General features: G+C 37.9%; 15 protein-coding genes, 2 long non-coding RNA genes and 1 other non-coding gene across 23 annotated transcripts; 5 read left to right on the top strand and 13 right to left on the bottom strand.

Moving 5' to 3' along the window:
• Positions 1-15731: 15731 nt before the first annotated feature.
• LOC144633375 (matrix metalloproteinase-9-like) lies at positions 15732-66920 on the bottom strand. Its single transcript, XM_078492256.1, has 4 exons — positions 66756-66920; positions 65025-65102; positions 63094-63258; positions 15732-15988 (listed from the first exon to the last, which is right to left on the bottom strand). Exons 1-4 carry the CDS (start codon positions 66886-66888, stop codon positions 15732-15734), a joined length of 633 nt encoding a protein of 210 aa, XP_078348382.1. The 5' UTR covers positions 66889-66920.
• LOC144633336 (uncharacterized) lies at positions 21327-31944 on the top strand. Its single transcript, XR_013567033.1, has 3 exons — positions 21327-21697; positions 28452-28499; positions 31266-31944. It is a non-coding gene; the product is annotated as an uncharacterized LOC144633336 (long non-coding RNA).
• On the bottom strand, positions 32494-34530 carry LOC144633320 (toll-like receptor 2). The gene is made up of 3 exons (XM_078492203.1): positions 34498-34530; positions 34136-34258; positions 32494-33249 (listed from the first exon to the last, which is right to left on the bottom strand). Exon 3 carries the CDS (start codon positions 33098-33100, stop codon positions 32666-32668), a length of 435 nt encoding a protein of 144 aa, XP_078348329.1. The 5' UTR covers positions 33101-33249; positions 34136-34258; positions 34498-34530; the 3' UTR covers positions 32494-32665.
• Positions 34940-49430, bottom strand: LOC144632074 (uncharacterized). Its single transcript, XM_078490679.1, has 9 exons — positions 49317-49430; positions 48252-48393; positions 47835-48166; positions 45141-45282; positions 44723-45054; positions 42566-42710; positions 40529-40842; positions 38973-39114; positions 34940-35584 (listed from the first exon to the last, which is right to left on the bottom strand). Exons 1-9 carry the CDS (start codon positions 49428-49430, stop codon positions 35223-35225), a joined length of 2025 nt encoding a protein of 674 aa, XP_078346805.1. The 3' UTR covers positions 34940-35222.
• LOC144632075 (lactadherin-like) lies at positions 42552-49430 on the bottom strand. Its single transcript, XM_078490680.1, has 6 exons — positions 49317-49430; positions 48252-48393; positions 47835-48166; positions 45141-45282; positions 44723-45054; positions 42552-42710 (listed from the first exon to the last, which is right to left on the bottom strand). The coding sequence occupies exons 1-6, from the start codon at positions 49428-49430 to the stop codon at positions 42552-42554; spliced, it is 1221 nt and encodes a 406-aa protein (XP_078346806.1).
• Positions 53404-54203, top strand: LOC144633304 (uncharacterized). Its single transcript, XM_078492169.1, has one exon. It carries the CDS (start codon positions 53404-53406, stop codon positions 54175-54177), a length of 774 nt encoding a protein of 257 aa, XP_078348295.1. The 3' UTR covers positions 54178-54203.
• An 859-nt stretch (positions 66921-67779) lies between the features above and the next one.
• Positions 67780-76197, bottom strand: LOC144633246 (uncharacterized). 2 transcript variants are annotated; one of them, XM_078492079.1, is made up of 10 exons: positions 75890-76195; positions 74618-74759; positions 74026-74387; positions 72150-72294; positions 71583-71926; positions 71329-71470; positions 70024-70317; positions 69838-69894; positions 69385-69507; positions 67780-68379 (listed from the first exon to the last, which is right to left on the bottom strand). In XM_078492079.1, exons 1-10 carry the CDS (start codon positions 76127-76129, stop codon positions 67796-67798), a joined length of 2433 nt encoding a protein of 810 aa, XP_078348205.1. In that variant the 5' UTR covers positions 76130-76195; the 3' UTR covers positions 67780-67795. The 2 variants fall into 2 exon arrangements, with proteins under 2 accessions (XP_078348205.1, XP_078348207.1); XM_078492081.1 differs by lacking the exon at positions 69838-69894 and having other exon boundaries at positions 75890-76197.
• A 4156-nt stretch (positions 76198-80353) lies between these two features.
• On the bottom strand, positions 80354-119946 carry LOC144633248 (uncharacterized). Its single transcript, XM_078492083.1, has 12 exons — positions 119839-119946; positions 118457-118471; positions 97012-98277; positions 91342-91483; positions 90747-91120; positions 89405-89549; positions 88821-89170; positions 88577-88718; positions 87558-87857; positions 87375-87428; positions 83054-83176; positions 80354-81510 (listed from the first exon to the last, which is right to left on the bottom strand). The coding sequence occupies exons 3-12, from the start codon at positions 97141-97143 to the stop codon at positions 80927-80929; spliced, it is 2346 nt and encodes a 781-aa protein (XP_078348209.1). The 5' UTR covers positions 97144-98277; positions 118457-118471; positions 119839-119946; the 3' UTR covers positions 80354-80926.
• An 813-nt stretch (positions 119947-120759) lies between these two features.
• On the bottom strand, positions 120760-148347 carry LOC144633247 (uncharacterized). The gene is made up of 12 exons (XM_078492082.1): positions 148237-148347; positions 146879-146893; positions 136050-137315; positions 130365-130506; positions 129770-130143; positions 128428-128572; positions 126762-127120; positions 126515-126656; positions 125522-125815; positions 125357-125410; positions 123473-123595; positions 120760-121916 (listed from the first exon to the last, which is right to left on the bottom strand). The coding sequence occupies exons 3-12, from the start codon at positions 136179-136181 to the stop codon at positions 121333-121335; spliced, it is 2349 nt and encodes a 782-aa protein (XP_078348208.1). The 5' UTR covers positions 136182-137315; positions 146879-146893; positions 148237-148347; the 3' UTR covers positions 120760-121332.
• On the top strand, positions 139985-144443 carry LOC144633374 (uncharacterized). Its single transcript, XM_078492255.1, has 2 exons — positions 139985-140622; positions 143988-144443. The coding sequence occupies exon 2, from the start codon at positions 143994-143996 to the stop codon at positions 144441-144443; it is 450 nt and encodes a 149-aa protein (XP_078348381.1). The 5' UTR covers positions 139985-140622; positions 143988-143993.
• A 1747-nt stretch (positions 148348-150094) lies between the features above and the next one.
• LOC144633261 (uncharacterized) lies at positions 150095-171208 on the bottom strand. 2 transcript variants are annotated; one of them, XM_078492104.1, is made up of 15 exons: positions 170932-171208; positions 166478-166523; positions 166049-166105; positions 159845-159973; positions 159143-159222; positions 156461-156529; positions 156309-156363; positions 154876-154911; positions 154321-154383; positions 153977-154006; positions 153562-153591; positions 153182-153223; positions 152980-153009; positions 152240-152515; positions 150095-151510 (listed from the first exon to the last, which is right to left on the bottom strand). In XM_078492104.1, exons 1-15 carry the CDS (start codon positions 171082-171084, stop codon positions 150945-150947), a joined length of 1662 nt encoding a protein of 553 aa, XP_078348230.1. In that variant the 5' UTR covers positions 171085-171208; the 3' UTR covers positions 150095-150944. The 2 variants fall into 2 exon arrangements, with proteins under 2 accessions (XP_078348230.1, XP_078348231.1); XM_078492105.1 differs by lacking the exon at positions 153977-154006.
• Positions 171209-176152: 4944 nt separating this feature from the next.
• Positions 176153-180048, bottom strand: LOC144633373 (toll-like receptor 1). The gene is made up of 4 exons (XM_078492254.1): positions 180045-180048; positions 179574-179612; positions 177257-177376; positions 176153-176745 (listed from the first exon to the last, which is right to left on the bottom strand). The coding sequence occupies exons 1-4, from the start codon at positions 180046-180048 to the stop codon at positions 176153-176155; spliced, it is 756 nt and encodes a 251-aa protein (XP_078348380.1).
• A 13536-nt stretch (positions 180049-193584) lies between these two features.
• Positions 193585-225330, bottom strand: LOC144633258 (uncharacterized). Of its 2 annotated transcripts, none has more exons than XM_078492099.1 (17): positions 225091-225330; positions 223235-223286; positions 220159-220230; positions 219397-219519; positions 219077-219180; positions 218596-218664; positions 217940-218012; positions 216880-216921; positions 216259-216381; positions 215939-216042; positions 215459-215527; positions 214507-214579; positions 213473-213514; positions 212930-213049; positions 211610-212072; positions 193889-194285; positions 193585-193788 (listed from the first exon to the last, which is right to left on the bottom strand). In XM_078492099.1, exons 1-16 carry the CDS (start codon positions 225268-225270, stop codon positions 194171-194173), a joined length of 1824 nt encoding a protein of 607 aa, XP_078348225.1. In that variant the 5' UTR covers positions 225271-225330; the 3' UTR covers positions 193585-193788; positions 193889-194170. The 2 variants fall into 2 exon arrangements, with proteins under 2 accessions (XP_078348225.1, XP_078348226.1); XM_078492100.1 differs by having other exon boundaries at positions 220159-220227; positions 225091-225329.
• LOC144633327 (uncharacterized) lies at positions 200286-204877 on the bottom strand. Its single transcript, XM_078492214.1, has 3 exons — positions 204744-204877; positions 203601-203672; positions 200286-201246 (listed from the first exon to the last, which is right to left on the bottom strand). Exons 1-3 carry the CDS (start codon positions 204774-204776, stop codon positions 201004-201006), a joined length of 348 nt encoding a protein of 115 aa, XP_078348340.1. The 5' UTR covers positions 204777-204877; the 3' UTR covers positions 200286-201003.
• On the top strand, positions 204976-210973 carry LOC144633350 (uncharacterized). 3 transcript variants are annotated; one of them, XR_013567048.1, is made up of 6 exons: positions 204976-205151; positions 205914-206276; positions 208495-208574; positions 209434-209533; positions 209794-209903; positions 210324-210973. It is a non-coding gene; the product is annotated as an uncharacterized LOC144633350 (long non-coding RNA). The 3 variants fall into 3 exon arrangements; XR_013567047.1 differs by lacking the exons at positions 204976-205151; positions 205914-206276 and having other exon boundaries at positions 207425-208574; XR_013567049.1 differs by lacking the exons at positions 204976-205151; positions 205914-206276 and having other exon boundaries at positions 207425-208574; positions 209434-209554.
• A 294-nt stretch (positions 225331-225624) lies between the features above and the next one.
• Positions 225625-250549, bottom strand: LOC144633271 (uncharacterized). Its single transcript, XM_078492118.1, has 10 exons — positions 249882-250549; positions 247383-247434; positions 246692-246763; positions 246249-246365; positions 237630-237727; positions 230616-230672; positions 229098-229200; positions 228619-228657; positions 227958-228077; positions 225625-227382 (listed from the first exon to the last, which is right to left on the bottom strand). Exons 1-10 carry the CDS (start codon positions 250014-250016, stop codon positions 226778-226780), a joined length of 1398 nt encoding a protein of 465 aa, XP_078348244.1. The 5' UTR covers positions 250017-250549; the 3' UTR covers positions 225625-226777.
• On the bottom strand, positions 230266-230338 carry Trnag-gcc (transfer RNA glycine (anticodon GCC)). Its single transcript has one exon. It is a non-coding gene; the product is annotated as a tRNA-Gly (tRNA).
• On the top strand, positions 240477-245839 carry LOC144633236 (uncharacterized). Its single transcript, XM_078492066.1, has one exon. It carries the CDS (start codon positions 240719-240721, stop codon positions 245171-245173), a length of 4455 nt encoding a protein of 1484 aa, XP_078348192.1. The 5' UTR covers positions 240477-240718; the 3' UTR covers positions 245174-245839.
• Positions 250550-250888: the final 339 nt, after the last annotated feature.

The raw sequence follows: 250888 nt of genomic DNA, 5'->3' as shown, positions 1-250888 counted from the left end.
GGTAGTTGTTGAATTTTAGTATATTATTGTCTTTTGTTGGCATTTTAATAGCTTGAGTTCCGTTTACTTGTATACAGTTTTCCTTATGATCGTTCAATACTCTTTCAGAACTGAAGCACTGCAGACAATGCATACAGAAGTGTTTCCTTTCTTTATGTTTTGTTTGATTGTACATGAATTTATTGAAATCTTTTATTAGAACATAATGCTTGTTTTCATTTTCAGTTATTAATAATAAATTCATCTGATTGTCATACTTTTCTTTTGATATATAAATAGGATATGCTTGTTTGTTTTCATAACCGAATACATTGATATTGATTTTATTCTGCGTTTCGATTTTATTTATCTGTTTTAAATTGACGGGAAAATCAATCCCATCATAATTTAGCTTCTCAATGTATGCTTTATCTGATTTTTTAATTCGTTGGGGGTATTTATCTTGCGGGTTTAAGCATCTGATATGGCACCAACGAAAGCACTCATTATCCTCATTTTTCATGTTAATCAAACCTTTCGAACTGTTTCTTAGTTCATATGGTAGCTGAATATAGGAGGAGCCTTTTATTGGTTCATATTTCACTACATTAAGATGATGGCTATCAACAGATTGAATAGTCCAGCCCGAGCCTTCAGATATCCATTGAGCTACAAAATTCAAGATTTTTTGTTTAGATACTTGAAGTGATTCTGCAATCTCAAGATTATTAATGATTGTTTGAGGTTGGCTGTTAAAATAGGCTGTTTTATATATTAAATCCTCACCAGACATCTTGGAGAATGTTATTTTGAGCGTTTCAACAAACTTGATACCTTTTAGGGATGATAGTATTTTAATAATATGATACTCAACAGCTTTCCTTGTATTTTGTAACTGTAATGATGGATCTTTATTGTTTCTTATAGTTATTTGATAAGATTTAGTATAGCCTTTCATAGCTTTAGCAACTTCCTCTATCTTTGTCCTTGGTAATGGTAGTGGGGCTGTTTTTATAGTCCGTGGCATGGGTTTAGGCTTGTAATCATCCCTAAATTCAGGAGGTGGCTGAATGACATTTTCCTCATAATCATCAATCATCTGTTTAACACTCTTACGAGGAGTTGGGATTGGTGGCCTAGGTTTGTAAACTCTTGGTTGGTTTGCTTTTAGTGATAATACTAGTTTTATGAGTTCAGTTTTAGATAATTTTTCTAGATCTAATTCATTCATATTAATATATGAGATATTTTTTTCCATTTTTGTGTACTATATAGAATTACCATTTCTTTAAGTCCTTTATAGTAAAAATTATTTTTTAGATTTTTGGTGCGTTTAAAGATAACCAGAAATAATATATTTTTGGTCACCTCAGGCAACAGAAAACAGCAATTTATATATACTGTGCTATACAATATATAATTATATAATTTTTCTTTATATGTTATTCATCAGGTATAATATTGAACCGATTATCTTCTTGAATACCTTTAATGACAGCATTTTTAATGTGTTTTTTAGTTCTCATGTGACTCCATTTTCCTGCAAGGCAAGTGTGATATTCACAAATATCACAATACCAAGGCTTATTAAGCATGTATTTCGTTTTTGATCTAGTAATAGCTTCTAATCGGTCTTTTTCGGTTGTATAAATTTTGTTCCTTCCCATTTATTATATACTATATATGTAATTCTTTATATGTTTTTTATAGTGCGTTTAGATATAAACAGATAATTATTTTCTTTATTAATATATATAGAATGAGTGATATTACATTAAATATCAAACACCTGCCAGAAGCTGATGAAAGCTCGAATGATATAGCCTTCATTAATAAAATTTGGTGTATTCAGAACATCCTTGAAGCTAATATTAGTATTATTAAAATGCTATCTTCAGACCTATCAAATGAAGACAAAAATCATGTACATTTAGAGTGTATACCTGAAGACCAGATTGAACATACACAACTGAAACGGCGACGTGGGAGACCTCGGAAGGATTAAAATCAGAAAATATTTAAAAATGCATGAATTCTTGCCCATAATTAAACCATTTGGTTGAAAAGTTGGTTCGTTTTTTAGTTTTGGTTGAAAAGTTGGTTCGTTTTTTGGTTTTGGCTTAAGTTGACATATGCAAATCAGGGCTGGAACCCCAACGGTTTTGAAATGATTAATATTTAAAATGCTTCTTCATATGATTTTTTAGCCAATCAAAAACTTCACATTTTGCTACACAATTGTGAAATATTTTGTAAAAACATTATTCATTTTGTGAAATATTTTTGTGAAGATGTCTTACTCTGCCAAGCAACTATAGGGGATTTCCCATGAAAATGAGTCATCATTACTTTCCAAGGTCATAAGTAAGAATTTTTTTATTATAAACTTTTTGAGTAAAGTTTACTCAAAAAGTTTATATGCGTTGCGTATTCAATTACGAGTGTTTCCATAATTGCATTTTAGACGATATAACAATGCATGCAAACAGAGACAAACTCGATGATAGTCTTCATAACTTAATTCTATTGCCTTGAACCATCTTTATATAAATATATTTATATATAAGATGTTTTGTGATACACAGATACATAGCGAGGGTTCTTGTATTTTTTGCAATGAGTTATTATATGCAGGAGATAAAGTTGTTGATCATTGCTGTGATAAACCTGATATTTTGGAAGATGCATATATGAAAGTATGCCAAAATTGCGGGACTCAGAATTATAAATATGTTTGCGAGTATTTTGATTTTTATGAGAATATGCATAGAATACGGCGAAAATCGGTATATCATCGTAAATACCATATTAGGAATGTTTTAAACGATTTATGTATTAAAAATGGAGTTCAATTGTCTCATAATCAGCGCGATAAGATTTACAAAGTGTTTCATGAGATCGACACTATTCTTCCATCTATAAATAAAAGAAGAAAGAGGATGATCTCAACAAAATATATTATAAGACAGCTGTTTAAAATGCTCGGTATCCCATACAATTTCATCTGTGTTACTGAATCAAAAAAAACGCGAGCTTTTAATGATCGGTATTGGGGTGAGATTTTAGCATTAAAATCGGCTGAGATTGCACGGATTATTCAGTAAATTTATCATCATATTTGAGCAGATACCGATCGATTATTGGACCGGTATCGCATATGTAGTCGTCAGTAGTTTTCATCATTAAAAAGATATTGGATAGTTCATATTCCCCCGTTCTTAACATGAATTTTATTGTATTAAGCAAATGCTGATAGCTTTGATAAGCAAAAATTCCATTTTGAATTTTTAAATCGAGATTCTGATGCTGAAGCCAGCCTTGTATCAATAAAGCTCCCGTGCTGATTGCAATCAGGCTGATACCACCAGTTGAAATGGACGATACTATGCCTCCTGAAGCGAATAAAATAGCCAGCGAATTGCCTATTAATTTCAGCCTTCTAAAGCTTTTTGTAGCTTTTTTATAACACCAACACTTTTTATGATAAACTTTGTAGTATTCTTTCAATTCTTGAATTTGCGATTGATTTAACTTGTCACTAATATGGTTCCATTCGAATATATTTTTGCGTTGTTTTGTCATATATTATTGATTAGACAATGTTTTCTTTCTATTTTTAAATCTGTTGTATAATTTTCTGATATTTTTAATCAACCGTTCAATAGTTTTCAGCATCTCATGTATTAAATCTGCAGTTTTCATATAATAGTGAGTTAGATAATTTATTCGAAGAATATACCCATTGTTTTATCTAAAAATTGGACTTTGTGATACTCTCGACTATTCACTGACATTGCTGTGTTACTAAAACCAATTCTTTGTACAAAGTAATCTGAAGAAATTTTAATGCTAGATGTATTGATATTAAACCCAGAAAATGTTTGATCAATACTCATAGCATTATTGCAAACAGCGATTCTAAATTGATTCCCTATTTTAGTATACCAGAGGTTTAAAAATTTAGTTATATAAACATCTCTGATTTGCTCTGTATATGAATCTAAATCATATTCAAGTGCTAATTTATTATTCTCTACTTTTATCCATGGGAAATGAAAGCTACCCTCGTTGCCTAATTCTATTTTAATTCTTTTATTATCACCGAGTTTATAGTCATTTTTAAATGATATATATATAGTGTAGTCATTTGATTCAGTGATATTTTCATTTAAATTAATTACGAAAACACCTATAAAGCCCCCTTTTGGTTCAAATTCTGTTAACAATTTAGTAGTTTGAAAAACGAGATTACTACCTAAGCCAGAAACAACACTGCCGTTGCTATCTGACATAGTAAAATTCGATACATCTAATAAATCAAAAAAGTATTCAAACACTTCATTATAATAACTTTTGGGTCGTAGTAATTTAATTTTGTTTTCAAGGGATATTTTGAGAGCATTATTGTAACTATTTAACTGTTTGAGATTCACAGCTTGATCATCAGTAGTACCTTCTTCAATACCATAAATAGCCTGTGTATTCATATTGATTGGTGTATTGAAAACAATTTGATCATTAGCTATATAATATATTTGATCGTATATAGTGGGATCAACGTTACTTTGAAAGCTCTTAATCCCATAAATAACGAGGTATGTTTGCAATTTTTGGACATATGAGTGTCCAGACTTCATTTTTAAGACGATATCGATATACAAATAGTTGTTGGGATGTTGCTGATATTTATTAATTTGTACTAGAGTTCTGGAATAATCATCATGAGTTCGTGTAGTTGTTTTATTTACGGTGTCTAATAATGAGACGGCATCGATATCGATGGTATTTTTGTCAATTTCTGTTGGATAAAATATTTCAATTATCATCGTGTAATGATCGATTTCATATGAGTACATGTTGATACCTAATCTGCTTGAGTAGTAATTTTTCGAACTATCAAGAAGTAATTTTGCATCTATCACCTTTTTATTGATTTGATGAACAGGATTTGGATGCTCAATTGTGTCACCAAGTTTAATGTCATTTTCTTCAGACAGTTGATTGTATTGATCTGTCATAATTTTATCGAATACATTTTTTTGATCAATTGGACTAACGTGTGATTCACTCGTATGATCAAGCACGTATTGGATTTTTTGAGCTAAGACACCTCCTGTTTTCTTAGTTAAAAAAGTATCATCAGCGTACGATTTGTCTGCCTTGCTCTGAAGAGATTGGGCTAGAATTCCACCTGTCTGTTTTGTCAAAAAAGTACTATCGGCATATGTTTTATCAGCTTTAAGCGCATCTCTTGAGTCAATATACCTTTTATTCATAACGTTAGACATATTACTATAGCCTTGATCGAAATTCGGTACATTTATTATGTTGTTAAACGTTTGTTCATTATTGGTACTAAGATCGGCTTTGTCAGTGAGTTTGTTATTTAGCTCTGATCTTAACTTATTGTCTTGTAAATTCACGTATTTGACATTCGGTATTGAACGGTCATTATATAACCCATCGTAATAATCTTCAGTATTTTGAAGTGATAAACCTACGCAATCAAAATGTGTTTCGTCACTGTTTTTTTTCATTAAAAATTGGTTAACATACCGTTTATTGACAGCACTCCCTAAATCCTTGGCGTAGGTATCTAGATCGGCATCAAAGGCTACGTCATCCTGAGTTTTTAGACCGAATATTTTCTTCTTGTCCATATCATAATCACCAGAAGCTGTCAGTTTAAAACCAATTGCAGGTTTTGCACTTTGAGAATATTTGGTATGCATAAAATCATTTTCGTCATTAATGTACCCCATTTTCTGTTAATATGTTAGATTAAATCTTCTCATCGAAATTTTTTGTTATGAATTTACGTGGTTTATCAATATATAAAAAGCTGAATGGGTCTTTAGTTGCTTGCTCGTATAGCTCTTTTGGAATACTGTTTTCACGGCATATCAGTGCCCTCTCATTAGCACTTGGGAATTCGTAAATACAGAAATGCGAACAGTTAAGTCTTATGTCTTTTTTCGTTTTAAAATAGCTTTGAGACAAATATATCACGCTACAGTTTTTATGTCTACCTTGTAAAAAATAATCGATTAATGGTTTTTGATTTTTATCACAAACATAATCGTCAAATATCACGAGCTTTTGATTATCATCATTTAGTTTAGAAACAGGAATTATTTGGTCGTTACTAGCTTCAATAATGTTATAACCAGCTTCATCGCTTATTGGTTGGAACACATTGATAAGATTCTGGTATTTAGACTGGTTTAAATTTTTTGTATATAAATATATTTTATCGAAATATAATAAATTGTAAATCATATGCATTAAAGTATTAGTCTTTCCCATATTACTCGGAGCGCAAAGTAGCATACGAAAACATTGATTTGGCATGAAATCGTATACTTGTTTAAAGTTCGAGACTATATCGTCTTCAGTGTCATAATTTGGTATTTTCATATTATATATATCAGTTATATAATATGAAAGACGCCTGAAAGACTAATGAAAGACTGATGAAAGACTGATGAAAGACTTCTGGAAGACTAATGAAAGACTGATGAAAGACTTCTGGAAGACCGATAATAATCTACACTAATATATATAAATGAGTCTATTAGCTTGGCAAAAAATTGCTGACCAAAAAGAGGAAGTTGAGAATCAAATCAAGAATATTAATAATCAAATAATGTCTTCAAAATTGCAAGATGAATTAGGACAAATCAAATTCATAAAAATGTTTAAACCAGTAACATCTCGTCTCGACACACAAATTGAAGCAACTAAAAAGTTGGAAAATAAAGGGGTAAGAGAGGGTGATCCTCTTCCAGAATATCCAATTGAACCAGAAGATGGGGGTGATGAAATGCCCAATTTTGAACCACCACCACCAATTGATGAAGATGAAATGCCCAATTTTGAACCACCACCACCATTTGATGAAGATGAAACAGAAGATGAAGGTGAAATGTCTGATTTTGAGCCATCAACAACACGGAAGAGAAAAGAATGGAAACCTAGCTCTTTCAAAAAGGCTGATCAAAAGAAATTAGATAATGAACGCAAATATCTAGCTGAAGAAAGGCGTCGCGTCAACGTTTTATTAGGGAAGCTCTCAAAAAGTGGTGAAAATTTTATCAAATCAGGTAAATATGAAGGAAAGTCATATGATGAGCTGTCGGGACTATCCGAAGATTTTACAAAAAAAATTGATAGAATCGAAGATCAGCTGTTACTGACTAGACAAAAAAAGCAAAGAATGGAATACAACAAAGTTCCTTTCTCAGCTTCGGATTTACAGGAAAAATCAAAAAAATTAAAAAAGACCCCCCGTAAAACTAAATATAAGAAAAAACCAGCTATAGAAAAAGCATTATTTGATAAGATAGATGCTATGAGGAAGGACACAGCGCCTGATTCTGATAGAGAAGAAGATGAGTGGGAAGGTAGTGGTCTAGCCCATAATTATAAGGCTATTTATTACAGAGACCCTGAAAAACTTATTGAAAAATTAGATGTAATTTGCGGTACCATTAGAGCAGGCAATTCATCTTATGAAGTAAGAAACCAAGGTGTTACAATATTGGATGAACTGTTAAGAGTGAAAAGAATTACAAAGCGTCTATATGAAAAAATTTATAACAACTATTTTATCTAAATTAAATATATAATGGAAAAACATTTGATACTTAGTTCATTCAGGGCGAAAAGACAAGCCAATAATTATAATCAGAAAGCACATGATTTTACAATTTATCTTAACCAGCCTTTATTCCTAGATCCAAACAAAAATTATGAAATGGCGTTGGACGAAATAATCAGTATGACGTATAGCTGGTATAACGTGACAGCATCATTCGGTAACAATAAATTAAGATATCGAAAAACAACAGGTAGTGATACAAGCTTTAAAAATGTTGAATTTCCTAATGGAATGTATTCATATACAGACATTGATACTTTTTTAAAAAATACAACTGGTAAAGATGGTGATGATTATCCATTTTCAGTTACGTTTGATTTATCATTATTTAGAACAATAATAACCATACAGCCAAATTATGAATTAGATCTATCTGTATCAGACTTTAATTTGATTCTGGGTTTTGAAAAGAAAATTTTAACTTCGGGGAGTAATATAAGTGACAAAATACCTGATTTAACAAGGAGCGTTGATATGATATGTATTCATTGCGATTTGACTAACAGATCCTTGACAGATGAATCAAGAGACGTTTTATTTTGTTTTAGTATTATAGCACAAGGATTTCGTAGGTCATTTCCTTTCACTCTTGAACCGAGAAGATTGAAATTTTCACCAATTAATAAAAATAGCATTGATTCAATTAGAATATATATTACAGATTCTTATAACCGACCCATTGATCTTAATGAAATCGATACTGCGTTTCATGTTATTATCAAAGAGGTGAATTAATCTAAACTAATAATATAAAATGAATCGAGTATACGAATGGTCAAAATTTTATAACCCTAAAAAAGGCTTATATCAATATCGTCATAAAGGATCAGGTTTAATAACTAATGATTTATCAAATATCGGACAATATTCTAAAAAAATGGTGAAAGATATCAATAAATCACCAATAATCAAAGCACAAAAGAAAAGTTTAAAAACCGTGTTAAATAGAAGTGAAAAAGCTGGGGATCTTATTTTGAAACGATTAGCACAATTGAAGTAAATTATCTAATCTATTAATATAATGAGTTTCAGAAGCATAGAAAATGTTGAAAAAACAGATTATCTCAGGTTTAATTTGTCAACGCCAATTATTCAACCTGCAAATGGACTATATCAGGAAAAAACAGGCTATATATTCAATATGACTGATCGCAGTAGCTGGTTTGATTGGTATAATGGATACGTTATCGTGAAATATAAACTTCAGAAAAAGGCAGATGGAGCTAACATTGTAGCCAATAATTTACAAACCCCAGTATTAACATCGACGATAAATGATAGTACAAGTATTATAAATCACATTATGATAACTTCCTCAGGTAAAAAAGTGTATGATGGTAATGACCTACATAAAATTTCTTTCATAAAAGGATTGCTTGAATTTTCAAATGACTATAGTAATACACTAGCCACCAATTTTAATTGGTATCTCGACGATAGAGCGGTATTAGCAGGTGATATGAGAACAGCTCCTAAATTAGGAGCGATTCGAAGAGCTCAAGTATGTTCAGAATCTAAGGACGTATACGCAATCATTCCGTTAAATCGTTTTTCATTTTTTCAAGAACTCCGCGATAAAATGCTACCACCCATGCAAATCGAACTAAATATAACATTAAATGATGACAAAGAATTCATTTACAGAGTTGCGGGTGATGAAACACGATATGTGATTCAAGATTTTCAGTTATGGTTACCACGCTTGAACTTCACATCAGCAGGTCAGAAATTAGTGAATAGTAGTTTTTTAACAGCAACAAAATGGACATATTTAAGAGAGTTTATTAAACATTCATCACCAACAACAGCTATTTCTGGGATATATCAAATAACACCATCTATTAAAAATGCAAAGCATGTTTTTGTATACTTGCAGAGAAACAAGAGTAATAATGAACTAGAAAACCCCTTCATTTTTGATACTTTTAAAGTAAATTCGGGCGATAATGCTTGCAAGCTATCTACTTGCCGTCTACAACTTGGTACTTCGTTTTTTACTCCAGAATTAGAGTATGATTGCGATTTTATACCAAGATTATATAATGACATTCAAGAATATGCATACAGAACCAACGATTACAATAGTGGCACGCAGTTGACTTTGCAAAATTATTCTGAATTATTTCCTGTTATCTATTTCGATTTAAGAAATCATAAGGAATCTGTTACTGATGATCCAAAACAGTTATTGTTTCATTATCGATTGAATGTACAAGCAACTGACAATTATATGATTTTTGCTATAGTATTGTATGAAGAAACGATCGTAATTGATAAAATTGGGAATGAACTTATTTTGGTATAAATTTTATATTCAATGTTATGTGATATTTAATCTAACACTATTATATATAGAGCAATACTATGAGCACAAAATATATTTCAACATATATTCCTCTAACAGAAGGCCAAATAAAAAAGCTAGCCAGAGCAATCAAAAATTCAAGTGAAGTGAGTTTATTGATTGATAAGCATCAGATCAAAAAGAAGGGTAATACTGAGTTATACCTTACAGAAAGACAAATAACACGGTATAATAAACTAAAAAGTGAGAATAAAGGCATTACATTGAGTTTATCTAAAACACAAATAAGTAAAATGCTAAAGGTGATTGGAAAAGGAATTCGAGTCACTCCCCCTCAAGGAGGGACAGGTATGCAAATAGAATACCCTTATTATCCATCACCAAACATTAGAAAACAAAGATCAAAAAACGGTGGTAAAATTAAACTACCAAGTAAGAAAGATGTATTATCTTACAGATCTCCTCCAGTAATAGGATCATGGGGTGAATATGATAAATTTCTTAGAACAGGTGGATTAGTGCTTCCAAAAAAAAAAATTTTAAAACCGAAAAGAAAGTAAGAAAGCCTGCATTTGTCAAAAAGCCTCTGAGTAACATTGATCTAATGAGATGGTGTAAGTATTTAAATATTAATATCACAGGGATATACAGCAGAGATGAAAACATGCCTAAAAAACATAGCCCATGTATCATTAATTTAGACAGCTATGAAGGTGTTGGTAGCCACTGGGTTGCCTGTGTTCCTAGTGTTAAAAAAGACATATTGTGGTACTTTGATAGCTTCGGAATGCCATACCCAAATGAATTTAAAATGAGAGCTGAGAAAGATGGGATAAAACAAGTTTTGTATAATAACACACAATATCAGAATATCAAATCAGTACTTTGTGGCTATTATTGTATTTATTTCTTGCATCAAGCATTGGTTTATGATAGAGAGTATCATGATATATTAATGCAATTATCAATGACTGACACAATGTACAATGAACGTTTTATAAACAATTATTTTAAAAATATGTAAACATATTATATATGAAGTCGTATTGCGTGAAACAAAAGAAACAGACTGAATGCGTTTCAGGAAGTGCACGATTTGTTAAAACCAAAAATGGTCGAACTATGATGAAATGCACATGCGTCGAATGCGGGATCACTAAAACCCGTTTTGTAAGCGATAATAAAAAGACAAAGGGACTAGGAGTTGGTGAAACGATCAATAAAAAGATTGGTGATAAAATTCCAGTGTTTCAACAGGCTCAAGACTTAGCATCGGGTATCATGGCAGTTACGGGATCTGATAAAGATCTATTTAAAAAATATTGGCGCGGTGACTTTGCTAAAGGTATATTTAATAAAAAAAGCGGAATTCAGACATCTAATTTTTGGAAGCCTGTTGGTGCATATAAAAATGAAAATCTCGATCCCAAATGCAATTTCAGTGAGTATAAAAATGGAAAATGGATAAATCATTATTGCGATTAAATATCTAATCAATATATATAATGTGCCAATCGTATTGTCTATCGTGTAAAAAACAAACCAAATCATTAAACTCTAAAAAGGTAAAAGCTAAAAATGGTCGGCTTATGGAAAAATCAGTTTGTCAAATATGCAGGAAGAAAAAAAGCAAATTTATTAAAGGAGGCGCTCTTGATATACATAAATTGATTGGGAAATTGCCAAAACCAAAAGCCGGCTGGGTACCCCATGGCTATGCCTTTTTGGGTCCTTATAATCCTCTCGAAAAACAAGTGAAATATGATCCAAATACAGGTGAAATACTTCAAATATTTCAAAAACCGACAGGCAGAACGGATGAAATAGCGATGAGGCATGATATTGCATACAGCGTTTGTGGAAATAAAGCAAAATCTAAACAACTAAGTTGCAAGCATAAAGCTGACCAAAAAATGATCCAAGAGCTCGACTCTACCCCTTATTCTCAACGTCAATGGGGTCATACTATCGCTCGTAATGTAATTGCAACCAAGGCTAAAATAGGGCTCGGTGTTAAAAAGCCAAAAAACGGAAAACGGCGTTGAGTAAAAATGATTGGTCTCAACAATTAGCCGATGAGTTACATAAACCAATCAGACGAAAATTTAAAACTAGAAGAGTAATATCAAATGGAATTGACGACATATGGTCTGCTGATTTAGTTTTTATGGATAAACTTTCAAAATGGAATAAAGGTTATAAATATCTATTGACTATAATTGACGTATTCAGTAAATTCGCTTGGGCTATACAATTGAAAGATAAGAAAGGTGCATCAATAACTAGCGCTTTCAACAATATTATCATTAATGACAAGCGTAAACCTGAATATCTCTGGGTTGATAAGGGATCTGAATTTTATAACAAAACGTTCAAGGAATGGCTAAAGCAAAATGATATTAACATGTATTCCACTTTTAATGAAGGTAAAGCTGTTGTTATTGAGAGATTTAATAGAACTTTGAAAAATAAAATGTACAAACAGTTTACTATTCAAGGTAATACACAGTATCTTGAAATACTTCCAAAAATAGTAAAAGAATATAATAATACAAAACATAGCTCTATCAAAATGACACCCACAGAAGCTTCAAAGAAAAAGAATGAAGGAACTGTTTACTTTAACCTATACGGTGATATGGAGCCATTATCAGCTAAACCAAAATTTAAGGTTGGTGACAAGGTCCGAATATCTAAGTATAAACGAATTGTTTTCGATAAGGGTTATACACCGAATTGGAGTGAAGAAATGTTCGTAATTACTAAGATCCAACATACTAATCCCATTACATACAAATTGAAAGATCTCAATAATGAAGACATACAAGGAAGCTTTTATGAACCTGAATTATTAAAAGCAAAACAGGATGTATTCAGAATTGATAAAGTGATCCGTAGAGACTACAAAAAGAAACACGCTCTTGTCAAATGGAAGGGATATAATGATGACTTTAACAGCTGGATTCCAATGAAAGATTTACAACATATTTAAACGCACTATTAATGATATAAGAAATTAATATATTGTGTTATTAATATATAACAATTGATGTTTTGGAATGATAATATTGTTAATGGCCGATACCAGAGATGGTTTACCAAAGAAGACAAAATGAAAGCTATAAGGCGCACAAAAGCCCGTTATATGCGAAATACACGATGGTTTTGTGAGCAATGTAAAAAAGAGTACAGTCTGGGTAGCAAGTGGACCCATATAAGACAATCCCATTCGAACGCAGTATAAAAAAAGTTTGAAAAAGAGTATAAGAAGTTTTTTTTTTATTTTGAACCTAGGGTTGAGTTAGGGTTGGTTTTTCAGGCTTGGTTTTCAGTTTTGATTCCATTTTGGTTTTCAGTTTGGCTTCGAGGTTTGGTTTCATTTTTGATTCTATTTTTGATTTCATTTTTGATTTCATTTTTGATTCCATGTTTGATTCTATTTTTTGATTCTATTTTTGATTCTATTTTTGAATCCAGTGCTGTGAGTAGTATAGGAGTTGGGGATGTAAGAGATAATAAAAATTTTTATGATCTCGTACCCCCAACTCCTATACTACTCTGAGGTCAAAATAGGACAAATATCAACTCAAAGCTACGGAAGTTTCTCAGCTTATAGAATATTTTATGAAGATTCTGAAAATGTAAACAGTTTTTTCATTTAATGCAAGAACTTTGAGGTATTTAAAGGTGCCATTGTGACTGCCATTTTAACAAAAAATAGATTATAACTGAAAGGGAATTTAAACAATTGTAGCAAGAATTAGATCCAAGACATACAGCTGTTCAGAGGCGTACCTGCCTTTACTACCACTGAAATTGCCTAGGAACGCCCCTGACATAAAATACAATAACATGACTTTTTACGGGAGTATGTCACAGGAGATATAAAAGAAAGGATTCTAGAAACAAAACTTTAAATTTTGCTTTGTAGTGAATACATTACCTTGTTCATGCAAGAAACATCGAACAGCTCATGACATACTCGTAATTATAACTATTTCAAGCCTGCCGAGTTTAGTGACACAAGGATAAATCCTACAGGAGCTATTCTATCTACAATGAATGCATGTTTGTGTCGCAAGCGTCTAAATTTTTCAAATATGACTTATTTTTCGCACCCTTTTCCCTGATTGATTCTTGTGAGAGTTCTGCCTTCCTGCCATGTTTCTCAGGTCAGCAATGTATAATTCCAGTGGTAAATAACAAACTTTTGCTCAATATAAGCTCTTTCTTTCCGTCCTTCCCAGCACTCATTGAATTCTTGCTGTATCATTAAAAGGGAAACCGTGAATTGGCATTTTAGTAACCGAATATAGACAGTCTTGTATTTATATATCTACTCCTTTACGTGTACAAAATGGCTAGGTCACATCTTACGGATGCCTTCCTCTACCATCACAAGGCAAGCTTTGACCTGGAATTCTCAAGGGAGTGGAAAGAGAGGTCGAGCATGAAATACTTGGAGACGTTCGCTCAAAGCAGATATCAAGTCCATGGGCAAGATTTGGTAACAGCTAGAGAGGGATGCACAGGACAGGAGGCTATGGAGAGAGACCGTTGATGGCCTATGCTCCTGAGAAGGAGTCGAGTGAAGGTGATTGGCACCTCGAGCACTTCATCCCTTACCCCTTTTCTCCCATTGATTGTCTTGTCTTGATTTCACGGGTTGGGAACATTAATGGGGGATTAGCAACGCGCTTGGTGTGAATCTATTGTTTCGAGCAGAGACGATATCTTCACCAAGAGAGCTGGAAACATGTCTTGTAGCCGTCAACGCTATAAGTTTTAATGACTTTTCTTTCAACCTGAAGAAAATATCCTATTAAAACCTAATTAGTGAAAAATAACTATAACAGCGAATAAAAGAACAGTTATAAACATATCCGTCAGGATTCATTCCTGATTTCATAAAGACCGGTTTACATGCTACGATTTGCGGGTTGATTTGGTTTAGCAAATTTACCGCTGCGCTTCGTCCGTTCGAAGGAAGGTTGAAAATCGGACTGATTTCTAAAATCTGTCGGGCTTATTTTCTTATAAAATGTGGGTCAAATCGAGCCGAAAAATCGTACATTGTACTGTGTAAACCGGCCTTACTTGATTTGCATATACGCGACTTTGAATAATCATTTTATTCGCGACTCGTGATATTTTTTATCTTGCGCTTTCGATCTATTTTCCCGACGGAAAAACACATGCAGGAGTATAGAATAGCCCTTAAAATACAGTAAGTGTCGCAAATTTTAGGCGAGTCTCAAAATCTTCGTTAATAAACTAGTTTCTACGAACCGAGCTCTCAAAAAGTAAATCTGATCTCGGAATCTTGATTTTTACGATTTGTGTTTCGGAATCTCGCAAGCCAAGCAAACGTTCAACCTAAATGAACTGTTATACAACTACAACTGCAAAACAAAGACAAATCACGATACACTGCTCAACATCGCATACCTCTACTGTGAAACACGTAGGCTTGGATAAATAATGCTAGTAAATTTCCATTTTGGCTGAGTTCTTTTCTTCTAATCCGTAAATAAAGCACACAAAACTGGAATAACGTCTCCTACTATTCATTGCAAATACAAATAATTTCACTCTACTCTACACACAACTGAATAGAGACGGCAAATTTTTGCCGTTTTCCTTAATCGTCATGCTTAACCTTATATTAAATCACAAACTAATACGCTAATGGCGTCTATATTTAATTTTGTTTCTTGGGGTGGGAGGGAGTACTTAAATTTAACGAGTATTAAATTAGACTGACACAAATTTTAGCGAGCACTAAATTTAGAGATTTTTGCCCAACTCGCTAATATCGCTAAAATTAGTAGCCGCTAACAATAGTAACCTTAAGGTATTAAATATAGAGCAGAGCTTACAGCAGTTAGCCCATTGTCCAGCGTAGACGGCATCAAACGAACACCACAACTTATTATGATTAATACTGGTGCAGGAATCGTAAGACACTCCCTTATACACGAATGGAAAAACACAACAACGGCCTTGAGGATCATCTGTCTTCTTTCCAGGTGGACATGGTTTCCCTATCCAACAAACACATCATCATAGTATTGAAACTGTACTTTTGACAACTTATTACTGGGTCACATAACCGCTGTGCTTCTAAGGGCCTGTTTACATGATTCCGGAGTGATTTTCATTCCGGAACGAAACTCGTTCCAGAATGAAGTTCGTTCTGCATTCACATGACAGAGTCGACCGGCTCAACCTAAGGCGTTTTGACGTGCGTGGTTTTCGCGCGAGATAAAAACAAGATGGCGCATGTTTCGCGCAAACATGTTTAATTGTGAGCAATTTGACCATAGGGCTGCTTCTTTGGGCTAAACAGTAAATGCTTTTACATTTTTTCGCTCTAAGTTCAAACTGTGGCCTCCGTATGCGGTTTCATGAGATGCAGTTTCATCTCGGAACGAAATTCGTTTTGTGTTTACACGTGACCAGAATGAAAAGCCATTCCAGAACGAAAATTTCATTCCGGAATGAAAGCCGGAATTGACTCATTCCGGAATGACTTGAATTTCGTCTCGGTATCATGTAAACAGATACAGTGACAGCGTCGATCGGCTCAACCGTAGGCGTTTTCACGTGCGCGGTTTTCGCGCAAGATCAAAACAAGGTGGCGCATGTTTTGCGCGAGATCAAAACAAGATGGCGCAGGCTTTGGCGCAGGTTAGTAAAATGTATACAAAATTTTCATCAAAACAGTAAGGTAAACTTGTATCTTTGATGCTATTTTATTAAGTGGGAAACTATTTTAATACAATTTTCATGGCTGACAAAAATGGGATTCAGGAAAAACCTGCTTCGCATAAGTGCGCTGGCTGGGAAAAAATATCTGAAATTGATACTGGCTGGCAATCAGAATTAGGTAAAACTCGCTGGAAAAACCTGCTTCGCATAAGTTCTCTGGCTGGGAAAAAATATTTGAAAGTGATCCTGGCTGGCAACTAGAATTAGGTATCTACTGCTAGCTGGCTCTGAAGAGCGGATTTTATTTTCCTACGGTGGTTAATTATTAACCGTTAATCACTTATTTGGTGTCCAGTAATCGTTTCCGGCAACGACCAATCGATTTTGAAAATTTTCTCGTCGGGTACTCCTGTGGTTTCCAAATTCATATCTGCCGCGAAAACTAATATTTGCCAAAAATAGTATGATCCAATTTACGTTCAGCTAGCTGGCGATATATTAACTATGAAGTTCTGGCTTTTGCGTCAGGCGAGGAAATCGACAACGCTGACAGATGATCTGACAGATGGATTTGTGTACACACTCTAGGTGCGCAATGGAATGTGTGAAACTAATTAAGGGATTAGTTACTTGAGCTCAAAGCGTCTTCGTTTATATGGTGAAAAGGGGTCCCTGGTGCGTGCACTAAGAATCGGGCCCTGGTTTCTTATGGTTTGCGTTTTAAATATAAAGCAATTTAGTTGAAAACGAGCTGTCGGTTGTTGAACAGATAGTGAACTTATATCAAATGTAGGAAAATGTTTTGACAATGGACTTCTATAATAAAAGCATTGAATATCTTGAAATGTTTGCCCTAATTACCTATGATTCCAGTCAATCACAGAGGGCGTATTTGACTCGTCCTCAGTCGTCCTTTGAGTCCGCCTTGAGTCGACTGCTGAACACGGATGGAATCATGGGAAGGAAGAAGAGAAGCGAGAGAGACCTTACCTCCTTCCCATCATCCTTTGTGTCTCGCAATTTTCGCAAAAGAGACGACTGGGGACGAGTCAAGAGGACGTATAATATTAAGTGGAATAGACAGTTCATAACTTACCTATTCGACTGCATGACACCATCTGCGCCATAACCGTCAGACCAAACAACAAGGTAAAACTAAAAGACATCATCAAGCCTATAAACAAAAAAAAAATCATAAATTAAATCAATAGTATTGTTAGTTCAAAATAATATTAGAAAAAATTTAAAGCTGAACGAAAAATGGTTAGTAATTTACTGTCCTTTGCTATTGTTTTGGTTTATTTCAAAAGAAACGCGTGCAACTGTTGTGAGCAATTACTTATATAAGAATCAAGGCTTTCAAAAAAGTAGTAGTCATATACCAGTGAACAGTGCTTTTCGCGCGCTCTGATTGGTTAAACAAAGTCCGGATACCATCGCTTTTCACCTACACTTCGGTGAATAATTGTTAAACATTCAAGTGTCAAAAGGCGAGTATGATATTGCTTTTTTTTGTTACAAGACACAACGTGTTCTTTTTATAATATTTTTATAACGAAAACTAAAAGGAATTAAATTGAAAGAACAAACCTTTGATATGTCAACTGTTGCAACTCGTCGGCTTGAATTTTAAATATCTCTCCTTTGATATACTTTCCAAGAAACTCATTGTATTGTTTTAAGTTATATAGAGTTTTTTCATTTCTTTATGTTTGTATTTGGCTATTTCTTAGTGAATATTGTAATGTCGGCTTCAATGAACTAAACTTTTTTCTCGACATCTTTCAGCTGGCGTTTGGTAAAGTTTGGCAGTCATGCAATGACGGGAAATGACGTCATCGATATCCTTACTAGTGAGGATATGGAAAGTATTCCGGGTTTAGTTTCGCATGAATTTTTTTCAGTGGTCTATTTTCCAGTAAAACACTCGCATCTATATAATGAAAATAAATAAACAATTGATCAGTATCTATGCCTTAAATATCGATCGATTTTGTTGAGTATTCTACTTTTGGTCTGTGCTTGTAATGATTATCCCGGCTAGCTAGTTTAGTGGTTTGAGATGTCACTGATGTCTTTGAAAGCGTCTGTATTAGGTAAATAAATCGATTTTTTTCTGCTCTTCACCATGTAGGAAGACCTCTTGGTTAAGTATTCCTTAATACTTGCAATATGTCTTGATGCATTTCGATACACAAAGCATTATTTAATTTTATCTTCGTATACATGGGACGGAAATTCTGGGAAAGAAAAATTCTACTCACAACGAACTGTGTTTGTGCGTTTAATTTAATGCTAATTATGTCTTTTGTCTTTGATTAATCTGCTCGTGATAAAAGCGGCGTGTCTCTTTGGAATATTTATATTTTAATTGCTATCTGCATGACTATCTATTTTTACTACTAGTTCATACTGAACAATTCATTGCTGATTTTAACCTCTCAATTCTGACTACACGCTCCAAACGCTTACACAATTCAACCAGTAAGTTTTCTTTCAGAATTCGTAGTTTACAGTAATTGTTTACTTATTCAGTACGTGAAGTTGCAGTCTTTGTAAGGGCATTTAGACGTGTTCAAAGTGTTTAAAAACCAGGTGTAAAGTTTCTAAAGTATATGGCGTTATTTTAGTTTTATTTAATTTAGCGCACACACTTGAAACTGTTAAGCTGATGTAATTCAAATGGCTTCAATATATTTGGGGTAACATAATTGTAGTCCATATTTATTTATTCGCATATATATTTTTAACAAGTATTAAAAATATTATTTAGTTATCAGTTGTTTTATTTTACTCACCGATTCCTTCTGAAAGTTGCAGTTGCAGTATAATTCCCACTGTGTTGTTGATCAGTACGTGTAAAGCGCGATCTAGCTGTTAATTTTTGTGTGTTATTTTCTCATGTGAAAACAGCGGAACATGTATTCCATTACGATCCAATTATAAATGCAGTTAGAAAAATTCTTTCAGGTAGTGAGGTGGTGGAGTCATAAGCCTGGTTCTCATATGATCGTCCCGATCGTCTCTGTCGCTTCTGTCGCTTCAAAAAGTTTGCCTGCTCCAATCAAATCAGACTTTGCAAACGACAGAAGCGACAGAGACGATCGGGGCGATCATATGAGAACCAGCCTATAGAGATGTCATCTTCGGGAAGACAGGGGAGAAACAAGTGTTCCTTTTCTTTTTTACAGCGTTTACACTGGAGAGCGGAATTGATTCTCAGAGCTTTGGCTACGGAAGTAGAGATTGATACCGCCTCATATGCCGGTCTGTCTGCTTGTCTGTGTGATGGGAATTCTTGCTTAATGAAATAGACTTGTTTCTAGTGGCTTTCGTCTAAAGCCACATATCATTAATAAAATATTATGAGACTATGGTTTGGGTAAATTTAATATACATAAATGACAGCAGCACATAAACGTTTATTTGAATTAAATTAGCCGTCAAGCACACAGAATTGTTTCAATTTGCTTTCAAGAGAGCTGTATCTTTGTTTGCTTTCAATATCAGGCTCAATCAGTTTAAGATTAACATTTGACTTCTAACTTTAGTAATAAAAATCTTACTTTTGGTTAAGGGGAATAGGAGACATTCAACAGGCTTGAGCTAGATGAACATTAATCCTTTATCGACGTATTTGTAGCCAGGTGGAAATTTTAATCTTTTTTTTAACCATATTCAGACCGGGCTTTTTTGGATCTTTTCAGACCGGGGAGGGGGGCGGATTCCGCCCCCCCCCCCCCCCCTCCGTAACTTCCAGAATATTTAAGCAATCACAATGAAACTTACAGGATATATAGTATGTCCGAAAATCTAACTTTTGGTATACGTCACGTGGGATGATGACATCATATCACGTGACACAGCCGCCATATTGGATTTCGAAATTTTTCCAAAACGTCAGAAAACCGCCCAAAATTACTGCAAAGTACTCAAAATTAATAAAACTGTGCTTAAAATCCGTAAAAAGGTGAAAATAATTGCATTAAGGTTTTTTTTATTAATAAAAACACGAAACTTACAAATTTGGGAAAACATGCCTGTCAAACTGCCGTTGCCATGGTGACGTCAAGTTCCTGACCTAGCACCCTATACTACCAAATTTTTCCCAGATAAATTTTAGATATAGTCGCAAAGTTTGGCAGCGTTTGGTTGAATATTGAAAAAGTTATTAGCGTTCAAAGTCAGCGCGGGCACTTTCCGTCGCCCCCCCTCCACAGGTCTGGATAGGGTTGAAGTTAGAAGAAAGGACAATTTTTTGTTCTTATCCTAATGCTTATGCCTATGTAACTTTCTCGCGCTTATGCCGCATGCTTGTGCTAAAGCCAATGCTTATGACCAGAGGAAACCAGCATTTAGCCGTTTAGTAAAAGAATTATTTATAGCGGAGCTCCACGCGCCGAAGGCGCGTAGCGTAGCTCCATTGGTAACATGCGGGTACAAGGGAACAGACAGGGCAAATGGTATCCTATCGAACCGAGAAATTTTGGTTGTCGCGTACGTACGTACGTCCGTCCGTACGCACGGATTAGGCCTGGGAACGAGGTAGGCTCCGGTGGCAACCCGCGTCTTTTGGCGGGAAAAATCATTACTATCAAGGCCTTAGCAAAAACGTTTTTTAAAAACGATTTCTACTCAGCTAAGCTTTATATAGTAGGAAGTTTTAAACGCGAGGGAAAAAAAATCATTCTTAGCTCTTGTTGACAATGTTAGAATTACATGAAGGGGAGACTAACTTGAGGAAGTCCGCTGTGTGAAAAGTCAGGAAACAATCTCACAGCATGCCGATTTACCAAGCGTACGCATGAGTTCACTACTAAGCATGAAGACTCCTCGATTGAAAAGCACACAAAGAACTCAGTTTTAAAGACAGTTTATTACAGATACATTATTTCTGGATATATTCCTCGTTTCACCCGCGATGACAACCATAGTTAGTAGAGGAGTAAAGATTGTGGCCGATCGAAATGGAAAATCTTCCAAGCTTCTTGGTGAGTTTGAAGCAAAGACGGTCAAAGACAACATTCCTTTACGAAAACAAGGTGAGCTATTGGTGTTCATTTTTTAACAGATTAGAAAAGTCTTTGGTATTTAGATTAACCAGCATTCAACCTAATACACTGTACATCATTTTTAAACGAAGCTGGGTTCTAGCTCTCAGTCGTGTACCGGTATGTCAAACAAGGACATAGACTTAATGAACTGAAATTCGTTTTGTCTTAAACACGAGTTGTATTCAAAGCATACCTTACTTCTGGTTTTTCCTATCCGCGTTAATTTGTTTATTCTGTAGTTAAATCACCGAAGTAGGAAGAACACACCACTTTTAAACGTTGGAAAGAGTACAGAACAAGTAGAGAACAAAATTTACATGAAAATTTGTAAGAATGTGGTCGAGTCAGATGCAATACAGTATGGGGCCCAGTTCTCGGCCACTATAGACGTAAACTAGTATTTCTTTTCTCAGAATAACCAAAGAAACTTGAAATTTCTCCCAGAGCTTTCTACATTATTCAGCTTTTTGGTGTAAAGCTATCGACCGGTTAATAATTAATTATCCCGAACAATAATAAAAATAAAATCCCCTTTTGTGGGCCCAGTTCTCGGCCACCAAAAAGCTTATGCGTAATTTCCGTATAAAAAGGCTCAATTAATTTTCACAGTCATAAAATCACTCTGTAAACTTATTTATGTTATATCGATCGCAAAATATTTTTATGAGGCTTTTTGCAGGTTCTTGCAAAACCGCAGAATTGTGTTGTGTGACCAATGCATTTAGATGGTTTACTTTGCAGTGGAAGGGTCTTGAAAGAGTAAGGTGTTGTAGAAATAATAACAGGACGTAACAAATCGATCGAAATCGATCATCGGAAACCTAATCGATAAATCGATATTAGTTGATATTTTTCGATAAATAATTAACTAATTAGTATCGAAAATCGATCAAAATCGATAATCACACGATTTGTGTCGCTGACGAACGTCTTAGGTTACATCGCGTATACATATTCTGATATTCTTTGTTTTATAAGATTGACCATGTTTTATTCTTCGTTCGAAAATAAACGTTGCCGAACTGACCTGACTGGCCGTTAGCAAAACAACTTGTAGGCGAAGCGACTGCATTTCTTTCAGCGTCACACTTCAGGATTGATTGAACACGCAAAGACGGTAGCTTTTCTTCTCCGATATTTCCGATCGAAATCGATACAAATCGTTTGAAATCGTACTAATCGAACGCGATCGATACTTTTCGAATGCAATCGTTACTAATCGAACTTTAATTCGTGATATCGATCAAAATCGATAATCACAAAGAATTGGGTCATTGGTTTTGATCGATTTTCGATGCTAATTAGTTAATTACTTATCGATGTTTATCGATTTTTATTGATTTTTATCGAGTATCGGAATTATCGATTTGTTACGTCCTGATAATAAACAAGACAAGAGTTAGCTCAAAACTTAGAGATTTAATTGAACTTTATTTTTAAAACATTTCTTTCTTTTATTCTGGCTGCAGTAGATGAAATTATATTAAAAACCAAGCGCTAAGCTGTGATAGCGAGCAGGGTGGCCGAGAATTGGCAAATACGCAAAAGTCGCACGGAAAAATTCCGAAGTAAATTAAGACCAACAAAATACAAAGAATCAACGAAAAGTTAACTTAAGCAGAAAGCTGAATTATTTTACGTTTCACATGCAAAAAAATTAGCTCTTTTGGTTGGGGCTTTCGGATAAAGTACGAATTTAACTGCATCCAAGAATTTCAAGGAGCCGTAAACAAACAAGATTTCGGGAAAACAAATTAACCTACCTCCGCGTAAACTCGACGTGTGAGCTTTCTATAGCATGTTGAAGGATCAAACTAACGATACTTAGAGCACAAGAATCAGTCTATCGCAAATGTAAATCTATCGCTGGATGTAAATAACTTTTTGTTTTAATTCAACTGAGGCGTGAAAAAACGCGTTGAACACAAAGTGGCCGAGAACTGGGCCCCATACTGTATAGGGGACATTGCTAGCTGAGAGTCTTAGCGAAATATAGTTTCTCCATGACCTCTGTTATTTTTCACTGAGAACTTTGTTAGTCTTCCTTATTTTAGTTTTTATATTTTTATCATATGAATGTTATGAGTGAAAACGTTTTGTGAAAGTTTTGTATTTCTTATCTGATTTTACAGCCTTTCTCAGAATAAATAAATTAGTTTTTTCATATTTTTATAACTTACTGTATTTAATCAATTAAACGCCTCCCTCGAATGAGCGCTACATATTAGAACAGAAATATTAATAAACGTCGCCCTCAAATAAACGCTGCATCATGATGATGCAGCATTCATTCGAATAACAGACTCGGAAAGCAAATGCAGTAATAATCAAGCTTGAGCAGGCCAAAAAAAATATTTTTCTTGATTGTAACAAGGTTTTAAGGTATTGAAATTAACTTTTCAGGCATGCACTAAAACATGTTTCTGTTTTTTTTTTTAAATTTAAATGTTCAGTTACCATACTATTGTTTACAAGAAATAAATTGAATTTTAAATGAACGCCGCCCTTGTATAAACGCTTTCCTCTAATAAACGCCGCACTCGAATCACGAAAAATTAAATAAACGCCGTGGCGTTTAATCGAATAAATATGGTACATAAAAGAATATAGCACAGATTCTAAAATGTTATGCGAAAGATCATGAAATTTTCTTAAGTTATAACAACCAAGCTGATCCTGAAGTTATAATGTAGGATAAGGGCTTGGAAAAAAATAAATTCCAGATTGCCCTGTGGTTAACAAGCAGCTCTCAAATTTTGCTTGCCTAGGACTGTGCATGATTATGTTTCTTAGTAAACTTGTGACTGTATAATTTACATGTAGACGACTTGCCTGGGCCTTTTAACCTAAATTACGCAAACAGGCACGAAAAATTAATTGCTTGACAGAAAAATCTACTTGCCCCAGATAATCAGAGGGTACTTTTTTAGCCCTGTGGCTATGAGCATTGCTTTCTGGAAGGTTGCACATGACTCGTACAATTCTTTAAGCCTTTCAAAGTTTTCCAACTTAAAGCAGTGACTAAATCAAATATTTTTGCCAACTTTTTTTCTACAAGAGAAGTAGGATTAGTTTTTGATCGTGAAAAAAATAAGTTCAAAATGGGCCTGTCTGCGATGACTCGAGGATTATATAATTAAAAGTAAATAATACATACATGTATTATTTATTTACATGTACAACAAGATTTTTGAGGTCAATTTCAGTGAGAAGTATTTATGGAGGGTGTAAGATGCAGTTTGAAGTTATCATTTATTTTGGTAAATCTGTTGTCTTTCTAAAACTTGCTGTTAGGATTTCCATACTTTTTGCCAGGATGCAAGTTAAGAATTTTACAGGTTTTTGATATGTATAAATTTTGTTTTCAAGCAAATTTATATGTAATATAAATGCCAATTTACATGTAATATAAATTAAAGTTAATGTGACAACCATGAAAGGAGTTCAGAGAAGTCATAAGATCACTCTATTCAAATACGCAGATCTGTCACGCAATATGCTGCAAGACTATCACTCTTGCGTTACATTCAAAGGTCAAACTCACTTCTGAGTGTGATGCGCTATTCGGGCTGGCCAATCACATCGCCCCTTTTCTATTATGTCAATCAAGGCCATGCGGTTTTATCTAGACTTGAGTAGTTTTACTTCAAATTCTCTGAGCTCCCTAAAAGAGTTTTCACAATAATTATTATTGCTGTGATATCCTTCGATTGTTTTTCGCTTCAACATCGCTCCATCAGTACTTTATGAGTTATCCTGGTATCTGCCCACGAACTACGTTCCGGTTTTACACATTTTATTCTGTCGTTCGAAGATAAATGTGCCGACGATCTGTCGAAGGCCTCGCACTACTGAACAGGTATTCGGTCCAGCAACTCAGGAACTTGATATACACACACAGAACAGATTACCTCTACCGGAATATGGCCACTCTACCGACTCGGCTTCAAGGTCCTGTGGTCTCCAAACCGCGGCTAAACCCGACACTACAGCAAAAAGCATTAACCTCACAAAAACATTATTTGTATGGTGGAGACAACATGCCTTCGTTTGCCCGAGATTATGTAAGCTCAATGTGAATGAACGACTTATAAAGAACAAGACGATTTCTTCAACTAGAATATACTATTCTCTTGTCAAGCCGGAGAACAGTCAACAAGGGTCAAGGCCGTCGTGAATGTCTTTCAAGCCTCGTCTAGTGCGCCGCCTTCTCTCCCGCCGAAAGTGGTCAGTAAAAAATTGGACAAGCAATCCGGATTTCCCTCGGGTGCATCTTGGCCAAGTGGAATCCAGGAGCTTGCTAAAAGCTAAGTATAATATTTATAAGCTGATTCTATTTTGCGTTATATTAGACCGGCGTTAAATGAGATTTCAATATGAAAACAAACGAAACTTAGAGCAATTTGCAGGCTGCCGTTTCCACCAGCCGTCGAAAAGCCTAAAGGGCTGGAAATTACAAGATACCGGTGGAATTCGCTATTGTTATCTTCTGTAATGTTCGAAGTCATGTCTTAATACCTGAGTAGACGAGACCCTTTATAATTTGGCTGCTCAAAGTTGAGGAAGAGCGACATAAACTTAGCTCTGCTGGAGGCTAGGGTGGTGAATTCTCGTTCCTTGTCACTAAAGTAAAAATAGGACAAATAACAACTCAAAGCAACGAAAGTTCTCAGCTTATAGAATACTTTATGAAGATTCTAAAAATGTAAACAGTTTTTACATTTAATGCAAGAAATTTGAGGTATTTAAAGGTGCCATTGTCACTGCCATAAAATTTTTAACAAAAAATAGGTTATAACTCAAGGGGAAATTTAACAATATTATTGTAGCAAGAATTTGATCCAAGACATACAGGGGCGTACCTGCCTTTGCTACCTCTAAAATTGCCTAGGAACGGCCCTGACATAAAATACAATAACAGGACTTTCTACGGGAGTATGTCACAGGAAATACAAAAGTGAGGATTCTAGGATCAAAACATAAAATTTTGCTTTGTAGTAAATACATTACTTTGTTCATGCAGAAGCATTGAACCATTTCAAGCCTGCCAAGTTTAGTGGCACAAGGATGAATCCAACAGGAGCTACTCTATCTACAATGAATGCATGTCTGTGTAGCAAGTGTCTTAATTGTTCAAATACGCCTTATTTTTCGCACCTTCTACCCTGATTGATTCTTGTGTGAGTTCTGCCTTCCTGCCATGTTTCGTAGGTCAGCAATGAACTAGGGCTTCCTGAAAGGAAGGAGAGGATTCCAGTCTCTCGTTGCCAACCAACTAACCTGAGATACATGTACCCTGCATGATTTCTATTGATGATTCTGATTGGCAACTCGAGCACTTCATCCCTTACCCCTTTTCTCCCACTGAACTTGTTGTCTTGTTTTGACTTCATGGGTTGGGAACATTAAAGCAAATTTATATGTAATATAAATGCCAATTTACATGTAATATAAATTAAAGTTAATGTGACAACCATGAAAGGAGTTCAGAGAAGTCATAAGATCACTCTATTCAAATACGCAGATCTGTCACGCAATATGCTGCAAGACTATCACTCTTGCGTTACATTCAAAGGTCAAACTCACTTCTGAGTGTGATGCGCTATTCGGGCTGGCCAATCACATCGCCCCTTTTCTATTATGTCAATCAAGGCCATGCGGTTTTATCTAGACTTGAGTAGTTTTACTTCAAATTCTCTGAGCTCCCTAAAAGAGTTTTCACAATAATTCCCACCCACCCAACCCTCTTTGGTTCTCTTTTAGCTTAGTAATTGTAAAAATGTAGGCAATGTTTTAGTTCTACGCACATATCCGGCTATGTTAAGGGTGTTTATTATATTACTATTATTATTTTTAAACGTTAGCCATAGCTGATGGACTAAAGAAGCAAGCCCACATTTATAGACATTATTCTAATAATTATTATTTCCATTTTGTATGCTTACTTACGTTTAGAGCTGATGGACTTAAGCAGCATGCCTGCTTACAGAAACATTGTTTTTTATATTGTTATCATTTTGTATGCTAGCTCAGGCTTAGAGCTGTTGGACTTGAGCAATGTGTCTGCTTTTGAGATATTGATATACATGTAACCGTTAGCTTTTGTGTCGAGCTGGCATGTATCAACTCGACCATTCTGTTATTCGATTACTGTCTCTTCTGAACTTCTTCAATAGCTTTAGACCATCTTAATTAAGCATTGTCTTTTCTTATAGTTAATAAACCACGGGAGGGGATGAAGTGCTCTGTACCATTCGCCCTTTTGCCCCATAGCCTCACAGGGTCAGCTTTCCCCTTATAGTGGGGCCCCCCACTGTTGCTGTTGTTGGTTGTTGTGATTGTTCCCAAGGGTCCTAGAGATTAGGACCCCAGTTTCTTGGGAACCAGGGCATGTGGTTGTGTTTGTTCCCAAGGGTCCTAGAGATTAGGACCCCAGTTTCTTGGGAACGTTCCCAAGGGTCCTAGAGATTAGGACCCCAGTTTCTTGGGAACCAGGGCATGTGGTTGTGTTTGTTCCCAAGGGTCCTAGAGATTAGGACCCCAGTTTCTTGGGAACTAGGGCTTCCTGAAAGGAAGGAGAGGATTCCAGTCTCTCGTTGCCAACCAACTAACCTGAGATACATGTACCCTGCATGATTTCTATTGATGATTCTGATTGGCAACTCGAGCACTTCATCCCTTACCCCTTTTCTCCCACTGAACTTGTTGTCTTGTTTTGACTTCATGGGTTGGGAACATTAAGTGCAGGGAAAACAGTCAAGGGGTGCAGTTAGTGAAATTGGTGATGCAGGTAATCATTACATAAGTGTCAGCTTATACCTTTCTTTAGCTAGATATTAAAGAAGCTCCATGACACATTATAACATAGCTAGCAGAGCCGTGCAATCAAATTCAGTATACGTAAGCATGCTCAAAATCCCGTTGGAGCACGCTGATGACGTAATCGACTAGTGAAAATCTCACTGAGCCTTAAAAGCTCATACGCTGTGTTTTGCGAAAGCGATGACATATTATCTTCGGAATATGAAAAGTGAATCCTTTCAAGATTTTTCCAAGGATACGAGCTACAAGGTAAGCTGTTTCTTATTACGAGACGGAGAGCGAAAGAGAAAATAAATTCGATTTTGCCGTCAAAGTTGTTTGTGTGCTTTTCTTCATTCAAACAACAACAACTATAAACGTGCGAGTCTCGAAGGACAAAAATCATTTTTTCACGGCCCTAACGTGGAAGGATGGGCCAACCATGAATGACAACAGCTCGATGGCACTAAAAACTAGCTGCCTGACGAAAGTTTTCGCGTTTTAAGCATTACACCAAAGCGTCTACGGCTCTGTTGTGATTTTGCCGCTCGGGAAAAATTTAATTCATCGGGCGCTTCATTCAACTACCGTTTTCAAAAATAAATGTTTATTTACATCAATTACAAATAAAATCGGACCACAAAAATACTTAAAACTAAGCATGGAACCGAATGTTTTTACTCTTTTAACCCTTGGAATCTGTTCGGCTGTTCGTGTTGTTTTGTTTTAATTTTCTTCCACTCGGGAGTAAACATTTTAATTTTAATTCAGCAAAAAACTAACCTCAGAATCAACAGCAGCATTTGCTTTTTTCGTCATTTTTTTTCCTTCGCTCTGCCACCGTATAAACTTAGTCAATTTATCAGCCACTTGACATAAACTGCTCCAATCGTGTAAACTTGTACATGTGTAATTTATTGCTCGACCGCTAAGTTTTAATGTTCTCACACTGCACACAATAAACACAGTTTTTTTCCTGCGGCCGGCCGGTTTTGATGCACAATTCCACCGGCAATGTTATAAAACAATTGGTTCATGCTTTTAGCTGTGCTCCATCGAGTTATGGAGCACTTGGGAAGTTTGGAGAGCACTCAAGAAGCTAGAGTTGCCCTCGGCTATCGCCTCGGGCAACTCTTACGCTTCTTTCATGCTCTCCAAACTTCCCGCGTGCTCCATAACTCGATGGAGCACGCTAAAGCATGAACCAATTGTTAATTAGTGCATGAAACTTGTTTTTCAAGTGTAAAACTATTGGGTGTGAAAAATGGTATGCGTTTTAACCCCTTGGTAAGTTTACATTGTATATTTCCCTAAAATCCTCGTTCAATTGAGGAATTTAATATACACAATTTATATGTAACAGCACATGTACATAAAATGTTTTTATTGTTCAAGTAAAATGTTTTCGTTGTTCATGCAATGCACCCCTCCCCCACCGTGGAGGAGGGGTATGAGGGCAAAGAACCAACAAGATCTGCTACCTGACCCGACAAAATACCGGAATACTTGTAATGATTTTGTGGGAGAAGTGCAAATTGACCTGTTGTGTTTGAATTCCTTTTGTTAATACCTTAATTAAACCTTAATAGCTAATAAGCTCAAGCCCTAACTTAACATAAATTGTCTTGTTGTGGTACCAGGCAAATGTAGAAATAGAACTTAAACTCAGCTGAAATTTTACGTGAACACAAAGACTTAGTAAAATTTTAAAGCTGTTTAGGCCAGAAAAGCCAGCTGGGCGTGTTGATGAACCGGCTAAGTGTTTTCTTAGCTACATCCCTGATAAAAGTTTTAGGGAGAATATGTAAGCTTTCCTGGACTTAATCACAGTACTTTCAACAGCACCTGTCAGAGATAAATAATTATAAGAGTCTCAAAAGACACATCATTTTGTAGGGAACTCTTGAATTAAGCCGGTGTTTCACACCCCAAAACATTCATCAAAGCCTCGCCATGTGCCGGGTCTTTTTGATAGCACTATTAGTGTCTTCAGTCACAGGCTTCCCAAGCTCAAAAGTCGTCTTTTTGATGTGTTTTTAGAGCCCTTCGGGCGGCCGACTCTACATACGTGGTGTATGCAACAGCTTGTGTATATAGAGAAATGTATGGGAAAATCACGGATTCTCTAAAATCGGGTAAATAACTATTTATTTTGAAATAAAGTTTATCTACCTCAAATGTGTCGCTTACTTGTGTCTTGTGCCGAATTCGAAGCCATTCCGACGCCATTTAGATAAGTTATACGAAGTCGTTAGAAGGGGAGACAACGACTTCGAATAACTTCGCTAAATGGCATCGGAATGGCTTCAAATTCGGCACAAGACACAAGTAAGCGACACATTTAAGGAAGGTAAACTTTATTTCAAAATAGATAATTATTTACCCGATTTTAGAGAATCCGTGATTTTCCCATACATTTCTCTATATACACAAGCTGTCGCATACACCACGTATGTAGAGTCGGCCGCCCGAAGGGCTCTAAAAACACATCGAAAGGACGACTTTTGAGCTTGGGAAGCCTGTGCTTCAGTAGGTAAAAAAGGTTTTGCTGACACACTCACTCTGAAAGGACTTTTTGGTTCTAAACATACATGTATCCCCCAACACATTCCCTGGCCCATGCAAAAATTGGAAAAATAACTCTCTTTTTTATGTATCTGTATAATGTTCTGAATAAATTCAATTAAAATTATAAATATTCATTTGATGTCAATGATCATCAACAAAATGGTATCTGTTATTTTCCCTTTTTCAGGGTTAACACGAGTAGCAGAATTTCCACAGAGAGTTGCAGACACAGAGAGAGAGAGATAAATGAACAATCAGAATATATTATTTCTTCATTGCATGTACAACTAATACTTATGTACTCTGTGTGAAATACAATTTATGTGGTCAGGTGTAATTTTAAAGTTAATGAAATAGAGCCAGATAAGGCTCATCCATGTACGTATTTCTTAAGGGATCTCTGACAACACAATATAAAAATCATCCGACTACCCAAACCTTTGTGGGAGGTTTGGTGACCTAATGGTTATTGTGCTGGACTCCGGATCGAGCGGTCCGGGTTCGAGACCTGGCCCGGGCACTACGTTGCGTTCTTAGGCAAGACACTTTACTCTCATAGTTCTTCTCTTCACCCAGGTGTATAAATGGGTACCGGCTTATTTACTGCTGGGGGAGGGGGGGGGGGGTTAACCCTGCGATGGACTAGCATCCCATCCAGGGGGAGTAGAAATACTCCTAGCCGCTTAATAATGCTGCAGAAACCTGGTTACGCTCCAGCCTGATGAGCCACTTGGCTCAACAGCAGGCTTTACCTACCCAAACATTTAATTCCCAGTGCCCACACTGTGAAGAACAGTAATCATGATAATGAGATACACAGTTCATCAATCTCTAAATTAATCTCACATGTTGCAATACAATAATAACTGATAAAATATATGTTATTCATAGGCAAATTTTTACTTCACCAAAACCGAACTCAGTCATTAAATAATAAAACATTAAACACAGCTGTTTTGTTTTGTGGGTGTGTCTCACAGATTAGTTATTTGTTGTTATTTATAGTATCGGGAAATAATACTGTCACTGTTCCAATAGGGCCCCCGTTTGAGGGGGTGGGGGTGGGGGTGGGACAAGCTACATGCAAAACTTTCCAGTTGTATGCTATGTACAGCTATAACATACCAGTTATGGTGGGTGTATGGATATTTTCTAGAGCAACGCTTTCTTTGTTCTAGTTTCTCTTTGAGAGTTTATATATCTTTGGGAGGTTATGCACAAACTGCTAGATGATCATCCGCTTTTCATTGATCAACTATTTTTACTTTTATTTGGTGCTGTTGTTCATGGTGAAAAACAATACATAATATATATAAAGAAAATAACACGAATAAAAAATCATTCTAAAAAAAATGTAAAGGGCATATAACCGGGGAGCTCCGCTTTTAGGCTTGCCTAAATCTATATATTAAGATAAATCTTGCTTTGTGAAATTTATGGACAAGTATTGTTAGTGTAAGGATAAAATATGACTGTGTTAAAACTTTAACTTTTGCTTCTTTGATTCACTTTACGATCAATGTTCACCTTACTATTACTTTACTCGAATCACTTAACTATCAATGTTGCTCGCAAAAGAGCTCGAGTTTATAACATTGTTTCCTGTTCCGTAACAATGTACATCTCTGTGTCATCATTAATCAAATCTTCACTTCTAGGACTACTAACGTTATTTATAACAACTTCACTATCACCAACGGTGTTTTCACATTCAGTCTGCTCTGCTATGACACCTTGTTTACTGGAATCATTTTGCAAATTGAGAAACCTAAGCAGTCTGCTTTCCCACTGAGGCCTTTCCAGTGAATTAGAATAATCGATGAAATTTCTTTTTCTTAACTCTCGAGGAAGCCTGCGGCACTCCGATTCTTTATCGATCCTTATAATAACCAGACTGTCGTCTTGTCTGTTTAGAAGTCGGTATTTGGCGATGTTGAGTTCGTAGCTACAGTAATTACTCTTCAAAAAGTTGCTTGATAACACTGCTATGATTTTGTGGCTGCTGTAGACGTTTTCTGCCATGCACTCCTGGAAAGGCTTTCCAGGTGTAAAGTCTCTGTAGTGAATACAGCACTTTAAATGATGCTTCTCTTCAAGTAATGAAAGGAGTGTTCCGCTCACCCACTGGGAATCCTCTTGGCTATATATTATAAAAGCGTGGTATTTGAATTCTGTATAAAGATAAAAAGAAACAAACCTTAATTGAAACCGTTAATAACTCATCGTAGGTCTGCCTTAGCTCATATGTTGGACATATTTGACTATTTTTTTGTTCACCCAAGGAAACATATTCCTCAAATCTTTTTGTAGGGGCTGGAAGGTATCGAAATCTAGATAACGTTAAGTCAAAACAGACGCCTTCTCTCGTGCTGTGAAAAAGACAGCTAGGTGGCCAGCATAAAAGAACCACTGAAGTGTCTTAGGATGACTGAAACTCCGAGAAATGGTCTACCATCTAAAGATCTGGAATACCGCATATGCCATTTAAGACGTTGAAACAAGACTTCGTTTGGGAGGGATTGGGGAATCGTGGGATTTAACTTTGCTAAGTCTGACATGCGCCGGATGATCACGTCTGTCTTGATCTGTTGAGCTAAGAATGGCGTCAACATAAAAAATTGTACAGGGAGGACGTTTAAATTCCATTTTCCAATACGGGAGATGAAATTTGTTGTATTTAACTGACATTCGGAGTGTTTACTCTTTATTACAGAGCACCCTCCAAAAGGCAATGTGGCGAAGTGTCATCTGCCTTAAAACATCTTCGTCAGAAGTTAACTCCTAAGCAATTTAATTTGCATTGATAAAAAAGGTTAATGTACTTACCGTAGGGCTTATTCCCCATTGTCGACTTTGAAATGTTCTTTCTTTTGGTTAATTGTAACGTTTTTTTATGTTTTTATACCTATTTCTTTTAGAGTCAGTAGTAAGTTGTACGTTACAAACAAATTCTTACCTTTTTAAAATATCGCTCATTAAACTCGTCTTCACGAACTTTTCTAGCTAGTTAACGCAATTAAAATAGTTACAGGTCTTAATCGTAAGCGAGCTACCAACCTGGAGGCGAAGAAATTCCTTTCTTGGAGAACACACAGTACTTAATCAGTAAGCCAGTAATCAGGGCTAGTGCTACCAGGATTCCAATCGATGTGGACACATAAGTAATGGTATGATTGGAACCTGGATGAAGAGAACTAACGTTAGAAAGAATCGAAACAACGCATGGTCATTGTAAATTTTCTATACTTTTCTCTGCCACTTTCTTCACAAAATTAAATTTCGCTAACATATATTAAAAACGTGTCATTTTATTATGAAGGAATATCTGATATAGTTGACCTTCTTGGCCATCATGTGAATTCTAAAACAAGTGAAATAACAAATAACAAACTGGCAAATTTAAAGCAAAGTCTACTTACTTGACTTTTTATCCGTAGTCGGAGGGACACCTATTAGTAATCGGGTAAAAAAGAACCCTTGATTTTAGCTTAACCCCGAAATTCAGCCTCCTGTATCAAATAACACTTCTTAGAGCACATTTAACTATTTACCTCCAACGATTAATAGTAAAATGATTGTAAACATTGTCCGCTCAGTACTTAGCCTCTAAGTGCAGGTTTAGTGTATTTATCTTCTGATGCATTCATCGACATCTCAGCCCATGCTAATTTATATTTTGCTGGGGAGCCTTAAGCCTGGTTTTCACTAGCGACGCAAGCACAAGCGCAAGGATAACAGCTCTTATTTCACCGTGAAAACGGCTTCGACTCAAGCAAAAGCACAAGCGTATTGCATTTTGATAGTTGTGCTTGTGCTTGCGGCAAGCACAAGTACAAGGATCAAAATTTGTCCTTTTTTGCGTGATTGTGCTTGTGCTTGCGCTTTTGTTTGCGTCGCTAGTGAAAACCAGGCTTTACTCTCCCCAGACCTTGTTAATCACGACAACCGTTATAGGGCCAGGCGTAGCGATTTGCTTAATTTTTGAAAGTCCCTATATATTACTTTAGCAAATACGGTTGGGCTAGGCCTAGAAAACGCCCCGTTGCAAGTGACACTATTTGGTCTGAACAAAAACATTTTTCATAAGACCAAGGTAGGCCATAAATTACATGAAGATTAACAAGTGTTCGGCGAATCTTAACTTCTATAATGACCTATAATGGGATATTAAAGTAGTTAAACTCAAAACGAAACACCTTACACCTTCTGTACCTGCACAACTTGAATTGTTACATTCTGCTTTCTGAGTGTTATTTTCAAGAAGTCGGCAGTTCTCTTCGCTGCTGCAATTTGCTGTCTTATTTTTATTTTCCAAATAAGAACAGTTTTTTCCACCGTTGCACTTTACTGTCTGGTTGTTACTTCCTAGGTGTGAGCAGTTCTTTCCATAAGGACCAGGAGGCGGATTTGTACAAGAACGGTTCCGTGAGTGAAGTCCAACACCACAAGATGCAGAACATTCAGTCCAGGAACTCCAGTGAGAATAGGCACCGTTTTCTGCCAGAACTGAAAAAAGAGGGTTTTTTTAAATTGTTTTTCTTTTTTGGTTTGAAATTGGTATTTATTCACTAGATATATACAGCAATGTTCAATTTCATGCCTTAAACTTCGTGCGAACTTCTCTTTTAAAACTCTTTTCAAAGGGGAAGCTGTTATAAAGCTATGATTTTTTTTACCTACGATATTTCAACATACAAGGTTTCACAGATAAAAAAAAATTATTCCAACCATCTTTGATCCAAAAATGCAAGAGACTGATGAAAGATCAAAGAACAGGCTCATTCATGCGCAGTAACCTTTACACTTTAGCGCTTTATGTTATGCCCTTTATACTATCAAGGTCGGGACACACTAGGCGACAAGTCGCTGCAACATGTCGCGGAGACAAGTTACTGCAAAATGTTGCCTCGTGTGACATTGTGCATTTTTTGCGACAATCTTTGTCGCTGCGACAGAATTTTCTCGCTGCAAATTTAAACCAGTTTGAATTCGTGCGACTGATCGCGGCGTCAAAATGAGCGAAAGCAGCCTTGTCGCAGCGTGTGCACACTTCTGTGACAAGTCGCTGCGACAAAATATAAATTAACCAATAAGAGGGCGTCATGTATTTTCGCGATCTTTAATTGGAAAACTAGTTCACATTGGGCGCTTTCCATTCGACCAAAAATTCCGGAAATGTCGGAACAAGGACGAATGGTACAGAAATTTCCTGGGAAAGTTTCCAGAAAATCCGGAAAGTGTGGACTTTCCGAAATGCGAACCATTCAACCGAAAACCCCGGAAATTCCAGAAGCAAAATCAAATGGAACTGAAAGTTTCCGGAAATTGTTTTCGAAAATTTGGGTCTACCTTGCGAGGTTGTCCTCTTTTCCGGAAATTTTGGAAAAAGCTACCATTTTACACTCAGCCTATGTTCCTTCGGCAGAAAATTTAGCGATTTGTGCGGCTGAAAGCAGTTACATGTGTTAAGGAAGCATTCTTGAAACTCCAAACAAAAAAATTCAGGTGAACTCGGTTGTTTTTCGTTGATGTTTTGCAGGCGGCAGCAAAGAAATATACAAATAATTATTTATAACGCGCGTGTAGGCTTCGCCATTGTTTTGCTCATTAAACTTTTTGGGTTGGCGACGTTTTCGTTGCTTTTAGTGTGCCTTTTTAAAGGTCCCTGTATTTGTGGCCACGATGTCATTCATGGCGTTTATTTTCAGTGCAAAAATATCGAACTATATGTGCAGGAAACCGGCCACAAAGCATTAATTTAATGCACCGTAGAAATTTCCATATTAGACGCACAACCTGATCATATGCAAATTTTGTTTTGCCTTCCGTGCAGTCAACCGGAAAAGTTGGAAAATGCTGTTCCATTTGCCACTGGAATTTTCCGGAAACTCAAACCAGAATTTTTGGTCGAATGGAAAGCGCCCTTCATCACACTTCCAAATTCGCTGCTTGTGCACCGAACCACAGGCAGCCCAAGCTAACGATAAGAGCCACAGTACTCTAAGACTCAATTTATAACGATTTGTATGGGAATGAAACAATTTTGTTTTACGATGTATAAATTCGAACGTTTTATGAATAAATTTGACTTACACTGTTGCTGTGTCGTGTTCTTTCTTGTTTGCCAGCTCCGATCGCGCCAAAGTGAATTGGAGTGAATTGGATGAGTTTTTGCTTTGCGAAATTTTGAACACGTGTACTTTTTTAAAGATTCCCAAGGCTGCAAACTATTTTCGACAGTATCTCACTCGAAGCATAATATCTTCCGTAAAATTGGTCAAATCGCTACAGAATTTCCACCACCGTAATCTCCGGTAATTTCTCTTTGGTTCCGAGTACTCTAGTGAAGCGTATAAAATTCTTCCAAAGTGCGATCATTGCTTTTCTTGTTGTGCGCGGCCCATCAAACCACACACAAAATGGCGTCAGGTCGACAAAATTGACCTCGGCGATGGAGGGGCATGGCAATATTGTCACTATCTCCAATATACGCTGTGAGACCCGGAGAGGTCGATTTTCTACAGGAAATAGAAAATCACCGGCACGTGATTTCTTAAACTCCGGTTTTTATTTCCGGTAGAAAGTCGACCTCTCCGGGTCTCACAGCGTATTTTGGAGTAAGGAACAATAACTTCCTACCCCTCCACCGCTGAGGTTAATTTTGTCTTCCTGACGCCATTTTGTGTGTGGTTTGATGGGCCGCGCATAACAAGAAAATCAAAAATCGCACTTTGGAAGAATTTTATACGCTTCACTAGGGCACTCAGAACCAAAGGGACAACGATAGGAAAGAGAAATTACCGGAGATTACGGTGCTGGAAATTCTGTAGCGATTTGACCAATTTTACGGAAGATATTTCGCTTCGAGTGAGATACTGTCGAAAATAGTTTCCAGCCTTGGGAATCTTTAATAAAGTACACGTGTTCAAAATTTCGCAAAGCAAAACCTCATCCAATTCACTTCAAATTGGCTCGATCGGAGCTGGCAAACAAGAAAGAACACGACACAGCAACAGTATAAGTCAAATTTATTCATAAAACGTTCGAATTTATACATCATAAAACAAAATTGTTTCATTCCCATACAAATCCTAATAAATTGAGTCTTAGAGTACTGTGGCTGTTATCGTTAGCAGAGACCTGTCGCTGTGACTTGTCGCCTAGTAACAGGAGTGCACGATATCGAGTAGCCTTCCATTAAATGTAGAACGTTAAATAGAGGTTAATACATGGTTGCATGGAGATATAAAATTTCATCTCACGGGTAAGCGCAAATTTCATATCTCCAAGCAACCATGTATTTGTTTGTTTGTTTTATGAGCCAACTAAGAACGAGGTTTTTGACGATTTTGCGAAGGTCATACGATTTTTACGAACATTTCCCGACCTTTTTCCGAAAATTTCCGAAGATTTCCGAGGAAGATCCAAAGCTGTTTCAACTAATATCCGGCGATAAACTTTGGTTTATTCATTATTTATTAAATACTAGCAATGGTATATTTTAATTCCTGTGTTTTGATTGGTTAACAGGCAATGGTATATGAGCTCATATGCCATTGACCACAAATATAGTAGCCGATACGCGTGGACGAAAACAGCTGGGGAGCTCAAATGTTGCAATTCTTTGGGTGTGTTTAATAAAGAAATTATTCCACTCGCGCTTGTTGGATATCATAGAGATCGCTACGCGCCTCGTTTGCCATCTTATGTCCAACGCGCTCTCGTGGAATAATTGTGAAACTCGTCAGGAAACGTGACGAAATCGATATAACTACATGTGAAATATACCATATCTTTGAAAGTGTAAAAATGATTTTTCCCAGCGAGAGAAATCCTGTTAATTCACTTTAGTTTGTATATATAAAAAGGACGTGTTAAATGTAAGAATGCTCACTTGCTAGGCAGCCGTAGAATTCTAACCGCAAAGCTATGTATATGTGCCAAGACTCAGGAGTAACTCTTATGTACTGTGTTCGTATTGTAGGGACCAACTCGTTAATAACGACGCTGTTCTTGACTGTGTTTCCTGAAAAGGTCTGAATAAAACAATAGCTAAGTCAACTTTCCTATAAATAACCGGCACGCATACATGCATGCACAGGCGATGACGCTTTACAATGATCCCAGAAATTGCATTTTTCTTATTCATTTTAATTTTTATTTGCCTTGACTACAAAACGAACCTCCAATACATTACAAACCTACAGTATTATAAGATAAAATCTGATAAATACATTAAATCATTATGAACTACGTCATTTAGCAACAGAAAGGCCCAGGATTGATTTCCACACCTAGTCGATACTGAAGATTGTGTGACATTTCCGTATTGAAATGGTCTGAAGTGTAATGACGTCAACACCGCTTACTAGAATCACTTACATGCATTTAAGCAACTTATCAAACAAAACATTTTAGATCAGCTAAATCAGCAATAGGGTAGAAGTTATTTCTGAACTCTGGCTTCTCGTGCATATAGGAATACGGATACCGTCACTGTGTTATTTTTAATGGCTTGAGATAAATACCCGAATTAATATTATCAAAAGCAGTAAAAGGAAGATGGCGGGTCGCGAAGGGAAAAGATAAATATTATCGACAACAATGCACGTCAAAGCAAACAATGATTTCAGAAAGCTCACCTTTGCAATCTAATCAAGATACTGCTGCCATCGGTCTCCCTTTTGAAAAGGTTTCAAAAGTTATGACACTAACCGGCCTTCACTCGTCAAATTCAACATCAGTCAACTTAGTCTGCCATCACGTATGCCGACTTCGAATACACGTACAACGGTAAAAAAGTTCTTTAAGCGAGCTCACAATTATCCAGTACATCATTCTCCCCTGACCCCAAAACTCCATTTAACTGTACGTTAGAAATCAAACGCGTTTTGCCGATGGATGCTCTTAAAGTTGATTCATACTCATTGACAATCAAAGATGGCGTACCGAAACTGAGTAAACAACAAAGTGCCTAGTTCCCAGTGCTACTCGGTTGGAGTAATCTTTCACTCCTCACACGGCCGTCCACCGGGCCATAGCATATAGGCGTCACCGCCTAAATGATGCAAGGACAGATGAACTAGGATGCTTTCCATTGGCCAAATGTTTCGAAAATGTGGGTCGGAAGTCAAATTTAAAGGTCTGTCTCGGTTCGGTCTGACCGGAATATTCGGGACCACCTCTGGAGGTGATCCACTTTGAGCGGTCGGACCGAAAGTTACCGTTCCATTTAGACGCACTGTTTTGTTGTCCTACTTTCATTCAGTAGCTTCTCACAGTCGCGGAGTACTGGGGAAAGCAATGCAAAATGGAGAAGATCGTTTCACTCGTTTGGCTCGGTCAGTTCCAGTTGGTCCGACTAGACTGGTCGTAATTTCAAAATGGAAAGCACCCCTAAAAATCAATCTTTGGCTATGATGGGCTTATGAATTAATAAAAATGTTTCACCTTCTTTTTTGATCCTGGCGGATATTGCTGAAAGTATAATCCGTTATTACTGTATCTCAGGGAGTAACTCTTTACCCGATAACCTCTCGTGTAAGAACCCTGTGTTGCAATGCCCGTAACTTGCGTCTCCTTTCCAAAATTGACCTGAAGCCACTGACTGCGATCCTGCCGTGCTGGTCTCCATGGCGAAGGGCCTTCACCTGTAGATCCTCTCTTATAGTTTAGCCTGGCATTAACCGGATTAACCCCGGAGGAGGCTGTTATGGCAAAATTTGGTATCAAGCCGTTTTCCATTCCGAGTGGTTTCTTGCAACCTATAAAAGTTAATACGGCATTTTTAGATGACAAAAACCTTAAATTTTAATAAGAAAGTACTGTATATTGCTTGGGGTGGAGGGGGGGGGAGGGGAATAATTCTTGGTTTTCACGTGACGTCATCAAAATTCTAAAACCCAGAATCGCAAGACTCCTGATATTTTGTCCTTCACTGGCTATAAGATGTCTTTAATATTTATCTTGTTGAAGGTTTTAAGCTAGATTACATTCGCCGTCTATAATATAGAGCATTTTGAATTTCGGAGTTTTACGCCACACGAGATCAAAGATGGCCGCCAGAGGGCTGTCACGTCCTCTTTAAAAAATGCCTTATCTTGCGATTTTTAACAATCTGAACAGTTGCGGTTTTGCTAGAAGTGTTTATGTGAATGTTTACTTGTTCACGAGGGTGATCCGATTGCTTTTTGTAGCAAAATTTAATGCCAGATGTTTTCATTGATTTCCGGCGGCCATGTTGGAGCCCAAGCAGTTGGACTCCAACATGGCGATTCCATACTGTGCTCTCTAAATTTGCGTGAGACATTTTGACGGATAACTCGAGTACGGAATAACGTTCAGACCTGAGACTTGGACAACTAGCTAATATAGTAGTTTTCTACAACCTGTAATATTCTTGTTTTTTTTTTATCCATTAGTTTTGGATTTATTTTTTCGCGGCGTGACAGTGACGTGACAGTGAAAACCACCTATAGTAAAATAATGAAATTGTAATTTTTGTGTTTGCGTAAGATCGCAAAGAGAAATTCCATTTCTCCAAGCAACCATGAATTATTTTGTTTATTTAAATTTTGTTTATCAAAACTCTGTACAAAATTGAACTGTTCCGAAGACTACCGAGGAAGATCCGAGGATGTTTCGACTTAATATCGATAAACTTTGGCTCATTCAGCATTGAAACATGGCAAACTCGTCAACAAACGTGTCGAAATTGATATCTTTAGATGTGAAGTACCGTATTTATTCGAATAAACGCCTCGGCATTTATTAAATTTTTCGTGATTCGAGTGCGGCGTTTATTCGAGGGCGGCGTTTATACGAGGGCGGCGTTTATTTAAAATACAATTTATTTCTTACAAAGAATAGCATAGTAACTGAACAATTGTACTTTAAAAACAGGGATATGCATGGAGTATTGCTTGTCTCAAAAGTCATTTTCAATATCTTAAAACATTGTTGCAATCAAGGAAAATAATTATTTTTAGGCTTGCTCAAACTTGATAATTACTGCATTTGCTGTTTGAGTCTATAATTCGAATAAACGCCGCATGATGATGCAGCGTTTTTTCGAGGGCGGCGTTTATTAATTTTTCTGCTCTAAAATGCGGCGTTTAATAGAGGGCGGCGTTTATTCGAGGGCCGCGTTTAATCGAGTAAATACGGTATATCATATCTTTTTCGGTGTAAAAAGATGATTTTTCTCAGTGAGAGAAATCCTGGTAATTCACTCTAGTTTATATAATAAATACAAATATTTGATTAAATACCTAAGTAAGAAATTCCAATTATACCAGGGCCGAGAAGCTGCCTGCCCGTATAATTGGGATTATATGAACAAACGAAGGGAGAAATATATGAGAATATATTAGGTATTGTCCGCTTATTAAAGAACGAAGAGGATTAAGCTAAGCTAACGACATCGGATGAAAACCACCAACAAAGAAGCCAAAAAACGACAGAACTACAACTTTTACATCTCCTTACCTGCTGGAGTACAACCATAGAATTCAGCTCTTAATGAAATCCAACCAAGGTAGCTAATTGGGTTGATTCGGATGTAGCGGGTGATTATGGGATTCTGTAGCTTGTTTCTGACAATTGTATCTCGATCAGTGTTACCGTCAAATATCTTAAAGTAGAAACAGATAAGCACAGCTTCTAAGGCATTATATCAAATACACCATGAAAAAATTAATTATATTATTTACAAGGCTTAAAAGTTATAAAATTTAAAAAGAAACCAAACGTTTTCTGTTGTCATCATCTGTTGTCACCCTGATGATGACAACAGAAAACGTTTGGTTTCTTTTTAAATTTTATAACTTTTTAGCTTGGAAATAATATTTTGCCTTTTTAGCGAATATTATGACAACAAAAATGTAATTTATTTATTAACTAATAAATCAATAAAAAATTAAACAGTGAAAAACAATGAAACTTACACATCTTCCCTTCTAACTACGTAAATAAGTTATTTTACCCAATTAATTAATCATAATGAGAGAACATTTCGATATACAATTGAGGATAAAAATAAGCGAAAATAAGCCACGACGTTTCGAACTCATCTTGAGTTCATTATCAAGTAGATATGAGTAAAATAACGGTCGAGTTAAGTTTAAATGCAAATAGAGGTGATAGAGTATATTAGAATATTTTAAAAGCAGTGTTTCGCGGTCAATAGCGTTCACAGTGTTAGTGCGTGCGGTATTTAATTAGGTAAATACTTTCGCACGTATCGAGTCCGCCTGCGTGTTTAGTGCTGGTTTTCTCTCGCGAATTAAAAGCATTTCGTTCACTAAACAATCCAGTTTCCCTTGGCATTTCTTTAAGACGGAAAACATATTTCTTATGGCAGGACTCTCGACACCGTGGATTTCTTTTAGTAATTGTAAAGCACTTAAAAAGTAATTGGCAAGCACTTAAGTAATTGGCAAGCACTTAAAAGAAATCCACGGTGTCGAGAGTCCTGACATAAGAAATATGTTTTCCATCTTAAAGAAATGCCAAGGGAAACTGGATTGTTTAGTGAACGAAATGCTTTTAATTCGCGAGAGAAAACCAGCACTAAACACGCAGGCGGACTCGATACGTGCGAAAGTATTTACCTAATTAAATACCGCACGCACTAACACTGTGAACGCTATTGACCGCGAAACACTGCTTTTAAAATATTCTAATATACTCTATCACCTCATTTGCATTTAAAGTTAACTCGACCGTTATTTTACTCATATCTACTTGATAATGAACTCAAGATGAGTTCGAAACGTCGTGGCTTATTTTCGCTTATTTTTATCCTTACCTTAATTAATCATATATTAAAAATTGAAATATAGTACCTCCCTACCTTCTTACTGACAGAAACAAATGAATGGAGTAATTAACTGATCTAATAAATTAAGTAAGTAAGAAATTTATTCCCATATGTCTAGAATTTGACTTACAATCAATTACCAATTAATTTATTAACATATGCCTAGCTACCTACTTACCTTATTACCGTCATTAATCAATCAATAAATGGAAGATCGTACGAAATAATGAATGAACAAAATAAACTACCGTATTTATTCGATTAAACGACGCGGCGTTTATTAAATTTTTCGTGATTCGAGTGCGGCGTTTATTCGAGGGCAGTGACCACTACTCACCATTAGAGTTCTCAGTAGCTCAGTGGTTAGAGCGTCCGACTAGTGTACGGAAGGTCGTGGGTTCGAGTCCCATCTGTAAACTCAGAATTTTTCTGAGTTCATTCTCTCCACACATCAATCCATTATTATTATTTATGTATTTCTTGCTAACAATAGTACGGTAACTGAACATTTGAATTTTCAAAAACAGAAAAATGTTTTCGTGCTTGTCTGAAAATATATTTTCAATATCTTAAAACATTGTTAGAATGAAGAAAAATATTTTTAGGGCTTTTATAAACTTGATTATTACTGCTTTGCTTTTTGGACTCTATTATTGGAAGAAACGCCGCATTATGATGCGCCTTTTATCCGAGTGCGGCGTTTATTAATATTTGTGCCCTAATGTGCGGCGTTTATTGGAGGGTGGCGTTTATTGGAGGGAGGCGTTTAATCGAATAAATGCAGTACAATCAACAATGCATTAGATTTGAAAAGCAAAAAGTACCTTGACATGACCTTCTTCCTCATAATCCTGGAAAATGATTCCGTCATTACTGTATGACACACGGTACTTTGTCACCCATTGATCAAAATCTTGTCTTCCTTGAGTGGCAACCATCGTCACTTTAACAGAACGTCCAAAATCCACCTGAAACCAACTGTTGTTGCGATTATTGCCAGCTGACCAGGCTCCATAACGTCCAGAAATACTCTTGAAATGAAGTCTTCCGTTTCCTGGGATATGCCAGGTTAAACCGGGCAAATACGTGCTTGAAGCCGTGATCCAGGAGTCAGGAATCGAATATTTTTCTAACCCTAAGCTATCCTGACAAACAGCTAAAAGACAGATCAATTCAAACAATTTCATTTTGTAGTACTGGAAGCCAAAAAACGACAGAACTACAATTTTGACATCTCCTTACCTGGAGTACAATTATAGAAGTCAGCTCTTAAGGAAATCCAACCATGGTAACTAATTGGTTTGATTCGGATGTAGCGGGTGATTATGGGATTCTGTAGCTTGTTTCTGACAATTGTATCTCGATCAGTGTTACCGTCAAATATCTTAAAGTAGAAACAAGTAAACACAGATGTTAAACCTGATATGTTTTAAAGTTAAAATTACATCTTCTAAGGCATTTTATCAAATACACCATGAATAATGTAATTAATTTATTAGCTAATCAAACAAAAAAAAATAAAAATTGAAGAACAATGAAACTTACTTCCCTTCTAACTACATAAATAAGTTATTTTACCAATTAATTAATCATATACTAAAAATTGAAAAATAGTACCTCCCTACTTACTTACTGACAATAACAACTGAATGGAGTAATTAATTGATCTAATCGATTAATTAATTAAGGTGGCCCGCGGGTATTTCTGGGAGCGAAGGTGCTTTTTTTTAAGTCAAATTTTAAGCACGTAAACGTAGGCCGATTTCTATGATATTTGGCAATCGAAATAAGAAATGTCCAAATTTTATAAAGCTTTTAATTTTAGAGCAAACAAAATAAACATTTGCGAGAAAAAAGCACTTTATGAAAAACTGATTTTTCGAAAAAATGCGATTATTTTCAAAACGCGAAGATATATTTTTTTCTAATTATTGTCAATAAGTTCAAGTTATCCTAGGTTTCGTGTGAGCAAGTTTCAACTAAATCGGCTGGGTAGAAACTGCTCTACAGTTGACTGTTGAATTTTCGCATCAAAATATTGTTGTTGGGTATTTTCGCCAGCTATTGCAACAACGCTGAATTAATGCTAAGATCACTTCTGTCATTTGAAAGCTCAATACCACCTAAAACACTGCTGAAAAATCTGAAACGATCGGAAACTCTCGGCAAAAGTTATAAACAAATGAAGTATAAGTTGTTTACGGTTCGTAAATTGTAAACTAAGAAATATTCAATATTTTTCCAATTAAAAAAAATCTACCGATTTTTTTTTCTTTTATTTTTTAGTATGCAAAAATCCAACATATAAACAAACGCTATTATCTAATTTCGAGCGTGAAGTCCCGATGAAACTCGGCGAATTGGGCTCGTCAAGATAGCCACCTCTCGTCTTTCAGTTTAAAGCGCTTTGGAAACCCCTCACCAAACAGTAAATTATTCAAACCTGACGCATTCCCAAGAGTATTTTGTAATTATAATGAAAATCAAGCTTTGCTTCCATTTGTGCATTTCTTTGTGCAATGAGTGTCTTTGAGAGCAAAATACTCTTGGGAATGCGTCAGGTTTGAATAATTTACTGTTAGTTGAGGGGTTTCCAAAGCGCTTTGAACTGAAGGACGAGAGGTAGCTATCTTGAAGAGCCAAATTTGACGAGTTTCATCGAGACTTCACGCTCGAAACTAAATGATGGTGTTTGCTTATATGTTGGTTTTTTGCATACTAAAAATTAAAAGAAAAGAAATCGGTGGATTTTTTTTAATTCGAAAAAGATTGAATTTTTCTAATTTGCAATTTTCGCACCGTAAACCACTTATGCTTCATTTGATTATAACTTTTGCGGAAAGTTTCCGATCGTTTCAGATTTTTCAGCAACTTTTTAGGGGATATTGAGCTTTCAAATGACAGAAGTGATCGTAGCATTAATTAAGCATTGCTGTAATGGCTGGCGAAAATATCCAATTACAATCTTTTGATGCGAAAAATAAACAGTCAACTGTACAGCAATTTGTACCAAGCCGATTTAGTTGAAACTTGGTCACATGAAACCTAGGTTTACTTGAAGTAATTGACCTTAATTAGAAAAAAATCTATCTTCGCGTTTTGAAAATATTCGCATTTTTTCGAAAAATAGGTTTTCATAAAGTGCTTATTTCTCGCAACTGTTAATATTTTGGGCTTTAAAAGGTAAAGCTTTATAAAATTTGAACATTTGTTATTATGACTACCAAAAATCAGAGAAATCGGTAACGGTTTTCATTCCCAAAATTAGATTTGAAAAATAGCACCTCCGCTCCTGGATTTACCCGCGGGCCACCTTAATTAATTTAGTAAGTAAGAAAGTAAGTTATTCCCATATGTCTAGAATTTGACCTACAACCTTGACAATTAATCAATTACCAATTAATTAATTAACATATGCCTAGCTACCTAATTACCTTATTACTGTAAGTAATCATGCAATAAATGGAAGAACGTACGAAACAATGACATGATGAACAAAATAAACTACCGTATTTATTCGATTAAACGCCGCGGCGTTTATTACATTTTTCGTGATTCGAGGGCGGCGTTTATTCGAGGGCGGCGTTTATACGAGGGCCGCGTTTTTTTAAAATAAAATTTAGTTCTTGATAACAATAGTATGGTAACTGAACATTTGAATTTTCAAAAACAAAAAAATGTTTTAGTGCTTGTTTGAAAATATGTTTTCAATATCTTGAAACATTGTTACGACGAAGAAAAATATTACTTGATTATTACTGCTTTGCTTTTGGACTCTATTATTGGAATAAACGCGCATCATGATGTGGGCATTTATTAGATGGCGGCGTTTATTAATATCTCTGCCCTTATGTGTGGCGTTTATTGGAGGGAGGCGTTTAATCGAATAAATACATTATAACCAACAATACACTACATTTGGAAAGCAAAAAGTACCTTGACATAACCTCCTTCCTCATAGTCTTGGAAAGAGATCCCGTCATTGCTGTATGACACACGGTACTCTGTCACCCATTGATCAAGATCTTGTCTTCCTTGAGTGGCAACCATCGTCACTTTAACAGAACGTCCGAAATCCACCTGAAACCAACTGTTATCGTGCTTATTGCCAGCTGACCAGGCTCCATAACGTCCAGAAATACTCTTGAAATGAAGTCTTCCGTTTCCTGGGATATGCCAGGTTGTACCGGGCAAATACGTGCTTGAAGCGGTGATCGAGGAGTCAGGAATCGTATAGTTTTCTAACCCTAAGCTATCCTGACAAACAGCTAAAGACAGATCAATTCAAACAATTTCATTTTGTAGTACTGGAAGCCAAAAAACGACAGAACTACAACTTTGACATCTCCTTACCTGGAGTACAATTATAGAAGTCAGCTCTTAAGGAAATCCAACCATGGTAACTAATTGGTTTGATTCGGATGTAGCGGGTGATTATGGGATTCTGTAGCTTGTTTCTGACAATTGTATCTCGATCAGTGTTACCGTCAAATATCTTAAAGTAGAAACAAGTAAACACAGATGTTAAACCTGATATGTTTTAAAGTTAAAATCACATCTTTTAAGGCATTTTATCAAATACACCATGAACAACGTAATTAATTTATTAACTAATCAATCAAAACAATTAAAAATTGAAGAACAATGAAACTTACTTCCCTTCTAACTACATAAATAAGTTATTTTACCAATTAATTAATCATATATTAAAAATTGAAAAATAGTACCTCCCTACTTACTTACTGACAATAACAACTGAATAGAGTAATTAATTGATCTAATCGATTAATTAATTAATTGATTAATTTTATAAGTAAGAAAGTAAGTTATTCCAATATGTCTAGAATTTGACCTACAACCTTGACAATTAATCAATTACCAATTAATTAATTAACATATGCCTAGCTACCTAATTACCTTATTACTGTAAGTAATCATGCAATAAATGGAAGAACGTACGAAACAATGACATGATGAACAAAATAAACTACCGTATTTATTCGATTAAACGCCGCGGCGTTTATTACATTTTTCGTGATTCGAGGGCGGCGTTTATTCAAGGGCGGCGTTTATACGAGGGCCGCGTTTTTTAAAAATAAAATTTAGTTCTTGATAACAATAGTATGGTAACTGAACATTTGAATTTTCAAAAACAAAAAAGTGTTTTAGTGCTTGTCTGAAAATATGTTTTCAATATCTTGAAACATTGTTACGATGAAGAAAAATATTACTTGATTATTACTGCTTTGCTTTTGGACTCTATTATTGGAATAAACGCGCATCATGATGTGGGCATTTATTAGATGGCGGCGTTTATTAATATCTCTGCCCTTATGTGTGGTGTTTATTGGAGGGAGGCGTTTGATCGAATGAATACATTATAACCAACAATACACTACATTTGGAAGCAAAAAGTACCTTGACATAACCTCCTTCCTCATAGTCTTGGAAAGAGATCCCGTCATTGCTGTATGACACACGGTACTCTGTCACCCATTGATCAAGATCTTGTCTTCCTTGAGTGGCAACCATCGTCACTTTAACAGAACGTCCGAAATCCACCTGAAACCAACTGTTATCGTGCTTATTGCCAGCTGACCAGGCTCCATAACGTCCAGAAATACTCTTGAAATGAAGTCTTCCGTTTCCTGGGATATGCCAGGTTGTACCGGGCAAATACGTGCTTGAAGCGGTGATCGAGGAGTCAGGAATCGTATAGTTTTCTAACCCTAAGCTATCCTGACAAACAGCTAAAAGACAGATCAATTCAAACAATTTTATTTATTAGTACTGCAAGTAATAATAAACAGTCGATTTTCCTGTTGCAACCCATTTTGCATATATTGGTCACCCGACTGACTGAATGACTTTTTAAATGAAGCTTTAAGAGGAAATCCGCCAGGACTTCGAGTAGTTATTGGACAAAATTATGTACCAAAACTATTTACACATGATTGCAAGCTTTTGTGTTACTGCTTCAAGTACCTTATTGAAAGAAATCTTTTCTAACAACACCAAACATCGAAAACAAATTTCGAAGTTTCACTGAATTCCCATGAAACGCTTAAAATATGTGAGCTTTTGCCCATAGCTTATGAACTTTGAATATCATTTTCTCAGACTCTGATCAGAAATTGTTGTACCAGAATTATTTCCACCTTATTGCAAACTTTTTTGTTACTGCTTCAAATATCTTATCAAAAGAAATCTTTTCTAACAACACCAAACATCGAAAACAAATTTCGAAGTTCCGCTGAATTCCACTGAATCGCTTAAGACGAATTTACAAAATAGCTACACGTGAGATTTTGTCTATACCTTGTGAACTTTGAAATTCATTTTCTCAGACTCTGATAAGAAATTATTGTTGGTGTTATCACGGATAATTACTTACATCTTTACCTTTTATTAACGGTAGGAAATAACGCAATAGGATTTTAATTATTCTGGTACTTGATTTTTGTCCAACTTTAATAAATATTACTCGACTTCCTAGTGGATTCCGTCTTAACCCTATTCGGTTGGGGGCTTTTGAGGCCCGCGCTGACTTTGAACTTTTATAACTTTTTTTAAGATTTAACCAAACGCTGCCAAACTTTCTGAGTTTTCCTAAAATTTATCTGGCAACAATTTGGTAGGGTTGGATGATGTGTCAGGAACATTTTGACAGGCATGTTTGCCCAAATTCGTAATTTTGCGTGTTTTTGTTAATAATCAAAGCTCTCTTCGAGATATCGACTTTTTTGCATGAAGTTAGTATGAGTAGAAGGTTTATACTGGGCATTGTTGTTCGAACATATCATGGAAGAATTCAAACGTCTTTCAGTTCAAGCATTTTTTTTTATTTTCGCGGAGGAAATGCTGTATTTGTCAGTCGCGACGGCTGGGCGCATTGCGAGTCATATACTTTGGCTTGGTTAAAAATGGTAAACTTTGACGCTTGCCTTTAATCGAAATAGTTGTTTCCTTTCGAGTTAGAAATATTTCTACTCGCTTAATGCAGGGTTCCCGATAAAGGTTACGCACGACAGAGTTACCTTTTGTCTCGTCACGCAATCTTAACCCCACATTGAGAAGTAAATTTTCGTTTGGATATTACCAAAAGCCGCTTCTCCTCTCGTTATTCTTTACCTTACGGCTACATATGTCATTTCTAACGACTACATTTCCAGTAAAACAGTTGCTGTTTTTTTCTAATGGCGATGCATTAACTTCTGAACAGAAGCAAAAACTTTTAGTGTTTACTACTTCCACCGGAAAAAATTTCACAACAGGCTACAAAAACACTTGTAAATATCAATTCACACCTGCATTGAATCATAATGTTGCAATTCTAAGTTGTGCAACTCAGCAGAAATAATCAATTGTCACGCAATGAGTTCCCTTTGGTTAACTATTAGCAACGTTTTAGTGTGTGAAAGACTTGTACCAGTACAAATTGCGTTCTTAATCGTTTTAAACTTCGCTCACGTTTTTAATTGTTATATAACGTTTGTAAATCTGACAAGTCACGTTTTTTCTACAATAACGGAAGCGTTGAAGCACAACTATAGAGTGACACTTTACAAGTCACGCACTTTGATCACCCACAGCGGAAAGTATTCCCTTGAGAAATTAAAATAGTCCCTTGAGAGTTAACAAGAATGTTGTTCCTTCCGGTTCCAGATTACCCAACTTAACCACTATTCTCCTTCATTTTGCTTGTAAACAAGCAGAGGAGTCGAAAAAATCAACTTAAATGGAATTGTTTTTACATTTTTACGAGTTTAAAGTACATTTTTTATTTATTTTCAGTACTTTGCAGTGATTTTGGGTGGTTTTCTGGCATTTTGGAAAAATGTGGAAGGTTGTGCCAGGTAGCTGAGTCATAGACCTAATAGCCCTAGGAAGCCTAGGGTCAGGTATTGAATGGCTGGCTTGCTAGAGGTGGTGAAAACATAGCCCTGAGAATAGGCATATATTGGCACGAAAAATGTATTATTCTTAAGTTCAGCAAAGAAAAAGCCCAGAAGCCCTAGATAGATATAATAATAGACCAAATTAGTTTTTACACAAGCCAGAGGTTGCTTCTTAGTGCAAAAGGCGTCGTTGAACGGCGGAGTTCCAGAAATATTTGAGCAAATTTATATGTAATATAAATGCCAATTTATAATTATTGCCAAAGTATAACCGGAAAGGTCAAGAATAGGCCTCTCGAGTTACAATGAATCATTTTCTATGCGTCTGGAGTGAATTCCTGCCCTTCCGCTCTCACATGTGACATTCACTGGCAACATATAACTGGATTTATGAAAACGTGGTCAAATAAAAGGTTTTATGAAAAGAAAAGGATTTATGAAAATGTGGTCAAAGAAAAGCCGGTGACCTGAGTGTTTTTGACCAAGTACATTACACTGCTATATGGCCTAAAAACATGCCGAGAAAGGGGGAAAAAAAGGAACTACAGCGCTGAAAGGTAGAAAAGAGAGAGGAGGAGTGAAAAAAGACTGACATTCACTTTAGTTTTAATATCGTCTACTTTAACGGCGATTTGCGCTTACAACGGTGAAAATTTCACTAACCTGGTTTTCATAAATCCAGTCATATAAGTAATATAAATTAAAGTTAATGTGTCAACCATGAAAGGAGTTCAGAGAAGTCATAAGATCACTCCATTCAAATATGCAGATCCGTCACGCAATATGCTGCAAGACTATCACTCTTGAGTTACATTCAAAGGTCAAATGGTCTTCTAGAGTATGATGCACTATTCGGGCTGGCCAATCACATCGCCCACTTTTCTATTATGTCAATCAAGACCATGCGGTTTTATCTAGACATGAGTAGTTTTACTTCTAATAATATACATACAAAATTGTCTGCATGCTCATTGGCTGAGAGCACGTCAATTAATCCCAAACAGTGCAGAAAGTTGAAATTGAGTGCAAAAAGTTGAAATTGAGTGCAGAAAGTTGAACTTAAATTGATTGACAGGAAAGTCGGAAAGCGCGCCAAAACAAAATGGCGCCCGATGTCGGAGTGTTTGAGAGAGAAAAAATCGAGCAAAAACATAACGATTCATGAAAAGTTTGACCGATTTAACGAAAGTTATAAGTATGTAAATCAAAGTACTAGGAATTGAACGTTTGTACAGCACAAGAGAGGCTTTACGAAACAACTGAAAGCTACCAATCGTGGATTTTGTTACGCGACGGCTCGTAAAGAAGAAAGATTACAAGCGTGAATTGAAGTTGGACATTTCAGCCCAAACCAATACAACTGAATAAGGATAAAAGCAACTGATAATGCATGACAGGGGAGAGCATGCGCGGACTGGCCGAAGACGGCCACGTTTTTCTGTGAAGGGAGACCTCTTCCCTCGAATTACTCAATTTCAGACGAAAAAACCTATCTACAGCATGAAAATTGTTCAAAAAATATGCCTCCTGTAAAGTCAGGCCGTAAGAACAAACGTGGTGAAAGAGGATCCACGGACGACGAAACTGCAGAACCAAAACGTGTCAACATGGCGTCCACCGATTTCGAACCTGAAGACTCAGAGGAGCGCGAGGACGTCCAACCAGACCTAGCGGACATCCACGCATTACTAAAAGATATCCAGAAGTCAATGAACAACCTTTCTAGGGAAGTTGCAGAATTAAAAACCTCTTTCAAGCAACAGGAATCGGAACTAAAAACTGCTAAGGAATCATTGAACGCAGCACTCAAGTACAACGCACAGCTCAAAACCGAATTGCAAGCGACCAAGAATCGAGTCAAAGAACTTGAAGTCGAAAATGACGATCTTTATGAAAATATGGACGCGTTAGAACAGTACACAAGGAAAAACTCTCTAGAGATTGAAGGTATTCCAGAAAATATTTGTGACGACGAGGAAGCGGTTTTGAAAGTCGCACAGGTCTTGAACGTCGACGTGAAGCGAGAAGATATCGACATCTGTCACAGGATTAAACGGAAAAAGTCGAATCCTATCATAGTGAGATTTATAAGCCATAAGGTGAAGAGGGCACTCTACAAGCAACGAGTTAAACTAAAGAATATCAGCGGTTCGCAGCTGTTCCCAAGTGCTCCGGCAACGGCAAGACCATCCTCGAACCGAATCTTCATCAATGAAAATTTGACGGCGCATCGCCGAAACCTGGTGCGAATGGCGAACGACATGAAGCAAGATGGAATTTTGAAAGGAGTGTGGACTGTAGACGGGAAAATCTTTGTCAAGACTTCACCTGAGGGTAGGCCGTTACGAATTAATACAGAAGATGATTTAGATGAACTTTAAGTAGATAAGCGTTGCTGGCAGGTTGAATTACATTTATTATATCCATAGTCTAAACATGAGGGAAGTCTCTAAGGGGACTGAGAAGGCGAAGCGAAAGCTTTATCTCCGTTTATTTTTTCGTTAGTTTACTTTTTGTATTCATAAGTGTTTGTTTTTGGTTTTATTTTTGCGTGATTTCTTTTTCTACAATTACATTCAAATGCAAAACAATTCAAGATGTAAAGTAATTTCACTAAACGTAAGGGGAATACACGATCAAACTAAAAGAAGGAGCATCTTTACATATTTAAAAGATCGGAAAGCAAGTATTTATTTTCTCCAAGAAACGTATTCTGAACTAAATGACGAAACAACTTGGCAAAACGAATGGGGAGGCAAAATGTATTTTTCCCATGGGTCCCGACATAGCAAAGGCACTTGCATATTAATAGATCCATCGACTAATTATAGGGTAGACTGCTCATTTAGTGACAAAACAGGAAGAATTACTCTCATTACAGTCAATATCAATGGTTTAAAAATGTCATTCTGTAATATTTACGCACCAAATAATCCATCCGAACAACTAGAATTTATACAAGAGCTTAATAATTGTATCATCGACAAATCGGAATTGACAAACCTTGTTGTTGGAGGTGACTGGAATTGCACGCTATCAAAAAAAGACAAAAAAGGCGGAACACCATGGAAACCATCACATTTCAATCAGCTTCTTCTTATGACAATGGAAATTTTTGATCTAATAGATATACAAAGAGTTCATCACCCCAATTTGAATATATATTCATATGTATCCAAAGCTTTAAACGTCAAATCTAGATTGGATTTTATTTTAATTGCAAAGAACTTGACAAAACATGTTAAAAGCATCGGAATTACTAATTCAATAGCACCAGATCATAAAACAGTTTTTCTTTGTTTGTCATTACCAAACAATTCTCCAAGGGGACCAGGATTCTGGAAGTTCAATAACACCTTACTGAAAGATGACAGTTATATATTTAAAATCCGCGATCTTATCCCTCGATTACGTGAGAAGTATGCATCTTTGAAAGACAAAAGACTAGTATGGGAATTAATTAAAATGGAAATTCGTGACAACACCATCTCTTTTGCTAAAAGAAAAGCGAGAGCTGCTTTAAAACGGGAAGTACAAATCTCCAAGCGACTGGAAGAGCTAGACCATGAAATATGTAACAGCGATAATTTATCAGATATAGAGAATACGCTAAATGAGTACGACAACCTTAAAACAGAGTTTCAATCAATATACGAAGAAAAAGGGCGCGCTGCAATTTTCCGATCGAAATGCAGGTGGGTAGAGAAAGGAGAGCGGCCGACTAAATATTTCTTTAATTTAGAAAAGCGAAACTATAATAGGAAGACAATAACCGAACTTCAAACTAGCGATAACGTAACAATAAAAGAAGAGGTTAAAATCTTACAACAAATAGAGAAATTCTATGAGGACCTTTACAGCTCTAAAACAACTGTGACCCAAGAAGCTTTTGATGAATTTATTCGGGAAATTGAAATCCCAGAACTTAGTAACGAAGAACAGGAACAAATGGAAGGGATTTTTACCTTGGAGGAGTGTAAAAGGATACTAGAATCTTTTGAAGATAATAAATCTCCAGGTGAAGACGGATTCACCGCTGAGTTCTATAAACATGTCTTTGACTTAATAGGACTTGATCTGATCCAAAGCCTTAATCAAGCCTTTGAAGATGGAGAACTCTCCATTTCACAGCGAAGAGGTGTAATTACTTTGATACCTAAAGAAGACTCTGACCTACTAGACATTCAGAATTGGAGACCTATAACCTTACTCAACATTAATTATAGGATTGCATCTAAAGCGTTAGCCAAAAGAATAGAATCAGTACTTCCAAAATTAGTTCACTCCGATCAAACCGGATTCATGAAAGGTCGTTATAATTATATTGGAGAAAATATACGCCTGATAAATGATGTAATGGAGTCCACCATGTCGGAAAAGAAAGGGGGCATTCTGGTATCACTGGACTTTAAGAAAGCCTTTGACACCTTGGAATGGCAATTCATAATGAAGGTATTAGATCTCTTCAACTTTGGCGATAATGTCAAAAGATGGATTAGAATTTTTTATACAAATATCGAAAGTACGGTATTGAATAATGGCTTTACCACCAATTGGATTAAACCAACAAGAGGGGTTAGGCAAGGCTGCCCGCTTTCCCCATATCTTTTCATATTGAGCGCAGAAATATTATCTAACAAGCTTCGCCAGACAACGGAAATCAATGGGATTAATTTATTTGGAAATGAAGTTAAAATTAGTCAATTTGCAGATGATACTAACTTATTTTGTGCAGATGTTATTTCAGTAGAAAATTATCTTAACATAGTCAATAACTTTGGAGTCATTTCAGGCTTAAAATTAAATCAGTGTAAAAAAGACTAAGGCGATATGGTTGGGAAAGTGGTCAAAGAACAAAACTACACCATTACAATGTGGGTAAACAAACCTGTCAAAATTCTAGGGCTATATTTCTCATATGATGATAATAAGAACAAACATTTTAATTTCGATTTAAAAGTCAAAAAACTACAAACAAAACTGCATTTATGGAAAGCAAGAAACTTGACCTTATTTGGAAAGGCTTTGATTATTAAATCTCTTGGGCTATCCCAAATAGTCTATGCAGCTTCCAATTTAAACACTCCAACCGAAGTCCAATCCACCATCAAAAGTAAGCTTTTCAGTTTCTTATGGAACCAAAATCAAAGGCTCTTCGAGCAACCTCATGGTAATTCGATGAATGAAGTGCCGACCTCCGCATTTTTTTCTAAATAAGTGTCCAATAAAGTAAAGCAATCTCACTTTGCTTTATTTTTCCACGTGAGTTGCGTCATTGATGGCTCGTGCTCTCAGGGGTCGTAGCGCCATTCAGTTTTCACAACCAAAATATTTACCGGTTAGTGTATTACCTTTGATCCTTTTAAGCATTAAGTAAATTTGTTTTGTGAATATGTTTACTTTTCTGTCAGCACGTATAGCGTTATTTTTGAGCAGCGAAAAAAAATTGAGAGAAAAGATACGCCCGAGCACTTCGTGTATCTGCTCGAGTCAAAAAGATGAAAAACGGATGACGTGACACGAGGTGACGTGACGCGAAACAAAAACGTGCCGTGGATGTTGTGTTGACTAAAACACGTCACAAGGCGAGCGTAATAATTTTAACAGTTTTTAAGCGTAACTATATGTAGTTCATTGGTGCTATCAGTAATGTCACAATCTCACTTAATTTGCCTTCGAATGTTTTCTTGCGTGAATGGGTCATTGATAGTTTTTTTCTTCAAATAAGCGTTCAATAATGTAACACAATCTCACTTTATTTCCCTGTGAATTTCCATGGGAATTGCGTCATTGATGGTTCGTGCTCTCACGCTTCGTAGCGCGAATTCTATTTTATCACAAAAAATATTTAAGTGTAACCTTTGATCCTTTTTAGCATTAAGTAAATTTGTTTTGTGAATATGTTTACTTTTCTACCAGCACGTATAGCGTTATTTTAAGCAGCCATTAAAATTTGAGAGAAAGATGCGCGTTTCTGCACGACTCAAAAAGATGAAGAACGGATGACGTGACACGAAGATGATGTGACGCGAAACAAAAACGTGCATGAATGTTGTGTTTACTAAAACGCGTCCTTGAATGTTTTCTTACGTGAATGGGTAATTGATAGCCTATGCTCTGAGGCTTCGTTGAGCGAATTCTTTTCTCTTTTATCACCAGAGGATAAGTGGAAGTGATCCTCTTTCGATTTGTTTTGTGAAATTCAATTTAGTTCCCTGAAAGAGAGAGACCCTGGAACGAGGTTGAGATTTGATTGACATGTGCTGAATGCGTTTAAAGGACCTTTCTGTCAGCACGTTTCTCGTTTTAATGCTAAATTAATTGCGGTTTGATATCAGAATCGAGTGAGTGAGTGTTCGAGTGAGAAAATGCGGCCCATAACATAACCTCATTACCATTCGGTAAAAAGGACAAAATTAAAAGAGAAAGCATTTATCAGGATTATGATCGAGGTGGAATCCGTATGACGGATATTGATCTTATGATAAAGGGGTTAAGACTAGCTTGGATCTCAAGACTACTTAACCCTGAAAGACGCAATTGGAAATCAGTACCAAATTATTTTTTTACAAAGCTTGGAGGATTAAATTTCCTCCTTAGGTGTAATTACGATGCAAAATACTTCGATCCTAAATTGCCAATCTTTTACAAAGACATTTTATCTTTTTTTTCGGAACTAAAGTCTAAGTACAACTACCAACAAGGACAGGAAACAATTCTTTTTAACAACAAAGCTATCCTTATAGGAGAAAAACCATTCTTTCTTCAAGAATGGTTTTCCAAAGGAATCATATCTATTCAGGACCTTTTAAATGAAAACGGACAGCTAATTTCTTTTCAACAGTTCCAAAGGAAATATGACTGTAAAACCATTTTTTTTTTAATTTTATCAAGTTAGAAATGCCATTCCAAAAACGCTCCTAACAAGGGCACGTAATTTTGGAAAACTTCCAAAAGAAAGTTATTTGGGAGATCAATCCAAGTTCCAACTAGAGGAAAACATCGAAATTGACTTAGAGAAAGCAAAGGCAAAAGATTTCTACTGGCTACTAAATAATAAGGTAAACCATTCTTTTCCTACCGGCCCAACGAAATGGAGCAAAAACTTGAATTTAAACCCCACTGATTGGGGGCACTTTTTTAAGTTGACAAAACGAATTTGTAAAGAAAATAAATTGAAAGAATTCCACTACAAGTTCTTACATAGAATTATAGTCACTAAGAAGGAGCTACACCGTTTTGGTATTAAAGATGACGAGGATTGTTTATATTGTGGAAATGAAGACTCTATTGAGCATACGTTCATTCACTGCCAATTTTCAAAAACTTTTCAAAGGAGAGTTATTCAATGGTTTAATAGCGTGAACAACTCCAGTCACCATCCATCTGTTAAAGAAACGTTATTCGGTTTATCTCCCGCCTCTTCACTTGAAAACAAAACTTTGATAAGAAAACTTAATTATACCTTGCTGTATATGCGTTATTACATTTATACCAACAAACTGCATAACAGACCAATTACTCTCTCCGATTATGTTAATAAATTAAACAACAAGTATAAAATAGAGAAGATAGATTAAAGTATTATACCTTATTTATTAAATACCTAATTGTTTAAGATGCTCCTTCTCCTTCTCCTTCTCCTTTTATTTTGTTTTTTCGCTTTTTTTTTCTTAACTTAATAGTGCGTCTAATTTATTGTAATTGTAATTTATTGTAATTTAGTGTAACTAGTGTAATACGGATAATTGTAATTTATAATGTTCTGTAAAAACAAGTGAATGTAATTGTATTATGTGTATAATAGCAATAAAAAAAAATGCATGACAGAGAGAGTTAAAATTCCCTAGCGTTATCTGGATTTTACAAAGCCCGGCAACTCCGTTATGTTTAAGAACGTATCGGAAAGGTAAGCCACTGAACACGTTTTGTATGTCATCCACTTCAAGTGAAATTTTTGTATGTGTATTATAAACAAGTAATCACATGATTTTTCTCGTACAATTTGGGTTAAATCAGCACTCGTAAATTTTTCAAAGACTACAAATTGCACTCGCTCTACGGGCTCTTGCAATTTTGTTAGCCTTTGAAAAATTTACTCGTGCTGATTTATCCCAATTTGCACTCGAAATCATGCGATTACCTATACAAATTATCTGAGCTTCCTAGAAGAGTTTTCACAATAATTATTGCCTTCGATTGGTTTTTGCTTCATCATCGCTCTATCAGTACTTTAAGTTATCCTGGTATTTGCCTAGCGAACTATATGCTACGTTCCAGTTTTACACATTTTATTTCGTCGTTCGAAGATAAATATGCCGCCGATCTGTCGAAGGCCTCGTGTTGAAACTATGAATGCCGCATTTCTGAACAGGTATTCGGTCCAGCAACTGTGGAACGTAATATGCACAAGCAGAACGGATTGCCTTTACCGGAATATGGCCACTCTATCGACTCGGCTTCAAGGTCCTGTGGTCTCCAAACAGCGGCAAGCACGAACCTCTCAACCTCTCAAAAACATTATTTGTATGGTGGAGACAACATGCCTTCGTTTTCCCGAGACTATGTGATGAACGACCTATAACGAACAAGATGATTTCCTCAACTGGAAAATACTATTCTCTTGTCAAGCCGGAGAACAGTCAACAAGAGTCAAGGCCGTCGTAAATGTCTTTCACGCCTCGTCTAGCGCCTTCTCTCCCGTCTCTCCCGCCGAAAGTGGTCAGTGACAAGCGATCCGGATTCCCTAGGGTGCACCTTGGCCAAGTGGAATCCAGGATCTTGCTAAAAGCTAAGTATAAATATTTATAAGCTGATTCTATTTTGCATTATATTAGACCGGCGATAAATGAGATTTCAATATGAAAACAAACAAAACTTCGAGCAATTTGCAGGCTGCCGTTTTCACTAGCCGTCGTAAAGCCTAAAGGGCTGGAAATTACAAGATCCCGGTGGAATTCGCTATTGTTATCTTCTGTAATGTTCGAAGTCATGTCTTAATACTTGAGTAGACGAGACACCCTTCAAAATTTGGTTGCTCAAAGTTGAGGAAGAGCGGCATAAACTTAGCTTTGTTGGAGGCTAGGGTGGTGAATTTTTGTCTCTTGTCACTGAGGTCAAAATAGGACAAATATCAACTCAAAGCTACGAAAGTTTCTCAGCCTATATAATATTTTATGAAGATTCTGAAAATGTAAACAGTTTTTTCATTTAATGCAAGAACTTTGAGGTATTTAAAGGTGCCATTGTGACTGCCATTTTAACAAAAAATAGATTATAACTGAAAGGGAATTTGAACAATTGTAGCAAAAATTAGATCGAAGACATACAGCTGTTCAGAGGCGTACCTGCCTTTACTACCACTGAAATTGCCTAGGAACGCCCCTGACATAAAAATAATTTAATACAATAACATGACTTTTTACGGGAGTATGTCACAGGAGATATAAAAGTGAGGATTCTAGAAACAAAACTTTAAATTTTGCTTTGTAGTGAATACATTACCTTGTTCATGCAAGAAGCATCGAACAACTCATGACATACTCGTAATTATAACTATTTCAAGCCTGCCGGGTTTAGTGGCACAAGGATAAATCCTACAGAAGCTATTCTATCTACAATGAATGTATGTTTGTGTCGCAAGCGTCTAAATTGTTCAAATATGTCTTATTTTTCGCACCCTTTTCCCTGATTGATTCTTGTGAGAGTTCTGCCTTCCTGTCATGTTTCTCAGGTCAGCAATGTATAATTCCAGTGGTAAATAACAAACTTTTGCTCTATATAAGCTCTTTCTTTCCGTCCTTCCCAGCACTCATTGAATTCTTGCTGTATCATTAAAAGGGAAACCGTGAATTGGCATTTTAGTAACCGAATATAGACAGTCTTGTATTTATATATCTACTCCTTTACGTGTACAAAATGGCTAGGCCACACCTTACGGATGCCTTCCTCTACCATCACAAGGCAAGCTTTGACCTGGAATCCTCAAGGGAGTGGAAAGAGAGGTCGACCATGAAATACGCAATAGCTTCATCTGTGCCGATTCTGCGCAAAAAGCAATTTTATTCGGTCAGCGGTGTTTCAAAAGTAGTGCCAGACCTTTCTTAACAACCAAGGATGATTTATTCAAGGCATCACGAACAACCAGGCTTTCAGTGATATCCTTTGGTTGAGGACGTATATATACGTCCTCGGTCGTTGCGTGACAACAGAGGGGACGTATATACGTCATTGGTAGCAAGGGGTTAAAACCTAATTAGTGAAAAATAACTATAACAGCGAATAAAAGAACAGCTATAAACATATCCGTCAGGATTCATTTCTGATTTCATAAAGACCGGTTTACATGCTACGATTTGCGGGTTGATTTGCTTTAGCAAATTTACCGCTGCGTTTCGTCCGTTCAAAGGAAGGTTGAAAATCGGACTGCGATTTCTAAAATCTGTCGGGCTTACCGCTGGGTCAAATCGAGCCGGAAAATTGTACATTGTACTGTGTAAACCGGCCTTAGTTGATTTGCATAAACGCGACTTTGAATAATCATTTTCAGTATTCGCGACTCGTGATATTTTTTATCTTGCGCTTTCGATCTATTTTCCCGACGGAAAAACACATGCAGGAGTATAGAATAGCCCTTAAAATACAGTAAGTGTCGCAAATTTTAGGCGAGTCTCAAAATCTTCGCTAAAAAAACTAGTTTCTACGAACCGAGCTCTCAAAAAGTAAATCTGATCACGGAATCTTGATTTTTACGATTTGTGTTTCGGAATCTCGCAAGCCAAGCAAACGTTCAACCTAAATAAACTGTTATACAACTACAACTGCAAAACAAAGACAAATCACGATACACTGCTTTACATCGCATACCGCTACTGTGAAACACGTAGGCTTGAATAAATAATGCTAGTAAATTTCCATTTTGGCTGAGTTCTTTTCTTCTAATTCGTAAATAAAGCACACAAAAATGGAATAACGTCTCCTACTATTCATTGCAAATACAAATAATTTCACTCTACTCTATACACAACTGAATAGAGACGGCAAATTTTTGCCGTTTTCCTTAAACGTCATGCTTAACCTTATATTAAATCACAAACTAATACGCTAATGGCGTCTGTATTTAATTTTGTTTCTTGGGGTGGGAGGGGGTACTTAAATTTAACGAGTATTAAATTAGACTGACACAAATGTTAGCGAGCACTAAATTTAGAGATTTTTGCCCAACTCGCTAATATCGCTAAAATTAGTAGCCGCTAACAATAGTAACCTTAAGGTATTAAATAAAGAGCAGAGCTTACCGCAGTTAGCCCATTGTCCAGCGTAGACGGCATCAAACGAACACCACAACTTATTATGATTAATACTGGTGCAGGAATCGTAAGACACTCCCTTATACACGAATGGAAAAACACAACAACGGCCTTGAGGATCATCTGTCTTCTTTCCAGCTGGACATGGTTTCCCTATCCAACAAACACATCATCATAGTATTGAAACTGTACTTTTGACAACTTATTACTGGGTCACATAACCGCTGTGCTTCTAAGGGCCTGTTTACATGATTCCGGAGTGATTTTCATTCCGGAACGAAACTCGTTCCAGAATGAAGTTCGTTCTGCATTCACATGACAGAGTCGACCGGCTCAACCTAAGGGGTTTTGACGTGCGTGGTTTAATCGCGCGAGATAAAAACAAGATGGCGCATGTTTCGCGCAAACATGTTTAATTGTGAGCAATTTGACCATAGGGCTGCTTCTTTGGGCTAAACAGTAAATGATTTTACGTTTTTTCGCTCTGAGCTCAAACTGTGGCCTCCGTATGCGGTTTCATGAGATGCAGTTTCACCTCGGAACGAAATTCGTTTTGTGTTTACACGCTACCAGAGTGAAAAGTCATTCCAGAACGAAAATTTCATTCCGGAATGAAAGCCGGAATTGACTTATTCCGGAATGACTTGAATTTTGCCTCGGTATCATGTAAACAGATACAGCGACAGCGTCGATCGGCTCAACCGTAGGCGTTTTCACTTGCGCGGTTTTCGCGCAAGATCAAAACAAGGTGGCGCATGTTTCGCGCGAGATCAAAACAAGATGGCGCAGGTTTTGGCGCAGGTTAGTAAAATGTATACAAAATTTTCATTAAAACAGTAAGGTAAACTTGTATCTTTGATGCTATTTTATTAAGTGGGAAACTATTTTAATACAATTTTCATGGCTGACAAAAATGGGATTCAGGAAAAACCTGCTTCGCATAAGTGCGCTGGCTGGGAAAAAATATTTGAAATTGATACTGGCTGGCAATCAAAATTAGGTAAAATTCGCTGGAAAAACCTGCTTCGCATAAGTTCGCTGGCTGGGAAAAAATATTTGAAAGTGATCCTGGCTGGCAACGCGAATTAGGTATCTTCTGCTAGCTGGCTCTGAAGAGCGGATTTTATTTTCCCACGGTGGTTAATTATTAACCGTTAATCACTTATTTGGCGTCCAGTAATCGTTTCCGGCAACGACCAATCGATTTTGAAAATTTTCTCGTCGGGTACTCCTGTGGTTTCCAAATTCATATCTGCCGCGAAAACTAATCTTTGCCAAAAATAGTCTGATCCAATTGACGTTCAGCTAGCTGGCGATATATTAACTATGAAGGTCTGGCTTTTGCGTCAGGCGAGGAAATCGACAACGCTGACAGACGATCTGACAGATTGGATTAGTGTACACACTCTAGGAGCGCAATGGAATGTGTGAAACTAATTAAGGGATTAGTTACTTGAGCTCAAAGCGTCTTCGTTTCTATGGTGAAAAGGGGTCCCTGGCGCGTGCACTAAGAATCGGGCTCTGGTTTCTTATGGTTTGCGTTTTAAATATAAAGCAATTTAGTTGAAAACGAGCTGTCGGTTGTTGAACAGATAGTAAAATTATATCAAATGTAGGAAAATGTGTTGACAGTGGACTTCTATAATAAAAGCATTGAATATCTTGAAATGTTTGCCCTAATTACCTATGATTCCAGTCAATCACAGAGGGCGTATTTGACTCGTCCTCTGTCGTCCTTTGAGTCCCCCTTAAGTCGACTGCTGAACACGAATGGAGTCATGGGAAGGAAGAAGAGAAGCGAGAGAGACCTTACCTCCTTCCCATCATCCTTTGTGTCTCGCAATTTTCGCATAAGAGACGACTGGGGACGAGTCAGGAGGGCGTATAATATTAAGTGGAATAGACTGTTCATAACTTACCTATTCGACTGCATGACACCATCTGCGTCATAACCGTCAGACCAAACAACAAGCTAAAACTAACAGGCATCATCAAGCCTATAAACAATAAAATCATAAATTAAATCAATAGTATTGTTAGTTCAAAACAATATAAATAAATTTAAAGCTGAACGAGAAATGAATAGTAAATTTATTGTCTTGCTATTGTTTTGGTTAATTTCAAAAGAAACGCGTGCAACTGTTGTGAGCAATTACTTATATAAGAATCAAGGCTTTCAAAAAAGTAGTAGCCATATACCAAAGCCAGTGAACAGTGCTTTTCGCGCGCTCTGATTGGTTAAACAAACTCCGGATAACATTGCTATTCACCTTCACTTCGGTTAATAATTGTTAAACATTCAAGTGTCAAAAGGCGAGTATGATATTGTTTGTTTTTTTTTTTGTTACAAGACACAACGTGTTCTTTTTATAATATTTTTATAACGAAAACTAAGAGGAATTAAATTGAAAGAACAAACCTTTGATATGTCAACTGTTGCAGCTCGTCGTCTTGAATTTTAAATATCTCTCCTTTAATATACTTGCCAAGAAACTCATTGTATTGTTTTAAGTTATAGAGAGTTTTTTTCATTTCTTTATGTTTGTATTTGGCTATTTCTTAGTGAATATTGTAATGTCGGCTTCAATGAACTAAAATTTTTTCTCGACATCTTTCAGCCGTCGTTTGGTAAAGTTTGGCAGTCGTGCAATGACGGGAAATGACGTCATCGATATCCTTACTGGTGAGGATATGGAAAATATGCCATTACATTCCCGGATTTAGTTTCTCATGAGTTTTTTTTTCAGTGGTCTATTTTCCAGTAAGACACTTGCATCTATATAATAACAATAAATAAACAATTGATCAGTATCTATGCCTTAAATGTCGATCGATTTTGTTGAGTATTCTACTTTTGGTCTGTGCTTGTAATGATTATCCCGGCTAGCTAGTTGAATGGTTTGAGATGTCATTGTAAAGTATAAAATCAATTAGTCTCTTTGATAGCGTCTGTATTAGGTAAATAAATCGATTCTTTTCTGCTCTTCACCATGTAGGAAGACCTCTTGGTTAAGTATTCCTTAATACTACAATATGACTTGATGCATTTCGATACACAAAGCATTATTTAATTTTATCTTCGTATACATGGGACGGAAATTCTGGGAAAGAAAAATTCTGCTCACAACGAACTATGTTTGTGCGTTTAATTTAATGCTAATTATGTCTCTTGTCTTTGATCAATCTGCTCGTGATAAAAGCGGCGTGTCTCTTTGGAGTATTTATATTTTAATTGCTTTGTGCATGACTATCTATTTTTACTGCTAGTTCATACTAAACAATTCATTTCTGATTTTGACCTCTCAATTCTGACTGCACGCTCGATATAGGTTGTCCGATTCCATAACGCTTAGACAATTCAACCAGTAAGTTTACTTTCAGAATTCGTAGGTTAGAATAATTGTTAACTTATTCAGTACGTGAAGTTGCAGTCTTTTTTCAGTTTAGATGTGTTCAAAGAGTTTCCAAACCGGGTGTAAAGTTTCTTCAGTATAAGGCGTTATTTTACTTTTATTTAAATTAGCGCACACACTTGAAACTGTTTAGCTGATGTGATTAAATGGTTTCAATATGTTTGGGGTAACGTAATTGTAGTCATATTCATCTATTCACAACAATATTTTTAACAAGTGTCAAAAAATATTACTCACCGATTCCTGCTGAAAGTTGCAGTAGAAGTACTATTCCTACTGTGTTATTAATCAGTACGTGTAAAGAGCCGATCACGATGTTAAATTTTGCGTGGTCTTTTCTCATATGGAAACAGCGGAACATGTATGCCATTAAGATTTAATTATACATGCAGTTAGAAACATTCTTTAAGGTAGTGAGGTGGAGGAGTCATAGAGATGTCATCTTCGGGAAGACAGAGGAGAAACAAGTGTTCCTTTTCTTTTTTACAGCATTTACACCGGAAGGCGGAATTTAATTCTTAGAGCTTTAACTACGGAAGTAGAGACTGAAACCCATATGCCGGTCTGGCAATTTGTGGGAGTGATGGGGATTCTTGGTACATGAAATAGACTTGTTTTTAGTGGCTTTCGTCTTAAACCACATAACATCGATAAAATATTATGACACTATGGTTTGGGTAAATTTTATATACATAAATGACAGCAGCACATAAACATTTATTTGAATTAAATTAGCCGTCATGCACACAGAATTGTTTCAATTTGATCCTTCAAGAGAGCTGTATCTTACTTTTGGTTAGGGGAATGGAAGACATTCAACAGGCTTGAGCTAGATGAACATTATTCTTTTATTAACGTATTTGCAAGGTGGAAAATTTAATCTTTTTTGAATAATCCAAAAACAAACTACAAGTAAAATTAGAAGAAAGGACATTTTTTTGGGCTTACGGTTATGCTTATGTCACGTGAGTCTGCGTACAAATAATGTGTGGTCGTTTTTCGCGCGCTTATGCCGCATGCTTGTGTTAAAGCCAATGCTTATTACCAGGGGAAATCAGCATTTAGCCGTTTAGTAAAAAGAATTATTTATAAGACAAACATTGCTTAGTGAAATTTATGGACAAATATTGTTAGTGTAAGGATAGAATGATGTGTAAAAGTTAAAACATTAACTTTTACTTCTTTGATTCACTTTACCGTTACGATCAATGTTCACTTTGCTATTGACTTTACTCGATTCACTTAATTATCAATGTTGCTCGCAAAAGAACTCGAGATTATAACATTGTTTCCTGTTCCATAACAATGTCCATCTCTGTGTCGTTATTAATCAATTCTTCACTTCTAGGACTACTAACATTATTTATAACAACTTCACAATCACCAACGGTGTTTTCACACTCAGTCTGCTCTGCTATGACATCTTGTTTACTGGAATCATTTTGCAAATTGAGAAACCTAAGCAGTCTGCTTTCCCATTGAGGCCTTTCCAGTGAATTAGAATAATCGATGAAATTTCTTTTTCTTAACTCTCGAGGAAGCCTGCGGCACTCCGATTCTTTATCGATCCTTATAATAACCAGACTGTCGTCTTGTCTGTTTAGAAGTCGGTATTTGGCGATGTTGAGTTCGTAGCTACAGTAGTTACTCTTCAAAAAGTTACTTGATAACACTGCTATGATTTTGCAGCTGTTGTATACACTTTCTGCCATACACTCCTGGAATGGCTTTCCAGGTGTAAAGTCTCTGTAGTGAATGCAGCACTTTAAATGATACTTCTCTTCAAGTAGTGGAAGGAGTGTTCCGCCCACCCACTGGGAATCCTCTTGGCTGTATATTATGAAAGCGTTGTATTTGAACTCTGCACAAAGATAAGAGAAAGAAACCTAAAACAAATCGTTTCCAACTCTTAAGCACTTTTGCTTATGTAAGACAAATGCGTTATGTCGTGTGTCACAGACACGTTTACAACAGTGGGTAAAGGGTTATCTACGCAGACAGACAAGAGTGTCGTCAAAAAAGTTAAGTTTCGACGCCATTTGAACTAAGATTGAAACAAGAATACATTTGGGAGGTAACGGAATTAGAATATAGCGGCGATTTGTGGTTTGATTACACTGTAATGGTAATTAGACATACGTGATATTATCACATCTGTCTGTCGTACGTACTAAGAATGGGTCGACATTAAACTATAGACTCTGATAAAGTGTACTTAAATTTGCCAATATACAGGAGTTTTTTAAAACTGATATGATAGACTAGCCAACTTTGAACTCAGCTGGTAGTTTGGAATTATTCCGTTGCTCATAGTGCAACCAATAAAGAGGCTACATTTTTACGCATTTAATTTAACCCAAATTATTCAAGTACCTTCGTTGGTACCTTTTTTGATGTTTTCGCTCCCTAAGATAATTTATGTTCGTCCGAGTAAATTCACTTTCAGGAAAATTTTCGCATTATAGGAACTGTGTCACGGTTTTTAGCCAAATTTAGTCATGAACAATAGCCATAAATTTGGTTAAATATAAAAATAACCGCTTACAACAGTGAAGGAACATTTCAATAACACAGCAAATACAAAAGAAGGTATGGATGACCAAAAGTGGAAAAGATTGAAACGGATTGCGATATGGGTTTTTGGAATATTGTTTGGTTGAACAGTTTTCAAAGGTAAGCTCATTTGCTTATAACTTAAAATTAAAACAGCCAGGAGACATATTTTGCTGTAATAAAGCTATGGTTTTGTCATTTAGATCCTCAGAATTATCTCAAACATTAAGTTTCATAGTGAGCATTTGGCGAAACGTGACACAGTCCCTTTACTAAATAGATGTAACGTCTCCAGCGTAAGCAAGCTACCAACCTGAAGGCGAAGAGATACTTTTCTTGTTCAACAAACAGTACTTTACCAGTAAGCCAGTAATCAGGGCTAGTGCTACCAGGATTCCAAGCGATGTAGACACATACGTTATGGTATGGTTGGAACCTAGATAAAGAGTGGTACCTTTAGATCGAATGCTGTGCAGCTGAGAACCGACACAAAGCAAAGTCATTACATATTTCTTGACCTTCCCCTCCACATGAACTCTGAGACAAAGTCTTAAAATCAGTTAAGGTGAAAGATAAAGATATTTTCTTTACGGTTTCATGACTTAGTAATACACCCTCCACTTTTAATCGACATATTTTAATACTGTTGAGACTTGACTAGAAAAAATAGTATAGGCGGAAAAATGTTTGCCAGTTCATGTACTGTGAGTAAAATTAGAATATAATGTTTTTTTTTACTTGGAAGTTTTGAGCAAAGTCTACTTACTTGACTTTGTCAACGCTGTCCATCGCGTTTTTGCAGTGGTTCTGATCCTTGACCTCCCTATTGTTTAAGCAGATGCGTGAGCCTCTGGACAGACCATAATTTACATGTAGATTAGCCAACGAATGTTCCTTCGCGAATCTTAACTGCTAAAAGTAAAAATTAAATGGGACACTATACGAGTTTTACCTGCACAACTTGAATTGTTACATTCTGCTTTCTGAGTGTTATTTCCAAGAAAAAGGCAATTCTCTCCGCTGCTGCAATTTGCTGTCTTATTTTTGTTTTCCAAATAAGGGCAGTCCTTTCCACTGTTGCAAACCACTGTCTGGTTTTTACTTCCTAAGTGTGAGCAATCCTTTCCATAAGGACCAGGAGGCGGATTTGTACAAGAACGGTTTTGTGAGCGAAGTCCAACACCACAAGTTGCAGAACATTCACTCCAGGAACTCCACTGAGAATAACCACCACTTTCTGCCAGAACTGAAAAACAAAAGAGTTTGTTTCTTGGTTTTCTTTTTCTCTTTCTTGTTTGAAATTGGCGTTTATTCACGAGGTACGTACAGCAATGTTCATATATGAAACTTTTGAATTCAGGGAACCACACAACGCAGTGCAATACCCAGTAATTTGTGTTGCCGGATCTCTTTTTTGTATAAATGCTCGTACCAGACGCCACTGAAAAGTGGAGAAAGACTAATTAAAATGCATGGCTGGCACTACGTCAAAGAAAACTTTTCAAGGGCCAACATTTCAACTAGAAAAAATATATATTTGAACTACTACCACTTGTCCTCTTCAGGGCCAGTTCTTTGCTGAAAAAAATAATGGTTCTGACATTTTAAACCAACGCCGTTTTAAGCAATGTTCAAATTCATGCTTTTAACCCTCGGAAGTGCAATTAATGCGCAGAGCAATCATTTTGCACTTAGTAGAGAGCCCTTAACTTACTCTACAAGATGACATAATTGTTGCCTGTGACATCATATGACGTCGTTAGAGCCGCCATCTTAGATCCGCCATCTTGGATTCCACTATTTTCTTAGAAAGTCGGAATATAACGAAAATTTATACAACATCATCAAGCCAGAATACTTGTTGAAAGCAAAATTTAGCAAATTGTAAATTTACCATTGTTAAGTAAATCCTCTTTCAAAATTACGAAAAACCTTAAGGGGATTGGCATCCTCCCACCCCCACCCCTTGTACATTGGAAGGTTAACTTCATGCGAACTATTTAAAAAACGTTCCAACAGAGAAAAAAAGCTGTTATAATGCTTTTTAGCAACAATGTTTCAACGTACAGGGTTACACAGACAAAAAAAAATTATTCCAACCATCTTTGGTAAAAAATACCAGGGCTAATGAAATCATCCATGCGTAGAAACGAGGATATACACTAGCGCTTATGGCCTGCTCGTTATTACAAGAGTGCACGATACATAGAAAACTTCCATAATAAGTAAAATGATAGAAACTTTGTGGAATGCTTACTTGCTAGGCAGCCGTAGAACTCTAACCGCAAAGATATAAAATTGTGCCAAGACTCAGGAATAACTCTTATATACTGCGCTCGTATTGGTGGGACCAGCTCATGAGTGACAACATTGTTCTGGTCTGTGTTTCCTGGAAAGGTCTGAATAAAAAGCAATAGCTAAGTCAACTTTCCTCTAAGTGATGCAGGGACAGAAGAACTAAAAATCAATCGTTGGTTATGACGATTCTGTAAATTAATATTGATGTTTCACCTTATTTTGTAACACTGGGTGATATTCCTCAAAGTATGATCCATTGTTACTGTATTTTAGCGAGTAACTCTTGACCCATTGCTCTGAGTAGTAAAGACCCTGTGTAGAAATACCCGTAACTTGTGTCTCGACCCCAAAGTCGACCTGAAGCCAATAGCTATGGTCTTCTAGCCATTTTGGCATCCACCCGCCTTGTTGGCCAGATTCCCCTTTAAAGTGAAGTCTGGCATTTTCAGGTCCAGCTGAGTCCTCTTGGGAGGAGGCTGTTATGGAAGTATTTGATATCAAGCCACTCTCCATCCCCAGTGCTGCTCTACAACCGGGAATCTTTGGAACTGAAAATCCTGTGAATTGTAATTGGAATTTGCAAGAGTAATTCACAAAAACTTCCGCTGAAAAATGTTAACCTTTAAGCGACTTATTGTGCAACTTGCTATAGCTATATCTTCACGTATAGTATTGCCTGAATGAAAAGAGCTTTTAATTACCGATATGTTAGGGGCTACAAAAATAGTGCAAGGAGAGTTCAATTTGTCGCAGATAACAAAAAATACAATGACTACTTACCAGTTTGACAGCCATAGAAGTCAGCCCTCAAGGAAATCTGAAAACCATGAAAGCTTATTGGGTTGATTCGGATGTAACGTGTAATGATTGGAATCTTTAGTTTGTGACTCACAACTGTGTATCCATTTGTGTTTCCATCGAAAACCTTGATAAATAAAACAGCAGCGACTAAAAGGGTTCTTAATTTACGTGTAAATATAACTATTTAGCGGAAAAGGAGAAAAGGCTACTTGTTTAACTTTCTTATACACTTGCTTTATGGAGTGACAATCACTTTCTGTGAGTTAGAATAATTTTAGAGCTTTTCAAGCAAATGTGGCTGAGTAAAATTTCAGAATTAATGATATTAGGGAAAATACCTAGTAAACAAGCGACGAAAACTAACGAGAAAGAACTGTTTAGTGATGAAAATCTCGTTTATAGTTATTTTGCCAGATTTCTAACTAAAAATATTAGGAAACATGCAAAATACGTAAAATTGCTGACGCTTCGAAAGAAACGACTCTCGTTATTTTCAGATTAAGCAGCTTTTTTCCACCCTTCTTCTCGGAGAGGGAGCAAAAATGTAAAAAAAGTACTGTTGTAATTGGAGGCTCGTGTATTTCTTTCTTGCTTGTCGTTTTCCATTTCGATGGTTCCGTACACTAGAACAGTCGTCAAGCTCGAAATTCTGGTGGTGGTATTATTAACCTGATAGTTTCAACGAATGTTTCGGGGGAAGGATGGATTAAGCTGCAAAATTGGAATAGGTACCCTTCCTGTTTAACATATTTTAGTTCATAGCGAAGCAAAATGGAGCTAGAAAACTAAATAAATAGGAGCAGTAGACGTTTCACTGAAATAATTATTAATTTCAATTGTATACGTCCTTAATCGTTTTCTACATATTATTAATAAAAACTAGCAGTGGTATATTGCAATCTCTGCGTTTTGATTGGTTAACATGCAATGGTAGCTGATACGTGTCAACGAAAACTCGGAAGCTCAAATATTGCAGTTCTTTAGGCGTTTTTAATAAAACAATTATTCCACTAGCTCGCGCTTGTTGTATATGAGATCGTTATAGCCAAATCGGCGCTTCGCGCCTCGTTGGCTATCTTCCATCTCATATCCAACGCGCGCTCGTTGAATAATTGTTAAATATTTCACAAATTTCAGAACGAAGCAATTTTTATGTGCCCTGACCGCTGTAAAGAACTGGTGCCATGGGTGCGTTATTTAACAATTATTCCATGAGCGCGCGTTAAATATGAGATGGTAGATAGTCAACGAGGCGCGTAGCGCCGAGTTTGCTTGGACGATGTCATATCCAACAAGCGCGAGTGGAATAATTGTTTTATTAAAAACTTGCAAAGAAATGCAATATTTTAGCTCCCAAACTGTTTTCGTTGACGCGTTTCGGCTATCATATTTGTGGTCAATGGCATATGAGCTCATATACCATTGGTTGTCAGCCAATTAAAACGCAGGAATTGCAATATACCATTGCTAGTTTTAAATAAATAAAAGTATCTACCAGTGTTAATTAAACACTAGCAATGGTATATTGCAATTCCTGAGTTTTGATTGGTTAACAGGCAATGGTATATGAGCTTATATACCATGGATCATAAATATGGTGAGTGTACGCGTCAACGAGAACAGCCGGGGAACTCAAATTTTGCAATTCTTTGGGTGTTTTTAATAAAACAATTATACCACTACGCGCCTCGTTGACTATCTACCATCTCATATCCAACGCGCGCTCATGGAATTATTGTTGAATAGCGGCACCCATGTCACCAGTTCTTTACAGCAGTCAGGGCACTTAAAAAGTTGAAGCGGGAAAAAATGCAGCAAAACCATTTTGTATCGAGCTATCTTAAGACATCAATACCTTTGGATCCTTCCCGTTTTCTTCGTAATCATTGAAAAATATTCCGTCATAACTATAGGTCACATGGTATTTTGTCACCCAAGCCATATTCCATTCATCATCAGCTTGTTTTCCCTGAGTTGAGATTCTCGTTACTTTAGTCCAACTTCTAAACTCCACCTGAAACCAGCTGCCATATTTGTCGTTATCATCTGCTATCCAGCCACCATCATCTTGAAGGAAGTTGGCGAACAGATGAAGCCTCCCACGACCTGCATCAGCTAGTAACGAACTGCTGGATGCTGTCAGAAACTTGTCGTCAATGGCATGGCTTTCCAGTCCTAATTCTGCTTCACAAACGGGAGGCTTCGGAATAGAAAATCCTTAAAAATAAGTTGGTGCTGGCGTAAAAATATGAAACAAGATATTTGCATGTTCATGTTCATGCATGTCCACTCAGGAGGGTTTTCCGCGATATCCATTCTTCATTATGGATCCAGGAGAACATAGTTAAGGACTCCGGGTTGCAATCGTATTGATTTTAGACATTTTTTTCTTGTTTCCAGCAAATCTTTTGGAAAGCGATTAAAAATAATGATATAATAACTCTAACCTGAATTGCAACCAAACAACTCCATTCTTAGCGAGATCCATCCGTGAAACTTTACTGGATGAAGGCGTATAAACCGCGCCACAATAGCTGGGTCGAGTGTGTTGAAAACAGTGTTATTATTGTCTATGTTAGCCTGAAACACCTAAGTCCCATAGAAAAAAAAGGAATATGTTAGCCCCATTAGCTAGCGTAATTGCTTATAGTAGCTAGCGTAAGTACTTATAGCCCCTTCCCCTTTCAATCTTTGCTGCAAACGCTCGCCGATCAAACCAGGAGACAGGTTTTATTATTTTTCCTGAATTTAAAGATTCTTAAAAAATCTCTGAGACTTTAGTCGAAAAAAAAAACTATTTTCGAGAAAATTGCAAATAAACTATACCTTTGCAAATAAAGTATACCTTATAAAGTATACCTTTTACGAGCCGAAAAATGAGATAAATCGATTTTCAACTTCCCCCAATAAGGAGGGTCTGTTATACTCTGGAGGTCTGGCGGATAAAGCCTGTTTTGAGCGTCTGTCTGTGGGGAATATTCTTTACTGTCTGGCAGTTTTTGGTCAATAAACTTATGGCGGCTCCGGTCTTCAGGGAAAATAAAAGAAATTGGCGGTATAGGAGGAAAAAATATGGCGGCCTGCGGACTGAATAAACCCATCTAATAGACGCTCACTCAGCGCTCGATTTTGAAAAGCCAAACCCACATAATAAGCAATGGCTACTTAATTACAGTCTAGAACATTTTGTTCTTAAAGGAGCACTGTCGAGAAAAGCCTGCTAAGTTTTTGTTAAACTATTCTAGGATTACGACGGCGCCATCACTGACTAACAAAAATCATTTTATTAAATTATGAAAACATTACCATTGTTCCCCAAGGAATTCGACAATGCTTTGGTCATTCGTTATTTAAATTATCAACAATTTTTTTTCTTGATATTCCGAAATATTTTTATAATGTCTCCTTTTTGAGATAAGCTTTTTTAATTGTTTTTTTTTTTTAATTTAGAGAAAATAATCAAATACTGGTGATAAAATCGATCCAATAACAAACACCTCAAGGTGTGACCAAGTAACTCGATTAAAAAGTATGGACGTGTTTTTTTTTTTTTTATCGGCCATTTTGATTTATATGTACATATCGTTTTGAAAGACATCTTGGGATGTTAAGAGGGAAAATAAATACGTATCTCCCCCTCCCTTGGCATCCCAAAATAGCTATTTAAAACAGTAGAATTCAAAATGGCCGCCGTATCGATTAACAGGTCTTTAACTTACCATGTCAAAGCTGTTATTTGAGGGCTGACGATAAAACTTAAAATAGCCACCGATGAGGCTATAAGACACTTTGTAATCAGTCACCCATCTAGGTTCATTTGGGCTGCCCTGAGTTGCGATCTTTGTGACCATAGTGATCCATCCTAGATCTACCTGAATCCACTCTCCTGGTACCAGAGTCAGTGTTTGCCAAGGCCAGTTTCCTTTGTAACCAAGCCTTGCATTGCTAGCTACATACATTGACCCGAACTAATAAAATAATATTTTATTTCAGTAAATATATCTTTTATATAGTAACTTAACATTAGACAAATTAAGTCATTTAAAGACAATTGAAATAATAAAAAGACTTAACAGCAGTGAAACAAAGATAGACGATAATTGTTAAGAAAAGGGTAAATTACAATGCAAAGTGAAAATTGATCAAATATAAGCCCTAAAAGACGAAGCCTAGTCGTTAACTCTAATTATTGTAGGAAAACTGGCTACCTTGACCTTAGTTTTGCAAAAGAAAGATGGACTTAAAGAAGTTTTAGTTAAACATTTTAAAATGAAAATTAGCTATATAAGTAGAGATTAACGTTTTGCTGTCTTCATGACAGCATTTTCAAGTTCAGTGTCAATTTCAAGTGCGGTGGCTATTTATGAATATGTTTTTAAAATAGAGCGTGAAGAATGTAGTGAAGGATTTTGAACGTAATTACAGCCTCATGAAGACCTCGAAAAGTTGTTCTTTACTTGTATCGCTAGTTTTCAATTGAAAAATAATTTATTTACTAATGTCTGTAAACAAACTTTAAATTAATTAAATAACCAAAACAAGTAAAGAATATGGAATGAACTTACTTCCGTAGTAGCTTTGATAGCGGAGTCAGGAATTCCTTTATTTTCCATTCCAAGGGGAGAGCCACAACCTAAAAGATAAAAAGATTATCCAACTTCACTTACTGTAGATGCAGAGTACAGGAGCGCAAGATATTGTAGTGTATGGGCTATTTCTAGTCGTAGCATCAACATTCTGTTAACTCTTACATTACTAAGGAAGTAATGTAACGTATTGTTGTCTCGTGTTACGTCACGTTCACGTCGTTAGAATATCGCATGGACCCGCTGGCTCAGGATAGTGCTTTGTGTAAGACCTCGCGTAAGGTAACAAAGTGAAAAGGTAGCAAGGAAACAAGGTAAGAAACAGACATTTCGTGATTGTATTCCAAGTAAATTTGTTAGACGTTCTTTCTGCTCTTGACGTTATCTGTGTGGTTTTTTTTTTCTTCGAGTGGAATTGCTACACATATATTGTAAATACTCGGAATATAAGGGACGTACTATATAGGGGAAGGGGTTTTGGGCATTTTTTCCGGGCAATATTTTTTTCCGCCTTCGGGTTATGCAAAAACAAAATGTTAAATTTTCCCCTTACTTTTTCCTCGTGGCTCCCCTTGCAAGATTTTTTCAGTCCTTTTTTTTTGTGCAGGAAATTGTCCAATCTATCCCCCTCCCCCTCTCAAAATAAATAATGGACATTGCCGTCTCTAAAGTGATGTATTACGTGAAGTGGTATCTTTTGTAAGGCCGCAAATTCAATTCATTTCGACTTGTACAAGACGTGTAGTTTCCAGTAAAGCTTTTTCTTCCGATCTTCCCGTAAATCTTAACTGTTGTCACAATTTCCAGGATATATAGAAAACTTTAGAGGAGATTGTTCGAGGAAAATCATGGAAAGAAAACTCTCTCGCTCGCTTTCCTTGTGTGTTTCATTCAACTCAAGAAGTGAACACGGCGCCACACATTTTCCCGCCTCCTCATACTACATGTATCACTTCGTTTACATCAAAATGAAATGTCCAGTCGATTTAAACTTAAAAAAAAGAATTTAATAAAACAATTATTCCATTCGCCCTTGTTGGATACGAGTCGTTATAGCCAACTCGGGGCTTCGCGCCTCGTTGGCTATTTACCACCTCGTATCCAACGCGGGCTCGTACAATAATTGTTAATTATTCGGAGATACACCATAGTGCTACTTACAATCCGAATTCAAATAAAGTTTATGTATGTATGCATGTAGACTGAGGTATGCACGTGCGCACTTGGCACAGTTTATTTTCATACGTATTTTTTTTATACAAGCAACTATGTAATTTTAATTATGTTACTCACCTTTGCTTGCATTCCCTAGAAAACACAGAAATAAAGTGTCAGTATATAGAAAGAAAGTGAAAATTTATGAAGGAATTAGCGGAGGCCTTTGAAACACCTTTATCGTAATCAGTGCAAGCAATAACAATACTAAAACAGCACATGGCGTGCCATGCCACCTCTGGAATGAGATTTGTTTGGATAGTTACTTTCCCTGCTAGAATGCGTAATAAATTCAACTTTGAGCTGTCTTTAACCGGATCGGAGTAAGAGACATTTTTTCTCCGACCATTCATGTCAAACCATGCGATAGTCGTGTCAAAATGTATTTGTTCTGTAATCAGCTCACCATTTCATGAATGATTAAAGACAAGGACACTTTTTCAGCCTAAACAAATCAATTTTTAGTTGTTCTGCATTAGCTACTCGCCCTAACACTTACCGCTCATCCACCCCGTGTTTGTATTTCCTTTTGCCTTTTGTAAGTGGTCAGTTACAATTGATTAATGTCGGAACCAAATACTGTTAGCGTCGTTAGAACCTTAAGTTATCACATTTAAATATAAATAATAGGTCAGTATTTATTCCGTGATTTTTTTCTCTTTTTAATTGTTGGTCTGTGCCTGTAAGATTATCTCTGTAGTTTAATCCTTTGAACATGTCATTGTGAGGTAAAATCATGTCGTCCCATGAAAACGTCAATGGTAAATAAATCGATCAGTTGAAAGTCCTCTGGACAAAGTGGATTCTCTACTCTGTGTAGCAAAACCTCTTGGTTGAGAATTCCCTAATAATGCTTGTTTTTGGTAAATTTTGATAACAAAAAGTGCTTCTATTTTATTTGCGTATTGACGGGCCGGAAAGTACCCGAGAAAAATTCTGCTCACAACGAATTTTGTCTGCTTGTGCGTTTAGCTTAATGCTAATTCTGCCCTTTGTCTTTCATTCATCCGCTCGCGATAAAAGCGATGTATTGTTTCTTTTTCTTGTTATATTTTAGTTGTTTTCTTTGTGACGTATTTATTTCTTTTTTACTGCTAGTTCATACTGATTTTTTTCTTATCTCTGGCTACCCACTGTATAGGTGGCTCGCATCCAAACGTTTATACAATTTAGCCAGTAAGTTTTCCTTGCAGTTGTTGCTGTCAGCGTATTTCAGATATCGATACAGCCTTTGTAGAAGCGTTTAGATGTCTTAAAACGTTTCAAAATCGTGTGTAAAGTTTCCTAAGTATTTGGGGTAATTTTTGTTTTAACTTAAGCGCGAACAACTACAACTGTTAAGCCGATGTGATTAAGATGGTTTCGATTAGTTTGGCGTAACATAATTGTAGTCCATATTTTCTTTCATTCGCATATGTCTAAAAATATTATTCAGTTATCAATTTTTCTATTTTACTCACCAATTCCTTCTGCAATTTGCAGCAGCAGTATAATTCCCACTGTTATGTTTCTCATTATTTGTAACACGCCGAGTCAGTTTTAACTTTTTTTCAAGCTGCGTGTTGTTTTCCAATGTAAAGACAGCGGAACATGTATTCCACTAAGATTTAATTATACATGCAGTTAGAAACATTCTTTAAGGTAGTGAAGTGGGGGAGTCATAGAGATGTCATGTTCGGGAAGCCAGGGAAGAATAAGTGTTCCTTATCTTCTTTACAGTGTTTGCATTAGAGAGCGGAATTTAATTATAAGGGCTTGGGCTACGGAGATTGAAACCGCTTCAACTGCCGGTCCGTTCGTTTGTGGGACTGATGGAGATTTGTTGAAATGGAAATAGAGTTGTTTCTGGTTGCTTTCGTTTTACTCCATAAATTATCGATAGAATATCATGGCACTGTAACTGATGCGTTCTCTTCATGTCTTGATTATTCTGTTTATTGGTATTTGTTTATACTGTAGATGACAAATGTCACCAATACTGGGATCTCTTGCTATCCTTGGTGTTCCCAATATTTGTTTGGTTACTGCCAACAATTAAATAAAATTAGCCCATGCAGTACAGATAACATGACTTGTTTGAATTTCACAGAAAGAATCGACGAGTACTTTGCCCTTTTGAATCAGATAACTTGTTTCTGAATTAAAAGAGTAACGTTTGAAAAATACGTCCCTCGTTACAAGGAATGGTGCCAATGAAATGGCACTATTCGGGTCACGTGTATTCACTGTAAATCCCAATTAAAACGAAATAGCAATTCTGTAATTTTATTGTATACCCCCTGTACACACGAGAGTTTATTGAAAAGCTGGTTAAGTTAGACCCATTGATCGAAAAACAAAAGCTCTCCGGGCTAGATCACCAAAATATTATACCTAGAGAACTACACAAAGGATGTCTTTTAATTCATTTTAAACTTTTTTTTTAAATTTCAGACATAACCCTCGGAGGTACACCCCCATAAGGTTTTTTCCAAATTTTTAAAAAGAGGATTTACTCTACAATGCTGAAACTTTCAGTAGCTGTTGTGATATGTCAACCATATGTCCATGGTATTTGACGTTGCCATGGCAACGTCTTAAATACAAGCAGGTCTTGCCAAACATCGTCATTTTTAACATTTTTCTTGTGGAACTGGTCAATCAAAGTGAGCTAATTAAATATGCATAACTAAGTGAAAAATTGCCGTTTTGCAAAAGGTGCTATAACTTGAAGGGAAAAAATATTTTAATTTAAAGTTTCGCCAGAGTTGTTAGCTCTTCATTGCCAACATTTATGCCAAGTTTGAGCGAAATCGGTGATTTAACCTGTATCACCTCCTGCCTGTTTCTGCCCTGTTCTCTCATGGACGCCCTTTAGCTTTTACTTCTTCGATTCATTTTACAATCAATGTTCACCTTACTATTACTTTACTCGATTCATTTAACAATCAATGTTGCTCGAAAAAGAGCTCGAGTTTATAACATTGTTTCCTGTTCCATAACAATGTCCTTCTCTGTGTCATTATTAATCAAATCTTCACTTCTAGGACTACTAACAGTATTTATAACAACTTCACAATCACTAACGGTGTTTTTACATTCAGTCTGCTCTACTTTGACGTCGTGTTTACTGGAATCATTTTGCACATTAAGAAACCTAAGAAGTCTGCTTTCCCACTGAGGCTTTTCCAGTGAATTAGAATAATCGATGAAATTTCTTTTTCTCAGTTCTCGAGGAAGCTTGCGGCACTCAGATTTTTTATCGATCCTTATAATAACCAGACTGTCGTCTTTTCTGTTTAGAAGTCGGTATTTGGCGATGTTGAGTTCGTAGCTACAGTAATTACTCTTCAAAAAGTTGCTTGATAACACTGCTATGATTTTGTGGCTACTGTAGACGCTTTCTGCCATGCACTCCTGGAAAGGCTTTCCAGGTGTAAAGTCTCTGTAGTGAATACAGCACTTAAAATGATGCTTCTCTTCGAGTAATGGAAGGAGTGTGCCGCTCACCCAATGAGAGTCCTCTTGGCTGTATATTATGAAAGCGTGATATTTGAATTCTGCACAAAGATAAAGAAAAAGAAACCTTAAAAAAATCGTTTTCAACTCTTAAAGCCCTAGCTCTTATGTAAGACAAATAAGTAATGTCGTGTGTCACAAACACGTTTACTTCTGGGAAAAGATATTTTTCAAGTTTTCTTGTAGTTCCCGGAAGGTTCAGAGAGCTCTATCTACCTATCCCATCGACAAAGACAGACAAGAGTGTCGTCAAATTTTTGCAGAAAAAATACGTCTTTCAAGTGTCACTAGAAAAAAAACAATCACAGAGCTGCTTGAGGATGGTTGGAACTCCGAGAAATGGTGTACCATCCAGTTTCTGACTTATTTTCGACGCAATCTGAACTAAGTATATATTAAGGAGGGAATGGGTTATCGTGGCGATTTGTGGTTTAATTACACTGTTATGGTAGTTAGACATACGTAGTATTATCATATCTGTCTGTCGTACGTACTAAAAATTAGTCCACATCAAACTATAAACTCTGACAAAGAGTACTTTAATGTCATTTGCCAATATCAAAGGGTTTTTTAAACTGATATGACAGACTAGCCAACTTTGAACTCAACTTGTAGTTTGGGAGTATACCTTTCCTCATAGTGCAACCAATAAAAAGGTTACGTTTTTACGTATTTAACCCAAATTGTTCAAGTACCTTCGTTGGTCGTAAATCGTCGCAATGTTTGTCATTTTCGTTTCTTTTCGGTTGATTGTTCCTTTTTTAATGTTTTCTCCCCCAAAGATTATTTGATTTTCTTTTGATTTAGAGGTAATTTATGTACGTCCGAGTAAATTCATTTTCATGAACATTTTCAGTAAAACGAGTTAAAGGAACTGTGTCATGGACTTTGGCCAAACTTTGGCGTGGAAAATGGCCATAAATCCGGTGAAATATACAAATAACTGCTTAAAGCAGTGAAGGAAACATTTAAATAACACTGCAAATACAAAAAGGTATGGATCGCCAAAAGTGGAGAAGATTGAAACGGATGGCGATATGGGTATTTGGAATACTGTTGGGCTGAACAGTTTTCAAAGTGAAACTCATTTGCTTGCAACTTAAAACTAAAACGCCCAGGAGACACATTTGGTTGAAATGAAGCTATGGTTTTGTCATTTAAATCCTCAGAAGTGATTTCTTAGCAAACGTTAAGTTTCATAGTGAGTATTTGACTGTTACGCCCGGGGGGGGGGGGGGGGGGGGAACTCGTATAGGAAAGTGACGGGGATGCTCTTCGTCTCGCTTAGGGGTGTAAATTTCGGATTTTTGGTCTCGCTTACGGTGTTCCGGACAAAACGCCCAAAACGCCAATATTTTTATCCATAATGGTCTCGTTTTGGATTACACACGAAGAAATATACAAATATAAACTCCATTTTCAGTTTTTTGGTATCATTTAGGGGTCAAGAAAAGCTTGAGCCACACCCAGATTGGTTTCTTTTAGGGGTTCTTTTCAAAATTTCCGACGAGCATCCCCGTCCGTTTCATGTGGGAGTCCCCCCCCCCCGGGCTGTTACGTCTCCAGCGTAGGCAAGCTACCAACCTGAAGGCGAGGAAATGCTTTTCTTGTTCAAAAAACAGTACTTTATCAGTAAGCCAGTAATCAAGGCAAGTGCTACCAGGATTCCAAGCGATGCAGAAACGTACATTATGGTATGATTGGAACCTAGATAAAGAGAGATACTTTATCCAATGCCGTGTAGCTAAGAACCGACACAAAACAAAGTCATTGCATATTTCTTGACCTTCACCTTCACATGAACTCTGAAACAAGGTCTTAAAATCAATTAAGGTGAAAGATGAAGATGTTTTTCTCGCGTTTTTTACGGCTTAGTAATACACCCCCCTCACAAGTATCTCTGTTGAGACTTGAGTAGAAAAATAGTATAGGCGGCAAAATGTTTGCTTATACATGTACTGTCAGTTAAATTAGAATATAAGGAGGATAATACATGGTTGCGCGGAGATATGAAACTTATCTTCGAGTGTTCAAATCCATATATAGCGCACGAGTGAGTGCAGCGAACGAGTGAGACATCGATTTTACCACGAGAAGATAAATTTAATATCTCCAAGCAACCATGTATTATTCTTTTTATTATATAAACCTACTAATAACGATGTTTTTGCCAAATTTTCGAAGATTTCCGACCATTTTCCGAAGATTTCCGATGATATCCAAAGATTACCAAAGATTGCCGAGAAAGATCCGAAGAAGTTTCGACTTAATATCGATAAACTTTGAGTCGTCGAGCATTGAAACATGGCAAACTTTGCGAGCTGATTGGTCAGAATGATATCACACATGTTTGGATATCATTTTAATCAACACATGTGCGATACCATTTTTTCGACTTTTTTTGCTTGTTTATTTCGACTTTTTTGCTTGTTTACAAGCAAAAAGAAGGAGAATAGCGTTTACTGGGCTAAAATCTGAACCGGAAGGGATTGCATTCTTGTTAACTCTCAAGGGACTGTTTTAATTTCTCAAGGGAATACTTTCCGCTGTGGGTGATCTAAGCGCGTGACTTGTAAAGTGTCACTCTATAGTTGTGCTTCAGCACTTCCGTTCTTGTAGAAAAAACGTGACTTGTCAAATTTACAAACATTATATAAGAATCAAACACGTGAGTAGCCCAAATCTTACGTCACATAACCAATTAAGAATGTAAGGGGGTCAGCGCTCGAATGCAGCGAAGTTTAAAACGATTAAGAACGCAATTTTTACTAGTACAAGTCTTTAGGCGCTAATATTAATTTAACCTAAAATCACATAGCGAAAACACTGAATGACCGCTTGGACATGTCCAAGCTATTAAAAACTACCACTACGTCAGACCCATGTCACGCGATCTCCCGCTTGTAGCTATAAATAATCATTCACCTATTTTCAGTTTGAATACTCTGCGCTCTGTTTGTGTGAAATATTTATTGTTGTGTTACTCAAGCGTTTGGCTCGGAGCGAGTACAAGTCGTACAATTTACCCGGAACGTGTTAAATATTGCAAAACAACGACTTATTTTCTGGATATCCCAATTTTTGTTTTGAGTTTACGGTATTTTGAGAATCGAAACGTTATCGAAACGTAAGTTGCAAGCTCTTTAATTTAACCTAAAATCACATAGCGAAAACAAAGACCGCTTGGACATGTCCAAGCTATTTAAAACTACCACTACGTCAGACCCATGTCACGCGATCTCTCGCTTGTAGCTATAAATAATCATTCACCTATTTTCAGTTTGAATACTCTGCGCTCTGTTTGTGTGAAATATTTATTGTTGTGTTACTCAAGCGTTTGGCTCGGAGCGAGTACAAGTCGTACAATTTACCCGGAACGTGTTAAATATTGCAAAACAACGACTTATTTTCTGGATATCCCAATTTTTGTTTTAAGTTTACGGTATTTTGAGAATCGAAACGTTATCGAAACGTAAGTTGCAAGCTCAGCAAGAATGTGTCAAAGCACGGGATACACGTCATCGCGCCAGGGGAATTACCAAAAGCTTGTCGGAAGACGCTAAACGGAGAACACAATGGGATAGCCCTTATAGTCTACTCTTTATTTTGGCGTGATTTGGCTTTCTTTTAAATGAACTGGTTTGGGTTATTTTATTGAACATTCGGAACAAAATAAATATTTGCATGCGTAAGCAGGCATTTTTCCGGCTAGGCATGTGGTTTTAAAAAGCAAAAGATGACGTGGTAAAGGAAATTCATGTCACGTTCACTCCGTGACTAACGCAAACACGACTTGTGTGTTTCTCAAGTGACTGCTTTTCTAAAGATTTTACTGTGCGGCGCCGTGCCTTTTAAATAATTTAGCCAAAGCACTGAAAGAGGTCAGGAGGTCAAACATTACCCGCACGAACACACTAAAACGTTGCTAATAGTTAACCAAAGGGAACTCATTCCGTGACAATTGATTATTTCTGCTGAGTTGCACAATTTAGAATTGCAACATCATCTAGCAAAGCGCACTATTACTAAAAATAGATTTCGCCACATGATACCCCCCCCCCCCCCCCTGCGTGAGTCGGACAACAATTTTAGTTTTGGCAAAGGCTTTGTATGGAGGGGACGCATTCTTGACAAGAAAAAAAGGGCGAGAAAGGCACAATTTGAGGTCGAGATTCTCGAAAGGCTCGAAAAATGATAGATTTCAAACATTTTTGCTTTAGTAAGTGAAAAACAGATTGAAAGTATCCAAAAAATGGCCCAAAATTGAATTTATTAGTCGAAGATCCGGTAATGACACCTTGATTTCCACGGCGGATAGCGAATTACTATCGAATTATATATAATTGCGAAGGATAGCACTTGTATGTTTGCTTCATTTAGGCACCGGAAAGATCGTCGGTTGCAAGAAGTTCAGAATTCTTCCCGAATTTGACGGCACTGATCGCCGGCCATCCGATCTGTTTCGACACATGATAGATAGAGGGCGAAAATATTATGCTATTCAAACGCCTTTCTAATGGAATTGACGGCGGGTTTGATTTAAATAAAGCTATTATTTATCCCCATTACTATTACAGACTGAAGCTACAGCTGCCGAGCTCGAACAGTGTATATTAAATAGTATCTGCCGTAACCTGCGATCAGGCGCCCTCCGCCGCGAAAAAAAAGAAAGCCTGATCGCAGGTTATATCTGCCGCGAAATTGACCTCTTTATATATTCGGGTCAGGCAAGGGGACCGATCGGTCGAGCGTTTCTTTGTGTAATTTTGTGGTGGCATAAATCTGAGGTTAGCTCTGTTGTGTTGCAAAATGTGCCACTAAGAACAGTGTAAACGTTTTGCATTTCTCATAAAAATAAATGTTTTCTTTCAGCAAATCCCGGCAGCAAATCGGGCCTTTATAATCCATTCAATAACTGAGAGTAAAACATTTTACACATTTATTGAATAATCGCTCTGTTTGACAAACCTTTTGTTTCAAACCACGATTTGAGCTTTCTACGTTGCACAGGTAAGGCTTTCCGAAGTCCGAGCCAATCTGGCCATGGTTTTGTGAAACAATCGCTAAATATGCCTCCAAAGTGCCCGCCAACCATACATTGCTCTTACAGAGCGGTTTGTTTGTCCGAATTTTGACTCACACCGGGGGTCAAATTCTGTGACGTCATTAGTGCGCTTCGCTAATTGCAACATCATTAAATGTGTTAAGTGATATTTATAAGCGTTTTTGTAGCCTGTTGTGAAATTACTTCCGGTGGAAGCAGTAAACGTTAAACGTTTCTTCCGTTCAGAAGTTAATGCATCGCCATTAGAAAAATAAACAGCAACTGTTTTGCTGGAAATGTAGTCGTTAGAAATGGGATGTATAGCCGTAAGGTAAAGAATTACGAGGAGAAGCGGCTTTTGGTAATATCCAAACGAAAATTTACTTTTCAATGTCGGGTTAAGATTGCGTGACGAGACAAAAGGTAACTCTGTCGTGCGTAACCTAACCTGCGATCAGGCGTTATTTTTCTGCATTAAGCCGAGTAGAAATCTTTCTAACTCGAAAGGAAACAACTATTTCGATTAAACATGTTGAAGGCAAACGTCAAAGTTTACCTTTTTTAACCAAGCCAAAGTATATGAGTCGCAAAGCACCCAGCCGTCGCGACTGACAAATACAGCATTTACTCCGCGAAAATAAAAAAATGCTTGAACTGAAAGACGTTTGAATTCTTCCATGATATGTTCGAACAACAATGCCCAGGATAAACCTTCTACTCATACTAACTTCATGCAAAAAAAGTCGATATCTCGAAGAGATCTTTGATTCTCGATTTGCTACCACTCGCTATGCCACTGCAGTTTATATAAAAAAATGTTGTTTTTTATTAACTTAGAAATTTTGAGCAAAGTCTACTTACTTGACTCTGTCGACGTTGTCCTCGTTTTTGCAGTGGTTCGGATCCTTGATTTCCCTATTATTTAAGCAGATGCAATAAGCCTCCGGACAGACCATAATTTACTAGGCATTAGCCAACGAGCGTTCATTCGCGAATCTAAACTGCTACTAGTAGAAATTAAACGAGACACTATACGAGTTTTACCTGCGCAACTTGCAATTGAATTGTTACATTCTGCTATCTGAGTGTTATTTCCAAGAAGAGAGCAATTCCCTTGGCTGTGGCAATTTGCTGTCTTATTTTTATTTTCCAAAAAAGGGCAGTCCTTTGCACTGTTGCATTCTGCTGTCTGGTTGTTACTTCCTAAGTGTGAGCAGTCCTTTCCATAAGGACCAGGAGGCGGATTTGTACAAGAACGGTTCCGTAAGCGAAGTCCAACACCACAAGTTGCAGAACATTCAGTCCAGGAACTCCATTGAGAAAAGGCACCGTTTTCTGCCAGAACTAAAAAAAAGAAAATTTATTGATTTTTTTGGTTGCTTTTTTTGTTTAAAATTGGCGTTTATTCACTGAACTGAAAAAAAGATAAATTTCTTTTAACGTTTTTTGTTCTTTTTTATTTGAAATTGGCGTTTAATCACAAGTTACGTACAGCAATGTTTATATAATTATAAAACTTTCAATGCAGGGAACCGCACAACACAAATAAACCCTGTACTTTTTGTTGCCGGATCTCTTTTTGTATAAATGCTTGTTCCAGACGTCACTGTAACGTGTAGAAAAACTAATTACATGCATGGCTGGCACTACAGCAAAGGACACTTATAAGGGGCCAATTTAACTAGTACAACTAGTCTCCTCTAAGGCGAGTGCTATAATAAAAGAAATGCCATTTTAAAGCAATGTTGACTTTCATGTCCTTAACCTTCAGACGTATGAGCAAATTCATACCCGCACCGTGGTACAAAGGGGGGGGGGGGAGGAGGGCATCGATGGAACCCCCCCTAAGGTTTTCGTCCTATTTATGCACAGAGAAATTATTTTGCATATTTTGCTCTTAGTAGAAAGCCCTCACAGAACGTGCTTAATCTAAGCACAGGAACCAGGTTTCCAACCTTAGGGCTTATGGTCTGCTCGTTATATTATCAGAAGAGTGCACGGTATTCACAAACCTTTCATTAAAATAAGAATGTAAAGGACGTGTTAGAAGGAAGGACGCTTACTTGCTAGGCAGCCGTAGAACTCTAACCGCAAACCTATAAAACCGTGCCAAGACTCAGGGATAACTCTTATATACTGTGCTCGTATTGGCGGGACCAGCTCATGAGTGACAACATTGTTCTTGTCTGTGTTTCCTGGAAAGGTCTGAATGAAAGCAATAGCTAAGTAAACTAAACTATTAACATGATGCAATAAAAAAAGAACAAAAAATGAGGCCATTCACTATAACTGCCTGTAATGATTTACCTTGTTGTGTGATTCTGGGCGATATTGTTCAAAGTATGATCCATTATTGCTGTATCTTAGAGAGTAACTCTTAACCCAATCCCCAAAGGTGACGCTGGGATTACCCTGTGTAGAAATGCCCGTAACTTGTGTCTCGGCTCCAAAGTCGACCTGAAGCCAATAGCTGTGGTTTTCATGCCATTTTGGCATCCAACCGCCTTGTTGGTCAGATTCTCCTTTAAAGTGAAGTCTTGCATTTTCAGGTCCAGCTGAGTCCTCCTGGGAGGAGGCTGTTATGGAAGTATTTGATATCAAGCCACTCTCCATCCCCAGTGGTGTTCTACAACCGGGAATCTTTGGAACTGAAAATCCTGCGATTGTAATTGGAATTTGCAAGAGTGATTCACAAAAAGTTCCGCTAAAAAGTATAAACTTTTTAGCGATTTATTGTACAACTTGTTAAATCTCCACGTATATAGTAGGGTGACGCATTGCCTGAATGAAATGAGCTCTTAATTACCGATATGTTATTAAAGCGCTAAGAAGAAATAATGAAGGAGAGTTGAATTTGTCACAGATAACAACAAAATGCAATGACTACTCACCAGTTTGACAACCATAGAAGTCAGCTCTCAAGGAAATCTGAAAACCATGATAGCTTATAGGGTTGATTCGGATGTAACGTGCAATGATTGGATTCTTCAGTTTGTGACTCACAACTGTGTATCGATTTGTGTTTCCATCGAAAACCTTGATAAAGGAAACAGCAGCGACTTAAGTGGTGCTAAATTTTCGTGTAAACATAACTATTTAGCGGAAAGGAGAAAAGACTACTTGTATATTTCTTATTTAATTGTTTTATGGAGTGACAATCAATTTCTGCGAGTTAGAATAACTTTAGAGCTTTTTAAGCAAAATGTAGCTGAGTAAAATGTCAGAATGAATGAAATTAGGAAAAAAACTTAAAGCTTCCAATTTTATAGAACGTTTTCAACACAATACAACCTTTATTTAGTAAGCAAGCGACAAAAACTAATGAGAAATAACTGATTAGTGATGAAAATCTCGTTTATAGTTATTTTGATTCAAAGTAAGGAAAATTGCGAAAGCTCCGAAAGGAACGACTCTCGTGATTTCGAGATTAAGCAGCCTTTTTTCTATCTCTTTTTTTCGAGAAGAGAGCAGAAATGTAAAAAAAGGTACACTATTGTGATTGCAAACTCATGTATTCTTTCTAGCTTGTCTTGTTCCATTTCAATGGTTCCGTACACTAGACCAATCGTCAAGTTCAAAATTCTGGTTTTGGTATTATTAACCTGATAATTTCAACTTTCGGGGGGAGGATGGATTAATCTGCAGTATTGGAATGGGTACCTTTCGTGTATAACATATTTTAGTTCATAGCGAAGCAAAATAGAGCTAGAAAACTATAGACGGCTATAAGACGTTTCACGGAAATGATTACTAATACCAATAGTATACGTCTTTAATGGTTTCCTACATATTAATATTTCACAAATTTCAAAACGAAACAATTTGTAAGTGCGCTGCCTGCTGTAAAGAAATGGTGCTTTGGGTGCCGCTCTATAAAAGTGTCTACCAGTGTTTATTAAAAAAATTCTAGCAATGGTATATTGCAATTCCTCAGTTTTGATTGGTTAACAGGCAATAGTATATGAGCTCATGTAGTTGTACGCGTCAATGAGAACAGCCGGGGAGCTCAAATATTGCAATTCTTGCGGTGTTTTTAATAAAACAATTATTCCACTCGCGCTTGATAGTTATAGCCAACTCGGCGCTACGCGCCTCGTTGACTTTCTACCATTTCATATCCAACGCGCGCTCATGGAATAATTGTAAAATATATTACTTCAAAGTTGACCCTAATCAAGCGAGTAAAAATGCACCAAAACCATTTTGTATCGTGATATCTTAAGACATCAATACCTTTGGATCCTTCCCATTTTCTTTATAATCTTTGAAGAATATTCCGTCATAACTATAGGTCACATGGTATTTTGTCACCCAGTCCCACTTTAAATGAGATTGTCTTCCCTGAGTTGAGATTCTCGTTACTTTAGTCCAACTTTTAAACTCCACCTGAAACCAGCTGCCATATCTCTCATTTGGGTCTGCTATCCAGCCACCATTATCGTCATTAACTGAGTCGGCGAACAGATGAAGCCTCCCACGACCTGCATTAACAGGTGTAGTCGGTGACCAAAAATAACTGCTGGATGCCGTCAGAAACTTGTCGTCAATGGAGTAGCTTTCCAGTCCTAATCCTGCTTCACAAACTGGAGGCTTCGGAGTTGGAAATCCTTAAAAATAAGTCGGTGCTGGCATTAAAAAATGAAACAAGATATTTGCATGTACATGCCACTCAATAGGGTCTTTTTGAGATATAAATTATTCATTATGGGTCCAGGAGAACAAAGTTAAGGACTCCGATTGCAATCGTATTGATTTTAGAACTTTTGAGTCTTGTTTCCAGCGAATTTCAAAAAAATACAATTAAAGGTAGTAGTATGAAAACTCTAACCTGAATTGCAACCATACAACTCCATTCTTAGCGCCATCCGTTTGTGACACCTCACTGGATGAAGGCGTATAAATCGCGTCACAATAGCTGGGTCGAGTACGTTAAAAACAATACTATTTTTGTCTATGTTAGCCTGAAACACCTAAGTCCCATAGAAAAAAAAATATGTTAGCCCTAATATCCAGGGTAAGTGAAGGTGCACTCACTGAGTAACAAAATAACCTTGGAACAAGAAAAGAGAGGAATAAATTCATTCATCCAAGATGTTATAAACCGAAATCAATGGTTTTGATTTCTTCCAATTAACACTGACATTTTACACGCTTTGGGCCACTTCTTTCCTATCCTTACATGACTAGTGCAGCAAAGCCAGGCCCCTAGTAGGGATAGGATGTAAATATTTTTTCAATGTGTTGGAGTGCCGGTAGTAGGCAATGCTGCCGTTACACAAAATCCCCTTGGATATTCACCCTATTAAAGAAAATTTTGGGAGGGTTCCCACCGGGGGTCAAGACTTTTTCTCTGCCCCGTGGGATTTGGTGTATCGGCAGTATTGCCTACTACCGGCATTCCAACACATTAAAAAAATATATAGAGGATATTATGGTGGCGAGAAGATAGGAATTTTACGTTCGAGTGGCAGAAATGATATCTCACGTCAATGAGCGATATGCCATTCGATATGCCAAAACGCCCCTTAACCAAAAATTAAAACGAAGGTATTTGGCTTCATAACAAATCGGCGGACTGTGTCCCTTACTCACGTCTCTTGGAGAAGTTAAACAGGCAGTTTGGAATCGAAGGCCCACTCTATGCCTGGTTGGAAAGTTACCTTTAATTTCGAACCGAAAGCAGTTTACGGTAATAAATGGCAAAGAATCTTCAAAACTACATGTCAGGTGTGGAGTCCCACAGGGCTCAGTTTTGGGACCAACTCTTTTTACGTTGCTTACAAATGATCTGCCTTCGTCTATTAAATCTGGAGATACGTTTATGTATGCCGATAACACTGCAGTTTTTTGCATCAGCTCGTCACAAGACGCAGCATGTAGCTTGCTAAACTGTGCCCTCAAAGAACTTTTCACTTGTTGTGTTATCAACCGCCTAACTCCACATCCCAGGAAATGCGAGGCCATGATTCTCTCTAAAGCTAGTCTCATAAGACCGCTGCTTGCCATCTACATTGGCGAGTCTGTTATAGATTACAAGATGAAAACCAGGCTACTGGGTGTCACCCTGGATCAAAAATTGAGTTGGATACCTCATCTGCAAGACGTTGTTAAAAGTTTCCCAAACAAAATTAGTCTTTTGAAGAAGTCCCAGTTTTTGCCCAGGCACGTGTGTGAGTCTTTTTATCGAAAAGTTATTCAACCATCCATAACGTACGCATTGCCAGTCTGGGGTGGAGTAATTCAAACGGAGTTGTTTAAAGCAGTAGAAAGACAACAGTGCCGTGCTGCTAGGATCATATTTGGTTTTTCTTCAGACAAGCCCACGACAGAAGTGTTATCTTCCACCAAGTGGAATTCTTTAACTCATATATACAAACTCTCCTTGATTACACTTCTCTATAAAGGATACACCGGCGCACTCCCACGTGCCCTTGTTGAACAACTAATAAACTACAACACCAGATCAGCTTTCAGACTAAGACACGGGCTTACAGCACCGAGTTCCAGATCGAAATATATGCAGAACTCCATTGCGTACAGAGGTGCCGTCCTCTGGAATGCGATAGGTCGGTCTCATCCATCGTTAATTGATCGTATCGAACACCTTGACTTTAAATCTTTTATAAATAACTATTCAAAGTGGCTATGAGCCACTAAACTCTGAAAATTTATTATGAAACAAGAATCGAAAACAACAAACTGACAAATAGAGATTTGCTAAAGCAAATGATGTTAAACTTTCCACAATTCAGTTCACTTCACTAGCTTAGTTTCATTGTCATCTAGCTGCTCATCGAGAGCAGGCCGAAAGGACAAGTGATAGAGTTCCCATCGGTTGCAAATTGTTTTCTTTCTTTTTATATTTCCTTTTTGTTTTTTGAAGGTTAGGCAAAATAATAATATCATTAGAAAAATGAAGTTTTGGTCTATTTCAAGAAAACCGACATTAATACAATATTTCGGCTGGTAGCTAGTTAAGCATGCATGTACCGTATTTATTCGGCTATATAAAGCCGAGACCCTAGACTTTTAGTTTTTTTCGTTAAATCACAACTATGTAATTGAAAAACGACAACTGATAAAGAATGAATTTATTAATAGAACCGTACAGAAGCGTGACAAAACATTCACCTGAGTTCAGAATCCCATCTTTTTCAAACAACTAAACCTTCAAATTAAGAGTTGTTGCCGAGGTAGAGACAGTTCAGAACAACTGCAAAATCGCCAGAGAATACGGGATGATTCCTGATGATTCAGTAAATCTTCAGTTCGTCGCAATTCGCCAAGTTGCTAACGAAAAGATCAAGCAGATCAAGCGGGTGAACAACGAAAAGATCAAGCAGATCAAGCGGGTGAACTTTAAATGTCATCAAAACGAAACATGTGCTGTTACCAGTATTTGTCTAGTACTGTGAATCCAATCAAACTCTACTGGAGTGGTTTCTTTTAGCAGAGAAGTCGTGGTATTATAAGTTTTCGGTTTCGAACAAGAATATTACATCAAACCGATTTCTGTCAGATCGTGTTACAATGTTTACCAAACGCGTGGGAACAGCAGCTTCTGATTGGTCAGTTTCTGGTGTCGCCACAACAAGCCAAAAAGATCGATTCCTGACCCTTCTCCTCTTGAAAAGTCACGTTAGCAGTGATTCTGCAATTTAACTAAACTTTAAGGAAAGGAACAGTCTCAGTCTCAGGAACAGTCTCAGGCAGAAATAATTATTGTAGAAGAGATTGCAAGGAAATTGTTTAAGACATGCGGGATTTCGAATGCCCTCGTCAGTTCAAAAGACGATGACAGTACGCCGACAAAATAAATAATATTCCAGAGCGAGCCGATGGACGACCAGTTCCAGCCTAAATATCAAAGAAAGGCCAATAAAAACTTCATTCCTAGTGTTGCCTCATTAAACCAAATGGTTTTTAAAGAGCCGCCACTAAAATAAAAGGTAATGACCAAGAATAAATTACAAACGCTTGCTAATAATTTTCGTTTGTTGATGATCGCTCGGCCTCGGCTTATAGATGAATATTTCATTCAAATTTAACTCTTTTCTAGTACCATCGAATTTTTTTTTCGGAAATACTCAGCGATAAATCGAAACCCCAATTTTGTTGAGTTTTAACCAGTTCTCAGTAAGATTTGGTGAAAATATATAGCCTTTGTGTACTTCATATATGCGCATGCGTTCAGCACAAAATTCCGTGTGCTTGAGTCTACGCCTGGAAGAATGCATAACACAAGGAGAACATTTGGTTTTCAGAAACAAATAAATAGCATTTGTGTACTTCATATAAAGTAACACAGATATGGCTCGCATTTTCCCCAGCCCCCTACTCGCTTCACAAGATTAATTGATTAATTCAATTTGATATTGATTAATTAATTCAATTAAAATGTTTTACAGGAATCGAGTGAAGGAGGGAAGGAGTGAAGGAGGGAAGGAGTGAAATCGGCCCACTCACCAAAACTCGGAATTTTCCGAGTTAAAAACGTGGCGAATTGTTACACTCTTAGGGATTTTAACTACAACGTTTTAGCGCCACAAACAATCAACAATAGGTTTAAGGATTTTACATATTTTTAACTTTTTATTCTCACTCATTCGAATTCACAATAATTTAGATAATACCCCTTTTAAAACGATTCTTAACATTTCTTATCTTTTCATTTTAATTTTGTACACGACCCCACAAGCTTGTAGCTTTTATCTTTTATCGTGTATAAATAAAGGTTGTATGTATGTATGTATGTATGTATGTATGTATGTATGTATGTATGTATGTATGTATGTATGTATGTATGTATGTATGTATGTATGTATGTATGTATGTATGTATGTATGTATGTATGTATGTATGTATGTATGTATGTATGTATGTATGTATGTATGTATTAATTCTCCCTATACTAATTATATCCTATCTATATCGATTTACAATAAATGAGAACACTTTCGTTGGATTTTCAAGTAGCACTACATGGTAATTGGTGACACTGCCACTAAAAATCACTTAATTTAATTTTGAAAACATTACCACGTCACTGCGTGACTACGTGACTGCGTGATGCAGTTAAATGTGTGTGTTCATTGACATAATGTGATTTGCGCGATACAGTCGTTGTGTCACCCACAAATGACCACTGCTCACCATTAGAGTTCTCAGTAGCTCAGTAGTTAGAGCGTCCGACTAGTGTACCGAAGGTCGTGGGTTCGAGTCCCATCTGTGAACTCAGAATTTTTTTCTGAGTTCATTCTCTCCACACATCAATCCATTATTATTATATATTACCATTGTTTCCTAAGGAATTCAACACTACTTTGGTTCTTCTTTAATAAGAATTATCAACAATACTTTCTTGATATTAGATGTGTTTTAATTGGTTTTTGTTAATGTTTACAATAAAATCATTAGTGTGTTTTATTGTGAGATCAGAAACTCTTCGAAGTTTTAGAGAAAATAATCAAATACTGGTGGTCGATTCGATCACAGTTACAAACGCCTTAAAGTTAAACCAAGTACCTCGATTAATAAGAATGGACCTGTTTAACCGATTTTGGAAGAAATCATGCTCAGGGGGGCAAATTAATTTGCCTCCTGGGAATCCCATAATAGCTCTTTGAAACAATTGAATTTAAAATGGCCGCCGTATTGGTAAAAAGGTCTATTTATTTTGTCATTTACATTAATTCCCGTCCCCAGAGTCCACGATCCTGGAACGGAAGTCCTCGATTCACGGTCTCATTGTCAAATCTAGGGCTTTCCACAAGTTGCTCGAGATTTTCCAAAAAAGTTGCCCGTCATTTCTCAAAAAGTTGCTCAAAAGTTGCACCAAAAATTCAAAAATGTTGCTTCTGATAATAAAGTTGCTCGAAAGTTTCTCCAAAAAATCCAAAACGCTGCTTCTAATCAAAATCATTTCTCTAAATATATGCAAATTTCCCTTTAAGGGTAAGATTTCTAAAAAGTTTTATGCAATTTTACAGCAAAAGAAGATTCTAAATAACGTATTAAGCGGAAAATTTGTTAAATAACAAGAATTTCTTTAACTGAGAAAAATCGTGAAGATTTCCATGACGTCATGTTTGACGACAAGTTTTGTAATGTTTAATAAAGAATGAGCCGAAAGTTGAAACGTCTTCAAATGTTCCTCCAAAACCTTCGGCAAACTTCGTAAAGCTTTGGAAACCTTCGTATGGCCCTCGGACAACACTCGGACAACTTCCGGAAATATTCGGTCTGGAAATTGCTCAAAATGTAACAAGTTGCTCGAGAAGAAAAAAGTTGCTCGAAGGTGAAAAAGTTGCTCGAAACATGAAAAGTTGCCAAAAAGTTGCCGAGCAACTTGTGGAAAGCCCTAGTCAAATCCGTCAAATCTGATTGGCTTAAAATACAGAACGAGTACTCTGCGTATGCTTACAAATCGGGACCCTCGATCTCTGTCGCAGACCAGAATTATCGTGGACTCTGGGGACGAGAATGATCTACACCTCACCTGGTCAAAACTATCATTCAAGGGCTGACGATAAAACTTAAAATAGCCACCAATGAGGCTGTAAGACACTTTGTAATCAGTCACCCAGTATGGCCAATATGGGCTGCCCTGAGTTGCGATCTTTGTGACCATAGTGACTTCACCTAAATCTACTTGAATCCACTCTCCTGGTTCCGAATTCCTTGTTTCCCAATAGTCACGTTCGTTACCAAGCCTTGCGTTGCTGGGTTTACTGAAATGTGACAGATCCTAACAAAATAATATTTTATTTCAAAATAGATATCTTTTAAAAAAGTAACTTAACATGAGTCATATACAGTCAGTCAAAGACACTTAAAATAATACAAAGGCTTAACAACAGTCAACAATATTTAATAGGTGGTTTTCACTGTCACGCCGCGAAAAAATAGATCCAAAACTATCGAGTCAAAAAAAAATCAAGAATATTACAGGTTGTAGAAAACTACCAAATAAACTTTTTGTCCAAGTATCAGGTCTGTATGTTGTTCCGTACTCTTGTTATCCGTTAAATTGTTTCACGCAAATTTAGAGAGCACCGTATGGAAACTCCATGCTGGAGTCCAACTGGTTGAACTCCAACATGGCCGCCGGAAATCAATAAAAACATATGGCATAAAATTTTGCTACAAAGAGCGATCGAATCACCCTCGTGAACAGGTAAACATTTACATAAATACTTCTAGCAAAGCTTCCACTGTTTAGATTGTTAAAAATCGCAAGATAAGGCATTTTTCAAAGAGAACGTGACAGCCTTCTGGCGGCCATCTTGGATCTCGTGTGGCGTGAAACTCCGAAATTCAAAGTGATCTATCTTAAAGACGGCGATTGCTATCGATCTAAAAACCTTCAAAATGATATATATTAAGGACGTGTAATAGCCAGTGAATGATAAAAACTCAGAGGTCTTGCGATTCTGGATTTTAGAATTTTGATGACGTCACGTGAAAACCAAGAATTGAAAAGATAATGATAAAGGGCAGTTTACAAAGTAAAGTGTGAATTACTCAATATTAGCCTTGAAAGATGAAGCCTAGTCGTTAACTGTAATTATTGTAGGAAAATTGGTCACCTTGTCCTTCGCAAGGCCAAAAGAAAATGACAAAAAAATAATTAGTAACATTCGATAACAAACTGAAAATTAAATAACACAGAGAAAAATAACATGAAATAACCCTACTTCTGCAGCAGCTTTGATAGCAGAGTCAGGAATTTTTTTGCTTTCCATTCCAAGAGGAGAGTCGCAACCTTAAAGATAAAATTATTATCCATCTTCACTCAGCTGCAGAGTACAAGTATAGCGCACGATTTGTTCATACTCTAATTGTAGTGTATGGGCTATTTCAAGTCGTAACATCAACATTCTGCTAACTCAAGTCCTGTTTTATTCGCTTACTGGCAGTTCGCATATACAACTAGCTTTATTTGTGTATAAAAAAACTGTCGTTCAGCGGAATAAGTTTACGGCCTCCCGTAGCTCCTAGAATGTCAAAAATGACACTTAGACGAGATTTGGGTCACTTTGGTGTTGACACGCGCACGACACGTTCGCACGGTTATAACACGACACGCTTAGCGTGTCAAGAACTTCGATATGCACATAACTAATAAGCAAAACAAAAGCTAATGTGTTCCGTGTTGGTTGCCTTTGTTCTTATCTGCTTGACACGGAAAACCTTTGTTTTCTTGACACGGTGAGATAGGCTTTGTTTATTGACACGGTACGAGGCTTAAGTAGCTTCCGTGTTGCTTGACACGGTACGAAAAGGGTTTGTTGCTTGACACGGTAGGAGTAAGCTTCCGTGTTGCTTGACACGTTTCGAGAAGGTTTTGTTGCTTGACACGGTACGAAAGGAATTCGTTCTTGACACTTTACTTTTGACGAAATTAAATTCGAAATGCCGGTCGAAGTTATTATTTATATTCCAGTCGGATCAGATTTGCCCTGAGTGCGATATACAATGAACCCGCGGATTTTAGCGAAACTAAAGAACTTGATATCCCCTACATTTTCAATCGTAGTAACTAAGCTTTATCTTTTCAAAAGTAATACGACTTTTTTAATTTTCACAAACATGTTTCGACGGTATAGCGTGCAGCTATAGGGAAAGCGTCAAATTGATGTGTTTGACCTGTTGACTCTGAAGCCTGCAAATGCTTATAAACTCCTGTTGCTCGACACCTGTTGAAGGTCGTGTGTCGTTCCCTACTACTGCTCTCGTGACATAACGGTGGAGTAACATGTCTAATACATGCTCGGGATAAATTTTCAACAGGTGTCGAGCAACAGGAGTTGCCCAAGCACTATTTCAAGATCCCCTACATCGGGCATTTTTCGGGTGTTGCACAACAAAGGGTGCGCAAGCTAATCGATCGATTCTGTAAACCCATAGACATCAAATTTGTTTGTTATTCTACTTTTAAAATTAAGAACTTGTTTAACGTGAAAGATCCTCTCCCTGACAGGCTCCGTACGCGCATCGTGTACAAATTTTCTTGTGCAAGCTGTAATGCTTGTTACGTTGGCGAAACAAGCCGACATTTCTCCACGCGCGTGCACGAGCACTTGTCATCGGACAGAACCTCTCACGTTTATAAGCATTTGCAGGCTTCAGAGTCATGCCGTACCTCTTGTAACTTAGACTGCTTCACGATCTTAGACTCTGCACCTACCAAGTACCAGGTTAAGCTTAAGGAGTCTATGTACATCAAGTGGGAAAAGCCGGACCTTAATCAACAGGTCAAACACATCAGTTTGACGCTTTCCCTATAGCTGCACGCGCGCGCGCTTCTTTATAATTTCGTTAACTTCAAAATTTATCTAGGGTATTGCTTTTCAACGCAATGTAACGTATGATTTGTAACAGGCACGTTTTAAATCACTGTAAACTTTCATAACCGTCACACTGACGATGACGGATGTACCGTCGAAACATGTTTGTGAAAATTAAAAAAGTCGTATTACTTTTTAAAATTTCTACATTTTTGCTGCTGTCTCGACCATTTAAGCTTTATCTGTTTTAAACGCCCTATTCGCCCATGACTTGGGGACATTTTTTTTCCTGAGACTGATTTTGTAGTTCTTTCGAACAACACTACTGAAATGCGAGTTCGGGCGAGTGTTCATTTCAGATACTCGATCGAACCTTGCAAGTCCTTAACTTTTTTTATAATCGGTCCATGGCATGACAGCAAGTTTCCTTTAAACTTTCGCTGCGGCATTTCATAGACCTACTTCCTTATAGAGTTCGATTGACATGCCACCTGTCTCTTGAACGTAGTAATACAACTGAACACAATGACGATCGACGCCATTTTTGTGTGCTTTCCCAGTCCAGGCCCTCTCGGCTAAGTCAGGCATGTTCCCATGACGATGCGTTACCTGTTATTGTTGTGACTGAAAAATAACTGAATTTCTCAACTGGAAACGCAAAATTAAGATTTTTAAACTCAACATGGACTGTGAGGACGACTGTTCAATATTATCGGAAGAGGTTACGAGAGAGTTTAAGACGGTTTTGTTAGAATACAATGTGAGAAGAGAAATCGAAGATGAAGAAGACGGTCGCCGTCTTCGTCCTCGCATGTTTCATCGTCGCTGCTTTCTTCCGATGAAACATGCGAGGACGAAGACGGCGACCTGGCATTTTATTTCTCCGAAGCTGAGATTTCTGAGCGAGCTTAAGTAGAAGCGTTCATCAGAGAAACCTGCGTGTGTCAGTAAGCAGAGCAAGAAGAGCCGTGTAGCTCCGCCATATCAAGAGAAGAATTCATTGAATGCAGAAACAATTGTTATTCAAGCATGCAAGACTTTAAGATCGAGTACGTAACTGATTTCCAAACAACAGCAAGAACAACAATCTTGATCATGACTAAACTTGTGGGCGATAGTGTGTTGAACTCGTTGGAGGCGACCTTGACGGAACGCACTCGTATGATGCGAAACCAGAAAATATTAAACAACCAAAGATGTGGAAAAATGTGGTCGATTTGTTTTATACCATAACAAACTCGAACAAGTATTTATCAAAAGCGATGCCTGAGTAAGCGTAAAGAAACTTTGCCGGTAGGACGTAGAGATTCCGGTCTGACACGTAAACACGACAATGATACAAAAGAAGATGAACAAGAATTCAAAGAATAACAATTTTAATTACCTTTTCCTCTCTCGTTGAGTGTGTGCCTATCGCTTGAAGCGAGCAAGATTTTTTTTCTTTCTGAAGATCTTGTTAGCGCTCGTTCACTGAACATCGACAGTCTCCTGCCTGTTCGCTAGCACCGTTCTTCTCAGTTAGACCAAAAATTCAAAAACAAATACCCTTATACGCACTTGATTCAAACAAAACACGATGAAATTCGCTTTCATTCGTGGAGACCAAACTTACACATCTTTAAGCCCGCGCGTGTGCGTGGCGTGATCTGACGTCACTTTCATGGTCTATACTCTCATCGACCATAACTTTGGACCAATCAGCGCGCGAGAATTCTCTCGGTTAGGGTATAAAAACAAATAATGGACAAGACGATTCTGATATATTGTTTTGTACATCGTCCTTAAAGCAAATAGATACGGACACTAAATTTACTTCTTACGATTACTATCTGACTTTTGATCATGTTTTGGTTGTATACTTTTTTTTCTTATCGTTTTTTACTGCGAATTTATTAGTCGATAATGTTTCACTGGTTTTCGCTTTACGAACGTCCTAGAGAACGAACTCTCACACTTGCAAATGCGTTATGTCTAGGATCAAGTCGAGAACCTCAGTTTATTTTTTTTATAGCCGAATTTTATTCTCGCTGTCGCTCAGTTGAAGGTTTTGTGCTCTTTCTTTTCACATTTCGATTGGAAGTAATTTGGTCATTGAATTCACTTAACAATTATTCGCCTCAGTGAGCCAGTAATCACTGAGCCTAAGGCAAATAATTGTTTTAGTATAATTTTCAGAGGTGAATATCAAAACTTCTTTATAACATTAGAAAATTAAACACGAAAACAACAAACACAAGCTGACAAGTGCTTGCTTGCATACGTGTAAACCAGTTTAATTCATCAATTGAAATCGTTTACACTGAAGTTTTAGCAATAACACAGAACAAAACAAATACAACGAAAAAGATAGATATCTGGTGCCTTTGTTTAATCGTTGGTGACTTTTGAGCAGTTGTGTAAATCCTCTCGAAATTACTAGCTCCAGTGAGAAGAGAACTAAATAATGTTTTGCCAGTCGATCTGACTGAGTACATGGCCGCGTGCAATCTCCAAAACCACCATCATGATGTTTACGATCAATTCTAATGCCTTGAAAACCATCTCTTGAAAATATGTTCGGTCCAAAAGCCTTGGTAGTTAATTTGAAAAATGTTTTAAATATCCAGGACTTGGTGTGATTTCTTTTAAATGAAAGAAATTTTCACTCAGCAAATGCCGCCATGTTCACTGACCTGGATGGCAAACGTGGCATTACTTAGTAGCTAAACCTTGAGATGCAATATTCTTTTATTATTATTATTATTATTATTATTACTATTATTATTATTATTATTATTATTATTATTATTATTATTATTATTATTATTATTATTATTATTATTACAACTGGCTCACGGTCCTCCCATTAAAGGACATGGGCTACAACCTGAATAAAGGCGAGTTCCGAGATGCTGTAAAGCTCAGGTACGACTGGGAAATTGACGACAAGCCGACAGTGTGCGTGTGCGGTGACGCCTTTACAATCGATCATGCAATAGGGACCTTAAGATACCAGGACGGGACGAGCTAGGACGGCTACCGGAAGTAAATTTAGACAATCAGGCATGCGCACGAGACCTAATCGACGTTATTTTCGGTTAAATCGACGAGAATGTTTATTAAGTTCGCATTTTTCGTGATTGTAGCGTAGAAATACGTTGAATTTCGACAAAATGTGAAAATATTCTTCGTCTGTTCATTTGAGTTTCAGTCGCTATCACGCCGGTATCGCGAGTGATCAAGCGGAAAAGGAAACCTGCAAAGAAAATTAATCAGTGTAAGTACAGTTGAGAAAATTATGTATGAACGAGTGCACTGAAAGCATCTGTCGAGCAAATTTAATAAATGTACATAAAAAAAATCGATCTTTAGTTGTGAATACCCGGCCGGAACTTGATGTTGTGTTTGTTTATTACAAATTCTTGTTAAATACAATTACAGATGCAACATTTGCACGAAGTTAGGATTGTCGACAGGATTTTTGACGCTCTGGTGAAAAAAGGAAAGCCACTGCTTCTTTGAGAATGTGATTGTACCCTTTTTTCTAGGTCACTCATCTGAACCAGGCCAGATCGTTTCGTGCAGTGTTTTCGTGTTAGTTTATTCATACGGAAATGTTGAATCCTTTATTAAATACTTAGGTGTTTGCTTTATATAAATCAAGAAGAACAAATTCAGCGTTTTCCGTTCATAATCGTCTAAGTTTGATAGGAAATGATTTCTACCAACTCGAAAGGATTAGTTTTGTAAAGTGCTTTTATAAAGCTCAAATTATTGACGTCGCCGTCTTGTACGAAAATACACATCTTAAGCATTTTATCTTTAGCGACATGACGGGACCCGCGTGATTTCCCGCGGCCACTGCCGTCGCCGTCCTGGCCTTCCCGTCCTCGTATCTTAAGGTCCCTAATGATTTGTAGGAGAGGCGGATTCATAATTCAGCGCCATAATGAACTCCGTGACCTCGAGGCTGACTTGCTTAAGATGGTCTGTAATGATGTCGAAATAGAGCCCGTCCTTCAAGAACTGACTGGAGAGAGGCTACCAAGCGGCGCTAACACAACGCCAGATGCTCGCCTAGATATACATGCCCGGGGGTTTTGGGAGAAGCAGAGATCCGCGTTCTTTGATGTGAGGGTGTGTCACCCCAACGCGGATTCCTACAAGGACCAAACCCCCAAGCAGATATACCGTAACCATGAGAATGAGAAGAAGAGGGCTTACGCAGACAGGGTTCTTCAAGTAGAACAGGGAACTTTCACTCCATTGGTGTTTACATCCACCGGAGGAATGGGCGAGGAGTGCAAGAGGTATCACAGTAGGCTTGCAGAATTAATCGCCGCAAAGAAAGGGGAGGATTACGCAACAACGGTGTCTTGGATCAGATCAAAAGTCTCATTTGCGATCCTCCGATCCGCCTTAATCTGCCTAAGGGGATCAAGAACTGTAAAGAGAAACAGGAACATTGACATTTATGATATGGACTTTCAAGTAGAGAATTCTCGTACTGCAATTTAGATCGAATATTTTTTTTTTTTTTTTTTTTTTTAATATATAGCTCTTCTTTTATTATTGCTCTCGAAGTCGCTTTTACTATTTTTCTACATTTTTAAAGACACTGTTTTTATTATTATGTAAATAATATGTTTATATATAAAGTTCTTATTCGAATAGTCAAATCATTGTAATTCTTTTAGAAATTGGTTAATAAAGTGTTTATTTTTTTTTTAATTACAAGTGAAACCGGTAAAAACAATATATAATTATATATCCCATAGAAAACAGGTAAATGTGAAAATAGATTAGTGTGTATCAATCAGACCAATCTGCAGCTTACTTTCATAAGCAAATGCCTACATTGTGTGGTTCCAGAAAATATCCATACCCACCCCAAGGATGGTAATTGGAAATTCTGAGGGGGATGAGGGTCTCAATAGTACAATTTTTTAAAAGAAAGTATGAAGCGAAACTAGAAATCCCAGGGGGTGGGAGGGTCCAAACCAAAGAACCATCCTTGGGGGAGGTATGGATATTTTTTGGAACCACACCCTGTGGAACCGAGTCTGTGCTGCAAAAAAACTTGACACATTAACTTAACCTGGAGTAAAAATTGTGGTCTGCGATAATCATTATTTTCACATGTTTTTATTGAAACAAAAATGTTTTGTCATGAACCTCAGAATGGTTTTAAAACTTACATGTAATTAAGTGTCAGTCTTTACATGAAGCCTTATTGGGTTCTAGGAGAAGCCACGAGCCAAGCGGCCCACACTGTCTGTTTCTGTAGCATTAAGCGGCTAGGAATATTTCTACTCCCCCCTGAATGGGATGCTAGTCTACTGCAGGGTTTCCCCCAGCATTATGTCGCCGGTACCCATTGATACACCTGGGTGGAGAGAGGCACTATGAGAGTAAAGTGTCTTGCCCAAGAACACAACACACATGACTCCGGCCGGGGCTCGAACTCGGACCGCTCGATCCGGAGTCCGGTGCACTAACCATTAGGCCACCACGCCTCCCATCTTATTGGGTTCTGGGATGTTCATATTATATAAAAAGCCATCAATGTCACTTAAGTATATTCAGGTTTAAACTGGCAACATGTGGGAACCAATCATGTGATAATTTTATTACATTGACACCGTGTGTATTTTTGAGTTCATTTTGACTAACAGGAATGCCCTTGCAAAGTCTTCAAGTAACCTGTAAATAGAAACAAAACAAACAAAAAACTATTATTTAGATGAAATTTCTATTTTCCAGCATGCAGACTGTATATTAAAATTAAATGGCCCTTTTCAGTGAATGAAAAAAACTGGCTGCTTTTATGTTGGGCCAGTGGATCCAATATTTTTTTTCACTTGCTAGAAAGCCAAATGACATTTATGGATTTTTATTTTTTGTTGTAGTGGTCTCGAAAGAAACATGGGGCTTTGGGTAAGCTTATAATGGTTTCACCTTGCCCAGTCTACCTGGGTCAAGAAAGGAAGAAATCAATTTTCTTTGCACCCTTCCTTTCATTAATTATTGCAGAAAAATGTCATATTATTTTAATAATCTTTAAAAATGTTTTGGACCCTAAAACTGAATTCTTGTAATCTGTTTATTTCAAAGCATTACATCACTGAAATCTATGTTTGGTATTCTTGTAGAGCAAGTTGCCAACAAAAACTAAGCTGGAGTTTATTTAGGTAAATCAAATTTACAGCTACTGCTTGGCTAATTTCAATATGAGTTCAAAAAACTTGGGTCTTGACAAAGTGCGAGCCAACAAGTCATGAGAGCCATTCCAATCCACTATATACAAATAGCACATTGGTTAGCCTAAAAAGCTCCCTGGTTAGCCTAAGCAGTACTCCAGTTAGCCTGAGTATAGTTAGCTGAGGTGGCTTCAGGTTATACTATTTATTGGAGTTAGGTATTTCTGGCTTGTATGGCACTTATGTGTCATGAAACATGCGAGCCATGAAAGCCATTCCAGTTAGCCTACATAAGATTCCGGTTAGTACTTTGGCTAGCCTTAAAAGCACTTTGGTTGCCAAAGGGTACATCATGTTGCTTGCAGTTAGCTTTATATTGGGACTAGGGTTTTCTGGCTTGCTTAAGTTTAAGGCCTCGCGATTTTTTACATTGCTACTTTAAAATGCTACTGAAGGTCATCCAACAACTGAAAATACAGGCCTTAAAAACAAACAAATGTTTTGTAAAGTAGACGAATGTCTGGTCAAAAAGCAGATCTTAAATGCCTCAGGTAATGAATGTGTGTAGAGAGAAGGAAGGAAATTACCAGAATTGACTGTCACATAACTATGTGTAAAACTAAGAGATCAACAATTACCTGAACTTGGTACAATCCATAGTTTAACTCACTGAACAGTAATCCAGAATGCCCTGTCACATGTTAGGCATTCTATTAGTCCCAAAAATTACTGACCTGTAGACCACAAAATGCAAAGTAAACGTAAATCTATGTTTACCAATACAATAAAACATCATGGGAAGAACAAATTTTAAGTTAAGAAATGGTCTCATTTATTAAACATACCCAAAAAGGCATTCCAAAACGTGAGTAGCACTGTTTAATTCAAGTCTAGATTAGCTACCAGGTTGACTGCAAGTAGTCTGTAGTCTAACTTAAAAAAATAGAGATCACACTGAGCTGAAATGTTTCTACCAATTTCAAAGGGAACACATCAAATTTTCCTGACTTATTTTATCTTTGTAGCCTAGAATGGTCACTTGTTCAATATTTCGAGGAACATTTCCGCACGTATAAATAATGAAAGGATGCGAGTCTTATTAATTTGGAAAACAGTAGCTTAAAATTCAAATGACGAACATAAATAACAGTTGTATGCCTCGACGAAATGACTGCCATTTAATACTATCGCCTCGTTCTCACCATCTATTATTTTACGCCTAGCCCGGCTTTAATTCCAGTAAGCTAAGTTGATAATCATGATAAACGTCGAAGACATAAGCTTTAACCAGTCTAAAAAAATTATTGTTTAATGAGAAACGCTTACCTCAGCGCAGGTCCCTGTTAATTTCTGTTGCCCACGTTTTCGCACGTTTCTGCTCATTCCATATTCTTCTTTATCGGGAATACAAATAAAGGAGGTGTACCCTACGTTTGGGGACTCGTTTTGATTGCGTCAAGAAGGAAAAACATCGACAAAACTGTCCTCTATAACTCAAAATCTTGATCGCATAGTCGCCATTTTGAAAATGCTCTTCATGAGCCCACAATACGGACCACGGGGAATCCGCTGGTGTGACCACCAGCAGGGGGAGGGGGAGAGGCGGCTATTTAAGAGGGCGTCCGTGTTACAGCGGATAAGGCACTTTTCGGACCTTCACCGATTTCCCTGATTTTTTCAGTGAAAGTCGACAATTACATCCCAGTAACAAATATCACATTTATTTGGATCAATTCGATATTTTATATTTTTTGCGAGGCGATTTTCAAAGTCACCTCAAAACCATGCAATTCGCCATTGGAGACTCCGTAAACTTGCTATAAATGACGGTCGCTGCCAAAACTTTATTACTCAATTCCACGAGCTGATTATTTTACATATAGTGTAGATGTTTAATAATTAAAATCTATTTAAGTCTCGTTAAGTTATGATTTTTTTAATTTGACTCCCAACAAACTCCGGAATGTGCAAAGCGTGACATGCCTGTAGTTGAACGCCATTTTCTCGAATGTGGGACCTGATCTAGAATCGTGTCTATTGTAACTCAAAAGTACTAACACCATTATAGAAAAGTATGAAATAAAATTTGTGGGCACTCTTTACTGCGCGCCGTACAGAGCTCCACGAATTTCCCAAATATTCGCCATTTTGATCCAAAACAAAGAAAACGCTTGAGCGACCGATAAACCAATTCCAGAACCGTGAATGTTTGGAGATGTGTTAAGTACTGCTAGAAGTCAGACTGTAAATGGAAAATATTTTTCTTTCGCAGTTCCAACCGTTTTGGCCGATTTCTCGGTATTTTCAACGCTCACAGCAATAAATATATCACTTCGATCAATATGCAAATTTCGGCATAAGCCCGTGTTGTCACGGAACATCTGTATACCGCAACAATTTGCCTAAAAACGTTTTCCAAAGCAATTATTTCCTTCTTACCTGGCCGGGCGATAAGATTCTTTAGGCTTCTATGTAGAAGCTTTCTTTTTGTTTGTGGCTGTAGAGAAGCTGTTTTCATTTCCCACGCTGCGATGAAACAGTGTTTGTTTTGCCGCAAGACTGACTTGTTCATTTCAGTCTAATTCAATTAAAGCCTTATTTGTCAAACCCCTGTCGGGCCCTTTTTTTGTTTTTCTCTTTGCAAAACCTTTTAAAAAACATTGTAAGCTTCTGAGGATGTTTTTTCATACCCAAAAAGGTTTTTATTTGCTTGGCTTTTTTCGGAGGGAGTTATTCGAAAAAATTACAATCCAGTCTGGTTTTGTGGAAACAATTAAGGGAAATCCTTGATTTGCGTCGCACAAGTTTTGTTTGCATATTAGAACAGTGTTTTGTGAAAACTATCGGACTCCAATGAGGCAAAGCAAGTTCTAAAATTATCTTATAAACATTAAAAGTCTTTGAAGCATTGTAGACATAAAATACAAATAGTTGGGATAACTCAATGTTTGTTTTTGCAAACTTACTTGTTTGTTTCAATCTAATTCAATTTAAACCGACCAATTAATGTCCGCGATTTTGTCTAATTTCGAGAAAATCCTTGCGCGTCCTTTCTGCACGAAATGGCAGCTATTGCATCCAATCAGTTGCTCTCTTCACGAGAAATTACAGACTCCGTGTGGATCTAGTAGGAATGAGGAAAGCCATGTGTTGCTCTCTGAGTGAAACTCGGATATTTCAGCTCATTTGTCGAGCTGCCACTTATCGAAATGCGGCGATGTTACGGAAGCCGAACTAATCATGGCGAGAGCGTGACGTTACCAGCGGCTGTGAAGTAGACTGAGTGCGGGCTTGACCATTACAAGGTGTGGTCGATGCTATTTTTTTTTTCAAAAAAAGCGTTAACACTATCCCGCTAAATTTGAGTGAAATATATCCCCCTGGGGGGGGGGGGGGTACTTTAAAAAAATTTGTACGGGAAGGCTTCGCCCGAGCTCTAACCCCTGCCCTTTTATAAACGATTTTGACAGAAATCGTTCCCTTTTTGTATAACTTTTACTGAAAAAAGGTACCCCTTTCGTATACCTGAAAGACATGGTACAGACTTAAGACACGACGTTTTCTTGTATATGGTCTAATAAACGTCCACTCTCAAATAAACGAACAACCTCGTATCTAGTAAACACCTCCCTTGAGGTGTAAAGTCTATAGACGCCCAGTGTCTAATAGACGCCCCCCCCCCCCCCCGAAAAAAAAAATAAAAAATAAAAAAAGATGAATCGCCTCATAAACCAGGGAAACACTCCACAGCGTAACATCACGCAATCTTTTTTGTTTTGTTTGCTTGACTCGGACATCGAAAAGGCAAACAATGCCAACATGGTTGACCCTAATGGCGCTGAAGACATCAGCATCAAACTATGAACGCAACTACCAACAAGGCAAGAGACGAGCAGAACGATCGCTTATTTGGCAGAGAAATATGGCTGACCAAGAGCCAAGTGCAGTGCTTCTTTTCCCGCCGTGCAGCGGCTAGACGAAAAGGAGGAACCAGAAAAACCTGACCTGAGTCCCAGGGAGCTATTGCTAGAGGAAGAAGAAGTTGATAGACAACAACTTGTTGAAGAGGTAGTGAACGAACTGAGGCCGCAGCACCCACTGTCTTACGACGCATTCAACCTGTGCGTGTGTGCTGAAAGAACATAACCTGGACAAATTTAACGCGCCAATGCTCAAAGAAATCTTGCGCCATTTTGAGGTCCAATTCAAATCGAAAGACAAAAAGAAAGACCTGATTGAACAACTTAGGTTGTTCAAGATTGAAAAAGAATGAATATAAAGGGATAAACAAGTCACTAACCTTGCAAAGAAACATTCATTAGCACATAAGGTTAAACGTTAATATTACGATCCTCTTTTCACGAAAAACAGTTTTCTGTTATTGCCCCCGCAGGGCTTTCGCCCAGAGACGAAAGCCCGAGGAGGCATTCATTATAGAGCGTATATATAGAGAATGTACTTACAGTCCGAATATACGGTATGTATACCAGAAAAAAACCTCGATTTGCTCGAACAAGGCCGCAAGGAATCTCTGAGTAATGATAATGTTTTGCCGCAAGGGATTCCTGGGTAATGATGACGTAAAGGCAGAAAATGCCAGAAGAAGTTATGGGTATTATGATGTCACGATAACAGGGGGTAGCGGTAAATAAAAATCCCTATCTTGGGTTAGAACGGTATTAAAAAGACTGACCCGCGTTTTGGCATTTGTCACACGTTGATTACTCCGATGTACGCGTGTTCACAGATTTGTTCGAGCGGTTTCTCTGCTTTGATTGTGTTAAGTGATATTTGATGCAGTTGTAAGTAATAGGTCGAAAGATTTCGAGCAATCGGTTTCGTGTTCTTGGCAACTTGTGTTCCAAGTGCTGGTTCAAGCGTTAAGGTTTGTTCTCGGGGGTAATTCGTTTAGCTAACAAACTGTCAGATTATTTGATCCATAAAGTGGTCTGAATAAGGATCAAAAATTGTTTTCGCGAATCTTTGAATGTGTCATATTTCGTTACTCGTGGATTTTTTAGGCTTTTTGAACTGGAAATCATTGTAAGTTTAATAATTGTGAATGTTATAAGCCCGAGATAATAATGTGTTATAACAGTAGAGTTGATGTTCGCGGGCGTAAATATGTTTTTGGCCCGACTCAGGCTCATTTTAGCCCGAGCCGCAGGCGAGGGCTAAAATGAGCTCTGAGAAGGGCCAAAAACATATTTACGCCCAAGAACATTAACTCTATTACTATTATAATCATTTCAGAGGGCATTTAGTTAAGGAATCAAAAACAGTAAGCGATATCTTGAACACTGCCGTTGCGAGTCGGCGTTTATTTCTGATTGTAAAGTTTACAAAACTCGACAGAAAACCGCAAAAGTACTTAAAACAATCTTTGCTTGAAAAGGAAATTACAAAATTATATCGGCAGCGAAGAAATAGTTGTCATTTAGAAGTGTTAAAATTAATTGTGCTGTTAACTGAACTGGCAGTTTGGAATATGCTTGAAATTCAACTGAGCAAATTTCACTCGACGAAGACAAACTTACATTCACTTCGCCGCCTGGATTCTTCTTTGAGTTTCTGTAATTCCTCTTTATCTAGCTAAGAAGACTGAGAATTTGCTTTCCCGTTCAGTCCTTCAACCATTTTGTTGTTTTAAAGCTCAAATTAAAAACAGTTTGCAATTGCAGACTCAAATTAAACGAAGCTTGAAGTGATGCCAGCTTGTGTCAGCCAGCAAGAAAACGGCGCGAACAGTTGAATGGTTTTCAGTTCTGATTGGCTGGCTTCGTTATTTTCTTGTTTCTGATTGGTCCACGGCAGCGGGCTAAAATATATTTTAGCCCGCTGAATTCTTCATTTTAGCCCGCAAAATACGCCACAATGCCCGATGAAATGATTATAATATGTGTTATTTCCGCTAGGTGTTATTTCCGCGTGCTAGGTAATATATCCATCGACTTGAACTTGTGAATATTTTTGGGACGCAATGGTGTCACACAACAAGAAATTCCGCAGCAAAGAGATCAAACAATGTCTTGACGTACATGGCACAGTAAAAAAGAAGCCTAATTTTAAAGGCGACAAAAAGACTCTACTAATCCTAGATTATTGCTGTAAAACAAACTATAAAAAGGCGGGGCAGCTTTATAGTGAGAACTATTAGTAGTCAAGACTTGATGAGTTAATGGACAAATGTAAAAATGCGGGTTCTTTCATATTTGTTATATTCATGTTGTCGAAAAAACATATATCGTAGCAGGGCTCGCGACTCCCTTCAATTACCGATAGTAATAGAATACGAAATGCACATTTGTGTTAAATATTTATTTTCTTGTTTTAGAGACACTTTAATGCCCCGCCCACTAAATTATGACAGATAAATTTATGGCCACCATCTTATTAAAATCAAATTAATACAATGACTTCCAATTATAAAGCCCCGACTGTTGGTGTTTTTACTTTTATGTCTCGAATACTTCAGAGACTTTTGATGTTCATCAAATAACTGTTTATTACTGTTTGTTTAATATATATCTAGTGTTAGGACCTCCGTGTAAACCACTTAAGTGATGGAGCTTTCCTAATAAAAGATTGTTATTATTTTGTTTATGAGAAAGGGCTAGAAGGGGGTAAAATGAGAAATTGAATTGGGCAAATTGTTGCTGGGAAAATGAAATTTGGGTCACTGGGACTGGGAATCACAAGTAAAAACCAATAGATAGAACTGGGATTTGGATTTGGAAAATACGGGAAAACAATAGGCTAGGGCTTTACCCTAATCCCCCCCCCCACCCACCCACCCCCCCCCCCTCCTCTCGCCTCCCTCTATCAGGAACCTGTATGAAATTTGCGAGTCTTGACAAGACAAGGAGCATATTCGACACCCTCGACAGCAAATCAGCAAGTTTCAACTCAATACAAGAAGGGCATTTTTGGAACGTGAATTTTCTTGAAAAAGTCCCCTCGAAAAGGCCAAGCGAAAACAAAAACCCGGGTTTTGACAAACTAGGCAGCCTGGCCGGTTTTAATTGAATTAGACTGAAACGAACAAGTCAGTCTTGCGGCAAAACAAACACTGTTTCATCGCAGCGTGGGAAATGAAAACAGCTTCTCTACAGCCACAAACAAAAAGAAAGCTTCTACATAGAAGCCTAAAGAATCTTATCGCCCGGCCAGGTAAGAAGGAAATAATTGCTTTGGAAAACGTTTTTAGGCAAATTGTTGCGGTATACAGATGTTCCGTGACAACACGGGCTTATGCCGAAATTTGCATATTGATCGAAGTGATATATTTATTGCTGTGAGCGTTGAAAATACCGAGAAATCGGCTAAAACGGTTGGAACTGCGAAAGAAAAATATTTTCCATTTACAGTCTGACTTCTAGCAGTATTTAACACATCTCCAAACATTCACGGTTCTGGAATTGGTTTATCGGTCGCTCAAGCGTTTTCTTTGTTTTGGATCAAAATGGCGAATATTTGGGAAATTCGTGGAGCTCTGTACGGCGCGCAGTAAAGAGTGCCCACAAATTTTATTTCATACTTTTCTATAATGGTGTTAGTACTTTTGAGTTACAATAGACACGATTCTAGATCAGGTCCCACATTCGAGAAAATGGCGTTCAACTACAGGCATGTCACGCTTTGCACATTCCGGAGTTTGTTGGGAGTCAAATTAAAAAAATCATAACTTAACGAAACTTAAATAGATTTCAATTATAAAACCTCTACACTATCGAGGGAAGATGAAACTTTAATATGTAAAATAATCAGCTCGTTGAATTGAGTGATAAAGTTTTGGCAGCGACCGTCATTTACAGCAAGTTTACGGAGTCTCCAATGGCGAATTGCATGGTTTTGAGGTGACTTTGAAAATCGCCTCGCAAAAAATATAAAATATCGAATTGATCCAAATAAATGTGATATTTGTTACTGGGATATAACTGTCGACTTTCACTGAAAAAATCAGGGAAATCGGTGAAGGTCCGAAAAGTGCCTTATCCGCTGTAACACGGACGCCCTCTTAACTTCTCCCCAGGCCCACTCCTTTCGTCTGAAAGAAATTACATTCAACCTCGCTAAAACCAAATAAAATGAGAAAAAACTGACCACGCTATCATAAAGAGCAGACACTCCTTCCTTTGGCAAAATTTTCTTTTATTCCTAACGCAAATGGTCGTTGAGAAGAAAGCCAACAAACTTTTCAGTTGTATTTTTTACTGCCGTCCTTTTTTTAGGAAAAAGTAATAATGGCCATTTTTAAAAACACTATTTAAAAAGCTACAACTTGGCTTAAAAAAATCTTAAGAGAGAGATACAGGTAAAGTTTTCAAGCGAACTTAAAACCGCGGTACGTTCTGGTCACGTGACCGATGACGTCATAACAATAAAAGTGATAAAAATGTACTTAACATATAAATATCTACCAACATGTAATTTGTTGCTTCCTCACATTTAATGCATCGCCAGATACGCACTTGTACCCAGACTCCCACTTTTTTAAAATTGTACATAGCTACCTTAATTTTTATATTTTGTTCGGTACCCGAGCAGTCTGAAATGGCTCACACCAATGTGCTTCAAACTGCAATGACTGCTTTTTCAGTAACAAAATATCTTCGTCACAGTGATCAAAAACGAACGTCAGGGCAATGTCACGTTACTAATGACGTCATCGTCCTACGACTTATACAAGAAGTAGTTTATGGTAAGAGTTATTTCTAAACGACGTACTACTCCTGCCGACTTCAAACTGACCAAGTTATTTGGCATTGACGATTTTTCAGTTGCAAAGGAGTTTGGGAAGGTTTTTATTATAATTATATATTGTTTTTATAATTATTATTATTATTATTATTGCGCCATAGTCCGAGCTTCTCGACAAATCAGAATTGAATTCACCTCTGGAAATTATACTAATAGAATATATAACTATGAGCCGAAATGTCGGCTTTTCGAATTCGCTTACTTGTTGTTTCTGAGATTATCTTGACCTTATTATTCACGTCTACTCAGTCGTCACGACTCTCAATTTAGTGACGAAACGTCATCACTCTTCTGTTGTGCAAATTTGATTTCCCTTATCACTCGGTGAAAAAGTTTGTGCTCCTTCTTTTTCAAATTTTGCCTGGGTGTAAATTGGTCATCTAAGACGGAATCCGTCAGGAAATCGACTTATACTAATTTTATTTGGAAAATATTGAGTATCAGAGTAATTTAAATCCTATTTCTTATTTTCTACCCTAGGTAATTTTAACGTGTCAGTAGCTACACTGTATTTTGTTAAATCGTCTTCTTAGCGAGTCAGAAATTCATTGGAAAATCGCAGAAATTTGTTCGATGTTTGGTGTTGTTAGTTACACAGAAATTTGCAATAAGATGTTAAAAAATTGATACATAATTTTATCCAATTAATACTCGAAGTCAAGAAAGCACTTGTGGATTCCGTTTTAAACACTAGGATCAAATCGACATCACTGTTCTTTTGATGCTTTGACCCAATAAGCTCGAACTACTCACTAAGTTACACCAAAAAAAGAGAGAGAAGGACAAGGATGGTAAAACGAACCAATTTTCCTAAGTTAAAAGTACTGATTAAAAACATTTTTTAACTTCAGATGCTCAACGACTTGAGGGCTGAGCAAATTCAGACACAAAAGAAGCTGCAGCTCGGGAAGGAGTCAAAGCCTAGAACTAAAGAAATTGGTATCCAGTTTTATGGAAGAGTACTTGGAAAGACCATTGACGCTTCGACCCAAACGAGCAGCACGGATATTCTCACCGAGTTAAAAGAGCAAGTCCAGAGCCTCAAGAAGATCGTGAAGGAACTCACAGCATTAAAGCGTAACCTCAAAGCTACCACCCCACTGATCAGCGAGGAATTCAGTGACGATGAGACATTAGGAAGCCTTCTTGGTGATGCCATCAGAACTATCTGCCAGGAGGGAGAAAGCTCCAATGACATTGTCCTCGAGAGTCCAACACTGGAGTCTTCACAAGCCTTGCCGAGCCTTCGAGAACAACTGCCAGTTCAAATCGCCGCTCAGCAACGAGTGCCGTCTTATCTAACTGCTCTCCAGTCAAATGCAGCCTATGAATTGCCGCCAGTGCCCTTGCCCCGAGCTCCGCTGCGATCCATCGAGCCGAACGTGCAGCCAGCGTCTTTAACCAGTGGCCCAACGGAAGAGCAACGTGTTAAAGTTGAGGGGATTGTTCGACTTGGAAAGCAGATGACAACATGTGCCCTTGCCTGCGTTGACGTCTTGTTCAGTGAGGAGGAGCTGGCTAATGGTAACACAGGCGGAGTTTGGGGATTTCAGCCATTGAACAGTAGCAAAATGAACTTACTCATGTCCGTTCTCCGCCGGAAATTTGAATCACCAAACTTTACGGAACAGTGGGAAATAGTGAAAGCGAAAATTAACACTAAATGTAGGAGAAAAAGAAGAACTCTTGTTCAGAGATTAAAGAAAGATTTTACGATTTAATTTTAAAGGCAGCCGCCTTATATTCGTAGGAATGTTTAAGGTACTTGTGAGATTGATGTTAAGAGAGTGTAATGTATGTATTTAATCTTCTTTTTGACTACTTACTATAACGGACAGTTTATAGATTGATTACAGTAGGTCTGATTTACTGTATTTGTTTTAAATAAGCATAAATTACCGTTAAATGATATTGAGCCCTGTGTTGTTATTTTTAAGGGCTTCTTTTCAGTAACAGGTCAATTTGAAGAGAAAAAAACCGCTTTGTTTACCAATCTTCTACAGAAATAACTATTTTCCTTTTTTGTGTCCAAAAAGGCAGGGACATCTTTTTCGTTGTATTTATAACTGAGTAAAACAAGCACTTTTTAAAACTTCAGAGCGGCCATTGACGGCCATTTTCCACTCTTATCATAAGAATTATGATCGTTTTACAGTTTTTTGACGATAAGTTTTCTGTCAATTATTAACATGGCAAATTGAATAGCTGCGAACGGTAGATAATAATTATGGTAGAGTAATCTTAGAGTATGTGTCGCTCAAACTGCTAGGTTTTACATCGTTTTTTTTTTTTTGCGCTCGTTTTCTCCTGCGTGTAAATCGAATTTTTAGTGTAACCATGGAAAACAGGGCGAGAACTAGACGCGTCAGCAAACATGGCGTCTTTTGGCATCGCTGTTTCTTTCGGCAGCTACTTGTTTTTAATAATATTGTCGTGACAGCGATGCAGATCAAACTAATAATGTTCAAAGTCTCAGAAGACATAGTTCGGCAGTATAAGAACGACATAGCTCAATTTTTGGCAATTATTTTAACATCGGCCGAATTGATCGAGATCATGCAACCGTCAGATATTAGATTTTACCAGATGTCCATTGTCAATAGATCCTCTGACGAGAAAGCGTACCATGGTAGTCCCTGATTTTATATACTTCTCTATTCGCACGCTAAACGTGTTATTTCTCATCCTTCGCACGGTAAGTGTGCGTTGACACGGTAATTCGCACGGTACTCGTGTGTTTTTTTCGCACGGGCTACCGTGAATTTTTCGCACGGTAAGCGTGTGTTTTTCGCACGGTAAGCATGTGCTTTTCGCACAGTAAGCGTGCTTTATTCGCACGGTAAGCGTGCTTTATTCACACGATAGCTTTTGTTTTCGAGTACTGACACGGACCATTGTCTAGTCCTTTGTTTTTACCTTGTTCTAAAAAACAAAAGGAAATTTCAATGAGGGATTAACTGGACACGGTTGTTCCGTGTTAAATCGTGTCTCTTTTGTCTTACCGTGCGAGCGTGTCGTGCGCGTGTCAACACCAAAGTGACCCAAATCCCGTGGAGGGTCACAATATTATGTCAAAACTGTTTCCTATGAGGTCTGCAACTGTGAAAAAACTGAGTTCATGTTTCCAGACAGCAACCATCTTAGATGAACCATCTTAGATGAATCCGAGATGAATTTATTTATTGAAATTTCTAACACTATGCGGCGCTTCGTGTTTTACATTATGATATCAACATAGATTTGTACAAAAATGTTGTCTGTAACTGCTGCAAATACAAACAAATACAAGAAGAACAAGGGAAAAAACCGTTCACTTTTCTCTACTTCGACCCGCTTTACGACCTTTTTCCGTTTTTTCGTTTCATATCGGTTCGCAATTTTATTTGGCTTCTTAACTACTTCTTCGTGCTATCTTCTAACTGAAATCCACATAACAGAGTAAATTCTATTTTTCTTGAGTAAAAAAAAGCGAAAGATTCTAACAAAGGGAAATAAAGTGGTGAGCTACATCGATCGATAGTAAGTGCGCGTGTTGCCCATGAGATGAAAAGTTTGCCAATAGTGATCAGCTACCCATTTACACTAACACTAGTTATGTATTGCCGGTACAGACTGAGCTGTGCACATGCGCACTTGGCACAGTTTATTTTCATACGTATTTTTGGGTACTTCTTTCTTTTAACAAGCAACTATGCAATTTCAATGATGTACCCACCTTTACTTGCATTCCCTAGAAAACACAGAAATAAAGTGTCAGTATATAGAAAGAAAGTGAAAATTTATGAAGGAATTAGCGGAGACCTTTGAAACACCTTTATCGTAATCAGTGCAAGCAATAACAATACTAAAACAGCACATGGAGTGCCATGCCACCTCTGGAATGAGATTTGTTTGGATAGTTACTTTCCCTGCTAGAATGCGTAATAAATTCAACCTCGAGCTGTCTTTAACCGGATCGGAGTAAGAGACATTTTTTCTCCGACCATTCATGTCAAACCATGCGATAGTCGTGTCAAACTGTATTTGTTCTGTAATCAGCTCACCATTTCATGAATGATTAAAGACAAGGACACTTTTTCAGCCTAAACAAATCAATTTTTAGTTGTTCTGCATTAGCTACTCGCCCTAACACTTACCGCTCATCCACCCCGTGTTTGTATTTCCTTTTGCCTTTTGTAAGTGGTCAGTTACAATTGATTAATGTCGGAACCAAATACTGTTAGCGTCGTTAGAACCTTAAGTTATCACATTTAAATATAAATAATAGGTCAGTATTTATTCCGTGATTTTTTTCTCTTTTTAATTGTTGGTCTGTGCTTGTAAGATTATCTCTGTAGTTTAATCCTTTGAACATGTCATTGTGAGGTAAAATCATGTCGTCCCATGAAAACGTCAGTGGTAAATAAATCGATCAGTTGAAAGTCCTCTGGACAAAGTGGATTCTCTACTCTGTGTAGCAAAACCTCATGGTTGAGAATTCCCTAATAGTGCTTGTTTTTGGTAAATTTTGATAACAAAAAGTGCTTCTATTTTATTTGCGTATTGACGGGCCGGAAAGTACCCGAGAAAAATTCTGCTCACAACGAATTTTGTCTGCTTGTGCGTTTAGCTTAATGCTAATTCTGCCCTTTGTCTTTCATTCATCCGCTCGCGATAAAAGCGATGTATTGTTTCTTTTTCTTGTTATATTTTAGTTGTTTTCTTTGTGACGTATTTATTTCTTTTTTACTGCTAGTTCATACTGATTTTTTTCTTATCTCTGGCTACCCACTGTATAGGTGGCTCGCATCCAAACGTTTATACAATTTAGCCAGTAAGTTTTCCTTGCAGTTGTTGCTGTCAGCGTATTTCAGATATCGATACAGCCTTTGTAGAAGCGTTTAGATGTCTTAAAACGTTTCAAAATCGTGTGTAAAGTTTCCTAAGTATTTGGGGTAATTTTTGTTTTAACTTAAGCGCGAACAACTACAACTGTTAAGCCGATGTGATTAAGATGGTTTCGATTAGTTTGGCGTAACATAATTGTAGTCCATATTTTCTTTCATTCGCATATGTCTAAAAATATTATTCAGTTATCAATTTTTCTATTTTACTCACCAATTCCTTCTTCAATTTGCAGCAGCAGTATAATTCCCACTGTTATGTTTCTCATTATTTGTAACACGCCGAGTCAGTTTTAACTTTTTTTCAAGCTGCGTGTTGTTTTCCAATGTAAAGACAGCGGAACATGTATTCCACTAAGATTTAATTATACATGCAGTTAGAAACATTCTTTAAGGTAGTGAAGTGGGGGAGTCATAGAGATGTCATGTTCGGGAAGCCAGGGAAGAATAAGTGTTGCTTATCTTCTTTACAGTGTTTGCATTAGAGAGCGGAATTTAATTATAAGGGCTTGGGCTACGGAGATTGAAACCGCTTCAACTGCCGGTCCGTTCGTTTGTGGGACTGATGGAGATTTGTTGAAATGGAAATAGAGTTGTTTCTGGTTGCTTTCGTTTTACTCCATAAATTATCGATAGAATATCATGGCACTGTAACTGATGCGTTCTCTTCATGTCTTGATTATTCTGTTTATTGTTATTTGTTTATACTGTAGATGACAAATGTCACCAATACTGGGATCTCTTGCTATCCTTGGTGTTCCCAATATTTGTGTGGTTACTGCCAACAATTAAATAAAATTAGCCCATGCAGTACAGATAACATGACTTGTTTGAATTTCACAGAAAGAATCGACGAGTACTTTGCCCTTTTGAATCAGATAACTTGTTTCTGAATTAAAAGAGTAACGTTTGAAAAATACGTCCCTCGTTACAAGGAATGGTGCCAATGAAATGGCACTATTCGGGTCACGTGTATTCACTGTAAATCCCAATTAAAACGATATAGCAATTCTGTAATTTTATTGTATACCCCCTGTACACACGAGAGTTTATTGAAAAGCTGGTTAAGTTAGACCCATTGATCGAAAAAAAAAGCTCTCCGGGCTAGATCACCAAAATATTATACCTAGAGAACTACACAAAGGATGTCTTTTAATTCATTTTAAACTTTTTTTTTAAATTTCAGACATAACCCTCGGAGGTACACCCCCATAAGGTTTTTTCCAAATTTTTAAAAAGAGGATTTACTCTACAATGCTGAAACTTTCAGTAGCTGTTGTGATATGTCAACCATATGTCCATGGTATTTGACGTTGCCATGGCAACGTCTTAAATACAAGCAGGTCTTGCCAAACATCGTCATTTTTAACATTTTTCTTGTGGAACTGGTCAATCAAAGTGAGCTAATTAAATATGCATAACTAAGTGAAAAATTGCCGTTTTGCAAAAGGTGCTATAACTTGAAGGGAAAAAATATTTTAACTTAAAGTTTCGCCAGGGTTGTTAGCTCTTCATTGCCAACATTTATGCCAAGTTTGAGCGAAATCGGTGATTTAACCTGTATCACCTCCTGCCTGTTTCTGCCCTGTTCTCTCATGGACGCCCTTTAGCTTTTACTTCTTCGATTCATTTTACAATCAATGTTCACCTTACTATTACTTTACTCGATTCATTTAACAATCAATGTTGCTCGAAAAAGAGCTCGAGTTTATAACACTGTTTCCTGTTCCATAACAATGTCCTTCTCTGTGTCATTATTAATCAAATCTTCACTTCTAGGACTACTAACAGTATTTATAACAACTTCACAATCACCAACGGTGTTTTTACATTCAGTCTGCTCTACTTTGACGTCGTGTTTACTGGAATCATTTTGCACATTAAGAAACCTAAGAAGTCTGCTTTCCCACTGAGGCTTTTCCAGTGAATTAGAATAATCGATGAAATTTCTTTTTCTCAGTTCTCGAGGAAGCTTGCGGCACTCAGATTCTTTATCGATCCTTATAATAACCAGACTGTCGTCTTTTCTGTTTAGAAGTCGGTATTTGGCGATGTTGAGTTCGTAGCTACAGTAATTACTCTTCAAAAAGTTGCTTGATAACACTGCTATGATTTTGTGGCTACTATAGACGCTTTCTGCCATGCACTCCTGGGAAGGCTTTCCAGGTGTAAAGTCTCTGTAGTGAATACAGCACTTAAAATGATGCTTCTCTTCGAGTAATGGAAGGAGTGTGCCGCTCACCCAATGAGAGTCCTCTTGGCTGTATATTATGAAAGCGTGATATTTGAATTCTGCACAAAGATAAAGAAAAAGAAACCTTAAAAAAATCGTTTTCAACTCTTAAAGCCCTAGCTCTTATGTAAGACAAATAAGTAATGTCGTGTGTCACAAACACGTTTACTTCTGGGAAAAGATATTTTTCAAGTTTTCTTGTAGTTCCCGGAAGGTTCAGAGAGCTCTATCTACCTATCCCATCGACAAAGACAGACAAGAGTGTCGTCAAATTTTTGCAGAAAAAATACGTCTTTCAAGTGTCACTAGAAAAAAAACAATCACAGAGCTGCTTGAGGATGGTTGGAACTCCGAGAAATGGTGTACCATCCAGTTTCTGACTTATTTTCGACGCAATCTGAACTAAGTATATATTAAGGAGGGAATGGGTTATCGTGGCGATTTGTGGTTTAATTACACTGTTATGGTAGTTAGACATACGTAGTATTATCATATCTGTCTGTCGTACGTACTAAAAATTAGTCCACATCAAACTATAAACTCTGACAAAGAGTACTTTAATGTCATTTGCCAATATCAAAGGGTTTTTTAAACTGATATGACAGACTAGCCAACTTTGAACTCAACTTGTAGTTTGGGAGTATACCTTTCCTCATAGTGCAACCAATAAAAAGGTTACGTTTTTACGTATTTAACCCAAATTGTTCAAGTACCTTCGTTGGTCGTAAATCGTCGCAATGTTTGTCATTTTCGTTTCTTTTCGGTTGATTGTTCCTTTTTTAATGTTTTCTCCCCCAAAGATTATTTGATTTTCTTTTGATTTAGAGGTAATTTATGTACGTCCGAGTAAATTCATTTTCATGAACATTTTCAGTAAAACGAGTTAAAGGAACTGTGTCATGGACTTTGGCCAAACTTTGGCGTGGAAAATGGCCATAAATCCGGTGAAATATACAAATAACTGCTTAAAGCAGTGAAGGAAACATTTAAATAACACTGCAAATACAAAAAGGTATGGATCGCCAAAAGTGGAGAAGATTGAAACGGATGGCGATATGGGTATTTGGAATACTGTTGGGCTGAACAGTTTTCAAAGTGAAACTCATTTGCTTGCAACTTAAAACTAAAACGCCCAGGAGACACATTTGGTTGAAATGAAGCTATGGTTTTGTCATTTAAATCCTCAGAAGTGATTTCTTAGCAAACGTTAAGTTTCATAGTGAGTATTTGGCTGTTACGCCCGAAGGGGGGGGGGGGGGGGGGGGGGGGGGACTCGTATATGAAAGTGACGGGGATGCTCGTCGTCTCGCTTAGGGGTGTAAATTTCGGATTTTTGGTCTCGCTTAGGGTGTTCCGGGCAAAACGCCCAAAATGCCAATATTTTTATCCATAATGGTCTCGTTTTGGGTTACACACGAAGAAATATACAAATATAAACTCCATTTTTAGTTTTTTGGTATCTTTTAGGGGTCAAGAAAAGCTTGAGCCACACCCAGATTGGTCTCTTTTAGGGGTTCTTTTCAAAATTTCCGACGAGCATCCCCTTCCGTTTCATGTGGGAGTCCCCCCCCCCCCCCCCGGGCTGTTACGTCTCCAGCGTAAGCAAGCTACCAACCTGAAGGCGAAGAAATGCTTTTCTTGTTCAAAAAACAGTACTTTATCAGTAAGCCAGTAATCAAGGCAAGTGCTACCAGGATTCCAAGCGATGTAGAAACGTACATTATGGTATGATTGGAACCTAGATAAAGAGAGATACTTTATCCAATGCCGTGCACAGGGCACAGAGGAGTCAAGTTTGTCCGCAATTCAAAATCTCTACCGTGCAAAACGCCCTTCAAAGCGATCGTGATACAGCGCCGTCATGCGATACTTGTTTGCAGATCGTCTGGTGATATCGTATTCTGACAATGATCGCCTGGGGATTTTTTTTTTGGAAAGCGAAGCTTTCCGACGAGACACGAAGTGCCGAGAAGAAAAGAGACAAGGGACGAAACATTATACCACGTGATCGGCTCGATGTCACCCGAAGCATACTGGTGGCGGAAACGGAAGTCGTGTGTAGATCCATGCTGTGACAGCTGAAATCAACCGTTACTAATCCGAAATTCAAAACAAAAACTGATCTTTCGAACGGCGGTAAAATTCAAAATATGAATAGTGCTCTCCGGGAAAAGCGAAATTTACCAGACGAGAAACAACGCAATCCGAAGAAATTGAATGTGGAAAACAATGTTTTCTCTTCAAAGTGGTAAGTTACTTGTGAAACACATTATGGTATTGCAACATCACATGTCTCGTGACGCATTTCCGCCACCGGTATCCTCCGGTCCACATTGTACGAAAACGAATTTTTAACTGCCTAAAACTCGTCCCCCGAAATACAGCTTAAACGACTTGTTTGAAGATTTTCTTACAGCGTATGGGGAGACAATCCTAGTCTTAAACCACATGTTAAAAATGAGATCGTCTCGTTTGATTTTGAGCGAGTAACGAGGGATCGGAATTTCGCCTCAAATCGCTTTCGTCCCTTGCTCTTTTTCTTACTGCTGGTCTCTCTGGTAACGCCCACAAACATTGATGTCTGCGGATGTCGCATGAGGGTATGAATACGATATCACCAGACCAGACGATCTGTAAACAAGTATCGCATGACGGTGTTGCATCACGTACGGCTCACACGATCGCTTTGAAAAACTTTTGAAGGTCGTTTTGCACGGTAGAGATTTTGAATTGCGGACTTGACTCCTCTGTGCCCTGTGTGCCATGCAGCTAAGAACCGACACAAAGCAAAGTCATTACATATTTCTTGACCTTCACCTTCACATGAACTCTGAAACAAGATCTTAAAATCAGTAAGGTGAAAGATGAAGATGTTTTCCTCGCGTTTTTACGGCTTAGTAATACACCCCCCTCACAAGTCTCTCTGTTGAGACTTGAGTAGAAAAATAGTATAGGCGGCAAAATGTTTGCTTATACATGTACTGTCAGTTAAATTAGAATATAAGGAGGATGATACATGGTTGAGCGGAGATATGTAACTTATCTTAGAGTGTTCAAATCCATAGCGCACGAGTGAGTGCCGCGAATGAGTGAGACATCGATTTTACCACGAGAAGATAACTTTAATATCTCCAAGCAACCATGTATTATTCTTTTTATTATATAAACCAACTAATAACGATGTTTTTGCCAAATTTTCGAAGATTTCCGACCATTTTCCGAAGATTTTCGATGATTTCCAAAGATTACCAAAGATTGCCGAGGAAGATCCGAAGACGTTTCGACTTAATATCGATAAACTTTGACTCATTGAGCATTGAAACATGGCAAACTCTGCGAGCTGATTGGTCAGAATGACATCACACATGTGTGGATATCATTTTTATCCACACATGTGTGATACCATTTTTCTCGATTTGCTACCACTCGCTATGCCACTGCAGTTTATATAATAAATTGTTTTTTTTTAACTTAGAAATTTTGAGCAAAGTCTACTTACTTGACTCTGTCGACGTTGTCCTCGTTTTTGCAGTGGTTCGGATCCTTGATCTCCCTATTATTTAAGCAGATGCAATAAACCTCCGGACAGACCATAATTTACTAGGCATTAGCGAATCTAAACTGCTACTAGTAGAAATTAAACGAGACACTTTACGAGTTTTACCTGCGCAACTTGAATTGTTACATTCTGCTATCTGAGTGTTATTTCTAAGAAGAGAGCAATTCTCTTGGCTGCTGCAATTTGCTGTCTTATTTTTATTTTCCAAATAAGGGCAGTCCTTTCCACTGTTGCATTCTGCTGTCTGGTTGTTACTTCCTAAGTGTGAGCAGTCCTTTCCATAACGACCAGGAGGTGGATTTGTACAAGAACGGTTCCGTAAGCGAAGTCCAACACCACAAGTTGCAAAACATTCAGTCCAGGAACTCCATTGAGAAAAGGCACCGTTTTCTGCCAGAACTGAAAAAAAAGAAAATTTATTGATTTTGTTGGTTGCTTTTTTTGTTTAAAATTGGCGTTTATTCACTGAACTGAAAAAAAGATAAATTTCTTTAAAAGTTTTTTGTTCTTTTTTATTTGAAATTGGCGTTTATTCACAAGTTACGTACAGCAATGTTCATATAATTATGAAACATTTAATGCAGGGAACCACACAACGCAAATAAACCCTGTACTTTTTGTTGCCGAATCTCTTTTTGTATAAATGCTTGTTCCAGACGTCACTGTAACGTGTAGAAAAACTAATTACATGCATGGCTGGCACTACAGCAAAGGACACTTATAAGGGGCCAATATTTTAACTAGTACAACTAGTGCTATAATAAAAGAAATGCCATTTTAAAGCAAAATTGTCTTTCATGTCCTTAACCTTCAGACGTATGAGCAAATTCATACCCGCACCGTGGTACCAGAGGGGGGGGGAGGGGGCCTCGATGGAGCCCCCCCCCCCCTAAGGTTTTCGTCCTATTTATGCACAGAGAAATTATTTTGCTCTTAGTAGAAAGCCCTCACAGAACGTGCTCAATCTAAGCACAGGAACCAGGTTTAAACCTTAGGGGTTATGGTCTGCTCGTTATATTATCAGAAGAGTGCACGGTATTCACAAACCTTTCATTAAAATAAGAATGTAAAAGACGTGTTAGAAGAAAGGACGCTTACTTGCTTGGCAGCCGTAGAACTCTAACCGCAAACCTATACGATTGTGCCAAGACTCGGGAATAACTCTTATATACTGTGCTCGTATTGGTGGGACCAGCTCATGAGTGACAACATTGTTCGTGTCTGAGTTTCCTGGAAAGGTCTTCAGGAATGAAAGCAAGAGCTAAGTAAACTTTACTATTAACATGATGCAATGAAAAAGAACAAAAAATGCGACCATTCTCTATAACTGCCTGTAATGATTTACCTTGTTGTTTGATTCTGGGTGATATTGTTCAAAGTATGATCCATTATTGCTGTATCTTAGAGAGTAACTTTTAACCCATTCCCCAAAGTTGACTTTGGAATTACCCTGTGTAGAAATGCCCGTAACTTGTGTCTCGGCTCCAAAGTCGACCTGAAGCCAGTGACTGTGGTCTTCCCATGGCTCATGCCATTTTGGCACCCACCCGCCGTTTTGGCCAGTTTGTCCTTTAAAGTGAAGTCTGGCATTTTCAGGTCCATTTGAGTCGTCTTGGGAGGAAGCTGTTATGGAAGAATTTGATATCAGGCCACTCTCCATTCCCAGTGGTGCTCTACAGCCGGGAATCTTTGGAACTGAAAATCCTGCGATTGTAATTGGAATTTGCAAGAGTGATTCACAAAAATTTCCGATAATAAGTATAAACTTTTTAGTGATTTATTGTACAACTTGTTATATCTCTACGTATAGTAGGGTGACGAATTGCCTGAATGAAATGAGCTCTTAAGGTGGCTCGTACCAGTTTTCAGGTTTTTGACTGTGCGACCTTTGAAAAAAAATGGCCAAAAAATCAATTAAAGATCGTAACAAACTTTTTGTATGATTAAATTACCCATTGTGTTGTTGATCCAAAATATCGATAATTACGTCATCAGTGGTTACCATGGCAACGATAGCCAATGGTTTTTAGTAGGGGTTTTGGGACCCTTTTTCAGCTTCCGGTGCTTATATCTTGAAAACTAACTCGATGACCCCCATTTTTTTTCTCGTGATAACTTTTGGCATCTGAAAAAGAAAGTGTATAATTATTTTAAAAAAATTCTACGAAGCGGATTTTCTGCAAATGCAAAAAAGGGCAATTTGTAAGTAATTAAAAATTCCTTTCGTAGAATTTTTTTAGATTTTTTCTGAAGTTTCCTTTACAAAAAAGGAAAATATTAGGGCAATAAAAAATAGGGGTCATCGAGTTAGTTTTCTTGCTAAAGCCTTCGCGAATTCGATAATTCCCACGCGCGTTTCCATGCACTTCAAAATTTCGATTTTAAAAGTTTGGCATTTACTCATGCTCAGTTCTGACTACCGCTGATATTTGCGGGCACATACGCGCGCAACACGCGTGGACTTCCCCTTGCTTTGTCTGCGAAACTATTTGGCTCAGGATTTCATGGGATTTAGCCAGTTTCAGTTGGCGCCAGTTGTGCCTCTTAGGTCTTACTTTTAAGTATTTCTTTGTCTGAATAATCATGTGTTTGACAGCGAGCTCAAATAAGCTAAAACGAAAATTGACTCACGATCTCCGACAAGATCGATCGTAGCACATGCGAATTTGCTTTTGTAACTCAAGCAGTGAGATCCGAAAACATTTTGTCTGACGAACATTAAGTTTACTTAAAATGTTCTTGTTGAAACAGCTTCAGTTGAACGCGGAATTTTTTCTTAAATTGAGGAAAAGCAACCTCGCGCTGGGCCGCCATGTTTGTTTTCCTTTCCAAATCTCGCGCGTGACTCGTGGGTATGAAGCGTGACGCGCGCGCTAGTCACCAGACTTCCCACGCAAGAAAAACTGGTACGAGCCACCTTAATTACCGATATGTTATTAAAGTGCTAAGAAGAAATAATGAAGGAGAGTTGAATTTGTCACAGATAACAACAAAATGCAATGACTACTTACCAGTTTGACAACCATAGAAGTCAGCTCTCAAGGAAATCTGAAAACCATGATAGCTTATAGGGTTGATTCGGATGTAACGTGTAATGATTGGATTCTTCAGTTTGTGACTCACAACAGTGTATCGATTTGTGTTTCCATCGAAAACCTTGATAAAGGAAACAGCAGCGACTTAAGTGGTGCTAAATTTTCGTGTAAACATAACTATTTAGCGGAAAGGAGAAAAGACTACTTGTATATTTCTTATTTAATTGTTTTATGGAGTGACAATCAATTTCTGCGAGTTAGAATAACTTTAGAGCTTTTTAAGCAAAATGTAGCTGAGTAAAATGTCAGGATGAATGAAATTAGGAAAAAAACTTAAAGCTTCCAATTTTATAGAACGTTTTCAACACAATACAACCTTTATTTAGTAAGCAAGCGACAAAAACTAATGAGAAATAACTGATTAGTGATGAAAATCTCGTTTATAGTTATTTTGATTCAAAGTAAGGAAAATTGCGAAAGCTCCGAAAGGAACGACTCTCGTGATTTCGAGATTAAGCAGCCTTTTTTCTATCTCTTTTTTTCGAGAAGAGAGCAGAAATGTAAAAAAAGGTACACTATTGTGATTGGAAACTCATGTATTCTTTCTAGCTTGTCTTGTTCCATTTCAATGGTTCCGTACACTAGACCAATCGTCAAGTTCAAAATTCTGGTTTTGGTATTATTAACCTGATAATTTCAACTTTCGGGGGGAGGATGGATTAATCTGCAGTATTGGAATGGGTACCTTTCGTGTATAACATATTTTAGTTCATAGCGAAGCAAAATAGAGCTAGAAAACTATAGACGGCTATAAGACGTTTCACGGAAATGATTACTAATACCAATAGTATACGTCTTTAATGGTTTCCTACATATTAATATTTCACAAATTTCAAAACGAAACAATTTGTAAGTGCGCTGCCTGCTGTAAAGAAATGGTGCTTTGGGTGCCGCTCTATAAAAGTGTCTACCAGTGTTTATTAAAAAAATTCTAGCAATGGTATATTGCAATTCCTCAGTTTTGATTGGTTAACAGGCAATAGTATATGAGCTCATGTAGTTGTACGCGTCAATGAGAACAGCCGGGGAGCTCAAATATTGCAATTCTTGCGGTGTTTTTAATAAAACAATTATTCCACTCGCGCTTGATAGTTATAGCCAACTCGGCGCTACGCGCCTCGTTGACTTTCTACCATTTCATATCCAACGCGCGCTCATGGAATAATTGTAAAATATATTACTTCAAAGTTGACCCTAATCAAGCGAGTAAAAATGCACCAAAACCATTTTGTATCGTGATATCTTAAGACATCAATACCTTTGGATCCTTCCCATTTTCTTTATAATCTTTGAAGAATATTCCGTCATAACTATAGGTCACATGGTATTTTGTCACCCAGTCCCAATTTAAATGAGATTGTCTTCCCTGAGTTGAGATTCTCGTTACTTTAGTCCAACTTTTAAACTCCACCTGAAACCAGCTGCCATATCTCTCATTTGGGTCTGCTATCCAGCCACCATTATCGTCATTAACTGAGTCGGCGAACAGATGAAGCCTCCCACGACCTGCATTAACAGGTGTAGTCGGTGACCAAAAATAACTGCTGGATGCCGTCAGAAACTTGTCGTCAATGGAGTAGCTTTCCAGTCCTAATCCTGCTTCACAAACTGGAGGCTTCGGAGTTGGAAATCCTTAAAAATAAGTCGGTGCTGGCATTAAAAAATGAAACAAGATATTTGCATGTACATGCCACTCAATAGGGTCTTTTTGAGATATAAATTATTCATTATGGGTCCAGGAGAACAAAGTTAAGGACTCCGATTGCAATCGTATTGATTTTAGAACTTTTGAGTCTTGTTTCCAGCGAATTTCAAAAAAATACAATTAAAGGTAGTAGTATGAAAACTCTAACCTGAATTGCAACCATACAACTCCATTCTTAGCGCCATCCGTTTGTGACACCTCACTGGATGAAGGCGTATAAATCGCGTCACAATAGCTGGGTCGAGTACGTTAAAAACAATACTATTTTTGTCTATGTTAGCCTGAAACACCTAAGTCCCATAGAAAAAAAAATATGTTAGCCCTAATATCCAGGGTAAGTGAAGGTGCACTCACTGAGTAACAAAATAACCTTGGAACAAGAAAAGAGAGGAACAAATTCATTCATCCAAGATGTTATAAACCGAAATCAATGGTTTTGATTTCTTCCAATTAACACTGACATTTTACACGCTTTGGGCCACTTCTTTCCTATCCTTACATGACTAGTGCAGCAAAGCCAGGCCCCTAGTAGGGATAGGATGTAAATATTTTTTCAATGTGTTGGAGTGCCGGTAGTAGGCAATGCTGCCGTTACACAAAATCCCCTTGGATATTCACCCTATTAAAGAAAATTTTGGGAGGGTTCCCACCGGGGGTCAAGACTTTTTCTCTGCCCCGTGGGATTTGGTGTATCGGCAGTATTGCCTACTACCGGCATTCCAACACATTAAAAAAATATATAGAGGATATTATGGTGGCGAGAAGATAGGAATTTTACGTTCGAGTGGCAGAAATGATATCTCACGTCAATGAGCGATATGCCATTCGATATGCCAAAACGCCCCTTAACCAAAAATTAAAACGAAGGTATTTGGCTTCATAACAAATCGGCGGACTGTGTCCCTCACTCACGTCTTTTGGAGAAGTTAAACAGGCAGTTTGGAATCGAAGGTCCACTCTATGCCTGGTTGGAAAGTTACCTTTCGAACCGAAAGCAGTTTACGGTAATAAATGGCAAAGAATCTTCAAAACTACATTTCAGGTGTGGAGTCCCACAGGGCTCAGTTTTGGGACCAACTCTTTTTACGTTGTTTACAAATGATCTGCCTTCGTCTATTAAATCTGGAGATACGGTTATGTATGCCGATGACACTGCAGTTTTTTGCATCAGCTCGTCACAAGACGCAGCATGTAGCTTGCTAAACTGTGCCCTCAAAGAACTTTTCACTTGTTGTGTTATCAACCGCCTAACTCCACATCCCAGGAAATGCGAGGCCATGATTCTCTCTAAAGCTAGTCTCATAAGACCGCTGCTTGCCATCTACATTGGCGAGTCTGTTATAGATTACAAGATGAAAACCAGGCTACTGGGTGTCACCCTGGATCAAAAATTGAGTTGGATACCTCATCTGCAAGACGTTGTTAAAAGTTTCCCAAACAAAATTAGTCTTTTGAAGAAGTCCCAGTTTTTGCCCAGGCACGTGTGTGAGTCTTTTTATCGAAAAGTTATTCAACCATCCATAACGTACGCATTGCCAGTCTGGGGTGGAGTAATTCAAACGGAGTTGTTTAAAGCAGTAGAAAGACAACAGTGCCGTGCTGCTAGGATCATATTTGGTTTTTCTTCAGACAAGCCCACGACAGAAGTGTTATCTTCCACCAAGTGGAATTCTTTAACTCATATATACAAACTCTCCTTGATTACACTTCTCTATAAAGGATACACCGGCGCACTCCCACGTGCCCTTGTTGAACAACTAATAAACTACAACACCAGATCAGCTTTCAGACTAAGACACGGGCTTACAGCACCGAGTTCCAGATCGAAATATATGCAGAACTCCATTGCGTACAGAGGTGCCGTCCTCTGGAATGCGATAGGTCGGTCTCATCCATCGTTAATTGATCGTATCGAACACCTTGACTTTAAATCTTTTATAAATAACTATTCAAAGTGGCTACGAGCCACTAAACTCTGAAAATTTATTATGAAACAAGAATCGAAAACAACAAACTGACAAATAGAGATTTGCTAAAGCAAATGACGTTAAACTTTCCACAATTCAGTTCACTTCACTAGCTTAGTTTCATTGTCATCTAGCTGCTCATCGAGAGCAGGCCGAAAGGACAAGTGATAGAGTTCCCATCGGTTGCAAATTGTTTTCTTTCTTTTTATATTTCCTTTTTGTTTTTTGAAGGTTAGGCAAAATAATAATATCATTAGAAAAATGAAGTTTTGGTCTATTTCAAGAAAACCGACATTAATACAATATTTCGGCTGGTAGCTAGTTAAGCATGCATGTACCGTATTTATTCGGCTATATAAAGCCGAGACCCTAGACTTTTAGTTTTTTTCGTTAAATCACAACTATGTAATTGAAAAACGACAACTGATAAAGAATGAATTTATTAATAGAACCGTACAGAAGCGTGACAAAACATTCACCTGAGTTCAGAATCCCATCTTTTTCAAACAACTAAACCTTCAAATTAAGAGTTGTTGCCGAGGTAGAGACAGTTCAGAACAACTGCAAAATCGCCAGAGAATACGGGATGATTCCTGATGATTCAGTAAATCTTCAGTTCGTCGCAATTCGCCAAGTTGCTAACGAAAAGATCAAGCAGATCAAGCGGGTGAACAACGAAAAGATCAAGCAGATCAAGCGGGTGAACTTTAAATGTCATCAAAACGAAACATGTGCTGTTACCAGTATTTGTCTAGTACTGTGAATCCAATCAAACTCTACTGGAGTGGTTTCTTTTAGCAGAGAAGTCGTGGTATTATAAGTTTTCGGTTTCGAACAAGAAAATTACATCAAACCGATTTCTGTCAGATCGTGTTACAATGTTTACCAAACGCGTGGGAACAGCAGCTTCTGATTGGTCAGTTTCTGGTGTCGCCACAACAAGCCAAAAAGATCGATTCCTGACCCTTCTCCTCTTGAAAAGTCACGTTAGCAGTGATTCTGCAATTTAACTAAACTTTAAGGAAAGGAACAGTCTCAGTCTCAGGAACAGTCTCAGGCAGAAATAATTATTGTAGAAGAGATTGCAAGGAAATTGTTTAAGACATGCGGGATTTCGAATGCCCTCGTCAGTTCAAAAGACGATGACAGTACGCCGACAAAATAAATAATATTCCAGAGCGAGCCGATGGACGACCAGTTCCAGCCTAAATATCAAAGAAAGGCCAATAAAAACTTCATTCCTAGTGTTGCCTCATTAAACCAAATGGTTTTTAAAGAGCCGCCACTAAAATAAAAGGTAATGACCAAGAATAAATTACAAACGCTTGCTAATAATTTTCGTTTGTTGATGATCGCTCGGCCTCGGCTTATAGATGAATATTTCATTCAAATTTAACTCTTTTCTAGTACCATCGAATTTTTTTTTCGGAAATACTCAGCGATAAATCGAAACCCCAATTTTGTTGAGTTTTAACCAGTTCTCAGTAAGATTTGGTGAAAATATATAGCCTTTGTGTACTTCATATATGCGCATGCGTTCAGCACAAAATTCCGTGTGCTTGAGTCTACGCCTGGAAGAATGCATACCACAAGGAGAACATTTGGTTTTCAGAAACAAATAAATAGCATTTGTGTACTTCATATAAAGTAACACAGATATGGCTCGCATTTTCCCCAGCCCCCTACTCGCTTCACAAGATTAATTGATTAATTCAATTTGATATTGATTAATTAATTCAATTAAAATGTTTTACAGGAATCGAGTGAAGGAGGGAAGGAGTGAAGGAGGGAAGGAGTGAAATCGGCCCACTCACCAAAACTCGGAATTTTCCGAGTTAAAAACGTGGCGAATTGTTACACTCTTAGGGATTTTAACTACAACGTTTTAGCGCCACAAACAATCAACAATAGGTTTAAGGATTTTACATATTTTTAACTTTTTATTCTCACTCATTCCAATTCACAATAATTTAGATAATACCCCTTTTAAAACGATTCTTAACATTTTTTATCTTTTCATTTTAATTTTGTACACGACCCCACAAGCTTGTAGCTTTTATCTTTTATCGTGTATAAATAAAGGTTGTATGTATGTATGTATGTATGTATGTATGTATGTATGTATGTATGTATGTATGTATGTATGTATGTATGTATGTATGTATGTATGTATGTATGTATGTATGTATGTATGTATGTATGTATGTATGTATGTATGTATGTATGTATGTATGTATGTATGTATGTATGTATGTATGTATGTATTAATTCTCCCTATACTAATTATATCCTATCTATATCGATTTACAATAAATGAGAACACTTTCGTTGGATTTTCAAGTAGCACTACATGGTAATTGGTGACACTGCCACTAAAAATCACTTAATTTAATTTTGAAAACATTACCACGTCACTGCGTGACTACGTGACTGCGTGATGCAGTTAAATGTGTGTGTTTATTGACATAATGTGATTTGCGCGATACAGTCGTTGTGTCACCCACAAATGACCACTGCTCACCATTAGAGTTCTCAGTAGCTCAGTAGTTAGAGCGTCCGACTAGTGTACCGAAGGTCGTGGGTTCGAGTCCCATCTGTGAACTCAGAATTTTTTTCTGAGTTCATTCTCTCCACACATCAATCCATTATTATTATATATTACCATTGTTTCCTAAGGAATTCAACACTACTTTGGTTCTTCTTTAATAAGAATTATCAACAATACTTTCTTGATATTAGATGTGTTTTAATTGGTTTTTGTTAATGTTTACAATAAAATCATTAGTGTGTTTTATTGTGAGATCAGAAACTCTTCGAAGTTTTAGAGAAAATAATCAAATACTGGTGGTCGATTCGATCACAGTTACAAACGCCTTAAAGTTAAACCAAGTACCTCGATTAATAAGAATGGACCTGTTTAACCGATTTTGGAAGAAATCATGCTCAGGGGGGCAAATTAATTTGCCTCCTGGGAATCCCATAATAGCTCTTTGAAACAATTGAATTTAAAATGGCCGCCGTATTGGTAAAAAGGTCTATTTATTTTGTCATTTACATTAATTCCCGTCCCCAGAGTCCACGATCCTGGAACGGAAGTCCTCGATTCACGGTCTCATTGTCAAATCTAGGGCTTTCCACAAGTTGCTCGAGATTTTCCAAAAAAGTTGCCCGTCATTTCTCAAAAAGTTGCTCAAAAGTTGCACCAAAAATTCAAAAATGTTGCTTCTGATAATAAAGTTGCTCGAAAGTTTCTCCAAAAAATCCAAAACGCTGCTTCTAATCAAAATCATTTCTCTAAATATATGCAAATTTCCCTTTAAGGGTAAGATTTCTAAAAAGTTTTATGCAATTTTACAGCAAAAGAAGATTCTAAATAACGTATTAAGGGGAAAATTTGTTAAATAACAAGAATTTCTTTAACTGAGAAAAATCGTGAAGATTTCCATGACGTCATGTTTGACGACAAGTTTTGTAATGTTTAATAAAGAATGAGCCGAAAGTTGAAACGTCTTCAAATGTTCCTCCAAAACCTTCGGCAAACTTCGTAAAGCTTTGGAAACCTTCGTATGGCCCTCGGACAACACTCGGACAACGTCCGGAAATATTCGGTCTGGAAATTGCTCAAAATGTAACAAGTTGCTCGAGAAGAAAAAAGTTGCTCGAAGGTGAAAAAGTTGCTCGAAACATGAAAAGTTGCCAAAAAGTTGCCGAGCAACTTGTGGAAAGCCCTAGTCAAATCCGTCAAATCTGATTGGCTTAAAATACAGAACGAGTACTCTGCGTATGCTTACAAATCGGGACCCTCGATCTCTGTCGCAGACCAGAATTATCGTGGACTCTGGGGACGAGAATGATCTACACCTCACCTGGTCAAAACTATCATTCAAGGGCTGACGATAAAACTTAAAATAGCCACCAATGAGGCTGTAAGACACTTTGTAATCAGTCACCCAGTATGGCCAATATGGGCTGCCCTGAGTTGCGATCTTTGTGACCATAGTGACTTCACCTAAATCTACTTGAATCCACTCTCCTGGTTCCGAAGTCGTTGCTTCCCAATAGTCACGTTCGTAACCAAGCCTTGCGTTGCTGGGTTTACTGAAATGTGACAGATCCTAACAAAATAATATTTTATTTCAAAATAGATATCTTTTAAAAAAGTAACTTAACATGAGTCATATACAGTCAGTCAAAGACACTTAAAATAATACAAAGGCTTAACAACAGTCAACAATATTTAATAGGTGGTTTTCACTGTCACGCCGCGAAAAAATAGATCCAAAACTATCGAGTCAAAAAAAAATCAAGAATATTACAGGTTGTAGAAAACTACCAAATAAACTTTTTGTCCAAGTATCAGGTCTGTATGTTGTTCCGTACTCTTGTTATCCGTTAAATTGTTTCACGCAAATTTAGAGAGCACCGTATGGAAACTCCATGCTGGAGTCCAACTGGTTGAACTCCAACATGGCCGCCGGAAATCAATAAAAACATATGGCATAAAATTTTGCTACAAAGAGCGATCGAATCACCCTCGTGAACAGGTAAACATTTACATAAATACTTCTAGCAAAGCTTCCACTGTTTAGATTGTTAAAAATCGCAAGATAAGGCATTTTTCAAAGAGAACGTGACAGCCTTCTGGCGGCCATCTTGGATCTCGTGTGGCGTGAAACTCCGAAATTCAAAGTGATCTATCTTAAAGACGGCGATTGCTATCGATCTAAAAACCTTCAAAATGATATATATTAAGGACGTCTAATAGCCAGTGAATGATAAAAACTCAGAGGTCTTGCGATTCTGGATTTTAGAATTTTGATGACGTCACGTGAAAACCAAGAATTGAAAAGATAATGATAAAGGGCAGTTTACAAAGTAAAGTGTGAATTACTCAATATTAGCCTTGAAAGATGAAGCCTAGTCGTTAACTGTAATTATTGTAGGAAAATTAGTCACCTTGTCCTTCGCAAGGCCAAAAGAAAATGACAAAAAAATAATTAGTAACATTCGATAACAAACTGAAAATTAAATAACACAGAGAAAAATAACATGAAATAACCCTACTTCTGCAGCAGCTTTGATAGCAGAGTCAGGAATTTTTTTGCTTTCCATTCCAAGAGGAGAGTCGCAACCTTAAAGATAAAATTATTATCCATCTTCACTCAGCTGCAGAGTACAAGTATAGCGCACGATTTGTTCATACTCTAATTGTAGTGTATGGGCTATTTCAAGTCGTAACATCAACATTCTGCTAACTCAAGTCCTGTTTTATTCGCTTACTGGCAGTTCGCATATACAACTAGCTTTATTTGTGTATAAAAAAACTGTCGTTCAGCGGAATAAGTTTACGGCCTCCCGTAGCTCCTAGAATGTCAAAAATGACACTTAGACGAGATTTGGGTCACTTTGGTGTTGACACGCGCACGACACGTTCGCACGGTTATAACACGACACGCTTAGCGTGTCAAGAACTTCGATATGCACATAACTAATAAGCAAAACAAAAGCTAATGTGTTCCGTGTTGGTTGCCTTTGTTCTTATCTGCTTGACACGGAAAACCTTTGTTTTCTTGACACGGTGAGATAGGCTTTGTTTATTGACACGGTACGAGGCTTAAGTAGCTTCCGTGTTGCTTGACACGGTACGAAAAGGGTTTGTTGCTTGACACGGTAGGAGTAAGCTTCCGTGTTGCTTGACACGTTTCGAGAAGGTTTTGTTGCTTGACACGGTACGAAAGGAATTCGTTCTTGACACTTTACTTTTGACGAAATTAAATTCGAAATGCCGGTCGAAGTTATTATTTATATTCCAGTCGGATCAGATTTGCCCTGAGTGCGATATACAATGAACCCGCGGATTTAAGCGAATCTAAAGAACTTGATATCCCCTACATTTTCAATCGTAGTAACTAAGCTTTATCTTTTCAAAAGTAATACGACTTTTTTAATTTTCACAAACATGTTTCGACGGTATAGCGTGCAGCTATAGGGAAAGCGTCAAATTGATGTGTTTGACCTGTTGACTCTGAAGCCTGCAAATGCTTATAAACTCCTGTTGCTCGACACCTGTTGAAGGTCGTGTGTCGTTCCCTACTACTGCTCTCGTGACATAACGGTGGAGTAACATGTCTAATACATGCTCGGGATAAATTTTCAACAGGTGTCGAGCAACAGGAGTTGCCCAAGCACTATTTCAAGATCCCCTACATCGGGCATTTTTCGGGTGTTGCACAACAAAGGGTGCGCAAGCTAATCGATCGATTCTGTAAACCCATAGACATCAAATTTGTTTGTTATTCTACTTTTAAAATTAAGAACTTGTTTAACGTGAAAGATCCTCTCCCTGACAGGCTCCGTACGCGCATCGTGTACAAATTTTCTTGTGCAAGCTGTAATGCTTGTTACGTTGGCGAAACAAGCCGACATTTCTCCACGCGCGTGCACGAGCACTTGTCATCGGACAGAACCTCTCACGTTTATAAGCATTTGCAGGCTTCAGAGTCATGCCGTACCTCTTGTAACTTAGACTGCTTCAAGATCTTAGACTCTGCACCTACCAAGTACCAGGTTAAGCTTAAGGAGTCTATGTACATCAAGCGGGAAAAGCCGGACCTTAATCAACAGGTCAAACACATCAGTTTGACGCTTTCCCTATAGCTGCACGCGCGCGCGCTTCTTTATAATTCCGTTAACTTCAAAATTTATCTAGCGTATTGCTTTTCAACGCAATGTAACGTATGATTTGTAACAGGCACGTTTTAAATCACTGTAAACTTTCATAACCGTCACACTGACGATGACGGATGTACCGTCGAAACACGTTTGTGAAAATTAAAAAAGTCGTATTACTTTTTAAAATTTCTACATTTTTGCTGCTGTCTCGACCATTTAAGCTTTATCTGTTTTAAACGCCTTATTCGCCCATGACTTGGGGACATTTTTTTTCCTGAGACTGATTTTGTAGTTATTTCGAACAACACTACTGAAATGCGAGTTCGGGCGAGTGTTCATTTCAGATACTCGATCGAACCTTGCAAGTCCTTAACTTTTTTTATAATCGGTCCATGGCATGACAGCAAGTTTCCTTTAAACTTTCGCTGCGGCATTTCATAGACCTACTTCCTTATAGAGTTCGATTGACATGCCACCTGTCTCTTGAACGTAGTAATACAACTGAACACAATGACGATCGACGCCATTTTTGTGTGCTTTCCCAGTCCAGGCCCTCTCGGCTAAGTCAGGCATGTTCCCATGACGATGCGTTACCTGTTATTGTTGTGACTGAAAAATAACTGAATTTCTCAACTGGAAACGCAAAATTAAGATTTTTAAACTCAACATGGACTGTGAGGACGACTATTCAATATTATCGAAAGAGGTTACGAGAGAGTTTAAGACGGTTTTGTTAGAATACAATGTGAGAAGAGAAATCGAAGATGAAGAAGACGGTCGCCGTCTTCGTCCTCGCATGTTTCATCGTCGCTGCTTTCTTCCGATGAAACATGCGAGGACGAAGACGGCGACCTGGCATTTGATTTCTCCGAAGCTGAGATTTCTGAGCGAGCTAAAGTAGAAGCGTTCATCAGAGAAACCTGCGGGTGTCATTTAGCAGAGCAAGAAGAGCCGTGTAGCTCCGCCATACCAAGAGAAGAATTCATTGAATGCAGAAACAATTGTTATTCAAGCATGCAAGACTTTAAGATCGAGTACGTAACTGATTTCCAAACAACAGCAAGAACAACAATCTTGATCATGACTAAACTTGTGGGCGATAGTGTGTTGAACTCGTTGGAGGCGACCTTGACGGAACGCACTCGTATGATGCGAAACCAGAAAATACTTAACAAATCGACCACATTTTTCCATGGTCTACACTCTTATAGACCATAGAAATGACGTCAGAAAATGTTCAAAACTCAACTGGAACCACGAGGCGTTAGCCGAGTGGTTTCACTGCAAAGTTTTGGACATTTTATGGCGTCATTTCTATGGTCTATAAGAGTTTATATAATAACCTGAATTCTACGCGCATTTTGATTGGTTCTTACTTATGATCTATCAGAGTACAGACACATGGATGACGTCACGCGGTGGTGTGACTCGCGCGCGTGATCAGAGTTCATAGTCCAAATCAGAGTTGTCGGCAAAGTTTTTCAAACTTGCGGGGCCACAACAAAGCAAAACAGTTCAGCTTATTTAAATTACAAATCTTCAGTGAGAAACAATACGCCAAGCATCGTTCACCTATCGAAGCATTTAACTGGGCGAAACAAGCTTGAAGAAGACAGTGAATTATTCGAGAAATTATCCGAAATCTGTATGAAAGTTTGGCCGATGTTGTACAGTTAGCCGGACGACGCCACGGGAAACAAACGTATTGCGGTTCAACGCTTCGGTTAATGCTCACAGATTTGAACAACTTTCCAAATCGGAATAAAGGTTAGTTTTTTCATTGACTTTCAATTGACCATTTTTCTATTTATTCAATCGGATTAACAGTGCTTCGTGTTAACGAAAACTTAAAAGTGAAATCAAAACAACTTAGCTCATCGGTACGGCGGCATTGCTCACACTGAAGACACTGAAGTGTGCTAAAGTCTTGTGTTATTATATAAAACAAATAGATTTCATTTTGCCGTGCGTCTGTTCAGTAATAGATCACAGAAGACGTCAAAATGTGGTATGCACATCAGTGACCCACTCGGCTAGCGCCTCGTGGGCCACTTCTCTGTTCATACCACATTTTGACGTCATCTGTGATCTATTACTGAACAGACGCACGGCAAAATGGAATCTATTTGTTAAGTAGATCATGGAAAAATGTGGTCGATTTGTTTTATACCATAACAAACTCGAACAAGTATTTATCAAAAGCGATGCCTGAGTAAGCGTAAAGAAACTTTGCCGGTAGGACGTAAAGATTCCGGTCTGACACGTAAAAACGACAATGATACAAAAGAAGATGAACAAGAATTCAAAGAATAACAATTTTAATTACCCTTTCCTCTCTCGTTGAGTGTGTGCCTATCGCTTGAAGCGAGCAAGATTATTTTTCTTTCTGAAGATCTTGTTAGCGCTCGTTCACTGAACATCGGCAGTCTCCTGCCGGTTCGCTAGCACCGTTCTTCTCAGTTAGACCAAAAATTCATAAACAAATACCCTTATACGCACTTGATTCAAACAAAACACGATGAAAATTCGCTTTCATTCATGGAGACCAAACTTACACATCTTTAAGCCCGCGCGTGTGCGTGGCGTGATCTGACGTCACTTTCATGGTCTATACTCTCATCGACCATAACTTTGGACCAATCAGCGCGCGAGAATTCTCTCGGTTATGGTATAAAAACAAATAATGGACAAGACGATTCTGATATATTGTTTTGTACATCGTCCTTAAAGCAAACAGATACGGACACTAAATTTACTTCTTACGATTACTATCTGACTTTTGACCATGTTTTGGTTGTATACTTTTTTTTCTTATCGTTTTTTACTGCGAATTTATTAGTCGATAATGTTTCACTGGTTTTCGCTTTACGAATGTCCTAGAGAACGAATCCTCACACTTGCAAATGCGTTATGTCTAGGATCAAGTCGAGAACCTCAGTTTATTTTTTTATAGCCGAATTTTATTCTCGCTGTCGCTCAGTTGAAGGTTTTGTGCTCTTTCTTTTCACATTTCGATTGGAAGTAATTTGGTCATTGAATTCACTTAACAATTATTCGCCTCAGTGAGCCAGTAATCACTGAGCCTAAGGCAAATAATTGTTTCAGTATAATTTTCAGAGGTGAATATCAAAACTTCTTAATAACATTAGAAAATTAAACACGAAAACAACAAACACAGGCTGACAAGTGCTTGCTTGCATACGTGTAAACCAGTTTAATTCATCAATTGAAATCGTTTACACTGAAGTTTTAGCAAAAACACAGAACAAAACAAATACAACGAAAAAGATAGATATCTGGTGCCTTTGTTTAATCGTTGGTGACTTTTGAGCAGTTGTGTGAATCCTCTCGAAATTACTAGCTCCAGTGAGAAGAGAACTAAATAATGTTTTGCCAGTCGATCTGACTGAGTACATGGCCGCGTGCAATCTCCAAAACCACCATCATGATGTTTACGATCAATTCTAATGCCTTGAAAACCATCTCTTGAAAATATTTTCGGTCCAAAAGCTTTGGTAGTTAATTTGAAAAATGTTTTAAATATCCAGGACTTGGTGTGATTTCTTTTAAATGAAAGAAATTTTCACTCAGCAAATGCCGCCATGTTCACTGACCTGGATGGCAAACGTGGCATTACTTAGCCAAACCTTGAGATGCAATATTCTTTTATTATTATTATTATTATTATTATTATTATTATTATTATTATTATTATTATTATTATTATTATTATTATTATTATTATTATAGTTCTTCTTTTATTATTGCTCTCGAAGTCGCTTTTACTATTTTTCTACATTTTTAAAGACACTGTTTTTATTATTATGTAAATAATATGTTTATATATAAAGTTCTTATTCGAATAGTCAAATCATTGCAATTCTTTTAGAAATTGGTTAATAAAGTGTTTATTTTTTAATTAAAAAAAAAATTATTATTATTATTATTATTATTATTATTATTATTATTATTATTATTATTATTATTATTATTGCGCCATAGTCCGAGCTTCTCAACAAATCAGAATTGAATTCACCTCTGGAAATTATACTAATAGAATATATAACTATGAGCCGAAATGTCGGCTTTTCAAATTCGCTTACTTGTTGTTTCTGAGATTATCTTGACCTTATTATTCACGTCTACTCAGTCGTTACGACTCTCAATTCAGTGACGAAACGCCATCACTCTTCTGTTGTGCAAATTTGACTTCCCTTATCACTCGGTGAAAAAGTTTGTGCTCCTTCTTTTTCAAATTTTGCCTGGGTGTAAATTGGTCATCTAAGACGGAATCCGTCAGGAAATCGACTTATACTAATTTTATTTGGAAAAAATTGAGTATCAGAGTAATTTAAATCCTATTTCTTATTTTCTACCCTAGGTAATTTTAACGTGTCAGTAGCTACACTGTATTTTGTTAAATCGTCTTCTTAGCGAGTCAGAATTCATTGGAAAATAATAATAATATAATAATAATAAAATATTTACATAGCGCTAATATCCTAAAAGTTCAAAAGCGCTTTACAGAAGTAACGTTAAAAATATTAAAAACACTATTAAAAAAAATAAATATAAAAATAGTTAAAAGGTTACAAAAAATGCTTAAAATCTTAGACTAATAAAAAATGTTGCTAAAAAGTTATAAAAATGCTTTTTTAAAAAGGAAAGTTTTAAGTTTATGTTTAAGAAGGGATACTGAGGAGCTGTTCTTAATGTCAGAAGGTAGAGTATTCCAGAGTGTAGGAGCTGCCACGGAGAAAGATCTTGCGCCATATGTTTTCAAATTGAAATGCGGAATAGAAAGAAGGTCTTTTGAAGATGAGCGTAGCTGACGAGGTGGAGTGTCGGAAATTTGTTCGATGTTTGGTGTTGTTAGTAACACAGAAATTTGCAATAAGATGTTAATAAATTGATACATAATTTTATCCAATTAACACTCGAAGTCAAGAAAGTACTTGTGGATTCCGTTTTAAACACTAGGATCAAATCGACATCACTGTTCTTTTGATGCTTTGACCCAATAAGCTCGAACTACTCACTAAGTTACACCAAAAAAAGAGAGAGAAGGACAAGGATGGTAAAACGAACCAATTTTCCTAAGTTAAAAGTACTGATTAAAAACATTTTTTTAGCTTCAGATGCTCAACGACTTGAGGGCTGAGCAAATTCAGACACAAAAGAAGCTGCAGCTCGGGAAGGAGTCAAAGCCTAGAACTAAAGAAATTGGTATCCAGTTTTATGGAAGAGTACTTGGAAAGACCATTGACGCTTCGACCCAAACGAGCAGCACGGATATTCTCACCGAGTTAAAAGAGCAAGTCCAGAGCCTCAAGAAGATCGTGAAGGAACTCACAGCATTAAAGCGTAACCTCAAAGCTACCACCCCACTGATCAGCGAGGAATTCAGTGACGATGAGACATTAGGAAGCCTTCTTGGTGATGCCATCAGAACTATCTGCCAGGAGGGAGAAAGCTCCGATGACATTGTCCTCGAGAGTCCAACACTGGAGTCTTCACAAGCCTTGCCAAGCCTCGAGAACAACTGCCAGTTCAAATCGCCGCTCAGCAACGAGTGCCGTCTTATCTAACTGCTCTCCAGTCAAATGCAGCCTATGAATTGCCGCCAGTGCCCTTGCCCCGAGCTCCGCTGCGATCCATCGAGCCGAACGTGCAGCCAGCGTCTTTAACCAGTGGCCCAACGGAAGAGCAACGTGTTAAAGTTGAGGGGATTGTTCGACTTGGAAAGCAGATGACAACATGTGCCCTTGCCTGCGTTGACGTCTTGTTCAGTGAGGAGGAGCTGGCTAATGGTAACACAGGCGGAGTTTGGGGATTTCAGCCATTGAACAGTAGCAAAATGAACTTACTCATGTCCGTTCTCCGCCGGAAATTTGAATCACCAAACCTTACGGAACAGTGGGAAATAGTGAAAGCGAAAATTAACACTAAATGTAGGAGAAAAGGAAGAACTCTTGTTCAGAGATTAAAGAAAGATTTTACGATTTAATTTTAAAAGCAGCCGCCTTATGTTCGTATGCATGTTTAAGGTAGTTGTGAGATTGATGTTAAGAGAGTGTAATGTATGTATTTAATCTTCTTTTTGACTACTTACTATAACGGACAGTTTATAGATTGATTACAGTAGGTCTGATTTACTGTATTTGTTTTAAATAAGCATAAATTACCGTTAAATGATATTGAGCCCTGTGTTGATATTTTTAAGGGCTTCTTTTCAGTAACAGGTCAATTTGAAGAGAAAAAAAACCGCTTTGTTTACCAATCTTCTACAGAAATAACTATTTTCCTTTTTTGTGTCCAAAAAGGCAGGGACATCTTTTTCGTTGTATTTATAACTGAGTAAAACAAGCACTTTTTAAAACTTCAGAGCGGCCATTGACGGCCATTTTCCACTCTTATCATAAGAATTATGATCGTTTTACAGTTTTTTGACGATAAGTTTTCTGTCAATTATTAACATGGCAAATTGAATAGCTGCGAACGGTAGATAATAATTATGGTAGAGTAATCTTAGAGTATGTGTCGCTCAAACTGCTAGGTTTTACATCGTTTTTTTTTTTTTGCGCTCGTTTTCTCCTGCGTGTAAATCGAATTTTTAGTGTAACCATGGAAAACAGGGCGAGAACTAGACGCGCGAGCCTGGGCACGTCAGCAAACATGGCGTCTTTTGGCATCGCTGTTTCTTTCGGCAGCTACTTGTTTTTAATAATATTGTCGTGACAGCGATGCAGATCAAACTAATAATGTTCAAAGTCTCAGAAGACATAGTTCGGCAGTATAAGAACGACATAGCTCAATTTTTGGCAATTATTTTAACATCGGCCGAATTGATCGAGATCATGCAACCGTCAGATATTAGATTTTACCAGATGTCCATTGTCAATAGATCCTCTGACGAGAAAGCGTACCATGGTAGTCCCTGATTTTATATACTTCTCTATTCGCACGCTAAACGTGTTATTTCTCATCCTTCGCACGGTAAGTGTGCGTTGACACGGTAATTCGCACGGTACTCGTGTGTTTTTTTCGCACGGGCTACCGTGAATTTTTCGCACGGTAAGCGTGTGTTTTTCGCACGGTAAGCATGTGCTTTTCGCACAGTAAGCGTGCTTTATTCGCACGGTAAGCGTGCTTTATTCACACGATAGCTTTTGTTTTCGAGTACTGACACGGACCATTGTCTAGTCCTTTGTTTTTACCTTGTTCTAAAAAACAAAAGGAAATTTCAATGAGGGATTAACTGGACACGGTTGTTCCGTGTTAAATCGTGTCTCATTTGTCTTACCGTGCGAGCGTGTCGTGCGCGTGTCAACACCAAAGTGACCCAAATCCCGTGGAGGGTCACAATATTATGTCAAAACTGTTTCCTATGAGGTCTGCAACTGTGAAAAAACTGAGTTCATGTTTCCAGACAGCAACCATCTTAGATGAACCATCTTAGATGAGTCCGAGATGAATTTATTTATTGAAATTTCTAACACTATGCGGCGCTTCGTGTTTTACATTATGATATCAACATAGATTTGTACAAAAATGTTGTCTGTAACTGCTGCAAATACAAACAAATACAAGAAGAACAAGGGAAAAAACCGTTCACTTTTCTCTACTTCCGACCCGCTTTACGACCTTTTTCCGTTTTATCGTTTCATAGCGGTTCGCAATTTTATTTGGCTTCTTAACTACTTCTTCGTGCTATCTTCTAACTGAAATCCACATAACAGAGTAAATTCTATTTTTCTTGAGTAAAAAAAAAAAGCGAAAGATTCTAACAAAGGGAAATAAAGTGGTGAGCTACATCGATCGATAGTAAGTGCGCGTGTTGCCCATGAGATGAAAAGTTTGCCAATAGTGATCAGCTACCCATTATTTACACTAACACTAGTTATGTATTGCCGGTACAGACTGAGCTGTGCACATGCGCACTTGGCACAGTTTATTTTCATACGTATTTTTGGGTACTTCTTTCTTTTAACAAGCAACTATGCAATTTCAATGATGTACACACCTTTACTTGCATTCCCTAGAAAACACAGAAATAAAGTGTCAGTATATAGAAAGAAAGTGAGAATTCATGAAGGAATTTGCGGAGGCCTTTTTAACAGCTTAATCGTAATCAGTGCAAGCAACAACAATAATAAAACAGAACATGACGTGCCACCTCTGGAACGAGATTGGTTTACTAGAATGCGTAATAAATTCAACCTCGAGCTGTCTTTAACCGGATCGGAGTAAGAGACATTTTTTCTTCGACCATTCATGTCAAACCATGCGATAGTCGTGTCAAAATATATTTGTTCTGTAATCAGTTCACAATTTCATGAATGATTAAAGACAAGGACACTTTTTCAGCCTAAACAAATCAATTTTCAGTTGTTCTGCATTAGCTACTCGCCCTAACACTTACCGCTCACCCACCCCGTGTTTGTATTTCCTTTTGCCTTTTGTAAGTGGTCAGTTACAATTGATTAATGCAGGACCAAATACTGTTAGCGTCGTTAGAACCTTAAGTTATCACATTTAAGTATAAATAATAGGTCAGTATTTATTCCGTGATTTTTTTTCTCTTTTTAATTGTTGGTCTGTGCCTGTAAGATTATCTCTGTAGTTTAATCCTTTGAACATGTCATTGTGAGGTAAAATCATGTCGTCCCATGAAAACGTCAGTGGTAAATACATCAGTTGAAAGTCCTCTGGAAAAAGTGGATTTTCTACTTTGTGTAGCAAAACCTCTTGGTTGAGAATTCCCTACTAATGCTTGTTTTTGATAAATTTTGATAACAAAAAGTGCTTCTATTTTATTTGAGTATTGACGGGCCGGAAAGTACCCGAGAAAAATTCTGCTCACAACGAATTTTGTCTGCTTGTGCGTTTAGCTTAATGCTAATTATGCCCTTTGTCTTTCATTCATCCGCTCGCGATAAAAGCGATGTATTCTTTCTTTTTCTTGTTATATTTTAGTTGTTTTCTTTGTGACGTATTTATTTCTTTTTTACTGCTAGTTCATACTGATTTTTTTCTTATCTCTGGCTACCCACTGTATAGGTGGCTCGCATCCAAACGTTTATACAATTTAGCCAGTAAGTTTTCCTTGCAGTTATTGTTGTCAGCGTATTTTAGATGACGATACAGCCTTTTTAGAAGCGTTTAGATGTCTTTAAAGCGTTTCAAAATCGTTTGTAAAGTTTCCTAAGTATTTGGGGGTAATTTTTGTTTTAACTTTAGCGCGAACAACTACAACTGTTAAGCCGATGTGATTCAGATGGTTTCGATTAGTTTGGTGTAACATAATTGTAGTCCATATTTTCTTTCATTCGCATATGTCTAAAAATATTATTCAGTTATCAATTTTTCTATTTTACTCACCAATTCCTGCTGCAATTTGCAGCAGCAGTATAATTCCCACTGTGATGTTTCTCATTATTTGTAACACGCCGAGTCAGTTTTAACTTTTTTTCAAGCTGCGTGTTGTTTTCCAATGTAAAGACAGCGGAACATGTATTCCACTAAGATTTAATTATACATGCAGTTAGAAACATTCTTTAAGGTAGTAAGGTGGGGGAGTCATAGAGATGTCATGTTCGGGAAGCCAGGGAAGAATAAGTGTTCCTTTTCTTCTTTACAGTGTTTGCATTAGAGAGCGGAATTTAATTATAAGGGCTTGGGCTACGGAGATTGAACTGCTTCAACTGCCGGTCCGTTCGTTTGTGGGGCTGATGGAGATTTGTTGAAATGGAAATAGAGTTGTTTCTGGTTGCTTTCGTTTTACTCCATAAATTATCGATAGAATATCATGGCACTGTTATGCGTTCTCTTCATGCCTTGATTATCCTGTTTATTGTTATTTGCATGTTTATACTGTAGATGACAAATGTCACCAATACTGGGATCTCTTGCTATCCTTCGTGTTCCCAATATTTGTGTGGTTACTGCCAACAATTAAATAAAATTAGCCCATGCAGTACAGATAACATGACTTGTTTGAATTTCACAGAAAGAATCGACGTCACAAAAGCGACTAAAGCGTAAACAAACGCAGTCCACAACAATGCGTCACAAGCACATTAATTCATCCCAGTCTCTTGAACATTTTTTAAAGAAAATAAGGATTTTTGCAGCGCCAAAATCACTTAATTCTTTTTAGAGAAGTTTTAACTTTCAAGTCGTTTTATTAACAAATAATAGGGTAAAATGGCGCAAAAAAAAATTCGCTTCATATGCACTTTAACGTATTTCAAACTTTATTTTTAAATTTAAAAACATTCTACATAAGGCAACTATTAATAAACTATAATGCATTCATTTGCTCATAGAACATGTATTTTATAGTTTTTAGCGTTCTTGACACCATTTACCCAAGTTTAATTATCCACTAACACAACATTTTATTCCGAGCAGTATAGAAAATTGTTACATTGCCATGATCACTTATTTACTACACAGATATATAGTTCAACAATTTTAAAAAAGAAGAAAAAATTTAAAATGATCATCTGAAATAAATATCTTGGCCTCAATTTGACCGTAAATAGCAAATATGTACAATATATATCTACAGTACCCGAGCCGACTATTTTAAAAAAGCAATATAAACCGAGAATGAGCTGTCTTTCAGTTTTAGCATAACCCAGAGACTGATTTATTCAATAAAAAGTTCAGTGGAAGTTGTTTTGTTTACATTTTTTGGGGTGATTTAAGCACTTTTGCTCGCGCACAGTCCCAAGACCGCGCTTGTGTAGCCAATCAGATTACGAGTTTGCCAAATTGTCGGTCACTGGGTCATGCTAAAGTTAGTTATTTGGTGCTTCCATCTCTAAACCCCGTTTTTAAAACGTCCGTGCAACGCATTAAACACAGACATTCACACCGTTTACTTGTTTTTGTTCCTTTAAACTCGCTATTTCAATTATAATCTTTTTTTTTTTTTTTTTTCTCTCTTCTTTTTTTTTTTTCGCGTGCTCGCCGCGGGGGCTTTGTTAAATAAATCTTTATTTTTTCACTTTCCACCCCCCCCCTTTTTTTTTTTTTTTTTTTTTTTTTTTTTTTTTTTTTTCTATTTTTTTTTTTTTTTTTTTTTTTTTTTTTTTTTTTTTTTATATTTTTAACCTCTAATTTTTTTTTTTTTACTAATAAATAATAATATTCGCCAAAAAAAAACAAATTTAAATCCCCCCGCGCTGCGCGCGGCCGATTTAAAAAACTCGCCCGACTACTCCCCAAATATACTCCACTCAATCCAATTACTATTACTAATCTTGGTAAGGTCAAATCGCGAACATTATAAGTGACCTTTTTTGGAAACGGTCAACAAAGTACAAATCACATCTATTACAAGCCAACTCGCAGTATTATGATTAGCCTGCAATTAAGGGCAGACAATCAAAATTACGATTCATTTTGTCTTCAACCTCTTATGTTATACAAATATTTTTAATCGATTTTCATTTCAGATCAAAGCAAACTGGCTCTAAGCCAAAGCAAACTTTTCCTGCGAAGTATTTTTCTCATAGTTATCAAAATCATAGTACTCAAAGTGATTTTTTTCTTGGACAATTTTGTCCAAGGGGGGCGTTAGGCGTTAGCCTTATGTGAAGGACCAACCCGTGAAACAAGGCCAGACCACGACACAAGCAACGCCGTGCCGTACTCGCTTCGATAAGTGTGTGGGCTCTTTAAATAACGTCCCCTGCAGCTGCTGATCATATACACTAAAGATACAGGAGACGGGACCTATGATTTATCGTCCTCATCCGAGAAGACTAAAACATCTAATCATATTGCAAATGCAGCACGATCTCCTCAGTTATTTTATTCTCTAAGCATTGATCTGGACTGCTGTGCGCATGCGTACGGGTCTTGCCCAGGCCGTAGAGAAGTGTCGTGTGACCATTGCATTCACTGGTTTATTCCCGCACAACAGTCCAGTGCTCTACCAACTTAGCTAACCGATCGACGGTAAAATTTTGTCATTAGACAAGGTAAATGCCCGTGTGTCTCGCTACCTTTACAATCCATCTTATGAAGCGGTTGCATAACAGGAGTTTCTCCCTTTGAGTAAAGTGTCTTTCCAACAGCTATACATATGATACCGTTGTATCAGTGCTGGTTGTGCTGTTAAGCCTGACAAATGAATTTCTTACTTTACGTCCAGTGGCATGGTAATTATTGCAGGTGTTGTTGTTGTCTTCATCCTGCTCTGCAATATCGTTCTGGTTATCGGAATTCACTGGGACCTCAAGAAACCTGAGAAGTCTGCGCACCCAAAAATGTCTCTCCGCTACACTGTGATAGTCGATAACACTTCTTTCGTGTATTCCTTGCGGGAGTTTATTGAAGTCGGTTCCATCAATTCTAAACACAACTAGACAGTTATCGTTTTTGTTCAGAAGTCGATAATTGACGAGGTTTAGCTCATAGGTACAGTAATCACTGTTCACAAAATTCTGTGAATAAACTGCTATAATTTTGAAGCTTCTATGTACGCTTTCCGCCATGCTCTCCGTGAAAGGCTTTCCAGGTGTAAAGTCTCTGTAGTGAATGCAGCACCTTAAATGATATCTTTCCTCAAGGAGATACTGGAGCTTTTTCATCATCATTTCATCCTCCTTGCTGTATATTATGAATGCGTGATAATCAAACCCTAACGAAGTTAAGAAGATCAAAACTATTTCAGCTCGTTTTGCTTTCAAATGATTCCTACTTCATAGCAGTGTCTCCTAAGAATTGCAACATGAAAAGAGGGAAAGTCTCGAGCCAAGAGGCTCATACTGCCGAAGCTTATCCTGGTTTCTGTAGCATTACGTGGCTAGGAATATTTCTACTCCAACCCCTCCCCCCCCCCTCCCCCCCTGAATGGGATGCTAGTCCATCGCAGGGAAAACATGAAAAGAAGTCTTGATATATTTGCGAGAATTGTGAAATATCTATACAAAAAAGCCGGGTCGCCAGCTTCAGTATTTTGATTATAATGTAACGAATTATAAAAAAAAGCATGACAGAAAACTTATTTTTGTTAGGTTTTGAAGGTCACCTTCGAAAGAAAAGCAAACTTGGAAATCTTTTCCAGCCAAACAGGTTATTAGGATGAGCGTCGATGTGTTTTGCTAATTAGGGGTAATTTAAACAGTTTCCTGCCCAAAATGCATTTTCTAAAATAAATGTTGTATTTTTATCAAGATGCCTCTCCAATGTTGGGCAGATGACCAGTTGGCTATTTACATAACACGGCGAAAGAGTTGATCTTTAGACTGCTGAAAACAAAAAAGCGAAAGAAGCTGCGTGGACCTGCGCAGGAGAGTTGCAAACAGAGTTTAAAAAAATCTGAATGCAAAAAAAAAAACATACAACAAAAGGAATGCGAATTACAAACCTGAAGGTACAGGAAAGCTCCCCCTACGTTTTCGCCGCGCGTACCAGAACATACATTTCAGGAACCCAAGGACAAGAGCAAGTCCTAGCACAATCCCAGACGCAGCTGCAATTGCCACATACTTGGGTGTGTGATTAGGCCCTGCATGAAGAAAAAAATAACTTTCGTTATTTATCAGTACTCTTTTTTCATCACTCGGAAACAGCTTAAAAACATTAATAAAGTGCTTGCCTTTTGTAGCCCTGACGTTTATACTTGCAAAAGTCTGCGTTGTGCCTGGATAACAAAAGAGATGCATAAGTACGTATTACAGTAGTTGGAGGCTGTTAATTGTGTACGTGGCTTTTTTGGAGGCGCGCTTGCCTAATAGTTAATGCGCGAACTCCGGATCAAGCAGTATGGGTTCAAGGCCTGGCCGAAGCACTGCGTTCTGTTCTATCCAGGTGTATAAATGGTTACCGGCGAATTTACTGCTATGGCTAACCCTGCGATGGACTAGCATCCCGTCTAGGTGGAGTAGAAATACTCCTAGCCGCTTAATGCTAAAGAGACCTCCGTCCTAATCATGGCCACTAGGCACAAGAACAGGCTAACTTTTTACCTGCGGTGCTTAAGAATCTATCTAATAATTATACCAAGAAATATTTGAGATGGACAGTAGAATTAGGTTTTTGGACAAATTGTTTTAAGAAGAATAAACAATCACAAAAAATGATATTTTTAGCTAGAAGTATACTCACTTGTTTTTTCATTTGTTGTTGGAAAGATACCTAAGTCAGCAAAACAAAATTAAAAAAGCATTTTTTTGTTAGAAAAAAAAAGTGATATCGATGAGATCTTCGTATACATTTGTAAAATGTCGCTTTACCAACAAGACTGCGATAGGCTGATAGCCAGCTATCAATGGCAATAGAAGCTAAACGAAGATAATCAAATACTTGCCTTCCTTAGGGCTAGTTTTTTTACTTGTAAAATATGTTGTGCCTGGATAAGAGAACAGACGCATTAGAACCTATAGCGCAACGAGGCGTTGGAGGCAGTTTCATTCATAACGTGCGGTATTTATCATTGATATAATATAAAGAATTACTCCGAGAAATACAACAGATGGAAGGGAAAGTAGTTTTACTACAAATTGTTTCTAGAGGAACAATGAACACAAAAAACCCGCGCGCGATTTTCAACCGGCTTCTCGGTGTTTGACTATCCCAATGAAACACACTCTCTCTCTCTCGTGTTTGATATATTACTTGAGTTTTTATTTGTAGTCGGAAAGGCAACCTAAGTCTGCAAAAGTATATAAGGTAGGTAGGTATACTCACTTGAGTTTTTATTTGTAGTTGGAAAGACACCTAAGTCAGCAAAACAAAATTCAAAAGCAATTACAAAAAAAGGAGGATCAGTGAAATAACGTTCTCAAACTCATTTAAAATTCATCAAGTTAAAACAAAGAAAATCATAACCGTGAAGAAGGTTTGGATACCCGGTCTTAATATGCATAGTTTTCTACGATTTAATTTCTCTGTTCACTCCGAAGGTTTTGTTTCGATTGAGAAGATATATCAAACACTCGAGACAGTGTTTTTATCGGCTCTCCAAACACCTCGAATTTCGTCAAAAATACACCGCTGTGCGTCGTATTTTCAACTCCCTTCTTGGTGTTTGGATATCCCAATGAAACACTGTCTCTCGTGTTTGAAATATTACTTGCTATTTTTAAGCTAAAGGTATACTCACTTGGGTTTTTATTTGTAGTTGGAAAGACACCTAAGTCAGCAAAACAAAATTCAAAAGCAATTAGAAAAAAAGGAGGATCAATGAAATCTCACACTTGTTAAATTGTTGCTTTACCAATAATACTACGATTGGCTGATAGTCAGCTATCGAATTAAAGTCAACAGAAGCCAAGTGTAAGCAATCTAAAGTTTTACTGCAATCTAGTCCTAGAATATGGATAAATGATTTATCTATGTTTCCTTTTTCTCGGACAATGCTACATGGTCCCCCTAACGGCATCTTAGGCTTAAAACATAAAAAAAAACTTTTAGAAGAAAATCAAGAGTAGTGAAAATCAAACTTACTTGTTTGAAAAGGTGTAGTTGGAGGAGCTGTGGTTGAAGAGGAATTTAAGTCAGTATAATTGGCTGAAAAAGAAAACATTGCAATATTTTGTTATTATCCTCGAAACATTCTCAAATTGGTCTATCGCACATGGTGACAGAACTACAAAACAACATTAATTGTGGAAAATTCATTTAACTTTTTAGCAGATACAACCAAGTTATTCGATTCATATAGCCCATTAACTCTTTTTTTATTGAATGTGTAATTAAAAAATCAAATATTTATCTAATTTCTTGACGTTCTCACCCGCTGGATGGAAAAGGGAAAGTCCGACCCCCCCCCAAGCATTGAATGCAAACAAATTTTAAAATATTTTGTAACATCTGAAATAATATCGATACTTGAAATTTTGACTCCATCTGGTGTCATTGTTATTTCGGTCGCAAGTTGATCGATTGCCACTAAATGTCAGTTAATGTCGTTACAACACCATTTGAGAACAACAGCCTTAGAAATAATTTCAAAGCTAACCACTGACATGCTTCCAAGCAGACATTATTTTTTTTTCTCACCTGTTGTTTCAGCTACTGTGGATGGCGTTGGTTTCGCTGTGAGAATGAGAAGTAAGTCAATTTAAACACGGCACGACATAAGTAGTCGGGTTTAACTTGAGTTTATCAGTGGTCATATTTTATAATTAGGCACAATTATACCAATGATTAGCTGAGTTGCTGCTTGTAGAGAATGCAACAATTTTTGTTGCCTTCGGGCTCAGTTTCGAGATCACGAAGCAAGAGGAAGGGAGGGGGAGAGGAGGAGGTAGAGCAGTGCTCTCCTCTGCAGGTTAAGATAACGTAATGTGATTTGATGTGATGGGATGTGATGTAATGTGGCGTGACGTGACGTGACGTGATGTGGCGTGACGTGATGTGATAGATGGAATGGAATGGAATGTAGAAATTAAACAAGAATTTATGTTATAAAAGGAATGATTCCCCCATATTTCACACCATTCTTGTGCTAAATGCAAATTTGTACTTTTGCAGTCATGGAACTTTGTGTAGTCAAGCGACCCCCAAACAAAACATCCTTGAAAATTGTATAAAATCAAAATATACCATTGACAAATACATGCCATGATTTGCCAACGTTTTGATAAAATGTTCTAAACAAAAATAAAGCACATTTTATCAATAGCTGACATAGAGAATACACTGGTTGTTTAGCAGTTGTTTACGCTTTGGTGGTTGCCTGACAACTGGGCGTACGTAAGAATGGCCAGGCCAGACCACTTTTATACTGATACTTCTTTTCTTATAATAATGTAATAACCTTTGCAGTATGTCGTTAAAACTTCCCCCGAAATATTTAAAGGAAGATCACAATTTTTGTTTAAATTTCCACTGTTCCTTGACTAATTTGATGATCTCCCAATTAGTGATTTACGGTAATTTGTCTAATCACCATTTTAATTTAAAGCGATGCCAGTAAGCACATTTGGTTTCTGTGACAACCAGAATAAATAAAATCTCGACAGCTTTTCTTGGAGTTGACAGGTTTTGATGTGGTTTATTTTGTTCTGCCTAAAAAAAAGTTGAGCCGTGGGCATAATTATTTGATTGTGCCTCACTGATATTCATCTTGTACCTATGGGCCACCGTACTTTTAATATTCTTCCTGCTTATTTACCAGAATAGAAATAGTGTATTGTCCAGTAAAACTAAATAAATAACTGCAGGAGAAGTTCCGCTGATAGGTTTGCTTAAATCTAAGATTTTTATCATGCGACAATATGCTCGCTTCAGAATGCTTGAGCTCCACAAATCAGATTTACAGAAGAAGAAGAAGAAGAAGAAGAAGAAGAAGAAGAAGAAGAAGAAGAAGAAGAACACGTTTTGAAATAAATTGTCCTTTTCTTTTAACCGACCTTGTATATTCTGGAGATTACATAAACATTTTGCAATAATTGTCCATAACATCAAGTAATTAAAACTCAATAACTTACTTGGTCGGTACGAAGGTGTCTTTATTTTTTTGCTACGATAAGGAAGACCTAAAACCTTTAAAAGAGAGAGCAGCATAAATGAATGAACGATCTTACGAGCAGGTACTATTCTGAACTAAATTGAATTGATTTAAACCAATCTTAAATCTCACCAGAAGGTAAATAGGATCCGGATAGGTGTAGCCGTAAAAAGAAATATTTATGTCGAGAAACGTTTGATTCTGAAACAAAAAGACGTAATTAGAAACAAATAATTGTAACTACAAATGGTTAATCCTTTTAGGCTATAAGGTTAAGGTTATTAGGCTATTAGGTCTTAGGTTATTGGGGTTTTTCCGTTGATTGTGTGGCATCATTTTATGGAACAAAAAAATATATATTCCCGTGTGCTCTCGAAGCGTTATTTTCTATCAACCTGGCCTGGCTACAAAGTTACTAAACTCTGAGTTTTTTCCAGGTTACCTGAATAACAAAACACCTCAGCTTAATATGTGCAGAAACCCATAAGGGTTGCAACGTACAACGCGCGCACACAGTGTTTGAATATTCAGTTTTGCCAAGTACCATATTTGGAAACACGAAGAGTTAGTACGCAAATGCTTTGCACACGTTATGGCACACGCAACAGAATTTTTGTGTTTTTTTTTTTTTGGTTTTCCGACTACTTCATGAAAATGAAACCAGAGAATTTAACTAAATTTAACTTTATTCAACCAAGCTTGTTCAAAAACAAGATTTCGCCATCGAGCGCGAGCTAGCACGCGCTGTGAATTTAATCCAAATATAGTAATTTTGATTGGTTAATTGTCTCTCGTGGTTTTCCAAATATGGTGCTTAGTGTAAACAAATGTGCAAACGCTTTGTACAATGCGAATCATAGGGAGTTGCAAGTTTTAATCTTTATGGTTTCTGATATGTGCTAATGCATCTCTCTCCTCCACAGAGGTTCCCGATGGGGCTTTCGCTATGAAAACCCGCTGGGTAAGGTGAGTGCAGGCGCATAAGAAGTGAGATCCATTGCTCGGGGAACATCTGCCAGAAGGTTGTCGTTTTCTCAAACATCCTTGTCGTTTTCTAGTACATTGATAAATTTCTCAGCCCTCGCCGACTTTGACAGCTTGAAATTCGGCAAACATCAGCGCTAAGTGTGTTGCTACAAGTAGCTAGGGCTTTCCACAAGTTGCTCGGCAACTTTTTGGCAACTTTTCATGTTTCGAGCAACTTTTTCCCCTTCGAGCAACTTTTTCTCTCTCGAGCAACTTTTTGCATTTTAAGCAATTTCCAGACCGAAGATCTCCGAAGATAATCCAAGTGTTGTTCAAAGGCGATACGAACGTTTCCGAAGATTTACGAAGTTTGCCGAAGATTTTCGAGGAACATCTGAAGACGTTCCACCTTTCGGCTCATTCTGCATATTAAAACATTACAAAACTCGTCACAAACATGACGTCATCGATATCATCACGATTTTTCTCAGTTAAAGAATTCCTTGTTATTTAACAAATTTTCCCCCTAATATGTTGTTTAGATACTTCTTTTGCTGTAAAAGTGCATAAAACTGCTTAGAAATCTTACTCTCAAAGGGAAATTAGCATATATTTAGAGAAATTCTCTTGATAAGAAGCAGCGTTTTGGATTTTTTGGAGCAACTTTCGAGCAACTTTTACTATCAGAAGCAACTTTTTTGTATTTTTGGAGCAACTTTTGAGCAACTTTTTGAGAAATTACGGGCAACTTTTTTGGAAATCTCGAGCAACTTGTGGAAAGCCCTACAAGTAGCCGGGACTGCGTTTTCTGCGAAGAGTTATCGTATTTACCGAAAAAAAGCAAAAATCTTTGTATCCGAAGGCCCCCCTGAAACCTGTGGGTAGTCGTGTGGGAAGTTTGTTGTTCTACAGGGGTCAAGTATCAAAGAATCGAGGGAGACTTCAAAGAGCTTGACTCTTCCCTCTCGAGGAGATATCTCTTGATGATAAATATATTAATTGTGTTTCGTGCTTTTGGTCTTCAATTCCTACATGTTGCATTTCGCTTTAAGCGTTTACGAAATTAATGTCTTTGATCGTTTGATCGTGTTACAACAACAAGCACAACAACAACCACAAGCATTTTTTCGTACAGGAAAAAAAAATGTGGGAGGGATGAGTGCATGGTTCCTACACAAGTTTTAGCAGCTATGTACGACTGAAGAAACGAAAATTTAAGCTTATGCTTCGATTGGTTAAATTAGCTCGTACGGCAAAGAATTGAAACTTCGCTCTCGATCGACGATCGCCCACCTAAGGATCTGTTTATACAGTCGTATCCAAATTTAACATTCTTCAAAACAATCTTACTTGTTCTCTTCTCTTTCAGGAAAGAATTAAATCCGTTTTTAAGAGTTTCAGCTGCTAGAAGGTTCCTAATCGAATCCTTAATTTGCCTGTTGAACTTCTCGTTTGCCACACAACAAAACAGTCTAAATAAACTACAATCTTTGTGCGAACAACAACCTTTCCACATTCTCACGCCGGCATATGAACACGCTCTTGTCGACTCTCCTTGTGTATATCGCGTAACCTCAGAACATGATGTAGCAGCCGTTTTACTACATACGGCAGTAAGATATACTACCCCCGGTGAGGAACACTTATAAAAGGTTACCTCCCCCTGATGGCGGCCATATTGGGTGTGGTATCTGGCTGAGGCTCTCGCAGCCGCTCTCGCCGTTTTTTTTTTTGCCCGCACTCACTTCGTTCAGCGGACAATCCCCACCGAAAACCTCACTGAGAGCCTCTGCGGAGGAGAGAGGTAATGCATATAGTTTGTACGGTTATTTAGAGGCCGTTTTTTACCTTTGTCAGCTTAGTGCAATATACATTAGCATCATCTTCAAATGCTAGGCGAATCAGTGTAGCATAGTATCCAGAGAAATCTAAAATGATAAAGCAAAAATGAGTGTAATATTAATGAATTCAGATTTTGATACAATGAATTAATAAGCCCTCTTGTTGATTAAAATACGCCGTTGGAATATCCTGGCAGTGTCATTTTTGATCATTTGACGTCGCTCGATTGTTTCTGTCTGTCTATTGTTATTTAACAAGAGGCAACCATGTGATGGAAATAAACTCACAAATAAAAAATGGCCGCACGCAGGAATTATATAAGAAAATTGTATAATCTTTTCGTAATCAAGAGTAGCTTCCCTATAAAATGAGTCCATTTTCACTTTTAAACATGGTTAGTTTCCTCCTGTTTTTAACAATTCTAACAGTAGTAGTACGTTAATTAAACTAACAACGCTTGAAGACCATATATGAAAGAACCAATCAGATGGCGGATTTCCAATAAAACATGGCTGATGTTCTATTTAATTGAGTTAGAATTCGTTGAGTTGCAGCGGCAGTCCTTTTTTTCTCTGCAAACAATTCCAAATGACAGACTCTGCACTCTTTAAGTTTTAAAAACCTCCACTCGTGACATTTGGAAAAAAAATTTTTCTCGTTTTTTGCATACTGAAACGACGACACTAAAGTCGATATCGTATTACTCACCTTTTAAAGGAGTCCATGACACGTTGACATACCAGTGGCTGGTATTTCTGTATTGTCCAAAAGTTACTGTCACTTTGGAAGAGGTTACATTATTAGGCGCCGAATTGCCTTCCGTCGCGCCCACACAATCTAAAGTACGTTGACAAAAATTTAAAATCAATTAAATATATCAAAACTAATGTATGGTATTTTGGACAATCTGATTGGTCCGAATTCGAACTAAAGTTAGTTATTTTTTTTTATTTTTTTTTAATAATTTATTGCAAACAAAAAAAGAAAAAAAAACAGCTACATACATGTACAATGTGTCTGAGCTTTAAATACAATACGGTACTTATTTACAATGCTTATGTATAAAGCTTGCTCATGTTAATTCTTTATCAGCTAAAATTCCTGTCCTTTCAAACATTACGTTATTTACAGATGCAAAAGCTATACATTTAAGACGAATAAGTATACAAAACAGAAAAAGCGAGGTAAACAAAAAACTTCGTGACGAGTACAAAGACTAATTACGGACAAAAGGAAGCAGAAAAAAAAAAGAAAAAAAAGAAATAATAAAATAAAATAAATAGATAAAATAAAGTGCCTTACGAAATTTCACCTAAAAAAAAAAGACTTAGAGTTGAATTTGAGACTTTGAACTACTTTTTTCGATAGATATTTTATCTTTTAGAAGGGCTTGGAAGGTTTCGAAGTGGTAGTGTTGTTCATCTCTCGAGGCAGTGTAGATATAATATTTGGCAATGAGTACACAGAGGTTTAAGCCAAGTCGTAAAGGAAAGTTAGTTGTAAAACCATAGATAATGTTTTTCTCGTGTAGCTCAATGGAATCGTCATGTTTGACGTTCCACCACGTAGCAAACGTATTCCAGAAAGTCTGTACATTCGGACAAGAGACAAAAAGATGTCTCAGGGTTTGCGTTTGCGTGCATAGGTGGCATTTATCATGGTCCTTGATTTTATCTCTGTAAAGGATTGAATTGGTTGGTAAAATATGGTGAATAATTTTGAATTGGAAGATAGCAAGTCGAGTGTCTTTTGTTACTTTAAAAGGAATATCGTAGATAGCGCGTATTGTGCTATCGTCCAGACTCAATTGCCTCATTCTTCTTTCTGCGGTCGGAGTTTCAAACTTTTTGTTTATAAGAATTTTGGTAGCCACTTTGCATGACAATTTACCGATATCTATTTTCTGGTTATGATCTGATTTGCGCTGCGCTTCGTCAGCAGAGCTTTTTAGTGAACGGATCCAGCTAGCGGGTATGGCATTACATAAGCCACAGTACTTGAGAAATGTTGTTTTGATTTGGAATTTAGTGTAGAAATCATTAAATGTTAAGAAGTTGTTTCCACAGAAAATATATTTGATTCGGACGACCCCCGATTCGTGCCATTTTCTATAATACACGGAGAAGCCTTCAATTTTGATAAAAGAGTTGTTCCATATGATTTCATTAAGTATTTGTTCTTTTGTTTCTGGAGAGTGTTGATTAATAGTCTGCCAGATGTAAAGGACGTCCTTATAAAAGTCAATTGGAATATCTATTTTAAGCGATTTTAGGTCATAGTTGCATTCGAATAGGAAAGGTCCTCCTAAATGCTTTAAGTACGATAACGATATGTGACTCCAGCATGCATTAAAATTGCTTTCATGTAATCTTCGTGTCCAGGAGACCTTCAAAGCTTTGGTAATGATATCAAAGTCCGGTAGATCTAAGCCACCTCTTGTTTTTGGTCCTATCATTGTCGTGTGCTTTATTTTTGCAGGTTTACTGTTCCAAACAAAATCGGAAATGGTCTGTTTTACCAAGACTGGAAAGTTTGGCGGAAAAGACAGCATTGATGTGTTATAAATGAGCTGCAGGGATTCAAAGGCAAGCTGGAGAAAGCTTCCACGGCAAATACTTTCCTCAAGAAAGAGCTAGACGACACGAAAAAGAAGCTAAAACAAACGAACAGTTTGTTAGACGAGCAGATCGACGACTCCCAAAAACTGTGGGACGAATTTGACGCATTAGAACAGTACACACGTAAAAACTCTTTGGAAATCCATGGAATACCAGAGAACCTTTACACTGACCCGGAAAGCGTTGTCCTGAAAGTCGCCAGCGCGATTAACGTCGCCATAAAGCCTGAAGAGATAGAGATTTCACACAAATTACATCGTGCCAAGAAGGGACGTAGACCAATCATCGCGAAATTTTGTAGCCATAATACGAAGGCGAAATTATGCAAAGAAAGAACTAAGCTAAGAAATGTTAAAGTATCCGACATCTTTGAGTCCTATGCATCTGCGATTGAAGCACGGGAAGGAATTTTCATCAACGAAAACCTAACAGCATATAGAAGGCACATTGTTGATAAGGCGTTCCAAATGAAGAAAACTAAGATCTTTACTAGCGTTTGGACACTAGATGGAAAGATTTTTGTGGAATGCTCGCCTGATGATCGACCGATAAGGATCCTCTCCGAAGAAGACCTTGAGGACTTTGGATGAACTTTGTTATGAAACAGATTTTGAGCGGAGGCAGCGGTCACGGCCGTATAAAGCTAGGGTTTGTTTATAAACTGCTTTACTTATTTCTTTCCTTTCTACAAAAACTATTACCTTTTTGGCATGCCCTACCTCGTATTTTATATATGTTTTTTTGTGATTTATTTGTTTCATGTTCTCGCTTTATTTGCAAACACATCTCAGCTTTTTGTGAGGCGAAAAGTGGATAAATCGACTGGAATCGAAGTAGTATTAATCGATTTTCAACGTCTAATGCTAATTATCTTAGGAGCTTATTGTTTTGATCATGTAGTTAATTCCATAGTTGTACCACCTTTTATAATCTGAAATGACAACTCCTTTTGTAGCTAAGTTTTGCTCGTTAAATGTCAGAGGTATAAACCAAACGCGTAAAAGGAGGCAGCTTTTTCGATGGCTTCATAACAACAAATTCGACATAATTTTTTTTGCAAGAAACGTATTCCACAAAAAGCGTTGAAACTGTTTGGAAATCAGAATGGGGAGGTGATGTTTATTACAGCCACGGTACAAATCATTCCAGAGGAACAATGATTTTATTCAATCCTAAATTACCCATTCATGTAGATGACATCTTCGCAGACGAGAATGGCAGATTTTTATTACTCAAAGCAACTGTTCACGATACTGAATTTCAGCTGTGTAACATCTACAGCCCTAACAACAACACTGATCAAAAAGATTTTTACTCAAATTTACTCAATATTCTTAAACATCGCTCAGATCGCAAAATGATTGTCGGCGGCGATTTCAATTGCGCGTTAACACCCTGCGATAAAATTGGCGGATCCAACATAAACAAGAAGAATAACGTAATTAGTGAAATTAGAAATTTATGCAGTTCCTTGAAACTCCTTGATGTCTGGAGGTGCCAACACCCTAATCAACAACAATTCACATGGCGAGATAAAGCTTTCAAAGTACAATGCCGATTAGACTCCAGGATGGTTTCTGAAGATCTCAAACCTCTCGCTTTAGACACGAACATCAAAAACTCCACTTTAACAGATCATTTTGCTATCACCCTGACAATCCAGTTCCAAGACTATGTTCGAAGAGGTCCAGGTTTCTGGAAAATTAATAACTCTCTTCTAAAAGACAACAACTTTATTGACCAACTTTCAGAAAAAATTCCCCAATTCAAAGGCAAGTATAGCTATCTTTCGGACAAAGGCCTTGCTTGGGACATGATTAAAATGGAAATAAGGGGTTTTTGTGTTCAGTACTCTAAAAGAAAAAACAGAGAACGCAGAAACATTGAAAAAGAGCTCTCGGGTCGTATGGAGCGCTTAATGAAAATCTTAGAAACGAACAGATCGAAAGAAAATATCTTAGACCTTTATCGACTTCGATCAGAATTAAACAAAATTGCTGAGTATAGAACTAACGGTGCTATTATCAGAAGTAGAACCCGATGGCACGAGCATGGCGAAAAGAATACGAAATATTTCCTAAATTTAGAAAAAAGGCAACATTCCAATTCCTTTATTGCAAGACTCAAAACGCAAGATGATCAAGAAATAACACAAGCCAATGAGATCTTAAAATGCCAAAAGCATTTCTATACGGATCTTTACACCGCCGTACCAACCGATAGGTCGTATGACAAAACTTTCTTCGATGATCCAAATCTTATTCGTCTAAGCGACGCTGAAAAAATCGATCTCGAAAAACCCCTAACGAAAGAAGAATGCTTTAAAACATTAAAAGAGTGCGCAAAGAACAAATGCCCAGGAAGCGACGGCCTCTCAGTAGAATTTTATCTACACTTCTGGCCACTACTAGGTGATGAGATGGTTTCAAGTTTCGATTATGCTTTCACGCACGGAAAGCTAAATATAACCCAGAAACAAGGCATTATTAAAATAGTGCCAAAGAAACGAAAAAATAGACTCTACTTAGAAAATTGGAGACCGATATCCCTTCTCAATATAGACTATAAAATAGCAGCCAAAGTCATAGCGAGCAGACTATCTAAAGTTCTCCCAAAAATCATAAACGACGATCAAACAAAAGACTTATACAAGATATAATGAAAGTAACATCTCTAGAAAACATTCCCGGCCTCGCCATTTTCATCGATTTTAAAAAAGCTTTTGACTCGCTCGATTGGAACTTCTTAAACAAAACCTTGCAGTCGTTTAACTTTGGACCTTATATTCAAAAGTGGGTTAAAACCTTCTACACCGACATCTCCAGTTGTGTCGTCAATAACGGCTACGCGTCGGAATTTTTCCACCTTCAAAGAGGCTTAAGACAGGGATGCCCGCTATCAGGTATCCTCTTTGTCCTCTGCGCTGAAATCCTGGCCAATGCTATCAGAAACAATCAATATATCAAAGGTATAAAAATTCACGACAAGGAATTTTTAACTTCCTTGTCGTGAATTTTAAAAAATTTCGCAATATGCTGATGACACGACTGCCTTCGTTTCTGACATAACCTCAGCTGAAAAACTGTTTGAGATACTGAACGCCTTTCAGCTCTCTTCAGGACTAGAAGTCAACAAATCTAAAACCGAAGCAATGTGGTTAGGTGCTCTCAGACACAACCCTGAAGTTCCTTTAGATATTACTTGGCCCTCAAAACCGATAAATTCCCTTGGTATTGACTTTACCTACAATGAAGTCTCTTACAAGAAAAACTTTGAACAAAAATTGGCTTCAATGAAAAGCATACTCAACATATGGCTTCCAAGAAATCTCACTTTGTATGACCGAATAACTATCCTCAAAACCCTCGGGCTATCCAAACTCATTTATAACTAAAGTTAGTTATGAACATTATGTTACAGCTAATCCTAATCTCAAAACAGATATATTAAAACTATGAAGAATAACAATCTGTTTTCGTCTTTCATATTCAGTTAGAAATAGTTCTCATATTGTGTTAAGTATTCCAAGACTGATGTTGCCTTATTAGTCAAGAAGCCGTTTGCTTAAGGCCTTATTTATAAGATGGCTGCCAGTGTATTGTGTTCTCTGGTCAAGTTTCCTAAGATGGCTATTGATGACACTTGGAAATTTATGGTATAATATGGTACTATGAAAAGTTTCAGTGTTTTGGGTTAAGAGGCTGCAAAGTTTAAGAGAATTGCATGGAAAACACACTCAGCGCTGTGAAGCCTCGTTTTCATGTTTTTGGTAATATAAAAGATTATAGCTTTTAACCCTATTCAGGCTGGGAGGTCCGCGCTGACTTTGAACGCTTATACCTCTTTCAAGATTTAACCAAACGTTGCCAAACTTTGCGAGTTTATCTAAACTTTATCTGGGAATAATTTGGTAGGATAGGATGTGGTGTCAGGAACTTGGCATCACCATGGCAACGGCATTTTGACAGGCATGTTTTCCCAAATTTGTAATTTTCGTGTTTCTATTAATGAAAATTAACTTTAATACAATTATTTTTACCTTTTTTTACGGTTTTTTTTAAGGCACAGTTTAATTGATTTGTGTACTTTGCAGTAACTTTGGTAACTTTTGGACCTTCACAGAAGGTCCGAAAAAGCCCGGTCTGAATAGGGTTAAGTACCATACACTGATTTACTTTGACTTGATCTTAAGTACAATTAAAACCCTTTTGTTCGTCAGCTGAGGACAGAAAAATAACGGCTGTTTAAAGTAATTGCAAGGGTCTGAAATGAAACACTATATTTAAGAGCTTACTAGAATATTGAAATAAGGATCTTCGTTGGCGTTGTATGATTGTTAAAGATTGTCGATCTGTCAAATAAAAAGGAAAAATAAATTCGATTAATAATCTTGGTATTTAGGTAGGTCAGTTTTTGTTTTTGTTATGGTATGTTGTGACTATGGTACTTGTTTTGTCGTTTCCGGGGATTTAACGTTATACCTCTCAGTCTGTATATAAATTCAACTCAAATAAGCGAAAACATATTAATATGAAACAACAACTGCTCTAAAGCAACTTAGCTTGTTTTACGGCAGAAGAAATCTTACTGTGTAAAATTTACATAATTAATTTTCGATACCACGTTTCTTAAAAAAAAAATATTAATTCTAAAGCATATTTATTCGAAGAAGCGACGGGATCGGAAGTGGCATTCTGTTGTGCTAATGAAGTAATGATTTTACCTTTTCTTCTTTTCAAGCACTGATGACAAATGTGGGATCTTGAGTCCTGCAAAGTAGAAACTAATTATTAAATGAAAAATCCATGGTTTTACAAGATATCACACAACATATAACATTACATTACATTGCATTGCATTACATTACATGTGTTGCGATATGATATAAAATAAAGCAATATTCTTATATTTATGAGCTTTTATGTAGCAGCAACATATTATATTATTATTTTACACATAATAATGGTTTATTTCTCAGCATATCTACACACAAGTAAATGTTTTACATCTGTGAAAATACCGTTACCAAAATTATCAGTAACAGTGTTCAGTAAAAAGATTTTTAAGGTGGCTCCTAACCTACCCATTAATCTAGGAGCAATACACCGGTGTATAACTCTGTTACTCATCGGTTTTCGTTTGTGCTTTTCTCTATGATTGACACTAACTATGTTTTTAATGGATAACTTACGTTAAAGTACACATTTAAAAAACGCATAACACATTTCTGACAAGCAATTAATAACGGACCAACTGCGTATAACTTCGAAAAAAGTTTAAAAAAAAACGGGTTTGAAATTTACCTAAACGAGGGTTGATAATTACAGAAAGAAGAGTTGAAGTTAAGAGAGGAAAGACACTCTTTTCTTTCGATTATCAAAATGTAAATTCTCTTTACCTGCGCCATCATTACGTCAACAGCTCGTACTAGTTCTGTGTTTCTATAAACTTTTAGCAGAATTGTTGTTTGTAGAAGTACGCCTTTAATTTACTGCGCGTTTTATTACTGATTGTTTTCTAATACTAAATAAAAATCCGAAATTTAAGTTTATAAAAAAGGTTCTTGATTGCTGTTAATTTAGATCCGTAAAAAATGTAAATTTCTGCTTCAATTCCGGTCAAGTTTTGCTTCTTGTGGCATTAGTAATCTCAATAATTCAAAGTCTTGCTAAAATATGTAATTTCTTTAGTTTGCCTTAATTTGAAATATTTATCTTTGTCGGGCTTTGAATTCAAAACACTGGGACATGTTTTATCCGGTTGCTATCTATTTTCCGCTTTTTTTTCATTTTGTACATTAAGTGCGGTAATGAGTTGTTTGCATAGATGCAGCGTAGCGCCCGGAATATAAAAGTGTAAAACTTTGTAAATATAAATTACAGGGTTTTATATGCCCCACTAGTCACACACTGGCTATTTAAGCCAAATATAAATATGGCAGGTAAAAAGAGGCTGGAGGAGAGGCTGGTAAAAGGCTTTGTTATCAATAAGTAGAATAAACATGCGGCTTGTTGGGGGTTCCAATTATCTCCAAAAGTGGGCTCAAATCGAGCTTACTTTTGGAACGAAGAGTGTCGATTTTATCTGAATTTAAAACATTGGAACATTTTACCTGATCGGACATGTTTTATCCGGTTAGAACCTTTTTTCCGCTTGTTTTTCATTTTGTACATTAAGTGCGGTATGTATTGTTGCATACATGTAGCGTAGTGCCCGATATAAAAAAGTGTATAATATTGTAAATAAAAAAATACAGTAAATACTACATTGTATATTTCTTTAATAAAATGTTGTATTTTTTCGGTATTGTGAATAAAACATATAAATAGTAATAGTAAGATGAAGCATTATATTGAATTAAACAAGTCCGAAATTTTAGGATTTGTTATGCCTCACTAGTCACACACTGGCTATTTTAGCCAAATATATGCCGTACGGAGGCTGGCAAAAGGCTGTGATATCAGTTAACGTAGCCGAATAAACATACGGCTTGTTCAAGGTCCCAATTACCTCCAAATGTCGTCTAAAATCGGTCTGACTTTTGGAACGAAGTGTGTCGATTTGAATAAATCAGCATATCCCTTAACACTTCCTGTCAATTTTCCGAGAAACTGCTACTTCAAATAACAACTAATTTATTTGCATGAATTAGAAAAAGAAGAGTCTAGAAAACGGTGGGGCATGAACAAAGTGAACTGTTATTTGTTTGTTTGTGACTGCGTCAACAATCTCGATGTGCGCAAGCCCTTCTGCGTTGTACGTAACTTGTCCTGGACGTTTTGAATTTCAGTATATATCGATAAAATCATGGTTCTCTTGTCAGACATTGCTTTGTCTTGGTTGTTGTTTTGAGCAAAGAAACAAAGCCTGAATAATTAGCGCATATAAAAGAACTAAAAAACACTTCCATTAAAAAAGCACTTCAGGACAGCTATAAAACATTTATAAAGACTTCTTATCACTTTTTTCACAAATGCTCATGTCACTCATGGCCGCCAACAGCCAGGATTTTGAAGATATTTGCTTGTTGTTGACAAACTTGTTTTTGTGTGCAGATCACGAAACGTCATTTTTCACATACTTCTCTCAGCGTCTCGTCACCTTGAAAGACCTCCAAATCATTTAACATCAGCCATGTTTAATGGACGATTAAATACCCACCACACCTGTCCCTTTAAGCTAGCAAATCTACTACAAAAAGATGGTAAATAGTGCGATAACAAAATAATGTGTACGTGATCTCGCGACAAAGACTCTTGGCAAGGTATGCGCTCTTGAAAAAAACGTGATCGACCGTGACAGCCACCGAGTATCGATACTTCTGCCTTGATACAAAGTTTGATCCAAAACTCGAAATTTTGTCCCACGAGATGCACACACACACACTCATACTTTGGTTTGGACCGGAAATATTTACTCTCTGGTTCAAACTTAAAACGATGAAGACAACAATGTGTCGGGTTCAGTGCATTTGTTGATTGTTTTTCGCTGAGCAAACGTTTTTCGTATGAATGTTAATGAGACCGCAACTTGTGCCAGAGGCACTTTAGAAATGTATTACCCGCAAAACTTGGTATACTCGAGCTCCACCGACAAAATCGACAGGTTCCAAACAATTTGTAGAGAATCTAAAAAGCTGTATAGCTAAGAATCCAACCGCCAAACTGTCAGATGACACCGATAGATTTAACTTTTGTTATTAAACTATTAAGATATGTAAAATATAATCTTTGTAAACAGAATTGGTAAAACAGTAACCCTGTGGAGACTTTGAAAAGTTTTAAATTTCATCATCCGTAGACACAAAAATATCAGAGTTTATTGTCCATGTAAGATCGAATGTGTCCCTTTTTCGAAAATACGTACATTGTTTCTAAAATGTGGTTTTTGTGGCTTTTTGTTATAATTATTCAACAGTTATAAGGACAAAAAAAGTTAGTCAATTTGGATTAAGTCCGAGCCTCACAAGATCAAAAAAACCGAAAGTGCCATTTTTATGCGTTTTTATTAAAAAACACGCATTCCAAAGGAGGCCTCGAGTCGTTTAGTCGAGAGAAAACGGCAAACAAAGGTAAAAACAGGCGCAAATAAATACATTTATCACCTGATTTTGAAAGGTCGACGAATATTAACAAGGTAACAAACAATTACCCATGCATTCAACTCAGCAGGTATTCTGTCGTAAACAAACAGCTCGGAAGCACGAAGGAACATGAAATAATGCAGTTGCAGTTCGTAACCTTCGCACATCAAATTCAGTGGCTAACCGATCACGTTTTATGTTAAGGGCAACTGTCCTTGTTTATTACAAAATAATGTTATATTGGCTTCTCCATTAAAATTCCAATTGACTTATAGACAATTTGATAACAAGAATGTTCATATTTAAAATTTTACTCCTGATCATTTGTAACAGTTAGGCATATATTCATTTTCATTTGATTTCAGATTTCACGATTCAGTATGAATTTATTTAATTACATTTCCTACAGAATTACCTTTCTCGCTTTACCAAACAGGAATTCTGGGTGAACGAAAAACCTGACAATTAAAACGGTATATCGGATTGCATTTAGAAACGCAAATTGCTTAATGTTCTTGATCGGCTGTGTAGTAATCATGACGCCCCATGACTTCACCCGCTCAGCTAATTCGAAGATTATGTGCACATAATTGAGTCATAATCCCTCTATTTCTCTGTTTTGGAGTCAATCATGTTACCACTTATTTACCGTGATCTTAACCCGAAATGAAGTATCCAACTTTGAGGTCTAAATTTAATACGATCCGAACTAAAGAATCTTCAAGGAAAATTTCCATATACTAAGACTCGCCGAACATAGAATGTAGAGAACCAGTCAGTATTTCCGCTTTAAGTCGATATACGTTATATTCTGATCGATGACAACAGATGACAATATCGCCAAATTCCCTCCCGGAACTAAGTCAACCTGTTTGTATGTTTGCAAATATACCTCTCGTAAGTTTTCCATCGGCGCGATTTCGAATTCTAAAGATCGCAATTTGGAATACTCAACCAAGTTATATTAAAAGCGATTTTTGCTGGTGTGTAAGAACTCTCGTCGTCATCTTGTCGATGACAAATAAAAGTAGTTACATAAATTGCCCGTTATAAAAGCACCTTAATTGCAGTGCAGATCTGCAGTGCTTACGTACCTGAACTCCTGTTTTGGATCGTTCTTGTCGAGCCAGATCGCAAACACGAAGGCATTCTGCTTGATCAGAAAAACTTTCTTCAGATTCCTTGATCAAAGTACACAGGATAACAGAAAGCAGTGCTACTGAAACAAAGTTTCTTCTTGCAGGCATTGTTCCGTAGTAAGACAGTCTTTGTTACGAGTGCTGCTGTAGATTCAGTCGACTTTGGTTATGAAACCAAGCATTTTGCCCTCTCCAGAAAAGCTACACAGCACAATTAATCGCTTCGCCCAGAATGCCCACTCAGCTGCTTTGCATTGTTATGATGCAAATTTGACAAAATATCGCTCAACTGTGAAAAATTCGGAATTTTTATCTAATTTTATCTTTTCACGCTCGAGATATGTCATCCTGTTTATGCCCAGAGCTTGCTAAATCAATTTTCGCTGCAGATTGTTATATAACCCCTTTCTTGACGATTGTGAAATTTAAGAGTGGCTTCAAGAAACTATTCGACAGTTTTGTTTTTATTATAATTTTTTTCTTATACCATCTCTTCGGTTCACAGTCCATCGATTTGGTAAAGAGAACTTGCACACCGATCACTGTAAAAGGATTCAAAGGTTGTCTGGGTATGCTGTACATAAAGAAAACCAATACAGTACCGTCGTCCCAAATGTGGCCTGTCATTTAAAGGAGCAAATCCACATTCGCCTGATCCCGCAAGATTGTCGAAATAAGATGAAAACTCGCTGAGTTACACAACTGCACAGCGCAGTCAACCGTAAATCTCCCGCCATTTCGTTTTAAGTTTAGTTGAGAGGGAATGGTGAAGGAAATTAGCCAATTAGTTTACTGGGGATTGTAATTTTACCAGGTAGATGCCTCGTTTTGCCTCTTACTAGTTGTATTATAAAATTACGGCCCTGCCTATGAGTGCATCCAGCTACTTGTTGTGGTTAGGGACGGACCGTTGTTTTCTTTGAGGGGAGGGGGGGGGGGATGGAAAATTTTCCTCCGCAAACTTGTTTTTAGTTTATGCACCTAGGCAAACATTTTTGTTTTCGAAATACAAACTATTTTTTGTCTTTCTAGGCCCTACAAACAATTATTTTAAATATTTTTCATACCCATCCCTCTCCCCTCCAAAAACATCATGATCCGTCCCTTATGAACGTCTTCCCCAGGCTAGATGCTGATCGATCCGATCCTTATTTTTGGCATTCCCTGCAAAACCTGTTTCGGTTAGCCTTCCTACCGAGTTCCCTCTGTTAACATATTGTTCTGTTTTTAGTGTCCATCCCTTCTAAGTGTGGGAAGCTACCCAACTGCACCTTCTGGAATCATGGGGACTACTGAATGGAAACCGACTGATAGAACTTGTGTTCTCGCTTGCCCTTGTCAATCAACGTGTGTGTGTTTATGGCCTAACGTATCTAAATGTGCTTGCACTGCTGGAGACCGTTGCAATGTAGTGAAAAAATCTGATCGATTCCTTACAACTGTTTTCTGGACAAGTGAATTCCCGCCCTCGTCCACTGTCATTTCTTCTTTGCTTTTGTTACCTTCTGATCTGCCTTGGTAAGAGGACCTGAGATCTGTACAGGGGACCCCATAAGAACAAGAGTTATGTGCCATGGGATATCTCGATCGTTTATCCGACATGTCACTTTGGGTTTTCTTGAATTTGCACAGTACACTCTTTTTTAACCCTCAGCCGTACAAGGGAGGCGGTGGATACCACCCCCCCCCCCCCCCCCTTAGGTTTTTTCGAAATTTTGTAAAACACGATTTACTCTACAATGCTGAAATTTTCAGTAGCTGTTCATTCATCCTTTGCAGAAATTTTAACATGTCAACCATGTGTCCATAGAAACGTTATAATTACAGGCAGGTCTGGCCAAAAATCGTCAATTTCAACATTTTTCTTAAATTTTCCCAGTTTTTTGAAACAGAATGGAATGGAATGATTTTACATCGAATTTTGTTATTTTCTGACTTTCTAAGAAAATGGTGAAATCCGAGAGGCGGATCCGAGATGGTGGCTCTTATAACGTCACAGCCAGCAAAATTTATGTCATCTTGCAGAGTAAGCGAAGGGCTTTCTACTCAGTGCAAAATATCTTCGCTGTGCCTTAATAGAACGAAACCCCTGGGGAGGGGTTCCATCCACACCCCCCCCCCTTGCATGATGGTTGGGGTATGAGTTTGCTTGTACGTCTGAGGGTTAATAAGAACATATTTTATATGAACGCCGAGGCTAAAAAAGGCTAAAAGCACATTGTTTTTCAGTTTTATAAAAACAACAACTTTCTAAGAACGTTTCAGGCTCATATATTCAAAAACATTAAGAAAGTTTAGTATCGGCCAAAAAATTAGATGTTCTTATACATAATATTATGACTAATGATTGTTATTATTATTGTCCAGACGAGTCCTTGACTCCCTGGTAGGGGCCCTCTTAAAATATCTGTTCCTTGTTTTTGCTATACTTGACTTGGACAATTTTTTGAACCTGGCCTCCATTATGAATTTCGACTATCAGCCAAATTTAGAGTCAAGAGAAAATGATGATTCTTCCTTTTTTCGGCAAAACAAAAGAATTTCTTGACTGAACAATTTGTTACTAGAGGAAATTTCGTAAAAAGAAAACTAAGATAAGAAAAATTCCAGTCACAGCTTTGTATTCGTATTGCGTGACAGATATAGGAACTGGACCGTAAAAACTAACAGCTTTCTCGGAATGTATTTACAGTATTTGTTTCGCCAGCACCGAACAATGCTCTTAAATCGATCTTTTAAAAAGGAAGCATTGCTGGATGACGTGGATTCAATACATTAATAAACATGACTCGTGTTAAGGAGAAAGCAAAATTTATCCCGTAACAAGTAAAATGTACAAATGTCTAAATAATTTAGCACCCAGTTATTTAAGCAACAAGTTTTGTAAAAGGTCTGATGTTCATGGACGAAAAACCCGCCAACACCAGAGCTTGCAAATTCCACTGTTCAGGACCGCAGCAGGCCAAAGAACATTTACATACAGAGCCGTAAACCTATGGAACAGCCTTGATATTGAATTAAAAAACGCTAACTCTCTGTACTCTTTTAAATCAAAGCTTAGGGATCATCTTCTTTTAAACTTTTAATCATTATTTTATTTAGTTTTCAATTTTATTTGTAAATATTAGTGTTAAGTAGATTTATTTTTTATTGTAAATAGTTTCTGAAAAGCCCTATGGGGAGATTACTATTAAAGTTCTTTTTTTTTAACATTGCCCAAGATGTAAAGACGGATTCTTGAATGAGGTCAAGAGGTGAGTCACGGCAAATTGCAATATGTTTGCGATTTTCGACGCGATTCATTTTGGGTTTATAAGACCTAAATTTCGCTCAAAATATATATTTGATTTACTCTGCTGATGTAACTTCACTCAACAAATGCGAAGGGGACATATATTTTCAAATTCCAAGCGCGAGGAATTCGAAGCGTTTACGAAGACAGTGATCTTTCGTGTGTTGACCTAGTAATATGCATATTTGATAATGGCGAATAGTGAAATAAAAAGGCTCTATTGCACCGCAATAAAAGATCCCAAAGAAATAACACGGCAGAAAATAAAACCATCCTTGAACTTGCCTCAGAAGGTTTTCTGTTGAGATTCATTCCATCCCACATGATCCCACATGTGTTTTTGGCGTGTTTGTTTGAAGTCCCAACTAACACAAGCTTTTCAGAGAGACTTTAGGTACAAATTAAAAAATATATATATGTTATATATTTGTGAGCAGAGAAAATGGACTGCTTTTACGATCAGTCAATTACAGACGCATCAATCGAATAGGACGTGTGTGAAAATCATTTTAAACGTTCGCTTGGCTGACTCGACAACGTCACGAATTGTGACAATTTTGAGATTTTTCGATGAAAATACTGCAAATTGCATTTGTTTTCAAGATTATTTCTCTCGAATATGTGAATATGTCAGTAAATGAACATCCTTGTCATACGTATGTGACTTGGGCCTAGCAATATACAAAGTATGGGCGAAATCAAATTTTAGGCTGTTGGCCGCGATTTTGATGATCATCTCTGACTTTTAATGACATTGACACTTAATTATTGTGTGAAAGCCTGCGAAGTAAGGCTTTCGCAACTAACTTTCGCAACTAATGTATAATTAGTATTTGTGTCGTAATAAACCTAAAAATAATAGCGGAGCTGCCAGCGGCCCGTAGGGCCGCAGAGCAGAGCCCCATACCCATAGAAAATTAACAGACCCATGCTTTTGGTTTTTCATGGTCATCATGGCTCGCTGGCGGGTGCGACGAATTTGACCCAACATGGCGGCCATACTCCAGAAATCGGTTTAAGGTTATGGTTAACATCTTTGATATTTGATATTGGACATCCATGTAATGGTCAATTGACAGCTGTCAAAACAAGGTATCCGCTGACCAGTATCACATGACCGTATCGCGTATCGGCTCACATATAGAACTCATCGGGATCGAATGTTTTTTTGAAGTTTACCGCTGACCAAACAATGGTTTACATTGGATAGTGGGCTCAAAGGCTATATTTTTTCTGTTATTGGTCAGTAAATTGGGAGCTCCGCTTTTAGGCTTGGCTTAATCTATTTAATAGACCCTTTTTATTAAAAATTTGTATATCAAAGCACTGAAATTGCTGGTTTTCACTAGCGACGCAAGCACAAGCGCAATCCCGCAAAACGGACAATTTTTATCCTTGTGCTTGTGCTTGCCTCAAGCAAAAGTACAAGGATCAAAATGCAATGCGCTTTTGCTTTTGCTTGAGTTGAAGCCGTTTTCATGGTGAAATAAGAGCTGTTATGCTTGCGCTTGTACTTGTGCTTGCGTCGCTAGTGAAAACCAGGCTTAACAAGCATCTTTGGCTGTGGACGGCTCGGATGGAAACGGTTTACTTTTTCAAGTATATAGCCGTAGCTTGCTATTTATCTGCAAATTAAGGTTAGATATTCCTTTAAATGTTCAAAGCTATGCAAAAATCTTCGAGTGTAGTAATTTGATATATCACGAGTGAGCGTAGTCTCTGCATATTCTTTCCTTCGGTATAATTTTCAAGGTTTTCTGGCATATTCTACTTCGTGACACTCTTTTAGAGTAATAACAGATGATTAACAGACTCACCTAGTCTTTTACAGTACTGTACTTTAAGTTCTACAAGACTCACTGCCAGTGAAACAGATCTATAAGTTTAAACAAATCTTTCCTCGTTAAAAGTAACAATAGATATCTCTGTAGCATTGCTGCTCGTGTCTAATTCAAGTTTATCAATTTCAGTCCTTGTCTGACGGTATCCATTTTGGTCGACATACTCGTCCAGAGTACCTATATCACTTTCGCGCTCCTGCTCCACAGTGACGCTTTCGCTGCCAGAATTTAGAAACTTGAGAAGTTTAGCCTTCCAAAAAGGTCTTTCCATTGCATCGGCGTAGTCGATAAAACTTCTCTTTCGTAGCTCTCGAGGAAGATTGCTTGGATCTGTTTTATCAATTCTTATAATGATCAGAGAGTGATCGCGTCTGTTTAAAAGACGATACTGTGCAAGGTTTAGCTCGTAGTCACAGTAATTACTCTGCAGAAAATTGCTTGAAAACACTGCAATGATTTTGTAGCTTTTGCCGACGCTTTCTGCCATGCTCTCTGTGAAAGGCACCCCAGGTAAGAAGTCTCTGTAGTGAATGCAGCATTTTATATTATGCTCTTCTTCTAGGAATGGAAGGAGTTCCTTGTTCACCCAAAGGGAATCTCCCTTGTTATATATAATGAAAGCATGGTATTTGAATTCTGCAGGAGATACATAGGAAAGATTCGATCAGCATAAAAAAAATATAAAGCGTAAGCACAAGTCCAAGAACAAGCATAGGCATTAGCACAGTCAACACATAGGCGTAGACAGAGTCAAAGACAATGGCAAAAATAAAAGCTCACGCACCAAGTCAAAAGCATAAGCACAAGCACAACTACAAGCATGGGTATAGGAATATAGTAGGAAAAAAGGAATAATATGGAATATTGGTTTTAAAATCTCGCGCCACTTTATCATCCAATCTGAAGTAAAACAAAAACCCATTGTGGCTCACTCACACACGTTCTCCCGCGCTTTGAGTCGGCTACATGTATTTTCTTCGAGTTTTGATTGGTTTAACGGATTTTTTGCGTCCTTTGCGATTGGCTAGAGGTATAGTACTCAGTTGGTTTTGGTTTTACGACACTGAATTGAAAACTGCTCTAATTATAATAATAATGATAACTATAAAAATAATAATATTACGCAAAATGCGCAATATGTACAAACCTGGTGGAAAAGAGCTGCCCTTCTTGCGACACATGAAGTATACCAACAAACCAATTCCCAAGGCTATTCCTACCACGATTGCAATCGATATGGACACATACGTTATGACGGTAATTTCTTCTGATGATAATAATAGACAAAAGAATATTACAGACAATGATAGATCTGTCTGTGGTCTGTCTAACACCGCTACCTAATAAAGAAAACGTATTTAAGTAGATCAACTTTCTACCCCGGCTTCCATACATTGGTTGCCCCATTACTTCGGATATCTGCTGTTTAGTTAGTTGAAGCACAAAAATTAATTGATGGAAATCTACAACTGCTCCTCAAAATTTAGTTGCCTTGCATGCATGAAAATCCTAACACCGGAAAACTTTATAATAGCATTCGCCAAGGATCGAGCATGGGAAATACCGTAGTTCCAACATTTCGAAAATAAACCGTGGGATTCCATTCAAGGGTATACTTATTGACCAGGGTTTTTGACAATAACGTTTTGTTTTTCACGCAGGTAGTGCCAAAGACAGAACGAGGGAGGCTGCTCCCCAACCAACTGAACGACTTGATGAGGCCAGTGTGTAAATCCACCGCGGTCAAACGACAGAAATATGCAAAAAATAAGAAAAGTACTGCAAAGATAAGGTTTTAATTTTCACAGTTCAAAGTTCGATACATAACCGGTATCCTAAGGGTTTACTAAGTTTTTTGGAGCTTTACTAAAAAAGTTCTACGTGTTTGAAAATAGCGATATGCGGACTTGTAGCTACTTGTCGGCGCCATTTGTCAGAGCACCTTTGGTTCGGATGCGAAACATTTAAAAAGTAAAAACACTCGTTTACCTGAAGTAATGGGATTATGCTTTCACTCGGCAACTATTTTATCTATCCTTGCTCGTACTAACACTTCAATACGAACAAAAAGCGCCGAAATGTAAAGAAAATCTGCCTGAGACGTTTGACCGCGGTGAAGTGTGTAAATAGCCATTCTCGTCCCCATAGCCCTTTCGTTTCCCTTAGCCGGCTGGGCCTTGGCACGAGAAAACGAAGGACTCAAGGGACACAGGATTTCCAGTCCTAGATTCTAGGACTTCAGGTCTTCATGTAAGCAGTCATGACGTTTCAAAAGAATGTATGAGAGAGTCGTTATGTTTCGACTTCCGTTTAGGAATTCTTTTTTTCAAACAACCAATCAAAAAAAAATCCAATTAATTCAAAAATTCTTTGTCCCCAGAGCCCTTCGTTTTCTCGTGCCAAGCCGGCTAAGAGAAATGGAAAGGCTATGGGGACGAGAATGGTAAATAACTTGATTGATTATTCATTCAAAATATTTCTGCGTTTCTAATTAGCTTTCAATCCCCGGTTAAGAAGCAGGTTCTATTATTTGACGATTGACGTCATTCTAATGACGTAAATTGTCCTACATCAAAAATTAACCGATCGCAGCTTTGTTCCAACGGCATAAACCGATCACAACCTCGTTTTCCACGTTACACGAAAACTGCTCTGAAAACAGCGAAATTTGTGCAGTACGACGAGCAGTAAATTACCAAATTATTAGAAAACAAGGACAGTTTTAACACGAAAAAGGCAACGAAGGCGAGTCAAACGATTTTCAAAGCTTATCTTCAAGAAAAACAAATTCACAGCACAACGGACATTCACAGGGGAGGACTTGGAGCGGTTTTACGAAAATTCTACGCTGACGTAAGCAAGAGCGATGCGTACCTGATTTTGAAAACGTCGCTTTGTGTCGTCATATTTAGCTTCACTAGACACTTCGAGCAACATGCTGAATATCGACATTACAAAGAACAAGAAATTTTTATGAAGGTAACCGAGTGTTGAATTTAAAATCAAATTTTAACGCGAAAGTTGTTGTCAAAACCCTATTAAATTCATTTTGTACATTTGGAGCTCTGGAAATATTTTGAATGAATGATAAAACAATTATTGAATTCGGCTTTTCTCGATCAGCATAATTCTTCATATCATACTCTGCCTCATCCAATAATTGCTAAATGTTGACCTGCAACAGCTACCCTCGATTTTACCTGCAACTCGATCCATTTTCCCGCGACCCGCGAAGATGAAATATTTCCGATTATAGTTGTTCATTAAAGTGACTTTTCTATAACCTTAAAGGAAAGGTAAAAGCTAAAGGTAATTTATTGTACGTCAAAAGCACGGGGAGTGGTTGCCCAATCTCTCTCCGGAGCCATAGGCTCATGATAAAAGTGTTTGACAATATTAAGTTATAAAAATTTTCAATTTCAATTTTTTGATGAGGTTTCTGTTTACTTGCTACATGTACTTACTCTCTGTCGGCGTCTTGAGAGTAAAACTTGGCAGTGTCCCTAAAAACGAAGCAAAAAAAGGTGCATTAGTCCTGATATAAATAATCTTTTACTTGCAATATAATACCACAAAGCACCAGCTTATTTACGCTTGTATAAGGTTGTGACGTGGTATCCACAAATAGCAGCATGATTATCTGATTTACCGCTCGATCAGTGCCAAGTTCTTTTTGGATTTATGAAAACAGTATGAAAGTAGGCACTAAAACTAGTAATAATTGGAAATTAGGGGAGTGCGTTCGGTAGGGTGGGAGGATAATTGAGGGGGGTGGCAGGGAAAGCTGGAGGCAAGGGGTGGGAAGTATGATATTATGTTTTCATATTCTCTTGATATTTAAAGACTGGTTGTGATGCGCAAACTACAATGAAAAGCCCATGCAGAAAATGTATGACATTGCTCAAGCTGATGAAACCTGATCTTCTTGTACCAACCCATCTTTCTAAAGCATAAGAGGAGAATAAAGCCTTTTTATTGTGCCAAGCTAAGTGGCTAAAGGTCTTTAATGAATCCAAATAGAGTACAATGTATGTCTAGTAGATACTCTGGAAAGTGTTTGTATAGTTAATTGTAATATTTACTAACAGTAACAAAAGACTGTTAAACTGAAATGTGGCCATTGCAAACATTTTGATACCAGTCATTATAGGAACAGCTTTTTGTTTCCTTACAATCATCAAATACAATAGATGTGTTGAAAGAACAAGTCTGTATGCAAAGAGTAGTTGAATCTGTTAAGCAAAGCAGCCGAGTTGATACATCATAACTCGGTGTCGTCACCGGGGCGAATTGCAGCGTCTGTTTCCTAGAAAACAAACCACTACACAGCTTTCTAATTTTCTTATAAGAAGCTTAAGTCATATTTGCTACTGAGAGTTCGAATAAATAGAAACAACTTCACTTACCTTGGAGAAAACTGCGAAAAATATTCGAAATATTAAAGCGAAGGCAAAGGAACAAAAAAACACACACGCCTTGATATAATACGCCGTAAGTCAATTTTTTTGGTGTATGTGCTGTGTAGTAATACGTTATTTTATACCATGCCATAGAAAATGCAGCCAATCAGAATACAGGAAAGCCGTTGTATATTCGACGGTATTCAACCCAACCTTCCCATCGTGCGCTGCGATCTTATTCTCGATGAAATTTAGTAAGCGTATTTTCTATGGCATGGTATAAAATAGTTACACAACACTTTCTCGCGGTAAACTATGGAATATCCCACTTGTCACTTGTATTTTCTTCGTATACACACTCGCCTAAAGGCTCGTGTGTATACCGAGAAAATACAAGTGACTCGTTGGATATTCCATAGTATACCACTCGAAAGCGTTGCATAACTAGTATGTATTATACCGGTAATTTATGTTTAGTAGATGTATGTAAGTAGTGTATTTAAAAAAGGGGGCTTTGTCACGGATTTAAACAGACAAGAATCTTTGGCTGCGGATGGCTAGGAGGGAAAGGGATTACAAATTGAAAAATTAAGGCTAAACTTTTCATTTCCGTACGTCTTCAAGAAATTGATATTTATAGCCGTGGTGTGATTTCTCTCCGCGAATTAAGGTTATATCTTCCTTAAAATGTTTAAAGGTAATGTTATTCATGGGTTAAGTTGCCTACCACTAATTTAAAAACAGTGTAGACCAAAAATCCGTCAATTCCCCGTGACGTAGCTCATTTAAATGCAGATTTATTACGTACCAGTGTACGGTGCTGCAGTTGGCCAGTATTGGAATAACGTGATGGTTTTGATGTTTTTGCTTGTTTTCGTACTTGAATTTAAGAACATTGGAAGAGCTACAACCTATGCGAAAAAAGATGATCTCGCGCGTTAATATTAAGTTACAATGACGATAACTTAAGGTATAACGCATTAAATCAATATTTTTCTAGAATTATGTTTTTATTAAACAAAAGAAAATCTCACAGAAGACCAAAAACTTTCAGTTTCGAATGCTCATCTCCAATAAAGATTTGTTCAGATGTGGTGTTCATTCTATTAGTCCGACCGACATCAATGAGTTACGGTCTCGTAGGCAGTTAACTTCATATGTTACTGTAACAGGCCCTGACAATCAACTTCTTGTGTTGCGTTACGGCACGAAAAACACTTATCTTATGGGCAACCATTGGATAACTAAGACAGAAAGGCAACAGATGAGTGGGACAACTTGAGTGAGGGAGAGAGAGAATGAGATACGTTATTAAGAATTAAAGGCGAAAGATATTAAGGGTCAAAATATCGAGTCAAACTCATCGTGTTCTTCTTACATTTAAAGCGATCTTCTTTTTGTGCTCTGAAGAGGTTATGTTCACACTAATCTGGTTCTAAAAAAAAACAAGAACGCAATTTTAACTGTTAATCCTCCTTATTTAATCCAAAACCATTCCCCCACGAAATCATGCTCCAGCGACGGCGCGGCAGTTGGGGGTTGGAGAGGGGGAGGAGTGAATGGAAGCGGTTGATTGAGCCGTCGTTCACTTCAAAACCATTATACCTTAAGTAGATAGACTTTGAGCTTTCTCTACCAGACAAGATGGCTATCTACAAGTGATTATGTCACATTACTTCATACGACGTCATTAAATCCGCCATCTTGGATCTCACCATTTATTTGTGACGGCAAAATATACAATCTGACCTCTATTAAGCGGCCACCTTTGACTGATGATATTTAAATAAATCGTCCGATCTAATTTTTCACATACGAACTGTTTATGCAAAAAGGCCTAACAAACTTGTCAACGATGTTTTTCATATTTTTCGGTACATTATCAACCCGAAGAAATACTGTACATTTCAACTACGTGCCCACTGTGTTAGAGCTAGAACTATGCAAGGGCTAGAATTCTAAAATAGGACGCACTATTGTAACAAATACTTTAGCTAATGCTACCGGCGTGGCACCGCATTGCTTTAGTATCCTTAGGGAAAGGAGTCTTTTGTTCGCTTTATTTTTGTAATTTTATAGTTTATATTTATACCTTGTATTTTACTCTGTAATTCAGTTATTACTGCAATGAGTTTCCATTAAACAATTTAAAAAAAAATTGTACTTGGTGTTTTGTTAAAATGAATTTTCTTCATATTCGCTGTTTTCACCGTTCCCATAATACATCTTGTTTACCCCCCAAAATTTTTGCATAAGCATTGTTTTCAATTTCTCTTGGGATTTACAGTGACGTGCAATCGTCCCCAGAGAAATTGAAAACAATGCTTATGCAAAAATTTTGGGGGGTTATTTAAATAAAACGAGATGTATTATGGGATCGTGAAAAAGCGAATATGTTCATTTTTTAAAAGCATTTTGCTATATAAAGTCAATAAAATCATGTTTATTGCCATTCCTATCCAACAGGTATGGCAATTATATTTTTTTTACCTCTATTAAGCGGCCAACCTCTATTAAGCGGCCACTTTTCAAAGTCCCGGGTGGGTGGCCGCTTAATAGAGGTCGGACTGTATCATAAATTCTTTCTTAATTATTCCAGAGCAATAATGTCTGTGTGGTTCATTTTCCTTCCAGTGTCAACGACCAGTATCAATTTGTAGAGCCACGACGCTAGCTAACTCAAGCTTGAAAGAAATTTTTTTACAAACGTGACATCCTTACGCTTTTTATTTTAAATTATCGCTCGCCTGCGTACGATAACTTTAATTACGCGCTATGAAAAAGTAATAAAGGTTATTTGACTGACATTTTGTCAGTCAGTCTGTTACAGGTGGCTATTTAACAATTATTGGATGAGGTTGAGCATGATAGCGATAATTATCAAGGCCAAAGTTTGAGGTTCGTCTGCGTTCTTTTCCTTCAAATACTGATGAAAAACTTTCAGTGCTGACTTTGTGGCCTTTTTGGTGCTTTTTGCATCTTTGTCATCAAGAAGGAGGTTTAAATCGTCTTCTGATAGTGTGGAAAACCTTGATTTCGACTCCGCCATGGCAAAACTGATCAAACTGCTGGTTAGTGTGTTTGGTAACGTCACTTCTGAATGCATAAAACTATTGTCTGTAGGTATGACGTCACTTCTACATATGTAAAATCTAATGTCTGTAGGTATGACGTAAGAGAAACAGCAAGCAAGATTTAGCTGCGTGCTTATAGCCAATCAAAATCAAGCTGGTGACACCAATGTATAATAATACATATTTGAGCCCTTTCTTGATTGTTTGAACACAAATAATTGATTTTCATAGGTTAAATATTACCAAAAATGTGCATTTATGACGTCACGAATCCATAGCTTCACCTGCCAATCAAAAACTTATCAACTATGAAAAGCAAGTTGTGTGCTCTTAAAAACCATATATAGTTTGCCTTGCTTTTGACTTTTTCTTATGCTTCTTATACCAGTGAGAACAAGCCTTCTTAGAAAAGCCCACAAAAAAGAAGCGTTAGAGGGTTTTAATTAATTTACCTTTGGAAGGGTAAGGCAGGATACTGGGCGACCGACACCACCAGGCTGTTCACCAGTTACATAAACAAGGTAATATCCAATCCAGGGTTGGGTAGTTTCTATAAAACAAATTGGCATCCCATACGTTAACAACCTCTTATGGTTACACTACTGCAAACATGTACCTGATACACTACTGCCACCTTGAACGAGTTCAAAACTAAAATATGCCAAATTTCTATCGAACATAAATAGCAGTTTAATGTACTGTATATATAACTGGATGTATAAAAACGTGGTCAACGAAAAGTGACCTGAGTGGTTTTGACCACGTGCATAACACTGCGATATGGCTAAAGGCATTCCGAGAAAAAAATGAACAACAACGCTGAAAGGTAGATAAGAGAGAGGAGGAGAGAAAAAAAGCTGACATTCACTTTAGTTTTTATATCGTCCACTCTGGCGAGAAAAGAAAGCGCTTACAACGATTTGCGCTTAAAACGGTGAAAATTTCATTAACCTGGTTTTGATAAATCTAGTCATATATAATATATGATTTTATTTTTACTTTTATTATAAATACTATTTTATTTATTTATTTATTTGCTTATTTTATTTATTTATTTATTTTTTCTTCGTCTTTTCTTTCTCGGAAAAATAAGCTATACAACTACCCTTGAAAATACGCGGTGAAATAAAGATGACGTGATGTGATGTGACATGGAAAGGCTTTTTAATAAGCTATACTGTTAACAAGCAAACTCCTACAACATACTTATTGTATAACGATGTTTTCCCCTGTTTATCAACTTTGATTATGCATGGTGACACAAAAATGCCTGCGTTGGCAGGCTAACTTAAATTCTTTGCCTTAAATTGATCAGTTCTTACGCAATTTTTTACCTCTTTACCAGTCTTAAGTACAATTAAATAATTTAACTTTTTAAATTGTATCATGAGCCTTTTTTCAGGTCATTTACCCAGTTGTCAACTTGTGAACCTCTTGCCTAATAAGTAGGGAGGGAAAGCATGATCTCAGGTTACCTCTTGCTCCGCCACAGAACTCACTTAGATTTTTTTTTCAACTAATGCACCATTATTAAAGAAGAAATGACGGGCTTGACAAGAATGAAAACCTGCAAACTCTTTATCGTTTACGGCTCAATGGTAATATTTATACAGTCGTGCAAAAAAATAGCCATTTTTTCAATAGTACCTGTAAAAGGGCTCCAGGACACCTGTGCATACCACTCTGAACTGTTTTTACTCTCATGAAAGGTGACTGTTTTAACTTTGACATTCAAACCTGGAACGTCTTCAACGTATTCACACCCTGAAAAGAGAAGAAACAACATAGCATCGTTCATTATAAAACTTACATTTAAAGAACGGCTATGTTAAAAAGGGGATTTGTGATAAACAGAATTCATGGCCAGTCTAGGCAACCGGCGATGGGACTTTTTAGAGACCTTTATGCTTTGGCAAACATCGTGATCAAAGTCGAAAGTCGCCTTATATCGCGTACGGATTCCCGAACGCACAAAAATTACAAGTCGGAGTCAAGTTTTGCTTGGTTCTCTCCTATTTTGATTAATGTTTGACAGCTCTTACTTGCTGCCATTGCAAGAACATCCAAAGCTCGTCGCAGGCGCAGATGACGACGAGATGCATAACACGGTACTCCTACGAAAATAAAACATTTCAGCAGTTAATTTTAGATACCAAATTTGCAGGAAAAAAGATAAGTTTTAATTTCCAGAGGGGAACATACAAGAATCAGACATGCCGAATGCGCGAGAAGCGTGGATTTAGACCTTTCTATTCACATTTATTAGCCTCAGACTTAGTGAACATTTGGGAATATTTACCCCGACTTACCCTCGGTAATATTTTTTTACCGATATTCACTTTGCCTTCGGCGAATTATAGTTAAATGTTATTGCCTCTTAGTAACCGAGCGCATGGGTCTTGATTACTTGGAGTGAATTTTGGCCAAGGTCGTCTGCATCTTTCTGGTCCGTACCGGAAAGACTTCGGAACTGTATCAAGCTAGTGAGGGTAAAAAGAGTTTAAACTATAGGGCTCTGTCTACTTGCGCTGCTGCTTGCTATTTAACAATTAGACTACGAGCCCGAATTTTCTACGAGCAAATAGCCAACGAGGCGCAGCCGAGTTGACTATCGCTCATAGAAAACAAGAGCGAGTAGTCTAATTGTTTTAGTAGTATTGCAGTCCAAAACCTACAATATTGTGCACTTTGAAGACAAAAATCAAGAAAATTTTCCGCTTAAAGAGCTACACGCGCGCGACTGTTTTCTATCGGCGATTAGTATAAATCTACTAGCGTTCTATCACGAATGCTGTTCTCTGATTGGCTACGCTACTCACTATCTATTCTGTTGTAGAAGTTGAGTAGTGAAACAGCGTGCGGTTGTCAACAGAATGGTCACCGCTTTTCGCTTTTAAATTGACCGTAAAGAAGGACTTGGATTATTTACTATTCCAGGCGATGTTGGATAAGATAAAGACTGTACCGAAATATGTAATGAAGATTTTACACGGTAAGAAAAGCAATTAATATTCATTTACGCTTTTAAAAGCGGGCGAATCTATAATTTTATAACATTCAGAGATGCGTTTCACCGAGATATTTTGTGGAAGTGAAGTTTAAACTGTGTTTGCAAATTAACACAGTTTCATCGTCCCATCGAGGAGCAGTAAAAGAAAGGCTAAACAGATTCGATCTGCAAGTTTTTTTATACATCAATAAGACTTAAATAAAACAACAAAATTGAAAGCGAATTCAAGGTTGCGGGCGACTCGTTCAACTTTTCATAAATTTCTTATCGTTCACGTTTCCTACATTTAAAACAACTTGACTTCCAAAGGGCCTTTGTAAGTCAGTCTATCTTTAAATTGTCATTTTACAATGAAAATCCGGCTTTTAGTTCAATTTCGAGCAAACGACGGTTTAAATAAATCGTGAATGAAATGCAAAGGCGCACACAGAAGCTAAACAGTGCAATGTGGTTTCTTCCTGGCGAACAACTCGCTTAACTTTTTTTTAAACTTTTACGTTTTCGAATTTTAAAAATCTTGACTTCCAAGGGCCCTTGTACGTCAGTACATCTTTCAATCGTCATTTTACAATAAAAAACTTGGCTTTTCCTTCAGTTTCGGGCATATAACGGTTTCAATAAATCGTGAATGAAATGCAAACTCGCACACACAGAAGCCAATGTAATGTGGTGCAGTTGTCAATTATCCGCGTGTTGTGTGACTTATTTACATCATTATTCAATAAAAACGAGAGCCTTGTTGTTAAGTTTTGAACGTCTAGTAGATTTATACTAAAACAATTAGATTATTCGCTCTCGATTTCTATGTGTGATAGTTGATTCGGGCTTTGCCCTCACCAACTATCGCACGATAGAAATCTCGAGCTCATAATCTAATTGTTAAATAGAAAACAGTGGGAGAACCAATCAGATTCGTGGATTTCCAATAGAACACAGCTGAGTTTCTACTAATTGCTATTAACAACGCTCTTAAGCCTGGTTTTCACTGGCGACGCCAGCACAAGCGCCAGCACAAGCGCCAGCGCAAGCACAAGCGCGATCACGCAAAAAGGACAGATTTTGATCCTTGTACAGCAAGCAAAAGCACAAGCATCCAAATGCAATGCGCTTGTGATTTTACTTGAGTCGAAGCGGTTTTCTCGGAGAAATAAGAGCTGTTATCCTTGCGCTTGTGCTTGCGTCTCTAGTGAAAACCAGGCTTTAGGGGAATCTTTGTTTACAATAATTGCCTCATTAGCATAAGCGCTTCACTTTCTGATCGAGCTACAAAAATATCAATTCTGAAAATTGAAAGTACATGGTACGATTAACTTTCGCTATAAATTTGAGCCGATTTATTAAATACTTTTCCTGTGACGCAGGTTTAAAAACTTGATATTTTACAAAGAATTATGGGCTCATTTGCGCTTTTGCCACCCAGAAATTTTGCAGTTTTTGAACGCTTATATCTCCTTGAATATTGCACACAAAGAGCTTTTTGAGTCTAATGCTTGCGTGCGCTTTTCGCATGCGCATTAGACTCTTTGTTATATGAAAAAAGCTGTTAGCAATCCCAAGGGAATGGTTCGGGATCGATAATCGTTCGCTGTAATGTAGAAAACAATGATCAGCTGCAAGAACGGACTCCGTACGGACACGCACGATTAGTTTCAATTAAAAACAACCAATCAGCGACACGTGTTCCCACGCATAATTAAAAGTTCTTTCTCAAGTCACGATTATTCAACACTTGAACAGGACGAAATAATTTTCCAGTTAAGACATTTGTAAGCTTTTTGTGAAAATAAATCTTCGTTTTCAGTTCAGTTAAGTAAGCACTTGTGTTTTCGTCTTGCTTAAAAAGCAAGATGTCTTTGAGAAAAAATATTTCGACGGCGACTCGCGTTTATTTACACAATGCGACCAAATATTTATTTTGTTTTAAAAAATAGAAAACTTTACCTCGGTTTTTGTATTTAAGTCATTCGAATTTTGACCAATTTTTTCTTTACAGTGCAAACAAAAACCTTCAAAAATAAAAGATGTACATGGATAAATGTAAATCAAGTTACGCGACTAAATCAAAATGCGTTTGTTTGGCCGCTTTGCAGTATTACACTGTCCCAGCCTTTGCCATACACTGAAATCGAATTTCATGCTTTTACGACTCTCAGAGATCTTAAGTTCTTCTTACAGCTAGAAAAATCATAAAATGGTTACATTGATATGGAAGTGATGATTCGCGAAATTTGTACATCATGATAAACAGTCTTCGCTCCTGTGTATGGTAGCTCGATAATAATTGCCTAGTTTCCAGCGTTCAAAAGGTCATCATTATATTGACGTGAGCATTTACACCCGTTTTTAGGAAAATCTGTCACTAAGTGCTTACAGTACAATGGAGTAACAGTCACTATTTCAAGTGCTTTTATTGCAAAATCTGTTTCAAGAGTCATCATCAAAATGGTGAAAAATCTGAAAGAAAACGATGTGAAGTTCTTCAACCCTTGTTGTAATGAACATGCTTTTTGTAAATCGTCACGCAATCTTGTCCAAATGTTTAATCGTTTCTGCTTTTACGGACAATACGGAAGAAGTAACATCAACTCCTGTTCATACTTTAAATTTTGTGAAGCATATAACATTTATGACTGTTTCGTTTTCATCCATAATCATCCACGATGCCCCTAGCTTGCTATAAGCATTTTAAATTAAACTCCCGAACACAAACCTCTAACCAATTTTAACCGGCTTACGAAAACCGCGCAATCTGTATCACTATGCCATACGGCATTAGACTCATGTCACCCTTGGTGACCTATTTTTAAATATTTGTAGTCACTTTGTATATAGCATGATGCCTTCTCTACGTAGAGTCGTGTGCTAATGAGGCAAGGTGTAAACAATCATGTCAGCAAAGATCGCCCTATAAAAAGCCAAACACAGCCCAGACACGTGTGTTGAAACTTAAAAGACTGAAACTGGCAATAAATTATTGACAAAAAACGCATGTGTCTCTTTTTTCGGTTTTTCCCTTGCAACAGAAAAGAAGGAAAAGCAGTTTTAAGTTGTTACCTGCATTGCTTTTGGTGGCACATTTGTCTTCACAAGAAACAAAAGAAGACGCCTGAAAAAAAAAAAACATATTATTATTGTCAACCTGAATCTAATGATAACTTTAAAGTGGAAGGGACCAAATCACCCAAATTCTCGATTCTGGTAAAATCGATGTGATCAAACCGATGTGACTTTCCTACCGGAACGAAAATGTCGATGTGGTACAGCTATCCAGCTAACGTGACGAGAAGAGAATTACTTTCTGGATTTTACCAATTTTTTTTATTATTTATTGATAATGCATGCAACTGGCTTCATTTTCAGTGCTCGAAAAAAGTCAAATAATAAATCCTTTATTGACCAAGCTTGTTCGGTCAAGATGGCAGGATATTGGCCTCGTTTTTTTTTTGTGTCTTTATGGACCTCGACTTCGTCTCGGTCCATAAACACGCAAAAAGGAACTTGACCAATATCCTGCCATCTTGACCTCACACTTGGTCAATAACCCTTATGTATTTTTACGGAATTGCAAATAAAACATATTTTAAAAAAGTTATCAACAAAGTCCTAAATTTTAGGATTTTGTATGCCTCACAAGTCACACACTGATTATTTTAGCCAGATATATGCATCGCACAGAGGCTGGCAAAAGGCTGTGATATCAGTTACGTAGAATGAGCATACGGCTTGAACCAGGTCCCGACTATCTCCAATAGTCGTTTAAAACTGATCTGGCTTTTGGAGCGAAGTTTGTCGATTTGAATGAGTCAGCAAATGCCTTAACTCTTCCTGTAGATTTTCAGAGAAACTGCTACTTCAGATAACGACTTATTTATTTGCATAAATTAGAAAAGGAAGTGTTTAGAAAACGATGGGGAGATCACGATTTAGAATACTCAATATATATATAACCAAGTTATATTCAAAGCGATTTTTTTTTCTGGTGAGTAAGAACTCTCGTCGTCATAACGTCGATAACAAATTACAGTTGCATAAACAGCCCGTTATGATAGCACTTTAAAGGGGCTATGTCAGGTATTTTAGGTAATTTTATTTATTTTCGTTATTTAAGAACTCTAAACTTTAAATTGAGTTAAGAAGGACTTTAAATAAAAACCGCGCTTGCACTGGCTGAAAATTTAAAAATCAAATTCCTTCATTTTTTTGCTCATTAATAGCTTTAAGGTAGATAAGAAACCTGATGTATTTTGTTCCCCCCAGAAGTCTTCTAATTTCGAGAAAAAAACCAAAGTCAGTTTTCGTGATCGGAGCCTCAAAGTGACACAATTTTCAACCCGAAATTCGCTATCGTTAACTCTCGTCGCGTTCACAAACAAAGCCACATTGAGAACTTTGGATGCTTTCTATCAACAGAGACACTCTTTTCCATTAGCTAAAATATAATTTCAGGGCTTAAGCAAAACTCTTCGAACTGAAATAATTAAAAAGGTGGGGAATACTTTTCACGATACTAGAAAGTCGAATTAAACGGCAGTTTTCAACGGAATTATTTAATATGTGGTATAACTCCAAATTTTCTCAATTGTCGTTTAAACACACATGTAAATGTTTATCTAAGACATACCTGAGAATTGGCTCGGGTTGTTGAAGGCAGCATATTTACCAATGCATCGTAGTTCCACAAAATGTTGTGATATCGATCAAAATAGCCTAACTGACAGCTAAACATTTCTTGGCTCCAAAATACAACAAAGCAACTGTTAAGCGCGAAATTCCTTTTGCATCTTCATCCTTAGCAATTTTCCTTTATCGTGGTTCTTTTCTCTTGACGAAAGTGTGTACAGAACTCCAGAACGATCAATTTGCTTCCTCAAACTGCGTTGGCGGTGCTGGAGAATTGTTTTGCGTTATTTTAACTCCGTGACATTCTCGACCCCAGAGCTCTTACTGCGCAGACTCACTTACGTCACAATATCGCGTTTCATGTCACGTGTATTATGTCACGTAAGTCACAAATCAAATCTTGTGGCAAAATGGTAAAGAGGTTTTGCGATCAAAATGGACCTTAATTGACCCAGGTTGGCTTTTTTTATCTCACTCTTTCGTTGAAAAGGGAATTTTGCAATGGAACATTCGGCAAGAAGAAGGAAAGACGAGCATTTGGGGTTAAACATTCATTATCGTGCGTTTGGCAATTAGAAGTATTTACACAGTTTACGGTCATGCTGTGAAAATTTGCCGAAGTTTGATGCCCTCAAAGTGAGAATCTTTCCAATAACCCGAGCCAATTCTCAGGTATGTTTAATAAGAATATCTGTATGCACGTTTGAGCAAGAATTGAAAAAAATTAATGTTATACCACATGCTAAATACTGCCGTTGAAAATTACTATTTCATTCAAATTTTTGTTATCGTAAAAAGCATTCCTCGTCAGTTCATTTTTTCAGTTGGAAGAGTTGCGCTAAAGCCCTGAAATTATATTCTAGCGAAAGAAAAAGAGTTTTTATGTTGATAGGAAGTGACCAAATTTCTCTGCGCGGTTTTGTAAGCGAACGCGAGTAGTGTTCATAATAGCTAATTTCGGGTTTAAAAGTTAGGAAATTTGTGACTTCGACCACCGAAATCGATTTTCTTTGTTTTCTTAAAATTAGAAGACCTCTAGGGGAAACAAACTACATCAGGTTTCTTATCTACCTTACAGCTAATAATGAGCAAAAAACGAAGAAAAATCGATGTTCCAATTTCTGCCAGGAAATCAAATTCTTGCTCGGCCGTTCGTAAAAGTCACTCTTAAAGTCTTTTATTGGCAAAATCACCGCCACATAACAAACAAGAATGATTTTCGAGCATTATAAATGACTCTTTCATACAAATTGAGATAAACTTGAAAAACGTCGGGCCGACGTTTTTCAAGCTTACCTGAACGCAATCCTTTTTAATCTTTGCGAATTTTGTCCATCCATGCCGCTTTTTGGCCTTTCTGTGTTTCTTTTGAGATCTTCTACAGTTTTAAGCCGTTATTGTGATATTTCAGTTAATTCTATATGATCAGTTGGTCAGTGCCGAAATTGCCTAAAATTACATGACATGGCCCCCTTAATTGCAGTGCAGATCTGAAACTGCTAATGTACCTGAACTCCTGTTTTGGATCGTTCTTGTCGAGCCAGACCGCAAATACGAAGGCATTCTGTTTGCTCAGAAAATCTTTCTCCAGATTCCTTGGTCAAAGCACCAAGGATAACAGAAAGCAGTGCCATTAAAACAAAGTTCCTTTTTTCAGGCATTGTTCCGTAAAAGACAGGCTCCGTTACTATCGTTGCTGCAGTTTCAGTCGACGTTGGTTATGACAAAGCATTCCACCCTCTCCAGAAAAGCTACGCAGTACAATTAAATTAATCTTTTATATCGCCAAGAATACCCACTCAGCTGCTTAACATTGTTATGCAAATTTGACAAATTCTGCTCAACTGTGAAAAATCCGGAATTTTTATCTAATTTTATCTTTTCACGCTCGAGATATGTCATCCTGTTTATGTCCAGAGCTTGCTAAATCAAGTTTCGCTGCAGATTGTTATACAACCCCTCTCTTGGAGATTGTGAAATTTAAGAGTCGCTTCAAGACAGTATTCGACAGTTTTGTTTTTATTATTATTTTTTTCCTATACCATCTCTTCGCTTCATACACCATCGATATGGTAAAGAGAACTTGCACACTGATCACTGTAAAAGGATTCAAAGGTTGTCTGGATATTAAAAACGAATAAAATACCGTCGTCCCTTAGTGGCCGAGATTGTAATGTGGCCTTTCATTTAAAGGAGCAAATCCGCATTCGCATAATTCCGCAAGATTGTCAAAATAGGATGGAAACGCGCTGAGTTACACAACTACACAGCGCAGTCAACCGTGAATCTTCGGCCATTTCAATTTAAGTTTTGTTGAGAGGGAATGGTGAAGAAAATTAGCCAGGCGGAGATTACACACATACGCATGACATCTTCTTGAAAGCAGCATAATTTTATTTCATAGCGATTTAGACTCACTTGCTTTCGGTATAAAGGCTACTCACCAACACTATTTATTATCTTGCAAAAAGGACATTGGCGTATGTACATTATGCGTACCAACCAACCAACTCAATCTCCCACCCATCCACCAATCTACCTACCCTAACCTGCCTACCGACCTTAACCTACCTACCTACTTACCTACCCACCTACCTACCTTCGTACTTACCTACCTACCTACCTACCTACCTACCTACCTACCTACCTACCTACCTACCTACCTACCTACCTACCTACCTACTGACAGACTGACATTTTTTATAATACTTCTTTTTAAGCCTTTTAACATCAGACTCAGGTCAGAACATGCACCTTACACAACTAGCTAGCTTGAAGTCAGCACATGTAGTTAGTGGAGCTCGAGTTCAAACGGCCAATGGGCCAAATAATTAGCATGGAAGAGGCTCGCAAAAAGTTAAACTGATCTGGTGGCTCGGTCCTAAGGTTTTTTAACTAAGTCTTTTAATCTATCTGCCTGCTATAAATCAAGAATTTACATTAATATTTACATTTCGTCAAACAGTCGATATTTCTGTGTCATTGCTAGTAGTACTAATCAACCTGCTGAAACCGCATCTGGCACTAATGTTATTGTTGTTATTGCTAATAACAATTTCACCGTCAGTGTTGCACAGGACGAAAACGCACGTTTCCGTATTTCTGAAACATGACGGAAACATAGAACTCTATGTTTCCGTCACGTTTACGTGCTGCGGAAACGTGAAAATCCAAGTCTCTGTGATAATATCACGTTTCCGTCATGTTTCCGCAACGGAAATGCGAGTTTACGTTTCCGTCACATTTCCATTAGCGGATTGCCGCTGTTGTTTGTTTCCGTCACATTTACGCTAGCGGATTTCTGCTGTTGTTTGTTTCCGTCAAATTTACGTTAGCGGATTTCTGCCGTTTGTTTCCGTCATATTTACGTTAGCGGATTTCTGCTGTTGTCTGTTTCCGTCAAATTTACGTTAGTGGATTTCTGCTGTTTGTTTTCGTTATCTTTCTGAAGACGGATCTCCAATTTGTTTGCTACATAAAAAACCAACACGAGATGGTTCTATCAACCTTAACTTTTTTGAGTAAATTAAAGCATATTTGTGAGACAAGTTTGGTAAGAGAAATGAAATCTCGCTCATGACATGTTATCATCGCGTAAAAGGAAAGTAACAGGGCTTTCTCAATGCGTTTTGTTGTGATGATTGATAAGCATATCCCATTAATAGCTATTTATCACAATACAGTGCAGCCTGCTAGAACATCACTGCAAACATGTAAATTGTAATCAAGTTTTTTTTATTAATCCAGTTGCATCATTTGAGCTGGTTGGGTCATTTGATGCAGTTATTATTTGAGTCAATTGGGTTATTTGCACTGGTTTGATCACTTTAGCCAATTGTGTCATTTGAGCCGGTTGGGTCATTTGAGACAGTTTGGTCATTTGAGTCAGATGGGTTGTTTGCACTGGTTGGAGTGGTTGACCCAGTTGAGTCACTTGAACCAATTGTGTCATTTAAGCCGGTTGGGTCATTTGTGACGTTTTGGTCATTTGGGTTAGATGGGTTGTTTGTACCGGTTTGATCACTTGAAGCAGTTGTGTCATTTGAGAAGGTTGGGTCATTTAAAACAGTTTGGTCATTTGTGACGGTTTGGTCATTTGAGTCCGATAGGTTGTTTGTACCGGTTTGATCACTTGAAGCAGTTGTGTCATTTGAGCCAATTGTGTCATTTGAGCCAGTTGGGTGATTTGAGCTGGTTGGGTCATTTGAGCTGGTTGGGTCATTTGCGACAGTTGTGTCATTTGAGCCAGTTGGGTCATTTAAAATGGTTTGATCACTTGAGCCCAATGGGTCAATTGATGCAGTTGGATCACTTGACCCAATAGTATCATTTGAGTCGGTTGGGCTTTTTGAGACAGTTTGGTCATTTGAGTCAGATGGGTTGTTTGCACTGGTTTGATCAATTGAGCCAGTAGGGTCAAGTGACACAGTTGGGTCACTCGAGCCAATTGTGTCATTGAGCCGGTTGGGCCATTTGAGATGGTTTCTTCATTTGAGTCAGATGGTTTGTTTGCACCGGTTTGATCAATTGAGCCAGTAGAGCCAAGTGACGCAGTTGGGTTACTCGAGCCAATTGTGTCATTGAGTGGATTAGGCCATTTGAGACAGTTTGGTCATTTGAGTCAGATGGGTTGTTCGCACCGATTTGAACCTGAGCCAGTTGGGTCAAGTCATGTAGTTGGGTCATTTGAGCCAATTGTCCTATTTGAGCTGGTTGGGTCATTTGAGTTGGTTGAGTCATTTGAGATGGTTTGGTCATTTGAGTCAGATGGGTTGTTCGCACCGGTTTGAACCTGAGCCAGTTGGGTCAAGTCATGTAGTTGGGTCACATGAGCTAATTGAGTCATTGGAGCCAGTTGGGTCATTTGAGTTGGTTGAGTCATTTGAGCCAGTAGGGTCAAGTGACGCAGTTGGGTCACTTGAGCCAATTGTGTCATTGAGCTGGTTGGGCCATTTAAGACAGTTTGGTCATTTGAGTCAGATGCATTGTTTGCACCGGTTTGATCAATTGAGCCAGTAGGGTCAAGTGACGCAGTTGGGTCACTCGAGCCAATTGTGTCATTGAGCCGGTTGGGCCATTTGAGATGATTTCTTCATTTGAGTCAGATGGGTAGTTTGCACCGGTTTGATCAATTGAAGTAGTTGTGTCATTTGAGCCAATTGTGTCATTTGAGCCAGTTGGGTGATTTGAGCTGGTTGGGTCATTTGAGCTGGTTGGGTCATTTGCGACAGTTGTGTCATTTGAGCCGGTTGGGTCATTTAAAATGGTTTGATCACTTGAGCCCAATGGGTCAATTGATGCAGTTGGATCACTTGACCCAATAGTATCATTTGAGTCGGTTGGGCTTTTTGAGACAGTTTGGTCATTTGAGTCAGATGGGTTGTTTGTACCGGTTTGATCAATTGAGCCAGTAGGGTCAAGTGACACAGTTGGGTCACTCGAGCCAATTGTGTCATTGAGCCGGTTGGGCCATTTGAGATGGATTCTTCATTTGAGTCAGATGGGTTGTTTGCACCGGTTTGATCAATTGAGCCAGTAGGGCCAAGTGACGCAGTTGGGTTACTCGAGCCAATTGTGTCATTGAGTGGATTAGGCCACTTGAGACAGTTTGGTCATTTGAGTCAGATGGGTTGTTCGCACCGATTTGAACCTGAGCCAGTTGGGTCAAGTCATGTAGTTGGGTCATTTGAGCCAATTGTCCTATTTGAGCTGGTTGGGTCATTTGAGTTGGTTGAGTCATTTGAGACAGTTTGGTCATTTGAGTCAGATGGGTTGTTTGCACCGGTTGGAGTGGTTAACCCAGTTGAGTCACTTGAACCAATTGTGTCATTTAAGCCGGTTGGGTCATTTGTGACGTTTTGGTCATTTGGGTTAGATAGGTTGTTTGTACCGGTTTGATCACTTGAAGCAGTTGTGTCATTTGAGCCAATTGTGTCATTTGAGCCAGTTGGGTGATTTGAGCTGGTTGGGTCATTTGATCTGGTTGGGTCATTTGCGACAGTTGTGTCATTTGAGCCGGTTGGGTCATTTAAAATGGTTTGATCACTTGAGCCCAATGGGTCAATTGATGCAGTTGGATCACTTGACCCAATAGTATCATTTGAGTCGGTTGGGCTTTTTGAGACAGTTTGGTCATTTGAGTCAGATGGGTTGTTTGCACTGGTTTGATCAATTGAGCCAGTAGGGTCAAGTGACACAGTTGGGTCACTCGAGCCAATTGTGTCATTGAGCCGGTTGGGCCATTTGAGATGGATTCTTCATTTGAGTCAGATGGGTTGTTTGCACCGGTTTGATCAATTGAGCCAGTAGGGCCAAGTGACGCAGTTGGGTTACTCGAGCCAATTGTGTCATTGAGTGGATTAGGCCACTTGAGACAGTTTGGTCATTTGAGTCAGATGGGTTGTTCGCACCGATTTGAACCTGAGCCAGTTGGGTCAAGTCATGTAGTTGGGTCATTTGAGCCAATTGTCCTATTTGAGCTGGTTGGGTCATTTGAGTTGGTTGAGTCATTTGAGACAGTTTGGTCATTTGAGTCAGATGGGTTGTTTGCACCGGTTGGAGTGGTTAACCCAGTTGAGTCACTTGAACCAATTGTGTCATTTAAGCCGGTTGGGTCATTTGTGACGTTTTGGTCATTTGGGTTAGATAGGTTGTTTGTACCGGTTTGATCACTTGAAGCAGTTGTGTCATTTGAGCCAATTGTGTCATTTGAGCCAGTTGGGTGATTTGAGCTGGTTGGGTCATTTGATCTGGTTGGGTCATTTGCGACAGTTGTGTCATTTGAGCCGGTTGGGTCATTTAAAATGGTTTGATCACTTGAGCCCAATGGGTCAATTGATGCAGTTGGATCACTTGACCCAATAGTATCATTTGAGTCGGTTGGGCTTTTTGAGACAGTTTGGTCATTTGAGTCAGATGGGTTGTTTGCACTGGTTTGATCAATTGAGCCAGTAGGGTCAAGTGACACAGTTGGGTCACTCGAGCCAATTGTGTCATTGAGCCGGTTGGGCCATTTGAGATGGTTTCTTCATTTGAGTCAGATGGTTTGTTTGCACCGGTTTGATCAATTGAGCCAGTAGGGCCAAGTGACGCAGTTGGGTTACTCGAGCCAATTGTGTCATTGAGTGGATTAGGCCATTTGAGACAGTTTGGTCATTTGAGTCAGATGGGTTGTTCGCACCGATTTGAACCTGAGCCAGTTGGGTCAAGTCATGTAGTTGGGTCATTTGAGCCAATTGTCCTATTTGAGCTGGTTGGGTCATTTGAGTTGGTTGAGTCATTTGAGATGGTTTGGTCATTTGAGTCAGATGGGTTGTTCGCACCGGTTTGAACCTGAGCCAGTTGGGTCAAGTCATGTAGTTGGGTCACATGAGCTAATTGAGTCATTGGAGCCAGTTGGGTCATTTGAGTTGGTTGAGTCATTTGAGCCAGTAGGGTCAAGTGACGCAGTTGGGTCACTTGAGCCAATTGTGTCATTGAGCTGGTTGGGCCATTTAAGACAGTTTGGTCATTTGAGTCAGATGCATTGTTTGCACCGGTTTGATCAATTGAGCCAGTAGGGTCAAGTGACGCAGTTGGGTCACTCGAGCCAATTGTGTCATTGAGCCGGTTGGGCCATTTGAGATGATTTCTTCATTTGAGTCAGATGGGTAGTTTGCACCGGTTTGATCAATTGAAGTAGTTGTGTCATTTGAGCCAATTGTGTCATTTGAGCCAGTTGGGTGATTTGAGCTGGTTGGGTCATTTGAGCTGGTTGGGTCATTTGCGACAGTTGTGTCATTTGAGCCGGTTGGGTCATTTAAAATGGTTTGATCACTTGAGCCCAATGGGTCAATTGATGCAGTTGGATCACTTGACCCAATAGTATCATTTGAGTCGGTTGGGCTTTTTGAGACAGTTTGGTCATTTGAGTCAGATGGGTTGTTTGTACCGGTTTGATCAATTGAGCCAGTAGGGTCAAGTGACACAGTTGGGTCACTCGAGCCAATTGTGTCATTGAGCCGGTTGGGCCATTTGAGATGGATTCTTCATTTGAGTCAGATGGGTTGTTTGCACCGGTTTGATCAATTGAGCCAGTAGGGCCAAGTGACGCAGTTGGGTTACTCGAGCCAATTGTGTCATTGAGTGGATTAGGCCATTTGAGACAGTTTGGTCATTTGAGTCAGATGGGTTGTTCGCACCGATTTGAACCTGAGCCAGTTGGGTCAAGTCATGTAGTTGGGTCATTTGAGCCAATTGTCCTATTTGAGCTGGTTGGGTCATTTGAGTTGGTTGAGTCATTTGAGATGGTTTGGTCATTTGAGTCAGATGGGTTGTTCGCACCGGTTTGAACCTGAGCCAGTTGGGTCAAGTCATGTAGTTGGGTCACATGAGCTAATTGTGTCATTGGAGCCAGTTGGGTCATTTGAGTTGGTTGAGTCATTTGAGCCAGTAGGGTCAAGTGACGCAGTTGGGTCACTCGAGCCAATTGTGTCATTGAGCTGGTTGGGCCATTTAAGACAGTTTGGTCATTTGAGTCAGATGCATTGTTTGCACTGGTTTGATCAATTGAGCCAGTAGGGTCAAGTGACGCAGTTGGGCCACTCGAGCCAATTGTGTCATTGAGCCGGTTAGGCCATTTGAGACAGTTTGGTCATTTGAGCCAGATGGGTTGTTCGGACCGGTTTGAACCCGAGCCAGTTCGGTCAAGTCATGTAGTTGGGTCACATGAGCCAATTGTGTCATTTGAGCCGGTCGGGTCATTTGACGCGGTTCAGTTAACTTGAGGGGGCTGTTTCAATTGAGTCTGTTGGGTGATTGTTTTAAGCAGTTTGGTTTGTTCAAAGAGGTTAGGTTGTTTAGTTGGTTGTTTAAGCCAATTTGTCTTGGTCATTTGAGCTAGATGGATTTTTAAAGCAGTTGAGTCATCTAAGGTAAATGTCTTATTTGTAGAAAAGGTGTATCTATGTAACATTCAGGATAGTGTCATTTGGGGAGTACAGTGTAACCTCGGTTTAAGTAAGGGCAAAGTAAGGTTTCGTTAAATCAGGGTTCTTCTCAATATATTTCACTATTATTGGGACAAAACCATAGTTCTTTAAATCGATGACTTTATATACAGGTTCGTTAAATTGAGGTTCTACTGTAGCATCTTCTTATAAATACTAATGACAGATGTCTCAAATAGAGTTGCACTTCATACCAATGTAATTTCAATCCAAATAAATGTACATGAGTCCTGTAACATTATAAGACCAAAGTTTACATAAATGCTTATGTACATTGCAGCCTCAAAGTGTGACCACATTCACATAGTTCAGGATACACAGCATAATTATTTTTCCAGTTTAAAAGCAAAGATAAAATGTGAATTAACCGATTACGGACACTTTTTGTGGCTCCTTGCTTTAACTAATGTAGCTATTAAGTGGCACATTCCTGTAAGCAAATATAAAATGTCAACTTTCTCTGTCAGGATGTACTGTATTCTTTCACTAGATGTGTCTCCTTACAGTCACTATACAGCTGTAAATAGTAATTAAAGCAAGATTCTCCTGATCTCGGTCATCAAAGCCGCTGTAGTTCCTCTGTTCTCCAAAACTACCCGGAAAGATCTTGTAGCAATGAGAGTAACCTCTCTTTGCACTATGGCCAAGGAATCCGCAAAGTTTCCGTGCTGCTGGAATATCAGATGCAAAACACAACACAGCTGCATGAATTTCCACTGCAGTAGATGGGCTTCGATAAGTGTTCACCTTGACTCCTTTCCAGAGAGCATTCAATTCATCGACAGCTGGCTCAAGAAAATGATTTAGGGATTTATGTCACTTACATAGTTCTTGTATTGCCAGACTAGGACAAAATAAACAAGCCATATCAAAATGATCCATGTGTCCTGCTGACGTGTTCGTGGTGGTAAAGGTAGCAGCAGTTTTACATCTTCAGAGTGAAGCAATTCCTCAACATCACTTAAGTCCGAGTCGACATAATCTGTACCACCATCTTCATGGTGGCTACTATCCTCATCAGAAAGGCTGTCAGACTCTTCTTGCTCCTGAAAGAAAAGAAGTGTACTTGTTATTATTTTACTGAAGATACATTTAGAGGAAACTCATTCAGAGGATTCTCAAGCAACCTCCTGCAGCAGTTTACACAATAGTGAATAAAAGAAATAGTGCAGTGTGCTGCATTTTAAAGGGCCTAAGTTTAAATTTATTACAGAACCTTTTAGTAAAGCACTAAATCCTTACAAACTGGATGGTATAGTTAGCCATTAATTCTGAACTTGTCTAAAAAAGATCCTAGTCACACCCAGTTTTTTTTAAAACAAAAATTTAGAATCTGAGAGACTGGATGACGTCTCATGTTAAAAACAATTTGGGGCAACAGTACACGATGGGTAACTGTTATAATCATACAATGTAACTTTATGACCCATGAGGATTTTTAGATACCCTAGTAAATTAGATTGGGGTATTACTACAACTTAAAAATATAAAAGGGGTACGTAAGCGACTCATATCTTACAATTTAAATTGTTCAAGCTGAACAGGAATTACCGTACTACTTGTAAAACTGTGAACACTTACATGTAAGAGCCAATGCTACCAACAGTCAGACATAAGACAGCAAGAGTCACTCATATTCTTACCACAGATGGGCCTTAAATATGAAACAAACCACTGTATACTATGTTTGGCTGAATATCGATTTGTTTTGAATCAAGAAAATTGATTACTGCAAAAATTGAAATTTCCTCCGAGTTTGCTATAAGTAGCACAGGGACATTATGAAACAATAAAAAAAATTTCTGCCAAGACCTATGCCCAGCACTACATGTATGTAAACACGTGTTCTTTGTGACCGTTATTTTCTCTACAGCTAAGGACTCCCTGTGTACCAGAATGCATTGTGCGCTTTGACTTGAGTTTGGTATGATATGAAACCTTTGCTTTGAAGTGTTTGGCCGTAGCCTGTTCCAATCTCCGTTAATCAGAGTAATCAAGCCAAATGACCTCAGAAGCAACATTTTTTACCTGTTTCTACTGTTAAATATTATTTAAGACGGCCAAATGCCCCAAATCTTTTTTTATTTTCAAGCGCTTTACTTCGGCGACAGAATCAAACAAAAACAAACGCTCCAATGCATAACCGTTTACAATGTACCTATATAACAAAGTCTTTAGTATAATGAACGATATTCTTCAGCCCGGCCAAAGTTACAGTCAAATTTATGGAACAGTACTTCAAGATAACGAACCTCGATATAACGAATCAAATCCATCCTAAAAAACCAAACCAATCTAAATATTTTGAAAATTCAAAAATCTTTATCAAAAATGCCCTCTTTATAATAATTTCCTCCAAAAATAAACCCACCAAAAAGTCACTTGAACAAGTTAATTTACACACTTGGCCACAACTTGTTTAAAATCACAAATAATTTCCAGGGATGTCGCTAAGGGCTGGCTGCCGGCTAATTTCACCGGCTGAAAGAGAACTTAAATCCGGCTGAAATTTCAATGAAAACACAGACTAAGGTAAACTTTTAGATCTGCCAAGGCCAGAAAAGCCAGCTGGGTTTGTTGAAGAGCTGGCTTAGTGTTTTCTTAGCTACAACTCTGAATTTCTAATTTCACATGACAGTTGAAAAAGACATCTCCGATTCCTTAAAGATCCCCAATTTAATGATAACTATAAATTTGAATTCCGTGCATCCGTGCGAGTGGCTTGAGTCAACTGTTCAGGAAAAATTTGCATCCGTGCGAGCGGCAAAGGTCATCCGTTCAGAACTGCACATCCGTGCGAGCGGCTTGAGTAAGCCGTTCAGGAAAAGTAAACGCGATCTGTCGGTCTCGTTGACGCGTGCCAAAAGATCAAAAATTTATCTCACAAAAAAGTTTATAAATGTTCACGGCGCATCATATAATCTTTCATAACACATAACTTCTGGGTATAATGCGTTCGGAATATATATTGTAAGCCATTTCGCCATTCATCACTATGCATTCGGAATAAATTGTAAGCCGTTCCGCTGTTCATCGCTCTGCGTTCACAAATTTTCGTAAGCCGTTCAGTTGTTCATGACCATGCGTTCAGAATAAGTTATGAGCTGTTCAGCCCCACAGTTTCACCTGTTCCACACGGCTTTATGAGCCATGCGTTACCCGTTCCGTAGCCGTACATTTTACCCGTTCAACAGAAAGCCGATAGTGTACGTTTTCACGTGAGAGGTCACAAATAATTTTTTTTAAATTTTTTTTTTAATTTTTTTTTTAAATTTTTAATTTTTTTTAATTTTTTTTTTCTATTTTTTTTCAGTTATTGTATTTGTTTATTTATACGTTATTTGTGTGTATTTTTTCTATTGAAATGAATAAAAAAAAAAAAAAAACAGAGGGGGCTTACCTGAATCACTCCCAGAAAGATCCTGTGCATGTAAACATGTAGCTGGCCCCAATGATAGGTCCAAGTTCCCATCTACATTAAAATACACATTGGTGATTATCATAGGATTTACTGTACATATAATAAAATAAATGTAGATTATACCCAGCATATCACATCGAACAAAACCAAACAAATTTTTCATCAAACTCAATCGAACAAATTTGGAAGGCATCGAACGATTAAATTCAATGTTGTTCGGTCATCGAACAAAATCGGACAACTATTCTTTTATGAGTTTGATTTCCAAACCAAATCGAATGAAATCGAAATTAAGCGTTCAATTTAATTCGATTAAGTTTGCAAATTGAACTTGTAGCTTAAATTTAAAATAAAGAAATTAGAACCTAATGAGCGAGTAAAAAGTTATTGATTATTCCTTACATGGTTTTGGAATAAGTGATGGGAAACGGTATCGTATAATCACAGGTCTAAAAATTAGTATGGAAATAAAGGAAACATAAATTTAGATGGCTGGATCGATTGATGCATTTATAATCCCCATTGATAATCAAATGACGGAAAACCGAACATTCGATTTTGCTTGATTCAGATTATATTGTGATAAGTCATAAGCCACTCGCTTAGGTATCGTTCGACGACAGAACTAAGTTGAAGCTCATCGAACTTTATCGAACGTTCGATTTGGTTTGATTTGCATTTATTTTTTGTAAGTTCGATTTCGTTCGATGACCGAACAACATCAAATTCAATCGTTCAATTTACGTTCGATTGAGTTTGAAAACCAAACATTTGATGTGAAACGCCAGGATTATAAAGCCTGTCTTCACATAATTAACTGTGGGTTAAAAAATTAATGTTACCAAATTAAATGTTTTTCCTGGTCAGAAATAATTTGTCTCTTGACCAGTCATTTGTTTGAGCCCTGGATAATCAAGAACCTTGAGCACTGGTTGTAAATAAACAGCAAACGTGTGAAGGCCAAAGGGATGGGCAGTTGAATACTGTTGTTTCAAACTTTCTTGTCAACCTAAAAATATGGTTGTTCAAGCCTTCACTTTTCAGACCTTAATTACAAATTCAAATGAGTTTGATTACTGCACAAGGTTAAATTATAAAAAAAAGATAACGCGTAAAGTTTACCTTCGCTTTCACTTGAGCTCGATCCAGGAACATCTTTAGGTACAGAATGAGATGTAGAGGAGTTGATATATCTTTTTTTCCACAGTTTTCCACTGATTTACACTTGCATCGAAGTACAGTCTTCGGTGTTCGTGGTATTGTGAGTTGCTAAGAAGCTGATGGCAATGACCACATCGTTGTCTGCATCTTGTTCGCCTCTTTTGACGACTCGACTCGCCATGCATTTCTTTTCTCTTCATCCTATGCTCGTTTAATGCGTTGATTTAAAATTATACTTAAATAAAAGATCAAAATCTCCTCGAAAACGCACGATCGTTCACTGAAAATCACACGAAAATTTATCCACATCAAAAGGAACGAAAGGTGACAAGTGCGCAGATGCAGTTGCGCATGGTGATGCGGGCTCAAGTTCGGTCAGCAACATTCTCGACCCCAGAGCTATTGTCTTTTTCACGTGACTGACGGCGACAAAAGCTCTGGGAAACTCCACGCAAGCGTAGCCAAAATCTGGCTACGATGACTCTATTGCGCACGCTCCACATTCCAGAGACAAAAAACGGCTCTTGCAACGATTACTAGCAGTAGGATTTTGTTGCAAATTTCAGCAAAAATTAATGTAACAGCTTTAGCTCGTGTAAAGGCCCAGTAAAGTTAAAATCAGCAAGGTAGTTTTTCTAAATGAATACTTAAGCTTTATTTTAAAATGTTCAACAAGTGAATAATTAAAAAAGTCATTCGACCGTTGCATTCATTCAGACATGTCTGCGGTTTTATGCAAATTCAGGTCGTGTCACGTAATTGTAATTAGTGCTGTTTTTGGACGATTCTCTGCTGTTAAACGTCGTTATAAAATGAACATGGTTATTTAAGTGAAGAGGAATTGCTCTGAGACTGTTGATTTCGTCTCTAAACAGAAATACATCCGAAAACAGCACATATTACGATTGCGTGCACAATCTTTGATTTACATAAAGCACAGACATTCAATTCCCCAGGGGCCAGGACAACCATGCCGACGCACGTTCAAATTTTGGCGCGTTACAGATCGACCAATCAGAAGTGTTTTCATTGTTTCAACGAACTTCAAATGAGAATAGGCTCTGTTCCAGGGTTGCCCAGAGCTCTTCTCGCCGTCAGTCATGCGCAAAAGAGAAGAGCTCTGGGGTCGAGAATGGGTCAGCAAAGACTCGCGTCGCGTCACTTGCGTCGAGGCGGGAAATTTGTAATAAGCAAGCTAAGCTTCAACAACGAAAGCGAGTGTCAGCACCTTTACATCTGTTCTATTTCGACTGTTTGGCAAGTGCTATGGAATCGCCGAGAGAAGAAAATGAAGAGAATAGAAGACCTCATCGAGAAATCCCAAGAGCTGCTCCAGAGAATCAGGCTACTTCAGAAGATATCAATCTTGTGAGAAAGTTACTGGCCGAAGTTGCGGAAAGAAAATCAACAACTGAAAAGTGAAGTGTCAAATCTTAGACAAAAACAAGAAGGCGACTATTCCAGAGATCAAAAGACAGCGATAGTGAGTGCTCGGTGAGTAAGATTATTTTACTATTATACTTTTAAACTGAATACTAACCGAATATCGAGACGCTCGAATGGCGGTTTTAATAATGAGTCTTTGGGTGATGTGTGACATTCCCCATGTAAACAATGAACGTTGTCAATGAAGGTTTAGCTTACCTTTTGCGCTCCGAATATCATTTACTGCAAACTAAGTCATCTACGCAAAAGTGTGTGCATATATTTGCTTAACAGTAAGATTAAATCCAAGAGTACTTATGAGTCTATCATTCAATTTCACATACACTTGAATTCATTTGGAGTCTGTGCAAATTCATGTAGTTTTCACTTCTTGTTTAGCAAAGGAAAGGTTTGAGAGAAGAAACTTGAACGGTTTTCATTTTTTGCCGGCATTCATTTCATTTACGAAAATAACACGAGCAGTCCTCGTTAGTTAAAGCGCGAGGTTCCGCGCATCGGTCGGATTCGGGGAGTTTATAGACAGCAAACGGTGCTGAAGACCTGCAATAGTTTTTGAATCTCGCGCGATTTCTGTGATCTGGATGACAAAGGTGGCGTAGCTAAGCAACCAAGCCTCAGAGCATCTCGACCAATAAGGATGCCCTATTCTTATATTCACCTCTGCGACTCGTTGACTAGTAGTCGCTAATAGAATCGGACATAGAAGAATGCGCTACAAGTCTCAAATTCATTTTCATTTGAATGGTTTCGCCCCAGGGGGGGGGGGGGGTACTCCGGCTTGTAAATGACGGGGATGATCGAAGGATTTTTTTGGGTTTGAAATTTTCGATTCCGGGATTTTTTTTTGGGTTGAAAAATTTGGCAAGTATTTTTTTGGGTGACTTGATTTAAATAGGGGATATTTTTTTGGTATTAAAAACGAACTAAAGTGCCTTGGCACGGCCTTGGCGTTTTTATGGTATGATGAATAAACAAACACGAGCGTTCAATTTTTTATGGTTTTCTTTGTGTTATGTTATTGCCCTTCCTTGCCATTTAGGGGTAATTTGACAAGGGATTTTTTGGGGGGTTATTTTTGGTCCAGGGATTTTTTTGGGTACTGTCGGAAGACTTAAGGATTTTTTTGGGTCTTGAGTTTTGCCTCCATTCGATCATCCCCGTCATTTACAAGCCGGAGTACCCGCCCTGGGGGTTTCGCACGTAGACTCGTTTTGAAACAGAGGCAAAGGGTAACTCGGAAATGGTCTATTGAAATAAAATTGGCTTACATTTCGTTGTCTTGCATTATTTTGACTTCTATGTGTTCCTACAGTGGGTTTTAAGCCGTTTCAGCGAGTTATGCTTTGGACGGTTTAGCTTCCCCTAAAGAAAAACTAAACCGTCGAAAGTGAAAATCGCTAAAATGGCTTACAACTCACCCTAGGAACACAGAGAGGTCAAAATAATGCAAGAAATACAAGAGGTAAGCCATTTTTATTTCAGTTCCTTTACAATGTAATACTTAGAGCAATTTTCGAAGCTTTCTCGTACAAGTTGTCTCATACGGCTGAACCAGAGTTAAGCAATCGGCCACATTATATGTCACATTGATCGCATACAACGCCTGGGCCGCCTGTGAAAGCACGAATCAATAAATAAACCACTTTCACTCAATTGGACGACAGGCCTGAGGATTCTATCGGCTGAGAGTTGGCTCGGGACAAGCCAACTATCAAAAGTGTATAAAATCCGAGAGTGAGCCTTGCAGCTAATTGTTTTAGCATATAACACAGAAACGGATCTTTTTAACAAAACGGTCGGTATGAGTGGTTTATTTATCTTTTTTGTGACTTCGGCCAGTCCATGTCGGCACTTTTACTTATATCGAGAATTAAAAGGCGGTTGCTTGGCCAATCAGATCGCCTGTTTACCTAATAGACGGGCGTTAGGTTATATATGCTAACAGCCGAGAGAAACGCGCGCAGGCTGATTTAAACACGACTTCTATGCAACTTATTCCCACTAACCAGGTTATAAAATCAATTTGTTTCGTTAATTCAAACTTAACAAAAATTGGATTATACATGTATGTTACTCTGTAATATATGTTCATTCGCAAGCAGTGAACAATACTCAGTAATCACCCAAAAATTACATTCGCTCGGTGCTTCCAGTTTGAGTCGATGCATGTATATTAATTGTTAAGGTGTGCTTTAAAAACTTTAAAATGTCAATGCGAGTTAGTTTGACACTGTTTTTTTTTTTTCTGTTATTATAAAACTACAAGAATGCCCTCAGGAAAGTGTGGCAGGAACTGACAAGGCAAGAGGATCAGGAAAACCAGCTTGAATACAATTTGAACACCAGGTGAAACATGTAATAGATTGGTTCTTTTTAGTCTGCATTTACGTCGTCTGGACGCGGTTTACCGGCGTTTTGAGGAAAATTACATAACTGTGAATAATCGGCTAAGTAATCGACTTTAGACCATGACGTTCACTGTCTGAAGGGCTGTAAAGCGCTGCCTAATAACAGTTTTTCTATCTGCAAAATGCGTTTCGCTGACAATTTGTAGCCTGTGTACAGCCGTCCCGCTCCCCTCAAAAAAATCGGGGAGGGCACGTCGTTCCCTCCCCGATTTTTTTGAGGGGAGCGGGACGGCTGTACACAGGCTAAAAGTTTGTTGAATAATAAAACAGATATCCTGCTCAATTATGCGGAATATCGTCTGGTTTTAGCCAACTCGGCCTACGGCCTCGTCAGCTACATGTAAGTATCAGGCGCGATTCGCAGAATAATTGTTTAATATCCAACTCGCGCTCATGGAATAATTGTTAAGTACACAACAGATATCCTGCGATCTACTTACATGTATTGCGCGTCAGCCAAGTCATGTGGGGGGAAGAGGAGAGCGCTTACCGTAACTTTTAGTTTTTTGTTACGAGTTGTGATGGGTTCGTTGTATTATTTGTGTGACTGAGATGAAATAAATACGGTGGCCCAGAAGGGACAAGTTCACAACGCTTCTTCTTGAAAATGCAGTGTTGTTCTGTAGAAATCTAACTGTTATTTTTAGAACTGAATTTGCGAACAACACTGCATTTTCAAGAAGAAGCGTTGTCCCTTCTGGGCCACCATAGATTTAACTGCTTCAATTCAGCAGTTAATTATGTTTAATGGGTTTGTATAGTCTTTTATTCATTACCGATCATTACCTCTATCGTAGGTTTAATAGTCCATCAAACCAGGCCATGGCAAAGAAAGTTGTCAAAGAAGTGCAGTCAGTGTATATGGCAAGAAAAAATGGAAAAAGGCTATCATAAGAGGTAAATTTTCTCGTAAATGTTGTATGTACATAACCAATTTTTTGGTCTTTTTGATTACTCGTTTTAACAATATTATTCTCAGTTAAACAGTTTTAAAGGGCCTCAATAAATTTGGAATTATGTAGACTAAAATTTCGTTTTAAGTTTGTTTAATTGTTATCGCTCTAGATCTGTACATGTAGTACATGTATTTTGGGCTTGTAATTGGCGAAAAGCCGTAAGTAGCCTCCCTTATTGATAAATATTCTGTTGCATTTTAGTTGCCGTTCAACAACACTGGAGATCCTTACGTGACGATGCAACCAGAAAAACAAATAGCAAATTCGAGGAACACAGACGAAAAGTTAAGCGGAACAATCGTTTAAAGAGAGTAAGTATAAGAAACATACATTGTTGCTCCTTGATAATTAACTGGAGAGTTTCAGCTTTATCCTTTATTTCTCTCAAACGATTGGCATTAACTTTTGTAAGACTGGTTTTCACTGGCCATAAACATAAGCGCATAAGAAGAGCAAACACTGTCCGATTAGAAATAAACAAAAACCAAACGAAAACGAAACTATTCGTTCTTCTTGTGCTTTTCGTATCTCTTCGGGGCTTATTATTCCTGTGCATGTTGAGAACAGGATGATAAGAAAGAGTTTGTTCAATCTTCTTATGCGCTCTTGTGCTTGTGCTTATCTCGGTGAGAATCAGCCTTTTAACAAAGTTCTAAACAACAATATTTTTAGTCTAACAGAAAGTTAAAGTTCTTTTTTTTTATGATGAGTTTTCCCTTTCTATCTTTTAGAAACTATCCAGGCGCCTCCAAAGTCTACAGAAAAGCACTCTGTCAGAAAATGACAAAAAACAAGGCGAAAGAAATCCTATCTTCCCCGAATGCGATTGACTTTATGTCATCAGAGGAAAGTGAAATCGATGATCCAGATTCGACGAGTGGTCCAAAGCCAAGAAAAACAAGAAAACTGACGTGGGAACGCACCAAGCTCAGGAACATTAAATCAAAACTGGACGAGGCTCATTTAAATGGCCTGAGCAGCGAGAAACAACGTCGCACAAGTGCCCTTGTAACCAGAACCGAGACGGCATCTGTACGGCCCTGCCCGACCAATGCCCCTAGTTGGGCAGTACGCACTGATTGATAGCCACTGGACTGAGTGTATTGACTGTGTCATAACCACTCTAACCACTTTTTTTAGCTTCAACGAACAGTGTGGAACCTTGAAACGTTCATGATCAATATACATTTTAATAAAACATATATCATTTTCCTTTATTCTTGGGGACAATCAGGTTGTTTCCATTTCCAGATTTGCCAACAAGTTATGTTATGATGCGTAAGACTTTTTCAAAAACAAGATCAGTAAAATAACGAACGCTACTTTTTCAACAACAAAAATGATTATAGGAAAGGAAAATAAATAAAGTTTTGGTAGAAACTATCGGCGTCCGCAACTGCTATCACACAATTACGCGTCCAGTATTGGGCCTGATTACGTCAACGGAAACAAGAAAAAATAACATGTTTCCGGAACGTTACCTAGTATTTCCGTCACTTTTAGGCCTGTTTACGTCGACGGAAACCAGCAAAAATCATATTTCCGGAACGTTATCCCATGTTTCCGCAAACTTTAGGTCTGTATACGTCGACGGAAACATGAGAAAAACATATTTCCGGAACGTTATCGCGTGTATCCGCAAACTTTAGGTCTGTATACGTCGACGGAAACATGAAAAAAACATATTTCCGGAACGTTATCGCGTGTATCCGCAAACTTTAGGTCTGTATACGTCGACGGAAACATGAAAAAAACATATTTCCGGAACGTTATCGCGTGTATCCGCAAAGGTAACCATGAGATTCCGCTTGCGGAAACCGTTGTTTCCTTCAGCTGAAACATGACGGAAACATGTAAAAAAGTGGTACGGTTCCGCTGAAACCGCAGCAACGGAAACACGAGTAAACGCCACAAAACCGCAGACGGAAACACGAGTTGTCCGTCATGTTTCCGCAACGGTGACACATGTTTCCGCAACATTTCCGTTTACGGATTCTTGGTATTTCGTCCTGTGTTGGTACATGTACTATCATTGTTCCGTTGCACGGTTACACTTTGGCCATTTGATACATTCAGAAACTTGAGCAGCTTCTCTTCCCAAAATGGCCTCTCTAGCAGATTAGAATAGTCGATAAAATTTCTCTTCCTTAGCTCTCGAGGAAGCTTATTGTAATCTGTTTTATCAATTCTTATAATGATCAGACTATCATCTCGTCTGTTCAAGAGGCGATATTTCGCAAGGTCTAGTTCGTAGTTACAAAAATTACTCTTCAAGAAATTGTTTGATAAAACTGCTATGATCTTGTAGCTTTTGTAGACACTCTCCGCCATGCTGTCTTGGTATGGTCCGCCAGGCTTAAAGTCTCTGTAGTGAATGCAGCACTTCAGATGATGCTTTTCTTCCAGGAGTGGAAGAAGCTTGGTGGTGACCCAACATGAATCCTCGTGGTTGTAAATTATGAAAGCATGGTATTCGAATTCTAAACAAAAATATAACAACAAAGAAAAATAAGTTGATTGGCGGCTACAAACAGCTTGCTTATTCAGGCACTACGGTACGGTAGCTTTGACTTGTTACGTCCTTCTGCAGAGCTCAGTTCGCTTGTCTACCGTATATGCTTAGTGCGCACGCTCATCTCCAAGAATGGGGTTAAATTGCGTTTCAGTATACTAGATCATTTGCAAACTACAGCATTTTAACCAGCTGACTATAATGGCATTTCTTACATTATCCACATGCATGGATGCATGCGTACATGTCTCTCTACATGATGAAATAACAAGGACGTGCAATGCTACAGTACTGCTCATTAAAACGTTTTAGCAATGTTTTCACCGCGGTCAAACGTCTCAGGCAGGTTTTCTTTCCATTTCGCCGTTTTTTGTTCAAATTGAAGTGTTATTACGAGCAAGGATGAATAAAAATAGTTGACGAGTGAAAGCATAATCCCATTCCCTCAGGTAAACCAGTGTTTTTACTTTTTAAATGTTTCGCATCCGAACCAAAGGTGTTTTGACAAATGGCGCCGACAAGTCCGCATATCGCTATTTTCAAACACGTAGAACTTTTTTAGTAAAGCTCCAAAAAGCTTAGTAAACCCTTAGTATACCGGTTATGTATCGAACTTTAAACTGTGAAAATTAAAACTTTATCTTTGCAGTACTTTCCTTATTTTTTGCATATTTCTGTCGTTTGACCGCGGTGGAAGCAATGTTCTTATTGCCTTTGCTGTCGTGGCTCGCTTTAACTGTCAATGACGAAAAACTCCCGTACCATGTTCGATTAAGTTAACGAACATAGCTTCAACAAATATTTCTAACCGGGTCAGATACGTACCTGGAGGCAAAGAAATGTCTCTCTTTTGGAACAAGAAGTACCTCAGTAAGCCAACAACGAGAACTATTCCTACCAAAACTCCAATCGAAATGGACACGTAGACTGTGGTGTGATTTGGACCTGTTTTAAAAACGTGAACGTAGAGCATCAATGGATTATATCAGGTATATATATATATGTTTATACCATGCCATAGAAAATACAGCCAATCAGAATACAGGAAAGCCGTTGTATATTCGACGGTATTCAACCCAACCTTCCCATAGTGCGCTGCGACTGTATTCTTGACGAAATTTAGTAAGCGTATTTTCTATGACATAGTATAGAATAGTTACACAACACTTTCTCGTGGTATACTATGGAATATCCCACTTGTCACTTGTATTTTCTTGGCATACACAATCGCCTAAAGGCTCGTGTGTATACCGAGAAAATACAAGTGACTCGTGGGATATTCCATAGTATACCACTCGAAAGCATTGCATAACTAGTATGTATTAGCTAATATTGACTGTTATTAACAGCAAGGTTTTTTTAACTCACCTGAAGTTGTCCAAACCGCAGTTGGAGCATGAGGTGATGATGCTGGTGATAACAACAATAATCCTACTTAGCAAAAATATATAATTGTGTCATATCCGTTTCTTCTCTGCGACATTCACGCGGTCATTTCCTTAATTTATATTCCACATTTTCGTTTATCCCACGCATCATAAAAACGTGATTGAAAATCGTTGACCAATGAAACGCATAAACCATGAACAATGCGACCTAAATGTTTACCGGGAAATCTGAAAAAAGGATGGTCGTCGTTGACAGAATAGACATGACAGTACGACAGGTTGCATAGACCGCTCGACCACCTTGCTACTTTAGTAGTTTTGTTCTAGATAAGAATATTTTCATAAGGAGCCCGAGAGATCGAGAACGGAATACAAAGATATGTAGAGGAGATTAACCACCGCTTTTGCAACAAACTTTCGACAATTATCTGACCTAACTTAGACACGATTTATTCTGCATTCAAGGCTAATCATTAGTCATGTTCTAAACGAGCAGGGGACTGGGTACGAATTTTAAAAATTGATTAAATTGAAAAATGAATTCTGACATCTGAAAGAGAATCCAAAAATTAGTTTATTTACAAAATTTGATTGTTATCGGTTTAAACACATAGGTATAGTTCACTTTTAGAAATCGTTAAAATAAGAGAGCTTAGTATGGATTGGAAGGACAGCTGTCCATCCAACCCATACTACGCTTTCTTATTTTATCGATTTAAATTAAAAGAGTACTATGCCTTTACGTTTAAACCAATAACTCTCAAGTTGGGTTAAGTTACTAATTTTTTGGATGCATTTTCAGATGACACGCCCAATTTTTCAATTCATTCGATATTGAATATTTGTACCCAGTCCCCCGCTCGTTTCGAACATGACTAATTAATTCTTAATAAAGAAATATTGTGACGTATCAACAGCCATGCCCAGTGCCATGCCCCCACGGTGAAATTCACACCAGCACTCTTCCCCATGCATCACTGACCCGAGCTTAAGACGTTACCAAATATGACTTACATGTGATTGGTTCATATCTTTGCATCAATGAGCCAGTTTCGTCCAATTGTGAAGAATAAGGAAGGCCAATAACCTTTGAAAAAGGGGAATAATAAGCGCCTTGAGGATGATTCACGCCCCCCCCCGGGGGGTGGGGTACTCCCATAAATTTCGGAAAGGGGTGTGCCACCAAGGTTCTTAAACCCTGACCCTATTTAAGGATAGGAGGCGCGGTGGCCTAGTGGTTAGCGCGCTCGACTCCGTGTCGAACGGCCCGGGTTCGAGGCCTGGCCGGGGCGCTGCGTTGTGTTCTTGGGCAAGACACTTTACTCTCACAGTGCCTCTCTCCATCCAGGTGTACAAATGGGTACCGGCGAATTTACTGCTGGGGGGTAACCCTGCGATGGACTAGCACCCATCCAGGGGGGAGTAGCAATACTCCTAGTCGCTTAATGCTACGGAAACCGGGATAAGCTCCGGCTGTATGAGCCTCATGGCTCGGACACAGACTTTACCTATTTAAGGATAAAGAAAGCGAAAATTGATACCCTTTTTGAGGCCCAAAACCGAAAATGACACCTTATTTAAGGGGAGGAGAAGCGTTCCGTGACGACCCAAATAACGGCTAACCGCGCACGACAAGACAAAAATCTTTATAAAATCGCTTTTCTAATACCTGAACATAATATTTTTTCGTTTAGCTGGGCGTTTATTTTAGCTAATAGAATTTAGGTACCCTATCTAAGGATCACACTGGGAACACATTGCCAAAAGGAGCAAAAATGATACCCTATTTAAGGATCGAGAACCTCAAAAACCATACCCTATCGGGCGGCACATACCTATATAGGCTATATATGGGAGTAACCCCCCCCCCCCCCGGAGGGGGGATTCACGAGGTCTTCAACATTCAACATAAATTTATCAAAGAAAAATTGGGGTTATTTTTTTAACGTCATATTAAAATACTTACGTTCATTTGAATAGCGTTCGGGAATTGGTAGCCATATGAAGTGATATTCAGGTTGACAAACGTTTGGTTCTAAAGGAAGAAAAAGTAGAAATTTCAAAGGCTTGGTATCTTTCGTGTTAATATTGATTCTCCTTGCAATGGTACTAAAACTAAGCCGAATGCCTGGTTCGTGTTCGCAAAGCAAAATGCAAGCTTAATCGCAAACACAAATACGAAAAGTCTCAGCAAATCAGAATTCATGACAAGCTCACAGAAAGTCTGGATAGTAAGTTAAAGAAATTGTAATAAAGAAAATATTAAAATGGAATGTCCACGCAGTCAAGTGCTACAAACTTGCTCTTATGTACCTGCACTTTCTTTGTTTTATCAGTTGTGCAGATGCAAATGAAAGAAATTAACCCGAATTTCATTCAACGACATTCACAGTTAAATGTATAAATTCAATGCTGTTCACATTTATAATTAGAAGGACGTTCTTACTTTTGAACACACAGTGCAAATAACAGGTCCTTGTAAGAAAACTGAATTAGTACTGGGCATAATGAGTAGGCGAAGAAGAATTCCTGTCCAGTTTCCATACGAATCTAAAGAGTAGATCCAAAAGGAAGACTTAGTATGTCATATAGGCAAGGTGGATGCAAGATATGATAATTATCTGCAAGCCAATGATATTCGGCCTTAGCTTACTATTCACTTGATTAGAGCACTTGGTGCAGGTTTCATGAACCAATCTGACCGAAAAAAAAAACATGCAGGCTTATGGGTCCTGTTAGAATACAATATACAAACTGAGTACTTACCGTTTATTGGAGTCCAAGATATATTCACATACCAGTGGCTGGTGTTTTCATATTGTCCGAAAGTAACATTGACCTCGCCTGGGGCCCAGTTCACAGTCTGGTTTGGTGACGAGTCTGGACAATCTGAAACACATTTATCAAAGAAAATTAATAAAGACAATTAAAATCCAGCATATCACATTTTCCGCTTCCCATTGCTAATTGGGGGCCAAAATATGCGCTGATGTCAATGAGTTTTTCTCCCCCTTGCCCCTCAATATTCTGACACTCAAAATTGAGGGTCTCGTGGAAACAAAACTCGCTGTTTCTTTTGGGGCCAGTCATAATATAAAATGCTTAATGAACTTTGGTGCTGGAGAAAATAAGGGTCAAGCATTAATATCTATGTACCCAACGAGCCCTCGTTATCAGGCGTTCCTTCGTTATCAGGCATTACTTGGCTTTGAAAGTTATGTTTTTTCCCCGGTCTGGGTTATCCTAATTATTCATCTATCTTAGTTTTGTTGTTTAGTTACTCACTTCAGAGCTCAGTTTCCACCGCCAATACGTATGAAGTACATCAGGTATATATATGTATTAGCTAATATTGACTGTTATTAACAGCAAGGTTTTTTAACTCACCTGAAGTTGTCCAAACCGCAGTTGGAGCATGAGGTGATGATGCTGGTGATAAGAACAATAATCCTACTTAGCAAAAATATATAATTGTGTCATATCCGTTTCTTCTCTGCGACATTCACGCGGTAATTTCCTTAATTTATATTCCACTTTCAAAAAGACATTTTCGTTTATCTCACGCATCATAAAAACCTAATAGAAAAATCGTTGACCAATGAAAAGCATAAACCATGAACGATGCGACCTAAATGTTTACTGGGAAATCTGAAAAAAGGATGGTCGCCTTTGACAGAATAGACATGACAATACGACAGGTTGCATAAACCGTCTCGACTGCCTTGCTACTTTAGTAGTTTTGTTACGTTCCAGATAAGAATATTTTCATAAGGAGCCTGAGAGATCGAGGACGGAATACAAAGATATGTTGAGGAGATTTACCACCGCTTTTACAACAAACCCTCGATAATTATCTAACCTAACTTAGACACGATTTATTCTGCATTCAAGGCTAATTATTAGTCATGTTCTAAACGAGCAGAGGAGTGGGTACGAATTTTAAAAATTGATTAAATTGAAAAATGAATCCTGACATCTGAAAGAGAATCCAAAAATTAGTTTATTTAAAAAATTTGATTGTTATCGGTTAAACACATAGGTATAGTTCACTTTTAGAAATCGTTAAAATAAGAGAGCTTAGTATGGATTGGAAGGACAGCTGTCCATCCAACCCATACTAGTGATACTACGCTTTCTTATTTTATCGATTTTAATTAAAAGAGTACCATGCCTTTGCGTTTAACCCATTAACTCTCAAGTTGGGTTAAGTTACTAATTTTTGGATGCTCTTTCAGATGACACGCCCAATTTTTCAATTCATTCGATATTGAATATTTGTACCCAGTCCCCCGCTCGTTTCGAACATGGCTAATTAATTCTTAATAAAGAAATATTGTGACGTATCATCAGCCATGCCCAGTGCCATGCCCCCACGGAGAAATTCACACCAGCACTCTTCCCCATGCATCACTGACCCGAGCTTAAGACGCTACCAAATATGACTTACATGTGATTGGTTCATATCTTTGCATCAATGAGCCAGTTTCGTCCAATTGTGAAGAATAAGGTAGGCCAATAACCTTTGAAAAAGGGGAATAATAAGCGCCTTGAGAATGATTCACGCCCCCGGGGGGGGGGGGGTACTCCCATAAATTTCGGAAAGGGGTGTGCCGCCAAGGTTCTTAAACCCTGACCCTATTTAAGGATAAAGAAAGCGAAAATTTATACCCTTTTTAAGGCCCAAAACCGAAAATGACATCTTATTTAAAGGGAAGAAGAAGCGTTCCGTGACGACCCAAATAACGGCTAACCGCGCACGGCAAGACACAAATCTTTATAGAATCACTTTTCTAATACCTGAACAGAAAATTTTTTTCGTTAAGCTGGGCGTTTATTCTAGCTAATAGAATTTAGGTCCCCTATCTAAGGATCACACCGGGAACACATTGCCAAAAGGAGCAAAAATGATACCCTATTTAAGGACCGAGAACCTCAAAAACCATACCCTATCGGGCGGCACATACCTATATAGGCCATATATGTGAGTAACCACCCACCCCCCCCCCCCCCCCCACTCGATGATACACGAGGTCTTCAAGATTCAAAATAAATTTAAAAAAGAAAAATTGAGGTTATTATTTTAAGTCATATTAAAATACTTACGTTCATTTGAATAGCGTTCGGAAATTGGTAGCCATATGAAGTGATATTCAGGTTGACAAACGTTTGGTTCTAAAGGAGGAAAAAGTAGAAATTTCAAAGGCTTGGTATCTTATCGTGTTAATATTGATTCTCCTTGCAATGGTACTAAAACTAAGCCGAATGCCTGGTTCGTGTTCGCAAAGCAAAATGCAAGCTTAGTCGCAAACACAAATACGAAAAGCCTCAGCAAATCAGAACACATGACAAGCTCACAGAAAGTCTGGATAGTAAGTTAAAGAAATTGTAAAAAAGGAATTATTGAAATGGAATGTCCACGCAGTCAAGTGCTACAAACTTGCTCTTATGTACCTGCACTTTCTTTGTTTTATCAGTTGTGCAGATGCAAATGAAAGAAATTAACCCGAATTTCATTCAACGACATCCACAGTTAAATGTATAAATTCAATGCTGTTCACATTTATAATTAGAAGGACGTTCTTACTTTTGAACACACAGTGCAAATAACAGGTCCTTGTAAGAAAACTGAATTAGTGCTGGGCATAATGAGTAGGCGAAGAAGAATTCCTGTCCAGTTTCCATACGAATCTAAAGAGTAGATCCAAAAGGAAGACTTAGTATGTCATATAGGCAAGGTGGATGCAAGATATGATAATTATCTGCAAGCCAATGATATTCGGCCTTAGCTTACTATTCACTTGATTAGAGCACTTGGTACAGGTTTCATTAACCAATTTGACCGAAAAAAAAAACATGCAGGCTTATGGGTCCTGTTAGAATACAATATACAAACTGAGTACTTACCGTTTATTGGAGTCCAAGATATATTCACATACCAGTGGCTGGTGTTTTCATATTGTCCGAAAGTAACATTGACCTCGCCTGGGGCCCAGTCCACAGTCTGGTTGGGTGACGAGTCTGGACAATCTGAAACACATTTATCAAAGAAAATTAATAAAGACAATTAAAATCCAGCATATCACATTTTCCGCTTCCCATTGCTAATTGGGGGCCAAAATATGCGCTGATATCAATGAGTTTTTCTCCCCCTTGACCCTCAATGTTCTGACACTCAAAATTGAGGGTCTCGTGGAAACAAAACTCGCTGTTTCTTTTGGGGCCAGTCATAATATAAAATGCTTAATGAACTTTGGTGCTGGAGAAAATAAGGGTCAAGCATTAATATCTATGTACCCAAAGAGCCCTCGTTATCAGGCGTTCCTTCGTTATCAGGCATATGCATTACTTGGCTTTTAAAAATTATGTTTTTTCCCCGGTCTGGGTTATGCTAATTATTCAAGTATCTATCTTAGTTTTGTTGTTTAGTTACTCAGAGCTCAGTTTCCCCGCCAATACGTACATCCACCCCTCAATTAACCAAAATATTTCTGTATTTCTTAGGTTACAAATTTCTTATAAATCAGTGAAATAATTGTCGTGTTTAGACTAATTCTCCTTATATAATTATTATTGTTGTCATTCGATATATGTTAAAAAACTCTTGAAGGCGTCTGGTTAAACATAGGAAAATGAATGACAATGAACTTCATTTTATTTTCTGCTTACTAGGAACAGGTGGGAGTGATTTTCGCGTGCGTCGTTTGAAGATCAGTCCAGTTAAAGCTTGTTGGTCTGCTGCTGAGAAAAGAGAAAGGAAAAGGGATAAGAAAGTCAGTGGGAGGGAGGAGGGGATTAAAATTAACTCCTTTCATTATATAAACTAGCCTGCGTAGCAGGCGTCGAAAGGGGAGAAAGGGGGAGTTGGGAAGAGAGAGAGAGGGAAAAGGGGGAGTGGGGGTGAGAAGGAAAGGGACGCCTGCTCTAAGAACCCCCTTTTGTTCATTTCTGCGGCCGCTGGCGGCCGCAAAATTCTGATTGGCTAGAAAACAATGGGTATTGTAAAATGCAAGTTTCACAATTTTATTTCACAAAAAACTAAGATGGCGGCGGACCAACCTCGTTTCATGGACGTATTAGCAATTGCTTTAAGAGACTTAAATTATGCTAATGAGATATTGTCTTAAAACCGGAGCAAGAATCTGCTGTCAGGGATCTTCTAGCCGGTAGAGATGTCCTGGCGGTTTTGCCTACTGGTTTGGTTTATCAAATGTTTGTGCGTGCAAAGAACCACGAACTATTAAACGAAAATCAGTGCGATAATGCAGCGATTCTCGTTATTTCGCCACTGAAGAGCATTATATTACCGAAGATCAGCTCCAGGATTTGGAATCAATGGGCTACCCTGCGGCTGACTTGTCCAAATTATCGAGCGATGATCTTGATCTTGATCCTTTGTCGCCTTTTCGCCTTCAGCCGTGTCTTCGATTTCCCCAATTGCACTTTCGACAGAAAACTGCAGCGACTTCCTTGAATTTCCCCGCTCCGTTAAATGTTTATCTGGTTCTGTTGTAGGCCTTTTTCCTTACTTTCGTTCCGGAGTAACCGTCGTTGCAAGTTGACGTTTGGTGCTGATTTTTTTCGACCGTTGACTCACAATTCGCCGCCGGAAAAGCAGTGACATTGCTGGAAGTTACAGTTGTCTTGATAAAATAATAAAACTCCGCCGCATTTCGTATTTTGCAGCCGCAACTTCTGCAAATGCGTTCTGACAAACTTTGGCATTTAAGTAACGAAAATCCAATTGAAGACTGCAATCTGCCAGAACTGTTCCTGGACTCTCTTGCCTTATAGATTTCGTAAATAAATTTTCAAACGACGCTTTCGAACCTGATGGACTTTTAAATACCACAGCACGGAATCGACAGCGATCATTGAATTCGTTTTCCTTTTTTTTTTCGGCCCGTTTTGAACTCTTGTAGGAGTTACGGACATTTTCACGCTAAATCATGGCTGTCCCGAGGTGAGATTTTCTACTTTGCGCAAAAATACTCGCGCTTCCGGAGTCCCGAGAAACAGAAATTACTGCGTGTCTAAGAAGCGCGCAATGCGTTCTGATTGGTTAACGTACATGTAACAGTTAACTGACAGTTACTAAATTGGATTACGAGAAAATTGGTGGGCGTTATGCAAAATACCGGGTTCTTACGGCAGGCGTTCCCTCTTCCCCTCTTCCCCTTCTTTTCCCCTTTCCCTTTCCCTCCCCTTTTTACGCCTGCCACGCAGGCTATATATAAACTGCAGTGGTATAGCGAGTGGTAGCAAATCGAGAAAAATGGTATCACACATGTGTGGATAAAAATGATATCCACACCTGTGATATCATTTTGACCAATCAGCTCGTAGAGTTTGCCATGTTCTAATGCTCAATGAGCCAAAGTTTATCGATATTAAGTCGAAACATCTTCGGATCTCCCTCGGCAATCTTTGGAAATCTTTGGAATTTTTCGGAAAAGTTCGGAAAATGTTCGGAATCATTCGTATGATCTTCAGACAACATTTTGAAAATCTTCTGAAATCTTCGGAAAATTGTCGGAAATCTTCGGAAAATCGTCTAAAACATCCTAATTAGTAGGTTTATATAATAAACAGAATAATACATGGTTGCTTGGATATAATATGAAATTTATCTTCTCGTGTTCAAAACCGATTTGAACACTCGAAGATAAACTTCATATCTCCGCGCAACCATGTAGTATCCTTTATTTAGCAACGGCCCAATTTGATAGCAAGAACTACAATGTAACAGAAAGCCTCTTGATCACATGTATCACGGTATGAGAAGACTACAAATGTGGGCCCTCGCGGTGCGGGGCTGTGATTCAAAAGAGCTTCATTTACGCATGTTACTTTTATAAACTTCCATTATGTACAAGACCAAGTTAAACTGTGTGCCAACGAACATCGTCTGTTTTTTGGTTGATTCATCTAATACAGTACTCTTTTTTTTCTAACAATCTTGACACGTTTACGATTGAGATACACAAAACTGTGCTAAGATATAAAATGTACAAATATATCTTTTTCTTTAATTAGCAAAGTCTTTTCAGTTTAAGGTAATTAATCTAAAAATTCGAATTTAATCCTTGCCTTTATTTACTTCCGTCAGCAGTAGAATTGTGCAACTTTAGATTAAGCCAAGCAAAATGCACAATATTAATGACTGTGTATGGAATTGAAGGTGACGAAGAGGCTCCTGAACGGCGTGGGGAGGGGGTATAACTTCAGCGAAAACTTTTATCGAGATCCCATTTCCCGGCCTATATTTTGCCCAAATCCCAGTCGCATTACCATTTTTTGTTTGTGATTCCCATTTTCCCAGTGACAGAAAAAAAATGGCCGTGCAGAAGTGATGCTATACCGTAGAATTCCGGTTGTAAGCCCTGGGCTTATACAATTTCGTAACGGGTTTTGGGTGGGCTTATAAGCGAAGGGGCTTATATCCGGGAGGGCTTATAAGCGGAATGAGAAAATCGTTCCGAAACGGGCCACGGGAGTGTTGATCGAAATACGTTTTTAAGTAAAAACGCACAATAAAGCAACATTTAGCCCTGTTCAGTACTGTCATCCGGAAGAGGGGGGCTAATATCCGGGGGGCTTATAATCGGATGTATTTTTTTGTTTCCAGGTAGATGGGCTATAACCCGGGGGAGCTTATAATTGGGGGGGGGCTTATAACCGGAATTTTACGGTATACCACCAGCTCGAAACTTAAGAAAACCCGTGAGCAAGTTGTAACGATTACCTTTACTTCTCTTCAGGCACTGCTGGTAACAACTGGAACGAAATGTCGATCCCTGCAGATCGTGAAGAAAAATATTTTCAGATAACTCATTAGTTTACTAGGGATACTAAACGTTCCAGTGAGTTGCAGACGTTCTCTGTCTTTAGGAACAGGTGTGCGTTTGATGTTAAAGTTCAAAAACGTTAGTTTTCAAGTGTGAGTCATCATGTATCTTAGTTCTGCTGGTAATATTAACACATAATCCAACAAACAGGTCACAAGAAACAACGAGCAAAGGAAAATTGAAAATCTAACAAATTCTTCCAACTATATAGCTAATACTATAAGAAAGGATGGGATCAACAAAGGAGAATTTGTATGTTGACGTTGGGGCTTGAATATCCGCAACGGAAGTTCACTAAGAGCAACAAGTAACATGTTACTTTTATTTCATGGTGATCAAAAAATATGAATTGAGTTTCCGGAATCTGTTCGTATCCAGAAAGGAAGAGTCGAGATAAGGTTTTATAACCCGCGGAGTGGATCATTTTCACTACGAATTTGAATGCAACTAGAATTAATATATGTCTTTTCATGTTTACCATCTTTTTTGTTCTTTTAGAAGCTTTGTTTGTCTTTAGTGTCAGTTAAGATCACAACTGAAAACATTTTTTACATGCTTTCACGAACACCTTGTCACAACTGAAATAATGTAAATATATATGGGTTTCACTTTAGAATCCATTGAAGTCAACTCAGACAAAACTATACAGAAACTTTGTTTTTCAGATAACAATGCAACAAAAACAACAACAAGTTAGAAGAATTGTTCTTAGTTTCTAAGTTTGTCAGAACTAAGTTGGTTCATGTAGTCTTAACTGAAATACGCTATTAGAGATGGCGCAGCAGCAATCATTCTAATCAGCTAATCATTCTACCAAGCCTGAAAGTCATGTTATGGTACGATACCTTAATACATGGCTAGCTTTACAACGTGCAAGAAAAACCTGAAGAGTTTGTAAAGAGGTCGTATAGTTGTTCTCGTCTCTACCTTACCATATGCAAATTTCACTCAAAACTAAAGAAGTACATAAGGAAATGAAAATGGCCCATGTTTTGATTGTCACTAAATCGCAAGAAGAGACCCCGTTCATTTCAGTTTTTTAGATTTGAAATTTGTACCACGTAAGGTCCGAGAATGACTTCAGTAATTTCGTAAATAAAATGAAAGGACCTTCTGAAATGGCTTGGGGGCTGTTTGCTGGGAATGTTGAGAAACGCAGAACATTTCACCGAGACTACGACATTGATAATGCTTCTCTACTACCACAGACCTGATTAATGTTTTCTTAGTCTGCTAAAATGACGATTGCATTACATCGGACCGAACGAGTCATTCAAGAAGAGAAAAGTGAATAAGGTCGCAAGTTCTTAACTCGCAACAGTAAGGTCAATTCGGTGTAATGTAGTCTTTTTCAGATTGGAAGTTCTGGAGTAAGGCCCGGGCCAACACGGGGATGAGAGTTGACAAGAGTTCAAACTCTCGCTCTTCCTTGGCATGGAACTCTCATGGGCTCTTATCGAGTTTGAACGTGCTCACATTTTTAATGGGAATCTACGAGAGTTTGACGAACTCTCATTCTAGTTTGGCCCGAGTTGGTGATATTCGATGAGAGTTGACAAAAACTCTCATGAGAGTCAACTCTCTTCAGCTCTCATCCTCGTTTGGCCCGGGCTATATATTGTCAACTATGCTGTAATCTTTATTCAAAGCGATTTCGATTTGCCCTATTTAAAATTTAAGAGATGGAAGTTCTCTGGAAGTTCTTATCTAAGGCTGATTGGTGTCAGGCAGAAAAACGACAGTGACAGCATACCTCTCTCCTGGGTCTTTCGACCCTTTCCAATCGACCAAGTCTGCATTTTCCCAGGCAATCTGCGAGACTTGATTTTGAGAGAACTTGATTTGATTCCTCTCCAAATTCACAAGTAACGAGCGCACATAATAATACTAAAGCCGCAATCTTGCTGACTAGGGACATTGAAGCCATTGCCATCTTTGTAAGCTTTGGATGCCGTCACGAACGCGAATGCAAAATCATCGTTGTTTACCTTTAAAAATACCTTTCTTCTTAGGGACACAAATATTCGCATCAACATAAGAGGGGGGTGGGTGGGGGTAACGAAGGGTAACGTGGGGAGATGAGGGGGAATGTGGAGGTAACGAGCACTAAACCCGACGCGGCACGCGATATGTAAAAAGCTAAACGTACAAAATCGTTTACTTCTTCTCTGGAATACGTTCCTTTCTACTCTCCTCATCACCCCTTCCCCCCCCCCCTTTCTGCGTGAGTCTGTCGCTCAGGCTATAGTGGGGGGGGGGGAAGCAAGACAAGTAACTTGATACAGTGTTAAAGTTTCACACTTTTATTGGTTCGAGAGTATATTCTTCCCAGTATTTCCCGCCTACATTCTTTTTTCAGCTTATTATTACCTTCTTGGTGTTTATTTTTATCTTAGATAAAAATTCTTCAAGCTTCTTTCCATTGGCATTCAAGTAAAAAAACGTTATCTCGTTTATCGATAAAATGAACATGGAATCTTAAAATTAATTTCACATAAGTAGATTCAAACCGATTCTATGATATCCACATGAACAAACGACTATATATGGCTTTGTACATTACCTATTTATCTGCCTTCACTGATAAACAGAAACTGCAATTTCTGAAGCGATATGCAAACTCCGATCAAAACTTCAATCAGTCAAAAGATTTGCAACAAATTAAAATTAAAAAAGAAATGCAATTATATCCCATAGCTCTTGGCACTTAAGTATAAAGTCTGAAGCATTCTGTCAAGTTGCCCCCCAACAATGCACCGCTCCATGTCTTGCACTGGCCAGTAATAGAACCCAGACCACTTGAACCGGAGACCGTCGCATTTATCATTAGTCCACCTCGCTTCCCGAAAGAGAATTAATGCGTTGAAAGTTAATTATTGTGTGAAAGCCTGCGAAGTAAAAGTTTGTATTGGCTAAATCTAATGAAACGCAACGAAAGCATTATAAACGAATTTTTAATTGACTTCAACAGTCACTATCCGTCACTTGAATGCATGAAACACAAAAACTATTTTACAAAACCTACAGAAACTATTTCACACAATTCACTACAACTCTGAGCTGCTGCTCAAAAAACCTAATTTACATCAAGGTTACTTTTTTTACAACTAAATATATGCGTTGGCGAAATTTAAATCCATAAAAAACACCGTTAACTTGAAAGTTCTTTGCTTGATTTAAAAATGAATTTTTATGTATCAGATGGCATTGCCAAAAACGGAAATTTAAATCGCTAAATAAAACAGTTGCTGAATCCTAGGGAATTAACAACAGTCTCTACATAAAACACCGATCCTTAGGTAAGATGTTCAAGAGTTTCTGAGATGTTTTACTTCGTGACACTCTTTTAGAGTAATAATAATTAACAGACGTACCTAGTTTTATACAGTAATGAACTTTAAGTACGACAAGGCTCACCGCCAGTCAAACAGATCTAAAGTTTAAATTACTCTTTCCTCGTTGAGAGTAACAATAGATATCTCTGTGGCATTGCTGGTCGTGCTGTTAAGTCTATCAAATGCAGTTCTTCTTGTCTGACTGTATCCATTTTGCTCGAGAGAATCGTCCAGAGTACCGTTATTATTGTCGAGATCTTTGTCGTGGTCCTGCTCCATAGAGATTCTTTCGCTGCCAGAATTTAGAAACTTGAGAAGCTTGGCTTTCCAGAAAGGTCTTTCCATGGCATCAGCGTAGTCAATAAAACTTCTCTTTCGTAGCTCTCGAGGAAGATTGCTGGGATCTGTTTTATCAATTCTTATTATGGCCAGACAGTCATCGCGTCTGTTTAGAAGACGATACTGTGCAAGGCTTAGCTCGTAATCACAGTAATTACTCTGCAGAAAATTGCTTGAAAACACTGCAATGATTTTGTAGCTTTTGGCGACGCTTTCTGCCATACTCTCTGTGAAAGGCACCCCAGGTAAGAAGTCTCTGTAGTGAATGCAGCATTTTATATTATGCTCTTCTTCTAGGAATGGAAGGAGTTCCTTGCTCACCCAATGGGAATCTTCGTGGTTATATATAATGAAGGCGTGGTATTTAAATTCTGTAGGAGATACATATGAAAGATTCTATTGTTTATTGACTTCCTGTTGAATTATAAAGCAAAACTTTACTTAGAGCGGTTTTCACTTGAGTGTCGAAAGTAAATTGCGTTTGCTTTGGTTTTGCATTACTACGCTTAGTGGTTGGCTTAAAAATCTCGCGCCACTTTCTCAGCCAATCAGGAGTAAAACCAAAACCAATCGTGACTAGCTCGCGCACGTTTTTCCGCGCTTCGTGCCAGCTACATGTATTTGCTTCGAGTTTTGATTGGTTCACTGGATTGTCTGTGTCTTTTGTGATTGGCCAGAGTAATTACTTTGGTTTTGCTTTTACGATACTCAATTGAAAACTGCTCTAAAACATCCGTTAAGAACAATTTAGATCCTCCTCTTATAAATAGAACTCAATACATTGTATTAAAAAAAAGCAGTCGAGACTGGGGCATAAATCTAAAATACAATGTATTTTAGAAATGACGAGAGCGAATGCTTACATTTGCTTCCGTCAACATAGCAGTTAATAATGATAATGATCATAATAATAATGATAATGATACGGAAAATGCGCAATACACACCTGGTGGAAAATAGCTGCTCTTCTTGCGACACATAAAGTATACCAACAAGACAGCACCCAAGACTACTCCTACCGCGATTCCAATCGATATGGACACATACGTTATGACGGTAACTTTATCTAATGATAAAAATAGAGAATAAAGACTTCAGAAAATGGTTTATTTGTCTGTGGGCTGTCTAACAACGCTACCTAATAAAGAAAACGTATTTGAGTAGATCGACTTTATACCTCAACTTCCACACAGTTGATAACCAATAAATTGTCCCATTATTTAGGGTAAAAAAAGCATGGGGAATACCGTAGCTCCAACATTCCGAAAATAAATTGTGGGATTCCATTCAAGGGTATACTAATGAAACACGGTTTTCGAGAATAACGTTTTTCCCCTGCGGGTAGCGCAAAAGACAGAAAGAGGACGGTTGCTCTCCAATCAACCGAACGCCTTGATGAGACCAGTGTACAAATAACTCGCATTATTGACCCGCAACAACTATCCGCGATATTTATCCCGACCTGTGCAATTTTCACCGCGACCCAACCCATTTTCCTGCGACCCGCGAAGATGAAATAATTCCGATTATGGTTGTTCATCACAGTGACTTTTCTATAACCTTCAAGTTTTTGACGAGGTTTTTGCTTACTTGCTACATGTACTTACTCTCTGTCGGCGTCTTGAGAGTAAAACTTGGCTGCGTCCCTACAAACGGGAAAAAATGTAAATGTAAATGTTGTTTATAGTCGCCATGCACTTAGCTTCGAGATAGCTAGTTTGCAGGCATTCCACTGAAACAGAGAAACAAATATTCTAAATAAACATAACATGATTAAAAATCCCAAATCCCAGTTGGCTATATATAAACCGTGAGCGAGGATTTGAACTCGCGACGACCGAAAACAAATCCAGCTAGTGACAGGGTGGAGGCCTTAAACCCGGGACCACCGGATTACAACACCAGCGCCCTAAACAACTCTAGCCACGCTGCCTCCGCTAAGAAGCGAACGTCTTAATAGCACATAGGATCAGTTGCATTAGTACGTCCTGATATAAAAAAAATATATATTCTACTTGCGATATAATACGTAAATCCCTGTGACGTATAGCTCCTTAAAATACAGGGCACAGTGATTTTTACGTACCAGTGTAGGGTGCTGCAGTTGGCGCGTAATGGATTAACTTGATGTTTTCCATTTTGTCTATTTCTTTCGTACTTGAATTTAAAAACATTGGAAGAGCTACAACCTAAGTGAACAAATAGGATAATTTAATTGTTAATATTCAAGTTACAATGACGTTAAATTAAGGTATGAAATCATGAAATGAAATCAATTATTCCAGTACATTGCATTTTAACAAAACAAAATCTCACAGAAGACCAAACACGTCCAAATGGAATGCTCATCTCCGATAACTTTTTTGCTTAGATGTGGTATTCATTCTATTAGTTCGAATAATTTAAAGGGACTGTGTCACGGAGTTTAGCCAAACTTAGGCATAGGAAATGACCATCAAATTTGTTTAAATGTATAAAATAACCTCTTAAAACAGTGAAGGAATATTTAAATAACACAGCAAATGCAAAAGAACGTACGGATGGCCAAAAGTGTTGAAGATTGAAACGGATTGCGATGTGGGCTTTTCTACATTCTACATTTATTGAGTTGATAACATCGTTTAAGACATCACATCAACTATAAGAGTACAAAATAACAAAAACAAAATGTACATGTATAAATAAGATATAAAAATACTTAGTTACAATTTACTTGTTTACATGCTTCCCTAAATTTAATTTAAAATTCGATAATGACTTGCAATTCACTAAGTCAGCGGGCAGCAAGTTCCATTCTGTTATTGATCTAGGAAAAAAAGAAAACTTAAAAACGTCCTTAGAAACTTTTGGCATCCTATACTTAAAAGCATGGCTATTGCGTGTTCTTTTTTCACTGTTTGGTATTAAGTGATTAAGTGATGGTATTAAGTGATTAAGTGATAATAATGAATAATAATAATAATAATGATAATCAATTTATATAGCGCATTTTTCATATGTATATGTTCAAATGCGCTGTACACATACTGTAATTGACTACACAAAGGCCAGACCACAACACCGGGAACTTCGTGCCCTACTCTTTGCGAATAGTGTGTGGGTTCTTTAACGTCCCCTGTTATAAGAATCAAGATACAGGAGACGGGACCTACGGTTTATCGTCCTTTTCCGAGAAGACTAGAATGTCTAACCATTTGCAGATGTAATTACAAAGGCAGCATATTCTCCTGTGTTATTTTAAGACCCTGAGTGTTGGTCCGGTCTGGGGTTCGAACCCACGACCTCCCGCACGGCAGTCCGGCGCTCTACCAACTGAGCTAACCAGGCGGCGGTTAAATGGTTAAATGGTCCGGCGGAACAGTTTTCAAAGTTAATCTTGTCTGCTTGTAACTTTAATTTATGACGCCCGGAGGGAACATTTAGCTGCAAGGAAGCTATGGTTTTGTCATTTAGTATCAAAGAATTAATTTCTTTGCAAACATTTAGTTTCATAGCGAATATTTGGCAAAATTTAATAACATAAGATTAACTTAGCCGTGACACAGTCCCTTTAAGGCGAAATAATTTTCAAACTAAGGGTCAAAACTCATCGTGTTCTTCTTACATTAAAGTCGATCTTCTTTTGGTGCTTTGAAGAGGTGATGTTCACACTGGTCTGGTTCTAAAACAAAGAACAAGAAAACAATATTACCTGTTTAGTAGATAGACTTTAAGCTTTCTCTACGAGTTAAGGTGGCTATCTACAGGTAATAATGTCACCCTTCGTCACACATTACTTCATAAGATCTTAAGACGTCATTAAATCCGCCATCTTGGATCTCAACATTTATTTATGACGTCAAAATATATTTTAAATTCTTTCTTAATTATTCCAAAGAAATAATGTCTGTGTGGTTTACTTTTCCTACCAGAGTCAGCGTCCAGTAGCAATTGCTGATATTGTTGTACGTAATATGGAAGAGACCATTTAAAATAAGCTGACTGTGTTCAAACCAACTTTGAGAACTTGCATATTATTAAAAAATGAAATCAAAGATCTCTTCGAGATATCGACTTTTTTTGCATGAGGTTAGTATGAGTAGAAGGTTTATCCTGGGCATTGTTGTTCGAACATATCATGGAAGAATTCAAACGTCTTTCAGTTCAAGCATTTTTTATTTTCGCGGAGTAAATGCTGTATTTGTCAGTCGCCACGACTGGGTGCTTTGCGACTCATATACTTTGGCTTGGTTAAAAAGGTAAACTTTGACGTTTGCCTTTAACATGTTTAATCGAAATAGTTGTTTCCTTTCGAGTTAGAAAGATTTCTACTCGGCTTAATGCAGAAAAATAACGCCTGATCGCAGGTTAGGTTACGCACGACAGAGTTACCTTTTGTCTCGTCACGCAATCTTAACCCCACATTGAGAAGTAAATTTTCGTTTGGATATTACCAAAAGCCGCTTCTCCTCGCGTTATTCTTTACCTTACGGCTACACATGCCATTTCTAACGACTACATTTCCAGCAAAACAGTTGCTGTTATTTTTCTAATGGCGATCGATGCATTTACTTCTGAACAGAAGAAACGTTTAACGTTTACTGCTTCCACCGGAAGTAATTTCACAACAGGCTACAAAAACACTTATAAATATCACTTAACACATTTAATGATGTTGCAATTAGCGAAGCGCACTAATGACGTCACAGAATTTGACCCCCGGTGTGAGTCAAAATTCGGACAAACAAACCGCTCTCTGTAAGAGCAATGTATGGTTGGCGGGTACTTTGGAGGCATATTTAGCGATTGTTTCACAAAACCATGGCCAGATTGGCTCGGAATTCGAGAGAAAGCCTTACCTGTGCAACGTAGAAAGCTCAAACCGTGGTTTGAAACAAAAGGTTTGTCAAACAGAGCGATTATTCAATAAATGTGTAAAATGCTTTACTCTCAGTTATTGAATGGATTTTAAAGCCCCGATTTGCTGCCGGGATTTGCTGAAAGAAAACATTTATTTTTATGAGAAATGCAAAACGTTTACACTGCTCTTAGTGGCACATTTTCCAACACAACAGAGCTAACCTCAGATTTATGCCACCACAAAATTACACAGAGAAACGCTCGTCCGATCGGTCCCCTTGCCTGACCCGAATATTTTAAGAGGTCAATTTCGTTACACAATTGTCGCGGCAAATACTATTTAATATACACTGATCGAGCTCGGCAGCTGTAGCTGCAGTCTGTAATAGTAATGGGGATAAATAACAGCTTTATTAAAATCAAACCCGCCGTCAATTCCATTAGAAAGGCGTTTGAATAGCATAATATTTTCGCCCTCTATCTATCATGTGTCGAAACAGATCGGATGACCGGCCATCAGTGCCGTCAAATTCGGGAAGAATTCTGAATTTCTTGCAACCGACGATCTTTCCGGTGCCTAAATGAAGTGTACAAGTGCTACCCTTCGCAATTATATAATTCAATAGTAATTCGCTATCCGCCGCTTAAATTTCTCGGCAGCCTGAATAATTTTGCAGTGGGAATCAAGGTGTTATTGCCGGACATGAGGACCCGCATAGGACATTTTTCTGTTCGCTGTTGGAAGCCAACGTTGCTACAGACGCCATATGTAATTATATAGCAGAATCGCAAAAATGTGTGAATCCTCGCAGTTGGAGGTGAATCTCATCTTGATTGACAATTTCAGCGTAATCACAGCTTGCATTCTATTTGGTTTTTATTTTATTTTTTAACAGAGAAAGATAACAGTTGTACCAGTAAGCGGGATAGCTGAATAATAACGGATCATACTGATCAGTGTACAGTTCTAAAAATCATTTAAAACAATGTTTAAATCTGTTTATCGTTCACTTTGGTTCATTTCACGCAGCGAAGTCACTGCGGCACGGCGTGAAGCCGCGATTGTAAGTTTTTTCTGGAAAACAACGCGTGAAAAATTTAATTTGAGGATTGATTCGATAGTAGTTATATCAATTGTTCGCTATGTCAGTTTTCATTCTGTGTTTGCTTCGGTGACAACTGATTTCGTTTTTCTTCAATGCGAGATGCTCACGTATTTAATTCAGTTTCAGTTTCTTTGTCTTCATCGTAGTCACAACCTTTTATGTTGACTGATAACAGACCTATCACGTTAATAACCGCAAGCAGAGCGCCCGCTAACGTAAACATTATCTGAAAACACAAACTGCACAGTAAGCGATCAAAGATATCGCAATGTTTTTGTTTGCTATTTATAAGCGCGTATCAAAAACTGTCCATGTCGCTAAGGTGTCCATCCATTATTAAATGCAGACACTCTTTCAGCTTGTCGTGAGCTGGTGTGTACAAGAATAGCGAGTATTGTGTTATGAATTTTCACGCCTCGAATAAGTTAGCTGTGCGCCAGAAAATTACCCAGCAAGTTATGGAATAACGAATAAAAAGACGCGAAAAACGTAACACGACACACTGAGCCCAAAGGGGCTTTTGATCGTATGAATGTAAAAACATGTTTCATGCGATCAATTTTCTAAATGTCTTCGCACGAAAAACACGGAAAGCAAGAAAAAGGTGCATTCTTAACAAGCACAATATAAAATCATGGCACTATCAAATCTCTTCAAACTCGAACTACCAAATTATATGCCGATTTCACTTAGAAGTTTTGTAGAAAATCATGGCATTAGCAAATATCCCCACATTCGGACAGCCCCAATTCCCCCTGCCCCTTAAAAACAAAACCTCTTAGAGTTGGATAAAATCGGGAAAAATTTCATAATGCCATAACGTCCTAACTCACAGAATCACGGGCGTGCCACCTAGTGTTTCTGTTGCAGTTCTTGCACTTAGGAGTTTTGTAGAAAATCATGGCATTATCAAGAGAGCTCTCTTGGCATTATCAAATATCCCCACATTCGGACAACCCTAATTCCCCCTGCCCCATGAAAAACCCCTTTGTGGAGTTGAATAGAATCAGGAAAAAAATGCAGGAAGTTTCATAATTCCATAACGTTCTATAAACTCACAGAATCACGGGCGTGCCACCTAGTGTTTCTGTTGCAGTTCTTGCACTTAGGAGTTTAATAGAAAATCATGGCATTATCAAATATACCCACATTCGGACAACCCTTATCCCCCCCTGCCCCGTGAAAAACCCCTTCGTGGAGTTGAATAAAATCGGGAAAAATGCAGGAAGTTTCATAATTCCATAACGTTCTATAAACTCACAGAATCACGGGCGTGCCACCTTGTGTTTCTGTTGCAGTTCTTGCACTTAGGAGTTTAGTAGAAAATCATGCCATTATCAAATATCCCCACATTCGGACAACCCTAATTCCCCCCTGCCCCGTGAAAAACCCCTTCGTGGAGTTGAATAGAATCGGGGAAAAAATGCAGGAAGTTTCATAATTCCAGAACGTTCTATAAACTCACAGAATCACGGGCGTGCCACCTAGTGTTTCTGTTGCAGTTCTTGCACTTAGGAGTTTAATAGAAAATCATGGCATTATCAAATATCCCCACATTCGGACAACCCTTATCCCCCCTGCCCCGTGAAAAACCCCTTCGTGGAGTTGAATAAAATCGGGAAAAAAAATGCAGGAAGTTTCATAATTCAATAACGTTCTATAAACTCACAGAATCACGGGCGTGCCACCTAGTGTTTCTGTTGCAGTTCTTGCACTTAGGAGTTTAGTAGAAAATCATGCCATTATCAAATATCCCCACATTCGGACAACCCTAATTCCCCCTGCCCCGTGAAAACCCCTTCGTGATGTTGAATAGAATCGGGAAAAAAATGCAGGAAGTTTCATAATTCCATAACGTTCTTTAAACTCACAGAATCACGGGCGTGCCACCTAGTGTTTCTGTTGCAGTTCTTGCACTTAGGAGTTTAGTAGAAAATCATGCCATTATCAAATATCCCCACATTCGGACAACCCTAATTCCCCCTGCCCCGTGAAAACCCCTTCGTGATGTTGAATAGAATCGGGAAAAAAATGCAGGAAGTTTCATAATTCCATAACGTTCTTTAAACTCACAGAATCACGGGCGTGCCACCTAGTGTTTCTGTTGCAGTTCTTGCACTTAGGAGTTTAGTAAAAAATCATGGCATTATCAAATATCCCCACATTCGGACAACCAAATTGTTTGTTCGCCCAATTCCCCCTGCCCCTTAAAAACCATTTAGAGTTGGATACAACCTGGAAAATTATGCAGGAAGTTTCATAATGCCATAACGTTCTTACTCACAGAATCACGGGCGTGCCACCTAGTGTTTCTGTTGCAGTTGTTAAATATTTGCACTTAGGAGTTGTAGAACAGTATGGCATTATCAAATATCCCCACATTCTGACAACCAAATTGTTTGTTCCCCAATAAATGTAATGAAATAGTTGGTTTAGTAACAGTAAAATAATTGAATTTCTCGCAATCATCGATATTTTCGATTTTGACTTTTCGCATCACTCGGTTTGGCCACGTTGTAAACAAAGCACGGAACAGACTTACCTGGACACAGTGCATTCAATCCGGTCCATCGATGTGAAAATTCTATCTGATCGAAACATAAAATTAAAAAAATCTGCAGGCAAGCTTATACAGGTGCTTTTGCATAACAGACACAACAAACCTTTTCTATTACCGACAGAACAATTCTCTTTTCGTGCGCCAGTAACATGAACGATTTGGCATATTATGTGAAGTATCTTCCTGGCGCCCGGTCCAGGCCGCTTCATTCAACTTCGTTAGAATGATGACCGATTCAGTTGACCAATGTCGATATGACCATCGTGCTATTGAAGCATACAATTCTCAAATCAAAATATGTTTGTAGTGACATACCTGACTTTTTTTCCGCCAAGCGAGTTCGCGCGCCGCTTAACATAATTTATTCTACCGCCAGACACGAAAATTGATCCACGTAACGTATAAGTGTTGACAACATCATCTTACGAGACCGCGCGCAGCTTCAGTCCAAGAAAATCTGGAGCTTTTCGTCTTCTCATTCTGCGATACAGTGCTCAAGAGCATAATTTTAAAGCGACGAAAACGAAGCTGTGGCCCAGTTTTGCGGACTACATTCTTGAAAGCAGGGGAATTAATTTTAAATTTATTTTTTCCCCTACAAATGTTTGATGTTATATACAAATGCTTTCTGGTGTTTTGTTTTGTTTTTTGTTCGTCAATTATTATTACTTTAGATCCTTGTTATTCATATTTAATATTGACTTTGCTTGCATAGCACGGCTAATAAAAAAATACGATCTCCCCACATCACTTTAATTGCCGAATCCTGCAGATTCATAAAGTTATTTTTAGCGAAAGTCTTGGCGAACATCTCATTACATCTGTCAAGTGATGAGTTGTGACTGATGTTTTGCACTCCTCCTGCGAGCTTTACCGAGCTTCAAATTGCAAGATCTGTCAACACGCCTATTGTTTACTATTTCGAAATCGGTGCACTGAATGTACCCATGGCCGACACTATCGCAGGTTGCTAAGGCGTGCGGGTCCTCATGCTTCGACTAATAAATTCAATTTTGGGCCATTTTTTGGATACCTTCAATCTGTTTTCACTTACTAAAGCAAAAATGTTTGGAATCTATCATTTTTCTGCCTTTCTCGCCCCTTTTTTCTTGTCAAGAATGCGTCCCCTCCATACAAAGCCTTTGCCCAAACTAAAATTGTTGTCCGACTCACGCGGGGGGGGGGGGGGGGGGGGGGGTATCATGTGGCGGAATCTATTTTTAGTAATAGTGCGCTTCGCTAGATGATGTTGCAATTCTAAATTGTGCAACTCAGCAGAAATAATCAATTGTCACGAAATGAGTTCCCTTTGGTTAACTATTAGCAACGTTTTAGTGTGTGAAAGACTTGTACGAGTACAAATTTGCGTTGTTAATCGTTTTAGGTTAAATTAATATTAGCGCCTAAAGACTTGTACTAGTAAAAATTGCGTTCTTAATTGTTTTAAACTTCACTGCCTTCGAGCGCTGAACCGCTTACATTCTTAATTGGTTATGTGACGTAAGATTTGGGCTACTCACGTTTTTGATTCTTATATAATGTTTGTAAATTTGACAAGTCACGTTTTTTCTACAAGAACGGAAGTGCTGAAGCACAACTATAGAGTGACACTTTACAAGTCACGCGCTTTGATCACCCACAGCGGAAAGTATTCCCTTGAGAGTTAACAAGAATGCGATCCCTTCCAGTTCAGATTTGAGTCCACGTAAACGCTATTCTCCTACTTTTTTGCTTGTAAACAAGCAAAAAAGTCGAAAAAAAGGGCTGAAAATCTGCCAACCTCGAAATTTAATAATCTATTTGTTTAAAATTTTGTCAATCAAAATGTAACAGATGTTATTACATATTTGAGCACTTAATCAAAGCTCCTAGCCCTCATTATCTTGATTATTTAACTACAAATAATTGAATTTCATAGGTTAAATATTACCAATAATGTGCATTTATGATGTCATAACTCCATAGAGGTTTACCTGTCAATCAAAACTTCATCAACTATGGGAAGCGAATTGTGAGCTCTTAAAAACCATGTAGAGTTTACCATGCTTTGAACGGTTTATTATGCTCCTGATACCAAGCAACAAGCCCTCTTAGAAGAAACCTTGTTAATTACCTTTGAAAGGGTAAGGCAGGATACTGAATGTTTATCACCAATGGGCTGTTCACCAGTTAAATAAACCAGGTAATATCCAATCCAAGGTTGGGTAGTTTCTATAACACAAATTAAAAACACAGTTTAGCCAATACTGTTGGCTATAAAATAACAAGCAAACTCCTATAACATTCATATTGTACTTTAATGATGTTTTATACCGTTAGCAACTTTGATCATGGTGAAACAAAGATGCTTGCATTTACCTAAAATTGATCAGCCTTTACACAGTTTTTTAGCTCTTTACCAGTCTTCAGTAGAATACGCATAATTTCACCTTTTTTTTCTTTACTTTTTTGGTCCTTTTTCAGGTCATTTACCCAGATGAACCTCCAAGCCCCTCCACAGAACTCCTTTAGATTTTCTTCAACTAATTCGCCATTATTAAGATGAAATAACAGGCTTGGCAGGATCGAAAACCAGTGGATTGTTTATTGTTTACGGTGTAGCTACCATTGCGTGCACGTTGTGCGGACCTATATTACGTCACGAATTTGCATCACGTGACCAACCATGTGCGTTGTTCTCGCTTGGATTCGCCATGTTGTTTTTATTTTCTTTACCTTGTTGAGCATTTTGGACCTAACGAAACAGTCGGTAAGAGTCATATTATTTGCAAAATGTACCTACATGTACTTCGATTCGTTTCCTATGTTTACTAGTTCATATTTGTATTTGTAGAAAACCTGAACTATAGTTGGTATGCCTGAACTGAACCTGGATTGTTAGAGTGTAATCTTGAAACCTGGATCGTATCATGTATTAAAAGTTCTGAGTTTTTGACGTTAAATTTGACTTTGAATCACTACATAGCACTTGGGCTGTGTAACAGTTTTCGACTTCTTCGCCTTGGAAGTTATCGGAATTGGAAATTTGGTGGATTGTGTGGAATGCGAACGGCGAAACGATTTGTTGTGTTTACGGAATATGTCAGACGAACAACCTGAATCGCCACTGGAAGCGAATGGATTCTTCGATACCGCAGCTAATGGTACGAGCGACGAAATTGGAATGGAAGAAAGGAGAAGCACAAGGGATAGACAAGCTAGTGTTATGCAAGACAGGGAAGGCGTCTTAAACGAAAAGAAACTCGCTCTTCAAAAATCACGCGCCGCCCATATTGGAAATTTGACGAAGGTTTATAATGAAATTGTTCACCTTACCGAAAGCGATTCAAGTCGTGAAGATGTGTCGAAGAAATGTGCGAGATTTGATGAATCTTGGCGTAAATTCGTGGACGCTCACGAAAGTTATCTGAAATTATTGGATCCTTTTATGGACACCCTTGTTTTGGAACAGACACAGAAGACATACGATGAACAGCTGCAACGAAAGCTCAATCTCGACTTCACCGTGCGATTATGGTACAAGGACAGAGAACCCGAACGAGGAGATAACTATAGTGAGTTTTCTCGCGGAACGCAAAGGAGTAGACGAAGTGGGGTTTCCACGTCGAGTTCAAGATTGTCTACAGTGTCTAGAAAAAAGGAGAAATTGGCCCTGGCGCAATTGAATCTCCGACAGTTAGGGATTAGACAGCAGTTTGAACAGGAAATGCAAGAAATTCGAAGGAAGAAGGAGCTAATAGAAGCAGAAATGGAGACTGAAAGGGCGGCAGTCTCTCTTCAGATTTATGAAGAGGAAAGCATGGAACAATCACGCGAGAAATCCTTCCTGGGTTATTTAGAGCCTTCACAAAGGAGTAAAATTCCAGATAGCTCAAAGGTCAGTGTGAATGATCATTTAGACAATACAACCATAGTTACTTCAACCCTGTCGAATCGGAGAGCAGCCTTACCCCGTAGGACTGAGCAGGTTGATTTAATTTGTCCTGGATCTGTGGAGCCAACTGATTCTATTCCGGCGTTGACTACTTTGGCTGGAAATGTGTCGACCGCGCCGGCACCCATTATACGAAACCCACAGTGTACACCTCCCAACCTTGTGACAAGTAGGAGTTCCTTGCCAAAAATTGAACCCAGGCAGACATCAGTTGGACAACGTGTTAGTGAAACTTGGTCCTCTTCTTGGCAGATGCCTCGACCCTATGTGCCGCCAGTCGTGAAAGTAGAACCAGCAAATGAGCAGTTCGATAGTGGTCAAGAGATGGTAAAGGCTTTGAGACAGGTAGTTTCCTCACCTAAGGTTGAGTATCATCGGTTTGATGGTGATCCATTGAAGTACGTCACCTTTATGCACAATTTTGAAACCTATTTGGAAAGGGATAATCCGGATGAGTCCAGGAGATTACAACTTCTCATACAACACTGCACAGGAAAGGCAAAGGAAGCTATCGAAAGTTGTTCAAATCTGCGTAACGATGGTTACCGAGTAGCAAAACAAACCTTACGGGAGAACTTTGGAAAACCGCATGTGATTGCGGAGGCTCATGTTAAGAAGTTGTTGAATCTGCCTTGTATGAAGAGTGTGGATGGACCTTCGTTGTTGGAGCTCAGCAGACATTTGGACACCGCAGATCGCACTTTGAGCGGCATGGGTGCTGAATTTGTGTCCGATCTTAATCACATGAACACTTTGCGAGAGCTCGCAAAGAAGTTGCCAATGTTTCTAAGAGGGAGATGGACCGAGTGTGCTGGGAGGATTATTGCAGCCGACCGCAGACCTAAGTTTCAAGACTTTGTAGCATTTGTCAAGGAAAGAGCTAAATTGGTGGACAACGAGTTTGGCCGAGATATGGTTACTGGAACTTTGAGACACCTCCTAAAAGAAACAAAATGAATCAAAGTGGAAACTTCCCAAGCCTGTCAGCATTTGCCACTGGAACTGGACCAACTCACGATGGTCAAAACGAGAATGCTAGAGGATCGAAATTTGTGGATGCCCCCGCGCCTTGTCAAGTTTGCACAAAGCAGCATGACGTTTGGAAGTGTGGTAAATTCAAAGGCCTCACCTATGAAGAGAAGTGGAAAATTGTGCAAAGTGGTGGACTGTGTAATAAGTGTCTAGTTAAGGGACATATTGCCAAGGAGTGCCCGAAAGTAAATTTCAAGTGTCAAAGGCCTGGTTGTGGAGGTAGTCACCATACCCTGATGCATCGCCCCGCTGCTGGAATTCGAAGAGACCTTAACAGTATGAACAGAAACACTGCTAGTCAAAACAGTAACTTTGCAACCGCTGCTATTGCAGAGCAACATTTGCAACCAAGTCAAGGGACTGCTAGGTCAGGTGACGTTACTGGGGCCGGTGATGGAAATGGAATTGCTGTGGCAGCTACTGGGGCTGGAGAAACAAGAGTGTGTCTGGGAATTATCCCTGTTAAGGTTCGAGGGAAGGGCAACGAGATTATTCAGACATATGCCCTTCTTGATAATGGATCAGAGGTGACATTGTGTCATGAACGATTAGCTAACAAACTTGAGCTGGAAGGAGAAAGGCTTAACTTTACGCTGACTGGAGTGACTGGTTCAACTCAGATGGAGAGTCGTGTGGTAGACTTGACTGTAATGTCTATGGATGAGTCAGTTGTGGTGGAGTTACCGAGTGTAAAGACAGTCGCACAGATGCCTATCTCTCCAAGTTGTATTCCAAAGAAAGAAGATCTTGCTTGCTGGCCTCACCTACGAGGCATTGACATTCCCGAAGTTGGAAATAGAGAAGTTTTGTTGTTGATTGGTCTTAAAGAAAAGCCTAGTCTCTTCCTCCCATTAGAGATTAAAGCTGGTGCAATCGACGAGCCAATAGCTATCCGTTACAGCCTGGGGTGGACAGTGATAGGTCCGATGGGTGAACGCAAAGAAGATGAACATTGTTCGGTGAACTTTGTCCGAGTTACATCTGCGGATGACATGGATTTGGGCGGATGTTGTTTGCATGAGAATCTTTCGACTAAGGCAATTGACAAAACTGGGGTGAAATTTGAAACTGCAATGTGGTCAGAGAGTGTTGGCAATTTTGAACACAGGGAACCCATCGAGAGGCTAGAGCAGCGAGCTGTTGTAAATCTCCCTCCGTTAAAGGAAGAAAAGGAAGAATTAATTGACTGTGACATTGACAATGAAACCCTGCACCAGCAACTTGAACGGCTTTGGAAGACAGATTTTGGAGACTCTGTTATTGGGACAACAGTCTCACCATCAGTTGAAGACAAGTTAGCCTTGAACAAAATGGAGGAATCCCTACAAAGAGTTGGAGAGCATTTCCAAGTTGCATTGCCATGGCGACAAGGATGCCCAGAACTACCAAACAATAGACCTGTGGCGGAACAGAGGTTACAACTTCTAAAGAAGCGACTCCTTAAGGATGAAGATCTACTCCTGAAGTACCGTACCACAATGCAAGAGTACATAATGAAAGGTCATGCCCAGAAAGTTCCAACAGAAGAGCTGAATTTGAAAGAGAAACCAGTCTGGTACCTGCCATATCACCCTGTGACACACCCGTTGAAGCCAGGGAAGGTTAGAGTTGTATTTGACTGTGGTGCGAAATATCGTGGAACCTCCTTGAATCAGCAATTATTGCAAGGCCCTGATTTGACAAATCCGCTTGTTGGAGTGTTGATTAGATTTCGGCAAGAGCCAATAGCTATTGCAGCCGATATAGAAGCTATGTTCCACCAAGTCTATGTTGACCCCGAAGATAACAATGTGTTGAGGTTTCTTTGGTGGCCTGATGGGGACCTGGAGAAAGAACCAGAAGAATACCGCATGGTGAAACACCTGTTTGGTGCAACCTCCTCGCCTAGTTGTGCCAACTTCTGCCTACAGAAGACAGCGTCGACATGCCTGGAAGAGTTTGACCCTGAAACAATTCAGACTGTGATGAGAAACATGTACGTTGACGACCTGATGAAATCTGTTTCTTCTCCTGAAACCGCAATAAAGTTGTCAACACAGTTACGAGAGCTACTGAAGAAAGGAGGGTTTAGGTTAACCAAGTGGCTTAGCAATGACAGAGATGTACTGGTTGAGATTCCTGAGTGTGAGAGAGCAAGTTCTGTAGTTAACCTAGACATAGAGGACTTGCCAACTGCATGTGCCCTTGGATTGAAGTGGAATATAGAAGCTGACAAGTTTGTCTGGGATGTGTCAACCAAAGTTCAGACTCTGGCCAAGGTAAAGCCAATGACGAGACGTGGTATCCTTTCACTTGTGAGTTCGTTGTTTGACCCGTTAGGATTCATTGCCCCTTATGTTATGAAAGGAAAACTTTTACTACAAGACCTCTGCCGGAGGAAGTTGAGCTGGGATACTGAGATAGAAGAACAAGACAAAGTTCAGTGGTCTCATTGGCTGGAGGATCTTTTGAAGTTGGAAGAAGTCCAAGTTGACCGATGCTTCAAACCAAAGCATTTTGGCGAAATTAAGAATGTTCAGCTGCACATTTTCTCAGATGGATCGCGTGTGGGGTACGGAGCAGTAGCCTATTTACGCCTTGTTGATGTCTTTGACCAAATCCATTGCAGCTTTGTTATGGGGAAAGCCCGATTGGCTCCCATTCACGAAATAACGATACCGAGATTAGAGTTAACTGCCGCGGTTATTTCTGTTAAGTTGAGTGGAATAATCAGAGAAGAGTTGGAAATTGAAGTGGATCGAGTGAATTATTGGACTGACTCTACTACAGTGCTGAAATGCCTTAACAATGACTCTAAACGGTTCCACACCTTCGAGTCAAATCGCCTCACGGCCATTCGCAGTGGATCATCCGTTTCAGACTGGAGATATGTCAACCGAGACGACAATCCAGCAGATGATGCATCAAAAGGGTTAAGGCTTGATGACATGACAAGGAATAGTCGGTGGTTGAATGGCCCTGCATTCCTCTGGAAAGAAGAAAACTGCTGGCCTTCAATGATTGAAGTACCTGAGCTAAAGGACAGTGATGCTGAAGTAAGAAAGGAAAGTCGAATTTATGCTACTAGTGTAGCACAAGATCCATTTGACAGCTTGATACATCACTACTCTTCCTGGTGGAAACTGAAGAGAGCATTCGCTTGGCTGTTACGCTACAAGCAGTTTATACGAAGCAAAGTTTGTAAGAAGAAAGATGCTACCCTTAATGATGGCTGTCCTTCTGGCAAACCAGAAGTAAGAATTGGAAACCTAACAGTCGTTGAGCTTCAGAAGGCTGAAGAAGAAGTAATTCGACGGGTGCAGAAGTCGGCATTTCCAAATGTGTATAAGGCACTCGTCAACATGTCGTCTGGTTCAAGTGAACGACAGATCAAGAGGGTCATAAAGAAAGAGGGATCCTCGATTTTCAAGTTGAATCCGAAGTTGAGAAATGGGTTGTTGTCAGTTGGTGGAAGACTGGAGTGTGCTCCAATAGATGAAGATTTGAAGCATCCATTTATCCTTCCCAGTCACCACCATGTCACAGAACTGATTATCCAGTATCATCACATTAAGGTTGGCCACCTCGGTCAAGAATCCGTTCTGACGTCCCTGAGGGAAAGGTTCTGGGTTGTAAAGGGACGTTCTGCAGTGCGTCGTGTGTTAAAGAAGTGTCTTGATTGCCAGAGAAGGAAAGCGCCCACTGGAGAGCAGTTTATGGCCAAGTTGCCCGAAGACAGAATTACTCCACATGAACCTCCCTTCACATATGTTGGTGTGGACTATTTTGGGCCTATAGAGGTGAAGCAAGGAAGAAGTCGAGTTAAACGTTGGGGTTGCCTATTCACATGCTTAACTGTCCGTGCTATACACTTGGAAGTTGCACATAGCCTGAATACAGATTCCATGATCAATGCACTGAGGAGATTCATTAACCTCCGAGGATACCCGAAAGAGATTCGCAGTGACTGTGGCACAAATTTTACCAAAGCAGATAAGGAGCTTAAGGATGCTGTTAACGAGTGGAATCAGCAAACAATCAGTGGGTTTTGTGCGCAAAGAGGTATCGAATGGATCTTTAACCCTCCTGCAGCAAGTCACATGGGGGGATCATGGGAGAAAATGATAAGGTCTGTTCGCCAAATCCTGAAGGCTCTTTTGAAAGAACAGGTGGTATGCGATGAAGTGTTGTCGACTGTTCTAACAGAAGCAACTAACATTCTAAACAGTAGGCCGTTAACACGAAATAGTGATGACCCAATGGATGAAGAACCCCTTACACCAAATCATCTGTTGCAGCTGCGACCATGTGCCAGTTTGCCCCCTGGAATCTTTGAGAAGGAGGATTTGCATTGTAGACGACAGTGGAGACAAGCGCAGTACTTAGCAAGTGTATTCTGGAAACGGTGGATTAAGGAATATCTTCCTACCCTCCAAGAACGAAAGAAGTGGAATGAACCGAGAGAGAACCTTAAGGTTGGTGAACTCGTTCTTCTGGCAGATGAGAATTACCCAAGAGGTCAGTGGCCATTAGCCCGAGTTGTGGAAGTGTTTGAGAGTGAAGATGGATATGTGCGTTCTGCAAAGGTGCTAACAAGTTGCACTGTTGTGACTCGTGCAAAGCGTCGACGAGAAAGAGAAATCAAAGTGACGAGAACTGTTCTTACCCGACCAATCACCAAGTTGTGTCGCCTTGAAATGTCAAGTCCTTAAGCAATTTGTACTGTCAGGAACATTTCCTTCAAGTATGATGCATTTGACATGTATGCTGGACATTGTAAAGTTGCGGTTAACATGGATCAAACTTTGTATACTCATCCTGTCAATCACGAGTGGACAACAACGAGTGGACACCACTTAATGACATTTAAAGTTGTGTTTTATTGACGAACAAAGAACTGTGTATTTACCTAAAATAAGGATGTTTAAGTTCGCAACGTTAGCTGATAAGTATGGTGTAAATGAAACTATTTCTAGAATGTTCATTTAGGGACCGGTGTAGCTACCATTGCGTGCACGTTGTGCGGACCTATATTACGTCACGAATTTGCATCACGTGACCAACCATGTGCGTTGTTCTCGCTTGGATTCGCCATGTTGTTTTTATTTTCTTTACCTTGTTGAGCATTTTGGACCTAACGAAACAGTCGGTAAGAGTCATATTATTTGCAAAATGTACCTACATGTACTTCGATTCGTTTCCTATGTTTACTAGTTCATATTTGTATTTGTAGAAAACCTGAACTATAGTTGGTATGCCTGAACTGAACCTGGATTGTTAGAGTGTAATCTTGAAACCTGGATCGTATCATGTATTAAAAGTTCTGAGTTTTTGACGTTAAATTTGACTTTGAATCACTACATAGCACTTGGGCTGTGTAACATACGGCTTAGGTGTATACACTTTATTCGATGGTTAAACAAACACGTGCAGATTATTTTGTGAGTTGCGTAGTATTTTAAACCATCGAATAAGGGATTTTTTTTTCCACAATCTTTTCCACTTAGTTTGGGTCCGTATTCCGTAAGTTTGTCTGTCCGTATTTTTGCCCTGTGCTACAGTGTAAAAACGTGGCATAATTTTGCGCGTTCTTTTGCCCTAATAGGTTAAAATGGCGCAATAATTTAGAGCGGTTTTCACTTGGGTGTCGAAAGTAAATTGCGTTTGCTTTGGTTTTGAATTACTACGCTTAGTGATTGGCTTAAAAACCTCGAGCCACTTTCTCAGCCAATCAGAAGTAAAACCAAAACCAATCGTGACTAGCTCGCGCACGTTTTTTTATAGTACCTGTAAGAGGGCTCCAGGTCACGTGTGCATACCACCCGGCACTGTTTTCAATCTCATGAAAGGTGACTGTTTTAATTTTGACACTCAAACCCGGAACGTCTTTGATGTATTCACACTCTGAAAAGAAAAGAAAGAACATAAAACCGTTCATTTTAAACTTACACTAAAAGAACGGCTTTGTCAAAAAGAGGATTTGTGAAAAACATGATTTGTGGCTAATGTCAGGACCCGGCAAAGGGACTTTTAAGAGACCTTTCTGCCTTGGCAAACTCGTTAAACATCGTGATCAAAGTCCAAAAATCCGGGTCGAGGTCGAAAACATAAATGATGAAAGCAATATCGCTTTTTATCGCATACGGATACCCGAGCGTACAAAAATCACAAGTCGGAATCAAGGCTTGCTTGGTGGTTCTCGTATTGTATGAATTTTTAACAACTCTTACTTGCTGCCTGTGCAAGAACATCTAGAGCTCGTCGCGGGCGTAGATGACGACGAGAGACATTTGAAGGTACTCCTACGAAAATAAAATTTCAGCAGTTAATTTTAGATACCAAATATGAAGAGGAAATAAATTAAGTTAAGTATAATTTCCAGAGGTGAATATATAAGAATCAGACATTCCGATTGGTTGAGAATCGCGGCTTTTTACTTGCACATTAACACTAAATTGTTTGCCTCAGACTCAGTGAACATTGGTGAATATTTACCTCGACTTTCCTCTCGGTAATTTTGTTACCGATATTCACTTTGCCTTCGGAGAATAATAGTTAAATTTATTTCCTCTTTATAATAGAGGCATGGGCCGAACTAGGAGAATATTGGCTGATCATCTGCGTCTTTCTGGTCCGTACCGGAAAGACTGCGGTACGATCCCGAGCTAATGAGGATAAAAAATAATTTATACTGTATGGGCTCTCCCTGCACTGTTGCTTGCATTTGCTGTTAACGTTCTTAATCCAAAGACCGTGTGGGCATTGAAAAGCCAGACCCCAATAAAATCCAATCACATAAAACTAAAACCAGCAACAATTATTGACGAAAAACGCATGCGTCTCTTTTCCCATTTTTTCCTTTGCGACAGAAAAGAAGGAAAAGCAATTGTCAGTGTTTGGTTGGAATTGATAAGTTGTTACCTGCATTGCTTTTAGTAGTACATTTGTCTTCACAAGAAACAAAAGAAGATGCCTGAAAAAAAAAAACAAACAACATTTGGAATAACCTCACATCGAACTTAAAAAACTCTTAAAACTATTTCATCTTTTAAATTTCATTTAAAATCAAAATTAATGGAGGAGTTTTTAACATAGATTAATTAGGAGTAATTCATTTTATCCAAATTTTTATCATTGTAATTTTTTATCATTGTAATGTTTATCATTGTAATTTTTTATAATTTTAAAATTGTAATTTCTACTGTAATTTATTGTCACTGAAAAGCCCCGTAAGGGGAGTGTCAAATTAAAGTATTGTATTGTAATGTATTGTAATTAAACAATAAAAAAAAATCTCTAAAAGGATCTTACATCGTAATATTGTCAAACTGAATCTAATGATCACTTTACTGAAAGGGACCAAATCACTCAAGTTCTTGATTTTTGTATAATTGATCAAAGAACTGCAGATTGAAGAAATAAAATAATGAAATGCAAAACCTCAGTACAGGTTCTTTGCATTGAGTGGTTCGTACCGCGCTCACATCAAACCGATGTGACTTTCGTACCGGAACGAGAATCTTGATGTGGTAGAGCTACATTGTATCCGGCTAACCTAAGGGGAAGATAATTACTTTCCGGATTTTACTGGTTGTTGTTTTTTTCTTCTTTTTTTACGTATGTCGATATAGCCATAATTAAAGGAGCTACGTCGGGAAGAAAGGTCAATGTTGAACACGTTTAATCATTTTTTTTTTTCGTTAATTATTACTTTTTTTATTTTTTTCCTCCCAAGCAAAATATTAATGTTTCTATCAATTTGACAGTCAAAGTATCATTTCGTCAGAACCAGTTTGCGATTGTCGTGCTTCACTTAAAATTGTTTGTCGGTGATGTATTACTAGTAACACTAACAGTTGTGGCAAATACCTAAATACCCAGAGTAGAAATTAAACGGGTAACGCAATGCGCATCTTTATCAAGAAAGCCTGAAAAAAATCGAGTTTATTTTCCGTGTGGTCAGACAAATTCTTTGTTTATTGGTGCATTAATGCAAGCCCGTTTTATTCCTGACACTTGAAATGATTCCCGTCAATTGAAGAAAAGGTAGAACATCACTGCTATAAATACTCTAAAGAAAACGATTAAAAACAATGCAATGTCTGCATATATCAATGACAAAAAGTTTACTTCTATCTAAAAAATACTATAAGTTATCTTGTAATGAATAAGATCCACATTTTTGTTCCTTCCCGTAACTTCATAAAGTTTTTCCCGTCCCGCAATCGGTCCCGCAATCAAACGGCTCTAAAAGGAAGTCGTTATATGATCGCCAACTCAGAACGTCTGACTTGTCAAAACAATTTTCAAGCAAAAAGTAGTTTGGGCACATGTTATATCCTTGATAAGATTCCGTGCCGTCGATAGCGTAAACACTGCCTTAATTCTCTCAAGATACGAAGTGAGCGGATGTAATAGCATGACCCTTTGATCCCAGAATTCTTCCTACGTGCGTGAAATCAATCCCTTTGTATACCTGACGTGTTTTAATTGCAGAGGATGCTCTTTAACTAAACATTTTGGGAACATATCTTTCGAATACAATAAAGCGGTTTTTTCTAAAACAATCTAGTGTTTTTGCTGCATTCTGTAAAAGTGTCTAAAACGCGTTCTGCGTGTAGCTAACGCGCGGATTAGAAAACTTTAAAAGATGCATCACACAGCTTGCAGGATTACTGTTTAAAATGAACCGAACATACTACCGCAAAATGTAACTACGCCTTAAATCGATGTGAATATAATTTGAACTTGCTTATTATCGTTCTCAATGAATTCTACTTGCCGCCTCAGTGTTACAAAGCACAATCTTTCACGAAACCTCACGAACTGACTTCAAGGGGGTGCGTGTGCATCACGCGTGATCTCGCGAACGGCGATAATGCTTTCGACGCTTGATGAAGACAGCGCTAGCACCGCCAGGCGGAATACCCAAGTTTAGGTTGGTAAGGGATTTATAACTAAACCTTAAGCAAAGAAAGCCTTGCTCGAAATCGAAACGTAAGCCTTTCGCGTGTCAAACAATCGGTTGCAAACCTATTACTGTTTCCGTAACAGACTCAAGTTTCGGTCTCTTATGTACGTTAGGGATTTAAAGCATTTTTACACGTCCTACTGCAACGAAAGTAATTTCACATAAAGAGACCACTAAAAGATAAAAGATTTTAGCTTAATCGACAAATATTTTATGGTATATTACATTGTCGAAAACTCTTGTTATGCGCGCGTGAAATTACATAGGATGTCAGCTTGTGACACGCACCGACCTGCAGCTTTCTAATAAATGGATGTCATCTGATTTTCTCGGAAAAACGAATGCCTGTTTGTGCAATTGTGCTATGCTTAGGTTGACTAACGCAAACTCATATGTTCACGTAAAAGTTGTTATTTAACGACTAGTATATAAGGAGACATATCTCTCACCTCGCTCTCCGGGGACAATCGAAGCACACGCTTCGGGCACAGGCACAATCGGCCTCTTGTAGACAACTGTTGTGATCTCTCGGTCTCTGTAGTCACTAACATCGCTAAAAACACCAGCAGTACTTTAAAGGCCATGTTGATGCGATATTGGTCAAGTCATAGTAATTTGAGGCAAATTATTGAAGCAAGAAGCGATGACCCGTTTTCAGCTCAGATCCAAGGAATTGCGCGGCGTAAAACAAAATGGCTGACTCAGACGCTTTATTTTGCAGTCACAAAAGCAATCACGACTCGGCCATTTTCAAGCAGTTCAGGCACTAGCGTCTACAGAAATACTTCTCCGGGATTTATGAATACAATGTTGATGAAACTGCCTTGCAAACAAACAACAAGCAGGCTTTGATCGAAACTTTGAGATCAGCCCTGTATGTGATTTCCTCGGGATGCTATCTGGTGACTTCCAATGCAACTTACGTCATACCCAAAGAAACCGAAAATATGTTCTCTTGCCAGAAGACTCAATGAATGCGTAAATCCACTAAAGCAAGGTTTGTCTCCCCACAAGACTGTAAGCAAAGCCTGTTTCTGTTCGTACCGTCCGCACAAGTTTAAATGTCTTCTGCGTACGTTGGTAAATACGTAAATCGTAAATTAATCAAAGAAGGGTCACGAAAGTCTTCTTCGCGTGGATATCCGATATGCGGAAACGCATCGAACAACAATGCATTCTTTGCCAAAAATAATTATCTTTCAATTGACCAATGAAAATTGCAGCTAATAGGAGATTAAATGTGAGTGATTGAAAGAGGAATTTGAGAATTTATTACCCAGTCAACCCGAGCTGGAGATCCAGAATTACGTAGGGACTAATTTTAGCGTATAATTCTTAGAATCCAAAACAATTGCTTTTCGGCACTCGTGACGAAGCCAGTGACATGCATTGACTTGTGCCTCTAGGTCGACCACTTTGCTTTCACTAAACGGCTCTGTGTTGTTTCTCCTAGAAC

This window comes from Oculina patagonica, chromosome 12 (assembly GCF_052425735.1).
Source record: "Oculina patagonica isolate OP01 chromosome 12, crgOcupat, whole genome shotgun sequence".
NCBI classification, from domain to species: Eukaryota; Metazoa; Cnidaria; class Anthozoa; order Scleractinia; family Oculinidae; genus Oculina; species Oculina patagonica.
This window is presented reverse-complemented; position numbering and strand designations above follow the sequence as displayed.

Bases quoted from the DNA above. Each gene is read 5' to 3' on its own strand.
- LOC144633320 (XM_078492203.1), bottom strand. From the start codon at position 33,100: ATGGCAGAAAACGTCTACAGCAGCCACAAAATCATAGCAGTGTTATCA.
- LOC144632074 (XM_078490679.1), bottom strand. From the start codon at position 49,430: ATGGTTGCCACTCAAGGAAGACAAGATCTTGATCAATGGGTGACAGAG. The intron at 45,283-47,834 runs GTACTTTTTGCT...TTCTACTTTAAG, and splicing joins AGGAAGGAGGTTATGTCAAG to ATATTTGACGGTAACACTGA. The intron at 40,843-42,565 runs GTAAGGAGATGT...TAACTTTTATAG, and splicing joins CTATGGTTGTACTCCAGCAG to GTTGCAAGAAACCACTCGGA.
- LOC144632075 (XM_078490680.1), bottom strand. From the start codon at position 49,430: ATGGTTGCCACTCAAGGAAGACAAGATCTTGATCAATGGGTGACAGAG. The intron at 48,394-49,316 runs GTACTTTTTGCT...TTCTACTTTAAG, and splicing joins AGGAAGGAGGTTATGTCAAG to ATATTTGACGGTAACACTGA. The intron at 45,283-47,834 runs GTACTTTTTGCT...TTCTACTTTAAG, and splicing joins AGGAAGGAGGTTATGTCAAG to ATATTTGACGGTAACACTGA.
- LOC144633304 (XM_078492169.1), top strand. From the start codon at position 53,404: ATGGCGTCCACCGATTTCGAACCTGAAGACTCAGAGGAGCGCGAGGAC.
- LOC144633375 (XM_078492256.1), bottom strand. From the start codon at position 66,888: ATGGCATACATGTTCCGCTGTTTCCATATGAGAAAAGACCACGCAAAA. The intron at 65,103-66,755 runs GTGAGTAATATT...TATTGTTTATAG, and splicing joins GCAACTTTCAGCAGGAATCG to GCTTGATGATGCCTGTTAGT. The intron at 63,259-65,024 runs GTAAGTTATGAA...TTTGTTGGATAG, and splicing joins GGTGTCATGCAGTCGAATAG to GGAAACCATGTCCAGCTGGA.
- LOC144633246 (XM_078492079.1), bottom strand. From the start codon at position 76,129: ATGTATGTAGCTAGCAATGCAAGGCTTGGTTACAAAGGAAACTGGCCT. The intron at 70,318-71,328 runs GTAAGCATTCCA...TTTGTTTTTCAG, and splicing joins GTTCTACGGCTGCCTAGCAA to TTCTGGCAGAAAGTGGTGGT. The intron at 68,380-69,384 runs GTTGGTAGCTTG...ATCTTTGTGCAG, and splicing joins AAGTATCTCTTCGCCTTCAG to AGTTCAAATACAACGCTTTC.
- LOC144633248 (XM_078492083.1), bottom strand. From the start codon at position 97,143: ATGGTCACAAAGATCGCAACTCAGGGCAGCCCATATTGGCCATACTGG. The intron at 88,719-88,820 runs GTAAATCATTAC...GCTTTCATTCAG, and splicing joins GCCCAGAATCACACAACAAG to ACCTTTCCAGGAAACACAGA. The intron at 83,177-87,374 runs GTAAGTAGACTT...CTCTTTATCTAG, and splicing joins GACAACGTCGACAGAGTCAA to GTTCCAATCATACCATAATG.
- LOC144633247 (XM_078492082.1), bottom strand. From the start codon at position 136,181: ATGGTCACAAAGATCGCAACTCAGGGCAGCCCATATTGGCCATACTGG. The intron at 128,573-129,769 runs GTATTGATGTCT...TCCTTTATCAAG, and splicing joins AAAATGGGAAGGATCCAAAG to GTTTTCGATGGAAACACAAA. The intron at 125,411-125,521 runs GTAAAACTCGTA...CTTAAATAATAG, and splicing joins TAACAATTCAAGTTGCGCAG to GGAGATCAAGGATCCGAACC.
- LOC144633374 (XM_078492255.1), top strand. From the start codon at position 143,994: ATGCTCAACGACTTGAGGGCTGAGCAAATTCAGACACAAAAGAAGCTG.
- LOC144633261 (XM_078492104.1), bottom strand. From the start codon at position 171,084: ATGCCTGCAAGAAGAAACTTTGTTTCAGTAGCACTGCTTTCTGTTATC. The intron at 153,592-153,976 runs GTGAGTATACCT...TTGCTGACTTAG, and splicing joins AACTACAAATAAAAACCCAA to GTGTCTTTCCAACTACAAAT. The intron at 153,010-153,181 runs GCAAGTATTTGA...TTGCTGACTTAG, and splicing joins AAAAACTAGCCCTAAGGAAG to GTATCTTTCCAACAACAAAT.
- LOC144633373 (XM_078492254.1), bottom strand. The intron at 177,377-179,573 runs GTAAGTACATGT...TATTATCATCAG, and splicing joins TCTCAAGACGCCGACAGAGA to AAGAAATTACCGTCATAACG. The intron at 176,746-177,256 runs GTTTGTACATAT...TATCTCCTGCAG, and splicing joins GGGCAGCTCTTTTCCACCAG to AATTCAAATACCATGCTTTC.
- LOC144633327 (XM_078492214.1), bottom strand. From the start codon at position 204,776: ATGTTCCTGGATCGAGCTCAAGTGAAAGCGAAG. The intron at 203,673-204,743 runs GTAAACTTTACG...ATTTTAATGTAG, and splicing joins GAGCTCAAGTGAAAGCGAAG to ATGGGAACTTGGACCTATCA. The intron at 201,247-203,600 runs GTAAGCCCCCTC...CTTTTCTTTCAG, and splicing joins TCTTTCTGGGAGTGATTCAG to GAGCAAGAAGAGTCTGACAG.
- LOC144633258 (XM_078492099.1), bottom strand. From the start codon at position 225,270: ATGGCAATGGCTTCAATGTCCCTAGTCAGCAAGATTGCGGCTTTAGTA. The intron at 218,013-218,595 runs GTAAGTATTTTA...CCTTTTTCAAAG, and splicing joins CGAACGCTATTCAAATGAAC to GTTATTGGCCTACCTTATTC. The intron at 212,073-212,929 runs GTACGTATCTGA...ATTTTTGTTTAG, and splicing joins AGACATTTCTTTGCCTCCAG to AATTCGAATACCATGCTTTC.
- LOC144633236 (XM_078492066.1), top strand. From the start codon at position 240,719: ATGCATCGCCCCGCTGCTGGAATTCGAAGAGACCTTAACAGTATGAAC.
- LOC144633271 (XM_078492118.1), bottom strand. From the start codon at position 250,016: ATGGCCTTTAAAGTACTGCTGGTGTTTTTAGCGATGTTAGTGACTACA. The intron at 246,764-247,382 runs GTAACAACTTAT...TTATTTTCGTAG, and splicing joins TACTACTAAAAGCAATGCAG to GAGTACCTTCAAATGTCTCT. The intron at 230,673-237,629 runs GTAATTAACAAG...TCTTTGTTTTAG, and splicing joins CCTGCCTTACCCTTTCAAAG to AACCAGACCAGTGTGAACAT.